This window comes from Callospermophilus lateralis, chromosome 16, assembly GCF_048772815.1.
Source record: "Callospermophilus lateralis isolate mCalLat2 chromosome 16, mCalLat2.hap1, whole genome shotgun sequence".
In the NCBI taxonomy this organism is placed as follows: Eukaryota; Metazoa; Chordata; class Mammalia; order Rodentia; family Sciuridae; genus Callospermophilus; species Callospermophilus lateralis.
This window is the reverse complement of record NC_135320.1, coordinates 48,440,659-48,675,503: the sequence shown is the minus strand read 5'-3', so window position 1 is coordinate 48,675,503 and position 234,845 is coordinate 48,440,659. Positions and strand designations below refer to the sequence as shown.

General features: G+C 36.0%; 3 protein-coding genes and 2 long non-coding RNA genes across 7 annotated transcripts; 2 read left to right on the top strand and 3 right to left on the bottom strand.

The window, feature by feature from the left end:
* Window positions 1-20,437: 20,437 nt before the first annotated feature.
* On the bottom strand, window positions 20,438-121,646 carry Lrrc69 (leucine rich repeat containing 69). Of its 2 annotated transcripts, XM_076836343.1 has the most exons (8): window positions 121,458-121,646; window positions 104,282-104,408; window positions 101,281-101,353; window positions 91,334-91,529; window positions 85,460-85,531; window positions 43,554-43,655; window positions 37,996-38,175; window positions 20,438-20,548 (listed from the first exon to the last, which is right to left on the bottom strand). In XM_076836343.1, exons 1-8 carry the CDS (start codon window positions 121,638-121,640, stop codon window positions 20,438-20,440), a joined length of 1,044 nt encoding a protein of 347 aa, XP_076692458.1. In that variant the 5' UTR covers window positions 121,641-121,646. The 2 variants fall into 2 exon arrangements, with proteins under 2 accessions (XP_076692458.1, XP_076692457.1); XM_076836342.1 differs by lacking the exons at window positions 85,460-85,531; window positions 91,334-91,529; window positions 101,281-101,353; window positions 104,282-104,408 and having other exon boundaries at window positions 121,458-121,640.
* Window positions 121,647-141,577: 19,931 nt separating this feature from the next.
* On the bottom strand, window positions 141,578-158,882 carry Otud6b (OTU deubiquitinase 6B). Its single transcript, XM_076835605.1, has 7 exons — window positions 158,738-158,882; window positions 157,804-157,955; window positions 155,497-155,577; window positions 150,231-150,543; window positions 148,178-148,239; window positions 145,020-145,126; window positions 141,578-144,362 (listed from the first exon to the last, which is right to left on the bottom strand). The coding sequence occupies exons 1-7, from the start codon at window positions 158,817-158,819 to the stop codon at window positions 144,278-144,280; spliced, it is 882 nt and encodes a 293-aa protein (XP_076691720.1). The 5' UTR covers window positions 158,820-158,882; the 3' UTR covers window positions 141,578-144,277.
* Window positions 158,883-159,102: 220 nt separating this feature from the next.
* On the top strand, window positions 159,103-160,558 carry LOC143382197 (uncharacterized). Its single transcript, XR_013088939.1, has 2 exons — window positions 159,103-159,273; window positions 159,384-160,558. It is a non-coding gene; the product is annotated as an uncharacterized LOC143382197 (long non-coding RNA).
* Window positions 160,559-177,167: 16,609 nt separating this feature from the next.
* Pip4p2 (phosphatidylinositol-4,5-bisphosphate 4-phosphatase 2) lies at window positions 177,168-224,752 on the top strand. 2 transcript variants are annotated; one of them, XM_076836060.1, is made up of 7 exons: window positions 177,168-177,320; window positions 201,249-201,397; window positions 205,619-205,656; window positions 206,962-207,085; window positions 212,869-212,921; window positions 223,461-223,551; window positions 224,417-224,752. In XM_076836060.1, exons 1-7 carry the CDS (start codon window positions 177,215-177,217, stop codon window positions 224,558-224,560), a joined length of 705 nt encoding a protein of 234 aa, XP_076692175.1. In that variant the 5' UTR covers window positions 177,168-177,214; the 3' UTR covers window positions 224,561-224,752. The 2 variants fall into 2 exon arrangements, with proteins under 2 accessions (XP_076692175.1, XP_076692174.1); XM_076836059.1 differs by having other exon boundaries at window positions 205,550-205,656.
* LOC143382144 (uncharacterized) lies at window positions 205,013-207,066 on the bottom strand. Its single transcript, XR_013088935.1, has 3 exons — window positions 206,945-207,066; window positions 206,389-206,456; window positions 205,013-205,207 (listed from the first exon to the last, which is right to left on the bottom strand). It is a non-coding gene; the product is annotated as an uncharacterized LOC143382144 (long non-coding RNA).
* Window positions 224,753-234,845: the final 10,093 nt, after the last annotated feature.

Sequence of the window (234,845 nt, the reverse complement as noted above, 5' to 3'; positions counted from 1 at the left end):
CCTGAATTAGAGCTACAGAGTTTTGGGGAATTGGCCCGTGAGAGGTCCTGGAGCAATTGTGAAGGATAAGGGCTCAGGCCAGGCCTGAGTGAGTCTTTAGAGAAAATTTGTGCAAATTAAATGTCACAAATTAATGGTTTTGAGAGCCACAAATAAAGATTAATATTCTTACCTGGCACAGTGGTACATGCTTATAATTCCAGTGGCTCAGAAGGCTGAGTCAGGAGGATTGCAAATTCAAAGCCAGCCTCAGCAAAAGTGAGGCACTAAGCAACTCAGTGAGACCCAGTATGTAATTAAAATACAAAATAGGACTGGGGATGTGGCTCAGTGGTCAAGTGCCCCTGAGTTCAATTCCTGGTACCCCCCACCAAAAACAAACAGATTGACTTTCTTCTGATTTTAGCACAATGCTTTACCTGTGCAGAGACTGGAACATTTATAGAGCATTGATTTATATCCAAGTTACTTGGAAATAAAGGTTAATAAACCTTGGATGGCATCAATTTTTAATTCATATCTATTACTTCAGCACCTTGATCTGTGGCACATCAAATAAGAGAACAGTACAAAATGCTCTCATCTAACAGGGTAAGTGGAAACTGAAAGCCACTCTATTCACTAAGCCAGGGTGGACCCATACAGAGAGACCAGCTTTATCATTAAGTCTGCCAGACAGAATACCTTCTCCTAATTTACCCAAAGTTTCCTATAAGTTAGCATAGCCCTGAATCCAACCTCTGTTTTAATTTTTCCAATGACTGAAATTAACAGGCTTACAAAAACAGTCCCTTCCAATTTTCAGAAATTCTGATTTTAGAACATTTTTTTCCTAATCATTGAACCAAGATCTGCTATTCAGATGTCTACTCTTCATTCTTTATCATAATTTCTATGTTTTATTACAAAAGCTCCAGGTCTGATTAGTTCAGGGATACCAAAAAGCCAAATGATTAATTTTATGCTAGTATTGTTCAGTTCACAAACACTATCAAATTTAAGTACAGATGCACACTTATAAATCAATTTCAGTCCAGAATGGTACAGTTAACATTTTTTTCTTATGACAGGCCAATCAGTACTATACATTGAGAAAAAATTCTATGCTCTCAGAACTAATTATTAATGAAGTTTATTTTGTTTTTCTTTGGACTAAATAGAACTTTCCAGTCTGTTTCTCTACCATGTTTTTTTTTTAAAGAGAAAGAGAGAGAAGAGAGAGAATTTTTTAATATTTATTTTTCAGTTTTCGGTGGACACAACTTTTTTATTTTATTTTTATGTGGTTCTGAGGATGGAACCCAGCACCCCGTGCATGACAGGCGAGCGTGTTACTACTTGAGTCACTTCCCAGCCCTACCATGTTTTTTTAAATCTTTCTTCCATTGTTTTATATTCTGTACTTTTTGACTCATAATAGGGACCAAAGGGAAATACCACTATTAAAGAAATTTTTAAAAAGCCTAGCAAAAGAATTACTCATACATTCAAATGCACATTTTAAAATGGACATAAGATTTTCAGAGATTATACAGACTAAAAAAAAAAAAGAGGGAGTAAGAAAGAGAAGGAAGAAACGGAGGCATTAAAGAGAAAAAGGGAAGAGAACAATAAAAGATAGCATTTCATTGAGAATTAGGAAAAAAAAAAAAAGCCTTTCTCATTCTGACCAAAAATTATAAACAGCAAGTAAAATAAACTACAGCTGGGAACCCATCACAACTGAAGAAGATTCTAAGAGGTATTTTTCCAGTATAATGTTGGAAATTTACTTCCCTAACAAATGCACAATTGAAACTGTTGCTTTAGCAGTTCTATATTTAGGAACATTAACCCTCATGCTAAAGGTAATATGTGTATAATGGAAGATTGTGATTGTCCTTTTGTGTATTCTCATTTTCCAAATACACATCCTGTGTTCCTTCAGTCATACCATATATATTTTTTCATCTTTTTACTTTTAACCTTTTTGTATCTTTTTAGTTAAAGCAGATTTTTTGTAAACTTCATGTGGTTGGGTTTTCCTTTTTCAATCCAACATGACAAACTCTGCCTTATTTAGGCCACTTATATTTAATGTGATTATTAATATGATTGAGCTTAAATCTAACATCTTGCTAATGGGATTTTCTACTCTGGCTAATGGAAACTCTGTGAGCTTCTAGGATCACTTCTTCTAATTATTCCCCCAGTGTCTGTAGCATCTTCACACTCAGTGCTGATCATTACTTAATAAAACATTCTGCATATGCAGATTTGTGAGATTCTCATCCAGTGTATCTTCTCCCGCCCCACACCTCCCCATATTTCTTCTCTGTGAAATCTGGCTGCTTTGCCCTCTCCAGACCTCAGCTCCTTCTCTTCAATTTAGGAAGACGGCCAAACTTCCAGGGTCCTCCAGCACCCCCATGCTCTGCTCTACATGACCTGGGAAACTGCCTACCAGAAGCCAAGATAATTGTAAGGCTTGTTTTGTTTACTTCCCATCTCTCTAAGATCTCTGTCCACCATTGGCTAATGTCAAAAATCTTGACAAATTTGTTTCATATATTGCTTCAGGTTATTTTATTAGTTTGAGGCACAAAGACATATCTATAGTTCATATTACTCAAAAATGCCTGGATGTGACAGTTATCCCTTTTATAATATGGCTTTCAAAGAGTCTACCCTTATGATCATCTTGCCCATGACTTGCTTCCGCTTGTCAACTTTCCTTTCATATTTTGACACTAAAATTTAACAAAACACTTAGCTGTATTCTGGACTTTTAAAAATGTAAATAACACTACATGGTTAAATTCTAACATTTCCCAAATACAATTCTGTTAAGTGATTTATTCTCTCATCTTTTTTTTTTCTTCATTTTTTATTGGTGCATCATATTTATACATAATGGTGGGATTTGTTGTAACATATTTATATATGCATACAATATAACAATATAATTTGGCCAAAATCATTTCCCAATATTTCCCCTCCCATTCTTCTTTCTGGAGATTTTTATACAAATTTGAGCACGGTATTTTGTACTCAACCTCTTTGGATACCTTGTAATTGGGGGTTACAGTCTCAACATATAAATTTTAAAGAAACACCATCAGCTATAGGATTACCCCAAAATTTATTAAGTATGCCTATATAGCTGCTATTCAAATTATTAATAAATAAGAAAAACAGACATACCTACTAGTCTATATTTGAGATTGAAATTTATTCTTTAGAACAAATTATTTGAGAACAGGCAGGTATTTAGAACTTTTTTTTTCATTGTGTCCCAAAGTTATCATAAGACTTTATAAAAAACTGTTTTCTGAAGTCAGAAATAAGTTGTATAAATTATGAGGCATATAATTTTTTTGATATAGTGCTTCTATTTTAAAAGGATATTCGAGTTTGTTTAATAACTTCATTAGACTCTCTTCCTGGACACTGAGTCCTCATCTAGAAAGAATAATAGCAAAACACTAGACTATATATACCCATTGAGTTAGAAGAAAAATGGCTAAAATCCTTCATACAGCCTTTGTTTCTATAAGAATCAGTCCCCAAAAGCAAATTTTCCAACATTGTTGGAAATGAACTTATGAAATTACTGTTAGGAAAATTTGGAGCTAATGAGTATCTTGTGTGTTGGCCTCATTCTCATTTAGAATAGAGATTTGTGTCTAGATATTACCCCTAATTGCAAAGACTCAAGCAATGTGAAAAACGTTTACATAGTATTTCTGTGAGATGGTCATTTGGATTTTTATGTACAAAGTAGAAGACTATTATAACATCCAGAATTTGTGATTACTTTTAGGGTTCTTACTTACCTGAAACAAAAATATTTTTATCAAAAGACAGCTATGATATACATAGAAAGATAAACTCACAAAACTGAAGAATACCAAACTGCTCTTATATATGTCATTTAAATTTTCAAAAAATTAGAAGTTTTTGCTTATACATTGCTTTTACTTTATCTAGATTCCTAGCTTTGTATTATGTCAGTATGAACAAGGCCAAATACAGTGCTCACACTTTAATAAGAATTCAGATGTGACTTATTTTTGTCAATATTTTCTTAATTTCTAGTTATTAAGTAATTATATTACTATTATAAAATAGAAGATTTTGAAGAGTATAGGAACGTATTGAAGTAAGAGAAAAATATGTCTCATAATCACTGTTGATGTTCTAGTTTTTTTCTATGAGATGTTTTTCTCTACTATTTAAGCATTACTTTACACATATTTTTTTTTTACCAACTATATCAAAAGCCTTTGCCAAATCACCCAAAACCCTTAGAGAACACTATGGTTATACTCAATTCCTTGATAAAGAAGTACCGGAATATATACCCATTTCCCAAGAAGTAGAGACTTTGGTTGCTTTCAATTCTTTTATTATTGTAGATAAAGCTAGGGGAAAGTCTTGGAATAAATCTTCATATAGATTTATGACTGTTTCTTTAGATGTAAAATCTTTAGGGTTCCAGTGTCAAATAACGATTCCTAATTATGTTATGTTATTGGTAGATGTTTTTCCCATACTTCCATGAGAGTTTTCTGGATCAACATCTGACAGGAGCCCAGATCTATAATAAACTCACATTTGAGTGGTCTCACTCAACACTGTCACGTGCTGGCTTCCACAGCGTCACGATTCCTAGTTTTATGGATTAATTGACCCTCCAGTAAACTCTTACAGCACTCATGCTTAGACTTTCCTGGGACCATAAAGTCATGAAATATGTATTTTTATTTTGAGGTTGTTTTTACTTGCTGATTTACATTCTACAACTGACATGTAATTCAAATATGAACGTCTGCTAATGTCTTGACCCCCACAACACACAACACCACCCAGAATTTCTCAGTGTTCCAGCTTATTTGTCTTGGGAAATCAAATTGGGTGGCTAAGTATAACTCAAGACAGTGGAATCAAAGCAGTGGGAAAAGAAACAGTGAATAATTACTGATCTATCATTTATTGGAAGATGTAGAGAAGTTCTCAAGCCATTTTAGTTTATTGGAAGTTCAATGTCTTAAGGGACTTTTTATACAAAATATTTCCTTCACTCCAAGAAGTAGCATGTAGAAAATAGCACCAGGGTTTCCATTCTCCCCATTAATTAGTGGCATAACTGAAATTTACTCTAAAAGTTTCAAGAGTTACATTGAACACAGATTACAATGATATTTATAACTATATTCACTATATTACTGGTAGCAAAAAAATACACATACTAGATAAATCAACCCCAGGGAACATTATTTGTATTCACATCAGAAGGAGCCTAGCAGAAAAGAAATGTTTGAAGTGTTATACTATGGAGACAGACAAGCCACCAGCACATTGGCAAGCAAAGCTAAAACTTAACAACAAGTTGTCAAGGTCTTTGAGGGGAGGATTTAGATAAGTGGAGTACCAAGGACATTGCTTGGCATTTGAGAGAGGCACTAGTAAATATTAGCTGTTAGCTCCCATAAATTGCTTCCATTAGTTGCTAAGAAAATTTGGATAATGTTTGAGTCTCTTGAGAGTTTTAACCTGAGCTTTAAATATACCTTTATACATTAAAAGCATAAAGAAATAATCCTATAAGACTCACTTCCTCCTCATTATCCAATTTGAATGAAATATTTTTTTTCTCCTGGGATGGACAATCTTACCTAGTTTGTAATTTTCTGCAAACTTATCTATTTAATTCAGTCTGTAAAATGAATAATGACACAAATCTGTTTCTATCTATGTCAATCCTGTGTCTATCCAGATGAATTAGTTCTTGTGTTGAAACACCAAAATATATGACATGGAGAGGAATAATCTGAAGCAGTACATCGTGTTCAGTAGGAAAATCTGCATAGACCTATTAGTAATATCTGCCATGGGTATTAGTGGGAATGACCACAAAAACAGTGTGGATTTACCACGACTGCTCTAGGAGCTTTTAATCTAAGAAAATTCCTTATGAAATTTCCTTAGCATAAATATTCTCCCATATTTTCATCATAGATCACTTTTAACAAATTGACGGTGAGTCTCAATTCAATCAGTAAAAACAAGGTTTTTTATACTTAGAAACTTTAAACTACTGCCAAAGAATAAAGTAATGAACATGCTCAGTGACACATAGTTCCTTACACCTGTCAATCATTTTAGCTGTCTATAGAGAAGGAATTATTTTATGGACTATCTACCAACCTGTAATTAAGTGAAAAATTTCATCTAATTAAATAAATATTTCTGAGGTCTTCTATCCTATGAACATTCTTATCATTTGAAGTCATTGTTACAATAGGTTGCTTCAACACTTAGGCAAGATGATCTATGGATTACCCACTTACTTCAAGGAAGTCCTAAGAATGAGGGTGAGTTATAGTTCAAGAGTTTTAGGATGACTGGAATTGTAAGAGTCTTTTAAACCAAGGACCACATACTTAAGAGTTCAAGGTCTGGACTGCTCTTCTGCAACTAGTCATTGAAATTAGGTATAAGACAGATTTGACATATGATCTTTTCCACATACTAATCAACATCTTGAGCAGATAATGCTCCAAAAAAGTGAATGTAATGAGACTGGTTATACCATATTTACCAGTAAAACAGTTTCTGAACTTATTGACCCACTTTGAGCATTAGGATAAGAAAAGCATTGCTCTACCCACCTCCACATTCACAGGTACCATGAAAGAGCAAACAGTTGAAGTCGAGAGTTATTAACGTTTTCCTAAGACTAGAAGAATAAAGAATTCTATCACAAGAATATGACTTATTTCTGTAAGACCTGCTATGATCACCACTTACGGAGACTGAGATAGAGAAGTGAATACAATTCATTCTCTGTTTATCTTAAATTATTTTGAAGAATTCTCTTCCTTCGGTCAATAATGCATTTGGATTATTATCGACAGAGATTCAAGAATAGAGGTAAAGCCATGTCATAGAGCAAAGTCCTTGAGACCAACATATCAAAGAGGAATGTTTTCATGTGATTTGGTATGTGATGATAATATTATTACAATAGAGGTCAAGATTGGGAATCTTGGAATCTCCCACAAAAAGATTAAGTCATGGGAAATAATACAAGAGTGAAATAAGGGATTAGAGATGGAACACATCAAATAGGAAAAAAAAAAACAGAAAGATGAGGGCTTGGAAAAGCATAAAATTAGCAGTTAGGAAGTTGCTGAGTGACCTATGTGAAAGAAGCTCTATTATAGTGAAGAGTAGAGGAATCAGACTGCAGTTAACCGAAGAGGGAACGCATGGTAGGAAAATAGAGTCCACTCTTCAAGGATTATAACCAAACAGGACTCGGAGGAAGCTGGAGGGCTTTTAAGGCAGAAATTTTCTAATCACTTTAATAGATGTGAAAAAGATGTGGTGGAGACAAAAAGAGTAAAAATGAGGGAAACATGACAGTACCAGAAGAAACAAGTTGTTACAAAGGGCATAATTTCAGGAACATCGTTAAGAGGACAAATATATATTCCTCAGACAGGAGTGGAAGGGGAAATATAGAGAAGGGAAAAGTCTTGAGTCAGAGAGAAAATAAATTATGTGAATTTTCTTAAACTGTCTCAAATTAGAATTAATCTGGTATTTACAGGTATTAAGTTAAAATTTTAGATCAATCAAGAATATACACACACGCAAACACACACACAAACACACACACACATCCACTTAGTTTAGGAATGTCCCATGCAATTATGGGATTACGTATATAAAAATTACTTATATAAAAACTAATGGCATTGCTGGCTTATCTGAAATTCAAAATTTTGCATGGCATATGGGGTTTGAAAAAGTCACTTATCAGAAACACAAATTGAATTGTACATCTTATGTATCATTGCAGCATGAACTGGATTTGGAATATCATTGCAGAATTCAGGTCTTGTTCTCTCCCTCACTAAGAACATCTGTCAATGAAAGAGCCACAGTAGCAGCAGGCAGGGTTATGCACCACTTTTTGGCTTTGTCATTATCAGCAAATTTGGCTAATCGAAGAATTAAATGGAAAAATTTGCCTAAGTAAAAAGAACTAGTGTTGTTACAGAGCAAGCTATTGATAAATATCAGACATCAGTGCAGTGGTGAATGGTTCTAGGAGTAGAAGCAGCAACAGTTTGTTTTACTCTAAGCACCTGTACATTTTACATAGTAGATAGTGTTGTCAGAACTATTTGTAATAATAGTGACAATAAGTAATAGTTTGGTTTCAGACTGGCAAACCAGATTCACATTGAAACTAAACAATATATTTGTAACAAATAGGAACAATAGTGCTTCCTGTGTGAGTTTTAGAAGGGTAATGGTGCTTCCTACACTAACTAACTGAAGCAACAGTGTCACCTAGTGGTCATGAAGTCAATAACAAACAGTAAGATCACCTAGATAAAGGTTGCTCCTCTACATTTGTGCAGAACTGTGTTAGTGATGAATACTGATGGTAGATAATAGTCTCCATCACGTTAGATCAACTCATTTCCTTTTGCCTTATTAAAATTACTCAGATTCCACTAACACGAGGGCCTGGTACCTGCTGCCCTTCCCTCCCCTTCTGTGGCAATCTAACTAAGAAAGAAACCTACTCCTGCTGTCCAGGAGTTTTGATTATGAAATTATTCAGATGTACTTTTGATTTCTGGTAGCTTCTTCCAACTCTCTTACTCCCTGAAAACTTTGGCAGAAGGAGTAAGGAAAGTGGGCAAAACTGGGAATATGAAGCTTAAGGCTTTCTCAATTACCAGTTTCGAATTTTTTTTCCTTCTATTTAGGTTAGAGGTTTCTATTTTCTTTCTCAAATGGTGAAAAGGATGTAAGATTTTCTTTTGAAAAAAGAAAGGAGACTTTCCTAAAACCTAAATTAATATTTAAATAATCTATTGTCAGTTTTGTTTCTATATCAATTGGGGACCAGTGTCTATTCCAGATAGTTTTTTTTTTTCCCCCAGCAGCATTTTTCCTGAGAGTCTCTCAAAGAGAGGAGAGCTTTGTAACTTATAGAGTTATGCATGTAAGTAAAATTTTAAAAAAATAATGAATAAGTCAGTTCTTGTTCCCTTCCAGAAATGTCAAGAGAAATTCAGAATCCCAAGTAGCCTCTGTGGGAGGTTTGACTCTGACCCTATCTAATGTCCTTCTTACATGAGAATATTATGGAAGTCCCAAGCTAGAACTGCAGGGCTTAGTGATCAGCAGAGAGTTAAATTGAATAAACTTGGCATTAAAAACAGTAATATATCAACTCAGATATGGCTTGAGAGTTATTAATCAGTGACTGTTAAAGCACTTCCTGAGTTTGTTTGTGAGAAATATATATATATATATATATATATATATATATATATATATATATATATATATATATTTTAAACATAAATTAGGAATGAGTCCTTTTGAAGAACCACTCTTTTTTAGTTGTATTTTTCAAATCCCCAGACAATGATTTTCAATTACCCAGTATTTCTGTGACTCCCAGACCTTTCACAGTTCTTTCCTCCCCCAAACTCCCCTTCACCCAAATTCTTTCATAAATATTTTACAGCTGACACTGTTTCACAATGTTCCTAGACTGGTGGGAATTCTGATCTTCTCTTCTTCTCTTGATAGAAGTAAGTGAAGATATGAACATGAATAACTTATTAGAAAGGGCATGCTGGAACTTCTAAAGCCCGTTCTAAACATGAGCAAGAGTACATCTCCTGCGATACTTCTTTACATCTCCTCTAAGTCTTTTCTTTGGGGTGCTCATGTTTTAGGCTTTAGGGACTCAGCACTTAATGACCAGAGGTAGACATCTTGGATGCCATCCTGCCCTGCAGAAACCTCAGGCCTCACAATGGAGCCAGAGCACTTAATCCCCCAAAGAGCTCCAACTACTTACTGCACACCTGGGAAACCAGCTCACTAGTTATTTCAAATCTGTCTGCAGGGCATCAGTGGCCACTATGGCAAGGGAAGCTGTAAGTGTAGTAACAGGAGACTGTGCAGAGTCCTCTAGAACTCACTTATGAGTCACATGAGGTGAGGAACAACACCCTTGTCCTTGGTTGTACTACTTAGCTGAACATATCTGAGAAAACCGTGCAGCAACGCAATGAGAGCTTAGCGGAAACGACATGTCAGCTCACTGAATGGGAAGACAATTTGCAGCCATGATCATTTTCCATCTGAAAACTAAAAATTTAAGATTCAGATTTGACTGTTTCATTTAAGAGCATTAAATACTCAACATTTAATTTCTCAATTATCTCATAAGACTTAAAAAATGGACCGGGTATTTTGTGAATCATCTTCATAGAATGTAACAGAAATGCCACTCAATATTAACACATGAAATATATGGCTTTCCCAATTGCCAATTTCAAAATTTTAATACATGCAAACTTTCATAATTGGTTGTAAGCAACCACTCTGTTTCCTAAGAGAACTCAAAGGGTTTCAAAAACCACAAACAAACCAGTTACTGAAGCCTTGCAGGGACCAATCTAGAAAATAATGAATTTGACCCTATGAGCAAAAATCAAAAAGAAAAGTTTGTAATATAACCAACGGATTTGATTAAACCCAATTAAGTTATAGAGTTAATGACTTCAAAATATATCCCTAAGCAATGCTCCACACCCAGAGGGATAGTAGTCCTGCTTTGCAAGAGAAGAACAGGCATGAGAACTTTCGGAGAATTGAGGATAATACTGGTTGGAAAGAAGATAAGTATGAAAATGAATACAAGAGTCACCACAACCAGCAATAAATCCACTCTTATTGTCCCAGTCTCTTGTATCTGCCAGCTGGTCTATTCTAGATAAGCAGGTGTTCCTGAAAACTTGAATTTAGAATTTGATCCTTAGGAGTGTTGGAGAAGACATGTGGAAACTAAAGAGAAATATGAATGAAAAAAGGGATCTCATGAAAATAGGAGGGAGATCAGCAAAGAGGCAGGGGACCAAGGGTGAGAGAGAATGAAGCACAGGGGAAGAAGTGGAGAATCGAGTTGACCTGATTAAGCTGTGTGCACTGTATCACAATGCATTCCAAATTATGTGTAAATATGATGCAGCAATTAAAAATAAATAAATAGACAGAAGGAAGACCCATGGAGTACAGGAAGGGGATCAAGAGAAGGGAGAAGAGGAGGAAGAGGGAAAGTACTGGGGATTGAAATGGAGAAAACAATGTTGTATTCATTTATGAAGATGCAAAATGGATCCAACTATTAATATAATGCACTAATTTTTAAAAAATGTTTAATTACAGATTTTAAACAGAGTGTTGGAGAAGAGAAACGCTCAAGGACAGAGGAAAGGAGAGCAGACACTCCATTCTTTGACAGAGTCCAGGGCAGTTAACGTAAAGTGTCTGAAGAGTAGCACTTGTGACAGACACGGTGGCACATGCCTGTAATCCCAGGGGCTCAGGAGGATCTCAAGTTCAAGGCCAACCTCAGCAATTTAGTGAGGCCCTAAGCAACTCCACAAGACCCTGTCTTAAAATAAAATATACACAACGGGCTAGGAATGTGTCTCGGTGGTTATCCTCAGTCCCCACCAACACCACTTGGGTAGCAACAATGAAGCTAAATAGAGATACTTTACAATTCAGGCTCTGAGAACTCATGAGGAAGAAGGCTTGAGATAAAACACACCAAACTCAGCACGGGACTCTGTGCTTTACAATCAATGCAGTATGATTTTGAACAAGCTGCTTCACCCCTCAGGGTTTCAAGTACACATTTACTGAAAAGTGAGATGAGGTCAAGTTACAAGCCCCTCTGCCACATATTCTGAGGAAGGGCTGCCTACCATCCTTTCACACAGCCCCTGCCCTGGCCAACTCCTTCCCTACTTTTTTCCTTCCTGTTTTCTCTTTTCCCCTCTGGGCTCAGCCTGCTTTGGATTATTGCAAAAATTGAACTAATGAATCTTAACTAGGCTAAAATAAATTACTGTTGGAAGGTTTCTTTGTCATCAGGGTCCCACAAGGATACCCAAAAAAGCACAGTTTAAATATAATCAGGCAAGCTGATAGAAGCATCTTGCAAACCCAGGGTATTCACCAGCTTGGAAATATTCCCATTCTACTTCAGTTCTCCTGATGAACATTAAGCAGCTTTCTTGGCTACAACTGTCAAGCCTTAATCTGTTGGTAATCACTGGCTTTCAGAAATGCATAGCCTTTCTTGGAATCACAGGACGAAAAGGAGCCCCAAGAGATCACTTCCTTCAGTCATCAATATTCTCTAAATGATTTTTTTCCTAGAAAAATCAACGTTTTGTTTAGATTGAAGCTTCATAGATATATATTATAAGCCTTCTAGGCATAGGCGGGACCTGATTCCTTTATACAATACTTAGAGCCTTGGGGATATTCTGGGAACAAGCACTAGCCCCCCAAAATAGGCCTCTTTAGGATGTTTGGCAACATCATCCATCACTAGGCACCCCCCTCCTTGTCACCTACTCAGGCATTCTGGAACTCTGATTTTCAAATCAAGTCACTTTAACTTCCTTAGATGCTCCTGAAATCTAGCAAAATAGGCTCAAAAGAACTAACTATATTTTATTGTTATAATTTGTGCACGTACAAAGTACAAATATGTAACAATGAATTTCACTACTATGCATCACTACAATGCACCATCAACAAAAGAAAGGAAAAGAGAAAAAAATTTTAAAGAACTAATTATGGAACATGTGTCCTGGGAAATTCATTAGTATGGAGCAACTGGGAATGTCTTTAGTATTGTAAGAGACGTAGCTTAGTGGAAAAGTACTTTTCTAAAAACAAATAACCCCTTTAATGAAAAGAGAAGTTTAGAAACAACAGTCAAATACCTTGTGTCTCTTCCGTAGCATATTCTCTCAGTTTCTTTAAATATCTCTCTTAGAACATAATGTATCAGAACTTGGGTTCATGACACTGACCCTCATACAAAGGAAAATACAAATGACCTATTGTGTACAGATTATTTGGTTAGAAATAAATAGCCCTTGAAAAACATTTCATTCCATATATATCTGTATCAGAGAGGTGATACTTTACTTATTGACCACGTACTTTAAAATACATTTGGAGAAAACAAATGAACCTCAGATCAATTTCATTTTTTCTTAATAAGCAACTTGATTTCTCAAAGAACTTGTCAGCTTGAAAATGTGGGACCACTTATGTTACATTTTACTCTAACAAAGTTATTCAACAAAGTAGATGAAGATTACATATACCTAATTTTCTAAAAGATGACATAAAGCCCCAGAACTATGAGTGGGAAGTTTTCATTAGAGTAGAGGTAGCTCTTGGTAGTCAAGCCAGGCATTTCTCTGATCTTTAGTTCCTACGTGTTGGAAGAAATGAATCAAAACATGGAAAGAAGACAATGTGTGTGTGTGTGTGTGTGCGCGCGCGCGCACACACACACACACACACACACACACACACAATTTCCCTGCATCATACATACTTGCTTCTTGACTGGAAATCAGGAACCTAATGGCTACCGACTGGTTCCAAGTTTTCCCTTACAGTTTTAGGATTTAAAATAATTTATTCTAAGGTGCAAATCAGAACACCATGATTCAAAGTGCCAGAGTCTTAAGCCTTCAGAAAAGAAGAAAGAAAAGGAAAACAAAGGCTTTTCATGGCAGACCCAGTCCGACCTTATGAAGTGGTCCCCTGCAGTCAATGCTACTTCTGACTTTTAAACAAACTCCTCGTGTATCTTTGGATCCCTCTCCACTTGTATGTCCACTGTCTGAGGCTACAGCCTATGAGGAAAAGAGTTAAGTTTTTTCCATTAGAATCCCATTCAGGACTAGTCCAAAAGAGCATTTAGGATTGTAAGAGAAATCTAAGCATAGCATTATCTAAACTACAGCAAGGAAAGCACTGCGTTTTCCCACCCTACCCCCCACCTTGGAAACATAGTCAGAGGATGATGGAACAAAATAATTCATTCCTTATCAGAATCCATGCCTTTGATTATATTTCCTTTCCAAAGGCCTGCTGGACTTTTTCACCAATGCCCAGTTAGCAGCCTTATTTCCCACATTTCTAACCAATCTCATCATTTCCTTCCATGTCCAGACCCTCATCTTGACTTCCTTACCTTGCTCTTGGCACTCACATCCCTCTAGATCCCCAGAACACAAAACTGACAAACATCTATGGTCCCCACATTCTTTACACTTTGTTTAATCAGTTGTCTCTCTAAGATAATCTCTGAATCTCTCTCCCAAGTTCAATTCCTACTGCCATTGACTCAACTCTCATTTGGTGCATGCATTAGACTAATGCTATGAATCCTGATCTGCTTTTTTTTTCCTCTTTGCTTGCTCTCCCTTAACTTATCTTCCACCCTGTTACCGTTATCTTCAATCACTCTCTGTTCTTTAGTATATGTCAATTTGAATAGACTTCTAGAAGTTTAAGGTTCTCCATACATCACTTACAAGCATTGCCTGGACTCTTACTGTGGTGCCAGGTTAAATGCTTTCCATGTACTAACCCATTTATTCTTCATAATAACCCCTAGAAGGGAACTATTATTCAATGTAGCAGAGCAGTTACAGACAGAAGCCCTGAAAATCTGGGAAATGTGCCTCCAGCCACACTTCCCTAACTAGAGAAACATGAGCAGAAACCAGCAGTTCTAGTTAGGAATGAGGAACAGTGTTCCAGTTAGGGGGACTTGCATATGGCAGGTGCAATGTCTGAAGAGCATAGAAGCTTCACGTTCCAAAAGGGAAAATGACAGAGAAAAGGTAGCTCAAGGAAAGAGTGACAAGAGATAAGACCTGGGAAGATGTAAGAAAAGCTAAGTTCCAAAGTGCCTACAAAGAATATTAAGGAATATGGACTTGGTCTAGAACTTAACCGACAGCCATCAGATGTTTCAAAATACGCTTTGATTCACAGCAGCTTATTCATAACATATAAAAACCCAAGATGGAGAAAGAATGGACAAACTGTATTATGGCTATCCTGTGGAATACTATTCAGCAATAAAAAAAAACAAACTTGTGATATATGCAGTGATATAGATAAATCTTGAAAACATTAGGCAGTGTGAAAAAAAGCGTGATCCCTTTATATGATATTCTAAAACAGGCAAAAATCTAAGGTAGAAAATCAGAGGTATGGTGGGGTAGAAGTTTACTATACAGTAAGGGTTTCCAGATAAAATATAGGATTCTCAGTTAAATTTGAATTTAGGATCAACAACAAAATTTTTTTTTAGTCTAAATATGTCCCATGCATCGTTACTTGTGAAATCTATAAATTATATGGGAAAGGGATATGAGCAAATTTTCTAGAGTAGTGGTAATGCTCCACATCTTCATAAGGGGTTAGAAATACATTTGCCAGAGCTATGTAAGTTTGTGCATGGAAACATGTGAGTAAGAAGAATAAAGAAGTCAAACAACTATTAGACTCCTTTCAGTGATATTCCTATTGAAACATTAGAAGGGAAATGTACTGATGTGCTGAACATTACTTCAACATCAAAAGGAAGATGGATCAATGACTGAATAGAGGAATGGAGTGATACCCCATAAGTGAGAAGCACAGGGTACAAAATCTTTCCATTTTTCTGTAGATTTGAGAAATTTTATAATAAAAGGAAAGGAAAAATACCTTCCCTGCCCTCTTAGAGTTATATGTTGTAACAGAGGACAATCAACAGCAAATAAAACTATTAAGTAAATTATAGATTGAAATAGAAGATGATGAGGGTTGCAAGAAACCAAAGGGACATCGGTGCATGCTGGGTGGGACTCACCATTTTAAATAGGGTGTCATGGGGGACTTCCTGAAGAAGGTGGGAAATGTAGCCTGCAGCCCAGGGGATGAGTGATCCAGGTGAGGAAAGGAGATGTGAGAATATCACAACGTCACATTGCACCCCCTGCATTTGTACAATTAGCATGTGTCAACTAAAATTTAAAACAAGAAAGAAAAAGGTTGTTGGGAGACGTCAGGTTTTGAGCAGAAAAGAGCTTGATCTGACTGATCTTAAAGGAATCCTTCTCTCTCGTCAGGGTCTAGGGAAGATGACAGCTCATCCATTCTAAGTTCAGATAATGTCTTCCCAGTGGTAGGTATCAATAAATATTTGTTGGATGAGCAATTATAAGCATAAAATGAAAGTCTTACAGTGGAATACAGATATTCTTGTACGTGCTTTCTTTTTCAAACCAGAATCACTTACTTGACAGAGGCATTTTAATTGAGCATTTTGAAAATGTGGTAAATGCACTTTTTGGTCCTCTTAATGGAAAGATAAAATAATAAGCCACGTGTAGCCCCTGATTTCTTCTGTTACAACAAAGAAACTGCAGGCTTTTGTTATCATTGAAGTGACCAGGAGAGTGATGGCCACCATCTAGGTCCCCCTCTCACCAATACACTCACCTTCTTCCCCTCTCCAAGAATTATCAACCAACTTAAGGGAATAAAAGATTGTGATTTCCCATTAGGTGGCCCTTGCGAGACTTCTGCTCCAAGGAGGCCACGTCTGGTGCTTTCTGCCTGCAATACATGGCCCAGGCTAACCTTCAGCCTGAGTCCACAGTGATGCTGACTTGCCTGGCCCCATTCTCTCCTCTGGAGACTCCCAGCCTTGTCTTTGAGATCTCTCATTTCCCTTCCATAGTCTGACTCTATGAGATTATAGATCCTTTTGCTTTCCCACTTAAATATATTCTAGGTGGCCTTACTCTTTTAATATTTACAGCTCATTCACTCACCTACCACCGGCTCCTACGTTTACATGCAATAAACCACCTTCACTTACTCCAGCCCTGCACACTGGACACCCTGGACTTCCTTCCCCTCAGGTGACTACTCAGGTTCCTCAGGACACCACTTTAGTGGGAAAAGGACTATTCGGATGTCCCCTCATAATCCCAGTGTGCCTGGCCACTCTCTGAGTCTCAAGGTTACCTTTGAACCTCTGGTTAGGAGCTTTCATGCAATTTGGAAACCTGTTGCCTGCAGAAGACTCCCAAAGTTACAATAATGGATTTGCAAACTAAGCTGCCCTAGAACTTTCTGTGCCAGGAGACAAAACAATTCTTCAGCAACAGCAAGGGCTGACTTCCAGCCATTTGTATTTTTTACTACTGAGGCCAGAAAACAACCCAAACAACCAAACTTTGTTATTTTTAGATGTTTTATCAAGTGAAAAAAAAAAGAGTCTACTACCTTCATTTAAAACTTTTACAATTTTGAGTGAAGTATACATTAATAAATATTGATAAATTAATATGAATATAAAATGTGCATTAAAAGTTTTTTAACATAAAATACAAAGAAGCAAATATCCTTATTTACTTATTGCTTAGATTATAGAAAAGTTGTATCAGTTCTTTAGCCATGTCAATTGAATCGTTACCATCTGGATTCAATTAATAACATTCTGAAAGAGTACTAGAAATTTTGAGCAACTAGCTGGAAAAAATGTCTTGGATTATGTATACAAAGGAGATACATAAACATAGAGATTTAGAAGCCACGTTTGAATTATGAATACTGGGGACATAAACAGAATTCATTAATGATTCTAAAATAAGAGTCTTCTATTTGAAACTACTTTCCCATGGGTGATAAGAGTTTATAACAAACAGTAAGAGACACGAGTTTCTCATTTTTTATTCTCCTTATAAGGCAAACGTGAGTGAAAATGAAAATTCCCAAGAGTACTCATGGGAGTGACAAACAAGGAGAAAAGAATTGAATGTAGATAATTCACAAAAAATTAATGCCCCAGTTGATTTCCTCTAAATAAATGTTGGTTGTTAATTGTTGGATAATAAAAATATTGTTTCAGATGCGACAGCAGCATTTCAAATGGATTATGGTTTCATGTTCACATGGAGTAAGAGATTAAGTTTCTGATTTAATTTATCAATGATTCAGGACATGGAGTGTTCCTATAGGGTAAAGGCAGATGCATCCTTCTTTAGTGTGGTTCCCATGGCAACACTTGATACTGACCATGCAGCCAGCAACACTAAATTTCCTGACATCAGAATCATGGTTTTTCTTTAGCACACTTTTGGTTATTTGATGCTTTCTGATATCACACTTTTGGTTATTTGATGCTTTCTGATATCATCCTAACCTTTTAGCCTTTCAATTACCCAACTGGCTTTATTACAGAAACTCAAGATCTCTGATCAAATATTGCCCTATCAGACCTAGGCCACCCTACATAAAAAATATTCCCATCATTCTCTATCTCTTGAATCTTATTTTATTTCTCTTCAAAATATTTATCACCCTATTATTTGTCTATTGTTTATCATTCACCTCCCTCCATTAGCAAAACAAACTCTATGAGAGCTGGGCCCCTTGGTCTTCTTCATTGTTATATCTTTACAACAAAGAATGGTGCCTGATAGATAACCCCTCAATAAATATTGACTAATAAATGAATAAATGGAAAAATAACAACTTAGTGGAAGAGATTCTGTTCTATTTTAGATAGTTTAGAATGAGAAGCTTGGAAACATGGGTCAAAAACAGAGGAGGATATTGAAGAGATGCCAACTCAGATGATCAACGATACTGAATAAAAATGGTGGGGGTAGATGAATTCATTCACTAAAGAAACAGTGAGAAGAAAATGAGTAGAGAATCTTACAGAACGCCAGTTTTTAAAAGCAAGGTACAAAAGAGAAGTGAGGAGGAGGAGGAATGAAACTTAGGCACACAGTTTCGGGGTTTTTTTGTTTTTTTTTTTTTAGGCACACAGTTTTAAGGAGGCCACTGGTCAATGGTGCCCAAACCTGCAATGAGTATCAGCTATGTAAGAGCAGGTAGCTAGGAAGGAACACATGATGACCTATGAAAGGCCAGTTGGAGTGGAATGCTGAATCAGAATCCAGGTTACTGTACTTTCAGAGATAAAGAAAATCAGGATAGAAAGGGAGCAAGCCAAGATCCTCTCTCACATCACTGGAGCTTCAAGGAAATATTTGTTGAAAAAATTAGTGTATATACATAGATAGATAAATAGATAGAATTTTCTCTTCAGAACCCAAATGGCACATAACTTGTGACTGAAGTCAAGGAATTAATATGGTAAACAAAACATTTTTTAACAGCTCAGGTTGTATTAAGATATTTCCCTAATCACAATCAATTTACTGAGCAGCTTTTCCTCAATAAGCACAGAGTGTATTTCTACAACTTATTATTAATGAGCTCCTAAGCCTTTCATTTTTATTCTAATTTTTTATTTTTGTTTAAAATGCATTCTTGGGTAATGGAGTGGGGCCTGAACCTTGCTCTTTGGAATGGGGAGCCTCTCTGCTGTACACAATGGATTTAGCTTCCCAGTTATGCCAGAGGCAACTCTAATGTGTAAAGGAGCATGCCCTAAACTGAACTCACAAAGGCCAATCTGTGAAGGTAACATGATAATAAACTCATGGAAGAAGAGACTGTGCTTTCCGCTAGAAGAACCAAAAAATAATTACATGGAGAAATATATTTCCAGTGAAGTTTAAATAGAAAATTATGATTAAATTTCTTGCTTTTCTGAATACACAGCAAAGCAGACTAAACTGTGGTTCTCAAACTAGAGCACACAAAGAAATCACCCAGAGGGCTGTTGAAACAGAGATTGCTGGGCCACACTCCCAGAGTTTCTGATTCAGTATTTCTGGGGTGGAGCCAAATAATTTGCATTTGTAACAAGTTCCCAAGTGTTGTGTATGGTGCTAGAAAAAAAACTCACTCCCAAGAACCACTGGTCTATGCAAAATATACCATGCATTTGTATAACTTCTTTTCCTAGTTCTATGTTGCCCCTCAAAGAAAGCACTACTTCCCTGGCTTTCTTAAGTTTTTCTTGTTGAAAAAAAATTTTTTTAATTGAAACTTTATAAACAGTAATGAAGTGGTGTTAGGAATTAGCTTATTTGAGATCCAGCCTTTCGCCCATTTTAGGGCAGAATGAAAGTTTGAACTTAAGTCAATAGATGTTAGCACCTCGAATGAAATCATACTAACATAATACAAGTATCCAGCAATAAAAAGCGATCTTTCAATTGCAATCTTTCAATCGCAAAACATTCATCACACAAACACTTCTCCCCATCAAAGTCTCTTAATACTTTTCTAGAAAAGGAGAGTTGGTGGTCATAAAGTGACAGGAAAAAAATAATAATAACTCTGTGCCACACAGATCTTTTCCATTTTTTTTTATTCATTCGCTTTATTTTTTTGAGCCCAAGAGAAAAAAAATAGCACACCTAAGAAGGTAAACAATCTAAAAGTATAATACTTAAATTGAGATCTTTGTAATTGAATTATTTGTCTTCCTTTGATTAATATATTGATAAAGAGACCAGATGCATCCTAGGTAGGCATTAACGCTAGTGCGCAGAGCTGATAGAGCTGTCTAGCAAGGCTCTGAAAGGGCGTCTCACCTGCTCTACATATGAGCAATTCCAAAGAGGTTAGGGTCACGCCGATTTAAACATTTGTAAGAACAAATTAATACCTGGACAGGTACCAGCTGTAGATTTCTGCTTATCTTCCAGTTCTAAAAAAGTAAAGATTAAAAATTAAATTAAGGCAGGTCCAATAAATATTTTTGATTATAATAACTATTCACTCAGAGGTTTCAGAACATTGACTTCTAAAGGACACACTCTTTTCTTTTATGCTTGATTTGCTCTTTTCCCAACACAAATAAACAAACTTAACTAGCTAAGAAATGCATACTCAATATCAAACAAAATTTAGATGATAAAGGATTATATGTGCTTTTATCCAAATTTTAGCACACAGTTCAACCATAAAGTGCTTGGTTGAAGGTGAAAATAGTACATAAATCTGACTCCTGTTGGTCAGGGGCATTAAATTGTCAGTCAGCAAAACACTGGCTGAACTTTCCTCTGGGCATCTCAGCCATTTCCTATGGAAATTAATTTTCCTAATATTCTTTGTTCGCTATCTACAATGTTCATTAAGAAGTTCACTGGCTGGATTTCCAGCAAATTATTCAATGCATGACTTAAAATTTAACACTTCAACAACTTCTGTTCTTACTTCTCATTGTACAAAATAGGTAGTCAAAATCCTGCCATCCTGAATACTCAGAATATCCTGAATACTCATGTTCCAAATGACCATAACAAAACCCTGGGTTTGATCCTCAGCACTGCCAAAAAGAAAAAGAAGAAGAAATATTCACAACTTCAAAGGCTTACCATTTGTATGCTTTGTGATCAATTTCTGGAGTCAACATAGTTCTCAGTAAATGGATTCAAAACAGAGACATAAAACCAGCACTTTAGTCACTTAACAATGCTCTCTATGTTGCTATACCATGAAACAATTTGGCCAATATCACAAACCTCAAAGAGAGATTTGATTATTCTATCTACTCTTCCGCAAAAGAACTTTGAGATCCTATTTAGAGGTTTGAACACCAAGTACACACAGTTATTAACCCACACTTGAGGGAATAACAGCCTCCTTAATACAGGTGACCTGTCACAGCGGGGGGCGGGGGGAGGCCAAAGACATAGGTCACATCACCTTCACACCCACCTCAAACAAGGACTGTGAAGCACTATCTTAACCACAAAATATTTTGGGTGAAGGTAAAAAGAATATCTACAATCCTGACTTATTCCTACAAGGATGTTAAGCTGATCAATTAGCAAACATTTCTTGAACTCCCCAGTGAGCATCATGGTTTTGTCTGCTTAGTGCCCATTTCCCATTCTACTGGCACAAGAGGCCACTTTTTCCATTAGAGAACCATTCCTCTTCCAATCTCAGTTCCTGTGTTGGGGAGCACGAAGGCCACAAATACTACCCCCTGATTCAAGAAATGACCACATAACTCAGATTCAGCCAATGACCCAAGCACTTCCTTCTGACAACCTTGATAGCCTTGGTAATCACATGATCCAAGACAAACCAATAATGCCAAGGAGTAACAACATTGGGACATTTTTCTAGATCTATTGAGAGAGGAAAGCTCTCTTTCTATTTCACAGGGTACAATTTAGGGAGCTCCTACCTAAAACTGAAGCAAAGACAAAAGAAAGCAGAGATAATAAGTAGAAAAGGACAGATAAATTTGGAAACCTGGTCTAGCGATGGCTAAATATTCAGCCTGACCAACCCCTAGCCTTCATTAGTTGAGTTAATGTGTGAGGTAAGGTTTTTTTAACATTCAACCAAGAGTCCTAATCAATTATAAGTAACCTAAAATCTGCATGACATTAGGCAAAGTGCCATAAATACAAAAATATGCAGCAAACAATCCCTCCCTCCAAGAACCTTTTTAGCAGTTGGAAAGACAAGAACTAAACACAATAAATAACTAGAAACATATGGCTCGTTATATAGTGATATGTTCTATATGAATGCAAAGAAGGGAGACATTACCATAAACTGCACCTATGTAAGATTCCATAATATTAAAAAAAGGCAAGCTGGGTTTGGAAGGAAGATGACTAGATGTGGCTGCCTGTAGAGGAGGCCAAAGGACATTTTTTTAAAAATTGTAAACTTGAGAGCAGAAATTCAAGAATGCACATAAGAGTACTGGGGAAATAAGACAATATAAATGATAACTAGACCAGAAAACATTAAACCATGGGATATCAACAATAAATATAGGAGTAAAAAGAACTTAGAAGTATTTTTGCAATGAGAGACATATTATAATATTTTGAATGTACTCTAAATGAGATAATATTGATTACTTAACTATAATCGGTAAGTCTTGAAATTGTGCTTGGAGAACAAATGGCAAAAAATCAAAACGGAATGTAGTCTTTCTCCTTCCAGATAGTAGGGCAGCCCTCTCATCCAACAGCTCTTCCTGCCCACTTCTGAAACTTATCTGAGCTGGAACCATGGGACTATCGAAAATAAACCATGCTACATCAATCTTACTCAGCTCCCATTTAAGACATCAGAACCAACAACAGAGCCGTGAACGAAGAGGAGCAGTTTAGAGAAAGAAGCAAAAATAAACCATGGGAGCAAGTGGGGTCATACTGTTATCCAATGTGCTTTGTTCGAGTTTCTTCATGAGATGAAAAGTTTATAATAGAAAGTATTAAAGGCATTTTCTATTTCCACTGTGGTTTTAGCCATCTCCCTTGTGTCATTTAGAAATTACAAGGGCAGAGTTTGGGTTGGCTCTTGTTGCAAGCAGGAATGTAAAGTGTCTGTGCCCTCTTTTCCTCTTCTGGGGAGGATTATGATTTAGTTAATTGAATAAAATGTTTTGTTTAGATTTTTAGGAATTTGTTTTGCGCAAGGCCGTTATCACTTTTGCAGTGAATGTGTAACTTTGCTGCTTATTATTCTCTAAATTAATAACTTTTGTTTGTAGTATAGTATTTCTCAGGGCTATGGACTGTTTCCTGGGAATTTTGCTGAGTAAAAATGATTTGACATGACTTCTGGAAATACACTTTTCCATCTAGATTCATCATCCTCAGTAAGTTTGCATGAGAAAAATTCTCTAATACTTCACTTTCATATGCTGAAATTTCTATTTCCACTTGTGGTTTGGTCTCCATTGTTTCTACTGGTACAACATATGTCCATTTGAAATGAGCATGTTACAAAGAAACAGTGACACACTCTGTGGAGGACCACTCTTCACAAACCTCATTTAACAAATCCTCCCGACAGTCAAAGATAGTTACTACGTTGTTGTTTACAAACAGAAATTAAAACACCGAGCAAAATATCCTTTTTGTCAAGCCAAAGACAGAGAAGAGGAAAAGAGTTTATAGACATGCTTTTGTTTTGAAAGGATATCATTTAGTAAAAAAGCTTTAAAAAGTGAAATGCTATACTTAAGTTTAATTTCTCACTCTTCCACTATTTTTATTATTTCCTAAGGCAAATAAACTCAATTATATCCCCCTTCTTACTTTAGGGAAAAAGTAGTTTTACACTCTAAATTTAAATATGCATGTTTTCTAAGTTTTATGTTTGCTGAATGGGTAGAATTGGGATATTTTTTAAGTCGTTCAACATATGGCTCAATGACAATGACTTCCATATTTTAAATGTTGATAAATTAAAAATTATTGAAATATATATGTATAGCACACAGTATAAAGTTCAGATAAGGTTTGAATATTATGTGAAGCACAAGAAATAGAACAAAGAGTAAAATAATTTCCTGTTTCCTCAGGAAAAGATATCATGGTAGGCGAAACAATAACCCCATTCCAACCCTTACAAAGATAGCGACATCCTAATTCACAGAACCTATATATATGCATGTCACATTACATGGCAAAAAAGAGTTTTGCAGATATGAATAAGTTAATGACCTTAAGCTAGGTAGGTTATCCTGAATTACCCAGGTGGGCCCTAAGTAATCATAAGCATTGTTAAAAGTGGAAGAAGGAGACAGAAGAAAAGGTTCAAGTGATATGATATGAGAAGGGCCAGATCTACCAAGACTGGCTTTGAAGATGGAGGAAGACCATGCATTAGGGAATGTGGGCAACTCTAGAAGCTGTAGAGTACAAGACAGTGGATTCTCTTCCATAGCTTCCAGAAGGCAACTCAGCCTGGAATGCCTGTTAACCCAGTGAGACTCATATTGGATTCCTGACTCATTGGACCACAAGATAATGAATATCTTCTGTTAAGTCCCAAGTTCAAGGCAATTTGTTACAGCATGAATAGAAAACTTAACAGTGGTCTCACATTCCAGATTAGCAGGACTTGTTACAAAGGAAGAATGACACTCTCTCCTTGAAGGACCAGGCCTGAGGAAGGCAGTCTCTCTCCCTCTATGGAGTCAAGGCAACTGCAATCTACAAAAGACTTTGGTCTATTCCCTTCATTGTCCAGATGAGGAAACAAGTTCAGATATAGCAAGAAAGTAGGTGACCTACCTTAGGCCTCATGGTTCAAGATACAGACCAGACTAGAATCCAAGTTCACAAAATTGTGTTAATCATAGCTTGTCCCTAGCCCTTTCACTAATGAATGGTTGTGATTAGTGGACTGATATTGCAGAACAGATTGATAGCATTACCAGTTGTAGGAAAGTGCATGTTTTCAGATAATGTCCAAGAGAAGCATATTGCTCTACTCTTCCTGTTTCAGGTTGATGATTACACATGTTCACTTGAATCATCCAGCATCACTTGAAACTCCTCACCCTTCTTCTTTCCCTTCAACCCCCGTCAGAGGTGGTACATTCTGTCATTTCCTTTTTTGTGATATCTCCCTTCAGTGCACTTACTGCTATACCTTTTTCCTACTATAAGATGACCATTCTAAACTTTCTTTAGTTCCTCTTCAACCTCCAAGCACACTACTGCCAAATGATTAAAAAACTCTAATTTTTTTTTTTTTTTTATATCATGGACTTGCAGCCACACATTCAGTAGATGCCACTCAAAATTGGGTCAATTTCAAACATCTTAGTCTATCCTATAACAGGCTTATAGAATTTTAACTCTTTTTAAAAATTCTGTCTCTTCTTCCCACTTCCATACACAAACCAGTTTTAATTGATTCACTGCCCTGGGAACATGATCTATTCTCCTCCATGCTGCCCTCCTCTCCTAACAGGTCCTCTCAGCTTCCTTCTCCATCTATTTAAATTCTGTCTCTTTAAAGGTCTGGTGTAAGACACCACACTTTTCTGGGTACTTCCCAAGCCAGACAACCTGCAGTGATCTCCTATTCCACTGGGAAGCCCTAAAGCAATTGGTCTCTACTACTTGGTTAGCAGTTAGCTTTGACTACAAATGTCTTTTACTTTTTTAGAGCTTAAACTCAAATTTTTAAGCCACTAGGGACTGAGTAGGTCCTCTACTTATTTACACCCAGAGTTTCCTGCTTAAAGTAGGCCCTCAGATATTTATGGAGTAACTAAAAATAATTTCTTAAATCCAAGTTGAAGATTCAGAATGACAATTCCTCTGAGACTTCAATGACAGTGCAGGCAAAGAGCACTACTCTGTGGTTAACTCCTCCATTTAGGAAGGGTTGCCATACATTCAGATACACACAGGACAGCCTGGTTTCTTGATAGTTTTTCAGCTATTGATAATGTTCACTTTCACTCTCAAAAGTATCTTGGCTTACATGACAAATTCCATGGTCATTCTACCCTTAGAGCATTTTGGACTATGGTAAAGGCAGAAATTAGGAAAAAAAAAAAATCCTACCATGTCCAAGCCATCCAGGAAGCTAAGTGGAATTCTGTCTTCTACAGACTGGTCCTGCTCGCCGCTACTACCCCCTGCAAAATCAGTGACCTTTGAATTTCACATGGGAGGTTCAACATTTTGGTGATGCACAGCTTCAGATAAATGTACTTGAGTTGGATACATTTTTAAGATTCTTTAGGAGAAAAGAATAGTAGATGCTGCATATAGCTATGACTCTATCCAGCAGTTTAAGAACAAAAGGGAGAGATTTCTAAAGGGAAAAGAGGATTCGGGGAGTTCTTATAAGAATAGAAGTAATCAAAACACAGTGTGTGAGTGCATTTATACTATAATTGTCTTTTGCTATTTTCTGAATAAAATAAAGAGAGTATAATACCATTTCAATTTTTCTGAACAATAAATACATATTACTTTCACAACCATTTAGTATTCGAAATGGGATGCCTTCTGATCTTCTTAGTGTCTAATGTACATTAAATTGACTAACTGCTGCATAAATGTTTTAAAACCTACATTCATTTTCACAGTTGACTGGTTGAAATGATCAGTTTCATAAATGAATGTCAGTGGTATCTTAACAGTAATAAATTTTTACTGCAAAGTAAGATTTTACTCTATAAGTAATGAGTAAAATTATTAAATGTAATCTTATATTATGTTTCATTACTGGCAGTTTGTCATAAAAAAGGGATTAAGGTTACAGATTTCATAAAGTAGATGAGCGTTTTCACTCATTTGTAGTGAGACCTATTCAGTCTAATCTCTTTTGAGGGTAGTTTTAATTACATTACATCATACAATACAGGGTTGAGAGTTCATGTCCAGACTGTTCCCTCCCTAAACTCTTCAACTTTAAAGGAATCTGGGGAAATGTTAAGTTCAACTAATGAAAACTATAAGAAATGAAAACTATCAAATGCATATCTTGGGCACAGGAACACTCAAGTGTTTGGAAAGGATTTTATGAAACTGTTTAGGTTACTAGTCCAAATGTGGCCCAAGTTAGTAGTAACTAAAAAGGATTAATTTTTGTTGCTGTTTTAAAGATTTATAACCTTAGTAGTTAATACTGAAATATCAATTACATTAGAATTATTGATAATTCTTTAATTGCTAAGGGCTAAAAACTCAGATGGCAGGATTCAAACATTTAGAAAAAGACAACAGCTTCCAGATGAATTATACTACAGATTAGTATTGGAGACGGAGTGTCATTTTTTACCGTCTGTTTTCCAATCATCATGCTACTATTTCCGAAAGCAAGCATGGCATAATCTCACATTCACCCGAATATAAGACATTGCAATTGATATCTGGTTGTTTCAGTGTTTTATGTCAGGAATTAATGCCCATCTATCACCCGGGGTTCTCCCTTCTTTGAATGCAAGCACTGTTAGCAGAACATTCTGTAAGGCACAAAAGGACAGACAGTGAGACGCTGAGATCTATCAAGTGAGTTCTCTCTTCATGATAAAGTCTTTACTGTAAAGATCAGCATTCTCTTAGTTCCTGAAGGGATAATCAGAAGTTGATTTTTTTTTTTAAGGGAGGCTTCTAGACAAACTAATGTTTGTATAATTCCTATCTTCTTAAGTAGAAAAGCAGCATAAAACCCTAAAGATATATAAAAGTGACTATTTACCAACATGATGGTTAATTGATTATCATCCCCAGGTATTTTATGCATATTTTCATTCTGTAAACAAAGAACTAAGCATAACAAATGTATGTTTCAATTGCTGCTCACCTGGTAATAAATAATCAAGTCTTCTTTAAAATTTTAATAATTTTAAATACCCTTAAATTTTCTTGTAATGATTAATAAGTTCTGTTGTTTGATAGACTTAATACTATATACTTATTCTTGTTTCTTTGTCATACTTTTGCACTATCATATACTATTACTAGTTTACCTTTTTAAATTTTAATAGATTTAGAAAGAATGGTTATTTCAAAGCAAAATAATTTTCCTTTTCAAAATATTTTTCTCATAATCTTCTTACACTCTACTGCCTTTTGTCTACCAACTTATCTAGCCATATAAGTCTAGATTTTGAGTTCTTCACAAATGAAGATATTATTTTGTTTTTTATGGCTTCTATTACTGCTAAGAAAAATTTACTTTTAGTCTACTGTAATTTCTTTATAGATGACCTATATATTTTTCAAAACATTTTGTCCTTAGCTCTTAATAGTCTATCTTTGTTGTGTACAGTTTTACCAAAATGTGCTTACATATGGATTTATGCTTATTTATTCTACCTGACATTCAACAAGATTTTTCAATCTGAGAGATTATATATTTCTTTAATATTTTCTGCCATTAACTATAATCTACACCTAGATGTCTGGCTTATTTAATTTAACCACCCTGTTTTTAAACCATGCTATATCCCCCATGAACTCTGTTTCTGTTTTTATAGTCCCTTCAGACACATTTAACTGATTGAAAAAATAATTCTAACCTCTCTTTTAATTTATAAAATTAATTAATTAATTTTTAATTTATTTATTATTGAATACCAAATCTCTTTATTCTTTTATTTCCTTTCTTCCCTCTTTGTTGTTTCTTCAGTGATAAATAATGTTTACCACTGTGTGTGTGTAAAGTCTTGTAACAAAATTCTTCCATCTATCTTTTCTGACCTATATACCAGTGGTTGTATGTTCCATTCTAGAAATCAGTAGAAGAAAATCTTTATCTCTCTTTTATATGATGGTCTTTCAACTGAATGAAGGTAGCTACTAGAAATAACTATATCACCATCAATTAATAAATTTATTTGCATATTTTCCTATGGTTCAAAATAAAAATGTGCACATATCGTGCAGCAAAAAGAAATCTGAAAGTGATATTATAAGGAACTACATAAGCTGAAGTCCTAATTCTATTATTTGATAGATTTGAAACTTGTTAAAAAAAAAAACTACTAGACTTTGCTTAGCTTTAGTTTTCTCATCTATGACTGGAGACAATGAAAACCATGTCAAAAAGTTAATATGAGGATGGGGAACTCAAGTTACTCAAATATTACCTCTAGTGGAAAGTTTTCTTTAAACTTCCTACATAGATACTCACTGTCTGTGATTCTATAGCATGGAGGTATAATGCTTTCTGATAATGCTTATAACATTGCATTTAAAATAAATAGTCTGTGATCTGTGCAGTGGAGTGGATTGTGTCTGGGATCTGAAGATCCCAACACAGCACCCTGAAAACAGTAAGCACCCAATAAAGGTATTAAAACAAACAAACAATAAAACAGTAAAATCATTTTGTAAATTGAAAAGCACTGCCACTGGCCATTTTCTAGCTATATAAAAACTTTCAAATCTCCTCTTTAGCATATTCAATTCCCTAATGTGGTAGAATACACAAAGTTCATTCAGTGGTCACCAAATTCTAGCTCTATTAATTTCTAAATGTATCAAGATACAATCAAAATATTAAAATCTTACCGAACTGGTGGTATATAAAACACACTGATTTCAAGCTCCATCTTCTGCTAGCTCCTTCCACAGCCTAAACTCATGCACATATTCCCGCACCTCAAAGTTTTTTTTCTCACCTTCCAGGAAACACACTGTAGCTCTCCTGCCTTTTAACTCTACATTTCATGGAGATTACTCAAGACTTATTGACCTTCTGGCTTCTGGTTAATGCAGCTTGCTTCCAACCCTGCCACTTAGTGACACAAAGGACACCATGGTCCTCCTCCAATTTTCCATCATTTTTTTCTCATCTTGGCATATTTAATAATTGCGTGTTTGAGTCCATATTGAAGTAAAGAAGGGACTAAATTTTCTCATGTTCAAAGCATAGTGTGGAAGTGTTTGAAAGAGGACCAGCAATGGGACTTAAATGTCAGAACAAGACTACACAGGGAATCTGATGGATAGACATCAATGGAGCAGACATCATCATGGAGCAATGACCATATTCAAGGTCTAGATAGGATGATCATATACCTCAGGGGATGCCCACATATAACAAAGGACATTGGCAGAACATTCTGCTCCCACATCCTAATGCCATGAAACTATTTAAGAGGTCCAAAAGATGGATAATACAGGAAGAAAGGGAGAGGAAGGAAATTGTAAATGATCAAGATTAAACCTGAAATAACTAACAACATCCTAAAATCAGCACATAAGCTAGGAATTGACTAGAATAAATTTTCCAGTAGAATGGGAACCCAAATAGGAGAAGAAAAACAAAAGTTCTATTTCTTACACACCTGCATTTTAAAGTTGGACAGTTAGTGCACTCTGTACTAGATTTTTTCCTTCTATCCTTGAGTTTTCCTTCTTGTTCTCCTTTGCTAATTCTACATTCTTCCCACCTTTTAAAAATCACTGTCTTCAAGGGCTCTTTCTCCTCATTGGGTAAATCTCGTTGGGCAATCTTCATTTCCATGGCTTTAATAAATAGTATGCTTACATAAAACAATTCTGTAATTCACATCACCAAATCAAGTTTCTTTTCTCAAACAAACAATTTTTTTTGCTATAGCACCTACAACTATCCAGGTAGCTTTTATAGACTAAAACTACACTCAAAAATGAATATGTTGAAGTCTTAACCCCCAGTAGTTCTCAAAGTGACTATATTTGGAGATAGAATCTTTAAAGTGATAATTAGGTTAAAATCGAGTCAATTATTGGGGGTTCTCATCAGATATTACTAATATCCTTATAAGAATAGTAAATTTGGACATATATATACACAGAAGGAAGACCATGTCAAAACAAGGGAAAAATCAGCCCTCTACAAGTGAGGGAGAAAGGCCACCAAAGAAGTCAAGCCTTCTGACACCTTGGCCTTGAATTTTTAGACATCAGAATTCTGAGAAAATAAATTTCTGCTTTGAAGGCCCCAAATCTGTTGTAGTCTATAGGGGTATCCCTAGCAAACTATGTAATAGCTTTCAAAACAAGAGCCCTCTCCCTCACTCCACTTGGGTTTCCAATCTTATTCCCCACATGTCATCTTCAGGGAGTTCTAGGACTCCTTGTACAATTTACCTGTACAAGATTAGCTTTGCACAGGCAGCTGCCTCATCCAAAATGACTGCCCACTGGTCCATGATCTACTCTAATGCTCCCTGTTCTTCAAAGCACATTTCCAAGAGATGCCTTTTAAAATAAGTTTAAACCTTTATTGTGTATTCCTCCATCTACCATATATAATCACCGCAGTAGGCCTCAGGTATAAATCAAGGAATATCCGATTTAGTTGAGGTGCCTTCTTCTCATAGCACCCTGTGCACCTCCATATCTACTTATTGCAAGAATGTCATAAATTCTTTCTTGCTGAAAGCCTTTGATTAAAAAAGAATAACTCCCCTTATTAAGCATCTACTGTGTTATCATTATTAGGCACCTGCTATGCTAAGTATCATCTATGCATTACCTCACATATCCCTCACCACATCCTTGTGAGGTGGACACTATTATTATTGTCATTTGACAGTGGAAGAAGGTTTGCCTCAAAGAGAAAATTAAGCTTTCACTGTTAGCAAGCACTGGGGCTGTTCTTCAAGCCTAAACTGTCAGATTCCAATCACTTTATTCTAATTCCACTTCTTGTAGGATCATGTGAATTTCTCAATGACCAGGGTTCTGCATTCCCATATGCCTGTCAAAGAACCTGACTCATAACAGGAAAAAATAAATGAGTTTTAGTGGATAAACAAATAATTACAGGAAGCTCTTCAACATAAATATCTTAAATTTGGTTGAAGCAGATGAGGAATGATTGGGTTGTAAACCTCTGAAAGATGATCCAGGACATCTGGTTGAGAACAAAAAGTCATACACCTGAATTTCCTTCTTAGAGTTTTTTACCTGGCAGCTTTGAGAAATTGGAAAAATTATTCGACTTCTCTGTGCTTGGAATTTCTCATTAGTGTCCTGGGTTGTTTTGGACATTAATTAAGGTATTTTAGGAGACGTGTTCAACACAGCATCAGACATACACTTGGTGCCAACTAAGTGTTAGCTGTCATTATTTTTATTAGGTTGCAATTTCTGCAAAAGAGATTTAAAATGAGACTAGCAATTCATCAGATGACTTTGAGGTGGAATCTGTCAGAATAGAAATGAATAGGGCAACTTGTCCAAGGTGTTCATAACATGGCCAGCGGAAAACAGGGTTTGGGGCAACTTTTGCCAAGTAATCTGACATGTTGTAATCATTAAACGACTCTTGACTACAACAATCCATTCCAGATGGTAATGTGAACAATTCACAGATAAGTTACACATGTGCTCACGATTACATATTTACTCCCATCTTGTGGACTAAAACATTCATTTCTATCTTTACTTTCTCACTGATGCTCTCTCTTTGCTCTTGCTGCTTAATTCCAGCTAGTTTTAAATTTCTCCTAACCCATTATTTCAATGTTCTCTTTGGCGACATGGTTTGTTCTGAGTCCAGGTTTTTTTGAAACCTTGACATTAGCCCTCACTGGTAGCAGGTCTGCCAGATTGTGCTCTATGCTGCATTTGATGGAATATATTAATAACCTAATAACAAGAAAAAGAAAAGCTGGTATTCAAATCCAGATTTTCTGATTCTAGCAGAAACCAAAAATGTACCAGGCTGTGAGTGAAGTTTTCTACAAATGATGAAGGGAAACAAAACAGTCCTTGAATTTCTGGTACTTAAATTCATGGTAAAGAAAGTCATTGAATGCCAATGAAATAAATGAATTCAAATTTTTCTAAGTGCCATGAAGACATTTCCACAGCAAGAGCATCAATGTATGTATGCTTACATAAAACAATTCTGTAAAAGGATTAGACAATTGAAATGGCAATTTCTTATTCAAAAAGAACTTCTGTAGGCATATAATCACTAAAATAGAGCCCCATATACATGTTGCTGGGTTGAGGATGCTTTCTTTGATTAAATGTTTCTTTTTTTTTTAATTCGTTTTCTTAAGCTCAAGTAGATCTGCCTAGTACAGACATGATTTTTCATAAGTGGCTTAAGAGTGGGGAAAATTAGCCTTCCATTTAGGCTCCCAATTCCTCAAGAAAGTATTTTGAAAATCTCTTGCCAATGTGCATTATGGTGATGGTACAAATTTCTTAGAAATGATTTATATGAGGAATGAGACCCATATACTTTCTGAATTATTTTAGCATCATTCCTTTGTGATGAGTGAAAGCTCATTCATAAAGAAATGAGTTATCATGCATAACATTTTTTTCTAGTAGTCTTTGTTTCTTTTATTTATTTTTATTGGTGTAGTATAACTCTACATGACAGAGGAATTCATTTTGCAATATTCATATATGCACATAATTTGACCAATCTTGTACCTCCTTTTCTTTCCCCTCTTCTCCCCTCCCCCCAATCTATTTGATCTACTCCACTGATCTCCTATTATTGTTGTTGTTTTAATCTGTGCATTATTCTATGTATATTAAATTCATTGTAGTATATTAGCACATAGATATAGCAGAATTTTGTAGACTTTATTACCCAGTACTTTTCCATGCCCTTCTCTTCTCCTCCTTCTCAATCCCCTTCCTCTACTCTAGTTGTGTTCCTTCTATTTTTGAGAGATTTCCCCTGCCTTTTTGTATAATATGTGTAACATTTGCAAATACTTGCTGGATTCAAAAACTATGGCAAAAGACATTGTGAGAAAAATTTTAGAAGCTCCATACCACAACCAGAGCTGGCTTAGATCTCTTACTCATTGGAGTAAAATCCCATTGCTCTGGGATCCTGTCGCTTGCTACACAGCATTCCTGGGTAAAAACCTGACATCAGGTGATGTGAACTAAGTGACAATCCAAATTTCATCCTACAGAATTATAAATGATCTACTTAAAGTGGTTCTTAATAAATCTGTGTTCTGGAGCTGGATTGTACAGGCTCAGTGGTAGAGCACTAGCCTAGCATGTGTGAGGCCTTGGGTTCAATTCCCAGCACTGCATATAAATAAATAAAATAAAGGTCCATTGACAACTAAAAAATAAATAGATAAAATACAATAAAATCTGTGTTCTGCTTGTTAGATGTGAACAGTTAATACTGGGAACCTCTACAACCTATTCATGCCTTATTACAACCTAATCATGGCTAAAATAACCTACATATTTTATGGACCTTTTTGTATAATATGTGCAACATTTGCAAATACTTGCTGGCAAAAACTGGGATTACTTTTGATAAAAACTCTCTACTTGATATGAAGCACAGATACTTAATTATTTTTATTTCTTTGAATTAGAATCTTTTCTTTTTATCCTAGAAAGTGATATAATCTCTCTAGGTAAGAATTTTTCTTGATCTTTGTCATCCAATTTGTTCTAAACCAAATTAATTTTAAAGGCAAAAATATAAGAAGCCAATGAAACAAACTACTAAAACTTGATGACTTTAGGTTGAGAGTATAAAAAGTGTCCACTGTATTAGTCACTCAAGTTTTTGAGCTGATTTCAAATTTTTTTCAAAATGAAAAGTTGGTAAGGAAAAGTAGTTGTTCTTACTGGACTTTATCATGAACGGCACACAGCTAATTTCATAAAAGAAATTCCCACAATTAACAGTTTGGAGAAACCTAATATAGCTCTGAAATATAAGTAGTGATGATCTCATCCAGCAGTTAGAAATGTAAACCTATGAAACAGCAACTAATAACGCTAGCGAAAATACATTATCAGCATCCCCATAAGCTCCCCAACTGTTCTTGGGGAAGAAACAGCTGTGAGAGCCCTAATCCTGGCTCCACAGACACTTAGGAACACAGATCTCTGCTGCAGGGGCCTTTGTTCTGCTTCCAGCCGGATAAATGGAAAGCCTTTCAGCATGACTTCCAAGAAGCAGACAGATGGAGAGAAAACTCTACAATGTGCTCTCAAGCTGACTTCCCAGGGATTTACTCAGGGGTTCCCAGGTGGAAGCCAAATGAAAATATGTGTTGGTCACCCATACACACACTGGATTTACCCCTTCATCAACCCCCGCCTTTTCTTTTTGACTATTATTCATATCTCACCTTGGTCACTAGAGGTCATTCATTAATTCATACATTCAATCAATGAGTCTTGCTCTCAGCTATGGATAAGGCACTGAGGAGTCCTTGCTCACTAAAAAAGACAGCCCTGAACAAGAAGGACAGAGATTCCCCACCCTGACTGCACATGAAAATCAACAGGGAAACTTCATAAAATTGTAGATGCCCAGGGCCTTACCTCCACAGATTCTGATTTAGTAGGTGTGGAATGGAATGTCTGTATTTTTAAATAGCTTTGTAGGTAAGTTTGGTGAGTGATTAGTAATAAGACCCACTGAGGCAGCTGTAAGCAGACTCAACTGAGATCCTTTATTAGCACAAAGACTGCCTCAGTGGAATGACACTTTCAATCGCTAAAACCACAAGGTTTAGAATCAGACTCTGTAGAAATGATATGAGAGATCATACACATAGCTCTGTTCCAAAATCTGCCCCCCACTGCCTCCCAGCACACAAACTCACACATCCACAACTCTAGATTCCCAGCACACTGGATCAGAGTCTACGGCTTCAAGCTGCTCATGTTCTCTGGTTGTAGGAATTTCACACTTCCCATGCCCAAACAGAACTTCTATCTCTCCCCCAACAAACCTGCTTCTCCCTTAGTCATCCCTACATCAATAAAAAGCCATCTGCATTCACGTAGTGATTTAAGCCAGAAAACTGGAAGTCTTCTTACTTCTTCCTGCAAACATCTCACACTCAGATCCATCTATCTCTACTGTCTCCACCATCGTTCTCTCTCACCCAGTTTGGTACGATAGCCTTCTGCCTAATATCCTCATTTCCTCACTTTCTTCTAATCCACCCTCCACTCAGAAGTTACCTTTTTGAAATACAAATCAGGATATGTCACTCTTACTTAAAATCCTTCCGCTAGGTTTCATTGCATATTGAGTAAAAGCCAAATTTCTGAGTGAGGACTGCTTGGTATTCTGTGAAACAACTTTTACCTACCTCAGCGTCACTTTCAATTAATACTCTCCAGTCAGACTGAATTGCTTTTCAGTTCCTCAAATCAGTAAGTGATTTCCCATCTCAAAGTCTTGATACACACTGTTCCCTCTCCCTGGACATGCTCTTCTCTACCTCTTTATTGAACCAACTCCTCCTCGTCTCTTAAGTGTCGGTTAAAACATCCTTTCCCCAGGACTTTCTTTATCCCAGAATTTAAAAGGGAATGTCTCTGTTCCCTGTTTATGACATGTACATGTTATGATTTGAATTGTATCCCACCCCCCCAAAAAAAAAAAATGGAAGGTTGAATCCTACCCCCAGTGCCTTAGAAGACAGGACCTTTGTTTGAAGACAGGACCTTTGCAAAAGCAGTCAAGTTAAAATGAGGTCATTAGGCTGGGGATGTAGCTCAGTGATAGACCACTTGCCTAACACGCTCAGGCCCTGGGTTCAATCCCCAGTACCACACACACTCACACACACAAAAAAAGAGTTTAGTATGGGGCCTAATCCAATATGACAGATGTGAGAAGAGGAAATTTGAACACAGATACACATAGAAGGAAGACAATGTGACAAGCCGTGGGGAGAAGAGAGCCACTTGTAAGTCAAGGAGAGAAGCTTGGAACAGACTATTCCTCACAATTCTCAGAAGGAAAAAAAACCTGCCAATAACTTGACATTTGACTACAAGCCTCCAGAACAGAGAAAGAATCATTTCCGTTCCTTCAGCCACCCACCCAGTATGTGGTACTGTTACATCAGCCTTAACAAAATAATATATTATCCGTCTGTCATAATATTTACCATAATTTTAAATTGCATGTGTGTTCATTTGTTTAATGTTGGCCTCTTTCACCAGATGATAATCTTCAGAATGATAGGAACTGCATCTGTGTTTGCTCATTTATTTAACATTATTACCAACCATTGCACTATGTGCTGTCCCAAGAAGGGCCAGTGTTCACCAAAAGCAGAGAGGAAGTTATGACATCAAGAACATATGTTGGATGGTCTAGAACAGATATAGGAAAACTACAGTCCCTGGTCCAAATCTGATCCAGATTCTGTTTCCACAAGACACATGAGCTGGAGTTTTCACATTTTACACAATTAGGAAAAAATATTTAGTAATATGTGAACATTACATGAAATTAAAAATTTAGGTTCATAAATAAAGTTGAATTGAAATATAAACACATTCAATTACACATTATCTACACATGCCTTCATGCTACTAAGGAGAGTTATGTAATTGTGACAAGAACCACATTGCCTAAAATATTCACTATTTGGCTAATTTTAGAAAAAGGAACCTGCTGAGCACTGGTCTAGAACATGGTTTATGAGCTACAAACTAGCCAGGGGTGCTTAACTTCCAGGTGACATAAAGCTATAGCTCACATCTTGGCACCTTTGGTGTTCTAGAATATCATTATGACACAAAGTAACCAGCATGTGCACCTGTTTTCCACCCAAAGGACATTATAGACTACTGAAAAATTCTTCTCCCTAAGAGAACATAGTTCTGGTTTTATTAATAAAAATAACAAAAAATGATTTACTGATTACAAATTTTCAATTTCCTTGGAACTTTGATAGAAAGTATGTTCTCATAAAAAGTGTAAAAGTAAATGGAATGGGTCATGATTATCATTGCCAGATACACAAATATGTCAATCCAAAATTAACCTACTACCATAGAAGTCAATTCTTAGATATAAATCTATTTAATACAGGTTGATTTAAAAAGTAAGGACAAAACATGGGAGTGGGCCTTATGTTCATATTCACAGGAAAGTACCATTTACCTTTGGTGGAGGAATGAACCGAACACATTCCAGCCATATGGATAAAAAATATTTTCCACATATTGGACATTTTTTTCCCTGAGAGATTAAGTTCCTGACCTCTGGATACTGTTCAATAGCACACATTAGGAAAGGATGCTTTTTTGCTAGCTGATTCATGACATATCTTGATGTTATTTCCTAAATTAAAAAAGAAGAATATGGTTTCTAAAATTGTCTTTTAAATCTTACATTACGTTGATTCCCATTTTACTAATTCAAATTTCTTATTCCTAAGTTTTTGTTAAATGAAGATTCTTCAGTATAATGAGTTAGGTTGTAAAGGACTGACATTGTAAATAAGTTTGGTTTTAATTAATATAAGTAAGTTGCTTCCATGGTAATACATTTATGTCTCCCGCATATAGGAATCAAAGTCACAATAAATTTGCACTACCTGTTTAATAAAGTAATATATAGTTTAGGCTCAAATTTGGTATATTTCATTATAGTAAGCAGGACTGCACAAACATTCTGACTGGACTCAAAAATTGAGTGTGTCATATTCACTAAGGTCTAAATAATTTTTATAATCATGGCTTACACGCCAGGATCCTCTTCATCAACTAGCAGCTTATCAGGACTGAAGAATCCTGACTATATACCAGTAGTACGGAATCAAAATCTCAACAAAGTGCCCCAGTAATCTGTGTGCACATTAAAGTTTAAGAAGGGCTGTTTTACAATGGAATGTTATGCAGCACTAAAAAATGACAAAATCATAGAATTTGCAGGGAAATGGATGGCATTAGAGCAGATTATGCTAAGCGAAGCTAACCAATCCTTAAAAAACAAATGCCAAATGTCTTCTTTGATATAAAGAGAGCAACTAAGAACAGAACAGGAAGGATGAGCATGAGGAAAAGACTAACATTAAACAAAGACGAGAGGGGGGAGAGAAAGGGAGAGAGAAGGGAAAGCATATGGAAAAAGTAGGAGACCTTCAATGTTACACAATATTATAAGAGGTTGTGAGGGGAAAGGAGGAGGGAAAAAAAGGGAGAGAATTAAACAACAGCAGAGGAGGTAGAGAGGAAAGATGGGAGGGGAGGGGAGGGGAGGGGGGATAATAGGGGATAGGAATGGTAGCAGAACACAACAGTCACTAATATGCCATTATGTAAAAATGTGAGTGTGTAACCAATGTGATTCTGCAATTTGTATTTGGGGAAAAAATGGGAATTCATAAATCGAGTCAAATGTATGAAAGATGATATATCATGAGCTCTGTAATGTTTTGAACAATCAATAAAAAAAAAAGAAGGGCTGTTTTAAATGATTAGCTGTATTAAGTACCTGAATATGCCACCTTGTTCAAGAGCAATAATCTCTCTGAACTAAATCTCTGAATTCAACCTCTGTTAGACCTGGTTACGTAGGTGTTCAACTGATTTGTGCAACCATAATATTATAATATTAAATAATAATAGAGGTAGTGAGGAAATGGAAGTTGCCTTTCGCCAGGGCCATCAGCAACATATCTTCCTAAAGTAAAAGTATATAATATATAATATGTAAAATCAAATCTTCACTAAGAACACAAACATTTGCCTCACTCCCTAAATGCTGCCCATGGTCTATGCCAGTAGCACAGAAGTCCTCTATAAATGTAACACAAACACGGCTTGAAATGCTAATGGTACATGGGCATAGTTTACTTGGGACACTTTTTTTCCTGGCCAAACTGAAAGAATTCCCAGGAGGATAAGAATAGTCCACATCAGGCTCTGATAGGAATCTTTGGGAATATATGCACGCGTGCATACATACATAATTTTTCACTCATTAACCCCAATTAAAATCTTTAAAATTTTTTAAATAAAAACAAACTCCTACAAATTCCTACAGCCTTGTTCTTCCCTGTTACCTTATCCCTCCCAGTTAACAAGAGACTTTATGCTGCAAACAACCCTGAGTGTGTGTTCCTTAAATGTCTGATCCTTCAATAGCACAACCTCCTATCGGATTCAGCTCATTCTCCGGTCAGCTGAAAGAATGAATCTGAAAGCACTAATATTACCAGGACTCCTAATTCACATGTTTAATGTCCCCCTTTTTCAAACTATGTAAGCAGAGCCTAGCTGGTGATTCTAAATGACATACATTGTTAGCTACATGAATTCAGTGGCTAGGTCTCACTATAAAGCTGAAGAAAATTCATGGGTAAGTATTCATCACCCCCAAATAGAATTTGTTGAAATGCATGGGACCTATAAAGAGGTTCGTATAGATCATTTTTCCCCTTCATGATTGCTGGACCCAAACATATTTGTTGCACTCAGTATATCTTGACAATTCTGACATCAACCTTTCTTTATATTCTTCTATTTGCTGCCAATGTGTTACTTTAGAGGAATAAATGTACGTCATTAAAATATAAAGTAAAGCTATTATCTGGAAATGCAAGTATATATAAAGTAAAATACTATTTACCTGAACAATAGTACCTTTTAGAACACCTCTTAGAGATACATTCAATGCAATTTTTTGGCAATAAACAATTTAGTAATGGCCCAAGTACAGGATTATTAAAAATTAGGAAATCTTTTATAGGCAAATAAATTGTTCATTTTGAATAGCTTATGTGTTATTATTAGAATATTTATAAGCCAACTTATGCAGGTCAGTTATTCCTATTTCTAATTCATTATAAATTGGAATTATTTTCATGGGAATTATTTTATTTTTCCTTACATGTGATTATTTCATTTATGTTATGAAATTATACATCTATGATTTGTATTTATATAAGCATAAAAAATTTTAAATGTAGAAACAAATGTGAAACCTTAGAAGAAATGATAAGTTTTGTAACTATTTCAAAAATAGCTGTCATGGTGTATATGAGAGGCACTAAGGAATTTAAGAAGAATTCACTGTCAGATTCAAAGAGATACAGGGGCTCAATCCTGGCTCTGGGATTTATAAGCTTTGCAACCCTATTTGGACAAGCCTTTAACTTCTCTGATCTTGTATCCCTCCTTTAAAAAATAAGGATTTTTCCAATGCCATCACATAAAGTTTTGAGAATTCAATCAGCTAACACTGGTAAAACAGTATGGCAGGTATAATGCAATATATTCTAGTTAATATTTTGTTATAACTTAGTTATGAACATTTAATTTTAGCTTACCTATCTCTGAGATGAAGAAGTTTTTAAAAATTCTCTACCAAGTCATGACTATTTCAAAACTATAATTTTTTGACACCCAAAGGAGGGAGTTTAATCAGTAACATTAACCAAAAATCTAGTCAAAATGACTGTGACTTTACGTATAAATATAAAATTTATCATCAATTTAAGTCACCTTTCTAAGAAAAATTCTTGGAGATATTTTTTAAAATACCAAAATATTTCACATACTGCAAGAAAACAGTAATTCTTATGAATATAAGCATATATTTATATTATATATTACATGTGATACTTGTGTGCATATAAAGTTAGCTCTTATGCTTCTGGACTTTATAGTTTTGAAAATTAGAAAAAAAAATATTGCTGTCATCCTGAGTGTTGGCAACATTCTTTCCCTTGAAGTCTGTCTAAGAGATTGCTGCCATATTGGGTTACCTGGTCATCCAGCCTTCTTCACAAATCAGAATCTCCTCAGAACAGGACTACCTAGTCTCCATTTTCCTCACCTTCCTTCATCCAATTTCTGAGGCAATATTGCAGTAGAAGTTTCATGTTAAATTCTTTAACCTGATATCAATGTCCAAACACTATTTCTGTGACCTTGAACAGGTTATATAACCTCTCTGGGTCTGTTTCTCTATAAAAAGGGGACCATAATGGTACCTACCTTTCCAGTGTTATTAAAGAACCGCATTATCCATTCCTGCTAAATACTTAGAACACTTAAATTCCTGCCTTGTTCACGAGGAAGCATAAATAAGTGTTAGCTGCTGATATTTGGAAATATTCTATACTATTCTGATGCAGGAGGAAAAATGCGTTGTAAGGAATTAAATAAATTGAAAGCTACAATTTTTCAATGATTTAGGATTGAATTTCAAAAATGTGTATTTTTTCCACACAACAGTAGGAAATAATATTCTTTATAGAAATATTCTCTAGAAGGAAAATTTGAAAAGAACTAATCAAAAGAATCCAAATCTTTGTCCCATCAATTTCATTCATGGAGATATGGACATGAGCTAGACATTTACTGTGAGTATGGTCATTGTTACCTTAGACAATATAAAATATAAAAACCAAAAAGTCAAAGCTTATTAATAATTCAAATAGGTGGAAATAGTTAAAATGTTATGACATAATAGAATACCATATTTCTATCAAAAAGATGTCAATCTCTTTTTCTAACTGGAAAAAAATCCATAAAACATTAAGTGAAAAAAACAAGTTTAATGTGTAGAGTTTGAATTCATTCATCTTTGATTTAAAACACATCTGTATGCATAGGAGGTTTCTAGAACAATAATGTCACAGAGAAGGGTGGTTATATCTATGCACACTAGAATTCTGAGTATTTTTTCTCAGTTTCTAATTTCTCTACTCATGGTAAGAATCTTCCCAAAGCAGTATATTATAACTAATTTTTAGTTTCTTCTTTGTCCATCTGTATTTTCTAGTTTTCAGCAATTAGTATGTATGACTTATACAAAAAGGGGGGAAATGTATTTTAAAACAAACTAAGCCATTGAAAAAGGTTGGTTGTTTCCTACAACAGGAAATGTGAACCCTATACAATTCCTGAAAGTCTTATGACAACCTTACATGCTCGAGCAAAGACCTAAATGGATCTGGGAGAAGTCCAAATTCATAATACCCAAATATGGGAGGATTTGCAATCTGTAACTTGTCAATTGTGAATGCAGTGCTTTACTATGCTTTCCTATTTCTTTTTTTAGTATCACCAATGAGGGGATTGGTATGGTGGCACATGCCCGTAATCCCAGCAACTCAAGAAGCTGAGGCAGGAGGATCACAAGCTCAAGGCCAGTCTCAGCAACTCAGTGAAGCCCTCCACAACTTTGCAAGACCCTGTCTCAAAAAATAAGAATGTCTGGGGATGTGGCTCAGTGTTTATACCTTCCTCTCCCCCTGCCCCCAGGTTCACTTTCAAGTACAAAAAAAAAAAAATCATCTTCTTTTACTAAAGTAAACATGAGTTCTGGATCATATTCATTTAGTCAGTAGGAATGGAGACAAATGAAAAGGAGATAGAAGAGGTAAAAGACCCCACTAAAGCAAATCAAATGCATCTTTAGATGATACAGAAAAAAGTACTTAGAAGGCCAAAGTGAAAATAAAGTCCACTTTTTTGTTCCAACAAAATATTTCCATTTCTCTGTGTTTAGTCACTCTGGAAATCAGATAGTATTACACTGGATTTTGTAAGCAAGTCAAAAAATTATGTGTAGGATTCACATTGCCAATGGTCTTATGTTACATTAATCATTTGTTGGCTTGGCCAGAACACTTTAAAAGAAAGACCTTTTAAACTTTAAACCATGGCTTTAGTTTGAAGACTTATGTGAACGAAGTAAACCTTCACCTGTAAACTCCAGATGTCCTCTTGTTGCAGAGCAATGGCTGGCTGCTTCACGAAAAGTGGGTTTTCCTCACAGTAGAATTCCTTCAGCTTCAGATTCTCAAACTTTTAAAACAAAGTAAGAACAAAATGACAGATGTCACCGCCAAAGCTGCATCTTCAATAAAATTAGACTAGAATTATTTAAGGCATTCTTAATTAATATTTTTTTTAAATGGGACATCTTCTAGAAGATAAGATGTATAAGATAAGAAGTATAAGAATTTTAATGCTGACATGAATGGGCAGGATCTTAAAGGTCCCTGGTCACATCCCCCAGACTGCTAAGAACACTTGCTGAGGGTCACAGAACTGATCAGTGCTAGAAAGGGGTTTAATAACACAAATGCTGGGAACATTTTGGAAATACATGTTGGGAAACCAAGCATGATGAAAAATATTCTGAAATGCAGCATACTCCAAATTTCAAAGATTGTCTTAGCGTCCATGTATGTCCTGTGAAGAGCCCAAGAACTTAATGTGGTTTTTTTAAAAGTTAAACTTGTTCAAGGAACCTGAACCTGAATTCAGCAAAGGAATTACATCGCTGAGCCTGAATTCTGCAAAAAAATGAGGACAATAAAATGAAGATAGGACTGAACCCATCTTCAGTGTTATGCTGGTCAACAAGTTCCCTGGGGGAAAGAAAGATTAAGTGAGAGAAGAAATGGAGGAAAGAAGAGAAGAAGGCAAGAAGGGAAGAAGAAAGAAAGACCCTGAACACAGAGTTGGAAAGACATATCCAAAATCTACTCTTGTGAGCCAAGGTAAGTTGGCTCTGACACAATGCAGCATCTCACAAAATTTATGGGAGAATTAGATTTCTACGATTTCAGCCCAGGATTTGAAAGATAGCAAGCACTCAACAAATTGTAAACAATTGATTTAAAACATCATTCCAGGGCACCATGTCATTAGGTTTCAAAAGTTACAGTAAAGCTTGTACATCATAGAAAAGACTTCTAAATAAAAAAGCCAGCTCAAGGCCTCTTTAGTATCAGATTTAGTCCTGGTTTCACCAGGGGCATTCATTCTAACTTTCTTAATGCAGTCTACAGTGATATCCCACTCCAGGAAACAATCTAGAGAGTTGAATCCAAAGGCAGCCATACTTAAATGCGGGTTACTAAAATTAAAAGGGATACTTCCAGCACTTAATGTTATACACAACCATTTTTTTTCCTCCTTGTCTTAATCAGTAGCATTCCATAATTTGTACCTAAACTCACAAAGATTAAAAAATGAGCACCTTAGATATGTAAATAACATTAATATATGTAAACCCCATTCAAATTTGACCCCAGTTCAGAGGACACGCATTTCTCTTTACCGTCATGTTTTCTTCCTTCAGGTCCTTTCACTATTATTCCATCAAGCATAGTAAAAAGAGTTCTCCAGCTTGTAATCCAATACAAATACTATTTGAAAGAAGTTACCTTAATGGAAAGAAAATCAATAACGCGTATCTTGCCACAGGTATGTTTCAATAACCTAAAGTCACACTGTTACGGGTTAGATATGAGGTGTCCCCCACAAGCTCACATGTGAGACAATGCAAGCAAGTTTAGAATTAAAATGCTTGGATTATAAAAGATTTAGCCTAATCAGCACATTAATCCCTGATAGGGATTAACTGGGTGGTAACTGGTGTGACTGGAGGAGGTGGGTGGTTTGTTGGGGGCAGGCCTTTGGGGTTTTTATTTTGTCTTTGTTGAGCATGGTATTTTCCTCCCCCTTTCTCTCTCCTTCTCTTTCTCTCCTTCTCTCCCTCCACCTTTTCTCTCTCTCTCTCTCTCTCTCTCTCTCTCTCTCTCTCTCCCTCTCTCTCTCCTCCCACCTCCCTCTCTTCCTCCCTCCTTCCTCTTGAGATGTCCTTAGCTGTTTTTCTCCATCACACTCTTCCACAGATACTCGGCCTCACCTCAGGCCCTGAGGAATGGAGTCGGTTGTCTATGGACTGAGACCTCTGAAACCATTAGCCCCCAGATAAACTTTCCCTCCTCAAATTACTCTTGTCAGGTCTTTTAGCCACAGTGACAAAACAGCTGACTAAAATCCACATGGGTCTCTTGATGTCCACTCTGAATATTACCAGGATGTGAAATTCACATCCTCTCTCTTTAGAACTGTTGGGTTTCCTGTCAGCATAGCTTCTGAAGAAAAAAAAAACAAAATTATTTGTTATCGTGGTCACTCCAGTAGTAAAATCAGCTACATTCTCCCCTGATAATGAAACATTAACAAGCTCTGTTCAGAGTCTCAGTGCACCCCTGTTTAAACAGCCAGTGTTATGAGTTTAGTCTCAATTGAGATGATTTTGCACACACACACACACACACACACACACACACACACACACCCTGCAGTTTTTACAGACATTTTTGTTGTCACAACTGGTAGGGGGAGTGCTCCTGGCATCTAGTTGGTAGAGACCAAAGACCAGGGATGCTGCTAACATCCCTTGAGTACACAGGGCCCCAACAAGGTATTATCAAACCCCAAATAGCAATAGTGCTGAAGTTGTAAAATTTGGTTTAAAGGCAGAAGAGCATAAAAAGACAATGACCCATCTGATTTGGAGAAGGAATTGGCAGCTCAAGGATGGATTCAAATTCAATTGAGGGTTTTCCTTTTTTTTTTTTTTTTTTTTTAAGAAGTCTTGAGCATGGAGAAGGTAAGTGTTGTGGTTAAGATATGAGATTTCCCTCAAAAGCCCCTGTGTTAATGCAGGAATATTCATAGGTAAAATGAATTGTGAAAGCTGTGACCTAATCTGACCATCCTAATTTGAATGGACTAACTGGATGGTAAAGTGTAGGTATGTGAGATGTCACTGGAGGAGGTAGGTAACTAGGGGTGTGCCCTGGAACGAATACATCTTTCCATCAGCCTCTACCCCTCTATTTGCTTCCTGACCACAATGAGGTGAGCAGTACTCCTCTGTCATGCCTTTATTCCATGATTTTCTGCCGCACCTTGGGCCCAGAGCAATGGACTCAACAAACCATGAACTGAACCTCTGAAACTGTGACCCAAAATAAACTTTCCCTTCTCAACATTGTTCTTGTCAAGTACTTTGGTCACAGCAAGTGCAAAACTGACAGTAAATGACAATATAGCTTAATGTAGAAGAGAAAGAAGGAATCGCTGAAAGAGAAATGATCAGGTCAAGAACATAGACTGATAATTGAATATTAACTTCTTTTAGTTATGTTCTTCTCTGTGGCCAAAGGAAAGAAAGTGTAAAAGCTCCCATGGATACCTTTGAAGGAGTGGTATTGTATGGTTGAAGGAGTCCAACATGATTCCTTCTATTTTGTCTTTGAAATGGAAAGACTATCAGTCAAGTTTTGCAACATGGTATTAGTGTGGAAAGAGTCAAAAGTGGTGAAGATCTAGAACATGCTGCAGGATTCAGGAGAGGAATCTAGATAGGGTACATAGGGATATGCAGAAATTTTACACATAATTGCTGAGGAACCTACTAAATCCACACATTAGAGGTGGTCCCTGTCTGCATAATTGTCACTTCCCCTTAGCACCCAGTATCCCAGATCCAACATTTAGAACTTGCAGAATGGATATATCAGAAATTAAGGAAATTAGTATATAACATGTTCTGAAGAATAAAAGGTAGGACTACTCTTTTATGGCCTAGATTGGATAGAGAAAGAAATAACACTATAAATCTCTATTGGACCAAGAGTTAAAAAAAAAAAAAAGTAGGCCCAAATGTTCACCATAAAAAAAAAAAACTCCTAAAGCACAAGAAGTAAAATCAAGAATCAATAAATGGGATGGATTCAAACAAAAAAGCTTCAGAAAAAAAATCAATAATGTGAACAGAGAGCCTATGGAATGGGAAGAAATCTTTACCACATATACCTCATATATATATAAAATCAATAATGTGAACAGAGAGCCTATGGAATGGGAAGAAATCTTTACCACATATACCTCATATAGAGTATTAATCTCCAGGATATATAAAGAACTCAAAAAACTTAATACCAAAAAAAAAAACTCAATAAATAAATGGGCTAAGGAGCTGAACAGGTACTTCACAGAAGAAGAAATGCAATCAATCAACTAATATACACAAAGATATACAACATCTCTAGCAACTAGAGTAATGAAAATCAGAACTACTCTACAATTTCATCTCACTCTAGTCAGAATGGCAATTTTTGATAATACAAGCAACAATAAATATTAGCAAGGATGTTAAAGAAAAGGTTCATTCATACAATACTAGTGTGATGGCAAATTGGTGCAACCATTATGAAAAGTGATATGAAGATTCTTCAGAAAACTTGGAATGGAACTACCATTTGACCCAGCTATTCCACTCCTCAGTTTATACCCAAAGGACTTAAAATTAGCATACTATAGTGACATGACCACATCAATGTTTATAGCAGTTCTACTCACAGTAACTAAACTATGAAACCAACCTAAGTATCCTTCAACAGATGAATGAATTTAAAAATGCAGTATATATACACAAGGAATATTGCTCAGTCTTAAAGAAGAATGAACTTATGGCATTTGCCAGTAAATGGATGGAGCTAGAGAATATCATACAAAGCCAAATAAGCCAATCCCAAAGAACCAAAATCTGAATGTTTTCTCTGTTATATGGATGTTAATTTTCAATGTTGGGGGCAGCTAGGGAAGAATAGAGTTACTTTATATTAGGTAGAGGGGGGTGAAGGGAGGGGAGGGGGTGAAAGAAGGAGAGGGAGACAGAGACAGAGACAGAGAGACAGAGAAAGACAGAATATATCAAAGATTCAAAGAACCTTGAGTCTGATATTTGTATCAATACCTTTCTGTATTAATGTTCTCAGATTAATGGCTATCTGCTGGGCATCTGTAGCTAGAAGTCCCAAGTGTACCTGAAATTCCAACATTTGAAAATTGAACTCATCTTTCTCCCAAATTTTGCTATTTCCTTTTCTTCATCACTCACATGAAATCTCTCACTATGTCCTGTCAATTGACCCTTCTTAAAACTTTCAGAATTTATAGAAGACATAGAGACAAACCCACATAAATATGGTTATATCATACTAGATAAAGGTTCCATAAACATAAAATGGAGAAAAAATAGCCTCTTCAACAAATGGTGCTTGGAAAACTGGAAATCCATATGGAGAAAAATGAAATGATGCTATGAAAACCACTATCTATCAACCTGCATAAAACTTAACTCAATGTGGATCAAAGACATAGGCATTAGTCTAGAGACCCTGTGCCTACTAGAGGAAAAAGTAGGCCGAAATGTCCACCATGTCAGCTTAGGAACCAAATTCCTCAACAAGACTCTTCAAACACAAGAAGTAAAATCAAGAATCAATAAATAGGATGGATTCAAACTTAAAAGCTTCTTCCTGGCAAAGGAAACAAATAAGAATGTGAAGAAAGAGCCTATAGAATGGGAGAAAATTTTTGCCCTCTACACCTCAGAGCATTAATCTCCAGGATATATAAAGAACTCAAAAAACTTAACACCAAAAAAACAAATTACCCAATCAATAAATGGGAAAAGGAACTGAACAAACACATCACAGAAGAAGAAATACAATTGGGCAACAAATGCATGAAAAAAAAATGTTTAACATCTCTAGCAATTAGAGAACTGCAAATTAAAACTATACTGAGATTCTATCTCACTCTACTCAGAATGGCAACTATCAAGAGTACAAGCAACAATAAATGTTAGAGAGAATGTGGGGAAAAAGGCACACTGATACATTGATAGTGGGACTGCAAATTGGTGCAAACACTCTGGAAAGTGGTATGGAGATTCCTCAGAAAACTTGGAATGGAACCACCATTTGACCCAGTTATCCCATTCATTGGTATATACTCAAAGGAATTAAAATCAGCATACTACAGTGACAGGACCACATCAATGTTTATAGCAACTCAAAACACAATAACTAAGCTATGGAACCAACCAATAGATGAATGGATAAGGAAAATGTGGTTCATATACATAATGGAATTTTACTCGGCCAATCCCCCCAAAACAAAGGCTGAATGTTCCCTCTGATATGTGGATGCTAACACACAATATGGGCACGATGAGGGAAGAATAGAAGTTCATTGGATTAGACAAAGGGGAATAAAGGAAAGAGGATAGGAATAAGAAAGACACTAGAATGAATCAGACATAACTTTTCTACATTCATATATGAATACACACACGTCCAGGGTTACTTCCCACCATGCTCAACCACAAGAATGGGAAGTTATACTCCATGAATGTATAATATGTCAAAATACACTCTATTGTTACATATAACTGAAAATAACAAATGAAAAAATAAAATTAAAAACACATTTTTTAAAAAGAATCAAATTTTAATAAACTCTAAAAAATAAATCAGCTCTATACTGTAAACAAAAACCCTTTCAGAATCTATTCTTTTTTCCCATTCCCCCATTCCATCCACATCTGCACCATCACTGCACAGTCTCATTCTACCCTTTGCCCCACCTCTTCCCCACCTTTATTGAGGATTTCCTATTAAGTAAGTGACCAAAGTAGTACTCTGGTTTCAGAGCAAACTCTGCTCCCTAAGCAGTCCTTTAAAATGAAAATATGGTCATAATGCAACCTAACTTAAAAATTTCATGGCTCCCTTTTGTCCACTATCTCTTTGGCCTCATCTCCTAGGCTCCCTTCAGCATCCAACCTGGTAGGCTCCACCCATACTGAGGTATTTAGAGATCTCACAACAGGTCTGTGTCTTATGGCACAATCATTTCTCATGCTGTTCCCTTTTTAACTCACTCCAAACTTGTATTTTAGTTCTCTCCATCCCTCCCACCTTCACCATCCCTCCCACCTTCACCAAATGTCTCTGTCTCCTCATTGATCCCTGTGTATAAATTAATCACAGTTCCTATAAACTGCTGAGATATTCATTGTTGGAAAGTCTGTCTTCATTTAACGGGCTTTGGTGATTTTAAGAATTAAGTCTTAAGTGACTAGATCATGTCAGTACCAAGTGCAGAATTGAAGTCCAATAAATAATTGATATATAAATTAACATCTTCTCAGAAAATCCTGCAACAGACACCTCTCCCTGGGGACTCAAAATTTGCAAAGGCTTTCTTCTCTAGACTTGGTAAATTAACGTGACTGTTCCCCTAGGCCTCAGGAACTATATACACAACCCAGTACACTTCAGACTAACCTAAAATCAGGGAGCAGCTCAAAAGGGAGAGGTTTAGAAAAAGCTTTTTATTGCAAACAGTGGAGGAAGAGGATGAGATTTCACAGGGACTCAAAAATAAAACTTATAAGTTATATCAAATTACTACACACTCTTCAAACCATCTCAAAGCTCACAGGGTTACCCTTTAGTGAGAATTGGGATTCCTAAATAGGCTGAGGGTTGAGTTGTGAGGAGGATAAGATTTAAGTGCAGGGGGTATGGCATCCAAAGAATAGATTTAATTAAGAATTCTAACAACAAAAAAAAAGCATATGGATAAAATATGTATGTCCAATGGGAAATTAAAGATGCTGCATGATAAACTTGCTATCTAATCAGAATCGTGGGATGATTATGCTGATGACATCATTTGAACATAAGAAAGCCCAAAACTATGCATTTGGAACCCCTGTCTCACACACCCTGCGTGAGTAGGAGAGAAAATAGGCAGAAAGTGAGTGAGAGATATAATCTTTCTGTATTGGCCAGATACATATCCCAAGAGAGATCCTTAGAGGGAGTTGCAGAGAGGAGGCTCAGAGCCAAGACTGAGAGGAAAGAGATAACTGGACTCCTGGGCTGTGAAAACACACACACACACACACACACACACAACACACACTTTCCCAGTTCTCATTAGGAAGCAGCAGCTGAAGATCCCTAAGCCCCAAGCCTGCCCTGCCTTCAACATCCTAGGCATTGAAGTTAAAGGAACAAGTCTCCAGCATCTGTTTTGAGCCTCTCAACTTACACATCAGTGTAGAAAGAACAGAACTAAAAGGGTTTATTTGTGTCATCTCATAGTCCTCAGCCTATACCTGCTTCAGATCCCACTTCTGCCCTTGAACTACCAGAGAATTAATATCCTGAAGAGGCTTCTGCTTCCACTCTGTCCTGTACATGCCTCCCAACAGTGTCATCTCTTTAAAGTCAGATCACATCACTCAAAATCATCCAAGGTTTCTCATTTCACTCAAAACAGAATGCAAATTCCTCACCCTGGTTTCACGACTCTGTTATATTTGGACCCTGCACTATCTTTTTGACCTCATCTCTTAACATTTGCTCTCTCACTTTTCCTATTTCTCCCTCTCTGCTTAGGTAAGACTGGCTTTCTTCCTAAGCATTGTCTACTTTGGGGCCTTTCCATTATCCTCTTCTTGGAACACTTTGGACTCAGATTTGTCCAGAAATTCAGAATATAATGTATTGGTTTGCAAGAAGTGCTTTATGACTCCAAAACTCAATAACCAGATGCGTTTTCATTGTTCTATAAAAGCAACAGAAGGGCTTCTCATATGCACCATAAGATATGTATCTTAACCAAGGAAAATTTATCAAACACAGAGTAGTCCCCCCAAAAAATAACGATTACAAGAATTTAAAGGATACATCCTTTTTGCCTGTCAAGATGCAAAGAATGAAAATGAGAACACCCACTACCCTGTTGCAAACAAAATTAGGAAATTTATTTGGAAACAAATTGGTAATGTCATTAAAGCCCCGTCTGAATGTTATTCTTACTCTTTGACTGAGTAATTCTAGGAATTTATCCAAAAGAAATATTGGAAATGGGAACAAATATTTCAGCATAAAATGTATCTCTCAGAGTTGTTTAATATATTTAAAGCCTTTTTCTATATTAACATTTTTTTGCTACATGATGTTATGTGCCTGAATTCTGGGGTTCTCTGCCTCACTCCACATACCTTGAAAACAATCCTGGGTCATCCCTGTCTTCTTCAGCTTTTCTGCCTTTGCACCCAACTACACAAGTGCTGTTTGCAGAGTCACTCCTCAGGGCAGACGGACTCACCATAAATTCATGGTCACCAATTTCCAGTGTGCTTTCAATGATCACTGGTAATTCTAACCTACATTAGACAGGCTACAACCTGTCTCCTCACAACACTTTTTTTGCCAACTCACGATTCTTTACCCAATCATGAAATAGCCTTCCCAGAGACTAGTGAACTCTATTTACATTTTATCTTCTTTCCTGGGGGGCAATTTTATCTATGGCAATGACTTTGGTTCTACACCCTATAGCCAACTGTGTAATTAAATTCTTTGTTTAGGTGTCTTAAATACACACCAAAATCACTGGTGCAAGATTAAATTCATAATCTACCTTCCTAATTTTGGTCTTTTCTAGTGATTTCTATCTCAGCCCATAGAAAGCTTACTAACCCATCATCATTTCGAATTTATCTCTGAAATATCCATTGAATCTGCTCAGGTGTTTCCACCTCTATTGCCTCAATTTGGACCAAATTACCATCCTTTCTTACTTGGCTTCAGCAAAAAATCTATCCAGAATTCCATCCACATGCCCTTTGGCCTCCACAATGCACAGGAAAAAAAACTTTAAAAAATTCGAATCTGATTATGTCACTCCTTACCTAAAACAGTGAGATTTCTATGAACCTTAAAATAAGGATCAAAAATCCTTAACACACGCTACCCTCCTCTACCCCAATCCCCTCCCATCCGATCTCTGAATTCCTGTTGGCCCTGACATCCATGTGTCTTCCCACCCTCGTGTTTTCCACGAGTTCACTCTATACAGAGTGATCACCTAATTGTCGGTTACTTATTCTTCAGGTCTCAGTCTGAAGAATAATCGCCTCCTCTAGGAAGACTTCTCCAAGCTGTTTAGTCAGGCTCCTAGCATCTATCACAGACATACATGTCCCTTTTTTTTTTAATATATTGATTTCAGTTTGTAAATACACATTCACGAAGTCAATCGCTTGGCTAATATCTATTTCCCTGCCTATATGGCTTTGAGGGGGTGGAGATAACCTTGCTGTTTCCTTACCATTATATCCCCAATGCCCAGTGCAGGGTTTAGTACATGTTATATAAATGTATGGATTTACGAAAATGGATTTGGGAGTCAAATTGCCTTTTTTGAATTCCAGGTCCACACTGACTAGCTATGAAAACTTGAGCCATATTACCAAATGTCTTCAAATAAAATGGGAGCAATAATGATAGATTATTCATAGGATCAATATGATTTTTAAATGACATAATCTCTGTAAAGAAGTAGAACAATGCCTCTGAGAGAATAAATAATTAATACTGGTCATTATCATATCAGATACTCAACAAGTAATTTTAACCAATTAATAATTTAAACATCTATTATTTAGTATACATTTTTATTATAATAGCTTTAGTAAATATTTAGATTAGATATCATCCACTTAAAATTTATTCAAAATTAAAAAGCTAATAAAATTAATTTATGACAAAAATTTTCATGATATAATATTCAGAAGGTAAGCAATATGCAAAATTGCTCTAAAAAGATAACTTTTAAAAGATATCTCAAAAATATTAACATGAAGCATAGAAGTACTGAAATATTAATAATTGTCATAAAAGTGAGGGCTTTTTATGCACTTTCACATTTTCCTATATTTTCCAAGTTTTTCTATAGAAAACTACTTTATACCCAAAGGAAACAATAGACGATCCTTTCTTCATTTAAATCTTGAAAAAAAAATTGGCTTCCTAATGTGAAATAAAAAATTACTTGTCAGTTTCCTAATTGTCTTTTAATTTTTTCACATTTTGTGGAAAAAAAACATAATTTTTTTCTATTCTTATTTAAAACAAAATCTCCATTTTGGGTCACCACTGACTTTCTTTAAAGTCTTACTCTACCTTTTACAACCTAATTACATTCCTTGAACATCCTTTTTTTTAAAAAAAAAAAAAGATGTTTTTAGTAGTTGATGGACCTTTGTATATTTATTTATATGTGGTGCTGAGAATCGAATCCAGTGCCTCACACATACTAGGCAAGTGCTCTACCACTGAGCCACAACTCCAGCCTGCTTATTTTAGTATTCCTTTCTCATGAGGACCATTACTACCAACTTAGCATTTAGCTGGTTCATTCATCTGATTCTTTCTCCTATTGATGTTCCCAAGTTATACCTCCATTTACTCTTTGTATTATCTGAATTCTGTAATGCCTCTCTTCACACTGAACTGATAAAATCTTGCCAGTTTATTTTTATGAGTTTTGACTCTTTAACCTCTAAATAATGTCTTGGTCATACTTTATATCATACTTTTTCTTTGTGTAATTGTGCTGACCTACAAAACTAAAGCAATATATCCATCTTATCACTTAGTTCACACGAACATTATGTCAGCTCCACATATGATTGTATCCCTGATATCTAAACATGACACAACAATATTATAAAATTGCTCTATATCTGTACTTTATAAAAGTAAATGACCTCAGTAGTTTTCTTTACCCCCTAAGTAATTCCTGGGGGAGTAAGGCAATGCCATTTCAATCCTGCCTTGCCTTGGTTTCATTACACATTTACATTCCCTTTCTCTTAGATAAATCTGTTTATAATTTGACCAGCAATAATTATAGTGATACAATTGTTCTGTCTCTCATAACTATTTTATTTCTGAATACTTCATACAAAGAACTTATGGCAATTCTTAGGTTTTTTCAGATATTCACTTTAAAAATCATGAACTGCTCTTCTCTTAAATCTTAATTCATTCTGTTCAGCATTGATACCTTAATCACTACAACGTCGAAAATAATCATATTTTAACTATTTTACAACAAAGACTTCAAAAATAATCCTTTTGCAAACTCCCAATGAGTTTGTTTATTTGTAACTGGTCAATAAATTTGTTCTACAGACATTTTTTGTTGTTGTTTTTATATATACAGGACAGTAGAGTGTGTTTTGACATATTATACACACATGAAGTATAACTTATTTTAAGTAGGATCCCATTCTTGTGGTTGTACATGATGTGGAGTTTCACAGGTGGTATATTCATATATGAACATGGGAAAGTTATGTCTGATTCATTCTACTGTATATTTCCTAGTCCCATCTCCCCTCCCTTCATTCCTTTTTGTCTAATCCAATGAACTTCTATTCTTCCTTCTCTGCCCCCTCCCTTATTGTATGTTAGCATCTGCAGATTACAGAGAACACTCAGACTTTGTTTTGGGGGATTGGCTTATTTTATCTAGCATGATAGTCTCCAGATCCATCCATTTACCAGCAAAAATCATATAAGTCATTCTGTTTTATGGTCGAGTAATATTCCATTATGTATATATAACACATTTTCTTTATCCATTCATTTGTTGAAGGGCACTTGAGTTTGTTCCATAGTTTAGTTATTGTGAATTGAACTGCTATAAACAAGGATGTCACTGTATCACTGTAGTATATGAATTTTAAGTTCTTTGGGTATATGACAAGAAGCAGGATAACTGCATCAAATGATAGTTCTATTCCCAGTTTTCTGAGCAATCTCCATACTGCTTTACCCAGTGGTTGCATCAACTTGAGTCCCACCAGCAATGTATGAGTGAAATTTTCCCCCACATCCTCACCAACATTTATCATTACTTGTATTCTTGATAATTGCCACTGTGACTGGAATGAGATGAAGTCTTAGAGTAGTTTTGATCTGCATTTCTGTAATTGCTAGAGATATTGAACATTTTTCATATATTTGTTGACCATTGTCTATAGCCTTTTCCCCAAGGTATTTTTTCTTTCCTTCTTTCGCTCTTCTACTTTTTACACAACTATTTTAAGAATATCACTTACTTTTTCCTCTTTTCCTTTCAATTATTTTTTTCCTTCTCCATTCTTTCCCCTCCACCATCCTTCATTATCATTTTCTTTTGCCTCTTTCTTATGATTACCTAAGACCATCAGCACAAAATATCTCCACGGTGTGGACATTCTTGTCCTATGCCAGACTCTTATTCCTTCTAAACCCTTGTGTATTCTCTTAATTCCTCTATCTTTGTTTTCCCAGTCTTCAGGATTTTACATATTTTCTGAAGTTCTGCTCTCAATCTACAAATTTCAGGAAGAAAAATATTGACAGAACAAATTCTGTTCTATTAATACATTGTAGTAATTTTAACATGTTCCCATCAATTATTCCACACTACTCCTTTAATAGATAGGTCCTCCTCCTCTTCCCTTTGTCCCTTAGACTTAGCATCTCACATCTAATGAAAAAAAATAAAGAGATGTGTACAACTTCAGAGATTAAATCATAAAAAGCATTGCAATTCCTGCTTGCTCTCACTTATTCTTGGATTATTTAACTCCATGGAAAACCAACTGCTATGATGTGAGGACATCTATGAAGCCCACATGGTGAGAAACCCAGGCTTTCTGCCGGAAGGCCCAAGAGTGTGTCATTTTGGAAGCAAATCCTCCAGCTCCAGTCAAGTCTTCAGATGCTAATTTGGTCACAACTCATGAGAGACCCAAAGCCAGAAACACAGCTAAAACACTCCCAGCCTCCTAATTGTCAGAACCTGTGTGGAACAATCAGCGTCTGTTATTCTAAACTGCTAAATTTTGTGGCAATTTGTTACATAAATCCCAGCATTATGAAGAAGACGACAGTATGCTAAAAAAACAATGAAAAGTACCTTTCCCCCACCACACCCTTCTGCCATGATGTTCTGTGTCACCTCAGGTTCAGAGCAATGGAATTAAAGACTGATTCCTGCTTTCAAAAGCTTACCATTCTGTTAGACTCGGAGAACTTTAATTTGAAGCTCTAGAACTACCTATGTATTGCATTATAATATCCCAACTTAGAAGGGCACAGTGGCATACGCCTGTATTACTAGCAACCTTAGGAAACTGAGGCAGGAAGATCACAAAAAAATCAAATCTACTTCTCTGCTTACCAAAACATTTGGATCAATTTTATGTACAGACAGTCCTTTACTTAACAATGGTTCAAACTGTCATTTTTTCAACTTTATAATGGTGCTAAAGCATGCCACACAATCATTCTGGATTTGTTTTCAGTACTCAGTAAATTACATGAGCTATTTAACACCATATTATAAAATAGACTTTGTGTTAGATTTTGCCTAAATGTAGGCTCTTAGTGTCCTGAGTATGTTTATGTAGTCTAAGCAAGACTATAGATCAGGTGTATTTAATGTATTTTTGACTTCTGATATTTTCAGCTTACAACAGGTGATCAGGATGTAACCCTGTTGTAAGTCAAGGAGCATTTATATTAATTGTATAATTAATGCAAAATCAGAAATATTTTTATTGCATTATTCCTATGTCTCTTCCCTCTGTTAGAAAGTCATCTAAGTTAATTAATGAGAATGAAAAATCAATCAGAATAAGTTAATGAGTGCCAAAATGCTTATTTTAAGTGACCCAAGAAGAAAAGGAGCCATTGTTGATTGTGACCTCTCAGCTGTTGCAAACACAAACCAAATAGGCCTCCAGTCCTGAACTCTTTCCAACCCATTTCACTCTTTCAGCCATCATATTATTTCAATCACATTTCATCCATCACATAAACTTGATGAATCCATGACACAATCTTTAGTGTTAAAATGATTAAACTTGGGATGTTTGAAAAGAGAAAGCAAGACAGATTTTTAATTTGTTAATATTTGCTGCTAGACATTACAGTACTTTTATTCCTCAAGAGTAATAGGTTTTTCTCATTTTTATTTCTTCTTGTTCTCTTGCTTTCTTCTTTTGAAAATAAAATCTTCTGCATTCCAGTTGGGTTGTTTATAATATGTTGAGTGGTATGCTCACTGTTCTGAAATATGATATAGGACCCCAGTACAACTGGCATCAAAAGAGCTATTTTACTTACTAAATTACAATGAACGTAACAAAATAAACAACTTCAAATAATTGACTTGAGCCATGATTTTTATTAAATTTAAATAATTATTGTCAATTCCTATTGTGTTTGATCAAAATAAAATGTTACATTCGATAGAATATTTGCCTTAGATAAGGCTAAGCAATAGCTAAGATGGTGTTACACTTTGTATATGAGGTGTCTGTGGAAAAGCTCATATGTGAGACAATGCAGGAATGTTAAATGATTAGATTATGAGAGTTATAACATAACCAGTAGATTTATCCATCTGATGGATTTGAATGGGCTATTAGGTGGTAACTGTAGGCAGGTAGGGTATGGCTGGAAGAAGTAGGTCACTGGGAGTGTGGCCTTGGACTATATACTGTACCTGTTGGTGTCTCTCACCCCCATCCTCCTCTCTCCCTCCCTCCCTCTTTTCTTGCCCCTCCACACAACCTTCTACCATGATGTTCTGCCTCACTTCAGGCCCAGAGTTGACTGACCATGGATTGAGAACTCTGAAACTGTGAGCCAAAATGAACATTTCCTCCTAAGTTGTTCTTATCAGGTATTTTGGTCACAGCAATGAAAAGCTAACTAACACAGATGGAAATGAAGAACACTTGATTGTCAGTCCCTTCATATAATACATTCACTGATAATTTTAAGAGAATACTGAAAAAGCTATTTTAAAATCCGTTAACTTTTACCCTTTTTATTTTTAAGGTATGCTGAATGAGTTGATGTTCATACAACATATATATGCGTGCATGTGTGTGTGTGTGTGTGTGTGTGTGTGTGTGCAGTGTAAGTTCTGATACTCTCCATTCAACTTGCCATCTATAGCACTAGACAGACAGGACACCCTTTGTATGCTAGTGAATCCATTATTGATTAAAGAATATTATAATTAGAAATAAAATAATTCATATGTGATTTCTCCCCCAAAATAAAAATGATGGTAACCAATTTTTAATAAAATGACCACATAGTTAACTATGAACAATGGTAAATCAAATCAAATAAGACAACATAATAATGTTTCAAATAATTTTAACATTTTTATTGTAATGGTTAATTTTATTTGTCAACTTAACTGGGCCACAAGGTGCCCAGATATTTAGCTAAATATTATCAGTGTGTGTTTTTGAGGATGTTTGTAGAGGAAATTATCAGTATAATTGATTAACTGAGTGAGGCTGATTGACCTCCCTGACATGAATGAGCATCATCTAGTCCGCTGAGGATTTGAAAAGAACAAGTGAAAGAAGGCACATTAGTCTTCCTGTGCACTTGGATTTAAACTTACATCATTGGCTCCCCTGCTTCCTTTGGGCCTGAACTGAAACTATACCACTGCCCTTCCTGGTTTTCCAACTTGCAGATGGAAGATAATGGGACTTCTCAGCCTCCATAATCATGTGAGTAAATTAATTATAATAAATCTCCTCATGGAGATAGATAGAAGATATCCTATTAGATCTATCTCTCTAGAGAACACTGATATATCTATTTAAGAGGTATCATGGAGAAGGATGGTGTCAGAAACCACAAGTTAAAGACTCTGCTAAGGAAAGAGGCAATGAAACTGTGATGACAACCAGGAGAAGAAAACAAAATGCCATGCAATAAATTCTGCAATAGAGATACCAACAAAAGTTAACTAATCATACATGAGAGATCAAAGAATATTCACAAAAGAGGTGTTGTTGCCCTGGACAAGAAGGAAATATAGCAAAATATGAATAGTGATCCTTCCCAAAGAACTTCTAGAGTGGTCCTTTAGAACATGTCAGATCATGTCAAAGAACCAAAGTGGTGTTACATCTCATTCATAACTTAGGCCTAGCTCTCAAAGACACTAAAAATTAATCAAGAATATAATTAAACATATATTAGGACCAACAAACTTTTCTTATTTTGCTAGAGCCATTCCTGCCTGATCACTCATGCACACATGTGCTCTCTCTTTTCTCTCTCTCCCTCCCTCCCTGTCTCCCTCTCTCCTTTTCTTTTCTTTCTTTCCCTATTTATTTATTTACTTACTTACTTATTTGTGATACTGGGGATTGAACCCAGGGACACTTTACCACTGAGCTACATCCCCAACCCCTTTTATTGTTTTGAGACAGGATCCTGCTAAATTGCTAAGGCTGGCCTCAAAGGAGATTTCATGCCTCATCCTTCCTAGTCACTGAGACTATGGCATGTGCCACCATGCTCAGCTCCCTGCCTTCTTCCTAAGTGTAACCACCCATCTCAGGGCCCTGCAACCTGCAGGTTTCATATGAATCATATATCACCATATGATTCTTCTGCCTGGAAACTGAACTGACCAAACAAGGCCTTGACTCTTGAGCCAAAGAAAGCCAATCACAGCCTGGCCACAAACTCTGATTCAATCATCTAGAATCAAAAGGACTAGCCTAATCATATATTTTGGTGGGGAATTTGATCCAAGAAATATGGAAATAATTTTCTCCTTATTTCTAGAAGCTTAAATGGAACAGCTGTTATGTCAGGGAATGAAGAGACCACAGTGGGCCATTTGTGTTTTGAAGCTATAAGGCAATGGAAAAAAGGTATATAGCCATATTCCAAATGTTTTCAATGCATTTGGAATATGGCTATGTATACCAATAGGGTAATTCATGTCATGACTAAACATTCATGCAGCTGAGGATTCCAGAACCTCCTTGAACTCAGAACCACATACTAATTCCAGGACACCTGATCCCTGCCCAGTTTTACCATATTGTCTGTTTAAATCCTCACAAGATTCTCCTTACTCCTCCTATGTAACTTTAATTAAAATTCACTTATGTTGCAACCAAATTACTGGTTACATGCCAATTCCAACATGTGATAAAATTCTCTTGCCTCACAGCAAAAAGACAAGTTTCTCCAATATTTGAGTCACTCCAAATATCCTTCATAATTGCTTTCTTATGAACTCTTTTGCAAAACATACACATCTACTTCCTCTCAATCTAATACTTTCATTCCTTAGTCGATTACTCTTTAGACAGTCTTGTTTTTACTTTTTATTTTGGTTTGGTTTGGTTATTTTGGGTACTGGGAATTAAACTCAGGGGTACTCAACCACTGAGCCACATCCCCAGCCCTATTCTGTATTTTATTTAGAGACAGGGTCTCACTGATTTGCTTAGCACCTCAGTTTTGCTGAGGCTGACTTTGAACTCTCCATCCTCCTACCTCAGCCTCCCAAGCCACTGGGATTACAGGCAAGCACCACTGCACCCAGCTTGTTTTTAGGTTTTGAAAGCCACTTATGTGACTAGTTCTCTCTCTGCTGGGGAGGGGAGTGATATACCTAGAGATACTCTTTCATCGTATTTCAAACCCTCCAAGCCATGGGTTACAGAATAAAAGCAAGAAAGAACAGAAACCAAATTCTTATGAAGGGCAATTTCTTCAGGAAATGCCAAAAACAAAAGTTCTCAACCTCTGGCTTAGGATAGTAGACAACTTAAACTGGAGAATTTCATTTCAAAATCTATTCAGACTGGGCAACAATTCAGAACAGTGAGCTAGAAGAAAGATATTCAAGGATTTTGTAAAAGCTGTTTATGGCTTAAAAACTAATTGTGGCATCTTTGGTCTTCCATTTTTCTTATCTTGACAGGAAATTAAAACTTGAGGGGCCAGATTCACAACAGAAAGTGAAGAAAAATGTCAGTTCATAGCTCCTAACTTGATTTCCACACCCACAAGTCCCAGAGTGGCTAGGCCTCTCAAAAGCATAACACTTTTAATTGCACTCATTTTGTTCTTTTTATTCAAGCTAGATATCAATGCTTTTCTTCACTTCCTCTTAAATTACTAGTATTGTAATCAAAATACCAAAACAAAAAATAAAATGTTTTTTTAGCTTTTCATATAACTTAATCTTACGTAATAATTTTACTAGAGGGAATCCTGGGCTAAATGGAAGGGACTGGGTTGAAATCCATTTCTTACACACAACCTCTCTGTACATGTCATTTAAAGCAGCCGAGCCTTTCTTCTCTGTAGGTTCTCATTATATGGTGAAAATCAAATGAGGAATTATTAAAGTACTTGGTAGACTTTGAGGCATTCTAGAAAATGAGGTAATATAGCAAACTACAGTCTATTAAAGTGAGGAAGTCATATTTCTTTTTTCTTTCAACAGAAAATACTCACTAGACTCAGCCATTATTTTTCCTTCCTTTTATTTTTCATTACTGTTATGATTTGAATATTCACATTCTCCTTCTTCCCAAATTGATATGTTGAAATTTAATACCCAGGGTGATAGTATTAAAAGGTGAGGCCTTAATTATTGTATAATGGTGTATTACTAATTATAATGCAAAATAAATAAATCATTAAAAAATAAATAAAAAGTGAGGCCTTTGGGAGGTGATAGGGTCATGTGAGCTCTGCCCTCACAAATGGGATTAGTGCCCTCATATGAGAGGTTCTGGGGAGCCAGGCATAGTGGTACATGCCTGTAATCCCAGGGGCTCAGGAGGCTGAGTCAGGATGATTGTAAGTTAAGGCCAGCCTTAGCAACTTAGACATGAAGCAACTAAGCGATACCCTGTCTCAATGTAAAAAAAAAATAATTTTCAAAAAATGGTGGGGATATGGCTCAGTGGTAAAGAGTCCCTGAGTTCAATCCCTGGAACCAAAAATAAAATAAAAAGGTTAGAGGATTATCCACCTTTGCCATGTGAGAACACAGCTAAGCATCACCACCCTTGAAGCAAAAAGTAAACCCTCACCAGATACAAGATCTGCTGGTGCCCTGCTCTGAGACATCTCAAATTTATAAGCAATTTCTGTTTTTTATAAATAATCTAGTCTAAGACATTTTGATATAGTGGACCAAACCAACTAAAACAATTACTTTGCTTCAATTCATTTTTACCAGAAGAGAATAAATTTCTGTTTATAAATACTTCATAAATTACTGACTGTGTTAGTAAACAGATAAAAATATTTCCAGATCCAAGATGGCAGAACTAAATATATTTAGTACTCTCCCTTTCCCATTATGTATCCTAGAAATGGTAAAACTTTAAAAATGGTAAATAAATAGACACTTAAAGACAAGAAGAGAATTTCTTACAGGAACAGAAACCATATGTGGAGAGTATCAAGTGAAGAAGGAAGCATCAAACCAAAAGGAATGTGCAAGCCCAGAGACGGACTCTCACCAAAAACTTATTCAGGGAATTCAATGCTCAGAAGCAGGAGAGGCCTTCAGAGAAAAAAAGGGGCTTAAAAAAAATGGGCTGCTCTGTGGTCTCAGTACCCACACTTCAGCGCACAGCCACACTCACTCCTACCATCCTACTCTATTCCCCTGAATCCCACAGACCCATAACTGGAAGGAGCAGTGGTTTGAACAGAGATGTGATGGTGCCCTGAGTAGCTGCCAACACCTGGGAGGGATCAGCACACACTATACTTGGTGGCATTTTTCAGGCATTTCTGTCCTTTCAGAGCCTTCCTAGTCAGACCTCTGTTCTCTCCCACAACATGAACTGCCAAAAATAGCTACCAGGATTTTAGGGAATTCTCAAGTGCTCCCAATTTTTCAAAACAAGGTTAAAAAAAATTTAAATGATATTACCTGATAATCACAGAATGACCACACCATAGGAGAAACTAGAATTTATACCAGAGAAAATAGATATAATAGGACAATAATATATAATAATCAGTGTAATTCATATCTTCAGGGAAGTAGATTGAAATACTACTTAAATAAAGCAAGAAAAGGTGATAAAAAGAATCAATGAGAAAACTTGGAAATGTTGATTCCTATAAGCTTTCTAAAGCTAAACTTGGCAACATTTAAAAAAATCACTGTGTGCATAATTTTTGACTCAGCAACAACACATCTAGCAATATTTTGTAAGAAAATCACTAATGGGGAGCTGGGGTTGTAGCTCAGTGGTAGAGCACGTGCCTAGCACAGATGAGGCACTGGGTTCAATCCTTAGCACCACATAAAAGTAAATAAATAAAACAAAGATGTGTCCATCTACAACTAAAAATTTTTAATAAATCACTAATAATGTATGTGAAGATTAGCTACACTGAAATTCATGGAATCCTTTTTATTGTGATAAGAAGTCTGAAATTTTTTACCTGTCAAAAAAAAAGGACTTATTTAAATATATACACACATCAATACTATACAGACATTAGAAATGGTGATGTGGGAAATGTTTATAATAAGAATTTTAAAAGGTGTGTGATAAAGCACATATGTATAAGTGATACTAATAATATTGACATGCAAACATGTGTAAATATACATTTTTTTAAAAAAATACCTATATGTGCATGTTATGTATGCATTCATATGCAAAGATCTGTTTTTTTAAAAAAGCTAAAATAATATTAACAAATATGAACCAATATATTGATGGTGTGGATCCTGCCCCTGATGGTATTCAGATTATACATAATTTTGTTTTTCTTTTTCACTTATCTGTATTTCCCAAATAATCCACAGTGGAAAAAAAATTTTTTTAAGTTTTTCTGGGAATAATTAGATGTACATCACCCTAATTTTGATTAACAATCTGTAAACTTTCAGAAGACAAGTTTGATAGAGAGCATTGTAAGAGTCCTATATTGGGCTAAAAGATTGAAAATACAATTTCCCAAAGCTGATAAAATTTTCCCAGGGCTAAAAATATTGCAAGAGTTTCATGAAAGTTATATCAACATCTGGGTGCTGATTCTAACATTTTCTCAGAAGTTTGCAAACTCTCCCACATATCTTGCCCATGAGGTAAAAAAAAAAAAAAGTAAGAATATTTGTTTCAAATTCCAAATTCTTTTCTTTTTTTTGTGCATGACCATGAAAGGATGATAAAATTCCCAAGGAGGTGAAAATTGGTTTATGGAAAAGATTAAAAACTTTGTAGGAATTATACTGGTTTAGGCCCTACTGATAGTACAAGCATATATACAGAATGTCACTGATATTAAAATTACTAGGGGTTTGGAGGAGTTATTTTAAAAATTACTGAAAAGGCTCCAAGGTGGGGGTGGGGTGGAGAAACAGGAAAACTTAGGAAATTCTGGTTCAATTATGGGACTATAAAACCCAAATTCTTATTTTTTATATACCATCAACTCTGATGACTTTTTAAGCACAAACAACATACACACACACACACACACACACACACACACACACACCACAATACATGTTTCCTTCAGGAAACTACCCATTAACTCTTCAATGAGTTGCTTCTATATTGAAGCTTCTATGCCAAAAAGGATGAGGTTTTATAAAATGCTAGATTTTTTTCTAAGCATTGTATTGCTTCTTATTTTTAAATACGGCTGTGTGAAGCTTTGATGAACCATGTACAGACAGTTATTAACATTAGTCCCAAGATTTTAGACTAACAATCATTATTTTGATTTTATTCTGGAATCACTCATATTATTATGAATCTTGTTATAAAGCACTGATTAGGGGCTCAAAATATGTAATTATTCTTTGTGACTTGAGCCCTTCATAATATAACATATTTTGAGCATAATTTCTTAAATTCTGGCAAGGATTTTACATGACATAATTCACTTAATCCTCATTACACTTCCTATAACATTCTTTTTTTTCTTTTTTCCCTTTTGGCCTGGTTTGCTATATCAGTTTCAAAAACAGACAATACATTGAGTATCATGTGTCATTATCTTGTGTAACAAGAGTTTGAAGAGGGAGACTAGGAGTAATTGATGAGGCCCTATGGTGGCCAGAGACCCAACCTTCCATCCATCATGCTTATGCTTGACAGGCGGGCCATAGTCTTCATACTTGCCACTTTATGGTCCTAGAATGGCTGCTAATCTCAATCAAGTCCAGGTAACAGAAAGGAGGATCACATGTCAACCCCTCAGAGAGACTTCTGGCATTCCTTCTTGCAATGTCAAAGGCACTGAGGATACAGCAATGCCCAAAAGACATAATCTTCTCTCCAGGTTTGGATACCTCACACATGTTTTCATAATACTGCTTGAATTTTTTGTCTATCAAACAGTTCATTATCACTCTTCCTTCCCAGAATATAAGCTCCAAGAAGATAGGGAGTTTGTTTTATTCTCCTCTCTATCCACAATGCCTAAAACAGTTCTTGGCATTAAAAAGACAAAAAAAAAAAAAAAAAAAAAAGGCAGGTCACAGTGAGCATGGTGAGGGTATTTACACCATGGGAATTGGCAGATGCTAATGAGGGCCCCCAGCACCACCCCCACCAGCTGAAAGCTAGATGTGAAACATGGACCAGCAAACTCCTGGATATGTTCCAGTCCTCTCCCTTGTCTATTAATGCTGGAAGCACTCATAAGAGTTTTTCATCTTTCAGGGAGTGGTCCTTGGTTTGCTGCTTCTGTGGTATTTACCAAGTCTCCAGCTTGGTGCCCTCTTATTTCCTACACTGTCCAACTCTCCATTGAACAAGTACCACAGCCCAGCAGGAGCAGGGCAAAACACTAACTAAAACTGGTGACTATTCTGCAGATAAATCAGGCAACATCAAGAGGGTCTAGGTGGGGAAAAAGGACAGAATTTATTACCAGCTCTGTGTCTATTAAAATGAGCAAGGACAGAACCTTTGTTGTAAACAGCACTTGGGTGGCAGTTCTGAGTTTGTCCCTTGGAGGCATAAAACCCCTTGTTCTTTTTATATGAGGACAGGTAGTCCTGGGTTGACTCTGCTTATTGTTCCTCAGGGGTCAATCAATGGAACTTATATCTAAAATACTGAGTCCATAAATAAAAAATTATGTGTACTGTAAAATATTTTTATAAAGTGGCTTCTCCCACTCTTGTATTTAATGCAAGTTATATGTTTACCTTTTGACTTTTCGTTGTTTTTATTCTTAGTTTACGGAGTACATATTCTATCCAGGAACTTAAATCATAATTCGTTTTCCTCTTACAAAGTTTTAAAAGGTCATTGCTAATACTAAAATTAGATTTCCAAGAGCACTCTTCAGATAGTCATAGATTATGTTTTTTTGGTTTACTTTTGTCAAATCTCCTTCACCCATTCATTCTCTCATAGGCTGGGTCATATTACTACAAGACTCCCAAATATTTAAAAGGCCATTTAAGGGGAAAACTGGAAGAGGTAGCAATAAAGTACCTTTTAGGAGAGCCTACTGAGAGCTCTGACATCATGGTAGCTGTCCCTGGGAGGGCTGATTTATAAATCCACCAAAACAAAAAACAAAATCCTGTTTTCTGTGACCAACTAAGAGATTTCTTGCAATGGGCTGTTATCTGTAGGAATCATAAGGAGTCAGATTCAGGATTCAAACTAGGTTTGTATGGTCCAGAGTATGTCTGACTTTCTGCTGTTAAAACCAACATAGATTCTTCCAATGATGTAAAAAACAAACAAATAAATAAATACACACACACACACACACACACACACATATATATATTATATAATATATATATAATATATATATATATGTATGTCTCAAATAATATATTAAAAAAATGTAAAGCTCATTAACTACATGCATTGATTAAAGATTAATGGGAAGGACTGTGGTTTGATGCAGCTGTAATTCTTATGACAGAAATGCATAGAGGAAAAAGTCTCAGACTCAAAAATGTACCCAAATACCTGAAGAAATCTCACCACCAAGGGATTCCAATTGATAAGCACCACTTCCCTACTCATAAGCATAAGAAAGGTAAAGTGAACAAAATTGCAATATTCTAAAGTAAATAAAACAACTACATGATTTAAAGCCTCACGGTCTCCCCATAACTCCACAAACAGGTTTCTTTCTTGTCACTTACTGTCACCCTTTCATGAGCTGGTTCCAGGACATCCACTGCCCAGCTTAGTCGCCTGTGCCTTCTACTAACCCCATGGTCTTCTGTTCTGTTTGGAATTATTTTCTTGACTTGTCGCTCTTCTTTCTATAGTATATCCTCTTAGAAAGCCACACCTGTAATTTTGATATCTACTTTCTGTCCTGGACCACAGGAACACCAGCAACTGACTCTAAGATGTGGAGCCTGAAACACTCCCAACCCCTGTATGCTTCCTTCTCTCAACATTAGGTTAAATGTTCCTTTTGTAGAGGGACTTACAGAGGCTGCCAATATTTTCTTCTAATTACCAGGCACAAAATGTCCATCCAACAAGGGCTTTCCGAGTCAGGCACTAATCTCAGCTCCTCATCTCGAGTGGACTTGTGCTTTTAATAGTCCTAAAGAACACATTTCTGTGTTCTATTCACATTTCTGACTTCTATTTTCTGAAGTGAGCTAGGACCTACGGGAGTTTTAGGAGGTATGCTAAGGTGGGCAGAAGCCTCACACATCCATCCCTTCTCTGGCTCCTTCATCTCAGCCACCCCTTCCTCAACAATTAAAAGAACATGCAGTCTTGTGGAGCAGTAAGGAACTATATATGACAATCAGAATTTATACAAATTTGTGTGTTTATTTATACATGTGACAAGCATGTATTAGTATAAGTCACTCTAGTAATTAAGAGTATTTTGGCAGGCAAGCAACCTAGGTTTGAATTTCATCTGTGTTCTATAATTTTGGTGAAGTACTTTAGATCTCTTCTCAAAGCTTCACAGTATTTTAATCTCTTCTCATATCCTTCACATCTGTAAAATGGGAATAGTAATAGTACCTAGCTCAGGGAGTAATGGTGCATTTTAAATAGTATGATACATTAAAGGGCTTAAAACCAACCACATAAAGATCAAAAAATATTGGTCACCATTGTCTTTATATATAAGTTTTACATATCCCCTCTTGGCATATTCCTGTTTACAGTGTCTGTGAACTAGAAAGAGGAAACCTTCACAAACCATCCTGAACATAACACAGACAAAAATTTGGCCTTCAGTGGCCTTTGTCCAACTCTGATGACTGCCTTGAATCATCAGACCTCTGGTCAATGAAAATTCCTTGCCAGAATTTCCTTGAAAAAAGCTACTGTGGCTCTGATAAAAGTAAGTACTATTCTCCTGAGCCTAATTCTATAACATTTCTGAGTGGTTGTCTTCCTGACACAGAAGTGAGTCCCCCTCCCCGTTATGTTGTAGAATTTTAGTATCAATAATCACTGTGCCTATCTTACCACTCTCTATACTTCCTCCTCAATCTACAACAGTGTGATTTTCTATAGATGAGCACTTAGAGTAAAAAGCCAGAGAAATTTGACATTTATAAAAGAGCAAGCAGTTTTCTCTAAATTTATTTCGTCTGTACTCATAAAAACCCTAGGAATAATGAGACAATGGAGCCCTCTGTCTCCTACCTTTACTGCTGACAACAAATCAAATATAGTGAAATATACTGTAATTTAAAAAATAGAGAGCTTTAGATGTGTCTTGAAATATCCTCTCAATCAGGAGCTGTGTTTCAGTTTTTGACTTATATTTTAATACATATTTTATGATCAAAGAAATCTAGGTGGTTTATAATAGAAGATACATAAAGTGTCGCCAATTAAATAAGAGATCAAAATTTAGAAAAGGGTCATGATTCCACAATTGCAAACTCTTAATTTTTTTAAATTTATTGACAGTCAAGGCAAACAAAATTATAAATGGTTTACATAATTTTAATTATAGGATAGAAATTAAAAGGAATATAAATATATTATTAAAGCAGCATATCTATTATCAGAGATTTACCTTTAGATCATCTTGAAAAACAGAAGAACAGAGTCCCCTGAAGGACAAATGGAGCAAGAAAACAATATACAACCAAGCAAATAAAGTGGAAACTGGCGAAGATTGGGCCAAAATGGAGATACATTCTCACACAAGGTCAATGAAAATTCCTGAGACCCTCCCACTGCTTGTGACTTATAGGCATGAGATAAAAAAAAAAAAAAAATAGGGAAATCAGGCAATAGATTTGATCAACCATTCATTTATTCTTTCACTCAACAAATTTTGCAAGCTTAGTCATTTACCAACTTGTATCTAAGTAATAAAATTATAGCAATGAATAAACAGGCAAATATATTGTTCGTATAAGCCAAACTCAGAAGCTCAGAGGTCCAAAGTTTTCTGTCATATGCAGAAGCTAGAGTAAAATAAAATAAAGAGAAAGGATAACATCAAGATAAAGGTAAAATTGGTAATGTAGAAGGAAATTAAGAGGCAGAGTGAAGAGATGGGTAAAGGGAGGCAATGAGAATGAATTCTTAAAACATCATGTCATGTGCATATATAAATATACCACAGGGAACTTCACCTTTATATGTATGTAGAAAGAACCAATCAAATATAAATAAATAGACCAGAAAAAAGGAAGTCTAGTGGAGTACAGGAAGAAAAACGGTGGAGGAGAGGGAGGATGGGAAGGAAAAATAAGGGATCATAAACTAAAATCAAATTCATGCATGTATGAGTTTATCAGGATGAATTCAACTACTATGAATAACTATAAATGTCTAATAAAAAGTTAAATAAAAACACATATATTGAGTTTATCAGGATGAACTCAACTACTATGAATAACTATAAATTTCTAATAAAAAGTTAAATAAAAACACATATATGTTGTTCTCATGATAACTTGTATTCTATTGGTGATAAAAAATGAAGGATGGATGCATATAAATAATAAGCAAATAAAAAAAGAAAGTTAAATAGTGGTAACTTCTAGGGGAAAAAAGTTTAATGTAATATAATAGGGTGATGGTTATTTGATTGACTGATCAGGAAAGACCATTCTGAGTAATTAATATCTGAGTTGAGACCTTATCATACAAACGAACCAGCAGTTCGAAGATCAAAGGGGAGACTATTCTTCCTGAAAGGCAGGAAATAAGGAGACCACCACACTGCTTGGTCAGAAAGTCAGATCTGGGACCTATACATCAATAAGAGAACAGTTTAGCTACAGTCACAATGTTTTGATACTTGTAGAAGAGTACTAGAAATGATTAGAGGTGAATTTTCATTAAGGAAAATAAGAAAAAATGCATTGATTCTTGAAGAAGGAGTATGGGTTTTTCAGAATAAAGTCACTCCAATTTTCTTAGTGTCTTAATTAATCAAGTACTTTCAATTCTAATAAATGAAAAATCAAGTTAATTCAGACATACCTCTGAGTAAACATTAGTAAAACATACATTAAAATCTTTATAAGATCAATAAGGTCTTAAAAGATCATCAGGAACAGTCTAGATAAAATTTAGGAGCAAACAGATATATAAAGAATATGTCTCACCTTTGGAGTCAATTTGGTTCTGTGGGACTAAAGGTGTTTTCAACTTAGAATTAAGGGTACATCAGAAATCATCCAGGCCCCCATATATAGCAGCCCGGTGTCAAGTCTTCTAAGTTTTCCTTGAATGTTGAAATTGGATTAAATTGATACCATGTAAGTAATCTCTCCATTGAATTAAAGTGATGCTATATTACTTTTTCACACAAAAATCAAATGAAAATATCTCTAGTAATTCACCTCATCTGAGACTGAAAATTTTTTTCAAAAAATATTTTTAATTACAATGTCCAAGGTAAAGTCAAAGATAATCAACTATATAAGAAAAAAAGATGGTGCATTGGCTTGAATAGGGTTCCTCTGGATAACTCTGACTGATATGGATGAATGAAACTGCACTAATAAGCAGACAACAGAAATGACCTAAAATGTACTCTGAAATACTGGATATATAGACTCACACATTAAAATCAGTACATTTAGCATGTTCATCAATTAAAAGCCAAGTTTAAATTTTTCAAGAAACAATTGAAAAAATATTAAAAAGTAATAGTATATTTGAAAAAGAAATTGTACAGTGAATAAAACTGAAATAAGTAACCTAATGAATGGATTTAACAAATGCATTCACACAGCTAAGAAGTAAACTATCCAATTGTAAAATGTATTAGCATAACATCTCTAGAATGAAGCAGAGACACACAAAGGGATGGAAAATAGAGCAGAGAAAAGATAAGGGGCATGGTGGCACACATCTGTAATTCCCACAGCTCAAAAGACTGAAGCAGAAGGATCTTGAGTTCAAAGCCAGCCTCAACAATGGGGAGGTGCCAAGCAATTCAGTGAGACTCTGTCTCTAAATAAAATACAAAATAGGACAGGGAATGAGGCTCAGTGGTCGAGTGCCCCTGAGTTCATTTCTCAGTACCCTCACCCTCCCACACACAAAAAAAGTTAAGGTGCAAAAAATATATAGTGAAAAGGTATAAAGTTAGTTACAAAAGGAGAATGGGGGAAGCAGAAGCAATATAGGAAAAGACAATGACTAAGATTTTTTCAAAAATAATGGAAGGCATTGACTCCACATTTTTAAGCAGCCAATAAACTACAGGCAAAAAAAGGTAAAATGAAATTTATAACTAGACATATCATAAGTGAAATGTATAATATAGAGGACCAGGAGAAAATCTTAAAAGCTTCCAGGAAAAGAAAAACAGATTACCTACAGAGGAAAAACATGCTAATGTTTTGAGCATGGGACCAAGATGGACAGCAGACCTCTCAGCAGCAACAATGGAAGCTGGAAGCTAGAAGTTAGCACAATGAAATTTTGAATGTGGTAATATATGATATTGTCAATTTATAATTTTTTTAGAGAATAAAGCTAGGGTTTAAATTGAATAAAAACTAGGATAATGAACTACAAGTTGATTCATTGCAAAAAATAATAATGAAAAGACTAAAGAATATAGTTTGAGCTAGAGGCAAATGTAGAATTCCAAAAGAAAGATCTGAGACACAGGAAGAAATAAATAGCAATGAAAATAGTAAAACTGATGATAAATCTAAATGAACGCCATCTTGCAAAATAATAATTTTTTAAAGTACAAAAAATTATAATATACAGCAGAAACCATTGAAGAATGGGAACAGGTAAACAGATTTACAGTTCTTTAATTTTCTAGGATGAGGGTGTAAGTATAAATTAATAATCCTCATAAAGCAAGGAAGAACTTTTTAAATTTTTAAGATAGTTAGTTCAAAACAGTAAATTGTATAAAATTTTTCTAAGATTTTTAAAATGAAATCATAAAAATATTCAATCACTACAAAAGAAGAGAAAAGGGAACTCAGAACAAATAGATCAAACTTAAAATACATAGTTGGATATTGGGTTAGCTCCAAATAGATCAAAAATTATGTTAAATTATGATGAACTGAATGCTTCAACTTAAAGACAAAAATTATTATATTGGATTTTTTAAAATGAAGAGCCATGTGCTATTTTTAAGAGATACATCTAAAATGCCAGGATATAGAAAGGTTGAAAGTAAAGGAGAGATAACAGTTATATCATACAAACATTAGCCAAAATACAGCTAATATAGCTGCATTGATATCAGAAAAAAATAACTTCAAACCCAAAACATTATTAGCAATAATTGTGAATATATTATACATAGCAAGGTATCAAAATTTTAATGATCACCTTTTCTGATGCTTATGCATCTGAAAATCTATTTCATAAGGCCTGGGAAACATAAAGCTTAAACGAGGGTTTCTCAAACTCAAAACTGATATTTGCTGGGGGCAGGGTACTAGGGATTGAACTCAAGGGCACTCGACTGAGCCACATCCCCAGCCCCATTTTGTATTTTATTTAGAGACAGGGTCTCACTAAATTGCTTAGTGCCTCACTTTTGCTGAAGCTGGCCTTGAACTCACCATCTTCCTGCGTCAGCCTTTGGAGCCACTGGGATTACAGGTAAGTGCCATCTCACCTGGCTCAAAACTGACATTTTAGGCTAGATAATACTTTTCTAAGGGTAGACTATCCTATGTATTACAAAATGTTTAGCAGGATTTCTGGCCTCTTCCCCTGGATACCAGTAGTACCACTCCTCAATTTAGATAACCAAAACTGTCTCCAGATACTGCCAAATACCCTAGGGTACAGAAATCTTTCCCGGTTGAAAACCATTTCCTTGAACCAATCTTTTTTTATTACTAACAGCCACAAATCAGTTATTTTTCAGACATAGAAAAGCAGTCATGTTTGTTATATAAAATTCATATTCACCCATCCATTTACCCATCCTTCCATCTGTCTATCCATTCATTCATCAAGTATTTACTGGGTGCCTACTCTGTGTCAGGCATGGAGCTCTGTGTTTAGAATTCATCAATAAATGAAACAAAATCCTTATCTTCATGCGGCTGACTTAGGGAGGGGTGGTGGGAGAGAGAGAACTCAGTATCTAAATGAAGATCAATAAACAGACAGCATGAGAGCCACGTTACTGAATATCCATCAGATCCACTCTTGATTGGCTGGTTGATTTATTGATTTTTATTTATTGTTTGTGATGCTAGGGATCAAACCCAAGGACACTTCCTATGCAAATGCTATACCACTGAGCTACATCCTCAAGCCCCCAAGCCACTCTTTATTATATTTTTCATTTGTTTCTATGCTTTTTCTCCGAAAACTACTGGCTCTGGTTTTGTAATTATTTGAACTCTTCTTGTATGACAAGGCAAAAGGACAGACGTTCTGACTCTGAACAAATAACCATGTCCTTCTATTCTATCAAGAAACAAAATGGGTATTATTTAAATCTTGGAATCTCCTTTCATCTCCTGAATCATCAGGTCCCTCTTATCTCCAGAATCATCAGACCATTAACTACTTGGCTAGAAGAGTGAAATTTCCAAGTGTTTAATTGGTAATAGCTAAACACTGTTCACCAACCACCATACCATGTAGCATGGGGTCCTTTTGCAGCATATAAGTTTTATAGGCACACAACTCTAGGCTGTCTTCAATTTCAATAAGATCTCACATGTACAAATGGAAAGTTTCAGAATCTAGATTATTTAATTTAGCTAAGCATAGAAAAATAGTCATACCCCCTAACTTAATTGGGCACTCAATTTTTAAACCAGAGTTTTACAAAAAAGAAAAAAAAATCAGAACTGCATCCAGAGTAATATTTTATAAATTTTCTCTTTGCTTTTCATTTCAAAAAGTCTATCTTGTGAAATTTTAGAATTAGTATAGTAAAAGAAGCAATAACATATAATTCAACACTGTCCTCTTTACCCACCCCCAAATAAGAAACAGCAGAAAACATGATCTCATTCTCTATAAAAGTAGTGACAGGGAAAGGATTTAGTCAAGTTTTGGAACTCACTAATTTCTATATTAGCTAAGCTTACATCACTTTACATAAAACCACAGAGCCCACAAGGGGTTTCCATTAGGAAAGCATTGGCTTGTATCCCATTTTCTTAAAGGTCATTTAATGTGTTCTAAATGTATGTCTCCTAATAAACTCAGCCACTGAAGGCAGCATTGACAACCAAAGAAAAATAACCATTTTCAAATCAAGGTCAAATTTTAGAGAGGCATTTAATGAGCTTCAAGGCTAGGGTAAGAGTTTTCCTTAATATTCAACAGAGACAGAAAATAAACTATCAATATGGGAACAAGAACAAAGTGGATCTTTAATATTGTTACTCAAGAGAAGCAGAATAGCAAACGGGATGAAGTAGACTACTAGAATTTCTCGGGACTCTCTGAGCAAAATGTATACCTCAGTCAAAATCACCAGACTGTGGAGATGTTTGGGGGCGTTCTTGGCTGCAGCTTTTGTGGACATTTTGCTGTGTTGCATTTTTAATTTTTGAGGCTCTTCTTAACTATCTTGCAAAGGAGTTTTTTAAAGTTTTCATAGAAGTTTTTGCAAAATGATACTGTTTCATTTTCCAAAAGGGCTTTTTCCCCACAATGTGCTTTATGGACCACTTAAAGATACATTTGATCATGGACAAGATGAAATTTGTCATTGTCACTCTCCATGTGTTCAGTTTCACAGGAGTGCTTCTCTTAATCCAAAACTAAATGGTCTCCCTAGGAATGCCTTGTGAACATGCACATTTGTGTCTAACTGCTCATACATGGAAACTACTCTGTTGAAGACAGGTGAGGCCATTTTGAAATGGAAGAGTCATTCAAATATAAAATGGCTTTCTTCACTTGGCTTTATATTAAAGACAAAAAGATAAAATAACAAGACCCTGGAAGCATTTGTAAAATACTTAAGCATTCTGAATTAGACAAGGATCAAGCAGAGATGACACAGTCTATACCATAATACATGTCAGCCCAGAATCTGCACAGTCAAGAACACTGTAACAAGGTGTGCTTAGACTTCAGTGAGTCAAAATCAGTCAGCATTGCTATGAATAGAGAAGTCACTTCAAACTAAATGTATCAAAGAAAAGAAGGGACCTCCGGATAATTAGTAGGAAACAAGTCAAAGTGCCAAAGACAAATGGAAATCAGTGATGAAAGGCCTGTTTTTAAAGAAATATGATCTAGAAATCAGAAATTGGGAAGGGCGAGATAAGACAGAAATAAACAGAGAATCAAAGGTGAAGATCTTGGGGAAAGGGTGATAGTTTGTAGGTTCTCTTTTGTTACATAATCAAGGTAAATCAAAAATGAATGTAAATGGGTTTGCAGAGAAAAATAACATGGAACAACTACTCAGGGAAGAGATCATGGAGGATAGGAAGCAGAGCATGCTAGCAAGGCTGTGCTCCCCTTATGCGCTCTTGTCACAGATCAGTGGTTACCCTGAGAGTTGCACGATAGAATCATGCAGGTGATCATATGGTTTTGAAATCCTACAAATACAACTATGAATTGGAGATGGGTTGAGTGACAGGTAGCTCAGATCAATCCTTAAAATGAGACTAACATTTAATCAACATCATATGCCAAGACACTGGTAAAGGATCTATACACTTTATCTCATTTCATTATCTACTCATTCTATTTTTGCTAACCACCAACTGCTGTGTCAGACACTTTCCCAACAATGTTATGATACAAGTGTTATTAATATCTCCAACATACAGAGAAAAAAAAGATGAGAATTGGTTTATATGTCGAAGGTCACAAAACTGGGAAACTGTTAAGTGAGGCAAAATTGATTTTTGTTTGGGAACAGTGGATTCAAATCTTCTCTTCACTCTTCAAATGATTTGTGTTTCTGGGAAAGTCATTGTGTTTTTTTTCCCTCCTGTATTTCTCATACTGTAAAAGAGAAAAATGTTTTCACTATTCTCAAATTTGATTTATAGTAACATTAAAGAATTCTTGAAGGAAAAAGGGAGGGCATTGATGAAATGCAATAGGTGCTATAACTATTATTTCCCATAAATAGTCCAAGCATAATTTTTCTCATGACAACACCATTGCATGAGACTTTTTTCCTGTTTTTTTTTTTTTTTTTTTTTTTTTTTACAAAAACACTATGTGCCTGCAAACATTAGGGATATACAAATACTTAAGATTCTTGACTTTGACACAGGATCTGTTTATGGAAGCCAGAAATTCAAATGAACATTAATATAATGAATCTGAAAGTGAAAGAAAGCAGCAACTGTGTAAAAGTAGTATTGGCTATGATTTACATCTCTTTAAAGCACATTTTTCAAGTCCATTCTCAGCAAAGCACTTCTTGTAAGCTGTCACATTGATCTGTATCCATGTAAATGTTTCAGCTAAACCTGAGTTTCATTTCCAAACTACAACCAGCCAATGTAAATGGGGCACTTTATCAAGACAAAAATTCATAACAGAGTCAGACATGGGGGCACATACCTATAATCCCAGCTACTCAGAAGGCAAAGACAGGAGGATTGCAAGTTTGAGGTCAGCCTGGGCAATTTAGTGAGACTCTAGCTCCAAATGAAAACTTTAAAAAGGACTGGAGATGTAGCTCAGCGATAGAGCACTTGCCTGGCATGCATGAGGCCTTGGATTCAATCCCAACACCACAAAATAAATAAAAAACATGGTGAAGATTGGCTTTCCCAAAATTTCTTCAAAATGAAATTTAGCATTAAAATTAACATGCAAAGAAAAAAAAAACTTCTATTTTTAGATTGACTGATAAGTAAACTTTTTAATTTTTTTATTTGTTTTGATTAGTTACACATGACAGTACAATGAACTTGACATATCATACATTTGAATCAAATGGGGTATAATTTCTCATTATTCTGAGTGTACAGTTGCAGAATCACATTGGCCATACAGTCACATATATACATACAGCATTACTAGCGTCTATTTTATTCTGCTGTCCTTTCTATCCCCCCTTCCCCTCCCCTCCCCTCCCATCACTTCTCTCTACCCAATCTAATGTGAAACACTTCTTTTTTTTTTCCCCTCACATCATCATACATGTAATCTGTATAATGATTAGGGTCTCCTTTCTTCTTCCATGCAATTCCCCTTCTCCCTCCCTTTCCCTCCCACCTCTCTTCCCTATTTAGTGGTAATCTTCTTCTCATGCTCGTCCTCCCTATCCCATTTTGAGTCACCCCTCTTATATCAGAGAAGACATTTGGGCTCTGTTTTTTAGGGATTGGCTAACTTCGCTTAGCATAATCTTCTCTAATGCCATCCATTTCCCTGCAAATGCCATGATCTTGTTATTTTTTAGTGCTGAGTAATACTCCATTGTATATAAATGCCACATTTTTTTTTTTATCCATTCATCCATTGAAGGGCATCTAAGTTGGTTCCACAGTCTAGCTACTGTGAATTGTGCTGCTACAAACATTGATGTGGCTGTGTCCCTGTAGTATGCTCTTTTTAAGTCTTTTGGGTATAGTCCAAGAAGGGGAATAGCTGGGTCAAATGGTGGTTCCATTCCCAGCTTTCCAAGGAATCTCCTTACTGCTTTTCAAATTGGCTGCACCAATTTGCAGTCCCACCAGCAATGTATGAGTGTACCTTTTTCCCCACATCCTAGCCGGCACTTGTTGTTGTTTGACTTCATAATGGCTGCCAATCTTACTGGAGTGAGATGATATCTTAGGGTGGTTTTGATTTGCATTTCTCTGACTGCTAGAGATGGTGAGCATTTTTTCGTGTATTTGTTGATTGATTATATATCCTCTTCTGAGAAGTGTCTGTTCAGGTCCTTGGCCCATTTGTTAATTGGGTTATTTATTTTTTTGTTGTTTATCTTTTTGAGTTCTTTGTATACTCTAGAGATTAGAGCTCTATCAGATGTGTGAGGGGTAAAAATTTGTTCCCAGGATGTAGGCTCCCTATTCACCTTACACATGATTTCTCTTGCTGAGAAAAAACTTTTTAGTTTAAATTCATCCCATTTGTTGATTCTTGATTTTAACTCTTGTGCTATAGGTGTCTTATTAAGGAATTTGGGGGCTGACCCCACGTGATGGAGATTAGGGCCAACTTTTTCTTCTATTAGACCCAGAGTCTCTGGTTTGATTCCTAGATCCTTGATCCATTTTGAGTTAACTTTTGTGCATGGTGAGAGAAAAGGATTCAAAACAACAATGAAAACCAGCAGAGGGAGGTAGTACAGTAAAGGAAAAACTAATCAAAAAGGAAAACCAAGTCAAGTTAAATAACAAAAATAAACAAACATGGCTGGAAGTACAAACCATATCTCAATAGTAACCCTAAGTGTTAATGGCTTAAACTCACCAATCAAGAGACATAGGCTAGTAGACTGGATTATAAAACAGATCCAACAATATGCTGCCTACAGGAGACTCATCTGATAGGAAAAGACATACACAGGCTGAAGGTGAAAGGTTGGGAAAAATCATACCACTCACATGGACCTCGGAAGCAAGCAGGGGTATCCATACTCATATCAAATAAAATTTACTTCAAGCCAAAGTTAATCAAAAAGAATAAAGAAGGACACTATGGGAACCATTCATCAACAAGACATAACAATCATTAATATATATGCCCCAAATAATGAATGGTGCAGCTATGTTCATAAAACAAACTCTTCTCAAGTTCAAAAGGCAAATAGACCACAACACAATAATTATGGGTGACTTTAACACACCTCTCTCACCACTGGACAGATCTTCCAAACAAAAGTTGAATGAAGAAATTATAGAACTCAATAACATAATTAATAACCTAGACTTAATTGACATATATAGAATATATCAACCATCATCAAATGGATACACTTTTTTTTCTCAGCAGCACATGGATCCTTCTCAAAAATAGACTACATATTATGCCATAGGGCAACTCTTAACAAATATAAAAGAGTAGAGGTATTACCATGCATTTTATCCGATCATAATGAAAGGAAATTGGAAATCAATGATAAAATAAGGAAGAAAAATTCCTACATCACTTGGAGAATGAACAATATGATACTGAATGAACAATGGGTTACAGAAGACATCAAGGAGGAAATTAAAAAATTTTTAGAGATAAATGAAAACACAAAAATAAACAAATATATAAACAACATATCGAAATCTATGGGACACAATGAAAGCAATTCTAAGAGGGAAATTCATTGCATGGAGTTCATTTCTCAAAAAAAGAAAAAGCCAACAAATAAATGATCTCACACTACATCTCAAAGCACTAGAAAAAGAAGAGCAAATCAACAGCAAATGCAGCAGAAGACAAGAAATAATTAAAATCAGAGTGAAATCAATGAAATTGAACTAAAAGAAACAATTGAAAAAATTGACAAAACCAAAAGTTGGTTCTTTGAAAAAATAAATAAGATCCACAGACCCTTAGTCATGCTAATGAAGAGAAGGAGAGAACCCAAATTACTAGCATACGGGATTAAAAAGGCAATATCACAACATAATTAGAAATCATTTTGAAACCTTATACTCCAATAAAATAGAAGACAGTGAAGACATCAATAAATTTCTTAAGTCATATGATCTGCCCAGATTGAGTCAGGAGGATATACACAACTTAAACAAATAAGTAAACTTTTAACAAATTTTTTTTAATGGCATATAGGCAATAAATACATCCACAATGTGGTTAAAAGGAGTAAGCTAACTCCATTAGCAACATATAAATCTCAGCTTCCAACTGTGTAGACATTCCTTGTTTTCACATAACAAAATTTCAGTTTCTAGGTAAAGCATTTTTCACTGTGTAAAAGAATTCCATTGTTCAAGAAATGTTCTTTGAGTATCACTTTAGTCAAGGACACAGTGAATTTCTCTGAATGCAATCTCCCACTGAGATAAAAAGAAATGTCTTATTTGTTTGTGCAGAAAAACAGAAACTGCCTTTCTTATTACTTCTGAGACAAAGAATAGATTCCTCCTCCAAAGCAGTGTGCTAAGACAGGAGGAGGCCTGAGCTTGCAATGAAGCCTTCATTGCTTTGTTATTCAGCCTAGTGGTTCTCCACGAGGGGTCCCCAGACTTGCAGCCTCAGCATCACCTAAGAACTTAATAGAAATCCAAGTGCTTGGGCTTCCCAGCCTACTGACTCAGAAACTCTGGGAGTGGGGCCCAGCCTTCTGGATTTTAATTAGCCATCCAAGGGATTCTAATGTGCACTCAAGTTTGAGGACAACTGCTTGAGGCAACCTACTTCTCTGGAGCTTCAAACAGTGATAATAGGACCTGTCTCTTCAAAGGATTATCCAATATCAATAGATTTTATAACATGCAAAATTGCAAATAACTAGATGATTGCAGAGTTATCCAGAATGATAACTTTCAATGCCATTTCTCTATCTATCTGAAAAGTGGTCAGAATAGTTCAGGTGGCTAGATAGATTGCTAATGGAGGATTCTAAGACCGTTATTGAAATATGAAGTTTTATATATGATATTTTGTAATGAACTTTGCATCAAAGACAAACCTCACAATGCCCCCTGGTGATGATCATTAAACCTTTTCTCACTTTTGTCAGCTCAACTTCTTCAAATGATTGCAGTTTGGAAAATAGCTGGGCTCCTGGGGAAAGAGGAGCCAGAGAAAGAAAATGTGTATTTAAAAATTGTTTCAAAGGAACTAAAAAACTCAGTTCTTCGTTTTTATCCCTGTTGAAATGACTGACTCATAACTTCTTCAAAGACTGAATGTCCTAGCCCTTACTTTAGAATCCAAAGAGAGAGACTGATAACCCTTTCCTCCCAGAAGTCCCAGTAATACCCTATCCAAAGCTCTTTAGCAGTAAATAACCATATGTTTTTACTTCCCCATTGTTAAAAGTTATGAGGGCAACTAGACAATTTCTCCCTTTGAACTCTGCAATGACATTATTACCTACTTACTCCCCTTCTTTCTCCAAGCTAATTAATGTCACTTTGTCTAATTTTTCTAATTTTAAATTTCTGTATTTATCTCTATCTTGTGATCTCTCCTGGGCCCACTTCAATTTCCAGAGACTTCCTCAACATGAATCCCAAAGTTCCTCCAGAGCAACATTCATAATTCTTGCCTCCCCAGAGTCCCACAGGGGTGGGAGTTCTTCAAATCTTCAAGCTCAGCACTTTAGAGAGAGATAATCACAGAGGAGATACTCAATATTTGTTGAATTTATTTTTTATATAAGCCTCACATAGAAAATTTGTATATATTACATAGACTGATACTAAATAGAATATAAAAAAATTCAATATTCTACCAAAGTAAAGGATTAAATAGTGTCCTCCTACAAATTTATGTCTACCTAGAACCTCAGAATGTGACCTTATTTAGAAACAATCTTTGCAGATATAATAAGCTAAGGTGATGATCTAAAAAAAATAAAGCAAAATCTAAGATCTTACATCCTTTCAAGACAGTAAAGTAGAGGCATATTACTTTAAGTCCCAATTAATGTACTATGTTATAGTATTTGTGGAACACTAATATACCAAGGATCCATGTTTCCTGTACTAACTAAACAACTAAGAGTATTTCCATAGACTATCCACTGTCCACTACAGGCCACATTTTGCTACTGTTACTCTCCCAAAGAAAAAAGCAAATGAAAGACATTTTATTTCAGACCACTCTTTTTTCAAAGTTTGTTCATTCAAAATGTAATCTAACTCCAGTGATAAGTTAAAATGTAAGAAAAAGTAAACATATGATAAACCTAGTGATTAAAAATCAAATATTTTAAAAATATTTGATTAAAGAAAATGTTCCATATATAATGTTAAAACAATAAGATACATACACTCTCTCCCTCACCCCCCTTTCTCTCTCTCTCTATCACACATACACACACACACACACACACACACACACACACACACTTTCTGCTGCCCTGAAATTCCATCAGTTTTATTTTTGCACCAAAACTCAGATGAGTTTATAGACTATCTTATTTTAGAGTGCTTATTAAAATTTCTGAAATAGGTGCTATCAAGGCAAAACTGACCCAGTTATTTTAAATTTTTGGAACCCAACTCATGGTGTTTCATCAAAATTGTGAGTACAGAATCACTTTGTAGAAGAAACAGTTAATTAACAGCACCACTAAGGTGAATACTGAGTATAGTTAAAGAAAATTATTTAAATTTATTCACTTAAGAAATATATATGGTGTTGATATTCAAGATTCTTTTGGATAAAAGTTTTTTAAAATGCATTCCTTCTTGGTGGAGCGTACCGTCTAATAAAAGACAGACTTGTAAAGACTCACTCCATTGTGAGGTCCAAACTGCAGTGGCCCCATGGAAGAAGTGGCACCAGAAGGCTCCGCTGGAAGTCAGGGAGGCATCCCGGGTACAGAGAGTTAAATTAAGACCACAGGATGAATACAAACATGTGGGATTAACCAGGTCCACATTAACAACATCCAACTGTTCCTACATATTCAAAACTGTAAGTTTTGGAAGCAATGTAATAAACCCTTAAAAATTAAACATGGAATTAGTAATTCAGTAATACTGTGTCTGAGAATATACACAGAGGCATTGAAAGTATAAACTACAACCAATATTTGCATGCCTCTGTTCATACATGCATTAGTCACAATGACCAAAAGGTAGAAACAGCCCAGTTGTCCATGCACAGATAAATGAAGACAAAACAGGGTATCTACATACAATTGAATGTTATTTGGCCTCAAAAAGGAAGGAAATTCTGACATGTTATAGCATGGATAAATTTTAGAGACATTTTGAAATAATAAAAAATGAAATAAGTCACAAGTGATGCTTAGTATAGTCAAGTTAATAGAGACAGAAAGTAGAATGGTGGTTTCAAGAGGAGGGGGAAATGTCTTATTTTTAAAAGGTAATTATTTTAAACCGTGTATAGAGAACTCTATTACGGGTGCTACAAAGGGAATGGGGAATGTCTAATGGACGAAGAATTTTAGTTGGGGAAAGTACTTAGTGTCACAGATTATACACTGAAGGTGGTTTAAATGGTAAATATTAAATTTTGTTAAGTATATGTGCTTATATGTACATACATACACACCACATACACACATTTTTTTCATATTTGAATCATTCACTTTTCTCATGGGTGATAAAGAAAACCTTAATTTGTATTCAATCAATCAGAAAAAAAAAAAGTGGATCAACAGCTATTTATAGAGCATCCCCTGGATTAATGGACTTCTGATTATCACCTTGAATGTTCAAGTATGTTCACTCAAACACACACACACACACACACACACACACACACACACACTAGGAAAAACTAGCATTTCTACCCCAAAAGCTAAAAGTTATCAAACAAAGTGTTTCTCAGTTATTGAAATAAAACAAATTCAAACTTCACTTTCAAATGGAAAAAAAAAAGTGCATTTTCATGGTTTAGCTTAAAAACAACTAACAAAAGTGTCATCTTTGGACTAACTACAAGGGATAAAAATTTATGCCCTGTAAAGTAGTAGTTTTCAAAAAAACTGAGGTGATCAAAAGCAATGAGTAACCACAAAAAAATGTAATCATAACTGATATATTAAAATTTTTATGATAGCAATCAGAATTCATTTTGTTCAAATAAATTCAGCAGGCACAGAATACAAAGAATCAAAAGAACAGGTTTTGAAATTCAAGAACAAAGCAAATCTTTGAGTCATTTGTATACTTCAAGTTTCCATTTACTGCAGCTTTTACTAGCTGCCCATATTTTTCTATTCCCAATAGCATCAACAAAATTATTTTCAATTATAATAGAAGTTGATTTTACTTACTCCTGGTGGAAATATCTGAATAGTATTTCCAGCTATGTCTAGAATCCTTAGATTTTTAAGATGACAAATCCCCTAAGTCACAAGAAAAGAAAAAGAAAGGTTATAAAATCTAATATCTAAAATCACAAGTAAGTTCAAACTTGATGAAAGTGAGTTCTTTTCCAATTTCTTGATCAATTCCTCTGTACAACTTTCCTAAGAAGATCCTTATGGGTTGCCACAGAATTTTGAATTCTCCAGTTTTTCTGACCACCCCAGGGCAATATAACATGCTATGAGTTAAACTACTTCTAGGTTCAGATATCAATTCTGACAGTGAATACGTATAACTTTGGGAAATTTTATAAGTATGACTTCTTCATCTGTAAAATGGAAATGCTAATAAAAATCCTTACTTCAAGTAGCTGTTAATAGATTAAGTAAGTTGCTAACTTGAGTGCTTATGAAAGGGCCTAATATGTTATGAGCACTCAATAGTCTGTACTTATTATTAAAACAGAAAGAATCTGAGAAACAAAACAATTCTGGAATGTTGTTTCTGTTGATAATGCCACCAAAATGTATTATGCATATTCCTTTTGGTTAGCACTGTGCATACAAAAACTTTCCTTACAAAGGAAATAAAATCTGTTGCTGTATCTTTACACCCAGTGTGACTGCGTTGCCATAGTAACCACCTGGTTGTTATGATACATCTTAGTTTTAGCATTTCTACTAATAAGCAAAGGATAAGTAGGATTATTTTTTAACTAGAAACATCAAAAGCTTTTTTATTAATTGAAAATTATGGGCTGGGGATGTGGCTCAAGTGACAACATGCTCACCTGGCATGCGTGGGGCACTGGGTTCCATCCTCAGCACAACATAAAAATAAAATAAAGATGTTGTGTCCACCGAAAACTAAAAATAAATATTTAAAAAATTCTCTCTCTCTCTCTCTCTCTCTCTCTCCCTCTTTAAAAAAAAAGAGAAATATGGACATGATACACTAAATTATTTCAACCACTTGTCAAGAGAGTTCTGAACAGTCACTTTTATTTTAATGACCAACCTCTCCCTGGAGAATGGTATATGTCTCTTTAGTTGTGACAACTGTCTATCTCTTTGATCTTATCACAGGTTTCATTCCCTGAAAGCAGATTTTGAGATGGAATTTAGGGTACTAGATGGTTTTTAAGGACCCAACCCTATAAAAAGCAGAGTTAATAAGTAGAATTGGCAAATGGAAAAGTTAAGGTGGGCTACAGACCCAATAGACTTCACTCAACTGGGTAGGGATCTCTAGTGGGTATTGCCATCCAAACTGTTCTCCATCAGGCAGAAAAAGTCATCTATTTATAACACTGCCTTACTATCCATCACAGAATTTAGGAGGTTCCAGGAAGAGAATGAGCTTGGAGAAGAAAGGAGGCTCCCTGCAACTGAATAGCTAACTAAGCCTGTCTGCTGTCCCCACTCCTACAGCTGAGTAGCAGGTCCTTGATTATCTATTACACACAAAGTCCTCTTCTTAAATCCCACAAAACCTTCCATTGCCATGATATTCTCATTATTGTGTTAGCTAAAAAGACTTTCCAACTCTCAATATGTCCTCAGTATCTACAAGTTAAAATATAAGGGCTTTCCAGCCACTTGATACACTTGATAGTGCTAACTCTATGGCTGTTGAGTTTCTTTTCCATTTTTTGTTCTTGACTGTTCATGACTGCTGCTATTGATCCCTCTTGATATTTTTTGTTCTTGACTTGGTTTTATCTTTACATATTTACATTCTCCAAAATTCCTTAATCAAGAATTAAAAACTCACAAATGAGTGATGACAATGTTGTACTGTGTGAATGGCAAGTGTTCTGAAGAGTTAAAGATACAGAAATATGAGAGAAAATTATAGGGCATTTGGTATTATAAGATTGGACAAGGCTTTCCAGAAGAAATAAAGTTTAAACTGAGATTGTTTGATATGTTTGCAATAAAGAATGTTCAATTAAGAGACAAGAATCCCTAGGAGATTACCATAAGGCATGTAGTGGGTCCAAAAGACAGTAAGCAAAAAGGACTGAGGAAAGAAGAATTCAGATTATGAAATGTCTTTTATACATGTCATGTGTATTAATTTCTTGGGATTCTTTAGATTGCAAGTTAATAGAAACCCAACCCAAACCAAAAAGTGGGTAAATTGAGATAACAGAAAAAATTTTAAATGTTGATATTGTCTACAGCTGGTTCTAGGTGTTCAGAAGTACCATTGTCTCTTTCTTTTGTGATAGCACATTGAAGTCAGAGTCTCCTAAAGAATGGCAAGATAGAAACTAGTAGATCTGGGCTTGCATTCTCCCAGATTACCAATCCCAACACAAAGAATGCATTCGTTTCCCATGAGTCCAGCAAAGTTCCTTCTCATTGATCTAGCTTAAGTCAAATGCCTATCATTGACCAAGTCACTACATCTAGTGGGATGGAATATTCTGATATGCTGGACCTGACCTGACCAGTGGGACAGGTCAACACTAAGGAAACGTCACAAAGTGATTGGAGAAGGGGGAATTTCACAAAGCTGAATTCTGATACCATTATGAAAATAAGCATAGATGGATGCTAGGAAGAAAAACATAACCATATATTTAATGTCAACTATATACTAATCACTGAGTTAAAGGATAGTATTCATAGTATTCATTATGATGAATGAAAACATATGAATTACATCTTTAAATTTTTAAAAAATTGTCATTTGTCCTATTTTACAAAAGCATATTCCCTGGGATATTGCTATCAAGTGAGAAATATAAGTTAAATTTAGGAAATTCTCTGTTAACAAAGTTAAGCAGCTTTACTATAGGACTTCTCAAGACTTTTAACATACTAATGCATTTTCTAAATCTCCAAGAAGGGGTGATATACCTATCTAAGTTGGGCTGTTAAAACAGAGTACCATAGCCTGGGAAATTTATGAACAACAAAAATTTATTTCTCACATTTTTGGAGACTGCAAGTCCAAGGTCAGGATTCCAGCATATCCTCTTCTGGGTTGCAAACTACTAACTTCTCAGATCCTCACAGGGTAGAAAGAGAGCTTTAGAGCCCTCTGAGGCCTCTTTTATAAGGGCAATAATCCCATTTATGAGGGTCCACCCTCATGACCTAATCACTTTCCAAAGTCCCCACTTGCTAGTATCATTACATTGTAAGTTAGGGTTTCAACATATGAATTTTGGAGGGGCACAAACATTCGGTCCATGATAGCATCTTTGAAAACACATGTTCTCAAAAGAATACACAAGACTCATACCCTTTGGAGAATGGTTTGGGGAAAGATGGATTAGACCTTATGTTGACCACTCTTATTTTAGTTCCTAATTATCTGTCTTTGTTCATGGATTCTGAAATTCTTTTGGGGAGTTTTCAAATTCTGCTGCCATTGTTACCTTATGATCTAACTGCCTTACTTCTAAAGCCACAAGAAGTGGCAGTCTACATTTAAGTAGTGGGATTCAAACATAGTTCTCTGAATTATGATCATTCTATTATCTAATTTTGCCTATAAAAACAGTTTTATGAAAGCCAGCTCTGGCAATTAAATAGAATATTTGTCTCTCTACAAACCAAAGTTTTTTGTTTAACATACTGTCTCTTCTAACTCTTCTGCTTACCAATACACAAACTCAAATCCAAAGAGACTGTTCTTTGACTTCAAGGATCATAAACATGGTAAAAGTTTTTTCTTCCAAACACATTTTATAAGTCCTCGGTCCATCCTTTTCTCAGTCAGAGAGTCATCTGCCTATCCTTCAGACTATTTTATAGAAATAAAATGAAGTGCCTGACCTACTAGAAGAGGGGTAAAAATAAACATAAAAGTGCACATTGGTGTCCATGTGCAGACATAAATGTAATTTACAATGTACAATAAAAGATTCATAATTTGCTCTTTATCAAAACAAAGAGTTTTTATAATGCCTTATCACTTATAATGCAAGCAAAAAAGAAAAATGATAGATTGAATCATATTAAATGTCCAAAGAATTAAATTATCGAAGGCATTATTTAGATGAAAGTTCATGATAGGACTGATTATAATTTTAAATTTAAAAACTTCTACTTCTTGGGATTTATAAAATTGCAATAAGAGTAAGGTCAAATTTGATGAACATATGTTTAAGTCAGACAGATATGGGCATCACCCCCTTTTCTCTTTCAATATTGTGTCAAGTTACAGCTGTTCTTGCTCCTTATTCTAATGGTGATAATAAGAAGTGTGATGTCACAGAGCTGTTGTGAACACTAAAAAAATTGTTTCATATGATGATGCATCGCAGCTTTTATTGATTTCCCTCAAACAAAAATTTGTTTTAATAGATTTATTTTATAATTTTAACATTTATTTTATGTGTTTACAGAAATTGGAATTTTTAGAATAAAATTTTTGAAATGTACTCAGATATAGCCTACCACCATGTCATCACAGATTACTTTATAGTATAGTTAAAATTTTTTAAAGTATTATTCTTATAAAAGAAAAGTGAAATGGTAGGGATTTTTCACTTATATACATGCCTAATCAATCTGCTAATTTTTTTTTAGAATCAAATTGCAAGTTATTACTCTTTTTATTTTAATTTTTTTTCCTGTGGTACTGAGGACTGAATCAGGGGTGCTTTACCATCAAACTACACCCACAGTCCTTTAATTTTTTTTATTATTAGTTGTTCAAAACATTACAAAGCTCTTGACATATCATATTTCATACATTTGATTCAAGTGGGTTATGAACTCCCAATTTTCCCTCATATATAGATTGCAGAATCACATCGGTTACACATCCACGTTTTTACATATTGCCATACTAGTGTCTGCTGTATTCTGCTGCCCTTCCTATCCTCTACTCTCCCCCCTCCCATCTTCTCTCTCTACCCCATCTACTGTAATTCATTTCTCTCCCTTGTTTTTTCTTCCCACTTTCCCCTCACTTCCTCTTATATGTAATTTTGTATAACAATGAAGGTCTTCTTGCATTTCCATGCAATTTCCCTTCTCTCTCCCTTTCCCTCCCACCTCTCGTCCCTGTTTAATGTTAATCTTCTTCTCATGCTCTTCCTCCCTGCTCTGTTCTTAGTTGCTCTCCTTATATCAAAAATGACATTTGGCATTTGTTTTTTAGGGATTGGCAAGCTTCACTTAACATAATCTGCTCTAATCTGCTAATATTTTGTTCCTTGATTTGCTGTACAACATGCATTCCTTGTCACATTGTTTCTAATTTGCATAAGGAAGGAAGGTGAATGTATTGACATGTTCCTGGTAGAATAGAACTCTGGAACTGGGAAATCTGAGGAAAGTTTAGTAAAGGCACTATTTATAAAAGACTAGTTTTAAGGAAGCTAAGGTTCCTCAAACCTTAGAAAAGTGGCTCCTTAAACCTATGAAGCTAGAAGTAACAGGGGGTTCTTTACCATGCTACTCTTAAAAAGCCAAAGGGCAGAAGTCATGGTTTCTGAGAGGACCACCTGACATGAACTACAGCCTTCTGGAAAGGTATACCTAGCTCACCCTGCCAGAGAAGGTGCCATAGTAATTGCTTCTGGTTCTCTCTCCTCATGCCCTTTCACTCTGGGCTAACGGATATCATTGGTTATATCCAAGAAGATGCCAGAGGACAAAGGAGCTCTAACTCCTTTGTTAGATGCCTATAACTAATAAACTGCCCAGGCACAGAGCAGGTTGTAAAGAACTGATGACAGATAAAGAGGAAAAATGGAAGACATCCAGCACATATTTCAAATGAACCTGTTCTTTATTCTATATAGATGGTTATAGATTAAACATATACTACTCCCTTAGACAAAACAAAAACCCAAGGTTCCATGTTTTGCTTACCTCTGGCAAAACTTCAATGTAGTTCCTGACCAGAAGAAACTTCCGGAGCTTCTTCAAGAACTTAATCTCTTCAGGTATGCAACTGAGTTCATTGTAGTTAAGTTGAAGTTCACGAAGATTCTTAAGGAGACAAAGTTCTGTAGGAATGCTGACTAGCTGATTGCAATTTAAACTCAGATGTGTAAGGCTTTTTAATCTTAAAAAAAAAAAAGCATGAATGAAACTCATAATAAGAGAATCCATAGTACAGGCACAACCCATCAGAAGCCATGTGTCACTTATTTTACATACCTCATCTGAGGTTCACTTTAGTCAAGTGTTTACATCTACTGTAAGTCATTTTAGCAAAAAAAGTCTTTGCTGAAATTTAATTTTTAAAGATTTCTTTATAGGGGCTGGGGTTGTGGCTCAGCAGTAGAGCACTCACCTAGCATAGGTGAGGCCCTGGGTTCAATCCTCAGCACCACATAAAAATAAATAATAAGGGTATTGTATCCAACTACAACTAAAAAATAAATATTAAAAAAAAGATATTTATAATCAGATGGCTGTGTCATAAGTATGTGTTATATAATAAATATCTAGATTTTTTTTAAGTAAAATTTTATTTTCAGTCTTTATACTTATATATTAACTATCAAAAAGGAAGCTAGAGGACAAAGAAAGACATGCATATACATGTGGATGGATAGATACAGATATAGGTATAAATAGATTTAGATAGATTAAATAGTAAAGACATATCCAGTACCCAAGCAGATGTGAGTATTAATTTTTTGCTCTGGAATACACAAAGATGAATCAACCACAAATTTTGCTCTTTCGAATACCACCTTTTAGAAAAAGACATTAAAACCAGAAAGTGAAGATAAAAAATGTACTGGATAGCCAGGTACAGTGGTGTACACCTGAATCCCAGAGGCTCTGGAGGCTAAGGCAGAAGGATTCCCCATGGTCCCCATTTCAAAGCCAACCTCAGCAACTTAATGAGGCTCTAAGCAACTTAGTGAGACCTTGTCTCAAAATTAAAAAAATAAAAAGAACCAGAGATGTGACTCAGAAGGAAAATACCATTAGGTACTAAAAAAATTTTTTTAAAAGAAAGGAAGATGATAGGGAAATGAATATGAAGGAAATGTGAGTCTAATATGGCAGATATTGTACTTGAGGTATATCACAAATTTTTTTGGAAGAACTAACATTTTTTATTTTATTCTGAAAAATAGAACTAGTAAAAGAGGAAAACAACAGGAGGGAATGCTAAGCTATGAAAATGTTATGAATAAAGAAACAGAAGGGAATTGTTACCACTAAGCATGAATTGTGTATTAAATATAATAATCAGTATAACCCTGCAGTTGAGGCCAATGGACAAAAGGACAGTCAGTGTAGGTAGTGAATGACTGGGTGAGGAAGATGGGGGCTGATTCAAAAGGAAATAAAATGCTAATACCTCCAGAGACTTTTCCCCTCCTCCAACCTGTTGCCAAGTTTACCTGCCTCCAGGGAATTATTCCTCCTTGCAAGGAGTTAATGAGTAGCCCCTGGGTGGCTCCCTTTCTGCCTGTACCCCTGGGTGGCTTATTACTGCTTTTGGATCATTCCATGTTTTGGGTCATGAGGGCAGAATGAGAAGAGGGGGCATAAGAACAAAGGAAATCTGAAATCTATAAAAGGACTCCCTCACTCCTTGGGGCACCAGCTTTCGACCCCCTCCTCTGAGGAAGAGTCATTTTGCTCTTTCCTCAGCGCTTTTCAGGTACCCCAGGGGAACAGGGACATAGAATCCAACAAGTGCTGGCGAGGATATGGGGAAAAGGGTACTCTTGTACATTGCTGGTGGGACTGCAAATTGGTGTGGCCAATTTGGAAAGCAGTATGGCGATTCCTTGGAAAGCTCGGAATGGAACCACCATTTGACCCAGCTATTCCCCTTCTGGGACTATTCCCCAAAGAACTTAAAAGAGCGTACTATAGGGATACAGCTACATCGATGTTCATAGCAGCACAATTCACAATAGCTAGACTATGGAACCAACCTAGATGCCCTTCAATATGTGAATGGATTAAAAAAATGTGGCATTTATACATAATGGAGTATTACTCAGTACTAAAACATGACAAAATCATGGCATTTGCAGGGAAATGGATGGCATTAGAGCAGATTATGCTAAGTGAAGCTAACCAATCCCTAAAAAACAAATGCCAAATGTCATCTTTGATATAAGGAGAGCAACTAAGAACAGAGCAGAGAGGAAGAGCATGAGAAGAAGATTAACATTAACAGGGATGAGAGGTGGGAGGGAAAGGGAGAGAGAAAGGAAATTGAATGGAAATGGAAGGAGACCCTCAGGGTTATACAAAATTACATATAAGAGGAAGTGAGGGGAAAGGGAAAAAAAACAAGAGAGAGAAATGAATTACAGTAGAGGGGGTAGAGAGAGAAGATGGGAGGGGAGGGGGGGAGAGGGGGGATAGTAGAGGATAGGAAGGGCAGCAGAATACAACAGACACTAGTACACTAGTATGGCAATATGTAAAAACGTGGATGTGTAACCGATGTGATTCTGCAATCTGTATATGGGGTAAAAATGGGAGTTCATAACCCACTTGAACCAAATGTATGACATATGATATGTCAAGAGCTTTGTAATGTTTTGAACAACCAATGATAAAAAAAATAGAATCTGATTCTCAACACCGGTATCATCTCTGGTCTCAAAGTCAGAATTATTTCTCTTATTATTCTTAGGCAGTTGAAAGTGTGAGACTAGAATTAGGGAAGGGATCACACCAGTGAGAGCAACTGAGACTCCAAGCACACAATGGTGGAAGCCATGTGAGTGACAAGAGAAAAAAGAAGAAAAACGGAGGCAGGGAAAGAGAGAGGGGGAAGCCAACAGGAGGAGATCTCAGAAAAATGAATACCTGACAATTAAAACTTAAAGGCACACAGAGAAGTCATGAGTAGAGAAATAGAAAAAGACTCAGATTAACTAGTAATCTCTAAAGGTGTGGGAGAAGAGTACTTAAAAATCAAAGGGATGGTCAAGAATTTAAATGGTCAAGAGTTTAAATGTCAAAGAGATATAATTGAAATTAACAAACTAAAGGCTAAGACTGAAAGCAGAGAGAGAAATTATAAGGTCAATATTCTAAAGATCTATTCTATCTCTACCTTGTAGCCACAATCGGAAAGTACAGTTTAAGGAATTCCATCTGTAGAAACATAATTTTTTAAAACTCTCTATAGAATAGGTAAGAAAACATTTAACAAAAGACATGAGGGAACTTTATGTTGAAAACTATAAATTATAACTCAGAAAACTTAAAGGGATTCTAAACAAAAGTAGAGATACATCTTATTCATGTGTAGAAAGAAAAAAATACTGCTTACTTGTCAATTTTTTCATTAATAGATCTGTAGATTCAGTAAGAGATCCAAATAAAAATCTCAATGGGTTTTTTTTATATTAAAATTGACAAATCAATTTTAGTATTTATATGGAAATTCAAAGGACCCAGAATAGCAAGAACTAGTACTATAGAAACAAAATTAAAAAGAAGGAAGGAAAGGGGACGTGCTAAGAGCCACAGCCAAGTAATATGATACATGGCATTTTTGGTTGAAAGATGACGCCAGCAAGCCATTGAGATGATATGATTATGTTAAGATTTGCATTCATATGGATATTGGACTCCTGCTGTTCACCTCTCCTGGAGAGTTCCCATTGGTTGGGGAAGTGCGGTAGGACGGAATTCCGGAGGAGGAACCCCCTCTTGGGTTCCGGGAGAACGCAGGGTGTAATCTTCCCGGGGCTCCCACGGGGCATTGGCGGCAGTTTCAAAAAATAAAGTTGGTTCCTGCTTGAGTGGCTCGAGATTTTGTGCCCAGCCAGACTGCAGCAGGGAGGGGGAGGTATGGAGGCATTCCTATAATCTAGCTTCAAATCTTACAAGGCAGCTACAGTAACCAAGATAGTTCAGTCCTGGAAAAAAAAACAAAAAAGGATAGTGTAATGGATTCACTATTTGTGTCCCCGCCACCCACCCAAATTCATATGTTAGAGACCCATCACCACTGGGAGATCATTAGAAGGTGGGACCCTTAGGTCATTAGGGTGGAGCCTTCATAAATGGGATCACAACTTTATATAAAAGGCCCCAGAGAGTGGCCTTGCCCCTTCTACTATGTGAGGACACAAGGAGAAGGCACTGTTCTCTGAACCAGAAAATGTGTCCTCTCAGATATCAAATCTGCCAGCTTCTAGAATTATAAGGAAAAAAAAAATCTGTTGTATATAAGCTACCCAGTTTATGGTATGTTAGAGCATCCCAAATGGATTGAGACAGAAAAATAAATCAACAGAACAAAATAAAGTCCAAATGATCCATAAATGATCAATAGGTTTTTGACAAAGGTGTCAAAGCAATTCAACTAAGAGGGAGTTTTTGAACAAAATGTTCTAGAAACTGGATGAACTTTGACCACCCCCTTCCACCATACATATACAACATTAATTCAAGATGGGTGATAGATCCAAATGAAAATTAAAACTACAATCATTGAAAAACAAAAGATAGAAAACTTTTGGGATAGGAAAAGATTTCTTTTTTGGGTGGTCGGGGGATACTGGGGTTGGAACTCAGGGGCACTGGACCACTAAGCCACATCCCCAGCCCTCTTTTGTATTTCATTTAGAGACAGGGTCTCACTGAGTTGCTTAGCACCTTGCCTTTGCTGAGGCTGGCTTTGAACTCATGTCTCAGGGTCGTAAGCCATTGGGATTACAGGTTGTGCCGCTGTGTCTGAGTTATAATTATAATTTTCAACTGTGTCTGGCCAGGAAAAGTTTCTTTTAAAAGACTCTCCAAAAGCTCTAATCATAAAAGAAAAAATATTTATAAATTACCATCATCAAAGTTAAAAACTTCAGTCCATCAAAAGTTACCATTAAGAAAATTAAAAGATAAACTGCAGACTGGAAGAAAATATCTGCAGGACATGAACTTGTCATTGCACTTGTATCCCAAATGCATTAAAGAATCCTTACAGTTCAATTGTAAGAAACAACACATATATTTTTAATGACAAAAATATTTCACAAAAGAAGATATATAAAGAGTGAATAAAATCATTAAAAGGTGCTTAAGTCGTTAACCATCAGGAAAATGCAAACTGAAACTATGATGAGACTTTACTTCCCACATAGCAGAATGGATACAATTTTTTAAAACCCTGATTAGAATGTAAAAAGGCATACACTTTGTTAAAACTTGGTAAATCTTTCACAAGTTACATAATACCTACACTTTTACCTTTTGATTCTATAATTTCACTCTTAGGAATTGAAATGGAAGTAACATAACTCCACAAAAAGACTTGCACGAGAATGTTTGATAGCTTAATTCATAATAACCCCACACTGAAAATAACCCAAATGTGCATAAACAGAAGAAAAATATAATGCTTTAAAGCACATTCATGCAATAAAATGTCATTTAGGATAGACAAAAACAATGAGCTATTGATAAAAGCATCATAAGATGAATCAATCTCTCTCTCTCTCTCTCTCTCTCTCTCTCTCTCTCCCTCTCCTATTTCTCTCTATTTCTCTCTCTTTTCTATTTCTCTCTCTCTCTCTCTCTCTCTCTCTCTCTCTCTATATATATATATATATATATATATATATGCACTAAACAAAAGAAGACAAAAATCTATATCTATATATCTATATCTATCTATATATATGCACTAAACAAAAGAAGACAAACACAAAAGAATTTGTATATATTGTATGATTCCATTCATTTAGTTCTACAACAGGTAAAACTTACTTGTAGAGATAAAAGTCAATATTAGTTGCTTATGAGAAGTAAAAATCCACTAGAAGGGAACATGAGGAAATCACTGGATTATAGGAAATATTCTATATATTATTGATGTTTGTATTTTTGTCAAAACTCTTTGAAGTATACCCTCATGAATTTTATGTGATTTTTATTCAGGAGAGAGAAAATGCCATAAGATTTGGCTAACATAAGTACAATATTGACCTTTGAAAAGGATGTACAATAAAATGGAGGGCAGGAAAGAATGAACAAAAGCTATGGAAAGAGCACTTTAGAGAGACAATGAGGGATCTAGAGAGAAAGGAAAGAAGTTGACCAATGAAGGCAAAGTGGTTGAAAGAAGGGAATTGAGGGAGCTCAAAATTCTTAGTAAAGTAAAAAGCAGACTCATTTTCAGGGAGTACAAAGGGTCATAGAAGAAAAACTCAGATTAAAAGGGAGCGAAATTTTATGAGTAAGTCCTATGAAGAAAGGAATGGAGAGTTTTATTAGTCATTTTTATAATCATTGAAGCAGATTGGAGGGGGGCAAAAGGCAGTCACTGTAGAAAACGAATAATTGAATCTGATCAGCAGATGGGGGGGGGGGGGGCTGGTTAGAAAGGAAAGGAAATCAAATGCTGACATTTTCAAAGCCCTTCCCCTTCCTCCTCCAAACTGTTGCTAAGGTAACCTGCCCCAAGGATTGTTCCACCCCCCAAGAAGTGGTAGGAGTTGTTAATTAATGTTTCCTGGGCTGCTACCTTCCTGCTGGTTCACTCTTGGCCCATCTTTTGAGTGATTTGTCCCCTAGGCAGGATGAGGAGAGGAGAGAGGCAAGATAAGGGGAGAAAGAGAACATGAGAACAAAGGAATTCCCAATGTTTAAAAGGGATAAGACACCCCTACTTCTTTGGATATCCAGCTCTGGGGCCCCTTCTCTGAGGAGAAGTCTATCTCAGTTACATCCTTCAAATAAAACTTGCTTCCGACACCTCAGCGTTTCCTGGGTGTTCAGTCTTCACATCTGGGGAAACAGAACTCAGCCCTGTTTGATTTTCATCACCAGCAGTATCATCACTAGTTTAATTGACTTTACTCTGGATTACTATATGGGAGTTGGCTTTTCTTTCTTTTTTACTTCAAGGCACTAAATGAACTCAGGGTCTGTTACAAATGTGTTCAGCATGCACGTCGGGGGAGTTAAAAGGAGAGAGAGGAAACAAGTATCCATTTCGGTTGCATTTCTACAGAGCAGGGAAAATTACTTTTCCAAAGAATAACTGAGGAGGAACTACACTTACAGCTTCTTGTCCTCCTTCCTCCCCAGTGAGCTGATGAATGACTTCAAGTAACAACCTTACTAGTGGTGAATTTGGACAAAATGAGTCCTTTGGCTTGGTTCCTTCCACTTTGCCTCTCTGTCTTTCAGAGATTCTGTCTCCAGGATGCCTACATTCTCCTCCTTGTGAAACTGTGTAGATCCACCTATGACAAAGTCCTTTAGTGGTAAAACTCTCACCTCCCCTGCTTTGACAGTAAGCTCATGATCTCTACTCTGTAGCTTAAGCAAGCTAAAACACCACAATCCTCTCTTTCTCTCTATCCCTTCTGGATTCTAAACAAATTGAGAAATAAGACAGGACTCAGAAGGAGAAGCATGGAGCTGCCCTGATTCCTCTCAGATTGCTTACTAGCCCTCTTCTGAATTGAACTTTAATTCATAGGCTTTCCTGCTGAGGTGACTGCTAACTTCAGAGTGGGGAGAGAGGAGCCGTCAAGCCATGCATGTCCAGTGCTCTTCCCAAATTCACTGAGTCACTCTTTTGTCTTGTCTGTGGGAAGAGGTGAATGAGGGAAATAGAAAAAGAGTTAGACTAAAAATAGCTTCCCATAATAATAAAAGCTAACATCCATTGAGCACTTATTCAATCCTAAATCCCTTTTATGGATTAACATATTTGAATCTCAAAACAACCCTATAAAGTTGGTTCTGTTTTCATCCCCATTGTGCAGAGGAAGACATTTAAGGAGTGGAAAGGGGAAGAAACTTCTCCAAGGTCAGGAAATGGAATTCTGCTTGGGGAGATGACTGATCAGCTTGCATGTAGGGCCAAGCAATAATACAGACACCCCAAAACCAGCTAGAAAGTAACCGAGGCCTGTCGAGTTCACCATCCTACTTTTTCAGTGAAAGCTGTCCTTCGCTTTTGAACGTATCACCTGAGATTTATGATTCCTTGAATTTTACATCCTACTGCAAACAAAAATAAGCTTTATGAATTATGAAATTATAACAAACTATAGCTGCAAGGCCTTTGACAATCAGATAGTCAAAATTCTTCTGTTAAGGGATGAGAAAAATTAGGTCCTGAAAAACCAGCCTCTATCTCAGAGCAAAGCCTGTCCAAGGAAGGGACATGACCTTTGTCCTTGGAAAAACCCACAGGGCACTCCTAGGCACATTCCCACCCTGCTAAGTTGTTTATCTACAGGAGAGATCTGCTGTGCCAGGTGTCTGTCCCTGACTCAGTCAGGCTAGGTGGGGACCCATAGCAGCCCCCTAGCAGCCACCAATCAGCATGAGACAGGAAAATACCTGGGATGCCAGATGACCCTCCCAGTAGTTTATGGTGTTGGGAAACCATGTAGTTCAGCACGTACACCCCTCTTGGCTTAAACCAATCAGTTCAAACGAATACCCCCTTTGTACTGTCCAATCACCCCTAGACAACTTGTTCCCGCCAGTGAATGTGCTAATCATGTTTTAGAGTTGTTATTTGATTTTCCCGCGGTGTGTGATGATTTGCTAAAGGATGCTATGATGTATGTAAAGTCCCTGCCCTCTCCAAAGAATGTATATAAACTCTGCTTAAATTGTTATTGGGGCTCTTTGTTCTTTGCTCCTCTGAAGTGAGCTCAGAGCCCCAGCATGCTGGACCCCCAATAAACCCTTTGCTGTTGCATGAGACAGTCTCTTGGTGGTCTTTTCCTCCGATGTTCGCCTGACCTTTACAGTCCTAGGCAGTTAAAATATTTGCCTAAGGTCATATGGCTGGTTGCACAAAGATATGGCTTAAACTTCATTTACCAGATCTTTTTTTTTTTTCACCAGATCTTTTAAGGTGATCCTCTGGTTATTATGTCATCATCAATACATAAATCAATTGATCAGCTGAATAAGAGGGGGGGAAAGCCAATTATTGGCATTTTAATTACTATATATATTTCTCCTCTATACAAATTGAATTAATTCAATTTTTTCTAGGTGCCCTGCCTTACAATATTACTTTCCTTATAAAAGTCTCCTTTGTAAAAGATAATACCTCAGCTGGAGGTATAGACAAGTGAATTGGAACAGACTTTAGGTATTGCAGAAAGTCCTGCGTGGACAACTATTCGTAGTTTCATAACCTCCCATAAAATCTGGATGCTCTTACTTTGTAATGCATCTGTTTCTGTTCAACAGGCAATAAAGAGAGTCTCCAAAGTAAACCTGAACAGAGTTCTCTCTCCATCTGTCAGAGGAAAAGCCCAAGAGGGTGTTTTGCCTGCAGAAAGATGAGACCCTCAGCTGGCTCCAAAAAGGCACTGTAATGGCAGCCTGTCTGCACAGATGTGCAGGATAGGAGAAAACAGCATTTTTTTGTTGCTGTTGTGATAATAAAATGGGTGGGTGTTTCTTTTTTCTTCTTCTTTTTTTTTAATGAAAATGACATTGTAGTTTTAAATCCTTTGCTTTTATATTACCTTTTCCCTCAAGCTCAAAATGGTTTATAACACTCATATAAAATAAAATTTAATGCCCCCAATTCTGTGGCTGAGCAAGTGCTAAGAGTCCCAGAGTTGAGAAATCCATAACAACATCAGTTTTAGAACTTTGTTTCAAACCCCCACTTTTCCCTTAGACTACCCAAGTATGTTGTTTCTGGGTTCTCTTAAGTGTTGGGGGAATCATCTGCTTGAAATCATCATCTTACTTCAGTCCCTCAGAACCTTTGTGTTGTGTATAAATCCCCCAAGGACATGAGGCTGGACACGATGCTTTCAGAGGATCTGAATGGGCATGGGGAGAAGGGGGCAATGTTTAACCAAGTCTTGCCATAAACAACTTACTTGCTGACTTCTTGAGGAAGCCACGTAAGCTGATTTCTGTTCAGATTAAGCAGGATCAAATTTTGTAAGCCATCTGTTAGAAAATAATTTCAGTCATTTGAGCCATCTGTTAGAAAATAAGGTTTAGTCACTTTTATATATACCTTTGTTTTCCTTCTGGCTTTTTGCTTTGGTTGCTGTTGACAAATACCCTCATAGAGGTCAGGTATGGTGGCATATGCCTGTAAGCCCAGGACTTCAGAGGCTTAGGCAGGAGGATAACAACTTTGAGGCCAGCCTCAGAACCTTAGAAAAACCCTCAGTAACTTATCAAGACCCTGTCTAAAGAAAAAAAAAAGAAAAGAAAGAGAGAGAGAGAGAGAGAGAGAGAGAGAGAGAGAGAGGGAGGGAGGGAGGGAGGGAGGGAGGGACTGGAGATAAAGCTCAGTGGCAAAGTGCCTCTGGGTTCAATCCCCAGTACTAGAAGCTAAGTCATGGTGTCTGAGAGACAGAAGGTACAACCAGACTCTCCACAAACTGGAACTAGGAACCAAAAGCCACTCAGAACCAGGGATATACTCTTCCAATAACTCTGTAGAAGCTTTATTTTCACATTAAAGCTTCTCTGAGTTTCATATTTACATCCTCTCTCTTTGTCTCTGTCTCTCCCCACCCAACATGTTCTTTCTTTTTTGAACAGATTTGCTCTCTTTTCCCATTATGGACCATTCCACAGCTCCTGAGTTTGAATGTTCACAGTCAGGGCAAACAGAGTTCTCCATCTCAATTGCCTACAGGAATCAAGAAAGCTTTATGCTTTGTCAACCAGAGCCACCACCATGCAGCCAACTCCCTGCAATTGTCATGGGGGAATATGATTTCAGTGTTGTTTCTTTTTGTAAAACAGAAAAGAGCCAGAGATCTAGACATTTTTGTGAACTCTCCTACTTGAAAATTTTGGCACCTGGTTAAAAATTTTGAAATAGCCAATGAAACAGAACTAACCTATTTAAGAACCAGATTCAGCTCATTCCATTTGTCTCAGGTCATGTGATTTTTCTCAAACTAGTTAAACTGTTTTAGACTATCACAAGCCACAAGAAAGAGAGTGTATGACTGATTCAGGGTGGTGATGCATGTCTACCCTGGTCAATCTGCTTTGATTAGAGGGACAGATTCCCATGTAACACAGCAAGGCTTCAACCCACACTGAACAACGCTCAACCCCTGATGCCAAATCACTTCTACCCCTGGATAATCAGGACCTTACATAGAATATAATTTAAATAAATCACAGGGAAATTTTCAAATTTCTACCTTGACAGCTGAGGCTGTAACTCATGGTAGAGCCAGCCCTTCCTAGCATGTTCAATCCCCAACTTTGCAAAATGTATAATAAATAAATAAAGTACCTTGTGGTTATTATATGAGAATGTGATTGCAGTGTTGATGATGTATGGCATCCCTGCTCCCCAAATTTCACAGAAATTCATAAATTGTATAACGTGTCTCTAATTTTGCCATTAGGAACTGTTATGGTTTGGATCGTGAATGTTCCCCCAAGGCTCATGTGTTGATGGATTGGTCCCCTACTTGATGGAGCTATTGGAAGTTGGTAGAACCTTTAGGAGGCAGGACCTAGTGGAAAGAAGTTAGGACAGTGGAGGAGTGCCCTGGAGGAGGGTATTGGAAACCCATCCCCCCTCCCTCCCCACCCCCTGCTGCCTTCTCTTTGCTTTCAGGCCACTGTTGAGGTGAGCAGTTTTGCTCCTCACATACTTTCCACTATGATGTGCCACCTCACCTCAGGCCCAAAAGCAACAGGGCCAAATGCCTGTTATGATTTAGATATAAGGTGTTCCCCAAAAGCTCATGCGAGAGATGATGAAAAAAAGTCTAGAGGAGAGATGATTGGATTATGAGAGCTTTAACCTAATTGGTGCATTGATCCACTGACAGTGATTAACTGCCTAGGGTAACCTAGGCAGGTAGGGTGTAGCTGGAGGAGGTGGGTCGGTGGGCTTGTTCCACTTGGGTTTATATTTTGTCTTTCTTGAACAAAACACCCTCTCTTCTTCCTGGTGCCATGTCATGAGCCATTTTCCTCTACCATATCCTTCCACCATAATGTTCTGCCTCACCTCAGGCCCCAAGAAATGGAGTTGGTCATCTATGATCTGAAACTGTGAACTTCAAAATAAACCTTTCCTCTTCTTGTAGGGTCTTTTGGTCACAGCAGCGAGAAAGCTGACTAACACAGTACCCAAGGACTGAAACTTCTGAAACTGTGAGCTCTAATAAAACTTTCCTACTTTTAAGTTGTTTATCTCAGGTATTTTGTTACTGCAATGACAGCTAACTAACACAGGAACTAATATACAAGGTGGTGAAGTGCCTATATGAGTTAAAGCTATATAGACCACCTGGATCTCTTTGTCATTAATGTATCCTTAAACCCACTGTACCTATATTATTAAATAAGAGTGTCATACTGAATGGAGAAATATTTAGCTTAAAACAAACACAAAGTAAAGACTGCAAGTCATTGGATCTCATATCTTTCCTTTAAAATCCTCCCCTAATTGACTCATATTTAACATTTTGATCAAAGATTGTGACTTAATAGCTGGAGCAAATAAAAAATGAAAAGAACAAGGAGAATAGTAGAGAGCTCCCCTTGATTTTTGTTTTCAAAATATTTTACTCTGACTCAGGAAAAAGATCCCCAAAGAGTCTCAAAGTACACCAATTCTGAAAAGGAGAAAATTAACACCAGTTTGGTTTAAGCTTAACACTAATGCTTATTTATTCTCTTAGATCTACATGTAAATTAATGTTTGTTATAAAAATTGAAAAGCAAAAGTAGTGCCTCAAAAATTTCTTAATCTTCAAAGTGAAAGTAGCTCCAAAACAACAACAAAAAAATGATTATAGCATGAAAATTCTTTCTCATTTCAGTCCAGTATTATTAAATATGAAGGGTTAAATTTGAAACTATAATGTCATTCTTTGACTAACTTACCGCATGCTCCAGATGCAAATCTACAAATCTTATTTCCAAATAAATGAAGCTTCTTCAGGGAGGTAAGGTATTTCATCTCTTCTGGGACTTCTTCTAAAAGGTTGTTTCCTAGATTTAGTATTTTCAACTACAAACATATAGAGATTTAATCAGCTCATACATTATCCACCTTCAGATGAAAAAATAAATAATTTAAGCCCCTTTGCTCAGATCTACCTAACTTAAGGAAACCAAGATATTTGAGAATTACTTCATTTACACACCTGAAAATATCTTTATGAAGTTCACTTGAGCTTCATGCTCAAATGCTATGCCAATTAAATCACAATTTAAGTTTCAATCAAAGCACTCAACTTCATTAAAATCATATTACAAATTCTTGTAATATGTAAGAAAATTCTTGGAAGAACTTTGGCTATTATGAAAAAATTAAAAAGGGCATTTTAAAATGCAACTAATGACCCATTCATAACTCACTTGAGCAACCCAGCAGTATTCTAACATTGTGACCCACAGAATCAACCATAGAAATCTCAGCAAAAGGAAATCAGAAACAGCTAAAGATCTGAAGACCTCCATCATACTATTCCCAAATGAGCTAACAAGACCACTCCATTATGTGGCTATAACTGAGGGTCTTTAACTGTGGCATCCCTCTGTGTGATCACAAAATTCACAAAGGCATCTACTGAAATGGTCTGAGTAAAGCAGAGAAGATGTGCCCTGGATGTACCTGTCCTACAAATAACAGATTGGTCAGACATAGGAAGAACTGCACATAGAAAAAGTTTAAAAGTTCCCTCTTAGTCCTTTAGTTCAATAAATCAACGGTAAAGGATTGTTTTCTAAAGCATAGCAGTTTTCTTTCTTTCTATTTATTTATTTATTCACTTATAGCAGGAATTGAACTCAGGGGCACTTAACCACTGGGCCACATCCCCAACCCTATTTTGTATTTTATTTAGAGATGGAGTCTCACTGAGTTGCTTAGAGCCTGGCTTTTGCTGAGGCTGGCTTTGAACTGGAGAGACCGCTGCCTCCTGAGCCGCTGGGATTAGGGCGTGCACCTCTATGCCTGGCTTTTTTAAAAATTTTTATTTGTGCATTTTAACTGTACATAATAGTGCATTAATTGTTATATATTTATATATGCAATATAATTTTGTCAATTTTGTTTCCTATACCTCCCTTCCTCTCCCCTCCTCCCTCCCCACTGTCCCCTTCCTCTACTCGACTGGTCTATTCAAGAGACAAAAAAAATCTGCTCTTTGATTTCCAAATGTAATTTACCACTCATGGACAATTATCAACTTCACAGTTTAGATTTTTAATATTAAGGGCAAACGAAAATGAATCTTGGGTGCTTTCACAAATCAATTTATGCAAGACAAGAAAAATAATTAAGGTGCAAATTTGGACAGTTTTACATTTTACTTATATGTGGTATAGACTTTTTGTCAATAGTTTAAATTAATATTTTTAAAAAATAGAGACTTTTACAATGAAATTTCTTATCCCAAGAATTTATGGTAATGGTTTCACTTCCATATGTGTTTTCACCTGAGAATTAACATTGTTCTATATACATGTGTGTGTGTGTGTACGCGTGTGTATGTGTACACAAGCACAATGCATTTATTAGTTTGAAGACCTTATTCTATTGTAAAGGTGAAGTTGGAATACATTCTTGCAGTCATTTGAATGAAAAGGCTTATTTCAGAGTCTGAGACGGAATTAGTTTCACACTGCTCCTGTAACAAATTATCACAACCATATCTTTGCCCTTTTTAATTTTTTTCTCTCTGCTTTGTCCTTTATTTACTCCCTTCCATGTTTCTCCCTCAGTTGATTACAAAAGTCTCTATCTCCCACTTTCCAGGATATGCAGTGTCACATAAGCCAAGAGGAAAGAAAAGGAGAAGAAAACGATTTCAACAAGAAAGATGCGGGTCAACTCCCAGGGGAAGGTTAAGTTTAAGAAAGTACAGAAAGAGCCACTGGATTTAGCAACATGAAAGCCATTAGTGACCTTAACAATAGGGGTGAAGTGCTGGGCAAAAAAGTCTGATTGAAGTGGGCTGTGGATAAAATATAAGAAAGCAAAGACAATGACTTGCAGAAAATTCTTGTAAGAACTTTTGCTATTAAGAAAAAAATAAAAAATGAGGAAAGAACTGGAGGGTTGTTTTTTTTTCCTTTAAATTCAAAACTAAAAAGATAGTACAGCTTATCTATATGCTGATAGAAAAAAAATCCTGTGGGAAATGAGAAACTAACTATATATGGAGAGGGATAATTACAGAATCAAATGATTCAGAAGATGGAACTCAAAGTAACAAGTAGGTGCTGGCCAAAGGAGTCAGGGCTGGTCATCTGGGGTAGTAAGAAGAGAGGTAGAGAAAGCAAGAGCAGGTAAGGAAGAGAATGGGTTTGGTGATGGAAAGATGGGGTTCCTGACTGGCTGGCAGTATTTATTTTCTACATGGGATACGAAACAAAGTCATCCAGTGGGAGGAGAAGATACAAGGGTCTGAAGAAAAGGAAAAAAAAATTATTGTACAAAGTAAGCTAGAAATACCACAGGGGGACCGACCATCATGGTTGGTTTTTGATCCAGCTTAGCTCCCAGAAAAAAAAAAAAGATGTTGCAAAAGGCATAGATGACCCAGAAAGGCCATCTTTATCTGATGTACTAACTATATAGCAGTTTGGCTAAAAAATGTTACACAAATTCTAAGCTCTACAAGATAGATTGTGAAATGCAGATTTTAAAAGGGGGTGAAGAAAATACAACTTGAGGTTCATTCTTTCTTTTCTCCCTCCCTCTCTCCCTTTCTTCCTCCCTTTTCCCCTCCCCCTCCCTCTTTCCTTCCCCCTCTCCCAGGAATTTAACAGAGAGGTACTTAACCACTGAGCCACATCCATGACCCTATTTTATTTTTTGAGACAGGGCCTCCCTAAGTTGCTGAGGATCTGAAACTTGCAATCCTCCTGCCTCAGCCTCCTGAGTCTCTGGGATTATAGGTGGTGCCACAGCACCCAGAAAGGTTATCCTTCATAGAGTAAGATAACCAAAGGAAGTCTCAGTGGTGGCCTTTAACTTCACACATTCTCCTAAAGGACAGATGACAGTATTCACATTCTGTTGCCTTGGCAAACATGCAGGCTTCAACACATATTACTTAAATTACACATAAGGTGCAGGGACACTGAGGAAAAGACTGAGTTACCTTGAGAAATGTCTCACAACCTAGATGTTTCATGAATTCAGTTGTATTTATCATGTGTTTATTACATATTGGGAGCTCTCTTCTGAATGTTAGAAGTACCACTGTGAACAAGACCCAAAAGATCCTGCTTATATGTTGAGAAGTGGGGCAGACAACAAATAAGTAAACAAACCGACCACCAATTTCCTTTAGTGCTCAGTGCTAGGTATGAAGGAAAGGAACCAGGAAAATGAGATGACAAGTAACATGAGGTCAGGTTAGATTGTGAGAAAAGGTCTCCCTGAGGAGGAGATGTTTGAAGTGAGAAATTTAGAACTCCTTGATAAGGTTGTTCAAAATGGTTTACTGAAAAAATCTGCAGAAATAAAATAAACACATATACACACTAATACCACCGCCCCACAGGAAAGAGTTTTTGCCATGTTTCATTAGTAACACTGCATGGTTGTGGATAGTTCCTAAAGAAAGGCTTTTAGTTATATAATATATAAGCTGATAAAAACTTATCTAAAGAATGAATTTCTGTTGGTATTCTTAGTAACTCCTCTATCCTTTGGAAATTAGCATGTAGCCTCTTGTTGATAACTTCTTATAAACCCATGACACAGGAGTTAGAGCATCTCACAATTAGAAGTACTTTTTATAAGTCATCAAGTCCAACATAAAAACACAGTTGGGCATTTCCTCATGAACACATCAGTAACAGGAACTCTTTTATCCTGTTCAAAAATTTCATCTATTCATTACCTTTTGTAATTTGGCTTTCTGTAACTTCTAAATAATTCTTCCACATCAACAATAAAAAATAGTTTTATTCTCCTATGTAACATCTTACATTTTTGAAGATTGTGATCATATTCTTCCTAAATGTGCTCCATTCTCCCCTAACCATGTCCCTTAGGACATAATTTCCAGACCCCTGACCATCCTGTCTGCTCTCTAATCTTTCTGAGTGCTCCCCTCTGAAGATGTGGTGTCTGGGGTGAGATGAGAAATGAGAGCTCATAGCACAGATGCTGGTGGGACCACTGGGTCTCCCTAGGGCAGATGATTACACTCGTGTTAATGCATTCTAACATGGCTGCACTCTTTCAGCAACAGGGCACATTGTCGGTGCATAATTAATTTTGCCTGTGGCCAACAAACCCCCCTAAGTTATCTGTCAAGCAGATAACCCACATCCTGAACTTGTGCAACTGAATTCTTTTCTTATCCTAAATGTATGATTTACATTTAACTCTGTAAAAATTGTATCTTGTTGGTTTTGGCTCCTAAGTCATCTCCAGAAGGTCACTCTTAATTCAAAGCCTAAAACTACACAAGACTGCAGAACAAGCTAGATCTGTTTTTCCCATCTCTACTATGGACAATACACCCATTGTTCTTATTATATTTTGATGGTCAAACTTTGGAATTATTAAATATGGAAAACGACAAACCCCAAAATCGTGTGTCCTGGGAAGAGGAAATGAGGAAGAATGCAACACACATTGATAACATTGACCCTTTCCCAATACATTATTTCCCAGTGACAAGACAAGCCCTGGCGAGGAGACATTCATCAAGCCTAGAATGACAGTCTCTGGGAAAAAGCCAAAACATTGATCTTTCCCAAAACAAATCCTTCCCCAGACCCTCCATCTTGCCCAGTAAAAACAGATCTCAAATTCCTGAGTCCCCAAATTGACATGCTCATTAATTTAAGTCACCTCTCAGTGTAATCTGTATAAGCACAGATTCCCACTTTGGCCAATGACTAATTTTCCACCAGGAAAGTGGTCCATCAGATATGTGATTTCACCACTGAATAAAGGCTGTGCTGATCCATGAAGTTTGCACCTGACTCGGTCCTTTTGCACTAAAACAGGAATCACCTAGAACTTTTTTGTCTTCCTCCAACTAAATCAACTATCACCAATTTCCACTATCAAAATTGCTCTTAAATGCATCTTTTCACTTCTGTCCCTTAGTACTAGTGCTCATTATGCCTGCCTATGACATTGCATAGCAGAAGATGCAAAGAATGGGATGTATTATCACTTAGATTCCTTTATCCAACTCTACTAGGCAATACCTAAATAATTGCCTAATAATCAACCTTTGAAGAATTCCCTACCTAATATATCCTGTTTTCAACCTCCCTGTAGCCTTTTCTTGGTTTTGTACACTTGCCACAAATAGTATCTTTCTCTCTCCCAACTCTTCCTAAATTTATTTAATTCCAATGGCCCCCTCATACCTCTAACTTAACCTTGCAGTGACCTACCTTGAGGTAGATATAGTTCTTCTTTCAAACTGAATAGGAGGAAAGCATGTCAGTGTTCATTGATGCCTTTGGATTATAAAATCTAGGTTAAATGTATAGCAGCAGTCTTTGTATAAGTAGGAGAGAAGTACATACAAAATTTAAGAAGAAAAAGTAACTGATTAATTTTTTAATGATAATACTAAGTGCTAACTCTTAAGTGGAATTCAATATGTGATAAATAGTCTTGAACACTAATATGGACCTCACAATAACACTGATTTTAAAGGAAACTGAATCCCAAGGCCCAAATTGTGATTTAGAGTGAAATAATGTCTCTTGGCTCTATGATTTACACTCCCAACTTATTATACCAACTACACTATCTATTTTCAAGGAGAACTTACTCTTGCTCAAAATGATCCTACATACGCACATACACCTACAAATGCACACACAAAATGGAATTGTCTCACATACACTCATTGAATGTACACTTTAAGTACACTTCTTTTATTTGTGTGCATATTGTGCAATAGTCAAAGCACAGGCTTTGGAAACCATCCCCTATGCAGTGTACTAGCTACCTGATCTTGGGCAAGTCACTCAAGCTCCTAAGCCTCTGTTTCTTTTTGAAAATGGGGATGCTAGTAGTATCTTCTTCTTAAAGCAGTTTTAAGAATTGGCATCAGGGGCTGGGGCTGTATCTCAGTGATAGAGTACTTGCCTAGAATGTGTGAAGCACTGGGTTCAATCCTCAGAATCACATATAAATAAATAAAATAAAGATAAAAAAATACAACACTTAGAAAAAAAAAGAAAGGAAGAAAAGAAAAGAATTAGTGACAGTACTATGAGGTGCCTGGCAAATAACAGCTATTATTAATTACTAACTATAACCTTTTGGGCCCAGGTCCTGGGAGATGTTACACATGGTGCTAGAAATGCATTAGGTATTTTACACACACACACACACACACACACACACACACACACACACTTCTACCTATTTTCAAATTTTAAACCTATATGCTTTCTTAACTTCTAGCTTATTTTTTCAAATATTTCTATAGTCACAGTCACTTTTTTTAAAAGGCCTGGGCCACAAAGTTTAATACAGTTTAAATCATGATTAAATTACAAACACACATTAATTACTCAGTACAAGGTAAACCATGCCTGCTAGGTTTAGCTGCAGGCACAATATCCATAAATATGCAATAGGATTGGTAGGATCTCCATGTGCAGGGTCAGCCATGGGCCTAGAAGTCAGCCTGCTTTACACTAATAACTCTCTAACCACAGTTGTGGGCCACAGTTACTAACAACAAACCTATTTTCTCTTCTAGTTTGAATGAATTTAGAAAATCACTTTATATTACAAATTACTAAAGGGGAACCCTCAAAAACTAAGAGACACTTAAGAAACACTTTTAGACTAGAATAATTGAGAGAAACGTTCCTGTGCAATTTAACACTTGGAGAGTAATGGATTCCATTTACTGAATTACACCTAAAATCAGCTTGGACAATGGATATTACTAATAGAAGCTTTTCTAAGTGGTCTGATTGCAACAAAACCGTAAACACAATCCAGATGAGGCAAAAATCCACTAGAATTGGGTACTAGCTAGACTGCCACTATCGACTATGCATGAGCCCCCGAGTTCACAAAGTTCCTGTAGGTCCCCTTCTCACAAATATGTTACCTGCCAGGAGATGAGTTCAGCTTCTGATTAAAATAGATGGCCCACAAACAAAATCTCATTCTACTATTTAGCATCTTTCTCTACCCAAGGTTCTAAACTTTTTCTTGTAACTGTGTGTGTGTGTGCGTGTGTGTGTGTGTGTGTGTGTTGAGAAACACAAGATCTGCTCTCTTAGCAAATTTCAAATATGCAATATAATATTACTTCTAGCAATATAATTGATCGTTACATCTTCAGAGTTTTTTTTTACAATGTAAAACTGAACATTTTACCTGTTAACGTACATCTCCCCATCTCCTGTGTAACCACCATTGTATACTCTATTTCTAAGAGTTTGAGTTTTTTAGATTCCACATAAAGTGATCACACGTAGTATGTCTTCCTGTGTCTGACCTATTTCACTTAGCTTATTTATGAGGTTCGTCTGTTGTCACAAATGACAGAAATTAACTTGTTCTAACACACACATACACACACACAAACACACACACACACACACACACACACACACACTTATCCATTCATCCATTGATGGACCTTTAAGTTATTTCCATATTTCATCTTTTGTGAATAATGACATAATGAACATAGGAGTGCATATGTCTCTTCCACATACTGATTGTATTTCCTTTGGATATATAACCAAAGGTGGAATTGCTGGATTATAAAGGTAGTTCTATTTTTTATTTTTTGAGAAAATTTCACAATGTTTTCCAATTTATAATCCCACCAATGGTGCACAAAGATTCCCTTTCTTTATATTCTCACCACAATTGGTATCTTTCCTCTTTCTGATCATAGCCATTTTTTCAGATTAAAATGCCAACCCATTTTGGTTTTGTTTGTATTTTCATTAATGACTAATGGCTTCTTTTGAGCAATGTCTATTTAAGTCCTTTTACTCATTTTTAATCAGATTATTTGATTTTTTTCTATTGAATTGCAAAGTTAAATTCTTTAGTTATTTACATATTTTAGATATCAATCCCCTGTTATATACAGGATTTGTAAATATATTTTCCTTTCCCATAGGATTCCTTTTCACGATGTTGATTGTATCTTTTGCTATGCAGAAGCTTTTATGTATTGATGTAGTTCTACTTGTCTGTTTAATTTTACTGTATACTGGTGTCATGTTCTAAAAGAATCATTGCCCCAGAGCAATGTCAATAAACTTTTCCCTTATGTTTCCTTCTAGTAATTTTACTGTTTGGGATCTTATATTTAAATCTTCAATCCATTCTGAGTTCATGTTGGCATATGGTATGAAATACGGATCCAATTTTCTTATTCTCCACATGGATATTCAGTTTTATCAACACATTTAGTAAAGGGACTATACTTTTGTAGTTGTGTGCTCTTGGACTATCATCAAAGATAAGTGCACTACAAATGTATGGATTTATTCCTGGGCTCTTGACAATGCTAACACAATTAGACATGACAGCTGTTTGTTTCTTTGGGGATTTTAAAATGATGTCTTATTTGCCTTTAAGAAAACATTTTCCTAGATGATTCCATAATCATAAGAGTATTGTGTTCATTTAAGTTGGACTTTGAAAATTGCTTCCATTGCATTCCACTTGAGGTGACAATACATGGCTTACTAGGTGCCAAGCACTAGAAACAAGACAGTTTTGCCCTCAAAAATCATATAGTATTTCCATTGTCTTATTTTATGGCAAAACCATGCAGTTTTGATTGCTAAGACTTTGTGATATATTTTGAAACCAGGAATTATGATGCCTTCAGCTTTCTTCTTCTTGCTCAAGATTGCTTTGGCTACTCAGGACCTTTTATGCACTTAAGGATTGTTTTTCCATTTTTGTAAAATATACTATTGGGATTTTTTTTTTTTTTTTGGTACCAGGAATTGAACTTGGGGGCACTTAACCACTGAGCACATCCCAGCCCTTTTTATTTTATTTATAGACAGGGTCTCACTGAGTTGCTTAGGGCCTCCATAAGTTGCTGAGGCTGGCTTTGAATTCACAATCCTCCTGCCTCAATCTCCCAAATTGCTGGGATTCTGGTGTGCACTACCACATCCAGCTACCATTGGGATTTTGATAAATATTGCATTGAATTTCTAGACTGCTTCTGGTAATATGAACATTTGGAATGGAACATTTTAATATTGATTCTTCCAATTCATGAACATGGGGTGTCTTTCCATTTATTTCCTTGATCAATGTTCCATAATTTTCAACATACACACCCTTCACTTGTTACATTTTAGATATGAAGTTTCTCCCCCAAAGCTCATATATGAAAAACTGCAAATATGTTCAAAGGTGAAATGATTATATGATGAGAAGTGTAACCTAATTCATGGATTAATCAACTGATATGGATTAACTGAGTGGTAACTGTAGGCGGGAAGGGTGTGACTGCAGGAAGAATGTTGTGAGGGGCATGCCTTTGGGATTTACATTTTGTCCCTAGTGAGAGGAGATGTCTCTGAGCATTTTTTCCTTCACCATGCCCACCCACCATGACATTCTGCCACACTTTGGACCCAGAGCCAATGGAGTTGGCTGACTATGGACTGAACCTATAAAACCATGAGCAAAAAGAGACTTTTCTTCCTCTAAGTTGTTCTTGTCAGGTCTTTTGGATACAAAGATGCAAATCTGGCTAAAACAACCTCTATGGTTAAGCTTATTCCTAAGTATTTTATTGTGAGTGGAATTGTCTTCTTGATTTCCTTTTCAGATAGTTTATGGGGTTGTTTGACATCACTCTGGAGCAATACCATACCATTAAGAAGTTAAAGTCTCAGTAGGAGTACAGAAGTCTTAGTGCAAGCCTGAGCATAGAAGCAGATGAAGGAAGGAATGAAAGTAGCTTGGAAAAAAGGAACTCACTAGGTATCCCTGTACCAAAACAGGATACAATAAACCAGGATAATGAATCCCTTCTTTGATAGCCAGGCTTAGAAAAGAAGAGGTTTTCATATAGATGATGGAGAAAGAAGAGGTTTTCAGTGAATTGGACAAGAGAAAAGAAAGACCTGATGCTGATAAATGGTATAAATAATATCAGATCCTCTCTGTTTAGGTAGGATTGAAAGTGAGACTCAATGCCCAACGAGGGAAAATCTATCTACCATCATCCTTCTCCTAGTCCTCTATATAACTCTCTCCTTCATTATTTTAGCACTTCCACAGGATCAAATTCTCTGACTTCTCTGACTAGAGACTCAAATAGCATAAAGCAATTGTCTTTCATAACACTTTTTGCAATTACAATTTTACATTTATCTATATATTTATTGTCTTTCCTAACTAAACCTGAGAACAGGGACGCATGGATGTTTTGTTCCTTTTTATATTGTCACTACCTAGCAGAGTACCTAGACTACTGCAGGCATATATAACTAGTTATTAATTATATGAATGAATGAACAAAATTAATTGGGTTGGGGTGATAAGAACAGTAAACATACGAAATGGAGAGACTGGGGACACAATAACAAATTTATAAGCTATTCAACTCTGCTTTGAGTTGGTCTTATTTACTGTCAATTGTTTATGGTCAAATAAAAAGCTATGGCAGACCAGGGTTTGTCCCAGGCAACCACTCATGTGAGCAGTTTAAGGGGAACATTGCCACACTGACATGGAACCTTGTGATGCGTTTCAACAATGCTAACACAATTAGACATGATAGCAGTTTGTTTCTTTGGGGACTTTAAAATGATGTCTTATTTGCCTTTAAGAAAACGTTTTCCTAGATGATTCCATAATCATAAGAGTATGGTGTTCATTTAAGTTGGACTTTGAAAATTGCTTTCATTGCATTCCACTTGAGATGACAATACATGGCTTACTAGGTGCCAGGCACTAGAAACAAGACAGTTTTGCCCTCAAAATTCATATAGTATTTATTTATAAATTATTGACATCTCAACATTTCAACAATAATAAGCTAAATACATTCAGCATAAATTATAAGAAATCAACTCATTTTTTTCCTGTCTCTACAGGTAATTGAACTTTTCCAGATCTTCACTAGTCAAATTAGCAAAAAGAGGGCAAGAGGAGAAGGAAGATCTATATTCATTAAAGACCCTCCCCTGTTTTTTTTTTTTTTTTCATTATTGTTAGTTACATCATAATGGTAATACCAATTATAATAGTAACTAAAATGTATTGAAAGTTCCATGTGCTAGCTATGGAGTTTTATATATATTAACATTTGATTTAATCCCTAAACATGAAGGAGAAGCAACAGTTTTCTCGCACCTATATTCTCAGGACCAGGTTAAACATAAGGAAGTAAATGGGATACAGTTGATAAAAAAATGTGTACACAAACAAGGACAATTCCACATAGTGTCCAAGCTGGCCATCTTCAGTCAACTTGATTCTTATTTTATTTTTTTTTAAGAACTGTAGATTGAAAACCATACTCTGATAAATTTCACACTAAATATATAGACTAACAAAATAATAGAGCTGAAAACAACCTCAGAAGAAACCTCATTTTATAAATGTATTCACTGGTTAGGTGACCTTTGACATGTGACTTAACCTCTTCCTGAACAATACTTTTAATAACAGCTGGAGGGTAGCAATTCCCTCGCAGGATTACATAAAATGAATGAGGATCTCCTGCTCTGGTATCTGGCTCTCAATAAGTGATTGATGTTATTCTATTGGCTTGTGAGTGCAGAAATGTAAAAGTGGTATGCTTGTTTTAGGAACCAAAGAATTATCAAGACTATCTTAATACACTGCATTCTGTGAAGGATAGAACAAAAATCATCATCAATTATAAAAAATTAACCCTTTTAACCCTTTTTTTCCTAGTCATTACAAGTGATTAGAATTTTTCAGAGCTTCATCAGTCAAATTAACAAACAAAACAAAAACAAAAATATCAAAAAGAAGACAGAGAGGGGCTGGGCTCTGGCTCAGCAGTGGCGCACTTGCATGGCACATGTGAGACACTGGGTTCCATTCCTGGCACCAAATAAATAAAAGAAGGTCTATCAACAACTAATATAAACATATGTATACACATGTGTGTGCGCACACACTCGCACACACACACACACATATATATATAAAAGAAGAGAGAGAATTGGAATTCTCCAAAGAACTAAACCCCTTCATTTTTATCATGGTTGTTGGTTACATCCTAATGGTAACAATCAATTATATTAGCAACAAAAATATATTGAAAAGTTCCCAGGTGCCAGCTATGGAGCTTTATAGATATTGACATCTAATATAATCCCCAAACTATAGTAAACTGGAATTCCTATGATGATTAAAGAAAAGGTAGTAAAAGACAAGCACAATATCAACAAAAGTAGTGGATGGATGGATAGTTTTAAAATCATTATTGACGAAGTGTATAACTTACAGCAATGCAAGAAAGAATTCAAACTAACTTTTGAAAATTACATTGTGGATTTTATACGGAAAAACATTACAATAAGGATTGTTATATTTACTGAAGTATAGCATATATATCCCAGGTTATAAAGACCACAAGGACACTTTTCATCACAGGTCATTCAACATTTCAGAGGATACCACAAGCCCCACTCCTTTCCCCTGCTTTGTTTTTCTCCTGAGTTCTAATCATCCCCTCACCTCCTAATTGGTTGTTTCCTATAACTCTTCTGATGAGAAGTAAATCCTGTGAAGGCAGGATTTCCATGTTTTGCTCACTGCTGAATTACCAGTTTCCAGGTGCTCAATACTGTTGTGGACTGAATAAATGAAGGCAGAAATTGAGGTTGTAAAAGGAGTCAGAATCAAAATGGAGTTAATTTGTGAAGCCCAAACAAAATATTAATAATAATAATAATAATAATAATAATAACAACAACAACAATAATGGAGCTGGGAGATTACGAAGGAGAGAATTATGTTTATAGGGTGCTTGATAACAACAACCATTGATAAAAGACCACCAGAACCACAGCCTTGCAGGAGAATACTTCTGCCAGAACTCCTATTCAGGAGTCGTCTTCTCAAATTTGTCACAAACCTTGTTACCCAGCATTATTCTATCAAAGTAATTTACATAATCCTCCTCATTTTGCCTTTAAAAATTTCCCCTTGTCTCAACCTCTTTGAACACACACATAGTTTACCATGTCACATATATTTATATTGCAGTATTCTACTAGTTCCAAATAAATGTGCTAATCTTTGGAGAATCTTTCTCTGTATGTTCCTTAGGTTGGCAAGACCCATAGAGATTAACTGCTTTCTATTTAACTAAAAAGTGGCTGAACCAGTACAGTTATTGCAACACTTCTATATCGCAGCACTTCCAAACTCTTATTCAGTCCTCTTATTTTCAATCTCTCTCTCTCTCTTTCTCTCTCTCTCTCTCTCTCACACTCTCTCTCTCTCTCTCTCTCTCTCTCTCTCTCTCTCGCCCTTTTTATTAGCAGTTCATGGCTGAGAAATATTTCTGAATTGTGTCAAAAATCTATATCCATTCTTCAAGTATTTCCTGTACATTCTTTTTAGTTGCTTCTAGAACTTCCATTACAAAGTTTTGTTTTGACTTTCAAAATTCCACAATCTTTGAAAAAAACTACTCGTTTTTTAAGAAAAAAATACTAGTCTTTAAGAAAAGCTAGTAGTTCATGAACAGTTAAATTGCTTAATGCCATTAGCCTGAATCAACCTTGTAAAGCTCTTTAAAGATGACCAAAAGTAGCCAAGTTTCAAATCAGTTGAATTTGTAGCAGTGTGATTTCTTCTTTAAAAATAAGAGTTGAGCCAGGCATAGTGGTCCATGCCTGTAATCCCCGTGACTTGGGAGGCTGAGGCTAGAGGATGGAAAATTCAAAGCCAGCATCAGCAAAAGCCAGGCGCTAAATAACTCAGTGAGACCTTGTCTCTAAATAAAATACAAAATAGGGTTGCAGATGTGGCTCAGAGGTTGAGTGTCCCTGAGTTCAATCCCCAGTATCCCCACCCCCCAAAAAATAATGATAAGAAGAAGAATTGATCCAGTTTCTTCTTGAAGAAATTGAGAGAGAGTAAATTGAAGTCAAAACTTAGGGTTACTCGGGAATAGTAGACATAATGAGGAAAGAAGCACCAAAGAAGTCACAAAATGAAGACAATGCTATAGGCAATCAATCAGACTCTTGTACCACTACCACCCCCAAAGTGTATTTTAGAACATATAAGTCTTTACTAAAAAACTATTAATCAAATGTAAGAAAGATTTGCTAGATCAAAGAGACCAGGCCAGATGCAAGCTTCACAGATCATTTCAGCCTTTATTCAGAAATGGGATCACACAAACAGGAATGGACCCACTTTCCTGAACAAAGGCGGGGAATGGGCTTACGTAGGTTATACTGAGAGGTGACTTAATTAACGAGCATGTCAGTTTGGGCACTCAAAAATTGGAGGTCTGTTTTACTGGGCAAAATGGGAGGGAGTCTAGGGTCAGCAGTCAGGCTCTGGGATTCATCTTATTGGACCTAATGGAGGGCCTTGGGTGGTTGATATCTGGAAAGGATTTGTTTACAGAAGGATTAATGCTTTGGCCTCTTCCCAGAGACTGCTTTTCTAAGTTTTATGGACACCTCTTCCCCATGTTTTGTTTTATCACCCAGAAAGAATGTATTGGGAAAGGACCAGTGCTCTCAATGTATGCTTTCCTTTTCATTCCCCCAGGGCTCACTATTTTGAGGATTTGTCATTTTCCATATTTAATAAGAATACAGACACTTTCAGGTATGAAAAAGATTAAAAAAAAACCATCACATACCCAGACTAAGATGATATTTACAGAATTACCACTAAAAAACAAAACAAAAAGAATATGGGGATAATATGGAATACAGAAAAACCATGGGTCCAAACAGGAGGGCAGTAAACCATCAGTCCAATCAGGGCAAAAAGACAGTCAATATAGGTAATAAATGGTAAGTCAAGAAAAAAGAATTAAAGGTGATTCTTTATAGAGGTCATGAAAATGGGTCATGAAGATGGAGGCTGATTCAAAAGGAAATAAAATGCTAATACCTCCAGAGACTTCCACCTCCTCCAACCTGTTGCCAAGGTTATCTGCCTTCAAGAAATTGTTCCTCCCTGCAAGGAGTTGTTAATGAATATCCCCTGGGTGGCTCCCTTCCTGCTTGTACCCCTGGACAGTCCCTTTCCCACCTTTGGTTACTCAACTTTTTGGTCATTGAGGAAAGATAAGAGAAGGAGGGGGCATGAGAAGAAAGGAAATCTGAAATCTATAAAAGGGGTAGGATACCCTCACTCCGGGGGCACCAGCTTTGGACCCCCTCCTCTACAAAGGAGCTCCTCCCCCCCACCCACCCACTTCCCTCCTTTAAATAAAACTTCTTGCTTTTGCTTCAGCATTTCTCAGGTGTTCAATCTTCAACACTGGAGGAATGGGATCCAACCATGATTTATTTTCAACACAGGTACCAAAGGGGTGTCCTGTCTTGACAGTGACAGCAAACCTAGATGGCAATCAACTCATATTGGGGCAGGAGGATAAAGAATGGAAACTACTGGGGAAGAGAGCATTGATAAAGTATCTAACATGACTGGTTTGAGATTAAATGAGGCCGTGTTAAGGCAAATGTATAAAGGGAAAGGAAAGGCAATTAAAAACTCCAAGAGAACAAAATGGTTATCTAAAGAAAATATAATCACGGTAGATTGACTCCATCTGAACGATATTTGTTTAATAACAATATACAGTTTAGAATTCTCCAAGAGGCAAAATAAAGATTTGGTCAGGGTTATAACTGAATGGAATGTAAATAACACACATCATAAAAAAATAAGAAGAGTGATATCTAAAATGGGTTAAGTCAAGAAAAAAGAATTAAAGGTGATTCTTTGTAGAGGTTACCATTGGGTATAAGGGAGGGTGGCACAAAAGAGTTTTTTTAAGTTAAGCTTTTTTTTTAGAATTTGATTTTCTTGAAACAATGTACAGTATTATTACAACAGAAATAAATTCAAGCAAAGAGAGCGAATCCAATCATGGCTTAGTCAAACCTTAAATTCTTTTGCATAGAAATTCATCTACTCATTAGAAAAGCTCAAATCCTTGTTGCCTTAGAAATGTGCTATTTGAAGTTACTACCCAAGGGAGGAATTTGTGAACATTACCCTATTTCTTGTAAAGATACAACCACGATAACAAGCTCAAATAACTTTTTTAAACCTAAAAAGGTAATGAGGCAGAGTGAAGATAAGAAGATATTTAGTTTTTGGAACTCAAAGATCAGTGAGCTAAAACGACGTAGCTGCTTATACGTTCTTTTGGCAATGATGACAGTTTAGAAGTGAACAAAAAGAAAAAACAACATTAATATCCCTGGCCTTCTCTCAACCTCAAGATTTTTCGCAGCTGGAGATTCACATTGTTACACAGAAATGTTTAACACAAGCATCTGGGATTCATTCATGTCGATTGTTGCTCTTTAAGAAGGGCATTCCTTATTTAAAATATTAACCTTCTTTTAAAGACTATTTCAGAAGAAATGAATGTCCCCTCCTTCCTATCCCTTGCCAATGCTCCATTTCAAAGTTTTGACCTGCTCCAGGAAATTGAAAAGGAACTCCCTTTCTACATCCTAAATGTCTCTTCATTTCTTCTGTAAAAGCTTAAGGACCATCCTCGGGGTGAACAGCCTCTCCTGGATCCTCAAACCTGTTTCCAGATGTGAGCCCCCAAGGTAGAGAGCAGACCCAGGCTTCTAGCCCTTTTCCAGATGACAGCCTCCAGAAAGATGAGTGTGGTAGAGAGACCTAATCCCCTGATTCCAGATGTGGGCCAAAGAGCACATGAATAAATTGAAACATCTCCCCTCCCTACCATGTGTAATTCCCTAAGCAAGAAAACCTTCTGATGCCTCTCCAACAACACTCCACACTAAGTCTCCAGAGAGCTATGTCATCATAGATCAAAGTCTTATTGTTCTGTCTCTCTTCCTATTTCCACCCTCAACCCAAAGACACCTGATTCCTCACCTGAGTCAAGGTGCTTATCTCAGGGCACACTTTGGAGATTAGGTTATTTTGAAGACATAGATTCTTCAGGTCAGGCAATAGTTCTAAGGTTGAGGGCATCTTTCTTATCTTTTTCCCATTCAAAGTAACGATCTGAGTTTGTCCGTGACCCTTTATTGCTCTTATTAACAATCTCTCAGTCATGATCTTTGAAGAGAAGTAGAAAATAAAGAAAGTAATGTCACATCAAAGATTAGAGTTCTTTATTATTCATCTTTAGAATCTTTAACTATAGAATTGATGTGTCATAGAAACAGAAACATTCTGAGATCCTCCCTGGTGAAGGTGGGAGGCACTGGATGGTTTCCTATAGAAAAGGCAGAGAGGGAAAATAGCTGATTCAGGTTTGGGGCAGGAAATGTGCAAGATAAACCTTGAATACCTTAGGCCAGAGACAAAGATGTTATCAAAGACGAATGAGATCACATCAAAAGGACACAGGAGCCAAGTTCTGAGAGCTCCACTAGTTTAAGATGAAAAATATTGAAGATCTGGGGAGGAAAAAATTAGAGTGGATTGAAACACATCAAACCATATTAAAATCTAAAGAGTTCAAAATGGTATTTTTTTTTTAAAGAAACTCATTAATCACACTGGAAGTTGCTAACTCAATATGAAATTGATAAGGAGGAAGAAATTAAGCTTTATTCTGCTCTTCTAGTATAAACTGCATCAGCATAATCTAATAATTAATAAAGCTTTTATTCATAGAAAATTTAAGCTAATAAATACAAAAGGAAAGTAGCTTTAGAAGATTAACTATTTTTGCAAGTTTCTAAAGCAATAAAGAATCTATGCAAAAATCAAATTGAATGCTAAAAGTATTCAATGAAAGGTTGCTAAGAGACTTTATAAGGAAGGAACCAAGTTAATAATTTAACTAATCAATTTTAGTCATCATTAAAACTGGGGCAATCACATGTTATAAATTCTATGTAGGATGTAATAAAAAGTACCCAGTACCATCAAATAAATTTTCTTGCCTAAAAGAAAGAAATTGAACCTGAATATAATCATGGCTTCAAGATCTGATTACCCATTTTCTAGACTGCATATTAAAGTTCTTTTCAGGAAAGCATTCAGTTAAATCTAGAACATGGAAAATTTTATAGGGTCAATGGCACAAGGTTTCACCAACAAATCAATGATTTCAATAAAAAGAGAGAAAACTTCTATGAAAAAAATGAAACGTAAGACAAATAACAGCCAGATGCAATGTCAGACCTGGGCTGAATCCTGATTTGAATAAAAATATCTTGGAGTCAATAAAGGAAACTTATTCATGGACTGTGTATTAGGTAATAGGAATTATTAATCTGGTTTTCTGTAATAATGAAAAGGTGTATCACTTAGTTTAAATGGATTTAACATTTAGAAATGCATACTGAAATTTTCAGGTGGAATGAGATGATGTCTTGGATTTTCTTAAAATTGCCCAAGGGAAAAACAAGTGTCCAGAACAGATTGAACAAGATTGAGAAAACATTGACAATTATCAAGGCTGAGTAAGAGGTATGTAGAAGCTCATGAAGCTAGTTTTGTTATTATTGTGTACATTTAAAAAAAAACAAAAAGAAGGATGGGGGAGCTACAGCAGATAGGAGGAGACCTGGAGGTATTTAGGGATATATATATATTTAGATTGCTAATTTCCAAAAATGTAAACATTGTAAAATATATTCCATCTTGAAAGTATTCTGATCACAATTCAACTGTTCCTTTGGTATTCAGGAATCACTTTATTCATTTATTCAACAACATTAAATTTATAGTGACATCATACAAACGTCATTATCCTAGCAGTAAAAATAACAGGTACTGATTAATAGTGACTTTCAGTTATAAGGAGGACAGATAAAACAATTTTCAGCTACCTCATTACTGTTCTTCCAAATTGATCTTTCAAATATAGTTTTATAAGAATCAAATTATTATATCTAAACAAAACCATATCTTCATTAAACACACATACACACACACACACACACACACACACAAGAAAACCTCCCTTAACACCCATCTCCTCTAAAGTGGTGTTGTAATGCTAGTACCTCAGCTGACACTAACCACCACTGGCTATGTGTTAACTGTCTTAAGTGGGTAGAGGCCACTCCAGACTGATTCTGTTTTCCATTCAATTGCTGAACCTATAACAGTTTTTGCTTTTTGTTGTGGTTTAAATATGAGGTGTCTCCCCCAAAAGCTCCTGCTAGTGCAGGAATATGCAGAGATAAAATGATTAGATGAGAGCTATAATCTAATCAGTCTGTCCTCATTTGAACGGACTGAATAGATAGCAACTATACGCAGGTGCGATGTGGCTAGAGGAGTTAGGTCCTGCATCTTCCCTGCCTCCCCCTTCCTGACCTTGCCATGAGCTAAGCCCTTTTTCTCCCCTGGGTCCTTTCCCCATGATATACTGCCTCACTTTGGACCCAGAGCAATGGAATCGGCTGCATATGGATTAAGACATCTACAACAGTAAGCACCAAATAAACTTTTCCTCTTCTAAATTTTTCTTGTTGGATATTTTAGTCACAGCAATGCAAAAGCTAACTAAAACACTTTTCAATACTAAAGAACGGCTCCTTTATATTTAACAATTCTTCCTATGCTCACCTCTCTCCTCTTATCTTTTACTATAGGCAGCTAGAAGATTCTTTTTTTAAAGTTTTTATTCTTAAGTTTTAGGCGGTCACAATATCTTTATTTTACATTTATATGATGCTAAGGATTGAACCCAGTGCCTCCTGCATGCTAAGCAGGCACTCTACCACTGAGCCACAACCCCAGCTCCAGCTAAAAGATTCTTAAGAGCACTTTCAACATTCTGCCCAGAAAGCTCCTTAGCTATCATCCAGTTTGCTGGGAGCCATCAGCCAAGTAGGTATGACAAATTCCTTGCCAGCTTACTCCCATGCTGTCTAGTGGAAGGACTTCTGAAAGGTGACCTTGCTCAAGGACCAGGGCAGGATCCGTGTTTAGGGTGTTCCCCCTTTAGAATAGGGCAGTTTAGCATAATAGGAGAGTAGGGTGTTTCCCCTTTAGAATAGGGCGGTTTAGTAATAGGAGATTAGGGTGTTCCTCTTTTGGAATAGGGCGTATCCTGCTGCTGAGTTCCTCTTGAGTGCTTAGGGTCAGACAGTATATTTTGGGAGACAGAAGCCCATGCGGAGTGGATTTAGGCAGGAGTGGATTTGGGCGGATTGGATTTGGGCAGAGAACCTGGATTCCCCCAGAACGTGTTTGTAGACTGCCGGTGTGAGTTCGGGAATAAAGAATTGCTGTTTGAATCTACAAGCTGTGTGGAGACTCGTGATTTGTGCCCAGCCGAGAGACTGCGGCATCTGGTGGCCCGTACGGGGAACGTCTGAAACTTGGAGGTAAGTGAAATTGCTCGCCCCTGAGGGAAGGCGAGAGAATGGGTGACCATTTCAGAAAACAATGTGTTCTTCTTTTGATTTATTTTGTTTTTCTTTCAAGCTGCCTATCCCTAGAAATTTCTCAGGCAAACTGGAAAAAATGGTTGACTAAAGGTTTGAAGTTTGTCGGCCCTGAGGAAGAGAAAATTGATACAACGATTTTTTATTCTGTTTTTGCTTCATTCAGTTTCGGTTTTGTTTTGTGTTATCTTATTGGGTTGCGTTATCTTTATAGTAGATTAAAACAAACTGAAAAGATGTTAAGTAAATTGTTAGAGGTTCAGAACATGGTGAAAGACACTTTAGATCAAGCAAAAGAGAAGGTCTCTCCAGCTAGTCAGACAGAGGAAGAAAATTTAAAGGAAAAGGGGTTGTTAGGAAAAAGGCCACAACAGGAGGCTGTTACTAACTCCGTTTTATCACAAGAGGGTTTAATTCAACCAACAGCCCCACCGATAGAGACAGCTGAGTGGCCCTCAAACCCCGTAGTTGATAAATGGAATCCTGAGACAGGACCTCAAAGATTAGCATGCCCTGTACTTGAACAGGTAGGAGGGCAGCGAATTCACCGTGCTTTAGATTTTAAAACAGTGAAGCAGTTAAAAGAGGCTGTAACAACCTATGGTCCCCAAGCTCCCTTCACGGTGAGCATGGTCGAGTCCATTACTAACTTGGACATGACGCCAGCAGATTGGGCTAGCATGTGTAAATCTGTGCTAAATGGAGGACAATATTTGTTATGGAAGGTTGCCAATGAGGAATTTTGTGCAGAGACAGCTAGGAGAAATGCAGCAGCCGGTTACCCTCAAAGAAATTTAGAAATGTTGCTAGGAAAAGGACCTTATGAGGGTCAGCGGCAACAAATTGAATATGATCCTGCTATATATGCACAAATTGCTGCAGACGCAGTTAGGGCATGGAAGACTTTACAAGGACATGGAGATTTACAAGGTCAGCTATCTAAGGTAATACAGAGAGCTAATGAACCTTACGCTGACTTTGTAGATAGGCTAATTCAAACGGCTGCCAAAATTTTTGGGGATACGGAACAAGCAATGCCATTAATAAAACAACTGGCTTATGACCAAGCAAATCGTTGCTGCAGAGAGGTTATTAGACCATGGAGACATGAAGATTTAAACACATATATTAAATTATGTAGAGATATTAATGAACAAGGGCAAGTCTTGGCAGCTGCAGTACAACAGGCTTTAGATACCAGGCCAAAAACATGCTATGATTGTGAACAAACAGGACATTTTAAAAGGAGTTGCCCCATAGGAGGAGGATTTAACAAAACTAGGTATCAAAGAAATAGAATACCGGGTATTTGCCCACGATGCCGTAGAGGGAGACATTGGGCTAATGAATGCCGTTCTCAAACTACCATAGAGGGTACTCCCTTACCAAAAAACGGAAAAGGACCAGGTATTTACCCACGATACCGTGGAGAAAGGCATCAGGCTCCGTTGCCAAAAAACGGACAGCCGGGCCCAATGCTCCGGGGCCCACAACCACAAATATACGGGGCAGTGGAGGAACCCAGCAACACCATCAGAGTAGTGCCCAGGACACATTGTCCATTAAATCCCTCATCAGACAAACCCGAGGGAGCGCAGGGTTGGACATCTGCGCCTCTGCCAGAGCAGTACTAACTCCAGAGATGGGAGTTCAAATCATTCCCACAGGAATAAAAGGACCTCTTCCCCAAGGGACAGTAGGCTTATTATTGGGACGTAGTTCATCTACATTAAAAGGACTTATGATAAGTCCCGGGGTAATTGATCCCGATTATGTAGGTGAAATAAAAATTATAGCTAGTTCTCCAAGAGGTATATCAGTAATTTCACCTGGAGACAGAATAGCACAGTTGTTAATAATACCCAGCCTACATAATAAATTTCCTAGTCATAGTGTAAAAAGAGGTTCCAGGGGATTAGGCTCCACAGGTGTAGATTGGGCTATGTTGTCTTTAAATTTAGATTCTCGCCCAATGTTAAAACTAAATATTCAAGGACACGACTTTAATGGGCTACTGGACACAGGTGCAGACCTTAGCATCATATCTAGTAAGGAATGGCCAAAACATTGGCCATTACAACAAGCCACTCAAACACTTCGAGGCCTAGGAGTGGCTACTAATCCCCATAGAAGTGCAATGATATTAGATTGGAAGGATCCTGAAGGTTGTGAGGGAACTATACAGCCCTATGTATTGGATCATCTTCCTATAAATTTATGGGGACGAGATGTCCTAGATCAATTAGGTTTGACATTAACAAATAACATCAATCCTAATGCGCCCACTACTAGGGCTAGACAAGGTTTTAGGAAAGAAAAAAGATTAGGAAAACAAGGACAAGGTATAGCAGCACCAATTCAAATAGATCAAGGAACAGACAGACATGGGTTGGATTTTCAGAAAGGGCCACTGAGACAATCAAAATTACTTGGAAATCAGAAAGACCAGTGTGGGTTCCTCAGTGGCCCCTGACTAAAGAAAAGATACAAGTAGCCCATGATCTGGTCAAACAACAATTAGCGGAAGGACATATACAACCTTCCATATCTCCCCATAATACTCCCATTTTTGTCATTAAAAAGAAATCTGGTAAATGGAGATTATTGCAAGATTTAAGAGCCATTAATAATGAGATGTTTATTATGGGACCTGCTCAATCAGGGATTCCTCAATTGTCTGCTTTGCCAAAAACCTGGCATGTTTTAGCCATAGATATTAAAGATTGTTTTTTTTCAATTCCAATTCATCCCGAGGATAGTCCACGTTTTGCATTTACTATCCCTGCATTAAATCATGAAGGTCCTGATCAGAGATATGAATGGAAAGTACTCCCTCAAGGGATGGCTAACAGTCCAACTATGTGTCAAATATATGTTAATAAAGCAATCCAGCCACTTAGAAATCAAAATCCTGAACTACAAATATTTCACTATATGGATGATGTATTATTGGCACATAAAGATAAAAACATATTGCTGGAATGTTATGCCACACTTACAAACTTATTAAAAAATTATAATCTAGAGATAGCAATAGATAAAGTACAATTAAATTTTCCAATTAATTATTTAGGAGTTCTATTATCCTCAACCATGGTCCGTCCACCAAAAATTCAAATACGAGTAGATCAACTCAAGTCACTTAACGACTTTCAAAAGTTATTGGGAGACATAAATTGGATAAGGCCTTATCTAGGCATACCAACAGGAGAGTTGGGACCTTTATTTGATATTCTAAAAGGTCCATCAGATCCAAACTCACCTCGCATGTTAACTCCTGAAGCAAGAAAGGCATTGAAAATTATTGAAACATATATGGAAAATATACATTTGGATAGAATTGATATAAGTTTGCCTTTATTATTTATTGTACTACCAACAAAAAATATTCCTACAGGAGTATTTTGGCAAGAAGGTCCATTATTGTGGATACATTTATCTTATTCTCCTAACACTATTCTTACTAGGTATCCTGAGGCTGTAGGACAATTAATACTCAAAGGAATAAAAGCAGCGAAGGGAGTGTTTGGAATTTCTCCCAATAAAATTATTACTCCATATACTATGGATCAAATTGATGAGTTAGTTAATGAGTTAAATACTTGGGCAATAATCATGTGTAAATCTAATGTTTCATTTGATAATCACTTACCATCTAATCCTTTGTTGTCTTTTTGGTCTAAGCATCCTGTAGTTTTTCCAAAAATGACAAGAAAAACCCCTATCATGAATGCTCCAAATATATTCACTGATGGGTCAAATAATGGTACAGCAGCAGTAGTTACCCCTGATCAAACTTTTACATTTTTAGTACCCAAACAATCAGCTCAAAAGGTAGAGCTTAATGCAGTATTACAAGCCTTTTTAATGTTTAAAGATTCTGTATTTAATTTATTTTCTGATAGTCAGTATGTAGTTAATGCTATAGTATCTCTTGAAGATGCTGGTAGGATTTCCCCTTCTTCTACTGTTTTCTCTTTGTTTTCCACTATACAAAGTCTAATCTGGGACAGAAAAGATCCATTCTTTATAGGACATATTAGAGCACATACAGGATTGCCTGGAGCCCTTAGTTTGGGCAATGATTTAGCAGATAAAACTACACATGACATACATATTTTCTCTACACTAGAAGAAGCTACGAATTTTCATAAAAAATTCCATGTTAATGCTAATACTTTACAAAAGCGTTTTAAAATAACTAAGGAACAAGCCAGACATATAATAAAACAATGTCAAAATTGTGTGACCTTTTTACCACAAGTTAATCTTGGAGTCAATCCTAGAGGACTGATACCTAACCATATTTGGCAGATGGACGTCACACACTTGCCAGAATTTGGAAAATTAAAATATTTACATGTTACAGTTGATACTTCTTCCGGATTTTTGATGGGCTCCCTTCATGCCGGAGAAAAAACTAAAGATGTTATAGCTCATTGCTTACAAAATTTTGCCACTGTGGGCGTTCCTAAACAGTTAAAAACTGATAACGGTCCTGGCTATACCTCTACCTCTTTTAAACAATTTTGCTCATCATTTGGTATTACTCATATAACAGGAATTCCATACAATCCACAGGGACAAGGCATAGTTGAAAGAGCTCATCAAACTATTAAAACGTACTTATTAAAGCAAAAAGAGGGAATTGGAAAGGGGTATATATCCCCCAAAGATAAACTTAAAATAACGCTTTTTACTCTAAACTTTTTAAATTTGGATTCATCAGAACTTAGTGCTGCGGAAAGGCATATGTATCCAAAAAATGTGCATAAGCCTAAAGTTCTTTGGAAAGATATTCTAACAGGACAATGGAAAGGTCCTGACCCAGTAATCGTCTGGAGTCGGGGCTCTGTCTGTGTGTTTCCACAGGGAGAACAGCAGCCGATTTGGATTCCAGAAAGACTAACTAAAACGATTTCTACAGATCGAAAAGAAGATGATTTGACTCAAATCCATAACAGCTGATATCCAGAACTCCAGCTTGGCCATTCTTACATCTGCAACAGTGATTAACCAGGATGCTTTTTTCAATATCTATTTTATTATTGCATTTTTCCACATCATAAGGTTCTATTTTTATTTTTTGAGCTCATACAAACCTAGTTTAATGTTTTTCTGATCAGTTTTATTTTTTGACTATAGAGTTTTTAAACATTGCAATGGAGATTTCACCTAGGTAAAGCTACAAGGCCTTTATTATTATCTTATGTGTTGTATGTTTGTTTGCACATTTGTGTTTTGTGTTGTATGTCTGTGTGTGCGTATTTCATATATGAGGAGCGCTCATGAGAAAATGGATCCAAATTATTATTATTTTTTTTTATTCACGTGATTTAAATGGCTTAATTTAAATTAGGTAAACAGCCGTTAAAGATTGTTTTTAAAGGTGCTTAACATATCTGCTTGTTTACTAATTTAAATCAGGTAAACAGCTGTTAAGGATTGTTTTTTAAGTAGGTTAACAGATCTGTTTGTTTACTTTCACCTTTCCTTTTCATTATATTTAATAATTCTTTTCAGGATAATGTCTTTTTAGCATCATTGCCAGAATTCCTATCTTCATCCCAATGAATATAACTCAACAAGTATGCTCAATCAAGGAGCCAACTTACTTTGGGAGGCAACGGACTTTGGGAGGAGATGGACAGATTGATAGATTCCTCCACTTTGAACCGCTTGCAGAACTTGCCTGGACTATGTAACTACGTTTAGTGCAGCTATTGTGGGAATGCTGGCATATATTTGCTGATGGTGTCACCAGTGATCTTTGCTGATGGTGTCACCAATGATGCAATTTTTCCAAAGGAACTGTCAATTGGCTTGGTGTCGTGGCATTTCTGTATCCTCCTCCCTTCTGCTAGTGACGGTCTAAATTTGGGGGCCAATGGCTATATGCTGGACCGGCAGTCAGTGACGGGTATGATCCAATTGCAATGGTATCAACCTAAGACAGGAGGCTGACGCCTAAAGGTCAGTTACCTAAAGGTCAGTTTTCCGATGACGGGTAAGAGCCATATGTTGAATTGGACAACCTACCAGGCGCGGTCCTTAAGCCACATTAACCTCACTCCCCCACTGGCATCAAGGCCAAATTTGGGGGCCAACAGAGGTGAGGCAAAGAACCTCACCCCCCCACTGGTGCATAGACCTATCCACAAGTATGGCTGTATGCTGGACCGGTAGTCAGTGACGGGTATGATCCAGTTGCAATGGTATCAACCTAAGACAGGAGGCTGACGCCTAAAGGTCAGTTACCTAAAGGTCAGTTTTCCGATGACGGGTAAGAGCCATATGTTGAACTGGACAACCTACCAGGCACTGTCCTTAAGCCACATTACTTGTTGTTTAATTAATCAGAAGGGGGGAGATGCTGGGAGCCATCAGCCAAGTAGGTATGACAAATTCCTTGCCAGCTTACTCCCATGCTGTCTAGTGGAAGGACTTCTGAAAGGTGACCTTGCTCAAGGACCAGGGCAGGATCCGTGTTTAGGGTGTTCCCCCTTTAGAATAGGGCAGTTTAGCATAATAGGAGAGTAGGGTGTTTCCCCTTTAGAATAGGGCGGTTTAGTAATAGGAGATTAGGGTGTTCCTCTTTTGGAATAGGGCGTATCCTGCTGCTGAGTTCCTCTTGAGTGCTTAGGGTCAGACAGTATATTTTGGGAGACAGAAGCCCATGCGGAGTGGATTTAGGCAGGAGTGGATTTGGGCGGATTGGATTTGGGCAGAGAACCTGGATTCCCCCAGAACGTGTTTGTAGACGGCCGGTGTGAGTTCGGGAATAAAGAATTGCTGTTTGAATCTACAAGCTGTGTGGAGACTCGTGATTTGTGCCCAGCCGAGAGACTGCGGCACCAGTTGATGAAATAAATGTTTTATTTTTCACTGTTAATACTGCCAGCATTGCTAGCTTTCTGCTACTATGTATCATGAATCACCTTTCTTCTAGCTTCCAACATTTTCCTTCCTTTAGACCCTCACTGACAGCCTCCTAGTGACATGTCTCTTTTTGGGGGGCAGGGAAGGGTCTACCAGGGATTGAATTCAGGAGCCCTCAGCCACTAAACCACATCCTCAGCCTTATTTTGTATTTTATTTAGAGACAGGGTCTCACTGAGTGCCTCGCTTTTGCTGAGATTAGCATTGAACTGGAGATCCTCCTGCCTCAGCCCCACAAGCAGCTGGGATTACAGGTGTGCGCCACCACATCCGGCTGACATGTCTCCTTTTAATAGATTCTCCAAGGTCCTTCTAACTTGTATTCAAGGCCTACTCCCAAAACTACTGCTACATGGCTTAGGTATTTTGCTGTAGCAGCAAATTCTGTATCACATTTCAATCCGAAAGTAAAACAAAAACAAATTATATGGAATATGGTACTTATTATAGGAATTTGACCTTATGTATGCCTATTGCTTTTGTGCCTACTGCTGTGCCTGCCCCAACATCCAGAGACGCCGCAGTCTGGCTGGGCACAATTCAGGAGCCACTTGTCAAAAAAACCGAACTTTATCTTTAGAACACACAAACCCAACCACACAGCTTCTCAGTAAAACCTTCAGAGCCCAACTGCCACCACCAGCTTCCCACAAGCCTCTCCACCTCCCCAACTCCTCCTGCTCTTGAGGCTGATTGGCTGGGTTGCGTGGGCAGAGCCAAAAAAAGTCCCCCAATGAGCAGCTCCGTGGTCTGAAAGGGTGGGGAAACAGCCCAATGAGCATCACCAGAGGAGCCAATCAGTTGTCAGCTAGAAGTTTGCTGCAGCTGCTGTGAGGCAATCATCAGCTGGCAGCTGGAAGTTTGCTGGCAGCTGGAAGTTTGTTGGGGCCCCTTCGGCTGTGGCTCTCAACACAGAGAAGCCGAAGGAGAAGAGTTGTCAGAAATGGGAAGAAACTTCATGCTCAGCTGTGAATTCATTCCAAGGAGTGAGTTAGCAAATCAGCAACAGAGGGCATGTTATTAACAATTGATGCCTCTGCACCTATTGCATTGATTTTCCAAGCTGTCACTTTACATATGGCTTCCAAATTTTTTGCACAATGTCCCCTGTATCCAGGATTGGTCTGAAAATATTCAGGGAAGAAGATCCTGAGATAAATCCAAGGTAGCTAATAGGTACAACACAAATCCACCACAATAGCACCCTTCACACTTGTCTGCTTCTCTTTCCACTGTTAATATCATATTCCAAACTCTCATCATTTTATCTGCTTCCATTATACTCTCCTAGTCATCAGTCATCTTGCTACTATATGTGAACAGAAAATCTTTGCAGTGTCTCATATTGCTTATTAATTAAAATACCAGCTACTGAATTGAGACTAAAGACTTATGACAGGATAGTCCCAGGGACATCACATGTCATTTCCTTACACAAACCCTGTACTCTGCTCTTAGAAAACCACTTGCTAGTCCTCAAGGACATCAGATATATTTACCCCATTCCTCATGCTGCTTATTTTGCCTATATGACTTTTCCTCCTATCTACCTGCCTAACTTCCTAATCCTTTGAGGAACATGATCAAATATTTCCACACTGTTTTCCTGGAACTGTGACCTTCTCTCCAGGCAGAATTGCTTCTACATCTATGTTTAAAGAGGACTTTAGACAAATTCCAATTGCTAATTTTGTTCTTTTCATATCTCCCTGCTATACTAAGCCATATTTGAATGGAAATCTCCAATAGCATGCTTGGCATAGAGCAGGTATTCAGTAGATGTTTATTAAATTGAAATGACAATTTAGCTTGAGGTGATGTCTGAAAGAGCATGACATATGAAGTACAACTGTGACATAAAGTTCATGCAAATATAGGAAAAAAGAAAAGAGAGAGGCCTATAAATTAAAAATATCAAGTGACTACTATTTGTCAGACACTGTCCAAGATGCATAATGTAGTCATCTCTGTGTGTGCAGGTTTTGCATCCACAGATTCAAAACATCGAAATCACAAGTATTTAGAAAAAAATAACTGTTTGCACTGACCATGTGCAGGATTTTGGGGGTCATTATTCCCAACAATATAGTCATAATGACTATTTACATAGCATTTTCATTGTATTGGGTATTTTAAGTAATCTAGTATATGGGAGGGTATGCATAGGTTACATAAAAATAATACAATATTTTATATAAGGGACTTGAGCATCCACAGACTTCGGTATCCAAGTGGGGTCCTGGAATCAATCCCCTGCAGAGTCTGAGGGACAAATGCATACAAATAAGACAAAGTCATTGTCCTTAAGGTGCTTAAATGTCTAGATTGAAGGTAAAAATGAAAACAGATCAATTTTTATTAAATATTGAGTACCATTACATTCCAGAAACCATTATAGCACTGAGGCACAGGGTACACACTAGCTGGCTTCTCTCATGAAGCTAACACTGCATTACAATTAAGTAAATGCTAGCTTAAATAAGTAAAACAAAACAAACAAACAAAAAAAAAACGTGGCAAAGAGCATGATCCTGTTGGTTCAAGGATGATTTACTGCTGTTGATGGCTAAGTGCTGGCGTAACAGGTTAAAACAAACTAACTAGTTGATGAAGTAAATGTAAAAGAGGAAAATATTTAATTAAAAGAATGTAAAGAAAAAGTTCAGAGGTTAGGAGGAATATAAATAATTGTAGCACAGACAGAAATAAAAGGGGTGAGGGGAAGTGATACTGGAGGGATATGCAGGACTAGTCATGAATGTCATCCCTTAAATAGCATAAAAATGGATCCCATACCAAGGGAATGGAGAACCACTGGAAAGTTTAGGATAGAAAGTATATTAACATATAATTAGGATTTGTTTTAATCTGGTATGGTAAGACTCACAGACATCAAAGTGAATGTCAAGAAGGAAGAAGTTTATACTTAGATCCTTAGAAACAGGAAGCATGACATAGGGCCACATAGGAAAGGGCCAGCATGGGTGAGGAGGTAGAATAGCATAGAATAGAAGGTAAAGTCTCAGAGCCTTTACCGGGACTTCTAGTGGAAAGATAAAGCGGGCAAGGTAAACAGTTCAGGATTGGTAGTTTGAATAATTCCATTGTCTTTGGGCTATAAGGAGTGGTCCCCAGTTCTCTGGCATCTGGCCCTGGGATGATTAAGGCAGAGGAATATTGCCTGCTGGGGTACATGGACCAGATGGAGGAGGGAAGGCTCAGGACCAGTTAGTCTGAGTATCAGAGGCCTGCTTCAGGCTGTACCCTTTGCTATCTCTAAGAAATGGCTATTCCCAGGAGGAGCAATCTCTCCCAGTCAGAAGGTATTGTGGGTTTTGTTTGGTTTTGTACCAGGGATTGAACCTACGTGTTCAACCATTGAGCCACATCCCCAGCCCTTTTAAGTTTTGCTCTAAGTTGGTTAGGGCCTCACTAAATTGCTGAGGCTGGCTTTGAACTTGCAATCCGCCTGCCTCAGCCTCCCAAGCCACTGCATTTCAGATGTGTGCCACCACACTGGGTCAGAAATGTCTTTTAAGGTGCCAAACATAATATACAGAAACTTTCTTTCATGTAAACAATACAGGAAGATAGTAGTCAGATTTGCATTTCTGGCAAATCACTTTAGTAGCATGATGGAAAGGAAGCGTTGAAGGGATAAGACAAGAAGCCATTATGAGGCTTTTGTGAACACAAAAAAGATGGAGATGAAATGATATGTTACCCCATGATCATTTCATGGGTAAGACTGTGACTACTAGAATGTTCTTTTCATAGGTACATTAGATAGCATAAACCACAATTTAGGATGTGAAATGTGGAGATGAGAGTTGGGTAATATTTGACAGGATAGGGCTGTGGCATGGGTCCAGGTTTATTAAGATATTAGAAATACAGGAAGAGGGATGAAGAAAAAAAGAGTTTGCCATTTCATTTTGACCTGCATCCAAAACTCATTCCCCATGGACAGGCAACTGCTAGACTGGTGTCTGCAAAGGCAAACATTGCTGAAGTCTCTGCTGGATAGAGTAGTGGAATGTCAGCATCCAGAGCTTTCCCAGTAACCAGAAATCAATCCATTTGGCAGGAAAATTGAAAAATCACCACTTTTGAAATAATAATAGTCTGTGAACTTAGCACAGAACTAGGAACCTAAAATTGGATGCTAACCCAGACAGTAAGTGACTTATCATGTAAACTTACGTCAATCAGTCAAACTGGCTATATCTCCCTTCTCATCAATGAAACAACAAGAAAGAATAGCAATCTATTCCTTTGAGATTGCATGGAAATAGCTAAGTAATGATTATAAACTACTTTGGAAGTAGAAAATACTGTGAGAATGTGAAAATACATAGCATTCTAGAACCTCAAAGACTTTAAAGTTAAAACATTCATTAATTTTAATAACACAGAGAAGGCTTGTTTCATTTATTAACACTCTATAATACAAGAGAACCTGGCTAATTCTGACAATAACCAGGGCCCCTGTGACAAATTAAAGGATTTTAAAAGCTGGAAAACTTCATGAAGAACAGGAGTTAATAAATATGGGTTTGGTGGAGACCAATGTACTTACTTGATTTGTTTTGGCAAGCTTATTTTGTGATTAAAGTGTGGTCTGAGACTTGGGGCAAAAGTTTTCAAATAAGCAGATGCTTCATGTACTCGAAAACTGATGTAGAAATTCTCTGTCCTGTTATAAAGAAGGGAATTTGGTTTCTCTTGATATACTTTTTTTTAAAAATATAGAAACAGAATGTTTGATTATTAAGACTTTGGAATCTCAAAGGTCTGACTTCTAGGGTTAGCCTTACCCTGACTAGCCATGTGGCTCAAGTTAGTAATTCTCAATATCTTTAAGTCTCATTTCCTTATCTATAAAATAGGGTTGAAAATGCCAGCCCCTGCTTTCTGTGAAGAGCACATAAGCCCACATACTAAAGCACACTGATGGCACAAAGTGCTCAATAAGAGGTAGTTATGTTTTTTCTTGTATAATCTCACATATACAATTAAATCAAGATCTCCACTCTTAAAGAGTGTGTAAGCACTACCTCTGGCGAAACAAGGTGCTAACATGCCCACTACACCAAAGACCTGCCACCTTTGTGTCACTATCCCCTTCTTTATACATTGCTGCTTTGACTTATTCTTTAGATATCCAATTGCACTCTTGTTAAAGGGTTCAAACGACAGGTAGGTGAGCATCTATCAGAAATGTTACATAAAGAATCCTTATGTTGGCTATGAGATTGGAAATCTATTAGTGCTTCAGACTTTAAAAACAGGAAATGACTCATGGGAAATACAGTTATCAACTTTTAATTTTGCTAAGTAAGGTCATTTCAAAAACTACACTCCCAATTACTACCAGCATAATTTCCTAAAAGAAGGAACATTTTAAATCTCTCTGCTAAAAGAACATAACCTATGAGTAAATTTAAATTGAAATATGCCTCATGAAAACTTACCATTATATACTAAATTTTGTTGTTTTGCCAATGAGACTAGCTTACAGACCAGCATTTAATTACCTTGTCTACAGGAAATTCTCAAGATTCTACTTAAAAAATGCACACTATGTTTTTTAGAAATATGTACCAAATACTAAATACATAGAAACTAGAAGAAGCCCATCAAAATAAAAAGTAGCAATGAATAGATTAGAAAATTGAACACCGAGATAAAACCAAGACCAATAAGATAGCTAAACACATACAAAGTCTAATTATCAAGGAATAAACCAAAACAGGGAACATAGGGGAGACTGTATAAGACAATGTCAAGATTATGACTGGGGAACTGGGCATTTTTTACTTAAGACAAGAAATATGTTTGCAGACCACGAGGAGATGATTGTGGGTAAACAGAAACAACACACATCCCATCCAAAGCAGACCACAAGTACTCAGCTCCTGCTGAGTGTTGCTATGAGAAAATATTTTTAAATTTTTTTGAGAAGCTAGAAATATGGACTTTTGAGTGAAATCCCCTGTTCTTAAATGCTACCTACTAATATTTTTTTCCTTTTTAATCACTACACAAGCCAAACAAAATATGCCATAAGAATGTTTGCCATATTTTATCAGATACTCCTTGGTACTTCCTTGGTCTCATATCAGACTAGCTACTGAAAATTCCTTTGTGCTGACTACCAATGGCCATAATGAAGCCCCACCTCTTTCTAGCATCTCAAGGCGCTGCTTTATGAACCACCTTGACAGTTTCAGTTTTCCAAGAGATTAATGTCCTATTATGGTTCTGCCTCCCTCCTAGTGGCATATAGGCCAAAAAATAAAACAAAAACACTCAAATAGTAACCATTATTCTCAAAAATATCACATAGAGACAATACTAAAATGTTAGATGGATTACCTAAACTTCCCTATTTATCATTACACTTCTTTTATTAGGGAAATATTATTATTCCTATTTTATAACAAGCCAACTAGATCTCTGAAAGATTTGTTAGTAAACACCAAGGTCAAGATGTAGATGCAAGTAAGTCTGATCCCAAATGCCACTATTTCCAGCACATGTAACAATGCTTAATAATGTTCATCAAATATTCCAGCTCCTTCACTTCAGGACACATGGAAGGATTGCTCTTCTGGACCTTTTCCTATGTGTGCAAGGCCATGTGTTTGATTGCTGCAAATGAATGGAAATGAGACATGTTTCTTCTAAGCCAGATTTGTTTGCTGAAGTGAGACCTTCCAGAATGTTCTCTTCTAAAGAAGTTTGAGGGTGATAATGCCAATAGTTTGGGCACTCGAGTGTAGAAACATGGAGTACAGCCCAGCCAACTTGCAAACTGTAGCAAACAAGAAATATTTCTTTGTTAGTATAAGACCCCAAGATTTTTAAGTTGTTAATCACAGCATAACATAGTCTGTCCTGAATGCTACTACCAGTAATCTCAGAAGCCAAATAAACACTGGAGGATGATATGGAAAAGGAAAAAAAAAAAAAAAAGTTAAAGCCTACTGAACTTTTCAATGATTCATCTAAAGTCCATCATTAGGTAGTTGTCAAAGTCATGAAATGCAGATGAATAACTAATGTGCCCAAAGTTTGTTCTAAATTAATTTCCTTAGAACCTTGCAACATCATTAGCAATAACATATGATCCAATAAGTGGTTCTCAACTGGGGGCAATTTTGTCCCCAAGGAAACATTTTTTGTTCTTAAAACTAGAAGGTCCCAGTGGCATTTAGTGACTAGAGGCCAGGGATGCTCCTGAACATTTTATAACACACAGGAAAACCCCTATTACAAAAACTCATCTAACTCAAACCATCAACAGTGCCTCTGTTGATAAGCTGATCTAATTGTACAAAGCATTTACAATTTCAAGCAGGGGCCATGGGGTAGGAATGACAAATGGCAGATTCCAAAATAGCAACCTACTTTTAAAAATGTGGTTATATTTTTTGTTCATCAAACTCATCAGGCATTAGATTCTTATTAATCCACGTGTTTATACTGTATTGAGTGAAATTATAAAGAAGGGTGACAAAAAAGAAACTGCAAGAAACAGAATAAGTCATCGTTATTCAGAGAATTGTTTAATTCAGCACCTTATAGAAAGGTAGTGATTTATTTCAGTAAGTTACATTAGTCATCCTGAGTATTCTAAAATAAGACAACTATAAGCATTATGGTCAGTCTCCTAAGGCTTTTAACTTTTTTAAAATCTGTATACTTATTTTGGTTGATCCTCATATTTTGTAGATTCACTAAAATCAGACATTGTCCTAAGTGATGCACAAAAATAAACCAATGGTAGAATGCTATAGGTTGAGACTTCCTTATATGAAATGCTTGGGTTAGGAAGCATTTTGGATTTCATGTTCTTTCAGATTTTGGAATATTTGCCTAATTGTGAGATATCTTGGGAATGGGACTCAAGTATAAACACAAGATTGTTTCATGTATACCTCATACAGATTTTATATAGCATGAATGTCGTTTTATAGAATATATTTAATAATTTTGCATATAAAACAAAGTTAATAATGTGGATTTTTATTGGTACTCAAAAGTTTTGAATTTGGGGGACACTTCAAATTTTGGATTTTCAAACTGGGGATACTCCACCTATATTAGAATAGAAAATACTCTTGGGTTCCCTTTCTCCCTTTAACTGACCAACAGAACTAAAGAATTCATCCAAGTAAATTAGAAAACAGACCTTTAGTGAGGAAGCACAATTCTGTCATTTCCATCTCTCTATTCCCAGCCTAGCGGCAACTCCTCAGTCATAAACTTTCTTCTCTACCTAATATCCTAAGACTGTCAATAAACATTTATTAAGCACCTAATGTAGGTTAAGCAATGTACTAAATATTTTGACATTGGTCAACAAGTTCTTGTTTATGAGCATTTAAAAGACTAGGGGGAAAAAAACAGAACAAACGTTCAATAAAAGTAACTAATTATAAGTACATAGGTACTAGGAAGAAGTATGCATTAGACTGTCATACCTAACCTACCTCAGGTGGGAGGCATGAGGGAATGTGTGCTTCAGGGGATCCTTTTTAAGCTGAGACCAGGAAGACAACTAAGCTAGGTAAAGCAGATAGACTGAAACATTCAATTCTGAATGGTATGAACTACCATTTGAACAAGGCCCACAAAGTATGAGAGAACAAGGTGGGTTCCCAAAGCATCACAGTGATACTTCCTAGAACTTGTATTTAAAAAAAGCTGGGCATGGTGTTGTGTCTCTAAGCTACTTCTGGAGGTTGCAGCAGAAGGATCTCAAATTCAAAGCCAGCCTGGGTAATTTAAGGAGACCCAGTATTTAAAAAAAAAAAAAAAAAAAAAAAAAAAGAATGAGGACATAGTTCAGTAGTAGAGAGCTCCTGGGTTCAATCCCCAGTACCCTCCTCACCCCTCTCAAAAAAACAGGAGTTTAAAGATGAAATGAATATCAACTATTTAAATTAGACTTAAACTAGGAGAGAAAGGGGGAAAAAATGAGAAACAGGGAGAAAAAGTCATTCACATTTGGTTAATAAATGTTTTTAAAAGTGTAAAATCACTAATTAAGGTCTCAGAAAAACAATTGACCTGCTTCCTCAACTAGTTCATGACAACCTATACCAGGAATTGTATTAACAATTTATTGCCAACACCAATGTGCACAAGCTTCTTAATGCTTCATTTTTCCACACCAATAAAATTTATTCTTTAGGATCTGGAGGTGCTGGGGGTTGAACCCAAGGGTACTCTACCAATGAGGAACATCCCCTGCTCTTCTTACTTTTTGAGACAGGATCTCACTAAATTGCTGATGCTGGCTTTGAACTTGAAATTCTGCCTCAACCTCACCAGCTGCTGGGATTACAGCCTGTGCCACCATTCCCGAATCTTCTTTTTTGACACTTGTGAATCTTAAAAGAATTCATTCATCCTAAATAAATCTTCATTGTTCTAAAAAGTTCTAATAAGCTCCTACCTGGTTTCTAAGTGCCATGGAGATTACTGTATTATCTCCCTCCACCCTGGGCATAATGCTGTATTCATATATTTATTGCAACTCCCTTAAATGCAAGAATCTGTGATTGCATTATTCTTAGTTATGTTATATCTGAAGACAAAACAAAGGCTGAACAAAATTCTAAAGCAAAATGTGTTTTCTGTTTCTGAATTTTAAAATTATTGAAGAATGACAATGTGAACAAACAAATATTGATTTAATTCATTCATCTTTTATTCTTTTGGCAAACATCAGATAATAGGAGCAAAACTACATTGCTCACAATAGTTACACACATTCTTTTTTTTTTTTTTTTTTGCTTTATACAAGCTGTAAACATATTTAAGTGGATAAAATTCTTGGCTAAAGACATATTCCAGAAATGACATATAATTTTCCAAATTAGGACAAATGAAAGCTTATGTAATTTCCATTAGACCATCATCATACAGCAAACCAAATTAGTATATGCTGCTTTTTTTCCCCCCTCTGTAGTGCTAAGGATTGAACCCAGGGCCCTGCACATGCTGGGCAAGCCCTCCACCACTGAGCCATATCCCAGTATCATATGCTGTTTTTAAACTAATATCTGCCATTGGGGGGGGGGGGGGCGAGCGGGGAAGAGTTTTTTTTTTTCAGTTATACAAATATTTATCTGTAGTTTTATAAAAAACCGCTAACCATACAAATCTTGTTCATAACTGTAATGACCCTTTAATTTTTTTTTTTAATTAAAAAGGTTAGCAGAAAATAAGATAAACTGGGGATGCAGCTCAATAGTAGAACACTTGCTTTAGCAATTCTAGGCCCTAGTGCCTTTAAAAAAAAAAAAATACAACCATATAATTAAGAATATTTTAACTCTTCTTGTTTAAAAAAGAAAAACACAATGAGTTATTTTTAGAATACTTTTGATGATGGTAGAATTTATAATAACTAGGTTTCACAATATTTTATTATTTCTGATATTTTAAAGTAACAGATTTACTTCAAAATACACCCAAAGCATTTAATATTCTTGGTTTCCTTCTTTTATAAATTTCAGATGCCCCCAAAACTCAGATTAAAGGTAACAAAACAGGTAGCCTTCAGAATATATTGCTTGGAGGCAAAATGTACTTACTTGCTCTAGTTGACCACAGTCCTGACCAGCTTCCTACACTGTTAACTACTGGCCAGGTTTGACTGAAGCCTTTTTTTTCTTTAATATTGGAGATTGAACCCAGGGGCACTTAAGCACTGAGCCACATCCCCAGTCCTCTTTTTATTTTTTATTTTGAGACAGAGTGTCACTAAGTTGCTGTGGCTGGCCTTGAACTTGCAATCCTCCTGCCTCAGCCTCCCAAGCTGCTAGGATTACAGGCATGTGCCACCAAGCCCAGTCTGAAGCTATTTTTAATATTATAAACACAATATTTCCTCATAAAAATTATAATGGAGCAAAAATTCCAATGTTATAATAACATTATGAGTTCCCAGATACTTGTTTGATTTTCTCATACACTGTCATTTACCTGGCACATGATAAACAGTCAATAAATACTTTGTGAATGAAAAAAAATTCAAATGTTATAAACTTGATGCTAAATCTTACCTCCTTATATCTTATATTTCTAACTTGGGAAAAACAGATCAAACCAAATAGATCTTGTTTTCATAATATTTCCTTACATAATAAATTATCAGATACATTTGTATATGTGGGTATTATCTCTTAGAAAGAACACTATTATGACTGATCTGAAATTTAAAGTTAATAACTCATACAGAAAACTACTGCAAACTTATTTTACTATGAAATTCTTGGTGCCCAAACAGTGGCTTTCAACTCAACCCTTTATACAACATAAGAATTCTCAAGTAATTGAGTTGAAGAAAGTGGCATTAATAACAAAATAGTGTCAAGGGCTTTTACTAATCCTAGAGAATGAGCAGAAGGGGACAGCTCTTGTAAGACAAACTGGAAAAGAGAAAGAACATGAAGTAAATGTGGCCTTGGCACCTTTTGCACTGCAAAATCCTCAACTTGCAGAAGGAAAAGAATGAGAGGCCACAAAATGTCAGTTAGTGGTAAAGGATGTAGGGAAAGCAAAACAGCTGAGTAGTGAACAGAAACCACACTAGAAAATATAAAAATAGGCAGTTGAGAATCAAGAGATGATGGCACTAACTCCAGTCTGAAGTTCAAGAACAGCAAAGAGTAATAAATGAATTAGACAATGCTCTGTTATGTCTTGTTAAAATTATACACAAATAGAAGGCAAATCTCTAATCTTTAGAGGTTTAAATTTGACAGTGAATATCTATTTACCTTTGACTTTGTCTCATTTCTTTAAACTTAATAACTGAATAAATATTTAAAAATTCTTAATTATTAAAGCAAGCTTCCTAGCTGCACTGACAGGCTACATAAAAACTTTACCCCACTAATCCCATCAACACTAAAGTTACTGCAGTCAAGTTCATTTTATAAGCATTAATTAAATTTGCCATCACAATACCACTTTATTACAATGACAGACAATGAGTCATTTCACTTCTAGAAAAATCACACTGAAATTTTCTTTGGAAAATTTTAGTAGTGGGATGAAATTTTTAAACATTTAAAAATGTATCCTTAAACAGAACAAAATATCCAGGATGCTTTATAAATAAAAATGATAAAAATGTATCAATAAACAGGGTATGACCTTGGTCTATAAGTGATATTCTCCACATCAATTTTTAAGTTTCAAAATACCACTAAGAGGATACTGGTTAAAGTTTATCTCTGACATATTTCTAAAAAGCTTATTTTTGAAATTGATTTAAGGTAGTTGTGTTTTCAGTAGCATTTAGAACAATTTAGCACTTGGTAGCAATACTCAGATCGGCACACTGTACTAAAACATAACTGTGTAACATTTTGTAAACTAGCTGCAATTTTCAGTAGCTGTGTTCACCAACCGTGCAACAGAATTATAATGTTCTCCTAATCCATATGCATGTCTCATATATCTGAAATGAAAAAAAAGGAGTAGTCTTGATTAATTTATTACATATAAATGCTTATTATGCACATAAAACCAAGCACTGACAGTCCACAGAGGTATCATTCAATAGACTACATGATATTAGTTGAGTTCAACACTATTTGACAAGTATTGTCAGTATTTGACAGGTACTGTCAACAACCAGGTACTGGTTCAATCACATGAGGGAAAATGGAAAGGCTGAGATGCTAAGCATTCAATAAGCTTAAATTTTTACCTAAACACAACCAGTAATGACTACCTTAGCAAGTTCAGCTAATTAATAAACATTAAGACAAGAATAAATCCTCCTTGCTGTACTTCAGAGATTTCTCAATCCAAAACTCTTACAATATGAAGGGAAAAAAATATCTAAGGACGGTCAGAACTTTATAAACTAGTCTTAAAATTTTGTAGACTTTAGGAATGACTGCTCTTAACTCATGACCAAAATAAATCTCTTAAGGTTTAAACAATTACCTAAATCATATATATGGACAACACTTGCCTTTAATCTAAGATAAGTAGAATTAATTCAGCTAAAGACAGTGTTGATTAATCAACATATACAACCTAAAATCTTTTTATAATTTTTTGTCTTCATTATAAAAATAAAAAACAGTAAAAATTTCTAGGTACTTACACAAGTATTAATGGTTGTTTGGAATATTCTTCGCCAACTACAATAGCAGGAGAATCTGCCTGTATTATCTCTATTGGTGTTTGTAAAATGTGAGACAGAGCTCTTAGCTATGGGGAGAAAAAATGCATTAGTAAGGAAAATAAAATGTCAATCTTATCCCAACCATAGACTACTAAAGTACATGCATATGAACAGGGTAAACAGTCAGAACAAGCGTGTGCTCTGTTCCTAACCAGTAGTAGACAAGTAAATATTTGTTGACTTAACAAATAAGTATAATACTTATTAAATCAAAAGCAGGGATTCCTTAAACTATGGCTACATAAAAGTTTGGTAAAACCATCAATGTCAAAGTTAGTAAGGTAGTATGATGGGTAAATTGAGTTTAATATACTGGTCTCTATTTTTTAACTCATGAACATTTCCATAACAAAAAGAGTTTTTGCATACCAATGCTTAAACACCAGACCAAAACAATAACAACTGGGGAGTGGGGAGACAACACAGGAAGTTTATTTTTTAAAAACTTTTCAGATGGTTCCAATGGAAAACCTGTGTTGAGACCCACTGTTCTATAATTTTCAAGGCAAGTTAGAATGAGATATGTATATAATTTGTACTGCCCTGTCAAGGAATTTCCATCTGATGAACATATAGACAACTTTAAGTAATTCCACAATGTACAATGTAAAATAGTGTAAGGCCTGTTGAATACATTACTAATGAAATTAATGCTAACATTTTGTATACTTACTATGACTAAACACTCTAAGCACTTAAACACTTTATATGTATTAATTCATTCAATCCTCAAAATGACTTGATGGGATAGGTACTAGAGTTGTTGTTATTGATGTTTGTTTTTTAACCAGGGGGTTGAACCAAGGGGTGCTTAACCATTGAACCACATCCACAGCTCTTTTTATTTTTTATTTTGAGACAGGGTCTCAATAAGTTGGTAAGTCCGACTTTGAACTTGCAATCCTCCTGCCTCAGCCTCCTAAGTAGCTGCTGGGATTACAGGCATGTACCACCACCCCCAATTACTAGTGTTATTTTAAAAGAGCCAGAATCCTAGGCAGAGAAAAGTTAAAAGACTTGTCAAAGTCAACATTAGGAAACTAAATGACCAGTGCTGAAAAGAAGAAGTCTGAGTCTAGAGAGAAAGTTCCTAAATAAAACAATTTTCGCCAATCTTTGATCACAGTACCCAGAAATTTGCCACTTTATAAGAACATTACATGAAGAACACGGTCCTTATATAAGTTTTGAAAAAATGTAAAAAATTAATTCAAGAATATGGAAAGAATTCTATGCTACACAGTGGCAAATACAATCCCATGCTCTATTTTGTAAAGCACTCATTTGAAGCACATATTTCTTATGTCTAAAATAGGTTTTTAAAAACTAATACGGAATGAAGAATACAAAGCAAGTTTAAAAATTTTAATATCCCTTCTAACTCTTCAGAAATAATATAATTTCTATTTAAAATAAATCCACAGATAATTCATGAGTAAATGTCCTTCAATTGATGTTTTTTAAAGTTTTTCTCAACTTTAAAAATAATAAAGGAGGTTGTTTATATTTTGATATGTGTAGAAATAACATAACATTGAATAAACCTCCAATACTCACAGTAATGAATGACATTATAAAAAAAGTTCAAGCATTTTTATTCCTAATACTAGTCACAATACTACTATAAAAATTTCCTGAGATTCTGAGACCCAGCAGAGAGACATATAAAACTAATGGGCATGGTTCCCTCTGGTGGAGAGGTACAAATATAGCACTGCTAAGAAAAAAGATCTGAGAAACATTCCTTTCACATCTTTGAAAAACACAGTTCCTAAAGTGAATATGTAGAGCCACAGACTATTCAACACGACTTGAATATATAATCACCATTATACAATTCGATTAATAATACTTCTAGTTTCATCCATCTGGCATTTTAGATTACGAACTTTTATGCAGGTACTTCTTTATTTAATGTTCACAAATGCTTGATGGAGTATACACAAGAATCATTAGGCTTATTTGATAATTAAGAAACAAGCTAAAGAGGATAGGAAAGGTAGCAGAATACAACAGTTACTATTATGGTATTATGTAAAAATGTGGCTGTGTAACCGATGTGATTCTGCAATCTTTGTAATGTTTTGAATAACCAATAAAAAAAAAAAACAATAAATACATATGATCAACAACAACAAAAAAAGAAACAAGCTAAAGAGGTAAACTGACGACCCTAGGTCACAAAACAGAGAAATGGAAGGGAGAAGTTAGAACTTCAACCCAAGGATAGACTTCTTAGCTTCTTTCTGATATCCCAGATTGTCCCATCACCACTGGGTCTATTTAGGTGTTTTATTTTGTTATAATGAAACAAAGTTAACAGTAAGAGTTAAGAAGTAGGGCTGGGGATGTGGCTCAAGTGGTAGCGCGCTCGCCTGGCATGCGTGCGGCCCGGGTTCGATTCTCAGCACCACGTACAAACAAAGATGTTGTGTCCGCCGATAACTAGAAAATAAATATTAAAAAATTCTCTCTCTCTCTCTTAAAAAAAAAAAAAAAGAGTTAAGAAGTAGTGATAAAAAAGAACTCTTAATAGATCTTTATAAGTGACTGAACATACTGTTTTCTTATCCATCAATTTTAATGCATCATCTAGGCTTTCAAGTAAGTTAACTACCAATTAGGAATTCAAAACACCATTTTAATAGATGTGTTGTGGAAAGAGTTGACTTGTAATTTCACATAAAAATCATTTTCTATTTCTAATGTTAAGAAGTTATTGTTCTAATAGTGATGTTCATCAGCTGAACCATTTTTTATAAGTCCACAATATCAAATATAGTGGCACTAGCAGCATCACAAATGAAAACACCAGTCCACCAGCTTCTCCAACACAAAGATCTAACACTGAGCTCTTAAAACGAAATAGTGCTTCTCTTACTTAAGGTAGATATTTTAATCAAAGGCAAGAGGATGTTAACTCCCTATTTCTTGGTCAGTCAAGAAATGGCAAATATACAAAGAAAAGAAATTTTCAAAGAGAAATTGAGATCAGGTAAAAAAATGTCTTAAAATTATAGAAGGGATTCAGAAATAATTTAACAATGCACAATCACTATAAATAATTTCAAACTTACCTCAAGTTGGCCTCCCCATGCAGCTGTGTTTACAATATCATCACAGTACTTTTCAAACTCTTCTACAGAGAACAGATCAGAATATTGCACTTAAAAATTTTCACACCTCATGTTACAAGGGTTCTTTTTTACAGCTCCCACAACCCCTGATGAAAATGCCTAAGTCATGAATATCTCCCTTCTCTACTACCTCCCTCCAAAATTTAATCTACTTCCCAGATCTAGATTTAATTCATCTCACTTTTCTACTACCATTCTATCTAAGAGCAAAACAATGAGTTTCTGCTTTTCTCCCTCAACTTGAGGCCCAGAGACCAACATAAGAAACCTACTTTTCTCTCTTCATCTAATGCAATAATTCTCAAAACTGCCACCATATTCACTACCTTGACATGTGTTTTGAAGCCCAAATCTGCACACAAAAGAATACCATGAAAGACTAAAATATGTAGCCTATCTATAATTATGCTTTACCCCAGTAAAGTGCAAGTGAGTTTAAACTCCTTTTCTGGAGATAGCATCAAATAGTATCTCTACCTCTTATTTCAGAAGCACTTAAATTATTTTACATCGGATCAGTTTTACCCAAGGAAAGGGATTTTTGGATCAACCTTGGGAGGAGAAGTAAAAGACCTAATCTGAATTTACCATGGGCATGTTTTATTCCCACACTTTTTTATACAGCATGTTGAAGTGGAGTACAAACATTCTTTCTGCCCAGAGAGGGAAAGAGACTACAGGCATCTAGTAGAAAAACATGTTCCATGTATTTGCTTCAATCACTGTTAAATCCTCAGCGCTCAGAACAGCACCTTGCATCCTGCCTGGCATACAGTGGGCTTCAAAGAATATTAACTGAATATAGATAATGAACTCTTTTTTTTTCATCTTTTTCTCTGATCAGCATAATGAATTTTTACCTCCTCTCAAATGTCCTACTATAGTCAGAATTAGGGAGTTTCAGTATAAATAACTCAGTAATCATGTCAAAAATAAAGCATAGGACACTTTGTCATGTTATTTCTACACATATCAAAATATAAAGCAAAATGCGTTTTGGATGCCAAAGAAATCCTGGTTATTTAGAAAATAGTAATGACCTAAAACAGCAAGAGATATGAAGAAATTAGTTGGCTATGGGATCTGATATGCTTATACTCATGTGTAGGCCATACTTACTAAAGGAGACCTAATCAACTGTTTAGTGTTCATTCTTATCTTCTGTATCATGCTCTGGAGGGCAAACTCAATTAAAGGAAAGTCCACCTTAACCTCCCACTCTCCAACCTATCCTAGCCACATGATTTGCTTCTATTGATTACTTTATAATCTGTGATCTTCTCTCAAAGATTAACTTGCCTCTATTCTGTTTTTTGAGGTACTAGGGATCAAACCCAGGGCCTTATGCATTTTAGGCAAGCACTCTACCACTGAGCCACAGCCCCATCCCCTATTTTTACTTCCCTGAAACCCTTTCAGATAATTTACTTGCTCTCCCTTTCATTTAAATATGCATTTTTAACTTCACTATAAATACATTATATTAATTATCAGAAATATTGTAGAAAATAAAGCAGGCTATTAACTAGTTTGTTTTTGGTCTAGCAAAATCAAATTTTCTCACATAGTAATCTTCCTAATTATAGTTCATGAGAAGAACACAAATTTTCCACAGTATAGAATAAAAAAAAAAAATTAGTTTTCATAATCATTCTCAGCTTGTGGTCTAAAAGCTAGTACATCCAGTCACTGGTCAAAGCTTACCTCTCTATGATTAAATATGAAAACATTATTTTCAATAATAATGATTAATCCTATTCCCACTTTTATCTTATATAAAATAATACACAAAATGGTTGTATATGTAAAAGATTTGAATAAAGTAAGATGTGATTGCATCTATTAAAATTATGGAAAGTAATTCTTCCTAAATTTTACGATGTTTTCTCCTCATTAGGGTTGTATGGGTTCTTTTTATGCTCAGTACTAGAAAAAGCTTTATTTAAAAACAACCATAACCATTAATAAAACATAACAAAGAAAAATGCATTACCTGGAGTATACATATTTCCTGAATTAGGATTCGTTAAAAATGGCAAAAAGTCTTCCACATGGCTTTGCATATATTCAGCAGTTTGACTTCTTAAGGCAGCCACAGTCACAGCACAGTCCTGTTCTTTCAGTTGATCCTCAATGGCTCTATACATACAGTGGCCATCAGATGGAATCTGTTTAATTTCCAACTCTCTGGCTGCCAATATCTGAGCAAGTTTTTCACTTTCTACATGTCTAGCTCCAGATAAGTTCTCAATTTCAGCTTCAGCTATCCTTTCCTCCCGCTCCTTTTCCAATGCAGCTTTCTTTTCCTAAGATGAGAATATAGGAAAGTTAATTCATAATAATCAGGACTAATTCTCACTTATTAAGGGATAGAGATATATGATTCTCAAAACTTTTTGCCATTTTTCTCCCTTCTCCCACAAGCATTATCATATTGACCATCCTGTCACTTGTAGAATATTCTACACCATCAATTCCTTTAAGTGCAAACTATTTTACTCACTTGATCTGTGGGCCTTATCATCTAGCTCTGTACTGGGACAAAAAAAAGTTCTTCCTATGAAGTGTATTTAAAAAACTAATACGGGGCTGGGATTGTGGCTCAGCGGTAGAGTGCTCCCCTAGCACGGGTGGGACCTGGGTTGGATCCTCAGCACCACATAAAAATAAAGGCATTGTGTTGTGTCCATCTACACCTAAAAAATAAATATTAAAAAAAAAAAAAAACTAATGCCAAGTTTCTAAAAATTTTACCTGCTGATTTTAAAGTACTGTCTTAAGATTGAGTCATCCTAGGCCTTAAAGTACTTCATCATATTCAAGCCCAGGTTAACCTAAGCTTCTTATTACTCCACAAGTGCGACATAAATATGCTCAAAACTTTAGAAGGGTACAGGCAGACATTCTTTTTATCTAGCTTAAAAAAAGTGTACACTTATGTATATATGTAAATATATACATCTCTCTTTATATAGAAATATGTAAAGATCTATAGATATCTATACACATATACATAGATACCTATACACAGATATACATACATATGTCTATAGATATCTATATATGTATGCACACATATACATAATTAATAAAGTAACTAATTAAAAAACTCCTATTTACAAAAAAATTAAAATACTACAGATAGATCAAAGTTCTCCTGAAATATCATTGTCATCCCAGTACTTTCTCTAGAGGTTTGGTATGTATCTTTCCAGATTGTTTTCTGATGCATTTTAATAAACACAGCATACTTGTATAAAATGTAAAACAAATGCTTTAAATAAATGCTCACAATTTATTTGACTTATTCAAACACCTTAAGAGATCTTCCCGTGAGAGCATATGTAAGGATGGGGTTGGGATGAGGTCAATGAGAGATTTGTGACACAAGTGATATGGAAAGATTGGAGGAGGAAACGATTCCTGACAGCTAAACTAGTAAGGATCACAAGTCAGACAGCACTATGTTTCAAAGGTAAAAACAGTTTACAAAGCTAGAGTACCACATTAAAATGTCAAGAGATGATATGGAGGCTAAAAAGATAGGGATATAGTTAATATATATTAAGTGTATGCTTATAAAGCATAAAAAAACTAGAGGAATATATACAAAATATCTGTAGTGCTTTTTTTCTGGATGGTAGCATTAAAATACATTGTATTTTAGTGTGTGTGCTTGTATCTATGTGCTTTCTTTAGCTTCTAATTCTCTACCATGAGTTCTTTTATTTGTACACTCAGGGAGGAAACTGGTTTTCAATTTAAGAGAATAAAAATAGTTAAATCAAATTCTACAAATCTTAACATTTGTAGTGAATCACAGTGAAGGAGTTTGTAAACCAAGAGTAGAAAAAGTAAAGACTATCCCTACTTCTACTCTAACTCCTCTTGGGGCTAAAGAAGTGAATGGGAAACAAATTTCAATTAACTCATTGCCACATTACTTGTACTATCTGCCTGTTATGTGCCATGTTAGATGATCTTGAACTGATTTCTAAGTTCTCTGAATCAAAACAGTAATATCTCTCTAACAAAACACAAGCCTGTTTGGGATTTACCTCCCAACTTCAACAAAGACAGAAGTAACATGAACTACCTATCTACAAATATGAATCACAGGGCATAATATCTTAAAACACAAGATGGCACTATTACTTTATAACAAGCTAACAGTTTCAGAGGGGAGAGGAAGAGTAAGCACCTTGGATATCAACTAATCTAAACCACCACCCCCCCCTCCATTTTCCTCTTCCAAGGAAACAGATGCATAAGGATTTCCAAAGCCATACAGTTAGAGCAGAACAGGGGCGAAGAACAGAAAGCTCCATCTATTCAGGCACCTGAATCAGAATAAGAGTTGGAGCAGACAGAAGCTGAGTTAATGATGTCATGCACTTTTTTTGCTGGAGGAGTAGAACTTTATTCTATACACAAAACCCTAAAGGTTTCTAAACTACCAATCATTTTATTTTATTTTTTTTTCCCCTCATGTTTTCCTTCAGTATTCCCAGGTAATTGGATTTTCTCTCCAGTATACTGGGTGGGAAATCCTTTGCATTCTTTTCTTTGCAATGTAGTTTTCCAACAGCATTAGACATCCGTTTTTTTACACATCATACTGGAGACAGAATGGCATCAATGACATTAAATGAAAATGTATATAAGATAAAAATAGCATGGGACATATAAATATATTTAGAGCTCAATTCTAACTTCTACTTTGGGCTTTTTCCACTAAGCCAAAAAGCATCCAAGTTTTTTGAAGTACTAAAATATTCCTGTGTCTTTCCAGATTAAAAATAAATGATGTGCTCCACAATATTCTACAGTATTCTTATACAATAAATCTTCAAACATTTTTGCTGTGGTTTCATACAAAATTGTATCTTTTCCATAAACAAACACCATTAATTAAGTGGTTTTTATTCCTTGGTATTTCAGCTAAAAGAAAGGTTCCAAATAATATAATACCAATTGTCCATCCTGATTTCGGACTCCATTTCTATAAGTATCATAAACATTTAGGGTTTTCTGTTCTAAAATTCCATTAACATAACCAAGTATTAAGAAACTGTATATTATGGGTATTTTTTCTGCCAACTGTTAAGCAACTAACTGCAAAAGCTACTAAATTTTATGACAGTATAGCTGAAAAAGGTATTAACTTTAATTAGGAGAAAAGCAACACAAATTTTTGAGAAAAGTAAGGGAGTTTGTTTTGTTGCCTAAGAGTCCAGGTAGGGATGAATAAGGAGAGTTATAGCCTTATGTTTTCTGGAAATAAGTAGGCAATTGTAGGATGTATCAATTAGTAATCAGAAGTAATTCCCAAAACACAGTTATGCTGCCAGCACACAAAATTTCCAACCTTTTGTTCTTAATCTATAGAAACTAGGTGACAACTGTGAAGCCATCACTAAAAGAAATCCTACTACAAATAGAGAGCTGAATTAGACAATCTCCAAGACAGCATGAAATCTACATTTCATTATTCTTTTTTTTTTAAAATAATACTTCTTATACCTTTATTTTGTTTATTTAGTTTTTTTTTTTTAATGTGGTGCTGAGGATAGAACCCAGTACTTCATGCGTGCTAGGCAAATGCTCTACCACTGAGTCACAATGCCAGCCCTACATTTCATTATTCTTTAAAATTCACAATCAAAATATTTGCTCTACAATCAAATTCTATACAAATATGAAAAATGTTTGACCATGTACAACTTAATCAACTTCCAAACAAAGGGCTCTCAGATTTCATTTTTTTTTAAGAGACATACTATACTGTGCTTAACACAGTGAACAACACTTTGATTTGTTGAACCATTAGGTCTCTAGTCATTGTGTTAAGCGTTCTGGCAGTATATTATTTAATATTCATAATAGTCATAGGAAATAAGTATTATTTCTCCTCATTTTAGAAACATGAAACTAAAGTTTAAAGAAGTTAAGACTATTGTAAAGCAACAACAGTAAATGAAATAAAAATCCCATGTGGGGCTTGACATGTGGCTCAGTTGTAGAGTCTTTTCCGAGCATGCATGAAGCCCTAGGTTTGATCTCCAGTACTGCAAACACACAGACACACACACTAAACTCCAAGCTCAACTAAATTACACACTACTAAAATGCAAAGCCAGCTTTAAAATATGCATTTTAATCCTAGAAAACATCAAGTATTAGTAAAATAATATTTGGAACTAAAAGAATTGGGTTTAAACCTTTCTTTCCCCCAAAGTAATGTAGTTTCCCAACAGCATTAGACATTAAATGAAAATGTATATAATTTACTATCCAATCTCATTCCCATAATATTAAGATCATTAACTCACTACTTCAAATAAATAAGTTTCTCTTTAGCTCTTCATAATACAAATTTCATTCCCACCTTTGTTCTTATGCATTCTATTTCTCCTATTTGAAATATCCTAACTAAATATTTTTAGTTTTTTTTATTTTTGTATTTTCTTCAAGTTCTAAATCATCACTTAACATAATGAAACTTTCCCTTCTCTGAATCTTTATTGTAATTAACCATTACAAAAATATCCACATAATTCTGTGAAAATGTTTTATACCTCTATATCTTGTTTAACTTCTAGGTTCAAATCCTTCCTTCATTACTTAGTACCATAGTTTTTGAACCAGGGTTATACATCACAATCACCTAGAAACAGACTCTACAGATTCTAAATTAAGCCTGGGATAATACATTTGTTAAACAAACACAATTCCTTTGCACTGCCCCTTCCCACCATCACCTTCCTAGAGAGGTGTAAACTGTATTTCCTATGAGTGCCAATTCACTGAGCACTGGCACTCTTCCCTTCTCTGAATGTTGATAGTACATATAAAATATACATCCTGTGCTTGCTCAGCTCATTGCTACCTTCATAACCTTAAATGTAGCAGAGGCCCTTTTCCCTCTTAATTAGGCAGAACTGAATGAGCACTCATTCTTGACCCTACTAACAAATGAGCTTTTCCTATCTACAAGTCTTATTTTAGGCCTATATTTTTCTCTATAAAAAGGGGATAAGAAATTCTACTTCATAGGATTATTGTGAGGACTAAGTGAGACTGCCTATTTCACATAAATAGCTTGACATAGTATCTGAGACACAGCAAGTCCTTAATAAACCCTGACAGGAACTACTTTGCATTTTTTTTTTCTATACCCTTCTTATACAACATCTAAGATAGTACTAAGCCTGCAACAGCAACATTAACTTATGTATTTGGTGACACGGCTTTCATACCCGTCTCTTCTGTGCTTTCGATATTCGAGGAGGCTGGTTTTCAAGTGCCAAGTTTGAAATATTAACAGCAACAGAATCTATCTGAAGGAAACAAAAAGTATTAACAAGTCAATTAAAAATACTTTAAAATTATTCAAGCATTAGGTCACTAAATTATAATAAAAATCACACATACTTCCAATTGATATTTCATATTTGAATAACAGCACTAGATATCAAATTAGATAATATGGTTTGTCTCCTTTCTCTATTTTTATGAGAGAATTTATTAGCGTCCCAAGAAATCTCCTTATTGTTCTTCAAAGACAATGGTTATTCTACATGCCTTCCTTCTTTCTTGGAATGTCTACTCCATTAATCTAAATACTGTACTTTCTATAATTGCCAATTCATTTGAGCATTGGCACTCTTCCCTTCTCTGAATGATGACAGTACGTATAAAATATATGTCCTATGATCGTTCAGTTCATTACTACCTTCATAACCTTAAATGTGCCAGAGGCCCTTCTCCATCTTAATTAGCCATAACTTGATGGCACTCATTTTTGACACTACTAATAAATGAGCTTTTCCTAGCTTTTGCTATCTACAAGTTGATAATTATAGGCAGAAAATGTTTATAGTACCATTAGATATTATAACTAATTTTAATACTCAAATGGCTACATATGTATTTGCTGAAGTAAGAAAATCAGATTCTTCATTTCTTCTATTAGGATGAATAACTAGTATTTAAGTATCTACAGATTAAGCTAGTTTTTAGCATGACATATACATAAAACTCAAGGCCTCTAAGACATGCAGACAAAAATCTCAAGAGGCTACATCTCCCAATTTATCAAAATATCAAATTCAGTTAAAGACTTCAGAGAGTGGTTACCAACTTGACTGAAATTAAGAATCTTAAAAGGATTTTTCAAAAGATTCTACTAAAAGTCACAGCCATATTGAAAACAGGCAAGATACAGAAAAGCATTTGAAAACCAAAAAGCAATGATGTAAGAATTTAGGTAGGGTTCAGAGAGAAAGCTTGTTTACTTTAATGAAGAAGATAATAAATAAAGAAGAATGGGAATTTGTATTTTAACAGGTAAAGAATATGTAGCTTAACCATCAAACAATTTTGTCCTTGGAAACCTGGGGAAAAAGCTCAATAATGAAGGCCTAAGAGAGGAAACAAAATTATTTTGCTAACAGAAGTGATCAAAATAGTATAGTGAAGACGATTACCAATATCACAATCATGACAACACAATTAAACACCTGGAGAATCATGCCTTGTTTTCTGTAGATAAAAGTAATTATAGGACAAAGAAGCCCAGGATCCTGCTGACAGGTGAATAAAATTAAAAAAGAAATTGAGACTATGTTTAATCAAAACTACTGTAAATCAGTACAAATTGCTTCCCTTGTCAACATCAAAAATGAATCAAAGAAAATTTAATTGTGGCAGAGAAGATTTTATATAAACATAAGAACTTCCTAACCACCAAAAATGGTGAGGTTCTAGAGTCTATGATCCTTTGTATGCAAAACCCTTTCAATAAACTGCTATACTATACAAGCTATGACAGTATTCAGAAAAAATAAGATGGTTCTGATTTTGATTTCTGCTTGGCACTTTACAGCTGTTGTGACTTCATAACAAAGTTCTTAAATCTCTAACCATCTTTCCCACAGGAATTGCGGTATTATCTATACTTGATTCACCGATAATATCATAGAGCATTACCAAGGATTAAGTAAAATAGCACATGTAATATGTTAAACAAAGTGCTTGGCACATATAAATTAGCTACAATGATAAATATTAGTTCAAATGATGGAAGTTAGCCTGTTTACATTTACCCCAAAAAATCAGTAACATTTCATTTATTACAACTTGTTCATAAAGCATTTTCATAATTTAAAAATGATTTCACATTTGTTGTCCCATTTGATTTTTATAAGAACTTGTGATTAGACAGCAGAAGTATGTGTCATATTACATGTAGGGAAATTTGGCCAGGTTAGAAACTTATACTGTGGCAATTCTAAGACAAGAAGTCTGATCTTGCAACTTTCATTTGGTGAAGCTTTATCAATCTGCTCATCTTCTGGGTAAGTAAATAGGTAAAGAAATGTACCTTTCTTGTTGATTTCCTTTACAAAAACTCACTGACATGTTACCCTGGCCTCAAAAATATTAATAAAAGATTATGCATGAGTATTACTGAGTGACTTCATTTCTATACGAATTTCATGATTTTGTATAATAAACAGTTGTTTTCAACTGATGTAAGCAGAGATAAACATTATTTCACATGCCTTATTCTCCTTGCAAGTCAGTCTCAATTGCTCCAGTTCCTCTTTATGTTTCTGTTCCATTTCTTTTTCCAACTTAGCAACATCTTCAGTGAGTTGCTTCCTCCTTTTTTTGTCATTCTTGGGAACAGCATTCTTCATGCCCTGAATTTTGGCTACAAAGGCACCAAAACCATTAAGTCAGGAATAAGAGAAAATGGAAAACAGTAAGCAAATAGATGGGAAGGGGAGATAGGTACAGAAAAAAGTAACTATAGAAGCAAGAGGTCATGACATATCAGCTACAGAGAAGAGCCCAGATGAAGCTTGAGACCATATAAGAATACAAAAAACAGCCTTAATAAAATCTTGAATTGGTGTGATTTGTTTCGGGGGACAGGAGGAGGAAAATGGGAAAAAAAAAAAAAACATTAAGTGAAGTAAGTTGTCAACCATTTAAGTATCCCTTCTGAGCCCTCCAAACTGAGGTGAGGCAATTAAAAACGCATCCAATGGGGGCTAGAGATGGAGCTCAATAGAAGAACTCTTACCTAGCATGAGCAAGGCCCTGGGTTGTATCCCCAGCAAAGTAAACAAACACACACACACACACACACACACACACCCCACTCATTAAGGTCAAGCATCGGTAACCAGGGCAGAAAATGGGGAAGGGAGGCAGAGTGGAGTTGGGAGAGAATCAGATTTGGTCCAAGACTTTGTCTCCGCGGTATTTTCAGAACTAGCAACTCGGGAGGCGCAAATTAGTGGTAGCAGAGTTCAGAAGAGAAAGCCTCTGAAGGCTGCGGGACTAAGGCGCCTCTGGTCGGGGGATGAGGGACAGAAAAGGACACTCCTTACTGGGAGGATCCAGGTCAGTCACCCCTACGGACTGCCCAAAACCGATCTGACCCGCGCCTTTCCCAGGCTTCTAAATTCCTACTTCCTATCCCATCACCTTGCAACTCCTTCTTCTCTTTGCGATGCCTTCTCATCAGCTGCTCCTCCTCATCAAGCTCTTCGGTCAAGTCTGATTCCATGACGACCGGGTCGCCAAGCACACGCGTTGGAGAAAACCTGCAGCACGAGCCTAGCAGACACCTTCCACCCCTCAACCCTCACCCAATGCGCCATTGGTCGCCGCTGAGACCCAGCCCCGCCTTCGAGGCGGCACCAGATCAGAGACCAGCCATTGGAAGGAGGAGGAAAGTTGAGCGGGGCTTTGCGCACGCGCACTACCGTGACCCAACTCGATGGGCGGGGCAGAGAGGGAGGAAGCGCGGAAGTGTAGTCCCTAATTGACTATCGAGCTGCAGCCCGGTCGGCCGCACAGCTACGCGGCAGGCTATTGGCCCTCGCGGGAGGCGCGGGGAGATGACATAACGGGAACCATTTTGGATGTTATTCAGTTTTGTGCGGTGCTTGCAAAGTACTTCGTCAATTTTGAACTTCGATGATTTTTGGCTGCCTTTGCTCAGAAGAGCTGTTGGAAAGGTAAGAAAAACAAAACACTTTAGTAAAACCGTGGATGATGATTATTAATGGGGCTTTTGGGGCTACGTCCTTATACGATAGAGGATTAAGTTCGATTGTTTTTTTTCAAGGTCGTAATACCGCAGTTCAGAAGAAAACCAATAGACCGACCCAAGCGAGAAGATGCCTCCTCTTGAAGCGGATATACCAGCGGTACCCGTGGAAATACAAGATATGGAGAGTATTAAGCGTCGTATAATAGAGGAGATTAAAGACCTGTGCTTAGTGATGAGGAAAGTTATGTCAGAGCACTTGGAAGGCTTCCGGGAGTTCGAGTTAACAAAAATGTGTAAGCCGGATTGGCCACCAAGTGAGACAACCAAAGTAAATGCCAAACAAGAGGATGTAGAGAAAAAGGGAGATGAAATCAAGACAAGAGGAGAAAAAGAGAATTAGAAGGGTGATCCAGGAGAAACAAGTCTACCGCATAATAGAAATACCCAAAACAAGACAGAGCAAATGAAGCTAAAATAATAAAACTAACTAACTAACTGAGGAAACTTTTCCAGAGTTGAAGGTCTGCAAATGGAAAAGGCTCACAGGGTACTTTTAAAATTTAATGAAAAGGCAGTAACGCCTAGACATATTCTGGTGACTTTTTAAAATTTCGAGGATAAAGAAAAACTTACAGATATCCAGACAAAGAAAGCAGGTTACCGAGAGAGCGGCAAAACTCAGGCTGCCCTTAGGTTTTTCTTGGGCAGTTCTAAATGGCGGAAGACAATGGAACGGTATCAACAAAGTTTTATGGGTAAATCATTTTGAACCGGGAATTATATACCCTGCCAAGTTATTTTTTTTTTTTTTTTTCTGTTTGCAGGCAATTGGAAGATAGATATGCAGAGGTTAAGAAAATATACATCAACTAAGAACCTGCTCTGAAAATCTTGCTGATTTACTGCAGCCGGTAGAGAATGTGAATTAAAATAAGTAGGGAGGCAATTGTATGAAAGAATTAATGGTAAGCATTAAAACTAAAGAGCATTGCATTTCCTTTGTTACATGTAAGGTAATAAAGCTAAATATAAAAATAGATTTGTAAGCAGCATGTAAAATTTTTAACTTTATAGTTTTAAGCTGCCAAAAGGCAAGCCAAATACTCAAATGTAATTGGTCAAATATTGTTTTATTTTTGCCATGTAGTATTGTAGCTAAAAATACATGTTGTTAAGCTAAGAAAGAAAAGGGCTTTGTCACTGTGGAAAGGACATGTACAATAAAGACTGTACTTGATAATCTGACAAAAGCTGGAAAATGGCAGTTTTATTTCCCTGTATGTTTAATTATAGAGTGAAAAACAAAAACTGACAGGTTTGTCCTTATGTATCAATATCATTAATACTGATAATGTAGGAAGAAAAATTCCAAACCACTGGTGGGGAAGGCTAGATAAAACCTTGTTTGATATACTGGATTGGGAAAAACAATAGTTACTCTGTCATACAATAGTTGATGTAAGTTAATGTGTCATGAAATTATGGACAAAAATATAATATATACATTCCAAGTCAGTCTATCTTATGTATCAGCGTTGCCTGAAAACTTACTAGTAAGTGTGGTATGCTAGGTCAATAGCATCATGGTATTAGGTTATGAAATACTAGCTAAACATCTTCAAGACTTTTCCCTTAGCACAGTGCAGCATACATTACGGATACTCTGTAAATGTTAATCCCTATTGGTATTAACTAGAAACAGTTTTGCTTAAATAGTAGTATTGTAGAAGAGATTCTAAAATTTTAATCTATATTTGAATTAAAGATTTGGTCACATTTCCCAAATATTCCAGTTGTTAACTTTTGGGTAGACTTAATTCAATCCATGTCCTGATATTTCCTAGGTTTCTGGATAAAACCAAAGCTCTATCTATAAAAGTAACCAAAGACCTGAAGTAATCATCTAATTGGTGACATAGATAAATAGAAGTATTGGCAATAATTGCAACAGTAGCTCTAGTAAGTTATGAGGCTTTTTAAATTCTCCAATGATGATCTCTGAAGGTGATACCACCATTGTATTAGTAAGCATGGACTAACCCAGTGGTTTTTAAACTTGAATGTGCCCACCAATTGCCTAAATATTATATTAAGATGCAGATATTGATTCATTTTGTTTGGATTAAGATTTTTCTTCCAAACTCCTGTGTGTTGCTGATGCTGTCTTCAAAGTTCCACACTTTGAAGTAAAACAATATAAAACCTGTACTTCATCTATTGACCATGAAAAAGAAGCTCAAAGCTGTAATTGGCTTAAGTCATGTGGTAAATATCAAAACCAATTCTGATTCCAAGACTAATTTCTTTCTCATAATTTCTTCCTTCCTTTCATCCATCCTACAGCATCTTTTCAAAAGATTGTTGTGAAAATAAGTGATATAATTATTAATCTGTTTGAGAAGGAAGAGAGCTCACTACTTCAGACAAGTTATACTGAAAATGGTGTTTCATAAAGAGGAGTAAATGAGTTTTGTTTGGAACATGTTAAGCAGGCTTTGTGAGAGCGACATCTATAGACAGATCAGACAGGTATTTGCAAATTAATTTCAAATTTCACTTTATTATTGACTAATACAATTTCAGTGTTAAGAAAAAAACAAAAGGAAATAAGAAAAGGAAAGGATATTGAACTTTTAAGGAACACCCGTATATAATGGGTAGTCATATTTATATTTGCACTTCAAATTGAATTAAATATTGAAAATAATGCATGGTAGTCAGTGCTATACACGAGTAATCAGAAGCATGGGGGGATTGTGTTAGATTTGTTTTTAATTTATAATTTGTGACCTATTTTTAAAAACCTATAATGACATACCCATTTTTCCTTTATATGATTCAAAGTAGTTCACTACTTCGTATCTGTGTGTAGTTGATATCAGTGGTAATGTTCTATAAAAACACTCAAAAATATATTTAGTACCTGGATGCAGTGGTGAGCACCTATACTCATAACAGCTCAGGAAGCCAAGGCAGGAGGATCCTAAGGCCAGCCTGCACAATTTAGTAACAACCTGTCTCAAAAATAATGTAGCTCAGTGGTATAATGCCCTGGGTTCAATCCCCAGCATGGGGTTGGAGGGATGAGGGAGTGGACAGTTGTGAAATTATTGACTACTGAATCATGGCAACTGGAAGAAATACAGAATTGGATTCCTGGGAGCCTCATCATATGATTTTTGTCAACCAATCAATACCTTGTTTCAAGAGAACCTTAAATATGTTTTTGATTCATTAACCTTGAACTCAGATCCAACGTTGTAACTTAGTCCGTAACAGTTTTTCTAATAAATTATTAAGGTATATCATAGCCAGCTTTGTGCTTAGGGCAACTAGATAACACTGTGCTTGAAGGAGACATTTTAAACAGCAAAATCTCAAAAAAAAAATAAAGTTGTGTTATTGACTAATACAATTTCAGTGTTTGGGGCTGGGGGTATGGCTCAGTGGTAGAGTGCTTGCCTTGCATGTGTGAGGCACTGGGTTCAATCCTCAGCACCACATAAAAAAATAAACAAAATGAAGGTATTAAAAAATCTACCAAGTTAAAAAATATTTTAAAAAAACAATTTCAGTTTTAAGAGACCAAGTTTGCTTTTTATCCTGTTAGATTTCTTGAGCTAAATACACTTCTTGAAATACCATAGGTAATAAATGTGTTTACAATCCATAAACAAAATAATTGTAAATAAGGAGAATAGAAACTGCTTTAACATTTTAAAAAAAAAAAAGTATGTGCACTAAATATAATAAATGGAATGATTCTCTTTTCTGAAATATTAATTTGGAAGTAAAAATGTACCTTATTTACCACTTTTCCAGTAAAATGTCAACCAAATAATCGAATCCCAGAGTCATCACAGCCTTGGGTTTAGATTTTTCAAAATTTGGATTTTAAAAAATTCTCCCTACTCTACTGATGAGGAAGGTATTTCCAAAAGAAACAACTTACTCCTGACTCTTTGTTTATTAGTGTTGTCTTTTATTTGCAGTATTGGGGATTGAACCCAGGGATGTTCTACCACTGAGCCACATCCTCAGCCCTTTTTATTTTTTGAGACAGGATCTCACTAAGTTGCTGAGGCCATTCTCAAACTTATTGCCTCAGCCTCCCAAATTGTTGGGATTACAGACAAGCAGTACTGTACCTAGTAGTAGTGTTACCTTGAACAAGGATTAGCAATCTCCCGTGCCACAGGAGATACAAAATATAGCTTTGTGACACCCTTGCCACCAAGAGATGCAGTGTGATGCATTATTTAAAGCAGATGTTGTAGATCCTGGTCCTGATTCTTGTGAAGAGAAAAATGAGTGGCAAATGAAAACAGGTCATTAGCTTTAGGTGAGTCTGCTAAAGATACTTCCTTGTCAATACCTGAGTGTCCACCCTAGTCAAAACTTAAGAAGAGGTGGGTTTTGTCTTCAGTATCCTCTCTCCTCCCCTTTATTGTTCCTGTCCTGCCTTCCCACACTCTTTCCCACATACTGCAGGCAAATAAAGTGTGTGCCCTATTCTTCATCCAAAGGTGTTCTCTTTACTTACACTAAGTAAATCCCATGTATCCCAGTTGTGTACACCTGTCTTCCTACTTAATCTCTCAAAAGGAGAAAAAAAAGAAAAAGAAAAGGATGCTCCTGGAGATTCTAGTTAGCTGTGATGATATGAGTTGGTGAAAAGATTAGACCTATTTAGGACAGAATGAATGACCATAGCTAATAAATGTAGCGTAAGCTTTTCTGTAACTTTATATTTTAAGAATGATTGTTACTGAATGTACCTCAATTTGGTAAAATTTTGAGAATTTAAGTGAGCAATTTACAAATGTAAGATAAATTATAAATTTGGGTGGTAGTCATCTCACACCCCTTCTTAACACATGCTCCTTTTTTTTTTTAAGAGAGAGAGAGAGAGAGGGGAAGAGAGAGAGAGAGAGAATATTTTTAATACTTATTTTTCAGTTTTCGGCGGACACAACATCTTTGTATGTGGTGCTGAGGATCGAACCCGGGCCACACGCATGCCAGGCTAGCGCGCTATTGCTTGAGCCACATCCCCAGCCCCAACACATGCTCTTTCATCCATGCTAAAATAGAGGTAAAAGTACTGACAATGATACCTTAAAATTTTGATGATCTGTGAAAAATAAATCCTAATAAACATTTTAAAAATAAATCCTTTTCTAAGCACACTTGGGGCCAGATGAAAATGATATTGACTGAATCTCATTATTTGTTTATTCCCTTACCTCCTTCAGAAAACCAATTTGGCTTCACCTTTCTAAATGTAGGACTTTTTCCTGTATGCTCTTCCATTTTTAAAATGTTCCCTACTAGTTCTCTGAGAATTGTGATCAGAGACACTTCATTGTGTTACTGCCATTAATGTCCTTAATATCTAATGGGGAATTCACATGGAGTAAAATGTAGAAAAGAAGTGAGTATCCAGAAACCTGATAATTTGGAAATATAGTGATGAGGCAGAATGCATTAGACCCCAGAATTCATAAAGGAATAGCAAGGATTCAAATAAGAAATAGAGAATTGTTGAAAATCAACTTCATTCTTTATGATAATTAAATATATAGTGTAAGATTAGGCTTAAAAAGTATTTTTGACAGTTAAGAAGCAAACACAGTAGGAAAATATTTACCTCATTTATTAATAGGAATATAACTTCCAAGTTTTTCAAGACTGGGGCTGTATGATGGGGAGAATATTCAAAGGGGAGATTTTCTGGAAAACTGGAAACAAGGTTTTATACATTACAGATACATTGTACAAGTTTGATGAGCTTTGGTAAGACTGGTGTTGTGATCTTCCAGAAAAGGGATGTGAGAAAGATTTGAGTCCGGTATGTTGTGTTCTTGGAAGGAATTCAGAAGAGTGGATAAGTCTTTCAGTACCAGGGAGGTCATGGGTCAGTGTGCAGTCAGAGGATAACATCTTACATTTCTCCACCCAGGCAGAAGATAAACATTGAATATATGAAAATTAATTTTTCATAACTTTCTCATTTATTAGTAGGAAAACCTACTTCCTGCTCTAACTGATAAATCCCAAAATCTCATTGGCTTAACACATAAAGTATTTCTTGTAAACGAAATCAGTATTCTTAGTGGGCAGTTCTCCATAAGTAGGTGACTAGTGTCCCAATATCCTTTCTATTTATACCATTTTCAACATGTGCATCCCATGTCCTTGAGGGTCAACTGCTGCTACCCAGCTTAGAGAGGGAAAGAACATGGAGTATCCTGACCTTCCACTGCATAGAATCCAGACATATCACCCCTAGTGCAACAATGACTAGGAAATGTAGTTTATTGTGGTTCCCAAGAGAAAGGAGAATAGTTTTTATTGACAAATAATTTTAAAAGAGAATGTAGTTAAAAACTCTCAAAAAGACAAAACTCCCCCAGAGAAAAATTGCCAATATCAATGACCCATGAAAATGTTAAATAATATTCAGAATCAGTAAGGATAAAATTAATTTGAAAAAGTAATAAGTCAGTGACAGTGTCACTATTAAAAATATTTATAATACATTTTTTAAGTGGCTGAGAAATTGATAGTATCAGATACCACAGTGAGGGTAAAAAAAAGTTTCTCAAAAACATTTTTAAAAGTTTCTCAAGTTCAAAAGGGCAATTTGACAGCATATGTACTAAAAATTTATCTATGTGCATAGTCTTTGATCCAAGATTTCAATTAAAAAATTTTATCAGGAATAATCAGAATAGTATTCAAAAGTTGATTGAACTCAATGCTGACTTCTGTCTTAATACTCTTATCAAATTGCTCAGTAAATTATGTTAGATCTATACCTTCACAAATATTCCAGAATCTGATCCCTTTTTTACATGTACAGTCTTCTTACCTATGGTTCAGTTTTAACCAAATAACCTTTGTAATTTGTTTAAACCCTATCCTGTGTCAAGTCATTCCTTGACAGCCTCCAACAGCTCCATAGTTTTCTTATTTAAGAGGAAAAGCAAAAATGGCCCTATGTGACCTGCTCCATCAATTAATCCAAATTTCTCTGATCACATCTCTTACTCCCCACCCTAATTCTCCCAGCTTCCTTTGCTTAGACCACAGACTTCCTTGCTGTTCTTTTCTGTACCAGGCATGCTTTATTGTTCAATGTCGACTGTTCTGCTCAAGTGTCAGTGAAATTGACCTTAATCTATTCATGTTAAAAAAAAAAAAAAAAACAGCAATGTGTGACCTCCAGCCATTTTTCTTATTTTTCTCCATAAAATTTACACCACCTGACACAAGTAGATCCTTGTTAAATTGAGCATTGCTTATTTTCTGTTTTAATAAGGCCTGTCACATAGAAGGTGCTCAGTAAACATTCTCTGAATAAATGAATGAATGAGTGGTGAAATACTGCAGCAATTCTGAAACACGAAAACTAGGATTGATTAAATAAACTCATTGATGCAGTTAAGGGTCAGACAAGATAGAATCAAAACAAAATAAAACCAGATATTCTGTATCTCACACATGGAAGTGCTAGGAGTACCAATTTCTAAAGAGAGAACAGTTACTGTTCTTACCCAAGTGGCTTCTGAAGTCACAGGAAAAGGAAGTTTCTTCTAATATGTTTGCACATTTATCAGCTGCTTTTATGGTCTCATTTTCTCTATGAAATGTGTATATACATGCAGATTATATGTGTATATATATATATATATATATATATATATATATATATATGTCTTCAAGGGTAAAAGACTTTTTAAAAAGTAATCTAAGCAACTTGGGAGGCTAAGGCAGGAGAATCTCAAGTTCAATAACAGCCTTGGCAACTTAACAAGACCCTGTCATAAAATAAAAATATAAAAAGGGCTGGAGATGTAGCGTAGTGGTAGAGCGCGTAGTGGTAGAGCGCCCCTGAGTTCAATCCCTGGTAAAACACACACACACACACACACACACACACACACATACGCACGCACGCACACACACGAAGTAATTTATTTTATTCTGCTTGTGCTACCATAACAAAATATCACAGACTACATAGTTTAAACAATAGAAATTGTCTCACAGTGGCTAGAAGTCCAAGATCATTATCCAGCAGGGATTAGTTGGTGCTTAGTGAGGACTTGCTTCCTGACTTAGTGGCCACCTTCTCATAGTGTCCTTATGTGGCATTCCTCAGGGCATGCTTATGGAAGGAGTGGATGAACAAATTCTCTGTTGTTTCTTATCAGAACATTGATTCTATCAGATATGAGTCACACCTTTATGACTCACTGACCTGATCACCTTCAAAATGTCCTGTCTCCAAATATAGTCACATCAGAGATTAGGCTCAAGGTATGAATTTTGGGTGGAGATGGGGAGAAACAATTCAGTCATAGGTATATTTACTCTTTTTATTAAACAGGAAAAAAGTAGTTTGTATCACCTCAACTAATTTTTAATTTCCAAATGTTTCTAAAGATCCTCAGATTATACTGAGTTAAATTAATAAATGGAAAGTTATTCTAGTTGAGACCATTAATTTGAAAACACTAGCACAGAGACTTAAGGGGTAAAAATAATACATCCAAATCACACTTTGTTAGTAGAAAGAACACACTGTTCAGAAGGTTAAAACCTTCAAGTCAGAATCGGATTACTTCTTAAAAATTCTTTGAACCATAAGACACACACATACAAATTTCTCAGAGAAACTTGTTTGGGACAGTGAAACTTCCTGATAGAGACCTTTCAAGGCAGCAGCTGTAGTGCTTAATTATGCACCAGATCTTGCGGTTTAAGTTCTTGAGACATCTCTATAAGATGCCATGCAGTTAGCATGTTGAAGTTATTTTCCTCATACATAGGCCCAAAGTAATTTTGACCAAAATGAATTGTTACAATGGTGACTAGCATAACACATGGTCATATTTTCAATGTAGACTAGCAATCTTCCCAGTCTCTTCTTGCAATTGTCTTTACCGCCTTCATAAGAAGGAATAGTTTCTCTCAATATTGCTTCCTTTTTTGTAGTCACAGCATTTCATTTCAGATATTTATATTTATTAGTCAAAAATGTCTGAGTCAAGGAGAGCATGTCATATGTATTCCTACCTACTCTCCTTCCTACATATAAAACTCCATAGTTTATTTAAAAAAACAAACAAAAAAACTTCTCAAGGTACAAGTTAGAAATGTTTATAGTTTTCTACCAATATTGACCTAACAGGGCCATTTTAAAATCCCCTTTGCCTCCCATAATAGATAGTTCATAACATCATCATATCTTGGGAAAACTCTTTAATTCCTAGTTGGTTTTAATGATTAAAAATCCCCTAGACCTTGGGCTGGGGTTGTGGCTCAGTGGTAGAGTGCTCGCCTAGCATGTATGAGGTACTGGGTTCAATCCTCCGAACCACATAAATGTAAAATAAAGATATTGTGTCCACCTAAAACTAAAAAGTAAATATAAAAAAATCCCCTAGACCTAAAAATCCAATTTCTTAATCAAATTGAAGATTTCTGATTTAATCACCTGAAAGCCTTGTGGCTGGAGAGATTTAAAGTCAGAAAAGAGATATGATCTTCTTTTTCTTCTCTCATTTCCTACCTTGGGGACATGAGTACCTTTTGCCTCTGATTCTGAGCTTCTTCATTCTTCTGGATTCAGGCTCTCCCAATGGGGAAGCTCCAGGAGGAGTCAAAGAGATTTACTGGGCACTATTACAACCTTTCTTTTGCTGTTTCACACGAATTCTTGACCAATATCAGTTATCCATCAACAATGCCCTCTGTTTTTTGGAGGGGTGCGTACCAGGGATTGTACTCAGGGGCACTCGACCACTGTGACTCCCATCCCAGCCCTATTTTGTATTTTATTCAGAGTCTCACTGAGTTAATATGCGCCTCCCTATTGCTGAGGCTGGCTTTGAACTAACAATCCTCCTGCCCCAGCCTTTGAGCTGCTGGGATTACAGATGTGTTCACCTCTCTTGATGGCAGGAACTCAAATACTTGATTTCCAGAGGAATCCCAATTGTGGGTTCTTTCAAGAGTCCTGCTTCAATTTTCCCAGCCTTCTTCAGCTCTACACTTACTGGTATACTCCATGGAATTTGTTGTTGTTATTGTTTTGCAGTGCTGGGGATTGAACCCAGGGGTGCTCCACCACTGAACTACATCCCTAACCCTTTTTATTTTTTATTTTAAAACAGAGTCACTAAGTTGCTGCAGCTGGCCAAGAACTTGATTGAGACCCTTCTGCTTCAGATAGATGGGATTACAGGCATATGCCACCATGCCCCACAATGGACTATTATTGCTGATTTTTCTTCACCCAGTAATTAGCTGGGTGTTGGTATCAGAGTGATGGCATGAGCCCAAATGGTTTTTGTTTGTTTGTTTATTTATTTATTTTGTTACTTGGCCTACTGGAAATCCACATGTTCAAAGCAGAAGTGATAGCTGAGCTACCCCACAGGCCTCTCTGATTACCCAGCCATCATTTTCCACTTTTCCTTTGTTTGTATAAACTTTGAGAAGATCGTAACTTTTAAAAGGACACACATAACCTGTGTCCTAACTTAATGTGCAACTAGAAAACCAGATGCTAGTTTTCCTTTTTAGTAAATATTCCTAGACTTTGCAAATGTCTCCCTCAGAGCCTGTCTTGCCTGGCTTTGGGGAGGACAGGAGAAAGCCAAGGCAGTATCTCTTAAACAGACAAATTGTGATCCCAATAATTCCCCTTCTTCCTTTTTCTCATTTTTTTGCTTTTAAGCATTGGTATAATTGTGTTTATCTAGGTGCCAATTCTGCCAGTTTAGTATGGGGTACTTATTCTTTGTCCTCATCTTTAGCCCCTAACTGTGTTTAGGGTCAACAACTTCCATTTATATATCCCCTATAGAACTTTGCATTCTACTTTTTGCATTTCACACCTTTCTCTCTCCCCGGCCTTCCCTCCCTGCCCTCCACCCTTGTTGGGGAGTTCTTATAGAGCTTTTATCTTATTTTACTCTTACTAGCATACTGTGAGATATAGGGCAGCTACCCCGTTTTGCTGATAAAACTGAGATAAGCAGCTGCAAGCTTAATAAAATAATTTTATTAAATAAAAATAATTTTATTAAGCACAACTATGTGTGTGTGTGTGTGTGTGTGTGTGCTACTGTCAATGCTTTGATGGAAACGAGTAGTCCGTGTCTACTTATGCATGTCAAATAGAATAACAACTATTTTTAAGTGATGGAAACATGGTAAAAATTATCACAAAAATAGAACAGAGAAAAAATATAATTCCAACCCTAGCGTTCATATGAGACTTTGCAGTTCTGGTAAAACCACAAAACACTGAACTCTGGACCCACAAGACCAGAAACTTGAACTCTTCAGCAATTTCCTACATCAGTGTCAACAGAGATCCAATGTCCCTCTGGGAAGAACTGCTTAGGTGGGAACAAATCCTTAGCCTCGCCTTTTTCAGTAAGTCTTGAGGTAATACAGGGAAATGCATTTCTTCTGGTCACTACTGGTTCACTTCACACCTGTACCTTAGCCTTCTTGCATCACTTCCTAGGATATTCTGCAGCTGCTGCAGCCTGTAGGCTGTCTCTAGCCCTCTCTCCTTCCTGGAATTTCTGTGACTGCAGTTGAAGTTTTGAACCTTCTTACTATTTCTACAGAATGTTGCAGAAATAGTTTTTGACTCCTGACATGGCTTTATTCTCTTAGGATTGTAACTGTTTGCTGGACAAGTAAATAGAATCTGATAGGGCTAAGGGTTAAAGCTATTCATCCTGGACACGATTTCTCCCCCTCTCCCCCGCCCCCCATACTGGGGATTGGACTTGGAGGCACTCGAACACTGAATCACATCTCTCCCCCTATTCTGTATTTTATTTAGAGATAGGGTCTCACTGAGTTGCTTAGCAACTCACTTTTGCTGAGGCTCTTGATCCTCCTGTCTCAGGCTCCTGAGCTGCTGGAATTACAGGCGTGTGCCACCGCACCTGACTAGAACTGATTTCTTGCCTTTCCAAGGTATGAATACAATGAAGGGGCATAGCTCACCCTTTTTGTGAAATCTAGATCCCTGATTCCTTGGACTTGGCAATGTCCTCCAAGACTCCTTAATAGGCATAATAAGACCAAGAAATCTTCACATTGAATACAACCACTTAGGCCTTGTATGAAAAATTAGTTTTTGCATTAACCATGAAGGCTACCCACTGAGATCTACCATATAGCTATAGTGTAGGTATAAATACATTAGTAAGCTACAAATATGAACAGATTCAAGTTCACTGTGTTCTACTTTAGTTTAGTGATGCTTATCCCCTGGTTTTACTTCAGATAGAAAAATCTATGTGCTAAGCACTGATGGTACAGTCCATATATTTCCTTATATGGCCATAAACATCCCAAGAGGGAGGTGTATTATCTACTCTCAGAGGTAGTAGATTCAAATATAAATTTATATTTAGACTTTACCAAGACTAAATACCCTCCCTCACATAAGAAAAAGAAAAGTCAGGATTACAAAGTAGAAGCTGCATTTTTTAAAAAGCATTTTTTTTTTTTTAGTTGTCAATGGACCTTTACCTTATTTATTTACATGCGGTGCTGAGTGCCTCACATATGTTAGGCAGGTACTCTACCAGCCCCAGAAGCTACATTTTGATATTCACTGAGGGAAGCAGATACAACCTTTATAATAACATATGCTTTACATTGCACAGATATTCCTAAGCATACACTTCTCAGGGGAACTTTAGAAGTTTTAAATGAAACTTCTTCCCAAAACCATGGTGTCCCATGAATAATACCCCTTTATCTTTTTCTATGCTTTCTTAACATAAATGTCATTTGGGTCTATGATAGTTCACTAATAAATCATACCTCTCTGTACTATACCCTTCTACATGTGGCATCATCACAACTTCCATCAAGATACTGAATCTTTCTGCTGCTTGAATATGGACTGGCCCTGTGACTTAAATGTAACCTTGTGCATAGTCCAAACTTTGGACTTATGAGGCCTGCAGCATCTGACTTTGAACTCCAGGAACCCTATCCTGAGACTGCCATGCAATGAAGAAGCCCAGGATGAAAATGCATTTGAAGAGAGAGGTTCAGCCAAGTAGGCTTCTCAGCTGAGCCCAGAGCCCAGCTGATCTACAGACTGAACAGTCCGCCTAAGTAAATCTGTGCAGGGGAGACTTGGCGAAAAACAACCTGGTCAGCCCTCATGATTGTGAATAGAAAGTCATTGTTATTTTAATCCACTAAGAATTAGGATAATGGATTCTTACAAAGCAATGTATAAACAGAATATGGTACTAAACGTAACAAGCAACAGATAACTTCAACAGAAATTAGTACTAAAAGGACAAACTAATAGATAAATGTAACAGAAATTGGTATTGCTTTAAAAAACCTAAAATATATGGCATTGTCTTTATGGACAGCTATCAGGCCAGTGCTGGAAGGCAAGGAGAGGAGATAGTGACATAAGAAGACCCAGGAGAAAAACAGGCAGTTCAGTTAACTGTTGCCTGTGTTAGAAAATGTAATGATGAACTTGTTGATTTTAATAAATTAATTTCCATGGAGAATTTTATAAAAAGTGATAAGTTGCTTCTTCTAGCTGTGTTTAATAAGGTATTGTAAGAGAAAGGTTGCATTTTCTTTTGATGCCATTAAAAATCACTACAATTTTAGCAGCTTAAACAATGCAAATTTATTATAGTATGGTACATTAGAAGTCAAATATGGCTTTCACTGGGTAAGATCAACGTGTTAGCAGGGCTCTAGGGGAAGGTCTGCTTTCTTGCTCATTCAGATTGTTGCAGAATAGAATTCTTTGTTGTTGTGGGCGGAAACTCACATGTTCTTGCTGCTATCAGCTTAAGGTCATTTCCAGCTTGTAGAGGTCACCTGATATTCATTGGTCTACTTCCCCCATCTTCCACGCCTGAAATAGCAAGTTTAGACCCCTCCCCCCTACACTTCAAATCTCTCTTTCTGTGAATCTCTATGACCACAGCTGGGGATGGGTTCTCAGCTTTTTAAAATGTACCTGATTAGGTTTGGTCTATGTAGATCATCTAGGATAAATTCTTCATCTGCAGGTCTGAACACTATAATCATATCTGCAAAATCCCTTTGCTATGCAAAGCAAAATTTCACACAAGTTCTGGGATTAGATTGTAGACATCTTTGGGGAGGCATTATTTTGCCTGCCACAGAGGTGAACTAAAGGAGCTTTCGATTTTAGAAAGCTTAATTTAGAGAAAACATAGAGGATCCCAGAGGTCTTTCATGTAGTAACAAATTCTCAATGTAAGAAAAGGCTTAGGATAAAATTCAAATTTTAAATAAATAAAACTTATTTAAATTGTAAATAACAGGAGAGATCTGAGGTGCCAGGTGTCCCTGACTCAGTTAGGCTAGATGAGGACCCATAGCAACCCCCTAGGAACTACCAATCAACATGAGACAGGGAAAATACCTGGGATGCCAGATGACACCCCAGTGGTTTATGGTGGTTGATAACATGTTGGGAAACCATGTAGTTTAGCACATACACCCCTCATGGCTTCAACCACTCAGTTCAAATGAATCCTCTTGTACTAACCAACTTGTTCCCGCCAGTGAATGTGCTAATCAATATTAAGAGTTGTTGTTTGATTTTCCTGCGGTATGGAATGATTTGCTGTGTGATGTTGTGATGCATAGAGTATTCCCAAAAACCTATAAAATCTCACTGAACAAAGGACGGGGACTCACTCCCTGGTACCGCTGCATCAGGAACAGTTGTGAGTCCAGGCTCAAGCTTGCAATAAAGACTCTTGTGTGATTGCATCGGATTCAACTCCTGGAGGTCTATTAGGGTCCCACGAATCTGGCATTACATGAGAAATTCAGGGCAATGACTTGGAGACTTCGTTAAATAGACAAAAGGACATCTAAGAACTGAAGTGCCTCAAATGTGACCTAAATGTGAATGATGGTGGAAGACAAGGAACCCCTTAGTGTCTAGGTCCTAGTTCTCAATCAATATCACTTGTATCACATTTTCCACCATTAGTTGCTTTCTCATATCTATTATATATTGAGTAACCATAAACCACAATATTATGTTTTAAACTAGAATCATAGTATTTAAATTAGTATGAATTTAATTTTTTTTTTTTTGCTTTTTTGTGGAACTTGCCATTACTGAAAATATGACCTTAGTATACCCACTACATTTTATAGTGTCAGAATAGCTGATGTTAGCCTGTTGATGCTTCTTATAATTTAACTCAATAGCCTCTAGTCTATAACTTCTCTATTATGGATAGAGAAGCTAGAGAAAGAAGGGGGAAAAATCATACAGATCATTACCTGGGAAAAAGAAAACTTAGTTGTAGAACAACAAAACATAAAACAATAAAAATGTTGGTGAGTCAAATGGCAACGCTGTCTTCTTCATCAAAAAGGCATGAAATGAACTGGGGACAGTGATGTGCACCTGAAGCTGAGGCAGGGTGATCCCTTGAGCCCAAGAGCTCAGGGTACCAGCCTGAACAACATGAGACTCCTTCTCTTAAAAAAAAAAAAACAACCCTCCTTGAAACGGATCTTAAAAGTTTTCATGCCAAGGAATTTTAATAAGATTCTGGGGCTGTGTGGGATTTGTTCAGTCACTCATTTGTTTGTTTATTTGGCAATAATGTGCTCTAGTATTATGCTACATAGTGTAGTTTTTGACCTCATAGTTTTTTGGAGGTGAAGATTAGAGTGGTAATACAAAGAGAAATATTCTGTTATAGTGGAGTATAATGAGTGACATGATAGACTACTAGACTGTATTAGTCACCTTCACATCATGATAGCCAAGTATCTGAGGCAATTAATTTATAAAGAGAAGTTTAGTTTTTGATGACGGCCACAGGTGGCAATGGCAGGAGCACATGTTGCAGCAAATGGTCGCATCAGGATCCAAGAAGCATAGAGAGAGAGTGAGAGACTAGAATTCCACATTCCCTTTCAAGGTTATGTCCCCAGTGACCTAAGGATTTCTCATAAAGGCCCAACTCCCAATGCTACTCTAAGGACCAAACTTTTACATACAGATCTTTGGGGACACTCATCCAAACCAAACACTAGAATCAAGGATTCTGTTGATGCTTCTTATAATTTAACTCAATAGCCTCTAGTCTATAACTGCAGAAATGTTGCTGTTTGTGTTGTAAATTATAGACATGACTGCAGGGAGTGCTACATCTGCTTCTTCACTCTCCAGGTTTCAGAGACCTATACATGCCCTTGAGCTGCATCACATGGGGATCCTTGTATCTTCATGCTATTTACCCACAAAATATGCTGCATAAGAGAAAACACCATTCTTAAATTTTCCCATAGGATTTCCAGCTGGTGTCTAAATGCATTTTCTGGAATAAAGAGTATGTCTTCAGAGAGTAAAATGAGGACCCTTTTTAATGTAATAGGAGAAGTAGTTTCAAATGTCTGAAATCTGTTTTTCTTCATGCCAACTGAGATCTATAGCTGGGACCACCAGCCTCATTTTTGATTTTCAAGTGTGTTAACTGTTCAGGTATGAGATCATGGCCCAGATATCTATGTAGACTCAGTAAGCAAGTAATAAATATTTCTTGAGTGACTTAAAAGCATCATTGCAGGACTATTTTTCTATTACATTTTTATTTGGCATGTCCAAAGTTTTGTCTTGTTTTTGTATTTATGTAAACCATTTTAGAATAATATGATAAACCACCAAAAGGCTGGAGGGTTAGGGGAGGGATAACGAAAGGAAAAAATAAATAGTAAACAAGGCAAGAAGTATGACTAGCTTTTTTTTAAAAAAAAAAAAAAAACAAACTTTTTTTTTATGAGCAAAAAATTATTTCAAAACACTATCTTTAGTGGCTGAAGTTGTAGCTCAGTAGTGGAGCGCTTGCCTAGCATGTGTGAGGCACTGGGTTTGATTTTCGGCACTGCATATAAATAAATAAAAGGTTCATTGACAACTAAAAACACATTTTAAAAAAATCTCACTCTCTTTAAAAAACTGCTTTTACTTGCACAAATCTGGTTATTGTACACATGTCAGGAACAATATAGTACAAAACCAAAACTAAAATGGCAACCTATTTTGCAAGATGAAATTTGTGAAAAAGCAATACATATGCTTCAGTAAGGTACAGTTAATAGAGTGCCAAATGGGTAATGGCAACACTCCTTGTTAGAAACAATCGCCAAAGGAAGTAGGAAATGCCAACACTCGCCAAAATTGGCTTTCTCTTAGACAACCCATGTGAAACAATCATCTCCTAACAAAAGGAAGAACCCCTTAAGAAGGAATTGATAACCTTAACAATAAGCTTTATATAATTGCTGCAAAGTTGGACAGCAGAGTCAGTTTCTCCTCCTCCTCCCTAGAGAAGCTAAACTTGATATCTGTGTTTGCTCTAGTTTTCCTGTAATCAAGTCATAGGCCTTTTCTCTTTGCCCCTTTCAGGCTGCTCTTTATCCACCTTTTCCCTGGAGAAAAAGACTTGTCATCCCCAAATCCCATGTACCCTCCCCCTGGTTTCTTGGCCCCCTCCCTTCCCCGCATTTCCCAATCAGTTCTAATTTGTTCCTTCTTCCCAGGCTGGCTGAGCTTCAGACCCTCCACTTCTTCCCCTCCTCCTCCTCCTCTCCGGACTCTTTCTTTCAGCCTCCCCTCCCCTCCCCCAGCAAGCCTCCCGGCGTGCTTCCCTTCCCCCGCCTCTCCGTCCCGCACCCTCCCCTCCCCCCGCCTCCTGCCTTGTGACACATCCCGGGCCCTCCCGGAGGCGGCAGCAGCGGCTGCAGAGCTAGCCGCCACCTCCATCGAAGCCGCAACCCGGGCTCAGCCTGCCTCCAGCCCCGCAGCTGCTGCAGTCATGGCTGCGGATGGGGTGGACGAACGCTCTCCTCTGCTGTCAGCATCCCATTCGGGAAATGTCACTCCCACTGCCCCGCCGTACTTGCAAGAAAGCAGCCCCAGAGGTAAGGCCAGCGAAGACCTTTCTGCTTGGCAAGGAAAAGCCTAGAATATAGAAAGACCTGGGAACTCTAGCTTAGAGGTGGAGGCGAGCCTGTCACTGGGGCTGGGGAGGAGGATGCTGACCATGCCTCCCAAGCAGTGTCTGCCCGTCAGATAGCTTCGCCGCAGGGTTTTTCTGCTGCTGCTGCTGCTGCTGGTGGAGTGTGTTTGCATTTCACCACTTCTTACCCAGGGGTACAGGATGTGACATGCATTTCCCAAGCTGTGCGTTGCTGTTTTCAGAACAGCCCCTAAGTGCAGCAGCGAGGTGGTGCAAATCTTTCACAATCATTCACAAAACCTTTCAGGTTGCTGAGAAACCGGCGAGTACTGCTCACCTTGGCCTCTGTCCTTGAAGGGACTTCAGGTTGAAAAATATGCATCTCTTATATTCACCCCACCAGCACTTTGTTCACTCAGGAAATTGCCCTACCAAAATGCATATAATTAATCAATATTCCTAATATGTCCGAAATTCCTGCCCTTCATTATTACTCCTGCTTGTAGGGAGTATGTGTTAGCTTTAATTGTGAATAAGAAGAAAGAAGCTTACTTCTGATAGAAGGGAAGATGGGATATTTTTAATACATATCTGGGTGAGGCTGAAATTAACTTTTAAAAAGTAACCCAAGTTAATATTGCCTATATTTCCATTTTTCTTCTCACTATAAAATAAAAAATGATTTCATCAAATGAGGTCTGAAGAAAGGAGGATCTGTTTTCCAAATATTCAATTTATGTAAAGATCTGTCTTTGTTCTAATCCTTTTGGATGATTACTATAGGAGAAATAAGGTGGAGTCCAGAGTTATAGAGAATGGAAGGCAGGGCTTGAGAAGATCATCAAATATGGCACTTGCAAATGTAACTTAAGAGCATCCTCTATTTTTGCTGAATGTGAGCAAAGTTTAAAAACCCAAGGAGGCAAAAGGTAATGCTTTTGAAAATACAGGCAGGTCATGTTTCTTGTAACACAACTTTTCTATGTTCAAGTCTGAAATTGGAGCAGATATAGAACAGGTTGAACTTAAAATTTCCATCTCACACATTAAAACTTGAAAATCAACTCTCTGGCTCTTAATCCACACTTAACAAGAAGCAAGACAAAGGAAAAGATGTTTAGCTATGAATAATTCAGTGTGATTGATGGCTCGAGAGGTAAGGTGCAAAATGGAACAGAAACTTCTCTGTGAAAAACTCCCAAGTCATGTCTGTTGGTCAGCATTAATTAAACTTGTAGCAGAGGACACCAGGTAGGGGGATTTCATGAGTAGGTCAATTTGATTTTAATATTTTCCTGTTAAATAAATTGTTATTCATTAATTTCTTTTTGTGGTGCTTAGGATTGAACCCAGGGCTTCTTGTAAGCTAGGCAAGTGCTCTATCACTGAGCTAAACCCCAGCCCCCCACCACTGTCCTTATTTGTTAATTTCTTTATGACTGTTTTGACTTAATTAAGTCAATCTTTAAGACAAAATATTTGACAATTAATAAGTTTGGATTTAAGTAATTGATCTGGAACCCATTTTTATGTATTTTCTCAGATCCATGTTTTTGTACTTAAAATCAACTAGTGGTGACATTATTTAAAACAAAATAGTAACTTTCATGGTCCTGCATGTTGACTTTAATATTATTTTCCATAGATTTTTTTAAACATGATCAAACTCCTCAAAGTACACAAAAAATAAAAGTTCCATTTTCAGCTACTGAGAAAAAGTAATTTTGTTCCAACAACCAGAGAAATACAATGGTTTAGAAAAAAGCGCATTCTATAGAATAAATTTTTTCTTACTTGGTGAATGAGATTAGATAATTAGATTCACTATCTTCATATGACATAAAGCTATAAAACCAGAAGCATAAATGAGAAGTAAAGCCATTTTGTTTCCGTTTTTGACATAATATCTTTTCTCAATGAATAACAAATAAGTTCTTCATAGATGTTCTGAGTAATACACAAAATCTAATTATTGAAGACCGCTGCCATCCATTCATTCAATAATTTATTGGGCAGCACAATGCTCTAGGTGAATAAGACTGACCAACCATGTATCTCATGGAGCTTATATTGTAGTGGGGGAGAAAAGATAAGAAATGCATGACTAAATTAATTCCAGTTCTACAAAAAATTCTAATTCTGTCCCTAGACCAGAAGTTAATAGTTGAAAATAATTAGAGTTCAGAGTTGAAATTCAAAAAACCAGAAATAGAATGTACCTTTTGATAACAAATTTTAATTTATAATAACATTTATAATTACTAAAACTTGTATTAAAAAAATAAGTTGAGAGCCACAACTAGTCAACATTTTCTCCAATCCAACTCATTGCTCTTTGGGTCACCCTCTAAGATACATATATTAGTTCCCACCCTCAAGATGAAGTACTCCATTTTTAGTTGAAAATTGCTTAGTGCTTTTTTTTCTAGACAAATTATTAATATTGTAGTGAGGACAGTTAGCTTTGTGCATCAGGTTTTAATCCAAGAAGAATCAACATGTGTGGTATTTGGTGGGTTTCTAAGTGGAATGCTTCTAGTAGTCTCCACCATCAACACTGGATCTCTCCATGCTGTAGGGAATCACCCTTCTCCTGATTATAGTGTTCTCTTTTATACATGTTATGGTTTAGCTGTGGTGCCTCCCAAAAGCTCATGTGTGAGGCAATGCAAGAAGGTTCAGAGGAGAAATGAATGGGTTGAGAGAGTCTTAACCTAAACAGTGAATTAATCCCTGATGGGATTAACTGAGTGGTAACTAACTGGAGGCAGGTGGGTGTGGCTGGAGGAAGTGGTTCTTTGGGGATGAGGCTTTGGGGTTTACATTTTGTATCTTGAGAGTGGAGACTCTCTGCTTCTTCATCACTATGGTAAGCTGCTTCCCTCCACTACACACTCGGCCATGATGTTCAGCCTCACCTGAAGCCCTGAGGAATGGAGCCAGCCTTCCATGGACTAAGACCTCTGAAACCATGAGCCGTAAAATAAATCTTTCCTCCTCTACAATTGTGCTGGTCATGTCCTTTAGTCACAGCAGTGAAGAAGCTGACTAAAACAGTACATCTACCTGCTTTTGCTCAGGTTTATATTAAAATCAAGGACAGATTTATGCTCATTTGAAAGAAGATTAGAAAAAATACCACAATTTTGTGCAACATTTGGGTATATTAGTTGATTCCCTTATACATCTACATAATATTATAGGCAAGATCTGGCACAAAAAAAAATCACCTTTGCATTTATAAGATTTCCTTTGTAAAAAATGTTTTATATTTGGGGTTGTCTAATCTAATCTATGCACAGTACCGAATATGGAAATGTGATTATATACTTCACTATAATTCATAAGGAAAAAAGTAATTTGTAACACAGAGGAAGATAGTTTGGTTGGCGTACTCTCCTTTTTTTTTATTCATTCCACAAATAAATAGTTGAGCACTTGCCAATCTCTGTGTTAGTGGGGGAAGTGCGTGAGGGGTATTCAGACATAAATTCCATAATTCCCAAATCAATGCAAAATGAGGACCATGCTGGAAATTTGTCCAATACCTTGAAGGTATATATTATAATCTAACCTAGTTAGGGAGTCAGGGATGGCTTTCCTGAGGTTTGATTGAGATCTGACACTTAAGCAAGAATTAACTTGGCAAAAGGGACTTTGGATGAACATTCTAGGCAAAGAAAGCAGAATGGGCAAAACCTTGGCAGGATGAAGTGTGGCAGGTACAGGGCTGAAGGAAGTCCCATTGGCTTGGGTGCAAGCCACATAGGGAATGTGCTGTGGAACAGGATTCGAGAGAAAGGTACTGTTGATATTTTACAAAGACTCTCATTCTCCTCCAAAGAACTATGCTTTCAGATATTCATGCCCTTTTTCGGTTTAATGTGGATTAAAGCCATGACTTGATTGTGAGCTGTAGAATAAAGTAGAAGGTGTGTGGAATGACATAGGAGGTTCAGTCAAAAGAGGTCTTACAGCTTGTGCCTTGGTCTCTCTTGAGAAGTGCTCTCTGGAAAAAAGTAACTTGTCATGTGAGAAATGAAATATCCTGAACCTCTCATGCTTTGAAGAATCTAAAATCAGCCATGTGGAGAGTCCACACGGAGAGAGAAAGATGCCAAACCAACTTTCAGGATGTGTCGGTGAAGGTGCCATCTTGCATGCCAGCTCAGTTGAACCTTCAAATGACTCCAGCACTAGCCAGATTCTTACTGCAACTGCATAAGAGGCTCATGGTAATAATTATCCAACTGAGACTGAACAACCCATAGAACAATGAGTGCTAATAGTAAATTTTTTTTAAGCCATTAAGATTTTGGGTGATTCATTCTGCAGGAATAGATGACCAGAATAAAGAATCCAAGTCAGTCCATTGTTGGTTGTGCTAAGGAATTTTTCTTTCAAAGAGATGATTAGATTAGATTTTTATGCTTTTTAAAAATTGCTTTGTAGATTAGATAATGAATTCTAGGTTTCACTAGATGAGGATGGATGACTTCTTTGGCTGACGTATTAATTCAGACAAATTTAGTGAATTATGATGGTTGTTTGGACTCAGTTGGTGGGAAAAAATGGAGAACCAAGGGAAGATGTTAAGAAAGTAGACTGCAAGGGGCTTGATGATGAACTTGACATGAGAGTAATAAGGAGGTGGCAAGGATATTTCCTAGAATTCTGATACATGAGACTGTGGCATGATTACCTGCACTAAGACAGAGATCATCAAAAGGAGAACAAGTTTTGTAGAGTATTATGAGCTTAGATTTAGACATGGATACATTTTCAATGTTTTCAAATATTCAAAAAGAGATGTGGCTGTTGGATCTACAGGTGCAGTACAAAGAAACAAGGCCTGGACTGAAAATACAAATGTGCATTATTTGCATATTGGTGCATATTATTTGCCAAATATATGGATGTTGGTTTAGAGCCTCCCAGGTTTCACCAGTGTGCATGGAATGTCCTGCAGTGAAACATACATGTGCTAAGGTGTTGAAAACCTTCAGGCCAGTGGACTCCAGATCTTAGTAGCCATAAAAATGTTGTCATTTTCTCTATATACCACAGTGTGAAAAAGTTTGGGAGGTTCACGCAAGATCATCTACAGAGGAAAGGATAAAGTAAGAGTAGTAGAGAGCCTCAGCAAAGCTTCGAAGAACCACCATATTTAATGACTAGATAGAGGAACAGGAACCTAGGTGCCAGATGGGATGAAAATTAGGAGACAATAACATCACAGAATCAAGGGAAGGAAAATATTTCAAAAAAGAAGAAATCAAACATTTCAAATGCTGCAAAACATAACAAAGAAGATAAAGACAAAACATGTCTTTCAAACTTTGTGTCATTGGAGGTCATTAGTTACCTTAGTAAGAGTTGTTTATAAATGTTTATATCGAAGCCCTTTTTTAAAAATGAAGAATTATTCATTTGCACATAATGTTAATATTGTAATATACCTTTGCTTTACGTGCAAAATTACCTTAAGGCAGTTTAACATCAACTAAGAAGAGTTTACTATTCCATTGTATTTAGGATTTCTATGAAGCATAATTGTGTTTTAGAAGGCACTGCCATATCTTTTTCACCTTTATTTCACTTTTTTAAAAGTATAAATTTGAAGTCACTTAAGGAAATGTCTTCAGTGACTTCGAAAATAAAATAAATTTTACTGGTTTAAAAGATAAGTTTTTTAATCTGTACTTTGTGCTTTCTTAGAAATGCTATAATAAATGAGATATATGTTTGGTGACCCTCTTACATTCCACACCTAGAGAAACCTAAGTGGTTGTAAAGTCTTAGTTCACTTAGAATTATATTCTACATTACTCTAGACTTTTACTGCTTTAGAGTCCTTGAATATATATTGGAGTCTTATGATAAATTGAAAGAATTTAAGATTGGCTGTGAATTGTCAAGAAGCGATGATATAGACCCAAGGATTCATACCACGCAGATAGCACACTGTGAGAATAGATTAAATTTCACACTGTTTGCCAAATATTCTGAGACCCTCTTGAAGGCATGTTGTCACAATGAGCAAGAGAGATGCAACATATCTGAGAGCTGCTTCCTGAAGCTCCTTTAAGGCCCCAGTGGGGTGTTGTGTACTAGCTATTAATTCTGAGCAATCAGGGTCTTGCTGCATATGAGAAGCTTAATTTTGTGCTAAGCTAATGCTAGTGCTTAATTTAAGGGAATTTTTTTCAAACTGGCTCTTAAATCAAAATTTCTTTCATGAGGCCACACCTTCATGAAGGGAAAACAGAGCCCAAACATTAATGAAGTATATCTGCTTCCATTTTTCCAATATGGTGACAGGCCCATTTTCTTTCTTTCTTTTTTGGGTACCGGGGATTGAACTCAGAGGCACTCAACCACTGAGCCACATCCCCAGCCCTTTTTTGTATTTATTTAGAGGCAGGATCTCACTGAGTTGCTTAGCGCCTTGCTAAGTTGGTAAGGCTGACTTTGAACCCTGAATTCTCCTGTGTCAGCCTCCCGAGCTGCTGGGGTTACAAGCGTGTGCCACTGTGCCCAGCCAGGCCCATTTTCTATTAGATTTCTTTTCCATTGTTCTGTAGGCTTCAGGCTCCAGGATTCTTTCATGCTGCTTTATAATGGCCATGTTTCCTTCTGGCTTTATCCAGCATCATTAAAACATTAATCAAGAATTGTTTTATTCATTCTACTTTCCTTTCAAATATTTGAGTGCCTATTATACTATGCCAGATGCTTGGGAGCTTCCATTTCAGTGAGAGATACATACAGTAAGCCTTATAATTTCAGAATGAAGAGAATAAAACAGGGTCAAGGATACAAACTAACTGTGTAAAATAGGAGTGTTTCAGATAGTTGTTCAGGAAAGACATCTCAGAGATAGCATTTGCTCAAAGGCCTGAAAAATGAGCCAGAATCAGCCACTGAAAGACCGAGGGGAAGAGTGTTCAAGGCAATGGGGACTGCCAGCATAGCCTTGTTTTAAAAACAAGGAGGACAATGGGTTAATGTGGGGACTGTTAAGGGAACTGTGGTAGAAGAGATGAGAGATGCAGACTGGGGGAGACTAGATGAACTTTGTAGGCCACCATCAGCAAGGGGGACAAAGATAATAGGGAATCACGGAGGGTTTGGAGCAAAGAATGATGTTTTTAAGAAGATCATCCTGGTAGGTGTATGGGGAATGAATTACTGGGGTGAAGATGAGAAGATACTAACTCATAAGACATGAGGCTAATCAGGAGGCCTTCAGAGTTGAATGGGCAGGAGGTGGTGGTGGTCTGAACCAGGAAAGAGATGATGGAAGCGCTGAGATATGGGTGGGTTCAGGATGTTTTTAAACAGAACATCAGGACTTGATGATGGCTCGACACAATGGAAAGAAAGGAGTTACAAGTTTCCAACAATGACCTAAGTATCTAAGTACAAGGTTGTGCTTTTGTCTGAGGTAGACAAACAGGAGGTACCTGTGTGGGGGAGGGGGAGATGGACAGTAGAAATCAAAGCTATTTTACATGTACTGAGTTTGAAACATCTTCAGGCATCATTCCAGAGGAGATGTCAAATAGGCAGTTAGATGTACAAGACTGAAGGCTGAGGAAACATTGGTGAAGGAGGGTCAAATATATTTTCAATGTATGGTAACATTTTTCTTTGGTATGTGACAATGCTGTCAATTTCATGTTTATTTCCAAAGAGTATGCAAACTCTTTCCAGGAATATCAAAATTTTAGGGTAGAGCATTCTGCTAAAATTTTGCAAGATTTACCAGATGGATACAGATGTTGGAGAAAAGAGTTAGCAGGATGGATGTTCATAACTATCCCTGAGAGCGATAAGTAACTGTCTGGGAATTGATCCAAATAGGAACCCTAATCTTTCCATTTCGAGGAAAAGGAGACAATTCTGGATGAGGCTTTGTGCTCAGCTGTTTTGGGTTTTGTGCCAAATAAACCAGTCATTTTATAATGACTGAGAGGTTTAGAATAAATAAGGAATGACATTTCTTTAATAGCTCTTGAAAGCAAATACATTCCTCTTGATGTTTTATTTTGTTTTGGGGGGTCTTTTGGCCCTGTTGGGTACCAAACTCATGGTCTCGCGCGTGCAAGGAAAGCAAAGAAAGCTCTCTGCAGATGAGCTGCACCCTCCATCTTTCCCTCTTTCCTTCCCACCTCCCTTTCTGTCTTTGTGGAGCTGGAACCCAGGGCCTCATTCATGCTAACTGAGTGCTCTACCACTGAACTACACACACTCAGCCCTACCCTCTGTTCTTTTGAGAGGTTTTTTGTTGGTTTGGTGTTTGGTTTTTAGGGGGATGCAAAGGAGTTTGTGTTTATTTTGCATTTTTCTTTCCTCCAGTTGCTGTTGTAAAGTGTGTTTTTCTTTTCTTTTTTTGTTTTTTTTTTTTTCTGTAAGAATAAACAAACAAAAAAAATGTGAAAAAGAAGTGAAAAGCATGGCTCCTTTTCCTGGACTTCAGGTGAGTTTCTCACACGTTGTGTAACTAAATCTCTTCATGTCAGAGAAAATCTACTATCAAGTATAGTTTGGCCTGGAAGACCTAAGACTTTTTTTTTTTTTTTAAATCTCTTCTAATTATTACCTGTTTGACTTTGGAATGTTATTTTATATTCTAGAGGAATAGTTTCCCACAGTGTTATATTATGTTTCTTTTGGTTTGTATATTTTATGACACCATTGTTTTTTGTAAAGAATCTGGATACACCTACGAGACTAATCTATTGTTTGAGTATTTCTTATATGAAATGCTCAGAACCAGAGTTGTTTCAGATTTTGGAATATTTGCATAGACTTTTTACTGGTTGAACATCCCTAGTCTAAAGATGCAAAATCCAAAATGCTACAAAAGTCATGTCAGCACTCAAAATGTTTCGGATTTCAGCACATTTCAGATTTTAGATTTTTGGATCAGGGCTCAACCTATATGACTTTAAAATATAGATACTATCATCCTGTCTTACTTTACTTCCAATGCCCCCTTTTCACTGAAATTCCTATTTCTTCCAGTATGTTTTTGGAAATTATAAAGATAGTGTAATGAACATTAGAGAGTGTTACATAATTTTTTTTTTTTTTTTTTTAGGAATTAAGAGCCTACTAAGCATGCAGTGTTTTATTCCCCTGTAGAATGTATTTACATTTGCTACATGACTGGTTAGGGCATTTCATTCGAAATATAATTTCTAAAGGCAATGTCAAAATTTTTCTTAAAGCAGTATGGAGATTCTTTTTTTTTTTTTTTTTTGGATATAGCTCCTTTATTTTTGTAGGGTAGAAATGAGATAACTGGGTTTGTTATCAACAGCAACATTATTATCGATAATATGTATTCTCCCATTGTTCTCCCAAGTCTTAATTGTAATTTGCACCTCCACTGTCAGTAGCTTCTGAGAGCACCCATTTGTCCATCTCACTTCATCCTGGATAATGGATATCAAAGCCAGCATTGCTTCCTTGATATCTGCCATCTTCTATATGGAAAATGGTGTCTCTTTATTTCTTTTTTTTTTTTTTTTTTAATTAATTTTTATTGTAGGTTGTTCAAAACATTACATAGTTCTTGATATATCATATTTCACACTTTGATTCAAGTGGGATATGCACTCCCATTTTTACCCCATATACAGATTGCAGAATCACTTCAGTTGCACAACCATTGATTTACATATTGCCATTTTGGTGTCTGTTGTATTCTGCTGCCTTTCCTATCCTCTACTATCCCCCCCTCCCCCCTCCCCTCCCCTCTTCTCTCTCTACCCCCTCTACTGTAATTCATTTCTCCCCCTTATATTTTTCCTCCTTTCCCCTCACTTCCTCTTGTATGTAATTTTGTATACCCCTGAGGGTCTCCTTCCATTTACATGCAATTTCCCTTCTCTCTCCCTTTCCCTCCCACCTCTCATCCCTGTTTAATGTTAATCTTCTTCTCATGCTCTTTGTCCCTACTCTGTTCTTAGCTACTCTCCTTATATCAAAGAAGACATTTGGCATTTGTTTTTAAGGGATTGGCTAGCTTCACTTAGCATAATCTGCTCTAATGCCATCCATTTCCCTCCAAATTCTATGATTTTGTCATTTCTTAATGCAGAGTAATACTCCATTGTGTATAAATGCCACATTTTTTTTATCCATTCGTCTATTGAAGGGCATCTAGGTTGGTTCCACAGTCTTGCTATTGTGAATTGTGCTGCTATGAACATGGATGTAGCAGTGTCCCTATAGTGTGCTCTTTTTAGGTCTTTAGGGAATAGACCGAGTAGGGGAATAGCTGGATCAAATGGTGGTTCCATTCCGAGCTTTCCAAGAAATCTCCATACTGCTTTCCAAATTGGCCGCACCAATTTGCAGTCCCATCAGCAATGTACAAGAGTACCCTTTTCCCCACATCCTCGCCAGCACTTGTTGTTGTTGGACTTCCTAATGGCTGCCAATCTTACTGGAGTGAGATGGTATCTTAGGGTGGTTTTGATATGCATTTCTCTGACTGCTAGAGATGGTGAGCATTTTTTCATATACTTGTTGATTGATTGTATGTCCTCCTCTGAGAAATGTCTGTTCAGGTCTTTGGCCCATTTGTTGATTGGGTTATTCGTTATCTCATTGTCTAATTTTTTTAGTTCTTTGTATATTCTGGATATTAGGGCTCTGTCTGAAGTGTGAGGAGTAAAGATTTGTTCCCAGGATGTAGGCTCCCTATTTACCTCTCTTATTGTTTCTTTTGCTGAGAAAAAACTTTTTAGTTTGAGTAAGTCCCATTTGTTGATTCTAGTTATTAACTGTTGTGCTATGGGTGTCCTATTGAGGAATTTGGAGCCCGACCCCACAGTATGTAGATCATAGCCAACTTTTTCTTCTATCAGACGCCATGTCTCTGATTTGATATCAAGTTCCTTGATCCACTTTGAGTTAACTTTTGTGCATGGCGAGAGAAAGGGATTCAGTTTCATTTTGTTGCAAATGGATTTCCAGTTTTCCCAACACCATTTGTTGAAGATGCTATCCTTCTTCCATTGCATGCTTTTAGCCCCTTTATCGAATATAAGATAGTTGTAGTTTTGTGGATTGGTTTCTGTGTCCTCTATTCTGTACCATTGGTCCACCCGCCTGTTTTGGTACCAGTACCATGCTGTTTTTGTTACTATTGCTCTGTAGTATAGTTTGAAGTCTGGTATAGCTATACCGCCTGATTCACACTTCCTGCTTAGCATTGTTTTTGCTATTCTGGGTCTTTTATTTTTCCATATGAATTTCATGATTGCTTTCTCTATTTCTACAAGAAATGCCGTTGGGATTTTGATTGGCATTGCATTAAACCTATAGAGAACTTTTGGTAATATCGCCATTTTGATGATGTTACTTCTACCTATCCATGAACAGGGTATATTTTTCCATCTTCTAAGATCTTCTTGTATTTCTCTCTTTAGGGTTCTGTAGTTTTCATTGTATAAGTCTTTCACCTCTTTTGTTAGGTTGATTCCCAAGTATTTTATTTTTTTTGAGGATATTGTGAATGGGTGGTTGTCCTCATTTCCATTTCAGAGGATTTGTCGCTGATATACAGGAATGCCTTTGATTTATGCGTGTTGATTTTATAGCCTGCCACTTTGCTGAATTCATTTATTAGCTCTAATAGTTTCTTTGTAGACCCTTTTGGGTCTGCTAGGTATAGAATCATGTCATCTGCAAATAGTGATAATTTGAGTTCTTCTTTTCCTATTTTTTTTTTTAAGAGAGAGTGAGAGAGGGAGGAAGAGAGAGAGAGAGAGAGAGAGAGAGAGAAGTTTAATATTTATTTTTTAGTTTTCGGCAGACACAACATCTTTGTTTGTATGTGGTGCTGAGGATCGAACCCGGGCCGCATGCATGCCAGGCGAGCGCGCTACCGCTTGAGCCACATCCCGAGTCCCTCTTCTTTTCCTATTTTTATGCCTTTAATTTCTTTCGTCTTTCTAATTGCTCTGGCCAGTGGTTCGAGAACTATGTTGAACAGAAGTGGTGAGAGAGGGCATCCCTGTCTTGTTCCAGATTTTAGAGGGAATGCCTTCAGTTTTTCTCCATTCAGAATGATGCTAGCCTGAGGCTTAGCATAGATTGCTTTTACAATATTGAGGTATGTTCCTGTTATCCCTAGTTTTTCTAGAGTTTTGAACATAAAGGGATGCTGTACTTTGTCGAATGCTTTTTCTGCATCTATCGAGATGATCATATGTTTCTTATCTTTAAGTCTATTGATGTGGTGAATAACATTTATTGATTTCCGTATATTGAACCAGCCTTGGATCCCAGGGATAAATCCTACCTGATCATGGTGCACAATTTTTTTGATGTTTTTGTATCCGATTTGCCAGAATTTTATTGAGGATTTTTGCATCTAGGTTCATTAGAGATATTGATCTGTAGTTTTCTTTCTTTGAAGTGTCTTTGTCTGGTTTAGGAATCAGGGTGATGTTGGCCTCGAGAATGAATTTGGAAGTTCTCCCTCTTTTTCTATTTCCTGAAATAGCTTGAAAAGTATTGGTATTAGTTCCTCTTTAAAGGTTTTGTAAAACTCTGCTGAATACCCATCCGGTCCTGGGCTTTTCTTAGTTGGTAGTCTTTCGATGGTTTCTTCTATTTCCTCAATTGATATTGGTCTGTTTAGGTTGTCAATATCCTCCTGACTCAATCTGGGCAGATCATATGACTTAAGAAATTTATCGATGCCTTCACTATCTTTTATTTTATTGGAGTATAAGGATTCAAAATAATTTCTGATTATCTTCTGTATTTCTGAAGTGTCTGTTGTGATATTGCCTTTTTCTTCCCGTATGCTAGTAATTTGAGTTCTCTCTCTTCTTCTCTTCGTTAGCGTGGCTAAGGGTCTGTCGATTTTATTTATTTTTTCAAAGAACCAACTTTTAGTTTTGTCAATTTTTTCAATTGTTTCTTTTGTTTCGATTTCATTAATTTCAGCTCTGATTTTAATTATTTCTTGCCTTCTACTTCTTTTGCTGTTGTTTTGCTCTTCTTTTTCTAGGATTTTGAGATGAAGTATTAGATCATTTATTTGTTGGTTTTTTCTTTTTTTAAGGAATGAACTCCAAGCAATGAATTTTCCTCTTAGAACTGCTTTCAATGTGTCCCATAGATTCCGATATGTTGTGTCTGTTTTAATTTATCTCTAAGAATTTTTTAATTTCCTCCTTGATGTCTTCTATAACCCATTGATCATTCAGTAACCTATTGTTCACTCTCCAAGTGATGCATGATTTTTCCTTCCTTCTTTTATCGTTGATTTTCAGTTTCATTCCATTATGATCAGATAAGATGCATGGTATTATCTCTAGTCCTTTATGTTGTCTAAGAGTTGCCCTGTGACATAATATATGATCTATTTTTGAGAAGGATCCATGTGCTGCTGAGAAAAAGGCGTAACTGCTTGATGTTGGGTGGTATATTCTATATATGTCAATTAAGTCTAGGTTATTAATTATGTTATTGAGTAGGAGCAACTTCTTAATTTCTAGGCTAGCACTTTTTTTCCCCTCTACACTAAAATGAGCATCTCTCTATTTTTCTCAAAACATTCTGAAAACAGTGTGAAAAACCATAAACCTAGAATGTGTCCATGCAAAATAGCAATATAATTTTACATAAGACAATGTCAGAAAATTTTGCATTTTTAAAAATAAAAACAAACCCAGTAATAGGTGAAGTGAGAGAATGAATATAAATCAGTGCTATGGTGAAATTTTTACAATCTTAAGGTAGAGATTGTCTGATAAGAAATGGAAAATTCAGAGAAGAAGCTCCTATCATCCAGGAACTGACCATTGTAGGCCATTGTGTATTTTTTGCCGGGGTCTGCAGACACATGGCAGTTTTTGACACAATCCAAAAGCCTGGGATCACTGAGTTTGAGAAACGTTCTTGAAGAATAGCTCACAGTGGTACTCAGTATTCATCACTGCCTGCTAAGCACACCTGGTTTGTGGAGTCCTTACGGCCTGTCCTGGGTTCATGTGAGCTTCTACAGGCAGGACTGGAAGTACTAGGATGCACACTGTTTTTGATCCCAAGCTGATATTACAACCCCAACTAAAGTATAGCTTTTTTTCTAGAACTGCTGCTTGGAGGAACACTTTAATGGTAAAATATATATGGAAAGGTTGTAGTACTCAAATAAAATGCTAAATTGTGCCAAGAAGATAATGCCAACAACTTTCTTCTTCTCTCCATTCTTCAAAACCCAGACACATGCTTTGCTTTCATTAGATTTGAATGTTGTCATCTATATTCCCTAAGTCACCTTTGTCATATCTATTTGAGGACACTTAACACACTAAAAAGTCATTGTAGTTTTACCCTCTTTATTACATTTATAGAATGTGAGCTCTCTGAGCCCTAGTGACTGATCCCCCAAAGCAAGACTCATCCTTCATGGTATCTCTGATGTGCATCTAGCATAGGGGCTGGCACAGAGTAGATGCCTGTGTACTTGTGACGCACTGAACCATTGGCAATGACTAATTAAAATCACTAATTAGTCATTAAATCACTCCTAGGCATCCTTCATGGAGTGCCTGGCAGGCCTCTGCTTTTCACCTGCCTACAGCTAAAGGCCTCTCAACTTTCTCTGGCAGCAGAACTCATAGAGCGACCTATTATACTTCTCCAGTTAAGAAACAAGGATTGCCTTGCAGCAGCAAATTTACAATAACAAGTGTGTTGAAGGAAGATGGGATGACTGTCACCACCCCGGCATCTTTTTAATCTTTCATGGTGCACTCATGTCTGACATTACCTCAGGGATGCAATGTTGCTTTTGGTATAAGTTTCAGGGACTTCCACTTGGCCCCCATTCTTCTTGGGCCACAGAACCAAGTTGGAAATATTACTGGTTACCAAGAATGTCTATTCAAATTATATCTTTAAGGACAAGGAAAATAACTTCAGGGTGGGTCCCAAGATCTATTGGATCAGAGCTGGACCTGAGCTAAGGTGAGTTGGACCTGAACTAAGACTCCATCGATCACTTGATGGCCATCTGGTCTGAAGTTAGCACTATTGAAGTCAGTGTCTAGTCATTGTTGAATGATCTGGGTATTTTTCCCCCCGGTAAGCAGTCTAAGTATAGGTCTATTTTTGGAAGGTTTGAAGGAAGATTTGCAGGATATGCTATGGCAGTGCTGCTGGAACCTTCCTCACAGGCACCAGCCACCCCTTCAAATAGAGATGCTTTGGGTCTATGAACCTACATAGTTGGGAACTGGTTGAAAGATTAGGACTATTGTGGCTACTCAAGTTAGGTTGCTGGTTAATATACCTAGAATTTTTTCTATCATATCCAATCAAATAACATTTTTGCAGGTTACCTACTCATTTTATCCCAGGTTAATTTTAATTAGTCCCTGCCAATGGTTCTTGTTGGTAAAAATATTTGAATGTGTACTACTTCCCATTATAAGAAATGCATCCACTTTGTCTTTGATGTTTAAATGGTAGTTGGCTTGTTAGTATAGAATCACATAATCCCCACAGATATCAGTCATCTTGTATTGTATGTTTGGTCTACACTGAGAACAACCACAGCAGCATGCATGTATTCCTCTAATTATATATTTATGGGTGCCTTAGTGAAGGGAATATGCTCTGAGCCTTCTCAGGGGATGTAGTGGTGTGTGAGTATGCAAGTTTCACATGATGAATCCACTCCAACATTCTTTATTCCCTAAGCACTTGATCACTTCTTCTGAATCATACCAGGGATATTCTGACATCTTGGTCTCATTAAATATGAGACTATGCCTCTTCAAACAACAAATAAACTCTTAGGGTCACTTATTTATTTTTTGGTTTATTTTTACAGTACTAGGGATTGAACGCAGGGGCCCTCTACCATTGAGTGACATCCCAGCACTTTTTATTTTACATTTTGAGACAGGGTCTTTCTGAGTTGCCTGGATGTCTTTGAACTTAGAATCCTCCTGCCTCAGCCTTCCAAGTTGCTGGGATTACATGTGCTCAGTTTACCATGTGAGTCAGTGTTCTCAGTTTACAGTCGCTTCTTATTAAAACAAACATTTAATCCAGAAAAATCTGGCTAGTATTATGTTCTGTTTTTCTTTGGTTTGTCATCCTTAGAATCTACTTAAAAATATTTCCAGATTTGAGACATATATATTACCAATAACTTTGCAAAACTTGTAAGCTTCTACCTAAGTTAAGACTTTGTATTTGTCTTTGTGGGGCATGTTGAGATTTGACTCTTAACTGTGGATGTTGAGGTAATGAAGGATCTTTAAAAAAAAAAAAAAAAAAAAAATATATATATATATATATATATATATATATATATATATATAGTTGTAGTTGGACACAATATCTTTATTTAATTTATTTATTTTTATGTGGTGCTGAGGATTGAACCCAGCGCCTCTCACATGCTAGCTGAGTGCTCTACCACTCAGCCCCAGCCCCACCCCCAAACCCAACAAACAGTCTTGATGATGGATCTTAAGGAAAATGGCCATCTCCTTCTAAGGCAACTATCCCAGTGAGGTCATTACAGAGTTTTCCAGAAAGGGAAGACTGGACTTCTCAGATACAGAGGTAAATCTATTTTCTATTTGGAAGAGAATCTCAGAGTGACTCAGGGATTTAAGATTCTTCACTCTGATTGGGTACAACCACATGGCTTCATTCCAATTTCCAGAGTTCTACCTCTTTGCAATAGGGCATGGCTTTCAGTAAGAGATTTAGTAAGGCTGTGAATATTTACCTGACATGATAATTTTTTTAATTCACAGAAATGAAATTTTGTGTTTGATTTCCAACAATATAATCCCTCTCTTAATTAGAAATATATGATAAATTTTAAGGCTTTGCTCAGAGTTCTTTTGTACTCTAACTATGACTTGAATAGAGAGCTCAAAGACTTAAGCCTTATATTTATTTATTTATTTATTTATTTATTTATTTATTTATTTTTTTGTAAGGGCCAAGTGCATTCAAGAGGATCCATCTACATCATAGTCCATGTAGTAATTTTTATAGCCTCGTGTTCAGTAAAAGAGTCACAAAATCACAGTCAGATACAAAGTATAACCTGATTCAGCAGGATAGTACCATATGTTATGGCTTACTACCGTCCTGTTTTCCACTGGTAAGAAGTTCCCCATGACGTTCAAGGTCAAGTTAACCCATCCACTCCTTCAGTCCATCCTTGTTTCCTGGGATCACTTTCCATATAAGATTCTATATCAGGAAGGACCTGATCAGAGAAGAGAAACCACACAATAGAATTTAATGTAAAGAATTGTTAACTAGGTATAAGGTTAACTAGGTAACTGAAATGTAAATATATCATTCCAATGTATCAAGGAGGTAGCAAATAAAAACTACATAGAAATTTCATCTCACTATAGTTAGAAAGGCAATCATTAAGAATATAAGTAATTCTAAATGTTGGTGAGGATGTAGGGGAAAAGATACACAGATATATTGTTGGTGCAATATTTGTGCAAATAGTACAACCACCCTGGAAAGCAATCTAGAGATTTCTCAAAAGAGGAATGAAACCACCATATGACCCAGTTATCCCACTCCCTGGTATTTATCCAAAAGAACTAAAATCAGCATACTATAGTGCTACAGGCACATTAATGTTTATAGCAGTGCAATCACAATAGCCAAGTTATGAAACCAACTCTGGTGCCCGTCAACAGAGGAATAAAGAAAATACAGAAGATAGACACAATGAAGTCTTACTCTGCCATAAAGAAGAATAACAGTATGGTATTCACTGGTCATGGGTGGAACTGGATAACATCATGACAAATGAAATAAGCCAGACTCAAAATATCAAGGTCAAATGCTTTCTCTCATATGCAGAAGCTTCAGTGAAGTAAGGGGGAAATAGGAGAGGGGGTGAGTCCTGGTAAAATAGAGGAAAGATCAGTAGAGGAAAGGGATTGAGGGGGAATGAAGAGAGATTGGGAAAGGGAGGAACTGTAGAGTAAAATTGACGAAATTATGCTATGTACATATATGAATATACCATAGTGGATTCTATCTTTATGTATATCTATAAAGCACCAATTAAAAACAATAAATAAATAAATAGAAGGAATACCAGTAAAAGAAAGAGAATGGGGGGGGGACGGAGGAAGGGAGGGAAAGAGAAAGCACTGGAGACTGAAATGAAGTGAATTATATTTTATGCATGTATGATTATGTCAAACTGAACCCCACTATTATGTATAACTATAATGCACTAATACAAACAAAAGAAAAAAAGAAAGAAGCTGCTGCTACTGCAGCTGAGAGAACAACAATAATAATAATAAAAAAAATTGGAACTTACAACTTAGTCACCTAGAGGAGGAATCCTACAGAGCTGTCACATGACTTCTGATGAAGCACCTGCCAGCTGGTTCTGGTTTCTCTGAGAAACAACTGTACACTTGAGGAAGGAAAACTGGCTAGCTATTACTGGGGTTTTATTGGAGGGGACACTGTGAAGTTGGTTCTGGCAAATGTTGAAAACTGGGAACTGGATTCAATGTTGCTATGGAAACAAAATGCTACTGCCAGGATGAAGTAGTACTCTTGAGGTGACAATCAGATAGACAACAGGTAGATAGGAAGCTCCTAGGGAGCAAACAGGCAACAAATAGAAGGGACAAGTCTATTCTTCCTCCTTCAACTTTGCAGGCTCTATCTTCGATTAATGACTGACTAGTATCCACCTGGTGAAGCTGAAGCATGGTTTGCTGTATTCCAGCATCAGTTTTCCAGAGCAGAATACAGAAGGGTGGATTTGGAGTTGAGGATCAGGAAACTGATCCCTATAACATTTACATTCTAATCTGAGTATTGCTAGGTAGATCCTTCTGAGAGAGTCATGGGTCTAGGAGAACCCCAGAGTGTCTTGGTGCCGCAGTCTCTGGCTGGGCACAAATCACGAGTCTCCACACAGCTTGTAGATTCAAACAGCAATTCTTTATTCCCGAACTCACACCGGCCGTCTACAAACACGCTCTGGGGGAATCCACGTTTTCTGCCCAAATCCACTACTCTGCCCAAATCCACTCCACATGGGCTTCTGTCTCCCAAAATATACTGTCTGACCCTAAGCACTCAAGAGGAACTCAGCAGCAGGATACGCCCTATTCTAAAGGGGGAACACCCTAAACACAGATCCTGCCCTGGTCCTTGAGCAAGGTCACCTTTCAGAAGTCCTTCCACAGACAGCATGGACGTAAGCTGGCAAGGAGATTGTCATACCTACTTGGCTGATGGCTCCCAGCATCTTGGGATAGTTTAATTTCTTTGGTTTCAGAGAAGGGGAAGAAGAGAAACTAGGCTTTTTGTTCTCTGTGTTGAGCTTGTCTGGAAAGGTCTGCCACTAGACATAGCTATCCCGTAGTGGCCAAACTCACTTCATCTCTAACCCACACTATCCCGAAGATCCTAAGGGAAAATGAATTCCTACAATGAAGGAATACCAGTAAAGGAGGGGAATGGGGGGAGGGAGGAAGGGAGGGAGGCAAAGAAAAAGCACTGGAGACTGAAATGGAGTGAATTATATTTTATGCATGTATGATTATGTCAAAATGAATCCCACTATTATGTATAACTATAATGCACTAATACAAACATAAAAGAAAAAAAGAAAGAAAACAGCTGTCACTACTGCGGCTGAGGGGACAACAACAATTTAAAAAAATGGAATTTACAACTCAATCACCTAGAGGAGGAAAAAATCCAGGTTTTCCTCACAAGCTGCTCCTTGTATAACAGAATCCTAAAATATCTCTCATTTTAATCTGATGCCATTTTTCCGTTTTTGATACACTTTGTCAAGGGCCTGGAGGGCTGAATATAGAGAGTATACAAGTGAAGTAAATGAATTAAACTGGCAAATATTGCCATCGAAGAGACTAATAAGGTTGAGAGCAACCCAACAAAAGTATTTCTACCTTTAAAATGCTGGAGGATGTATCTGTGGAAAAAAATGAATTATAGATTAATATCCCAGGATGAATTAGCAAGACAAAGGGGCTATTTGGCATGAAATAGATAAATTATATTGATGTTTGTGATGATGGGAAAATGTAATCTGATCACTTGTGGGTTTATGGAATAGTAATGTTTCCTTTTGAGTGTTTTAGGAAGACCACTGTGAATGCCTGGGATCCATATGTGTTCATTCTGCCTCTTTTATGAGTCTCAGTTTTTCAATGAACTTTCATTGTCACATGATGTGTTTTTTTTTTCATACTCTGCTCATTCCCTCCCCCCCGCCCCCGCTCTGATTTTCCAGATCTGATTTTTTTTTCAGATATCTTCACTGTTGAATTTTTGCTTGATTCTACAGAATAGTCTCATTAGTCCTCACACTTTCCCCCTGTGTTAAGTCATTACTCACCAAGGGAAGTGGTTGCTGTGCAGAGATCTCTGGGGCAGGGGTCAAATCTTGGCTTTGCTGAACGTCTGTGTAACCTTTAGAAGGTCAGGACTTTGGGCTCTGGGCTTAGTTTCTTTTCCATAAAATAAACAAATTGGACAATATAATTCCTAAGATTGCTTCAATGTCTAACATTGTACAATTCTGGAGATTTGAGGGAGTGTTTTAGGATAAGGGATTATTAATCTAACAAACACTACCCACAGGGAGGAAAACATTTTTTTTTCATTTATTTTATTTATTTATTAAGATTTATTCAGTCCCATAGAAAAAAATGACCATTGTTTAATTAACAGTTAAGACTCTTCAAAATGAAGAATTTTTGTGAATCTTTACTGTCTAGTGATACCCAGTCCTGAGATTGCAGAGGACTTTTCACCTAGTGCCGAAAATTTTAAATAGGACTGTATTGGTGATCTGTTGCCTGTTTTAAAAGGAAAACATAAACCATGAAAGGATCTCAGTTGCTGATTATTGTAGGTCTGATAACTTTGGAAGCAATTTCTGGAATTACAAGTCCTTTACAAGGGAAGATAGGTGAAGGCTTCCTTGGGATAAAGCCCTAGTGGTAGGGCAGCACCAGTATAAGAAATATCTCTAAATTGTCTTAATGCTGAAGTAATGGGCAGAAAATTGAAATGGAAGGCCTAGAAGCAGTGTTTAGTGGAGCAATTAGGCTACAACATCTGTCATTCTATTGATCTCTTGGATTGATTCCATGTGTCTGGTCAGCCAGACCAACATCCCCTGTCAACCTCACCTCTTTCAGTGCACATTTTGAAAAATTATTCTTCCATGGAGGAGGCAGCCATGTTTTTCAGTCAAGCTGCCCTCTTCTGCTAGGTTCTCAGCTACTCTAACAAGGAGACTAGTTGTAATATTCTTAATGTTATTTTTGGAAAAGGCATAGATGTGCCTGAAGAATTTCAGTGATTCACTCAATCATTCAATAAATATTTAGTAACCATCTGTGATAGAGTAGGCATTATGACAAGTGCCAGGCATGCCCTCAGCCTCATGGGGCTTAAGGTCTCTCCCATTTTATACTTCCACTCTTTCCCGGTTATCCCATCCACCTTCCTCCATTTCCAAAGTCTCCAAAAGAGTAGATTTGAACACCCTTTTGTCATTAAAGGCTTTTCTGTTTTGGCAGATTTAAAATTATGTAGTGCTAATCTTACAGGAAATATCCACAAGGTTTTGTAGAGTCTGATACAAATCAAATGATTCTTAGGATCACCATCTGAAGTTTTCTTAGAAGGGTGCTTTGAGCAATTTTTTTGTTTGTTTGATTAGATGGATTTTACTGTCTTTTGATGTCCTTGCCATGTGTTAACTCCTCCCTTCACCCCAGTGTACTTGGCTTTATTATTATTATTATTATTATTATTATTTTTTTTTTTTTTTAGTGAAATCATTCTGACTTTAAATTTCTGTTCTATGTTGTATGTAAAACAGTTCTGAGATTATGGGAGAACTAGTTCATTTTACTTTATAACTCAAAGAAAAAATAAGAGAGGAAATTAAGGTTTATTAATAATGCTAATAATTATTTTGAAATGAGTCAGTGTGTCTTGAATTTTTAGTGACTTATGTATTCTTTTCTCCAGAATAATGGCTTCTTTAGTGAGATCTGATAAAGCAATTTGCAAATTGCAAGATCTTAAATGTATTGTTGACTCATTGTTTCTTTAACCTGTTTTTGTCTTCTTAATTTATTACAGATTATTCTGTATCAACCTCACATTCTTTCAAGGGATTTAAAGCTATTTTTATAATTTAAGGCATGTATAGCTTCTTTCAAATTCAGTGTTTGGCAGTGTTCTGGTGTAAGCTTCCCAGAAATGTAAGCATATTATCATTTCAAAGTGGCCTCTTTCAGGGCCTTGGCTGTTGCAGAAATTTGGCTTATGAATCATTTGAATGAATAACACTTGTTGCTAATCCTTTGCAGTCTGAAAAAAACAATGTGTGTGATGAACCCCAAGAATACCTCATGATAATATGTAGATTTTAAATGTTGTGCTATGCTTTGATGCTGTTTAAAATATTACAGAATTCAGAATCTAATACAGTGGATACAAAAATCACTATTTCACAAATAGCTTTTTTCATAATTAGCTATTGTGCTTGTATTTTGTAGTGTTATAAACTCTTCTTGAGATATCAGTTCTTTTTAGAGGTGCTTCAATCATGTGTAAGGGTGTGACCCTTTCTAAATGTCCTAAGATAATACCTTACATCAAAAGGGCTTTCTCTACCTATAACTGAGATGTCTACGTAGAGGGATTAGACAGTGTCCTTTAGAAATCACATGTTAGAGTAGTATATCAGGGTTCTTTTTCTTTGGTTTTCTAACAACAGATGCTTCAGATGAACACTTGATTCTGAATCCAGGCTGCACACTTGATTCTGAAACCAGGTCACACCCTTACCCACTCTATCACACTTAAACCTCCCAACAAAACAAACAATGACAAACTTAGTATATGTGCATCTTTGAGTTATGGGAATTTCCAAACATTTGCAAAAGTAATATGAACGAAACGACCTTCTGTGTTATTATATTCATAAATTATCAGCTTTTGCTACTCTTGTTTCATCAGTTCCGCATTCTTTTCATTGTGATTATTCTGCTGGAATATTTAATACCAATATCATATTTTTTAATCCATAAATACTTAAGTGCATTTCTTAGATCTGTAATGGTAGAGAGAAATTTGAGGCGAAAATTGTTAAATTTACTTTATTTCTGTCTTGTGTCTGAAATTAGTATAGTTCTTTTTTTTTTTTTTTTCTTTTTGTGGTGCTGGGGATTGAACCCAGAGCCTTATGTATGTGAGGTAAGCACTTTATCAACTGAGCTATATCTCCAGCCTAAATAGTTCCATTTTTGTTCCCCACTGATTGGTTTAGTTTTCCTAGATTTATTTTTGTCTCTCCTTGTCTGCCTCCAAATTCTCATTTTATTTTTGTCATGACCATTCTGGGCCCAGAACAGAGAAAAAAGCATGGCAGTACACAATTTATATACATGTATAAGTGATTTTAAAACTTCACTTTTGGTGACCACTTTTATTTCTTGGTAGTCAGATCAATAGTGAGGTTTTTAGTTTAGGCCTAAAGCTCTCCTTTATGAATTTACCCAAGGAATGGAGTGGAGATTTGAGTGTATGTTAGTAAAAGGAAGTTGGGTCACTGGGGAGAACCTAAGCAAACAAGATTGAGATTTTATCAGCATTAAGTATTATTCTACTTGACAACATAGTTCATGTGTGTTTATGCCCTGAAAGTAGGGCAAATTGAGCAGTTTTAAAACAAAATGGTGGAAAGTTTTGATAGTTTCTACTTCTATTGCTTATACATCAAACTAGCCATTTCTCAGCAACTCTGATTCAGCAATTCATTTCTTTTCAGCGGAACTTCCGCCTCCATACACCGCTATTGCCAGCCCGGATGCCAGTGGTATTCCTGTAATCAACTGCCGAGTGTGCCAATCGCTAATCAATTTGGATGGCAAACTTCACCAGCATGTGGTTAAGTGTACGGTTTGCAATGAAGCTACGGTAAGTGGAAATTTCCATTAACAAAAGCATAAATTATTACCTAAAGGGAGTTCTTTGATAATGTTACTTAAGAGTGGATGGGTACAAATAGAGTGATCTTTTTTGTCTTTTTCTGTCTTTTGTCATATAAGGATGCCTCCTTATTTGAGCTAACCCTGTTAAATCATATTTTTGGTGAATTTACTTTCTAAAACAAGACTGGCAGGTATTTATTATTATCTTAAGTATCTGTTTACATCACAACTAAATCCCTTCTGGCTTTCACAAAAATTGAAAATATACTAGACTTTAAGGCAAATGTGGACTTTGCCCCTATTAAGTAGAAAAATTTTTAACTTATTTTGTGTCTGCAGGATGTCAGTATTATTTTCTCTGAGCTTTTATAATTATGTTATTATTATTAAAAATCTGTGTCAAAGTGTTTACAAATACCTTGACATTTTATTCCATTTGCTAGATATTAAGTCAATGAAATGTTAAAAAATTTGAAGGATACTTTTTTAAACTGAACTTTGGGAAGAACAAATACATTTTAAGCAAACATTTTACAGTTTCACATCATAAACTGGTAAATCATATATTGCCTTAGATGAAATGTGTTTCTACTTTCATCATTAGGTTTTGTTTTAAATATTCTGGTCTTTCTCAAAATCTGCAAAATTCAATAGTTTAATTTTTGGTGTTTGTACTTTTTTCCTCTTTAGAAAAGTCTAAAAAAGTCAGCTAGTGATTATTGTGTCTCAAAAACTACAAATCATGGATATTGGCCTTCATATGTTTGATAGAAAAGTCCTAAAATAAAACCTGAAGTCATAAAGCAATATATTTCATTGTCAATAGTTTTTTCCCCATAAATGATGTCATTTGGAGAAAAATTTTATTGTGTAAATTGGTGATACCTACAAAACTAGCAGTTTTCTTCATAAGTTGAACGCTGAGTAGTGAATTGAATTAGCATTAACTTCTTTAGCGTTCTTTGCAGAGTTGGCAAGAGAGTAAGAGTTGTGAGTGGAATAAGAAAAGTAAGAGTTGGGAGTCTCGTGAGTCATAAAAGCAATTAAAATAACAGTGCCTTCAATGTTTCCTTGGATTCAATGTTAGTGTTAATATCACCCATATCAATTCTTGTTCTTTAATGAATAGACAAAGGGAGTTATAAAGTTTTATAACTCATGGAGATGAACAGAACAGCCTTGGTCATTTGTGTAGGAATCTCAACGTGCAGATTTAGTAAACAGGATCAATCTGGCTACTTAGAAGTGAAGTTCAACAGGACCAGTGGGGTTTGGCTGTAAGAAAACTACCTCTGAATGTAAGGGAAATTTTGCTGAAATTGTTACATGATTATTGCCTCCTGTGGAGTAAAGTACAATTGTGAAGATTCCAGGGAGAGTGAATAGTGTTTAATCAGATTGCCTTATTTGGTATCAGTAACATTACAGAAGAGGAAAAAGAAAAAAAAAAAAAAAAAGACCTTGAGCAGTATCTTAGCATACAACTTGCTAATATTTAAAATGTGACTTGATCTTAAATTCTAAATGAAGAAGTATTAGGAGATTAGGAGCTTCTTTGGAGATGTTCTAGGTTGAAAATACAAATATAATGGGCTATGGTCCCTTATGTATATTATTCTCTGTGCCCCATTGAGTTTCACTGTGATTCATTCTCCTCATGTCATCTAAAACGGGGTATCAGTATATCTGTCCTCTTTAATGGCAGCCACTTTGATAGAAACCTGATACACCTATGCCGATTAAAAAACAGAAAAGAAAAAAAGAGAGAAAGAAATCTAAGGTTAATAATATGTCCTTTTTCAACAGACTGAATTGGGAAGTAAGGAGCACATATGTGTGTTATGTGTGTGCACACATGTGCTAGCAAGACTTGGAGAAATACAGAATTAAAGGTTAAGGGAGAAATGATTTCTAGTACAAGTTAATGGAAAATCTGAGATGTCCTGGAGAAAAAGTGGCACTAGATGACTGTGTAACTGATGGAGAGACTGAGATTCAGAGGCTGAGGTCTGAGGTTTGAGTCCTTGCTCTGTCATTTAGTAACTCTATTTCTTTGGAGACGTTACTTCTCGAAACTATGGTTTCTCATTATTAATAGTAATTCCTGCATTATAGGTTTGCTGTTGGGATACGGGGGTTAAAAGCCTAGCATAGTGCCTGGTACCTGTAAATCTATTTTGCTAAGTAAGAATCTTCAAACTTGTACATAAGGACATGTTTTTTTTTTTTTTTTTCTTCTTCTTCACTGAAGACTGAACATGACATGGCATAGGCTAGCACTGAGCACTAGTGCTTGAAATCTTCTAGTTCAGTTACTTGGTGTCATGAGTGAAGGAATTGAGGTCTAGAAGTGAGATAGGAAGAAGATATTTTAAAAAAATCCTGTCCTTTGTCAAGCAGTTTCTTAATGGCAAATTTTGGATATACACAAATTAATTCTTCTATTCTATTTTTTCTCAATACTTCAGAAATTATAGGTATACATTCTGGATGTTTGTGAATTTGAGATATTTGGAGTTAGTTATCTACATCTACACTTTAGTAAATCACAGATGGCTTATTAACTTTCATATATTTTTATCAAGGTTATTTACTTTAAAATTTTTACATCTTTTTTAAAAATATTACACATAAAAAAGTTTAAATAATTAAAAATGATAGTATGTATTATTTTTGTAATAATACTGAATATAACCTCAACTTCGAATGGGATTTTGTACTAGTTAGCCCTTTGTAAATTGAACATACGGTCAATTGAAAATGTATTAATATACCTACCCTACCAAACATCCCAGGTCAGCTGAACAGTCCACTGTACAATGTAGATTGTTTCTCTTTGAGATTGCCTGACTGATTGGGAGCTGCAGTTCATTGCCTCTGCCCAGCATCTTGAAATATCATGCTACATATCTCTAGCCCAGAAAAAGATCAAAATTCAAATCTCTAAATATGATTTCTACCCAATGCACATCACTTTCATATCACTGAAAAATTATTAAGTAGAACTCTTGAAATTCAGGAGCCATCTGTAGGTAGATGATCAATTCCCATGTGTCTCTTAATTATAAACTCCCCAAATATTAGCATTATATTACATTAGCTTTTCCTAAGTAATTTTTTCTAGTCTAGATTTTCTAAAACCAAGGGAATTCATTTAAATAATCACATAAAAATAATCAAATGTAAGAAATTAATATAGATACAATATATTATCTAATCTTTTGACCTAATTCATGTTTTCCTGATTGTCTTGTTAGTCCTCAATGGAGGAAAAAAAAAAATATTCTACTCCAGGAATCAAACCAGAATCGCTTGTTGTATTAGGTTGTCATATCTCTTTACTCTCCTTTTATCTGAAACTTGTTCTTTCTTCATCTTTTATTTTTTTAACATTACAGGCAAGATATTTTGTAGAATGTCTCTCAGTTTTGGGTTTGTCTGATGTTTCCACATGATTAGCTTCAAGTTATACTTTTTTGGCAGGAATGTTACAGGAGTGATGTTCTGTTCCGTTCATAGATTATTTAGTTCAACAAGCTTAAGTTATTGCAAATGATATTTCCTTTGATGTTATTTATTATCATTTTTAAGTTTACTCCAAAGTTTTTTTTAAATGCTAGTATTAAGAGCAATTACAAGATTTTTAAAAAAGTTATGTCATAAAATTAATCATTTATATTCTATTGAATGAAGTTTGAGAAAAGTTCAAATGTGTTCTGAAGTCCACTTTTCCCGTTGTTCTTACTGAGCTTGCTTTTCCTGGACAGGGGCAGGAATCTTCTATGAATACTTGCACCTGGTCAGAGAGAGAAAGAGAGATAACCTTGTCTTGTGAAATTTAAAGGGAAAACAACTCTTGGTGTGTGATAAATATTCCTCGTATATTAAAAAGTCAGTACAAACTCATTTTGAAATATTCCCTTAAAAATTAATCTCTACCAGCTCCCAAAATATCATAGAGTGCTTGCCAACATGTGTGCTATTTGAACCACTTGCAGTGCACCTTTTCTTTGGTACTTTGGTAGCACTTTGGGGAGCTTTAGTTTTAAAGGAATCATTTCCTTATTAAACACAAACAAGCTTTGACAATCTGTATCTTGGTTAATTTGCTGTGTTTGCATTTTCTCCCCTTATGTAGCCAATCAAAAACCCCCCGACAGGGAAGAAATATGTTAGATGCCCTTGTAATTGTCTCCTCATTTGTAAGGACACATCTCGGCGAATAGGATGTCCGAGACCCAACTGGTAAGAGATAAAGATTCATTCGTTTGTTCATTCAACAACTATTTATTAAAGGCTCATTATATGCCAGGCTGTGTTCTAGACAGTATTTGCCCTTAAACTGATTATAGCATCTAGATTAGTATTTTGTTGTTGTTGTTGTTTGCTTTTTGTTAATGAAATGACATGCTTAGAACTTCATGGTCATAGGTATTTGTAGGATATAATATTTTTGAGTGAGCAATGAATGATTTCTTTGTATGCAAGTACTTAATGCACTATAACAAACCAATGGCTCATTGAACCTATTTAAAAAGAACCAGTTGGTTTACCTTTGATGTGGTTAATTTTAACCCAGAAATGTATTTTTTTTTTTAAAGAGAGAGTGAGAGAGAGAGAGAGAGAGAATTTTTTTTTAATATTTATTTTTTAGTTATTGGCGGACACAACATCTTTGTTTGTATGTGGTGCTGAGAATCGAACCTGGGCCGCACGCATGCCAGGCGAGCGCGCTACCACTTGAGCCACATCCCCACCCCCCCAGAAATGTATTGGTTGTTATTATATATATCTCATTGTATGCTACATTACTTTCTGCTGAGCACAATATATATAATAAATTCTGGAATATTTGCTTTTGCCAAATGCCATTATGGATATGCTTAGATACAGATATAGATATAGACATAGGTATACACACACACACAAACACACACACACACACATGCACATACACACACACAGAGAGACTTTAACCTGTTTTTTCTGTGATTTCTGATTTTTTGATCATTGCATGAATCATTACAGGCCCATCTGATGACAGTCTGAAAAATAGAAAGGAAACGTGGCTCTCATTTTGCTTTCTTTCCATCTCTGATTAAACAGGCATCAAAGAATACTGGATTGCTCAGGGAAGTTTAGTTGTAACTTAGCACTTCGATACTTTTACGACATACACATTTTTGTTGATGTAGAATATAACTTACTCAGTCTTCTACAAAACTTAATTTGTCTTCTAGAATAAGAACTGTACTCTGATTTAAACTTACAAAATCTTGGAAATGGCAGTTAAATTGTTCCCAAGATCATTAATCAATGAATCTGTGCAATAACATTGTTTCTATTCCAAGCATAAAAAGACTTTTTTTTTTTAAACTTTTGTGACTATTGCTACTTTCTGTGGTTTTGGCTCTAAAACTGGACATTAATTTACAAAACAAGTATATTTTCACTGATAATATTCCATATTTTTGGCTGTATATTGTAGATTAAACTCTTAGCCCATTTATAGGATAATGAAATACTTACTTACCTTTTTTTATTCCACAGTAGACGCATAATTAATCTTGGCCCAGTAATGCTTATTTCTGAAGAGCAGCCAGCTCAGCCCGCATTGCCAATCCAACCAGAAGGAACCAGGGTGGTGTGTGGACACTGTGGAAACACATTCCTGGTAAGTAATTGGACATTCGTCAGAGGGCATTAATCTGTAAAAGGGAGTCATGATCTTATAGATTTCACAACTGCTCATAGTCTTAGAGTTTGTTTGCCCATGAGCAAATTGATCAAAATAAAAAAGAGCCTTATTTAGAAAGATGGTCAAAGGCACAGCTAGGATATACAGCATCTTTTGTGAATTAGACAAAAGATCCATCCTCTGATTGGTCTAATTGCAAAAGAAGAGGGGCTTCTCTGGATAAGTCAATAAGAAAAATAGTGCCCTATCCAGGTTTAGCTCTATGGTATCTTTTTGTTTTGTTTTGTTTTGTTTTTTAAATCTGTGATTATTTTGACATGGTGAGTAAAAGAATCTTAGCTCTCCTTCCACCTACTTGGCAGAACACAGAGTGCACAATCTCATGCAGTAGCTCTGCTTCATAGCTTCTAGATTCAAGAACAGTTCTTATAATTTATCAAATTTTAAAAATTAACTTTGGTACCCATAAAGGATTTCTATAAGATAGTAATCTTGCCGCAATTTTACAAATGATAAATTGACATCTCAGGAAAATTAAGCAATTAGCACTACAGATTTTGGTCAAGTTTTGTCTAGCTTGACAAAAAGATTAAAATGGATAATTATCTCATTGTAAATTATAGATATGAATTCTGCTAGTGATTTTTTGGATAAAAAATAAGAAAATATAAGTAATTTGATATGAGCCACAGTTATTGAAATTTATTGTTTTACTACTTCTAATTTCAACTCAAAGTTTGATGTTAAAAAAGTTAACTTCATAGTGACCTACCTATCAGGAAGAAAAAGAACAGGTTTTCTTTTGTTGTCCAGTCTTTATTGGAGACAAAATAGAACCTCAGTATTAAAGGTCCCTTCCAGGGTATAAACAAGATGGCAGCAAAATACAACAGACACTAGTATGGCAGTATGTATAAACGTGGATGTGTAACCAATGTGAATCTGCAATCTGTATATGAGGTAAAAATGGGAGTTCATAACCCACTTGAATCAAATGTATGAAATATGATATGTCAAGAGCATTGTAATGTTTTGAACAACCAATAAAAAAAAATAAAAGACCTGCTGTCATTAAGGAATGAGTGAGTTGAGAAAAGAGTGGGTGATTTGTTTTTTTTTTTCTTCTTCAAATTTTTGCTTTTATTAAGGTAATTCATATGCACAATTCTAAATGTCACATCGGACTGCAGCCTCCTAATCTGGCTGACCTCTAGTTTTCATCCCCCAGGTACTTTCAACTCTTCCAGCTTTTCTGCTAATATTTCCATGTGTTTGCATTGTTTGAGCATCCTTTTTCTTTTTGATTAAGCCATTTTAGACATTATGTAGACAGGTAAAGTTGTAGAATTTAGCCCTCATACCACCCTCCCATTCTTCTTTCTTTACCTGTTTCCATATTCCCAGTCAAGTTATAATATTACTTAGTGTTTGCTTTTTTATGATTAGGTAAATTACATTCACAGCCTAGTCAAGTAATATGGTACATTTTTCTCATATGGCTCTATAAACATTTTCTTGGATTTATAGATAACTGTAACCTGTAATGAAACCTATAAAGAAGCAAACAAAAGCGCACGCACATACACAAACACAACACACACACACACACAAACACACACACAAACACACACACACACACACACACACACACAGACAATGCAGAAGAGAAGTGGCTGCTCCTCCCAGCAGTTGCGTTTATTTTTCTCAAAAGGTACGTAGCTTATCGATACCATAACTACATTCTATAACTACATTCTAACTAGTATTCCTTTAACCCTGAGTGCTAGCTAACTGAGATAATGTCCAGGTTAATACAAACACAGAGCCTTTTTCTCCAAGGACGTCACCATAGAAACTAGAGAGTGCACCTGCATAGTTACCTTAATAGCTTCAATGGGAAACTGCTGGGTATTCCAAGTGTGGGAAACAGGGCACCAGTAACACCCCCCAACCCCCCATCCCCCATAGTTTGCTCACCAGGGGAATGCTTCCCTGTACATTTCCACTGTCAGAATACCTACAGCAACCTCCCCTTTGGATTTGTTTAATTTTTTATATATAAATCATTAGTTCTTCCCATATTCTTTTATTAAACTATATACTTCCCATTAACATAGGCCAATGGGTCAGGCAATCTTTTATTTAGGCTTCCTGCTACTAAGCTGTCATTCTTCACCATCATCCTGAAAATTCCTCTTTCTCCTTTCTGGTTTAGATCCCACACTGTCCTGATTGTTCTTGGCTTATTCCTTCATTGTGGTGGAGCATAGTCTCTCTTTACTTTCTGAGAAAAGAAGGAGAAGAGAAATGAATTTTAACCCTTTTATTTCTTAGATGGTTTTTGATCTGATGTCACATTCCCTTTGTGGTTCTTCCAGATGTAGAATTCAAGGTTGCCAATTTCTCCTCTCAGAAAGTTGAAGGTTTTATGCCACTGTTCAAGAGAAAATTGGCTGTATTATGACTCCTGATATTTTCTATATCACCTATTTCTTTCTGTTTTTTTTTCCTCTTATTTTCTGTTCTCTTCTTTCATTTTCTTCACTGTCCCAAAATTCCATGAGGATGTACTTTAGTGAGAGTCTTTTGGCTCCTCAGTAGGCCTTATATAGCCCACTCCATTTTATTTGTTCCTTTTCTAGAACTCCTTAGATAATTTACTAGAAAAATTCTTCAATATTATTTAAAATTCTTCAGTTTTTCTAAACTTAATAAAAGCTTTTAATTTTAGATGATCTAACTTAATTTTTAATTTTGAAAAGCCTTGTTCTCTGATCCCTTTCTGTTTTTCTCCTTTTTTTGTAGAATTCTCTTCTTTATGGCATTTTTTTTTAGAAAATATTAATTGTATTTTTCTGAGGCATTAGTTTTGCATATTCTTGTCTCTGTTTTCTTTTCATTTTTTCTACTTGTTTTCCTTTTATGATAGAAGTCTTAATCATATTTTACTTATATTTAAGAGTAAGTCACTGATTGGATTCTATTTCTGAAATACTGAGACATCAAAAAGAATTGTCCTATGTATTAAAATAAAATAATATCATGTGCTGTGTTTTCAACAGCATTCTTCTATTAGCCTATATTTATTTATTTATTTGGCACCAGGGATTGATCTCGAGGGCCGACCCCTAAGCCACATCCTCAGCCCTATTTTGTCTTTTATTTAGCCTATAATCTTTTAATATATCAATATTATAAAGCTAAAGTTAAATTGACAAGGACTTTGCACTGTTCATACAATTTATTGCACAGTCTGGCTGGAATGAAGAGTACAGTTTGGGGTTGTTTTTTTTTTTTTTGGAGTGGGGGTGAATTTCTCTGGGGAAGGATCCTCTAATATATTGTGATAGATAGATAGTCCAGGGGACAGCATTCTAGGAGCCAAGAGAAGTAACAGGGGGTGGGGTTATCATGGTTTGAACTCAGGGACACTCAACCACTGAGCCACTTCCCCAGCTCTATTTTGTATTTTATTTAGAGATAGGGTCTCACTGAGTTGCTTAGCAGATCGCTTTTGCTGAGGCTGGCTTTGAACTATTGATCCTTCTGCCTCAGCCTCCTGAGCTGCTGGGATTATGGTGTGCACCACCATACCCAGCAAGACAATAACTTTAATGTACATATATTTCAGAGTCAATGTTAACCATTGTCTGTTATATATCCATTAAAAATATATTCCAGTAGGGTACTATTGAATTATTAATTTTAGGTTATATATATATATATATTTGAGCCTTCTAAGATAAGTTTAAATAAATATATATTAGGAAATTAAGTTTGTCTATTAAATACATTGGTTTTTAGAAATAAGTAAAATATGGGAAGACTTCTAGAAATGATTGTGATTGAGGGAAGTTGCTCTTGATCTTTCTTGACAGAAATGAGTTTTGTTTGTTTATTGAAACTGCAAGTTTTGGCAACAAAATTCTAAGTGTAAGAAACAATGTTTTAAATAGAGGAACAGTCATAAGTCAACTTCTTTTCAAAAGCAGTTATTTGAATTGAGTTGAGTAGATTATGACAAAATCATTTTTAATAATAAATGCCTTTCTGTTCTTAGTTTTCGACATTTAAGGGAGTACTTGTAGATAACAATAAAATCTAATGTGTGGATTCTGAGTTACTCTTGACCCAGGGTTTTGCAGATGCCTCTTCAATCCTTTTTGCTTCTTTTAACTATGAAAAACTGAAATTTGTTACTTATAGTTTATATCTAAAAGGACATTACAAATTCAGCAACTATGCTAAACGTACGGAAATATAAAAGAGCACTTAATATTTCTATATCCTTCTACTACCGAATGTTCTGTTCCGATTTCTGTAAAAATCTGTTCAGCACATTACTTCTGGAACTTTTACTGATAAAAGTAACTTCAAAATAATTCAAGTTGTTACAAAATATAAGTAAATGAGAGGAAGTTTTGCTGTTGTTTCAAAGATGATGTTGCCTTCGGTTGATATTCTCAGATGTTGAAAAACAGTAATCTTGAAAAATAAATGAAAGTTAAAAAAGTGAACAGTCATGTGAATTTTTATTTCTAGTTTCCCTGTCTTAAGACTCTATGTTCCTATTGTGACAGAGAAATTATCAAAGTTCACTAAATTTCATGATATTTGACATAATGATGAAGAAAAGGAGTCCAAGAAACCCAAATTTGTTAGAAAAAAGCATGTTTTACATATTTTCTGAAAATTATATTGTGTGGAAAACATTTAAATATGAATAAGTTCTTGAAATCTCACTGCCTACAATTTGAATCTTCTAGAAAGAAAAATTGATGACCTAGAGTCTTATGTAAAATTAATTTTGATAGAGGAAAAGTTGTTTGATGATGAACTACTAAAGTACTTAAATAAATTCCCCTAAAACTATAAAGGAAATAATATTCTTACCTTTTCTAGAAGGTATATAGAAAAATAAACAAGGTGGAAAGTTAAAAGCCATTTTTGAATGGAGGGGGTCACATAGAGTGCGGCACAGTGAACTGAGGACCTTGCACATGTTCAACTTATGCTCCACCGTGAGCCACACCCACAGCACATTAGGAAATCACTTTAAAAATCCATATTATGGGGCAAAGATTTAAATTTTCATTGCACATTTTTTGAAAGACTTTAACCTACTATCAGGAAGGCATTTTGAATATCTGAATAATATTCCTATGAAGAAGATAGTACATTCTATCACCTACATTTATAGGAAAGAAAATAAGAAAAGTGTACCAACAAGTACTGTGTTTTTGTTGCATGGTGCAAACAATGACAAAGGAGAAGTAGTTTTTTGGTTTCAGTTGGCCAGTATCTCGTTTGTGTGGTTTATGTATTTTGTGGCTATTCACATAACTAGAATAAATAGTTGCATTATAGTAATAAATCTAACTCTTTTCCTTTAGTCTGATTTTCAAGACTAAAGGAAAAACAACTTGGAAGGTCTATGAAATACCCTGGAAGTGAACTGAAACGTGAAGAGCAAGGAGATGACCCTAACTACCTCATTACATTCAGTTTTCATTGTAAAACTAATCTAGATTGCGTCAGAGCCTTGGAAAAGTCATGGGAACTGTTTCAGAGGGAGATCCCAAACTGTATTTTGAGGGCAGGAGAGAAGTGTTGGAGGAAAAAACTCATGTAACCATGAGAAGGCAATTGCTTCTGCTGTCGTCCCTGATGACATTTAAACTAAAAGAAGCATTTTATCAGATTGGATGGTTTCCAGCTGTATTTTTTTTTTTTTCAATCCCTCTTTATTTATTTTACAGTGGATGGAACTGAGGTTCAACACTCTGGCAAAATGCCCACACTGCAAAAAAATGTAAGTTTTCTACCTTTGGAGATACTTATTGGGAAGTACTTGAAAATAGTTTAAGGAGTTCGGAATTTAAGTCACTTAAGTAGAGTCTGATTTTTTAAGTCAAGGTACAAAATAAGTGCATGCTTAATATATTGATGGTTTTCAAAACTAAAGATAAGCTATTTTTAAACTAATTAATATATGCCATTTTGAAATTAAAATGCTTATACTTGATTATCATTCTCTAAAGAGAAATTGGTTTCTAAGAAACTAAAATTGATAAATTGACAGTTACCTGGTAAGGGTTTTCAAATGTCCTAGTAAGTTACAATATAAAAAACAAACAAAAAAAAATGGTGAATTTTTATCCCATATGCAAAATCTTCTCTACTGAGGAAGCTCACATAGACACCCAATGCCTTACACATCAAAATTCCAGCTACCCGAAGGAAAGTGGATGTTCAGCATAAGCCATGTTGTTTATTTATAAAACAATTTACACATAGTTTGTCAGTCAGGGAATAGTGGGAACTCTCAAAATCTTAAGTTCCTGGATGCCCGTTAAGGGCCAAACTTGAGCATAAGGCTTTCTAAGGACAGCAGACTCAGGCCTGCTAAGTTAATCCTTTATGCACAGCTTGTATTTGGATCATGAATTTTCAATTAAATTATCCTCCACTTATATGTGTGAATTATAGCTTAAGCAAGGGAAATTAAATTGGAATGCTTTGAAAATTCAATTTTAAAAATTGAGAATATAGGGATCATAATTTTTTTGTCTTACCTTTTATATATGAATACCTTATCTAATTTGAGAATAGAGAAATCCTAAGAATGGTTCCTAGAAAAATATAATTAAGTGGCTGAAATATAGAGCATATGTAATAAAATGCCTCCATTTATCTGTTAGGTCTGATTCCAACTAAATATAGCCCTAAGAGAATGTCTTCTTTACAGCATATTTTAAAATATTTTTTAGTTATAGATGGATGCAATATCTTTATTTTGTTTATTCATTTTTATGTGGTGCTGAGGATCGAACCCAGCGCCTCACATGTGCAAGGCAAGCGCTCTGCCACTGAACCACAACCCCAGCCCCATATAGCATATTTTTAGCTTTCAAAGAACAGATACTTCCTTTTCATTTGTAAAATTAATCATTCAAATTATTAACTTTATTGAGTTCAGTTGAAATCTGTTCATGGAGATGACCCCAAATAAGTACACAGAAAAATTCATATTTGAGGGACATAACCTATACTCCCCTCAACACATATGAATATACATGTGAATGATACATATTTCTGTTTATTGTCTGTATTTTCACAAAAAATGAACAAAACCAAAATCCAGATATCTGCACCAAAAACATCAAATTGGATTAAAAAAATGATAGAAAATAGAAAGTAGAGACTTCTTGTGATTAGCAGAGTCTGGGCCAAGCACGGCAGTAGTTGCTTTTGTACACATAAACACTAGCTATAATCTTCATAGCCATCCCGGGATGCAGGGATTTTCATCCTCATTTTACAGATGAGGAACTGTTAAGAGAGGTTAAAGATGTTATTCAAGGAAATTGTTCCATTAATTATTTTAGCACAATGGCAATATTTTGCTGGTAAAAAAAAAAAAAACAAGTATTGAATGTCTCGATGCTCTGATTACAAGACAGTGTTGTTAATATAAAGAAGAATTTGTAATAATTAGGGAGCAACTTTCTTAGAAATTCACATGGAATAAATCAGCTTACATATCATTCTAAGAGGAAGGTTTGTGGCCTCAGAGTCACATGCTAAGCATGGGAGGACTCAGGGCAGTCATTACTTGTATGAGAATAGATGCTGTTATCACATGAACACTCATAGCTGATATTTGGATTTCTTTTCTTTTTTGGTGTTTTTCTTCATAACAAAGGGATGGGTCAGTTGGAGTAAGAATATGAGACAGAATTTTATTTCTTTAACACAAATATCCTAAAATTACTTTTGAGTTCTAGGAGGTCCTAAATCATTACTTGGAAACTTGTGTCATTTATCTGTCTCGTGAAGACATGGGGAAGCTTGCCCCAAAGCTCCAGAGATGGAGAAACATTTCTTTAATCACTGCTTCTTCCTCACACAATGGCTGGGGTGCTGTTAATGAAGGTGATATTTGTCTTTTTATTGGGCAGATAGTGGCCACTATCCACTGGAGTGGTAGCATTAGCATTCTTAAATACAAACATGCATATGTCATAATAGACCTAAGACTCACAGAAATGTTGCTTTAATCCATGATAATTCTCCTTGAACACCATTTCTTTTACATCATTGATGTATTCCATTGTGAATTGCCTCCTGCCATTTTGACCAACAGCAGACAATTATTACTCTCAAATGCTAGTCTTTTATTTTGTATTTTAGTGCTATAATTTAGAATTATTCATTAATTCAACAAACATTTCTGTGCTAGATACTGGATGCTCAAAATGAAAGACATAATCTTGCTGGCAAGGAACTTAGCTTTATGGGCAAAGTGGGAGAATAGACAATTACCGTAAAGTATTTTAAGTGTTTTCAAAGAGATATGGCCAGGATGCTCTTCTCTGAAGATGAGAGGAAAAGAGATGTGAGGGAAGGCTTTCATGAGGGAGTGATGTATGAACTAAGTTACAAAAGATGAGGGGGAATCATGTAAAATGGAGGGCTAGATGGTTCACTGCAGAAGGAGCTGCTGTGCAAATGCACAGAGTCAAGTGGCAGGTGTGCTATTAAGGAAACAGAATGGATCAGATTAAATGTGAAGGCATAGGGGAAAGAAGCTGGAGTCTAGGATGACCTTATTTCAGACAGGCTAGGGAGCCATCCACTAAAATAGGGAATTCAGGATCTAGAAGAGATGTGTTTGGCTGAGGATGATAAATTCATTTTGAACATAGATATTGAAAGTCTTCTAGGTTTGCTAGATTAAGTCTTTGTCCTATCTATCTTTTCATATTCTTTTCTTTTCTGCATAATATCTATGTTGATAACAATGATCCCTTTCTTTACCAGGATAACTGAAAACTGAAAAATTTGGTAATGATCAGGTGTTTATAAAAGTACAGTTTTAACTTTAGCTAATGCCTTGCTCTAGATTCCTTTTTATAAGTGTCCTTGATTAACTCTCTGCACCATTTCTCAAACAGCTAGCTCTAGATATTTACTCTTCCTCTTTTTTTTTTTTTTTAAGAAAGAGTGAGAGAGAGAATTTTTTAATATTTATTTTTTAGTACTTGGCGGACATAGCATCTTTGTTTGTACGTGGTGCTGAGGATCGAACCCGGGCCACACACATGCCAGGCGAGCGCGCTACCACTTGAGCCACATCCCCAGCCCTTTACTCTTCCTCTTAAACTTCCCCTTAGTCCCTCTGCTCTCCCTGTCCTTGCTGGTGAGTTGCCTCCTACTGCTCTGCGATGGGGTTCTCCTTGACTCACACAGCTTCTCACTCCTACCTGTAAAACTAATTCTGTCTGTGCTCACTTCATTTCCTCTTCTCAGACAGAGGTAAGTTTCTTCTCTATAAGGCTTTTGCCTTTGTTTGATTGTGTCCCCACTCTGGAGCAAAACGCCACTAGGACACTGAATTTGCCCTGAGGAAATTCACATCCCAGTTGCAAGGTCCAGTAGTTCAGTCCTTACCTTGCTTGCTTGCTTTGAGTACCTGTTGATGGTCCTGGGTAGAGTGGACTGACCCCTGACACTGGGGGCAGGCTGATTCTAAGAATTCTGCCCTCTAAGCCTTGACTATTATTCAACTGTCCAGGGCCAGTGGCTAGTCAGGGCCTGAGGATGGAAGTTTTAATACTGCCAGTATCAGTGTCTTTCCTTATAGGCCAGGTTGTCCTCTGGCAGGTCTGGCTTGTCTTTTCCTTACCAGCTGGTCACCATTCATCATGAGGTGGGCTGTGGTGGTTAGCTACTAGGAGCATCGAGCTGGATTGGTCTGGGTTGCTAGCCCAATCTTGCCTTCCAAGTTCTTTCTAGATCAGGCATCAGGATGGGGCCAGCAGCAGGTCCCTGGCTATTTTTTTCCCTTAAAATTTGTTCCTTTCTTGGTTTTCAGATACCATTTTTTCCTTAGTTTTTCCACTTCTCAGAACACTTCTTTTTTATTTCCTTTGTTGTTCTGGTTTTCTTTTCCACATTGTTAAATACTGCTGTTCTCCAAATTTGGAGCTTGATCAGCTTGTTTCTGGATTTTCTCATGTTCTTAAATCACTTATATGCCATCACATCATTCTAGATCTCTCTCTGGAACTCAGATATAGCTATACAATCTCTATTCACTTTCTTGCCTGTATTTATTTCAACCCGATATCTCACTGATATCTTAAACACACGGTGGACAATTTCCCTACCCTATTCTCCAAAAACATCTTCCTTGGGTATTGATGAATATGTTATATTAATACATATTTTCCTATCTACTAGATGACCACACAAGAAATTTAGGTGTATCTTTTCTTCATTGCCTATATCCAAATGATAATGTCCTACCAATTCTGTCCCTTGACATTTACTTTTGTCCTCTTATTCTTGCCATTCCTACTTTAGTTCATGCATTCGGCATCTCTCACTAGGACGAACACAATGCTTTTTCTAAATTATCTCTTGGCCTTCATTCTTAAAGTTCTTAATCCATTATTAGAATAATGACACCCAAATACCTGCATAGTCATATAGCTCCAAATTTTTCAGCAGCTTCCAAGTTGATGACTCTGGCATACAATTATGCAGGTTGCATACTGCATAAACCAAGAATACAATATTTTCATTGTTATCTTAGGATTATCTATTTAATGGCACATAAATTATTTCAAGAAAAAAAGCTTATTTTTTGGAAGAAATGTTCTATCTGTTGTGTGATAACTGTATTGTATAAAGTCCAAAATTAAACTCAGACATATTCAGCTCTCCAGGTTTAGGACTTTGCTTGACTATCCTAGTGGTATCTTTGTTTTGTTCCACCTTTATACACAACCCCTGTGTCCCAATCTCAACAATTTTTTTTTTTTTTTACTTCTGTGGAGACATTAAACAGTTTCCTTCTCTTGTCCTGTAATCTCATCCTTCTAGGCTGGAGACAGCCTGGCTAATCCCTTAGTACCTTCCTCACCTCTACCTACCTAGAAATCTCACGTGACTTCACCAATTAGCTGAAATATCCCTTGCCTCTACTGTTCAGCTAAGAAACCTCCTCTGGCTGAAAAGTTATTCTACTACTTGTTACATGAACAATTTGTTTTCATTCCTGAACAGTGCTACTATTAGCATTACTCCTCCATCTATTCACACTTTGCTCTGTCCTTAAACCTTACTGTATTAGTCTGTTTTACATTACTATGACAAAATACTTGAGACTTTGGTTTTTATAAATAAACTTTAGCTCACAGATGTGATCCAAGGTCAAGAGTCTGCATGTTGGGATGGCCCTCTTTCTGTTAGAACTCTGAGGCAATGTAGAATATCACACAACAAGGGACAGAGAGGTCTCACTGACCTTTCTGTCTTTTCTGCCTCTTATTATTTATTTATTTTGGTACTGGAGATTGAATGCAGGACCCTGCACATGCTAGGAAAGCACTCTACCACCAAGGTGCACCCCATCCTTCTCCCACTCTTCATAAAGCTACCATTCTATTGTAGGGTTCCACTATGATGACGCTGTCTAGACCTGATTGCCTCCCAAAGGCCCTGACTCTGCACACCATTCAAATTAACTTTATACCTTCCTTCTTTCTACCACACCAGGGAGATTGAAATGTAACATTAGTTTCTGAGGGATAAACTGTGTGCAAACCATAGCACCCACCTAATGGAGCCTCCTTGGTTTTCACATCTGAATACAAGGAGAATATGGTACCTTTTTCCTTATAAATTTTACTGCCTAGCCACACTAGCATTTTCCAGGGATCCCTCATAATCCTAGAGTTCAGTAGGCTGTTTTCGTGAATGGGAAGATAAGTAATTTGGAAGAGCGAATCATTGGATGTTTGAGAGTCTTGAATGACCTTTCCTCTTGGAAATTCACTGTCTGCATTTTGTATATGCTTTTGCCTTTCACATCCAATAATATGAAAAAAACAATTAATTATGACAAACATCAAGATGCATAGTTTAGCTGATATGAGAGCTAAGATTCCAGGCCCCAGAGTGAAGATGAAATGATAACTAGGATTATGTGGAAGGTTTTGGTGTTCCAGTAAAAATGAGAGAGGTGGCCTTGGGCTCACAGAAGGTGGAGGGATTGGAACACTTCCCCCTCCCAGTATTTCTCAAGAAAAGAGTAGGGCAGGAAAAAAAAATTCACCACAAAAGGAGAGATGAAAACTTATATCAGCAAACACCTCAACAACAAAAATGGAAGCCAGAGAACAAGTTAAAAATACTGAGAAAGTATATGTTGAACTGGATTATAGACCTATCTAAGCCACACAGAATAATGAAGGTAAAATAAAGATCTTTTTTTTTTTTTTTTTTTTTTGGCAGGGGTACTAGGGACACTAGTCCTATTTTGCATATTATTTATAGACAGGGTCTCACTGAGTCACTAAGTTCCTTGCCAGTGCTGAGGCTGGCTTTGAACTCACAATTCTCCTCTCAGCCTTCCCAGCCACTGGGATTACAGGCGTGTACCACTGTGCCCAGCTAAAATAAAGATCTTTCTAAATGCAAAATCAACCAACCAAAAAAGACACTCAGAAAATATAGCATCTTGATATATCACTTAAAAAAAAAAATCTTCTAAAAGTTGAACAAGAGAAAGTGGAAAAATATTCCAGAAGAAATTTCTGCAATGCAGAAGAGGAGGAAAACCAGAAAATTATAAATATTTACTGGGAACATTATTGTATAAAATAGCAAAAACAACATAAAATATCAATACTAACAAATTTGGAGAAAAGTACACAATAGAACTTAAATATTGGATAATAATAATATGCAAGTTGGGATTGGACTGTTTCAAGTCATGCTTTCTAAGATCTTTATATTTACTATAAAGGTACCTACTAGATGGTTTTAGTTTTTAAAAGATGTGACTGTTAAAATTTTAAGTGCAACTTAAATGAATAAAATTTTAAAACTTACTTTCAAAGTAGTAAGTGGAAAGTGAAATAGAAGAATAATAGTTAATCCAAAAAATGTCTGAAAAACAAAAAAGTGGAAGAGCACAGGAAATACAGAAAGAATCAAAAGCAAAATAAGATGACAGAAATACTCCATACATCAGACTAATCTTGCCAGTAAAATTTACTAGAAATTAACAGACTAGATTTAAAAGACCTATATGAAATTTGAAGAAAAAACACATAAAAATATGAGAATATAAGATGAAAATAAAAGGATGGAATATTGTGAAAGATAAAATCTGAACTTGAGCACACCAAATACTAAGCCTTCAAAATGTGTAAAATTAACACTAGGAGTTATAAGGACTATGTTATTGTGGATGAAGACAAATACATAAAGCAAAATTTTAATACTTTTAAAAGACAGAAACTTTTCTTTATGACAGATGTAGGAAAGAATTTGCTTGATAAGGCATAAAAAGTCAAAAACCTTAAAGGAAAAGATTAGTAATTTTGAATATATTTTAATTACCTTACATTATGTTGATTTTTTTAAAATAAAACCTTCATCAAAAGATGTAATTAAAGTGAATTTTAAAAAACAGTATATGAAAAGATATATCCAATATACACAGGCTGCCTTGGATACTATCCAGATTATACAAATGTCCTCTATGAATCAGTAAGCAAAAGGCAACACAAATCAAGGAGTCATAGATATAAATAAGCAAGTAACAGTGAAAAAAAAAGGAATAGTCAGCTAGCATTTGAAAACATAGTTAACCTTGGTAAAAAACAAGGGTTACTAAAGTCACAATAAAATGTCATTTTTATCCATGAAATTTAAAAAAATGAGTGTTTAAGTGTCCATGGGAATTTGTGTGGTGCAATGGTATCACTCACATACTTTTTCTGGGGATTTGGTATTTATTAAAGATATGCTATGATACAACCCAGAAATCTATTCCTAGGTATATGTTTGAGAAGTGCCTGCAGATATAAAGTGAAGAAATATCAAAGAGTATTCAAATTAGCACGGTCACCGGGTATGATGGCAGATACCTGTAATCCCAGTGACTTGAGAGGCTGAGACAAGAGGATAACAACTTTAAGGCCAGCCTCAGAAACTTAAAGACCTTGTCTAAAAATATTTTAAAAACTATTTATAAAGCAACATGGTTACATTAACAAAATATTAAGAAAAAAATCCTGAATATATGTATCAATAGGGAGAATGATTAAACTACATGATATTCATAAAATGAAGATAGTTGTGGAAATGAATGAACTACACTTTCATATGCCAATACGAAAGTCTTATATAGAGACACTTATAAAAAGGACAAATCACAGATGCATACAGTTCAACACACATACAAAATTTTACCCACACAACAATTCTGTATATTGCATACAGATACTACATGTGTATTAAATGTTAAGAGATCTGTTATTCAGGCCATAGTGTTTGTTGGTCATAGCCCCATCTCTGGGGTGAGATAGCATTTTGGTTGTGGAATGGGAATAGATTATTTTATGGTAGACTGTTTTAGTTAATGTTTCACACCCAACAAGAACAACTTAGAGGAGAGAAAACGTGTTGGGGGCTCATGGTTTCAGAGTTCTTAGTTCATACATGGCCATCTGCATTGCTCTGGATTCAAGCTGAGACAGCTTGGGGAAGGGCCCACTGGAGAAAAGTTGCTCAGCTCATGGTCAGGAAGGTGTGTGTGTGTGTGAGAGAGAGAGAGAGAGAGAGAGATCAATCCCTTTCACATCACACCTTAGTGACCCACTTCCTGGTTACAAAGCTCATAATCTGATCATTTAACCTTCAAATATTCTTGCATTAGCAGGAGCTTTGAGGGAACACTTCACATCCAAACCATAATGAAGACTTCAGAAGTAGTGATGGAGTGATGAAAAATAGGGCACAGGTTTTCTAAGCAGAATTCACACACTGAAATTGGTCTACTCAGTTTATTCTCTTGGTCCACAGAAAAGATGCTCTAATATTCATTTAGAATCTTTGATTTTTCCAGACATAATTCTAAAAAGTTTAGGTGGTTTTTGATGCACGGTAGATTAGACTGCCAGAGTCAGGTACATAGATGGTAATGAGAAACAACCACCAGCTGTAAGGCGTAAGGCTGGAGAAACCACTAAATGGATGAATAGGAATTGAAACCAAAAGCAATCTGAGGCTAAATATAACATAAAGGCAGTGAATTCTGCATGCCCTCTTAACTCTAGATAGCAATCTGCAACATGGTAATGAATGATGACCACTAGGTCATCCAGATGTTTATGTTTGGGTTCAAATATTCAGGAAAATATATGATCTATATTTGCAGCAGATTTCACTGATTTTAAAAGATTTAGATATTAAAGGAAATGGCTTTGTTAGACAAGATTAACCTCTTTGGAATAGGATATTTCTAAATTATGTCTAGTGAATGATACATTTCTGTATTCCACTTTTTCAATTGACATTCCTTGAGAGATTACAGTAGATTGGATAAGACCATACTTCATTATGTCTTTCACTAACAATGCCTGGTAAATTGTGTTATTAGATGTATGTATATTTAGAGGAAAAAGTGCTAATTTGGTTATTTGATCTATGCTATACTTGTATCATTTTGTAAATTACAAATATTAGAAGAGTGAGAGAGCTAAATACTATTGCATTGGAATTTCAATTGAGGAGTACAATTGCAGTATATACTTTTATGAATTTCCTACTGGCTTTTTGGCAGAATATTTTAAAAGTTTAGTTCTTTCATCTTTCTCACCCTAATTCTAAAAAAAAAAAAAAAAATTAGGAAAATGAGGAAATAATAAACACAATTATTTTAAATAAAGCTTAGCTGGCATAATTTATAATAATGAAAATGCTTTAAGTATGTACTTATAGGGAATAGGTTAATTGTTCAGTTATCAGAATTAGAGTTTGAGAATACCTAATGACATAGGAAAATGCTTTTGCTATATAATGATAAGTAAAAACAATGGCAGGAGGAAAATATCCCAGATTGTTGTTTGACTATATTGTGGTGGTGAGACTATAGGTAATTTTCCTTTTTAATTCTTTTGTCTTTTTTTTCTACACTAAACAAAGTGTTACAACTATATTTCAAAAAATCAAACACTATTTATAAGATGGTACTGCTTTTCTGTTCCTGAAGAGATTGTTTGCAACACTATTTTGGAATGTCATCAGGGGTCACAGTGTTGGATATTGTCAATGACCAATGCTTGAATTTGTTTAAAGGCACAATAATTTCACAAATGCATTTTTATGATTTTTGTCACTCATTGAAAATGACATTTTCATGAATGTTATCTATTAAGTTGAAGAAATGAATAAAATCTTATGTTACTAAAGCCGTAGATAAGAACTCAAAAAGCTGAAAGAAAAATCTTTATGTAAATACTTAATGTTCTCTTTTGTTATGAATGTGCAGCTCCTCTGTGGGTAGTGCACTTCCACGAAGACGCTGCTGTGCATATATTACCATTGGAATGATATGTATTTTCATTGGAGTTGGATTAACTGTGAGTACTGTTTTGTTGTTAGAATTCTCTTAAGTTTATCAACATTAACCAATGGTGAGGCTTGGGACAACCTTCAGTGACCTCTGAGAATGCTGCCTCCCTGGCATGCCAGGCCCAGAAACTTCTGAGGAACTATGGGCAATCAGAAACCCCATCCATGGACTTGGTGTTTTGTTTTGGTTTGGTTTTTCCATGGACCAGTTTTTAATGAAGTTCTCCCATCCAGGTAAAAAGATGTCTTTGGCCCCCTATGAAAGTCCCTAACATTGGGAGATTTGCCATCCATTAACAAAAGCCCATTTGTTTTTATTCAGTGGCAGAATCAACTTTGCATGGGCATGGAGTATCTTATATTGAAAGCAACAATCATTCTGCTATGGAGGTCTGAAAAATCATTTTTCTCTTAATCCATATCAAGCAGAGATTGATTTCCAATATGAGGATGGCTTCTTTTTAGAGGACACTAAAATGAAACAGTTGGCATGGGGATTATGCCAGGAGAAGAGGAACTGATCTGTTTTGTTGTCATTTGCTTTCCGTGCTCCTATGTTCCTCAGTTAGTATACTATCCCATATTATTGGCAATGTCCTATTGTGTCACATGATAGTAAAGAGTCACATAGATTGAAAACCTTATAGAGAACATATTTTGGTGTGTTTGTTTACTTCATAAAATTTATAGTTAATATAAGTTGCAGTATGGTTTGTCAGTTATAGTCAACAGATATACCTTGAGTTTTATAGAGAATTTATGGCTTCAGTTTGGGGATGTATTTCATACGAATCACACATAAGCTGATGCAGGGTAAGCAGATATTTTCTTAAAGTTTCTAATCTTTTGTTTTTATATTGCTTTTTGTTTTAGGTTGGCACCCAAGACTTTGCAAGACGATTTCATGCAACCTATGTTTCTTGGGCAATTGCTTATCTTCTAGGTCTGATTTGCCTTATCCGAGCTTGTTATTGGGGAGCCATAAGAGTCAGTTATCCAGAACACAGTTTTGCATAAGCTTGCTTAGGATTCAATGATGCGGGTGAGAGGGTCTAGCAGTTCTTGATAAGCTATTCTGGACATCTTTAAATCATTTATCTTAACAGATTCCGTTCTAGTTTATGTGTAATAGTTTCAAGACTTTGGGAGTCTTTTATGAGTAAATAAATGCTTATTGCACTGCATTTTATGCAAATAGTTTGTTTTGCTGCTAGGTTTTCAAATTCAGAATAACAAAGCTGTGTTTTATGTTCTTTTAAATCAATTAAAGATATTTTTGGATGTTACCAAATATAACATAACATCACTCTATCTTATGTTCAAATCTGTTATTCCATTAATTGCTGATCTGTATTTCCAAGAAGTGTTTATAAATGTTTTTACAATTGTTTCATATTTATACTTACATTTTCATTAAACAGTATCAAAATCGCTTGCTTTAAAATCAAAGCAATATGCATTTTTGCTTGAACTGCTTACAGTAATTTTAACCTAAGATTATAGTGACCTTATTCAGGAAAAACATTTGAGTGTACTTTCAAAAACTTGACATTGTTGTCAGAGAAACATTTCTAGATAACCGTATGTTTGTTTTTTGTTGTTTGTAGAAAGATATAATATTTTGGTAGTAATTTAAAATACAAGAATGAAAATATTTATTTGTTCACAGTTGGAAATGTTGGATAAATATCTTTTCTCAAAGATCATGGGATTTTTGCCCTTTTTTTCCTTTTTATTTACCAATTATAAAAATCTGGTCTGCATTTATGGAATTTAATGTTAACGCACTGTATGTATTCCTTTATAGAGACTGCAGGAAGTATTTCACCTGACATTTTATAATACTTAATCATTTAATCAAAAATATTTACATTGGGTTGTGCTCCTTTCCATTAGATCATGGTGAATTTTTCTTGTTGGGATAATTATGTACCACTTATATATGAAAGAAGCCTATGACATTTTGCACTAGCTAAAATGTTAAGATTAGAGGTACTCTTACTATTCTTCTCAAATATAACTGGATAATTACCCAATTAATTTAATAAAATAGATCAGAGATAAAAAGCAACATAGTTTTTTAAAAATTCACTAGGACTTATGGAATCAGCTCTTGCACTGCCCATCTTTGCAGTTTTGAAAAAGAAATTGCTTAATTGAGAATATTCAAAGTCTTTCATATGATAGAATTACCTAATGAGATGATCTGAGTAAATTAATTGGTGATTCCAGGGATAAGACTAATATTTTAAATTATTTATGTTCCTAATTAGTATAAAAATGTACTCACCAGAGAGTTTGGAGCAAAATACATGTAAACTTCAAAGAGTAAATGATAAATGTATAAATGCAGTAGCTCAGGATTATATGTACCTTTGAAACTACACTAATAAAAATTATTGTTCAAAAATTACTTTGTTCTATTCCATTTAAAAAATATCATTTCCAAAATTGCCTTGAGATCTCATTGTAAAGTTTTCAAGTTTAAGAAGATATACAATTTTTCTGTTTTTCTACTGTTTTCATGGTTTTGTTAAAAAACATATTTTAAATTCACTTGTAATGTACTTGATGTTCAATATGAAATACTATTTTTTTCTTTTCTTATTAACTACTTGTGACAACATCATAAATTGAAAAGTCAATACATTCTTTCCCCTTGGATTTCAAGTTTTTACATTAAGTTATATGCTATACAATCTAGTTCCTTCTGGGATATAACTCTATGAGGGCAGAAACCCTGGAAATGTTAATTCACTTCTTTCTTGCCATTTAGAACAGTTCCTATTATATATGTGCTCAAATACATGAAGGAATGAATATGCATGGATGAATAAATAACTGAATTTTTATTTTAAATATATATATTTAAAACATATGTATATATACTATAATACACACACACACACACACACACACACACACACACACACACACACACTGTACTTTATGTTATGTGCCAGAAATGCACAGGTAAATATTATAATTTCAGATTAAAGCTTTCTAAGTAAAACCTAAAAGCAGAAATCATATAGGAAAGATTGATAAAGTGAGTGACTGAAACCAAATGAACAGCTCAAAAACTACTATATAAAAAAAGAATCATAAGCAAAAAAATGACAAAAGATAAACTGGTGAAGATATTTTCAAAATAGTGTTAATATGTGATAAGGGAAGGGAATAAAGGCATGAAAAGCAATTTATAAAGAAAGAAATATAATTAAACATGAACTTTTTTTCCAGTTTAAGATCAAATAACATAAACTAAAATAGAAAGTATTTTTTATCTACCACATTAACAAAGAATGAGATAGAGCAACAATATCCTTTTAATTACGGGGATATGAGAAAACATACGTATGTGTGTATGCACACACTCACAAATCCTTTATATTCTTTGGACTAGTAGCTATGTTTGTATAATAATGTTTATCACATTTTAGTTTACAGTATGTATTAATAAAAAATAAATGAAAAATCAATAATGTGGATGGGTAAAACAATTTGGTACACTCATACTATGTAATAACAAGCAGACACTCAGAATATGATGAAAATTTCATCTATGAAATTGGAAATGGTTCACAAAATATATGACAAAATCAAATTACTAATCAATATGTGCAGTACAATCCACTTTTGGGAAAAATAAATTATGTGTGTGTTGAAAAAACTAAGGAAAATAATAATAAAAGGTTTAGAGTAATTATCTTTGTACAATCAGAATAAATCAATTTAAAAAGTGTTTTGTATTAAATTTGTAGTTGGAAAGTTTGTTTTGCTCTTGACAAATAGGTAAGAATGATATGTAATGATCCCATCACTATTTGCTGTATTTTCATTTATATTTTGGAAGTTTTAAAATAAATTGTCTAAAATCCAGACTAATGAATTTCACTGATGAAAAATCCTTGAGGTTTTTTTTTTTTTTTTTTCTGTACTGGGGATTGAAGCACGGTCACTCTACCACTGAAATACAACCCTAGCACTTTTTATTTATTTTGAGATAGGAGCTCCTTAAATTGCCCAGGCTAGCCTTGAACTTGTGATCCTCCTGCCTCAGCCTCCCAAGTCACTGGGATTAGAGGCATGCTCTGCCTCACTCAGCTGACAAAATCTTTAAAGTTAACAAATACATAGTTAAGCTTAGTCCTAAGAACAAAATTTTAATTAAATCCAAATTTATGAGGCTTTATAGTCAAAGTTGCTTTTAAAAAAAGAGCATGTCTCCCAGTGCCTAGTGACATAAAAAGTGCTAGGGAAAATGTTATTTGAAATAATACATCATAGCCACTAATGGTTTAAAAAAAAAAAAAAGGAACATTTGTTCCCTACTCCCCAAAGTAGTGAAAATTGCTGTAGAGCTTTTAGAAAAGAAGAGAAAAAAAATGACACCATAATCAGGTATTCTCGAGCAAGGCATTTGGGAATATACATGTCATTTTAAGAAAAAAAAAAAAAAAAAAAGAAAAAGGAACCTAGAAAGGACATGGGCCAGGTACAGTGCTATTAGTCTCATAAAATGTGCTGTTTAAATATTCACAGAAATCAAGGAAGCAAGTATCCTTGTTTCTCTTTTATAAGAGAATCCAATTATTACTCCCAGAGATCTGAAAAGCTAGATTTTAAGAAGGACAAGAATCTGTCTTCAAAACAATCATTTCCAGATAATTATATTTCCTGGTTCATATCCTGAAAAAAATTGTCATTCCATGTTGAAGGAATATGCATATGTTTACTTTCACTTCTCTGACATTCATATTTCTCATATAGGAAAAACTGCTTGTATTTGAGTAAATAATGTCATTTATTTTGTTTAGTTTTGTTTTATTTAGTTTTGATATGGCTACACTTCCACTCATATGCTGTTATATAAGTCTATAATCATGTCCATGTTCATAATCTGCATAAACTGCCCAATTTTCATTCACTCATTGTATGTTTCTGGTATACACATACACATGTATGTAATAAGGAATAAAGAAAAAACCCTAGTGTTTACTGAGCCATGTTACATTTGTTTTAACATTTAATTTCCATCATAGTTATTATTCTAAAGAGGTTAAATAATTACATAAAAGTCACTCTGCCGATATGTTTTGGAACCAACTGAAAACAAATTGTCTACCTCCAAAATTTATCTGCTTTCCACTATAAGAGATTTGATTATGCTTCACTTTATACTAACTTACTTTTGGGTTTTGTGCCCCCTGCTGTTCATTGTCTGTAGCTCACCTGTGAAAAGAAAACTAATAGAAAAAGTTTATCCCAAGTATTCTTTTCAAAATAAATAATACTCTAAAAGTATTTTTAGAAATTTGGTATTACATACAAGTATATTAATTTTAAATGTTAATTTATTAATAAAGCACTATATTAATTTTCTTCTTTATAATTAACACAATCATAGATAGTAGAAATATTATGTATTAAATATGAAAAAAGTGACATACAATGAAAATTAAATAATGTAACTTCTTTTTATCTTTCTTGTGACGGCAAAATTTATTAACATGACTGTAAAATGCACAAAATACTAGTAAAAAGACAAAGGCATTTAATTTTTTAGTTCATTATACATACTCACAAATTTTAACATATAGTGTTAAAATTTGTGAGTTACCTTATGTGCATGTATTTAACTTAAGGTGGAGTGCTACATAAAAAGCAGGAAAATAAAGAGCCCATATTCTTTTGGGAGCTTCCCTGCAAAGGTAGGTATCAGACCTACAAAGGGAATATTTTGTAATTTAGCAGGTGAGAGTTTTTGATCTTCCATAGTCCTTTCAGTTTTGTAACAGTTATTTGAGGTAATGTATTAAATAAGAAATTATCACATACATTACTCCAATGAATTTTTTTTTAATACCTTGAATGACCTATTCATATGTGTAAGAACTTTCAGCTGAATATAGAACTCTAGAAAATCTTCCAGTGTTCCAATAAGTTTTTCTAAAAAAAAACCCTTGCCAGGTTTGATATTTTCATATCAAATATAACTTTGGATTAAGCTATTAAACATTTCAATAATTATGGAGAAAATGTGTTAAGTTTTTTTATTAATTATTAAGCTTTTGTCTAAGTTTTGGAGATGTATGTAGAATTCCTTCACTTATATAATGCTATTTTTTCCTGGTCTCTTCCTTCATGCCTGCCTTCTTCCTTCATAGCTTCTTCTCTCCCTACCATTGTTCATCCACTGGTCTCTTTTTTTAAATATTTATTTTTTAGTTTTAGGTGGACACAACATCTTTATTTTATATTTATGTGGTGCTGAGGATCAAACCCAGCACCTCTTGCATGCTAGATAAGCACTCTATCATACCCTCATTATCAATGCAGACTTCAATACCTGGTTTTCATTCTTATCATGTGTCACTGATTTAAATGGAAATGGCCTAATGCTGGAGTCTAGACTTAATTCTTTGGCTGTTAAAACCTGAAAGTCGTGCTGCTTTCCACAGTAGACTTCTTCCTCTTATATCCATTCACTGATGACTTCTCAGGAAAATCACAATATCTTTTAATTGATACCTATATTCATCTAGGTGCCTCAAGTTAATAGCTGGCATTGTCATTTTCACTTCTCATCCGTATACTCTTTGCACTCCACCAATTCTCTCTTATGTTTTCAGCTATGTGCACTATTCTTTCTTCATGGACACTGCTTACCTTCCTTGTGGCTCTCATATGCATTGCATAGGTTACTGTTAAACTTCTGAACTAATTTCCCTGCCTCTCTTCTTGCCTTCTCTGCTTCCTACCCTCTTCCAAATCTATTTTCCACTCTGTTACTTAGTAATTCTTTTCCAAATCCACGTCATGGTTTGGATATGAAATGTACTCCCCAAACTCACGTGTTGAAGTATTGGTCCTCAGTGTAGCAATGTTCAGATGTGGTGCTCTTGAGAAGAGATTGTATCATGAGGGCTCTGACCTCATCAGTAGATTAATCCACTGAGGGAATAATTATCTGATGGCATCACTGGGAGTAGATAAAAAGTGTAGGAGATAGGGCCCAGTTGGAGGAAGTGGGTCACTTGGGGCATGACCTGAAGTGTATTTCTTGTATTCAGCCCCTTGCTCTTTCATATTCCCAGATGTCATGGTAAATAGCTTCCTTCTTTCATGCTCTTCTGCTATGATATTCTGCCTCACCTCAAGCCCAAAGCAATGCAGACAACTGGCCAGAGACTTAAACCCCTGAAACTGTGAGCCAAAATAAATCTTTCCTCCTTTGTTTTTCTGTTATTTGTCAATGAGACAAAAACTGACTACTAATACATGACATTTGATATTATCTCACCCAACTAAAATCCTTTAGTATCTTTCCATATCTTTATAAAAGACGTAAAAGAAGCTTCATCCTTATTAAGCTCAATATTGAGCTACTATCAAGCAATCTCTTGTATTTTTGTTTTTCTGTAGGATAGAATTAATAGTGTATTCTTGTACTGACTGCTGTTTCATTCCTATATGCCTTTGGATGGGTCTTTCCACCTGCAAAAGAGCCTATCCTAAAAGTGGGCAAATTTTTTATTCTTGAGCATCCTGCTCAGACATTATGTCTTATACAAATTGTCCTGTGATCCCTTTTCTTCTCCCACCATTCAACAAAATTCTGTATTTCTTTGTAGTGTTTTGATATCCTGTAAACACTTTCACTACATATACTTCCCTCTTGTTTTAATTATTTGTTTGTAGGCACTATTATTAGACTATCATTCTCTTGTTAATTGTGTATCAGCTATAATAGTCTTACTTCAGTTTCTCTTTGTGTCCTCAATAGCACATAATGAGCACAGGTTTTAATTTTTTTTTTTTGCTTAGCTGAGCTTAACTGAATAAAACCAACTATTATAGTATTTAATACATTGCTATCCAATAATTCCTATATATTTATTTATGGAGTATATAGTCCAGATCCCCAGTGGTCTCTTGAAACTGCAAAAATCATTGGATCCTATGTATACTGTTTTTTCTTATATATACATTTCTATGATGAAGTTTAATTTATAAATTAGGCACAGTAAGATATTGCTACTACTAATAAATTAGAAGAGTTATAAGAACATACTGTAAAATTTTCAGAATCATTACTCTTGTGCTTTGGAACCATTATTAAGAAAAATAAAGGTTATTTGAGAACAAGCCCTGTGATACTGAAATAGACCATCTGGTGAGACAGACACTGATTAATGGGCATGTAGGCTGTATAGCATGGATACACTGGACAAAGGGATGATTCATGTCTTGGGTGGAATACAGCAGAGCATTGCAGAAATTCCTGTTGTTCAAAACAACATGAATTTGAAACTTATAAATTATTTCTGGAATTTTTCTTTTAATATCTTTTTGTTGGGGGGTGGCACGTACCAGGGATTGAATTCAGGGGCACTCAGCTACTGAACCACATCCTCAGCCCTATTTTGTATTTTATTTAGAGACAAAGTCTCACTGAGTTGCTTAGCGCCTTGCTTTTGCTGAGGCTGGTTTTGAACTTGTGATCCTCTTGTCTCAGCCTCCTGAGCTCTGGGATTACAGGTGTGCAGCACCGTGCATGGCCTTCTTTTAGTATCTTTAGATCACTGTTGACCATGGGTAAACTGAAATTGTGGGAAGCAAAACTATGAATAATTCTAACTACTATAATAATTAAAAGTTGTGTGTACACTCTCCGTAAATTGCTTTGTAATTCTTTGGGGACTAAATGAGAAGTACTCTATTGGTCAGGGTTAATAAGGAGACAACTTGGTAAAGACTACAGAGTGCTACCTCTTCAGTTTTTCTTGAACTGAAGACTTTCAGTTGCACCTAGATTTAAGACAAAGTAACTTTATTATAGCAGATGGATAATCCAATTGGAGCTGTCTATTTGCATATTCAGACCCTCACTAGACAGTACATACCAGAAGAGTGAATGGGTAACTGTAAGTATGTATGCACACACGAGAGCTCATGCTATGAGCTATGTACTTTGTAGACTGAGTTTAAGTAAAATGAAAATTTGTGAATAAAATGCTACTTACAAATACTAACACCTGTGAACTGTGAATTGTTCTTCTGAGATTCCTATTTTCGCTCTTCCTTTTCTTTCATCCATTCACCAAGTCTTTTTTTTCGGGGGGGGGGGTGATATGGAGATGGTGAAGAGGCAAAGCAGATATCCACTTAGGGCAAAAAAAGCAACGAAGACAAATTACAGATTTTAAAAGAACAAAAATACCACAAACAAAAAATTCAGAAAAGTATTTTAAATTCATTGCCTGAAACATCACTAAATCAGAAAAGTATTTTAAATTCATTGTCTGAAACATCACTGTTTTTTCCTTTACTTTTAGCTTTAAAATTTTTGATTGCCTTATCATTTGACAATTTTGTAACACTTTGTCTCTAATGAGAATGGATAATTTAGTATTCCACTCAAGCAAAGTTATTAAGTTTGGAAAATTTGATTTTCAGTTTGTTCACATGTTATTTGCCAATAATAATGTCAATTTTTAGTATTGCTAAATTTGGGAAATTCTGTCATAAATTTCTTGTGTGAGCTTTCATTTCAAGCACTTTAAGTCTTCTTAGGCATTAACAACCCTGAGTGCTTTCTAAATTGCTAAGACTCATTATCTGTTGTCAAGTTCTTGTTTTAAAGAACTTCTTGTATTATTTCATTACCTTATAGATGCCAATATTTCTAGTTTCAATGTATTTATGTGGTTCATTTTCCTTCATCAATTATAAAAATTTTGAGTCTATTATTTTTATTTAAAAATTTCTTTTTCCCTCAATAAATTACTGATTTTAGCTTTACCTGATTTTTTTGCAGTAATATTTTTGTCAAAATGATTTCTATTAATTTCATACAGTAATACAAAATGATTTTATTATATAATGTAAAATATGACGCATTGTTAAATATATTCCCAAAGAAGAAAATCATCTATTTTAACTAGATTGATGAGAATTGAATCCTGAGCTTACGATTGATTTTCTACAGCTGGGGCTGGATGAATATATTTGACTCCACTGTCCACTGCCTTCAGGCACCTTATTCCACAGAGCACATTCTCATCAAGATTACATCACCTGATGCTTCCCTGTAGGCCAGGTGAGTCGTCTCAATGGATGCCATGAGTGTTCCTGGGAGCCATTTCTACACTGAGACAGCTAACAAGAACCTGAGCACATGTGGAAGTGCTTGTGAAATGCCACAGTTTTAAATGCTAAACCCTATCACATTAGTGTTGCACTTGGGACCCTTCAATATCTCCCAATTTTTTTTTCTAGTAAAATGCAACTTCCTTAGTAATGTCTATAAAACACTATATGGTTTTGGTTTTTACCATTTCTCCAAACTAATCTTCAACATATACCTTTTGCTTTGGCCCAGCCATACTGGTTTTACACTAGTTTCAAGAAAATGCCAAATTTCCTCCCCAGCCCTCACCCAGGCCATCAATGCCTACCATTCCTTTCACTTTAGGATTTTTTCTTATTCTTCAGAGAAATTTTTTCTTTGGTCACCCATTCTAGTCAACCGTTCTTTGCCTTAACATATCCTACTGGTTCTAATCTCCTTTTGGAAGTTGTCTTTTGAGTTCTCTAAATGATTTTTTTCTGGGATGTGTAACATTTTCTTAACATCCCTTTCGTCATGGTCTCATTTATGTAATATGCGTATGATTGGTGTGTATCTATATTCTAATTAATCTATGTAATATGCGTATGACTGGTGTGTATCTATATATGCTATATAGGTGTATTGCTATATATTTTATATGTTTATGTATGATAGTTTTATGCATAACTCAAACATTGTGTGTATAAGTCCCAATTTGAACTCATTTCCTTCCCCAAACCTATTATGCCTCTGGTGTTTCCTATTTTGTGCCATCACCACTGATTTACTTGTTTGCCCAAGTCAGAAACCCAATCACCCTACCTTCTCATTTGCCTCTGTTATCCAATCTGTCACTGAACTATATTGATTTCCCCTCATGAACACCTCCCAGATTTATCCCTTCTTCTTCCTACTTAGCTCTTCATCTTATTTCTTCCTGGAGTGATCGTAAGTGTCTTCCAGGGAAGACTTCAAGTGGCCTGCTTAATTTCGTTGTATCTTTCAGCCTGCTTTCAGAATGATTTTTCAAATATTCAATTTTGATCATGTCAATATTTTAAAATTCTTCAAATATGGGACTTCACTTATTAACAGACGAATTGTAAATTAGGCTGGACATCTGTTTCACGTTCACATCTGATTTCATTTTCCCTAGCACAGTTCACCCAACTCCACTCACTGCAC

Bases quoted from the DNA above. Each gene is read 5' to 3' on its own strand.
- Lrrc69 (XM_076836343.1), bottom strand. From the start codon at position 121,640: ATGACTGAGAGATTGTTAATAAGAGCAATAAAGGGTCACGGACAAACT. The intron at 101,354-104,281 runs GTAAGTTAGTCA...ATTTTCTAACAG, and splicing joins ATTTGCATCTGGAGCATGCG to ATGGCTTACAAAATTTGATC. The intron at 91,530-101,280 runs GTAAGTTGTTTA...TTTTTTTTTAAG, and splicing joins CTTCCTCAAGAAGTCAGCAA to ATTAAAAAGCCTTACACATC.
- Pip4p2 (XM_076836059.1), top strand. From the start codon at position 177,215: ATGGCTGCGGATGGGGTGGACGAACGCTCTCCTCTGCTGTCAGCATCC. The intron at 212,922-223,460 runs GTAAGTTTTCTA...ATGAATGTGCAG, and splicing joins TGCCCACACTGCAAAAAAAT to CTCCTCTGTGGGTAGTGCAC. The intron at 223,552-224,416 runs GTGAGTACTGTT...TTTTTGTTTTAG, and splicing joins TCATTGGAGTTGGATTAACT to GTTGGCACCCAAGACTTTGC.
- Otud6b (XM_076835605.1), bottom strand. From the start codon at position 158,819: ATGGAATCAGACTTGACCGAAGAGCTTGATGAGGAGGAGCAGCTGATG. The intron at 148,240-150,230 runs GTAATGCATTTT...TGTTCTCTGTAG, and splicing joins AGGAAATATGTATACTCCAG to AAGAGTTTGAAAAGTACTGT. The intron at 144,363-145,019 runs GTAAGTACCTAG...TTTTCATTTCAG, and splicing joins AAACAACCATTAATACTTGT to ATATATGAGACATGCATATG.